This window comes from Hoplias malabaricus, chromosome 4, assembly GCF_029633855.1.
Source record: "Hoplias malabaricus isolate fHopMal1 chromosome 4, fHopMal1.hap1, whole genome shotgun sequence".
NCBI classification, from domain to species: Eukaryota; Metazoa; Chordata; class Actinopteri; order Characiformes; family Erythrinidae; genus Hoplias; species Hoplias malabaricus.
The window spans coordinates 60,465,660-60,754,017 of NC_089803.1; the positions used below are offsets into that span (position 1 = coordinate 60,465,660).

At 38.7% G+C, this 288,358-nt stretch overlaps 5 protein-coding genes across 8 annotated transcripts in view; 4 read left to right on the top strand and 1 right to left on the bottom strand.

Moving 5' to 3' along the window:
• LOC136693862 (sodium- and chloride-dependent GABA transporter 2-like) overlaps positions 1–7,432 on the top strand; it is a 21,922-nt gene extending 14,490 nt beyond the window's left edge. For both annotated transcript variants that reach the window (XM_066667078.1, XM_066667079.1), the window contains exons 13-16: positions 1–67; positions 868–968; positions 3,603–3,746; positions 4,803–7,432. The exon at positions 1–67 is cut by the window's left edge and continues 36 nt beyond it. In XM_066667078.1, coding sequence (XP_066523175.1) covers positions 1–67; positions 868–968; positions 3,603–3,746; positions 4,803–4,973 — 483 coding nt within the window. In that variant the 3' untranslated portion in view covers positions 4,974–7,432. The remainder of the gene's footprint in view (positions 68–867; positions 969–3,602; positions 3,747–4,802) is intronic.
• A 13,648-nt stretch (positions 7,433–21,080) lies between these two features.
• Positions 21,081–39,283, top strand: slc6a1l (solute carrier family 6 member 1, like). Its single transcript, XM_066667080.1, has 14 exons — positions 21,081–21,315; positions 24,261–24,392; positions 24,659–24,759; positions 27,954–28,063; positions 29,027–29,159; positions 29,651–29,785; positions 30,290–30,393; positions 30,595–30,719; positions 32,209–32,321; positions 32,950–33,081; positions 33,219–33,321; positions 33,582–33,682; positions 38,500–38,667; positions 39,185–39,283. The coding sequence occupies exons 1-14, from the start codon at positions 21,081–21,083 to the stop codon at positions 39,281–39,283; spliced, it is 1,791 nt and encodes a 596-aa protein (XP_066523177.1).
• Positions 39,284–44,532: 5,249 nt separating this feature from the next.
• Positions 44,533–194,419, bottom strand: iqsec3a (IQ motif and Sec7 domain ArfGEF 3a). 2 transcript variants are annotated; one of them, XM_066667077.1, is made up of 14 exons: positions 193,711–194,419; positions 158,908–158,985; positions 111,574–112,009; positions 98,980–100,190; positions 88,355–88,516; positions 82,524–82,646; positions 79,033–79,199; positions 72,522–72,661; positions 64,912–65,037; positions 60,715–60,814; positions 59,701–59,862; positions 54,214–54,306; positions 53,841–53,887; positions 44,533–47,547 (listed from the first exon to the last, which is right to left on the bottom strand). In XM_066667077.1, the coding sequence occupies exons 1-14, from the start codon at positions 194,253–194,255 to the stop codon at positions 47,035–47,037; spliced, it is 3,903 nt and encodes a 1,300-aa protein (XP_066523174.1). In that variant the 5' UTR covers positions 194,256–194,419; the 3' UTR covers positions 44,533–47,034. The 2 variants fall into 2 exon arrangements, with proteins under 2 accessions (XP_066523174.1, XP_066523172.1); XM_066667075.1 differs by having other exon boundaries at positions 47,334–47,530.
• Positions 194,420–211,431: 17,012 nt separating this feature from the next.
• Positions 211,432–234,540, top strand: LOC136694464 (beta-1,4-N-acetylgalactosaminyltransferase 3-like). The gene is made up of 20 exons (XM_066668056.1): positions 211,432–211,669; positions 221,587–221,660; positions 222,741–222,782; positions 222,894–222,989; positions 223,759–223,849; positions 223,942–224,042; positions 224,162–224,229; positions 224,377–224,452; positions 224,711–224,777; positions 225,131–225,274; positions 225,808–225,917; positions 226,027–226,127; positions 226,222–226,265; positions 227,558–227,729; positions 227,858–228,084; positions 228,565–228,718; positions 228,836–228,908; positions 231,830–231,983; positions 232,581–232,707; positions 233,555–234,540. The coding sequence occupies exons 1-20, from the start codon at positions 211,522–211,524 to the stop codon at positions 233,643–233,645; spliced, it is 2,160 nt and encodes a 719-aa protein (XP_066524153.1). The 5' UTR covers positions 211,432–211,521; the 3' UTR covers positions 233,646–234,540.
• A 3,541-nt stretch (positions 234,541–238,081) lies between these two features.
• Positions 238,082–263,281, top strand: LOC136694463 (beta-1,4-N-acetylgalactosaminyltransferase 3-like). 2 transcript variants are annotated; one of them, XM_066668054.1, is made up of 20 exons: positions 238,082–238,296; positions 248,830–248,873; positions 249,073–249,141; positions 249,249–249,344; positions 249,810–249,900; positions 250,248–250,348; positions 251,269–251,336; positions 251,688–251,763; positions 251,911–251,977; positions 252,350–252,493; positions 253,730–253,839; positions 254,002–254,102; positions 254,260–254,297; positions 257,211–257,397; positions 257,495–257,721; positions 258,108–258,261; positions 258,387–258,459; positions 258,632–258,785; positions 260,445–260,571; positions 262,153–263,281. In XM_066668054.1, exons 1-20 carry the CDS (start codon positions 238,146–238,148, stop codon positions 262,241–262,243), a joined length of 2,169 nt encoding a protein of 722 aa, XP_066524151.1. In that variant the 5' UTR covers positions 238,082–238,145; the 3' UTR covers positions 262,244–263,281. The 2 variants fall into 2 exon arrangements, with proteins under 2 accessions (XP_066524151.1, XP_066524150.1); XM_066668053.1 differs by having other exon boundaries at positions 257,208–257,397; positions 262,153–263,279.
• Positions 263,282–288,358: the final 25,077 nt, after the last annotated feature.

Sequence of the window (288,358 nt, forward strand, 5' to 3'; positions counted from 1 at the left end):
GGTCCTAGTGGAACCAACCTGCTTTACATTGCCTGCTTCGAGACCATCGTCATTGCTTGGGTGTACGGTGAGGTCTTTTACATCTTTACAGTAGAAGGAAAAACATGGAATGAACTTCGGTTTCAAATATTTTATTCCAAGTAATTTTTTGATGATTGTGATTGGCCCATTCTATGTGAAATTTACACAATATTAAGTGCAGCTGGTATCGACATATTACGTCATTATATAATAAATAGGAGTTACAACCTGTTGTCCCGACAGAAACATATTTTTATATATATTGTTGCTGCGTTGTTGTCCAACTGAAATCATAGTAGCTTTACAGGAGAAGGAAAATACTTCTGAACATTCAGTGGAAGTGAATTTTAACATCTTTTCCAGAGATAATTCAACAATACAAAATTTGTTCATAATTTATGTTGATAGGAACCAGATGTCTGAAGAGCAATTGAATGTATCTAATAGCTATCTAAAATCCAAAATTGTTATGGATTCACTGTCTGATGCTCCTTTTAATGTGGGGTTTTAGCCTACAATGTTTTCTTTTCTCTTTCTGATGGTGAAGATTTACATATCAGGCATTAGTGGGTAAATGGGATTAAAAAGTCTGATTTTTCTTTATTTTTCTATTCTATTCACCATCACAGTAAACACACTGGTGACTTTTTCTGCATATCAGACCACTTTGACTGTAGAGGAAGTCCATGGAGCTCAATCCACAGTGATTTAAGGTCATGTTTACTGAGGCTGGATATCGAAATGCTGTGTGTCAATACTTTTCTCATTAAAATGGGAAGGGATGCTTAATTCTGATTAATGGAAATGAGATAAGAAAGGAAATTAATAAGTAGGAATGCACTGCAGGTGCGGACCGTTTCTATGACAACATCGCGGACATGATCGGATACCCTCCAATGCCTGTGCTGAAGTACTGCTGGCTCTTCATCACCCCACTCATCTGCGGAGTGAGTCACTATTTCGCTCTCTTCTTCCTACTACTTTTATTGCCTGCTCTCACTGTACTTTCTATATCTCTGGAGATTAGATCTGCTCTCTCTCACCATTTTGGCCCATTACTAAGTTTACAAGAGTCTGCTGTAATCCTCACACAATAATTTGGAAACCAATCATTATTACTTACTCATGGAACTTTGTCAACTATTTGATTATAATTTATAATCAGTTTTCTATACATATGTCACGAGACTTGTCTCAAAAACATCTCAGTGATTCTCGAATTGACTCACATTCACATCCCAGTGACATGACTCACAGTGACTTTTCACATCCCTGTGACTCGTGACTTAAATCAGACTTTTTTATGGTTTCTAATACTGCCCTTCCTACAGTTTTCTCTATATTGCTGTAAAGATGGACATGGACATTTTTTGAATGAACATCTGTTTTTGGACCCAGCATGTTCAAGAGTTCAAGAGAGTCTTTACTGTCATTTCAACTATATACAGAGTACACAGTGAAATGAGACAACGTTCCTCCCAGACCATGGTGCAACACAAAATAGGAGTGCAGACAGACAGACAGTACAACTCAATAAAGGCAAAATGTGTTTTATGTAGAAGATCTGCACAGCAGTCATCCTAGTAGCAGCCACAGGACAGTTAGAGTATAGAAAATAATTATAGAATTTATACAATTATACAACTATACAATTAGAATTGTACAATTATACATGGTCCAGGCAATTTTTATAAAATGTAAAAGAGATAATGTTCAAATATTAGAATGTGTAACATGTACAAGTTATGTATGAAAAAATAGTCAGGAGGTCACAGTGTGAGGTAGTAAGTAAAGTGCAAGAATGCTTATCAGGTTATCTGGGATAATTGGTTAGTGTGTCAGTTCAGGCACTGGAGTTGAGGAGTCTTATGGCTTGTGGAAAGAACCTGTTGCAGAGTCTTCTTCCTGACAGCAGTAGAGATAGAACAGTTTTGTGTGAGGGGTGGGTGGGGTCCTCCACAATGTTGGTTGCTTTGCAGATGCAGCAGGCAGAGTAAATGTCCTTGAGGGAGGAGAGAGAGGCAACGATGATCCTCTCTCTCTGTCCTCACTATACACTGATGGGTCAAAGACTGTGCAGTTCCCAAACCAGGTCGTGATCCAGCTGCTCCGGATGCTCTCAATAGTGCCTCTGTAGGAGATGGTAAGGATGGGTGGAGGGATACAGCATTTTCTCAGCTTCCAGAGGAAGTAGAGACGTTGCTGGGCTTTCTTGGCTGTAGAGCTGGTGTTCAGGGTCCAGGTGAGGTTCTCCACTAAGTGGACACCAAAGAACTTGGTGCTCTTAATCTCCACAGAGTACCAATCGGCTATTTCGTGTTCTTCTTCAGCATCTGTCCCTCTATCAGAGACAAAGAAGTGTTTCTACTGGATGTGTTTTGGTAGTAAGGACTATTGGGAGTGAGTTGTACTTTTCAGATACAGACTAGTGAGAGGACTTCGGAATGTGTCAGTGACCACTCTACACTCTATCCGGTTACATGCATGAGCAGACTGAAAACACAGAAAGAAATGAGGATAGGTGTATATATGAGCCAACATTTCCAATTACTGAGGTAAAACCAGCCAACTCCCTTTATTAAATTTTTAGGCTTTAATCCAAAATCAGGGTGGCACGGTGGCGCAGCAGGTAGTGTCACAGTCACACAGCTCCAGGGGCCTGGAGGTTGTGGGTTCGATTCCCACTCCGGGTGACTGTCTGTGAGGAGTTGGTGTGTTCTCCCCATGTCTGCGTAGGTTTCCTCCGGGTGCTCCAGTTTCCTCCCACAGTCCAAAAACACACGTTGGTAGGTGGATTGGTGACTCAAAGACATGACAGAGACATGAAGTGTTCTAAAACCTATTAGACAGCTGTGCTGGCTTTGGACTTAAGTTTAAACATAGTGGACCATCACCAGTAGATGACATGGCACCCCAAACCACCACAGACTGTGGAAACTTCACACTGGTCTTCAGACAACTTGGATTCTGTGCCTCTCCACACTAGGTCCTTGATTTCCAAATGAAATGCAAAATTTACTTTCATCTGAAATAAGGACTTTGGCCAGCCAACTTTTTTAGTAATAACCTTCTATTGCTTACCCTATTGGTATAGGGTGTCAATGATTGTGTTATGGACAACTGTCAAGTCAGCAGTTATCCCCATGATAGTGGTGCATTTGCTGATTTAGATTCTGTAGAAACCACAGAGATAAACATTGTTTATTTTGTTTAAATAGTAATTAACTCAAACTTAATATTTTAATATTTGTGAAACTGGATTTCTGATTTTCATGAGGCATAAGCCATACTGATCAAAATTAAAACAATAAATCACTTTACTTCTAATTAACATCAAATATTTGATAGTTTATATTTTTAAATTAAATAATGAATAAAACTAAACATTTTCACAAATTATTTTTTAGAAATGCACAGTTTAGCTCTTAATAAAAAACATAACATTTTGTGCAAAGCTAAAGAAGTGATCATTAGACAACAAAAATGGACATAAATAACTATATATAAGGTAAAGTATATTTTGGATAAGTGATACCCACAGTACTTTTTGCTTAAAACTAACTCTCTTTCCCTCTCTCTAGGCCACTTTGCTGTATGACCTGATAAGCAGTGCTCCAGTGGGGTCCAACACCTTTGTGCCAAGCTGGGGGTCACCTGTTGCTGCCCTCCTCACTGTCACTCCAATGCTGTGTGTTCCTGTTTTTGTAATTATCTCCCTGCGAAAGGTATGAAAGCAATTTTGCAACATGTTAACCAACATGCCATTTATTTATGTATTAAGCCTGTTTTTAAGGCATATGCATAATTTTTTATTTATGTTACCATAATACCAGGCTTTCTACAACCTCCTCATAAAACGAATTTTCTTTCTCCTTTTCTATTGTACTTTTAATAACATCATTTTATATATATATATATCAGTGGCGATTGCTCTAAGACTGCAAGGGAAGCTCAACTTCCCCTAAAATGTAAAAAAAATAAGTGATCAAATATATACTGTTGTGTGTACGTGTCATTGAATAAATATGCACTACAACGCGGTCAACTTTTGTTCAGAATCAGCTTCTTATCACCGGTAAAGACGCGGAATTCCTCTCAATCAGCTTCACAGTGCTTTAAACAGTGAGGATGCTGAGCGTCCACAGAGTTCAATAGCGAAGCAGCGAAACGAGACGAGTCATTGGATAAATGCTGGCCTTTGTTTCGCCCATCAGACGCTCAGTGTCTCTGGGGGTCTATGGGGCAGTGGGCTGGCCTTGGCTGGCCCGGACGCTCAGCTTCTGCATGATGATTGGATGCTCTGTCTGAGGCTGAATCCCTTTTTGATTGACAGCGAAATGAACGAATCAGCGATACTTTGGTGTAAAGATCCGTCTGAGCACAGGCGGACACACTTCACATGGGCCAAGGCCGTTTAAGCAGCCTAGCTCTGCTGGCCATTGAGAAGACACTAGTCAAGTTCCTGGAAAAGAAGCCTTGTTGGTACGACAGGGTCAAAGATCATTTTCCTGAAAAGGAACGGAGGGTTGAATTTACGTATAAATAAACCGACACATTTTATGATGTAGGCTGAAATTGAGCTTCCCCTCCTTGAAAGACCAGCATCCGCCACTGATATATATATATATATATATATATATATATATATATATATATATATATATATATATATGTATATGTGTGTGTGTGTGTGTGTGGTGAACTGAACTGATATAGATTATAGATCATTTTTTGTTTTTGTTCTGTAAGATTATACCATTAATTTGTCTGCTCTTTTGCAGAGTCCTGGTCAGATCTGCCCATCTCCCGACCTGCAGCAGGCCAGTCCACACAAGCCTCGGCTCACACTGTGTGGTAGAGTTCTCATTAAGAGACAGAGACCCTACAACAAAGTAGCTGAGAAAGACAAAGTGGCTGAGAATGCCTTCACAGAGGACACCAACCAAGTTTAAGGGCAGAAAGACACAGACACAGAGCTTCTGACCTCGCTGTCTGGATATATACACACAATTGCCGATGTTGATGATACAACCTAGAGTCTGACCTCATACACGATCAGAAATAATGGTACTGTACAGGTACATTATTGTCACTAAAGGTACAAACAATGTAAATGTACCTTTAAAGGTACAACAGTGGTTTTAAAGTCCAATTTTGTTCTCTGTTATTTTCTCTGCTCATACTCTCTCTGAAGTGTATGAAATCATTCATTCATTCATTCATTATCTGTAACCCTTATCCAGTTCAGGGTCACGGTGGGTCCAGAGCCTTACCTGGAATCAATGGGCGCAAGGCGGGAATACACCCTGGAGGGGGCGCCAGTCCTTCACATGGCTACATAGACACACACACACTCATTCACTCCCACATTCATGGACTCTTTTGAGTCACCAATCCACTTACCAACGTGTGTTTTTGGACTGTGGGAGGAAACCGGAGCACACGGAGGAAACCCACGCGGACATGGGGAGAACACACCAACTCCTCACAGACAGTCACCTGGAGCGGGAATCGAACCCACAACCTCCAAGCCCCTGAAGCTGTGTGACTGCGACACTACCTGCTGCATCACCCTGCCGCCCCTGTATGAAATCAACACAGATTTAAAATCTACAGAATATGGTACAATTTAATAGTGTACCACCACTGTGACAGCAAAAGGTACCAACACAGTGACAGTTTTTCTGAGAATGTACAGTGACGATCTTCAAACTATTCAAAAACCTTTACAAATCAGTCACAGTATGGACATCTGCAATAAAAACAGACCGTGAACCTAGAGCAGTAGTCTACCTATTAGATTTACAGCAAAACTCAATTTCCTCTTTAAGAACAGTCCACAATACATAAGGTCTCTACACTCTACAGTGTTAGTAAAAGTTTTCAATATTTTAAATAAAATATAGAGTGTCCCTGTTGTGATCACAGGTGGTACACAAACCACTTGTATTATCTCTAGAGAAAACACTAAAGGAGCAGCTACTTATTAGGAGAAATTTTATCATGCCCCACACCAGCTTTTGGCTAGAGTGGAATTAACCCCAAAATGTAACCTTAGTAATGGTCCAAAACAATCGGCCTATATAGTGTAAGACAGGGCATTTTCATAAATAGCATACTGAATTGACATTTTTAGCCTTTGTTGCTAATATTCAAAATATCTAATTAAGATAAAGAAGGCAATGTAAAACATATCCCTGTTAATATTCCTTGTATTTAGTAGTATTTTCTATTTGTTAAGATTGCTATAATGAACTAAGCTAACTATTGTCTAGCTCTCATGGAGGTTTTCATGTGGGTTTTGCAATAGTTTCCTTTTAAAATAATACTACTTGTTAAGATCCTGCTCTCATAGTGTGAGGGTCTTTTTTGCAGTACAGAAACAGCGTTTGTTCATCCATCCATCCATTATCTGTAACCGCTTATCCAATTTTAGGGTTGCGGGGGGTCCAGAGCCTACCTGGAATCATCGGGCGCAAGGCGGGAACACACCCTGGAGGGGACGCCAGTCCTTCACAGGGCGCGTTTGTTCATTTTTTTGTTATTTTTCTGAGTGCCTCAGTTGTAGAAGCTGATGAAAGCTAATGTTCCAACACACAACTTTATTACTGGTTAATGTCACCCCAGGTTTCCATTCTTGTGGTTGTAATTATACAGATGCACCTGATACAATTAGTGTGTAACTTTGTTATATTCATTTCATCTCTTGAGGTTTTGGTAATTTAGTTTTTGGACATTTCTTCAATAACTGCACATTAGCATTGATATATAAAACAGTGAGTTATAACTGAATGTCATGAATGTGCATAAATTGTGAGGTGATGAAATGATGCAAAGCTTAACATCAAATTTAAGCTCTGTTTGTAATTTATATTAGTGCTTTTTTAAAGCACACTTACACTGTATGTCCAAAGGTTTTTACACACCCATTAAAATGTGTGAATTAAGCTACTTTATGTTGCACATGACCCTTAGGTCCCAATGCTCAATGCTAAGCATGTGCTAGAGGAGTATAAACCTCCCCAAAATTGAGAATACTTTTAGTATGAGTTAGAAGGCAATTTAACCTGTTGATCCAAATTAATGCTATTAAATGCTCACAGAAATATCTAGTGTGACCTGCCAAATGGGCTGCACACTCCCAGTTACCTGGTGATTTCAAATTAAATGCTGGATGAGGAAGAAATTGTAATCTAGAACTTGTAGCCATATTTAGTATGCTATAGAAATACTTTTGGTACATTCCTAAATGTAATATTTGTGTATTGGTATCTAACCTGATGTTTCAGTAACAGTAGCAAAGAATAATTTTTAAATATTGGAACCCAGTGTCTTGGTTATTACAATAATGTTTTTTTACAAATAAGAAAAATAATACAGAAAAATGTATATATTTCCTATATTTTTCTTTTCCTCCTTATTTCACTACTGAAAACAGGTGGGAACGCATTTCTTGTCATGAATGTTTTTTAATAAAAATTATCATATTTTCATTGTCTGGTTAATATTGTGTAAAATCTAATGCTTCCATTGTGTGGACAAAAGATGTGATGGGCTAATGAAATTACATTCCTCTCCCCATGTTATTCAGGGCAATACTAGCAAACACAGATGTCTGCAAGCTAAAGGTTGGGCTGATAGAGTGCTCCTCCAAGCAGAAAAGATGCAGTGGCTTGTGTTTTTAAGTCTCACAGATAATCTTCTCCCTCCTAGATTTGTAGTACTGGAGAACACATAAAAGTGGGTGGAATTGGCAATGACTAAAATAGGAGTGGAAACTGGGTAAAAAAATGTTTTGTTCACATTTCAAAAAAGATGTTCCTGAATTTTTGATGGACAGAATATCTACAAAACATTAAACAATTAGACTGCAGCACAGGACAATTTTAATGTGGGGATGACCAAAAATAAACAGTCCCTCTGCAGTTTCAGTGTATTTTATTTATGTTTGGCTGGTATACAAATTTAAAGGAGCAGTCAGTAATATAGTCCATTAATTTTGTCCCAAAACTCAATTCACATTTTCTGTGAAACATAAATTGGTTTGTTCAGTTGCAATTTACTGAATTATATGTAAAAATAATAAATGTTCACTTTTATAAATATTTGTTTTTTCTTTGCTATTTTCTAATAATAAAACATACATTTTTGTTCCTTTAATTACTTTAGAGCTAGTAACAGATAAAGAAAATGATCTTTATCATACTGTTTTGTTTTTCACACTTTCCATTGAACTTGCACTTTAATCATGTCTGTCCATCTGGGTCAGTCAACCGTGAAATCCAAACAGACACTCGATTAACTGATCATTTCACCTAACGGCCTTGGTGCTTCAGCGGCCAGTCACTAGAGGAGAAGGGAGAGGCTTAATTTGTGGACCAATAAGAGAGTAAAACTGAAAATAGGTTTGGCTGTTGTGGTCTTTGTGAAACCAATTTAAACATTGAATTATGTGTGGGATGTGGTGGCTTGGAGGGGTATAATCTGAACATAAATTGGGTCAGGTTACTAGAGGTTGTCCTGACTGTAGAATGAACCAGTTAATACATACCTGTCTGGTGAAAATAATATAAGCCCACACAAACAGATACAAACTGGTTGATCAAATAAATGTGTAGATTTTGAGCTGAAATGTCACTTTAAGTTGCACTGTGGTTAAACTCTTATGAATGGCATATTGTCCATGAGCTTAGTTCAGAACATGACACCACAGGCAAGGATTAAACATGTCTACTGTATGGTAATAAGAGACCGAATGATAATCAGCCTTGATATAAATGTCCCACTACAAAATTCTAGCATCAGTCTGTGATTTGCATCAATTCACTACTTTCTTCATGACTCTAAAGTCTGATTCAACAACTTTGATCCTTCTCTCTCTTTCTCTGTTTCATTATGATCTTCAAACATTGTAGAAAATGAGATGTGGGTTGGAGACTATGATTCAAAGGAAGATGATTTTAGCCTCTGTGCATTGGCTCAGCCTCCACCCACAGGCAGTTCAATTTGTACTTAAGCACAGTATGAGAATGGTTACCAGCGGATATAGACTACTCAGTAGCCCTCATCAAGCATGTGTTAGCAGTTTATACATCTTCATTATGACCCTGACTCAGAATGATTTTCCACACATGAAAGCACCACAGATGCAAAGAAATCGAACATGGGGCAGCTGTGGCCTGGTGGTTGTAACCGGAGGTTTGCCGGTTCAATCCCCAGAGTTGGCAAGTCATGACTGAGGGCACCTACTCCCAACTGTTTCCATGCGTGCCGTGGCTAGGGCTATGTACCGCTCTGGGCATGCGTGCTCACTGCCTCCTAGTAGTCACTAGTGTGTGGAAATGTGTGTTTTACTGCACGTATTGGGTTAAATGTGGAGAACATATTCCTCTGTGTGCAAGCACAGTGGCCAATAAAGTGATTCTAATTCTAATTCTAAAAAAATTTAATCCTCAGTCCCCCAGGACACAGGGAACACAAATGCAATAGAAGCTCAGATTTGTGATGTTGCCAAAGGAACATTCAAAGCATCTACAGTATTTAGAGCACCCCATCAGAATGCTGCATAAAAATTCTCTCTTAATCAATAAACACCACTTAGCTATGAATAAAACTCATTACGTCATTACAGTGGCACTTGTCAAAGGTTATGTATTAAGCAGTAAGTAAACAGCCAATTCTTTAGCTGAATAATTAGAAGCAGGAAGAAACAGTCAAACATAAGAATCTAAGCAACTTTGACAAGGTCCAAATTGTGTTGGTCATAAATGTTTGGTCAGAGCATCTCCAAAACAACACATATTGAGGTGAAATCCTAGCATTCAGAGCTTAGTACTAGCTAAAAGAAGTTCAAGAAAGTACAACCAATGAACTGGTGATGGTTATAATATTGGCTACAATTCAAATATTGGATCAATTACAAGAACCAAAAAAATTCACATATATAATATATATAAATATATGGGCTGCCAATATATCACTAGGATAAATACTAGCATTTTCAGGAAATACTAAATGAAACAAGCAAACATATATATCAAATATAAAAGTAAAAATATCTAGAAATATGCTCAGTAAACATATGGTAATTCTCAGTTTACAAATATTATCTAGACATTTTTAATTAATAAGACATAATTTTTTGCAGTGTACTTTGATAATGTAAGTTAACAGATATATTTTTGCATAGCTCCCAAAAATGTATTCTTGCATAGAAACAGCTGCAAAGATGGACAAACAATTAAACTTTCTCAATATCTATAGCACATTTTTGCTAAAATTTGTAAATTAATGACACAGCATGAATGAAAATATTTTTGCAAAAAATGTGTGCTATAATTTAAAAGAGATTTGAACTGGATTTGTGCCAACACAGTTCTGTGTGAAAATTCATGTTAAGACAGACCATATGTAGTTTTATTGTGTGAATAAGATTTTTAATGATACATTTCTAGTTGGAAAAAAAGAAGTGTATATCTCACCAGCTTTGTTTATTAGTTAAAAGAATACAATGTAAAAATGGGCTTTTTTGTCTCTTGAGCACCCCCTACCTGCTGCTGAGTATTATTCATGTTTACAGTACTGTAGTGAAATCAAGTCTCACATACATCTCTTTCTCCCTTGCTCACTCACTCACTCACTCACTTAAACACGACCAGCTCTCACGCACATTCTCTCTGTGTTTCTCTTAAAGACAAACACACACCTCTCTCACACTTTCTCTCGCTCATTAATTGATGTTTACAAAAGTAGCAAACGACTCTCGGGGCTCCAGCTGATGTTGAGCCGGGGGAATTTGTGTAATTGAATATAATAATATTGACTACTTGATAAAACCCGTATATCCCTCATAATACACACTGAACCATGTTATTACAACCATAAAATGTAACTTTGGTGGTACACTAGCCATTATAACCACAGCAACCAACAGTAAAGCCATTATTACCAGTGTCAATGTCCAATGCTAAAAACCGAACTAATCCGGCTAAAGTAAGCAGGCGCTACCACTTGCCCTCATTCGTCAGTAACTGTCAAAATTGGATTATAACACTGTCCTCAACAAATCATGGGTTCCACAGAAACAAAGTGTAATTTCAGTCATTTAATCTACATAGCAACCGTCGAAAAGCACTGATTACAAAAATTGATGACTAACAGGAAAAAGTGAGCTAATCCAGCTAATCCAGACACTCATTCTCTCTTGTTCTCTCTCTCTCTTTTTCTCCTCTTTGCTCTCTCTCTCATATAATGCTCGTACCAGGAATACCAATCTAGATTCTTCTTGTAGCTAGGCAACCATCCATCCACTTGTGAGCTATGTGCCATTAAGTTTTACCCATTTCTTGCGAGAGTCCTCTGCCCTGTGATTCAGAAGTTGCTTAGTGCAGCAAACAGCAGAGGACCTGGCGTAGCCACCACAGGGGCTCTATTCTCCCTATAACAGCTTCATGGAACATTACAATGATTTAGAAACTTTAATTTTAAGATAGAAATACTACATATTGTTTTCTTTAACATTTCTAGTTTACTAAGTAAAAAAAATGCCTTACACCATTATATACAGTGTTGAGGCCTGCTATGTCTGCAAGTCACATGACAAATGCAAAACCTCTTCATAAACTCCAACAATTATGCCTACTTACCACACAATTATTACCATTCCACTGGCGTTGACTACACAATTAACTAGTTGTCATTATTTTTTCAAATGCAAATCACTTCATGGACTTGGCTTATTAATCACCCTCTCATGTTTATCAGGCTGAAGAGTCTGCACAAGAAGATACTATTAACATTCCAAAGAGTGGTGCTTTGCATTAGTGACACTCTTGCTTTACATTTCATTTTGGAATTTAATGAGGTTGACTTCATATCCTCAATTTCTAATGTGTTAGAGTTTTTTTTATGTACCAGCAAGAGGCATGTTCTGTAACTAACACAGAGAAATTGAAATTCTCCTCAATGAGCCTCTCAGGAGAGACATTTGCTGAAGAGGCGGATTTGCTGAAGGGAAGTCATATATCAGGTGAGTCGTACATCACACCATCGAACATGACCACCCCCTACTCTGAATGTCCTTCTCTCTCTCTCTCTCTCTCTCTCTCTCTCTCTCTCTCTCTCTCTCTCTCTCTCTCTCTCTCATTGCAAATAGCTTCATTACTGTATCAGATTTACACTCTGTGTCTTTCCATGAATAAAATAAATAGTCAGCAGGAATACTAGTTTGTCCTCTACAGTGCATTCTATGCATTGCAGTATTCACTGTACTGATAAAATTAACCACTCACCATAACCTGCATACAAACCAAATAGGAGCCAGAAACTACAGGAATGGAAAGAAATCATGTTTCACAAAATCATTAATACTTAGATCAGGGGTGGGCAATCTTATCTGCAAAGGGCTGGTGTAGCTGCTGGTTTTTGTTCCAAACAACCAGGACGTCACATGATCACTTGTTTTACTGAGACTAACTAATTAATGGAGTAAAATCTGGTGTGTTCTGGCTTGAATGGACTAAAATCCAGCAGCCACCTCAGCTCTTTGTGGATAAGATTACCCATCCCTGACATTTTGAAGTAGAATATCAAAATGACATGTAACTGACAAAGGGCATTTCTTGGGGTAAACACTGCCCAGGTTGCTATGGTATACCATGTTGTTGCTAGGGTGCTGGCTGTTATTATATCCGGATATGTTTTAGGATGATGCTATATCATTACAAGTATTGTTGCTCCCTGTAGCAACAATACCAACTCAGTGGTACTCAGTGGATCCCTGTAGCTACCCTATGTTGTTTCTAGGGTATTGCAAAAGGACTATTATGTCCCATCTTAAACTTAGCTGCCAAGATTGCACAAGCATTAATGAATTTTAAAAAGACGCATTATATGGCAACCAATAAGAACAGATCTCTCTTAAAGGGAATGTCTACGGTTGTAGGGAACTGCAGTTCTCTGTTGTTTTTACGTTCAGAAATGTAGTGTCTTTTAAGGTGGAACATAATGTTTGGCTGAACTTGTTTGTACATTTTTATTCACTGTTTGAATTATCAGGGAAACTCATTTGTAACTCATCCCCTCAAATTTACAGTGGGCTCCTACCTAAATTATCTGAAACAGCAAAATTAAATCTGTTTTACCCACCTATGGAGCAGTCATAAATCATCTCTTTTCATGATTTTCAACATTTGGAGGGCTCTTTGCCATTTTTCTGTAGTGAGTTAGCCTAGCTTTTCTGACATGTCAGCCTTGCATGTTTGTTAATTTTGAAATAGGGATACAAAAATGTGTAGCCAATGAGGCCTTAAGCATAGGTCACTATGCTCAATGCAAAGTGTTAGAGCGACTGTCAATATTGGACAGTGAAGTATTTCAACTGTGCTCATGCCAGTAGCTTTAGCATGAGTTGGAGTGGGTTTTGTGATTCAAACCTTTGGTTCATAAAGGACTCTTTAAACAAATTTAGCTACGTTTCACATTAAATCAGGCTGAATGACTTTAACATCTTAACCATTTAATTATGCTGAAATTTTAAATACACAATTGCAAAATTGCTCAGGTCCAAAAAAAATATTGTACTGGTAATTTGTAATTCACCCTGTGAAGGACTGGCGCCCAATGATTCCAGGTAGGGTCTGGACCCACTGCGACCCTGAACTGGATAAGCGGTTAATGAATGAATGAATGAATGAATGAATGAATGAATGCATTAATTAATTAATTAATCAATACTTTGCTAATTCTTGTAATTTTATGTTACATGACAAGCCATAACTCAAATCTTGCTGCCTTCAGGATTAATCTGAGTAGTAGTCAGATCTTCTCATTAGAGAAATTAAATGACCAAGTCAAAGTGAATGAGAGAGAAGAATGGTGACCAATCACTTATTGGCAAAGCCATAAAATGTGATGTAATCTGTCACTGACATACATATAAGATTCAGTGACCCATTTTCAGGAGGATGACGTAATGGATAATCATTTTAGTTTGGGCTGCTTCCAGTTCCCTGCATAAAAATCCATTTAAATGATGAACTGCATTATTCTGTGCATGGAAGGGGAGACAATATTATGTAATATTTATGGAAAGCATTATGAAAGTCCTAAACATATGAATAACACTTTAGAAGTCAGTGTGTTGAAAGGGATTTGGTCTTGTGTCAGTTAAATTATAAACATAGGCCTTGGGAGGGAAAGGTTGTAGGCAGTGCTTGTAATCATAGTGGACACATTGTGTACAATAATACACTGTTAGATTTCACAATCTGTATAATAAAATATGAAATGAAATGAAATGCTGGGCTTAAGGCAGTGGGGGCTTAAGATCACTATGCTCAATGCAAAGTGTTAGAGAGACTGTCAATATTGGACAGTGAAGTAGTTCAACTGTGCTCATGCCAGTAGCTTTAGGATGAGTTGGAGTGGGTTTTGTGATCAAACTAAGTCCTTTTTTGATGGCTGGATGCAATCAAATCCTCACAGAAGTGCTTGAAAATCTAATGTAAAGCCTTTCCAGATGAGTGAAATCTATTACTGCAGCATGAAAGTTAAGGGACAACGTTCATTCATTCATTCATTATCTGTAAGCTCTTATCCAGTTCAGGGTTGCGGGGATCCAGTGCCTACCTGGAATCATTGGGCGCAAGGAGGGAATACACCCTGGAGGTATACCAGTCCTTCACAGGGCAACACAGACACACACACACTCACAGACACTTTTAAGTCACCAATCCACCTACCAACGTGTGTTTTTGGACTGTGGGAGGAAATTTGGCCATATGATGTAACTTAGTGAAGCTTAGCAATGTCTTCATGGCCAGGATTATTAGAGGAGACCGAGTGACTAATAACAAGTAGATATAAGCTCAAGACCAATGAGGAAGAGATAGAGTGACGGATACAGTACGCCATATGAATAAAAATGGAGAGAAGTTGAAGGAAGGCGAATGTGTGGAGGATGAATGGAGGAGCGTCTTTGTGCTGCAGAGCGCAGGAGCACTTCCCTTGTCACACACTTTCTGATGGCAGCTCCTTTAATTCCCAGCTTAGAAATTGTGCTCTAAGCTCGAAAGGAAATAAATCTTTCATGGGAACATTTCATCTGCTCTGTATGGATCCACTGCGTATGAAGAATATAAATGCTTGATTATAAGATCCATACTCTTTTACTGCTATAATACATTCATTGGTAATTTAATAAGAAACACTGACCTTTTGTTTCTGCTCTGTTGCTTCTACATAAAAACTCTCTCCTTGTATTTTAAATGAGTTATATTACAAATCAGTACAATTTCACATTAATTGGTGTATCTGAACCTCCTTCCAACCCACAAACTGTGAAACTAGAGCATCAGTTATTTATGGTTTACCTGAGTCAGAAATCATGGGATAAAACGAGTTGTTCCAGTGTTGTGCTGCTTCTTATAGAGACTTTGCTATTACACCACCTCCTTGTCTGAGTCTCTCCAATCACAGCCCTGGACCCACGTTTATGTAACAGTGCAAAGTCGAGGTAAAACAGAGCTAAATAAAAAGTATAATGATTAAATATGTTGAAAAGGAGCAGTGAAAAGAAATAAAGTGAAGTGAAACTGACCATAAACCAGAGAATCTGTTCCTCGCTCCTCACTCTTGCACACTTGCACTGAACTGAGCTGTGGCTCATACTTATTTAAAGGAACAGGGGCTGAAACTGGTCCTTCTGAAGAGTGTGGTTTAGACAGTAAGGGAATGTCACTTTGGTGTTTTGGTCCTTCTGGCGTTTTGACAAAAGCACCACCAATATTTCATTAAGACCCCAGCAAACTGTTTGGCCTTTTTAATGGAAACACCTACCTGGTCCACATTATTAGAATCACAAGGTCAGTTTATTAGAAATCTTGTACCTTCACTCACTGGTCACTTTATTAAAAGCACTTAATTAAACTGGCCACTTTATGAGAAACATATACCTTGTACAAATACATATATAAAAAATCTTTTGTTACATAAAATTTGTCAGCTTAACCTCTACCTCATTATTCAATGGTTCTTTTTAGGCCGTAGCACCCGACATGGTGGTGAACACAGGATGTCTTACACAAATTACTGATTAACAAGATGGAACTACCAAGCAGAGGTTTTAAATAAAGTAAGGTAAAGATATAAGTGTTTTGAAAAACTGAACAAACAGAAATTAAATGAAGACAGATATTTTGTTTAAACTGAAATTAAAAGAGAAACTGTTCAACAAACTACAGCCCAATTCATTATCTTTTAGTTTGTTAGCAAAGATTATTCATGTATTCAGCAGTGCTTTAAATTCTTTATATTTTCTCCTTCTTTGTGTGATGGGTGCAAGCAAATGAAGGCGTAATTAGCCTCTATTGATTAGAGGGCACCATACAGAGTGACGAAAAACAGTTCTGACAACTGCAATTCTGAACTCGTCGCATAACGATTGTGGTGAATGACAAACCTAATACGAATCACATCTGATTTGCTATTGATGGGGAAATGTGCTGTGGGCGTAGACAGACTTCTATCGTCTCTTTGTCTGTCTCTCTCTGTGTGTGTGTGTGTGTGTGTGTGTGTGCTTGTGCGCTTAGGTAGCACAAGTAATAGGAGCACCCTCAACATTCTTGATTTTTCAGTCAATAATCTTGATTATTTGGTTTCTCAGTAGTGGTGGGCCACAAGCCAAAGGTTACTGCCCCTGTACATCACGCTATGAAAATGCAAACAGCAGACCGGTCCGGCTGTGAAAACAGACCAGTGTCCTTGGTCAGTGTCCCTGGTCAGTGTCCCAGTATTACTCATAGCAAAGGCAGCTGATCGCTATTATGAGAGCTGTCCAATTCTATCATTAGGACACCCAATGTCCAAGGTTGCTGTAGAGCTAATCAAAGGAGGAGTAGCGCTGGCAGTGGAGCTGTCTCAGTCATGCTGCCAATGTTTCTCTCACCGCAGGACCCTAAAGAACCATGAGACCCGAGGAACACAGCCAAGGGCCAAGTGTCTTCCTCAATGACCAGGGATATTATGGCCCAAAATATATTTGCACAGTTATAATCAGGATAACATTAATTACTCTCTGGCTACTTTATTTGAAATAATGACCTTGTACTTCACTGGCCAATGTTTAGAAACACTGGCCTTGTACTTCTAGTCAAGGGATATCATATGAATTAAATATCCTACTATTTATATTAGAAACACAGACATTGTACATTGTGTTTTCAATTGTTTCAATTAAATTTCAAGTGGCTAACATTGTTGTTGCACAATGCCAGCTATAGTATAAAGCACATTTAAAGTATACGTTGCTATGCTATATAGGGGTTTCTCATATGCACACTGTATTATAATAATGAGGACCATTTTCTTTTTCGCTTTTTGATCTACATCATCCCTGAGATGTACTCACATCACCACACACTCCCCGAGCCTCCAGAGCTGGGTGACATGGCTCATTTAGCAGCCAGGCAGGCAAGTACAAGCAGAGGGAGGGAGCTTATAGCCCTGAGACTGTGCTCTCCCTACAGCCAGAGATGACTGACATATGCTACTGTTCTTCTTTCTGCAGCTTTCTCAGTGCTTCCATCACCGCCAGCACACAGTCTGTTCCATACACCCTTATCTCCAGCACTGCTGTCTATTTATCCACATACGGCCTCTTCATAATAACACAGCATGCATAGTACACTGTCAGCTTGGAGCCAGCCAGGCCAGCTATACTTCTTTGCATTCTACACTGGTATAAATTTATATCAAAACTCAAGAAAGAAACTGCATCACACTCAGCAATAGAGCACAAAGTTTCTAGAGAAGCTCCATGCTTTGGATAGAAGTGCAAGCACATGTCAAGCTTGGCTTGGATAAGAAATATTCTGTGAGAACATATAGAACACTTCAGATCATTTGATATAGACACTAATGGCTCTGTCCACACATTACTGTGCAATGGTCAGAAAACATGCTTCATTTATTTAAATTCTAGTCAACATTTTCTTTGTTATACTCTTTTCAATACAAGGGAAACAGAAAACATACATTGCATGCTGTCATTAAGAACAGGACAGAGCCTCACATCTCATATTTAATTACTTGAAACTAATTACATTTAAGGTGGTGTCTGTCATTCAGTAATGATAGAATCTGTAAATTTCCCTTTAAATTCCTGAATGATGATGCAATCTTAATATATACATACATGCATCATAGCTTCCTGAGACCCAGACGTTTGCTTTTTGTGTTTTTTTTTTTTTTTTTTCTCCTAGCTATTTAGGGTTAGTAGGACCTTACAAGAATAAAAACTAAACTTTGTCTTTGTACAGGAAGTCATTTTTTGCAAAAAACAACGTCCTCATATGAGAACAGTAGTTTATTTTAGAATTTAAAAATGATCCTTGTCATTTGGGATCAGAAGGACCCAGTTAGTCCAAAAACAAATTTTAGCTGTTTGTAGTATGTGTTCTCCCAAAAAAACAACGTCCTCATATGCATTGATCAATTGTTCTGCTTTAGACATTGAAACTCTCCCTGTAATGATAAAATGAAGCACAACCAATGACTTAATGTTGTCCCAATGTCCTCAAACAAGTACTTAATTTTTACTTTAATTTGATGAAATTTTTTACCTGGCCCATGTTTCTGTCTGTACTTGTCTTCAATCAATTGCATGTAATGTTGTAATGTGACCACTAGATGGTAGGGGCAGTGTCTCCATATAAGGTCAAAGGGTCAATGTTTTGAAAAATTAAGTATCATGGTGCAGAGAAGCAGAAATGTAATGTACGCATATGAGGGCGCAGGGTCTCAAGAGGATAAATAATGAAGTCATGTCTTTGACCGTCTACTTTGCGGGGTTGGGGGTGCTGACCTCGTTTTAAGCCTTGTGCCTACTTGGTTTTTCAAAATTCAACAAGCTCTTTCATTCCTCACATGGGGTCTTCTTCTGAGGGGATATTCCATGGCAACTCGACTAGAAGAAGCTGGCAAAGCACAAGCTCTTTCTCTCCCTCTCTCTCTCTCTCACACACACACACACACACATACACACACACATGTAAAAAAAACATTAAACACATAAGGATATACAGGCACACACTGGATAAGGAGCAGTAGATTGTGTCCTCTATTAGCCCTGGATCTTACTGTAAAGAAGCAATAATCATATTAAACTACGGGTCGAAACTTATTATCTCTGGTTCAATACCAGCCTTGGGCTTAACAGTGTATAGGGGCCCCAGCAAGTGAATGAGAGAGAGAGAGAGAGAGAGAGAGAGAGAAAGAGAGAGAGAGAGAGAGAGAGAGAGAGAGAGAGAGAGAGAGAGAGAGAGAGAGAGAGAGAGAGAGAGTCAGAAACTTGCCTCTGCTGGAATACGGAATGCTTTTGGTTCTGTAATGTACACTGTAGAGCAACAGGCTCTTTGGACTGAATATCTTTTGGGTGTTTTGTACTTCTCTCCTTCTGACTCTGTCTACTTCTACCAATAAAAAAACACCAGTACAACTCTCAGGTAAGTTACCACACCCATTGTTGCCCAGGATTTTAAGGAACTATGGGTATATAGGTATATGAGAACCTTTGGTATGTGTTTTCAGGAAAATTGGCATAGATATCTTGCATTATTTGGAAGTCATTTAAATTTAAGAAAAGTTCATTGTGTCCACACATCTCATTTAGAAAGATGTTTATTTGGTTCTTATATTTTACAGAAATGCACAAAATATTTTATAAATTATTGAAGTAATTATTTTGAAGCGGAATAAAGCACTAATTATTTGTGAAACGAAAGCTCTAAAATTCCCCACTGGAGAAACTTGACACAATAGCAAAATACTACTTTACTGACCTCATTTTCTCATGGTCAACGGCACTGTAGAACTTAATTGGTGCTCCATGTTTTGGCCTATAATACCTACATACAGTAATTCGCATCCTGTGCGAGAAGACACCTTAAATTGGCAAGATCAAACAATCAAAGCAAAAACTCCCAAAGCCCTGACCCTTTTTACACTGTAGCCACTAGCAATGGCTTTGAATTGAGTTTTGCATCTTTGAGAAAGTTCTTCATCTACAATGAATGATAAATGTTTGAAGCCTACTGAAAAGGACAGTGTAATTGCACATAGGTTGCCTGAGGATGATTCTAGAGTATTTCTATTCAGGCCAGAGAAACAGCTGTGCCTTAAATGGAGATTACTTTCACCACCATGTTTTGGTGAATGAAATTGATGTGTCTGTCAACAGTCTGTAGGAGTAAACAAAAACAAATATATAGCTGCAGTCATAATTTGACCATAATTATTGTGTTTGTCAGCAAAGTGAATCTCACTGGGCAGCTACGCATCTGTGTGATGGGAGGGAAGATTCATCAAGGGGAGCCATCAGCCAAATATATGAGATATTTCAATTTCTCTTTCTTTGAAAAGCAGAGTTTTACAGAATGAAACAGCTCGGGCCATTAGGGCAAATTGCTTAAGAAATCTTGAGAGTCGGATGCCTTTTTCAAAAGCCTAAATTGCATTACTAGAAATGAGGGTTGTTCAATGCATGACAATACCGACAAATTGGTGAAACATTTTTTTGATGTCCAAGAAGCTGCTTTGGTTCCTTGTGCTCGGCAAGGAGAGGTTAGGTACTGTAGAATAACCTTTGTATATGGAAATTAGAAACCTTCAGTTCTTTGGGATTATACACATAACATTTATTATTTCTAGGTATCAGCACTGGCCTTTGTTCTGAAAAGCCTCTGAGCTCAGAGGGAATTTGAACCCCAACCTATTTGTACTAGCTAGGATACACATTCTGTCTGAACGCTAAGCAGTAAATGTAAATGTAAATGTAAATATATGAATTTTACAGCATGCACATAGGGATTTCATACGTTCTGACAATTGACCTTGGACAAATTCTTCTCATTTTTCTTTTTTTAGCTGAATGATTGGAAAACCATCTACTAACAGATATTACAGCAGATAAGAGTGAAGAGTCAGTGTTGTTCTAGCACAGAACTGGTACACCCTATAGGACGGTAAACCCTAGAGGACAATAACTGGACCGTGGTCCTGTCATGGGGAAGACTGGGCAGAGCACGGTGGACCTTAACTCACCCTCAGAGGTCAAGCAGGCCGTTCCGTTTGAGGAAATAAACCACAGCTTGACCCCTACTGCAGAAGAAAAGTCAGATCTTCCTGACCGGGGAACCTGGAAGGGCAAGTTCGACTTCTTGCTGTCTTGCATTGGATATGCCATCGGCCTGGGGAATGTCTGGCGGTTTCCTTACCTGTGTGGCAAGAATGGAGGCGGTAAGAAGCGGCAGAAGATGGATATGTTGCCTCAAGCAATATGCAGGAGGGATTGGAGGCGCTTGTACATTGATCTAGCATAGGCTCTCCAAATCCCAGATGTATTACCCTTTTGCACTGCACAGTTTACTCTTTCCCTTGCTCTGCACACTGAATTCAACTAAGCCAGTTCAGAGTTTTACCAAGACCGTGACATGAATTAGATCAGTTGTTTCCAACTCTGTACTGGAAATTGTAACATGTTAATTTTGCTTACAAATTTTTTAAAATACTGCCTCACATTTACCAGGTAAATTGGCAAAGCAAATTCATGTTCAGTTATCAATTTAAAGTGTTTCAAATGAAGTCTGCTGCATATCTGCATATATTTTTAATGGATTCTTAGGCCATTACACTTTCTTGGCCACTATGCTCTGGATGCAGCAAATAAAGCTAAATTGTTCAACTTCATGTTACAGTTTCTTTCATAGTTGTAGTGAAGTACAGACTTAAACTCTTACAGTTTACAGCTTACTACCTCTAAATTACAGATAAAATAAATAAACAGGTAAAGATCTATATACAATAGAAATGTTAGCATGTTAGCTGATGTAACAGCCCATTAGCATCTTAAACACTTTAGATTTACTGCTTTTCTTGGTGTAAACCTGTCACTTTTTTGTCGATTTCTTTGATTTCTTCTGGGTTTCACTTAATGAAGTAAAATGAAAAATGCTGAGTGGCAAAGTGTTAGAGAAAATAAAGAGCAGTGCTTGAATGGTTACTTGGGAAAAGCATGGCCATTCCCTGACACAGGTTTCCTGATATTCACAAGTAGGATTATCACTTTGTTTTGTAAAGTGACTGTAATAATACAATACACTTCATTTTAAAGTTTATTCAACAGAGCCGTAACTGGTATTACATATATTACAAAATATTCATGTTTTTAGAACAGCTCAAAAAACAAATCATTTTTCATGATATTCAACTCTGGAAGTATATTTGATTTGAGTAATTCCAGATCATTTGCTGGTTAGCACATTAAGTCAAATTTTTTTTAGGTTGAATGGACAAACAGCATTTCACCATCTATCATCTGTTCACACTAGGTGACAAAATGACTCAATTCCCATAGGAAAAGGTGATTTGTTGCAGCAGTTTGGCTGCAGGTGGCAAGTGACACTGACAAGTGAAAAATTGAGCTGAGATTTTCTCAAATCTATACAAATGTCTTCGTTATGTAAACTATTACAGGTTCACTGTTAAAAAACAATTAATTAAACTGAATTGGGGTAGAACTTGGTCTGGAATAAATGGCATAAACCTAGGAGCAGCCTACTGAATTCTAATTTTAGGACCAACACAATTGGTCCCAGTTAATCCACCAAGAGTGATTTTTTACCCTTTACTTCAGAGTGAGTTCCACAGTTCAATGTAAGGTCAGTAAGGTTAGGGAATGAATAATTAATTCCTGATTTACTGTCAGGTGTCTCTCATTGTCCTACACATGTCCTTCTTCATCAGGCTCAGTGCCATGTCTCTATAGCTCAGGCAACCGATCTTTACACTGCACTGACTGATTGATTTCTGTTAAACTGCAAATCTTTGACACAGTAGTTCAATAACTATTCGCCTCCAGGAATGGGTAGGACAAGGTGCTGTACAATTTACTCTTTTCTTCTTGGAACATGAGAACATTGATGGGTGTGATTTCCTTTTTAACTTGTTTGTAATTATTTTACAACACTTTGTACAACACATAATGTACACATTATACACTTTCTCCATTATTATTTCTGAAGTCAAGAGTATTCAAAGGTAGATTCAGTGATAATTTCGTTGCAGTCAGCCACATAACCATGTGAGGGAAAGTATGAATTTTGGATGATTAGTTTATAACACCACTTCAGCTCATGCCAAATGTCCTGAACCATACTTCATTTTAGGGTTGTTTGCATTTGGCATAGGGCTTGTGGATCTTAGGCTCACTTTCCATAATGGATTTACCTTAAAGAAGTTGATTTAGTAATTTTAAGGTGTGTTTGCAAACTGTTCAGCGGTGTTATATACTGTGTAGATATTTCACATGCTTCAATAAAAGGTACAAGATTTATAAGTAATTATAGAGCTTTGTATTGTGTAAAATTATATTAAGTTATAAACATTCTCCAATCTATACAATTTATATTTGGAATTTTACGTTCTTAAACAGCCTGTTGTGTTGTCACAAAAACAAATGCAATTACATGTATACACCTATGAAGACTACAATACGTTAAATGCATTTTGTGGTGAATTTGTGTGTGTTTAGCTATATTATCTCTAGTAGTTGACTACTGTGCCTCTCACGTGTGGTTTGTGGCTGGGGAGATTGGGCGATCCACCACCAAAAGCACAAGCGATGGAATTTTTCTATCACATTTGACCACATTGTAAAAAGTTTGTCCTGCTGAGTATCAAGTTTTGTTGTGTACAGTACTGCATCATTTGTGCTATTTCAGTCTGGTTAAAAATTGGCCAGATTTTTATTTATTTATTTATTTTTAAACTAACTTTAAAGGCTACAGTGCAATATTTGTGTGTTCTCAGAGGGTTCACCCTAACATGCTTTCCTCATATGTAACCTGAGGTTTGTTTGAATTTGCCCCTACTCACTATTACCTACATTAGTCACTATGCAGTAAACTATTGTAGGGAACAAAATTCAGTATGGTAGTGAATGTCATTTAGTACACCAAATAAAATACTGTTTGTTATGTGACATGTTAGACTTCTGATCAATGTAGCATCTGTTTAGATGACTAGATATCACTTGGCCCAGTGAACAAGACATCTTATCTGTCAGTTAGGCTTCTAAGAGTAAATAAATAATGAGTGGAGACTTTTTTACACCCACATTTAACTGACTGGAAAGATAATTATTGTTATTATTATTATTATTATTATTATTATTATTATTCCAGGAGCATTTCTGATTCCCTATTTCACCACACTGATATTTGCTGGAATTCCTCTGTTCCTGCTGGAGACGGCACTTGGTCAGTACACTTCAGTGGGAGGACTGGGAGTGTGGAAACTTATACCCATGATGAAAGGTATCAAACACACACACACACACCCACACACATTTCTTTTGATCAGACAATATTGAATATGCCTAATGTAATAACCTGAACATGTCATAATTACCAATTGTACTGCACTCTCTGTAAACCATTTCAGGAGAATTCTCTTCTCCCGTCTGTCTACACACAGTGCTGACAAACATGCAAGATAATAGGCAATGCTATACAATCTCTCTCTCTCTCCCTCTCTCTCTCTCTCTCTCTCTCTCTCTCTCTCTCTCTGTCTCGTCTCTTAGGTGTTGGTCTGGCTGCTGCTGTTTTGTCCTTCTGGCTCAACATTTATTACATCATCATCATCGCCTGGGCACTCTATTACCTGTTCAATTCCTTCAGATCAGTAAGACCTGCACCGTTCATACATCAGCACCTGTTCATTCATCCTTAACGTTACCTGTGACATCATGCTCAAATGTATGTAACAAGAAACTGACATGTGTTAGTACAACTTATAATGTTATTTATTGTCATTATTATTAATATTAACATAAAAGACCTCCAGTAATGCACAAATGTAATTGATGATACATAAAGATCACCAGTTTAAAGCATAAATTTAGTGTGTCCTACACTGTCAGAAAATTTGTCACTGTGGTGGTAACTTTTGCTGTCTCTGTGGTGGTACCCACAAGGGTACATATTTGTACCTTTAATATGTAACCTATCATGGTAGATTTTTAAATTGTGTTGATTTCATACACTCCATTTAATCTTCAGGACTTTTATTATGTTGTCTTATTTGACACAGTTCTATAATGAAAACTTACATATATTCACCTCTCCTTCTGGAGAAGAGAATGCAATGTACTTTTAAGGAACACAACTGGACTTTTAAACACTGTTGTACCTTTAAAGGTACATTTAGGCTGTTTGTACCATTAGTGACCAATGATCTACCTTTACCGTACCTTTTTTTCAGGCTGATTTCAGCTTCATTTAATGAACAGCTTCCAATACGTCCTGCTTCAAATAGTTTTCCTCAACACTCATCCCTGCATTTTAAATGTGGCCACTCCTTCAGTCATTTATTGGTTCATTTACTCAAATGTGAATGAGCTGAAGGGATGATGTAGAAGGGATTAACAGTCCTGATATCCAGCAGTCACTGTTCTTTTCATGAAGCTCCCTCCATCTTTGTTTTTTTTTTTCTTTTTTTGCTGTTTCCCCCTCTGCCCACCCTCCTCGTGACCTGGCTCTTTGTGTCCATCTCAGCTATAGAGTGCACTTTAAAAGCCACTGGAGAAATAATCAGGGTCTGGGTGTTTTTGTGCAGAGTAGTGCTCTCTGTGTCATGGGAATAAAACTCTTTCCCTTTTTCACAGCAGAACACAGGCTCTGGACTTTTAAACATGCTTCAATAGCACTTATTTGGACTGTTTCTCCACTTTATTCTTTTTATTTATTTATTTTTTAACACAGTCTATGTACAGTAGCAGCTCTGTCTATTTTTGACAGCTTTCTCTCAGTGTTCATCTTTTCACTTCCTCTGTTGTTTTATCTCTTCTCCAGCTCAGTGGGCCTCAGGCTCAGTCCTGTAAAGGCCATTTTGTTTATGCCACTCTAATGGACTTAGACTACATCTGAAATGGACCTTGTTTCTTTATTCACACTATTATATTGTGAGACATCACTCATTTACAAATAATTGTAACATTTCAACTACCCAAAAATATGACTAACATGAGATCTTACCGTTGTTGTTAGAACAACAACAAGAGAAAGTTTCAAAATACAGGGTGGGCCATTTATACGGAAACACCTTAATAAAATGGGAATGGTTGGTGATATTAACTTCCTGTTTGTGGCACATTAGTATATGGGAGGGGGAAAACATTTCAAAATGGGTGGTGACCATGGCGGCCATTTTGAAGTCAGCCATTTTGGATCCAATTTTTGTTTTTTCAATGGGAAGAGGGTCATGTGACACATCAAACCTATTGGGAAATTCAGAATAAAAACAATGGTGTTTTTGGTGGTTTTAACGTAACTTTATTATTTCATGAGTTATTTACAAGTTTCTGACCACTTATAAAATGTGTTCAAAGTGCTGCCCATTGTGTTGGATTGTCAATGCAACCCTCTTCTCCCACTCTTTACACACTGATAGCAACACCGCAAGAGAAATGCTTGCACAGGCTTCCAGTATCTGTAGTTTCAGGTGCTGAAAAATGTACTACTTAATTAAGGAATATATTCATAACTGAAAATCTAAATTTTTCTGTGTTTATTACATAACGTTTCAGAGTTTTCATAATTATGCCCCAATGAAATTAATTAGTCTTGTAGAAAAATACAACGCGCTACGCATACACTGTAGTTGATTACGTCTGTAAGGGAACGGCGGGTGAGGGGTTAGCGTTCCTCCGGTTTCTTTTCCAGAGAGGGAACTCAACCCCCCAGATTTTTTTGAGAAACCCATGTAAAGTAAGCCCAGTTTCAGTTGCTTACTGGACGTAAGCAAAGGATAGAGACAGACGTGAGCAATTTGTATTATATTATAAAATGGGCAAAGCAAAAAACGGGAAAAACTGAGACCAAGCCTGAGAAATACTCCGAAGACCAGAAGGACTCAATCCAGAGACAAAAACAGAGAATAACTTACAGAATAGAAGAGAAGAAAACACTCAGCTTAAGAAAAACATGGCCGAAGGAAAACGGAGAGAGCAGCTATGATCTGCCCCAAGCCCCCGCCGCGCTGTTTTCACCTGTAACCTGTTAAAGCACATAACTGATATAAAACTGGCCTCTTGTTTTTTTTTTTTGTTCTTTTAAAACTCTTATGGCCCATACGTTAAATGTTCTCATAAATGTATAATTGTGTTTAAAACATTCAGTTTAAGACTAGCTATTTGTATTCTCTTTGTAAATTTTTGCAAATATTTTAGATAATTTTGTGTTAAGCATGCAAATTCCAAGTTAATAAAAAGCAACAGAAACCTTACCTAAACTCAAGCAAGATTTTGCCTTATGCCCCTGGAACAGAGGAAGAACCAGGGGCACACATAATTATGTGGTAAAAATCATAGGTGGTACTTGGAGGTTTTGGTTTGATAATCAGTAGTACTTGGTCTAAAGTTTGAGAACCACTGTCCTATGTGATCTTTTGGTCTGTTTGGGAATGATTTGGTTATTAGATAATGCATGATAAGTTATATAAATTAATAATAAACAAAAACAACAATAATAATAATAATAATAATAATAATAATAATAATAATAATAATAATAATTCATTCATTATCTGTAACCGCTTATCCAGTTCAGGGTCGCAGTGGCTCCAGAGCCTACCTAGAATCATTGGGCGCAAAGTGGGAATACACCCTGGAGGGGGCGCCAGTCCTACACAGGGCTACACACACATTCACTCACACCTACGGACCATGGGAGGAAACCCACGCAGACACAGGGAGAACACATCAAAATCCTCACAGGTCCCTGGAACTGTATGACTGTGACACTACCTGCTGTGCCACCATGCCGCCCTAACAATAAAAATAATATAAACAATTATCTTTTTCTATTTGTTTGTTGCAGGAGTTACCATGGCAGACCTGTGAAAACCCCTGGAACACAGAGAACTGTTTCTCTAACTACAGCCTTATGGACACCACCAACTTGAGCAGTGCTGTAACAGAGTTCTGGGAGTGAGTGAAATCTGATCATATCACTGTGAAGAAGTTACAACAGGTTCTAAAATGCCCTCTGAGTAAAACCAAATACATCAGACAAATCTGTAATGACAAAGGTTTTTATTTCCTGCTTGTGGCTGATAAAACAACATGTTGAGTGTTACAAGGTTTCATATTTATTGTTCAGCCAGTGGCCAGTCTCATATGTCTCTAATCCTTTAATGGGACTGATCATGTAACCACAAACCTAAAAAGGTTTAGTGTTTCCACAATGTAACAAACAATCATGTTAACAGATTTAACTAGGTAACAAAATAGAAAAAATGAATTGTAAAGCTAATGAAATGTACACTGTAATAAGAAGGCTTAGACAGACACATTAGCCAGAAATGACCATACATAAACACCTGGGACTGGAAACCATAGCAACAACAACAATGAAAGAAAACCAAAACAAAAACAAAACAGTGAGACCTGAAACTGCAAGTAAACAAGAAAGATAAACCAACAAAGAATGAAGAAAGACAGAGCACTGGATTTTGTCAAGTGTTTTCAATACTTTAGGCTTTAGCAGAGAACACTTTTTATTTATATTACAAAAAACCTGTAATATATTATTTTGCAGACATTTTTAAATTATACCTACATCTTGTATAGAATCTGGAAATACCACAGGCATGCAATGCTTCTTAATGATGTAAAAAATGAGTCCAGCTAATGTGTCAGCTTCATTGTTTAAACAGTAAATTGTACTCAGCAATGGCTTGGGGTCAAGGGCTAATATATTAGACACAGAATCAACAAAAACAAAAACACTAAACCAAAGCCGTGCAACGGTTATGTAGGTCTCTTCAGTGATGGGTCTCATGAGGTTAAACACAACTGTGTGTTGTGACACTGAGTGTTGTGTACCTGAGTTTAAAAGTATCTGTTTCTTGATCTCTGAGGTGTGTGTCCTGGTTGTGTGTGTCCCTCCAGGAGGAACATGCACCAGCTGACCGATGGTCTAGATGAGCCAGGGGAGCTGCGTTGGCCCCTGGCAGGGACTTTGGCTCTTGCCTGGGTTCTGGTTTACTTCTCAATCTGGAAAGGGGTGGAGTGGACTGGCAAGGTGTCACGGCATCAGATTCCTATGCAAACATATGGACTTGTTTCTACATTTACACTTCTCTCACTCTGTCTCTCTATATCACTCTTCCTTTACGTAATGTCAATACATCAGTAATTGTGTTGCCTATAGTTTGTATATATGAAGTAAACATTACTTGTCACTGCATCTGTGTAAACACTGAGGTTAATCTAAAGGCTCTGCAGCCCACCAAGCATTAATGTATAAGATGGTTCAGGCAGAAATTCACTCCCTCTATCTGTTGTCAGAGGATAATTGGATTTTAATGTGAAGTGTATATGTGGATTAAATTACCTCACCAATGGTGCATGGCCTTGATGAATATCACCAATTAAACATGATCATTAACCTGTGATGGACAAGTCATTTTCCTAGCATATCTAAGATCTGAATTATACTGTCTGTTAAACTGCTTTCTCTCTCTCTCTCTCTCTCTCTCTCTCTCTCTCTCTCTCTCTCTCTCTCTCACTCAGGTGGTGTATTTCTCTGCCACTTACCCTTACTTCATGCTCGTAATCCTGTTTTTCCGAGGGGTTACTCTCCCCGGAGCTAAAGACGGTGTCCTTTTCTATATCACCCCTGACTTCAAAAAACTGATGAAATCAGAGGTAGAGTTTTTCTTTTCTTTTTTTTTTTTCTTTAAGCACATATTATAACGTGTCTCAGTAGAGATCAGTGTGAAATGACTAACAATGGAGTAAACATTTCACCACACCATATGCTGCAAATATACAGCAGGACTCCCACTACAGGAAATAACGTCTAAGCAGAGCATTAATCTGCTGCCAAAACAAACAAACAGATAAATATAAGGTTTTTCTTTTTCATTTTCTGTAAAGAATAACAAAAAAAAGTGTAGCTATTTGCACCATTACAAAACAATGTACTTCACTCACAAATAGAGCACAATACACTGCACAGTGCTGAACACTGGGCCCAAAACAAAAAGATACGGGATACTTCTTCTTAAACAGCTTGTTATTTGAATTTGCTGTTCCACCTTAAATAATGCATCAGTTATATTCATATACCTAGCAGGAGCAGCAGAATATAACTGTGTGTATATACATAGGAGGTCTGAAATAACAGAAACACTATCGTATGTTTTTTAGGTGTGGTTGGATGCTGCCACTCAAATCTTCTTCTCTTATGGTCTGGGTTTGGGTTCTCTGATTGCTCTGGGCAGCTACAATCCTTTTAATAACAATGTCTACAGGTACGTCTCGTTCCATCCTACCTCCAGTCAATACAGAGATATTTCAGAGGAAACAGTAATGTCTACCTTGATGTCTACATATTTTAGTGTTATAATTCAACTGCAGTCATCTTAAAGCCACACACCTAAAGTGTCTTGGACATGAAGTTATGAGAATAGAACTATGCTGCATATTAACTCTGGGACTTCTTCACATTTCAGAGATGCTGTGATTGTGTGCTGTATAAACTCCTTCACCAGCATGTTCGCCGGGATCGTGATATTCTCAATTGTAGGATTCATGTCTCACATTACCAAAAAATCCATTCAGGAGCTAGCTGCCTCAGGTACAAGACTCTATAGTGTCCAACCATGCACACACGTACCCACCAGAATAATAACTTCATATTTTATGATTGTTTTCAGTGGATGTTGGCTGTTGACAACAAAACTATTTATTTTGTTTGAAAATACAGTTGCAATGTATTGAAAAAAAAAATTCACATTGTAACATGACCCAGAAATGGATTAAGCAGCAAAGAAGAAGAAGAAGATGATGATGATGATGATGAATATAGTTGTAATATTTTCATTCATTCATTCTGTCTTATCCAAATCAGGGTCGCGGTGGGTCCGGAACCTACCCGGAATCATTGGGTGCAAGGCAGGAACACACCCTGGAGGGGGCGCCAGTCCTTCACAGGGCGAAACACACACACACACATTCATTCACACCTATGGACACTTTTGTTTCACCAATCCACCTAATAACGTGTGCTTTTGGACCCTGGGAGGAAATTGGAGCACCTTGATGAAACCTTGCGGACACAGGGAGAACACAAACAAACTTCTCACAGATAGTCACCCAGAGCAGGACTTGAACCCAGGTCCCTGAAGTTGTGTGACTGTGACACTACCTGCTGCACCACCGTGCATCCTACATATGTTTTAAACACATAGTTTTGGTGACTGTCTGTGAAGAGTTTGAGGATTGGCTACACAAAAAAATTGGCGTCCATTGGTGTGAATGTGTGTGTGTCGTCCCCCCCACTCCAGGGTGTATTCCTGCCTTGTGCCCAGTATTTTTCCGGTGGGTTCCCGCCTCGACCCTGAACTGGATGAGTGGTTACAGACAATGAATGAATGATAAACTGATTATCAGTTACAGAAAGGCTGGTATAAGCTAATATGGTCCATTTTGTAAAAAAATATTGCGCTGAAATAATCATTGACTAAAATTATAACAGCGTTATTTGAACTCCAGAATAAAAAAGAAAATCATAGATAACCCTAACCCTATCCCAAGTCATTTCTTTTGATCTTTTAATTTGGACAATTTTTTTTATTAAGAAGAAAAAGAAAAAAATAAATTGTTTGTTTGTTCTAACATTTTCTACATGTAAAGCCTGTCTCCTTTTGAAACATATGGCCTGTAATACCATTCCCCTAAGGTAAGTTTTGCTGAAGGTGAACTGAAATATTGAGTTATGACAGGGACATGGTATTACATATTATAACCTTAAAAATCTCCCCGGTGAATTTATGTACTAAGGTGTAAAAAGAAGTAATTGTTATTACAGGAGCCATGAAGGTCTGGAAATGTGATCTATCCTCTAAGGCTTGGAACAAAAGGCTTTTTCCACACTGAATAAAATGGATTTGTTCAATTAATTCAGACATCAATGAGCTCAGTCAAGCTTGTTTACTACAAGCTGGACCTTTCACACTAAATCTGACTTTTCTTATATTACATTATTTTACTTGCTCATTTGTAAACACCAAGAGTGATGGTCACTTCTGTACTGAGAGTGAGTTTGCTGTTATTTTAAACCTTAGGCCCAGGTTTGGCATTTCTTGCCTATCCGCAGGCAGTCACTCAGCTGCCCATGTCCTCCCTGTGGGCTATTCTGTTTTTCTCCATGCTTTTGATGCTGGGACTGGACAGCCAAGTAAGATGAGTATAAAAACACTAAACACACACACACAAATGCGCGCGCACACACACACACACACACACACACACACACACACACGCAAAATACAAAAGTACTGAATCACACATCAGCCAATCCAACAATTATATTTTTAAGTCATGGATCTTCCTTTTGTTGTAGTAATGCAGTCTACACTTCTGCTAAAGATTAATGCTAGATGTTGGAAGTTAACATTGCTGTGAGAAATTGATGGTATTAAGCCACAAGAGCTGTTACTGACATTAATTATTAGTTTTGGCCAGTTCTGGATCAGAAACCCCATTCCAATTTTATGAATGTCATCCCAAATTTATTAGATGGTGGTCCATAGACAGATCCCAGTTCTCCACAGGCCAGGGCTATATCACTGCATGTTCATGTTCTTATTTAATTTCCTATTTCTATGGATCTTGTACAAGGAGTGCATCAATTTTGAAATTTTTATATAAAGCAGACAAATGGGTTATTTCAATTAATCTGTGGCATCGAAACTAACTTTTCTGCAATTACCCATGTCTTAACTATGGTGAAATCCTTTAAATATATTGCTGGATTAAATGTCATTGTATACAAACTCCAGTAAGTGAATGTTCTGTTCTCACAGTTCTGTACAGTGGAAGGTTTCATCACAGCTTTGATAGATGAGTACCCCACCATCCTGAGGAAGAGGAAAAAAGTCTTCATTCTCATAGTCTGTATTATATCCTTCATCATTGGCTTGTCCAACATCACACAGGTGAGTGATGGACCAACAGGATGCTCCATTATACATAACAGATTGAATTATAATTTTGACTTTCATTGAAAAACGAAGAGTTGTTTGTGTGTGTGTGCATGTGTGTGTGTTTTCATTCAGAATATTCTTTCTTTCAGGGAGGTCTCTATGTTTTTAAGCTCTTTGACTATTACTCAGCCAGTGGGATGTGCCTGCTCTTCCTGGTCTTCTTTGAGACAATTGCTATAGCCTGGCTTTATGGTACAAGTCTCACTGTTCATTCCCTTTTCACTGTGAAAATGTTAGAGATCACGCTTCGATTTCAAAATACCTGTCAAATACCTGTGAGAATTCATGTATAAAAAAGTCATTTTTCAGGACATGTTTCAGAGATAAACTACACCTAAAGCTTTCTAAATATTCAAGGCTTATTATACAAGTGTCAGTAGTTATTACAAAGGCTTTGCTAGTCAGTGGAAACACAGTCAGTTACTCACACTCTCTTTTTCTCTCAACTGTAGGGGCAGATAAATTCTACAATAACATTGAGGAGATGATTGGATACCGGCCGTGCGATTGGTGGAGACTCTGCTGGCTCTACTTCACTCCTCTCATCTGTCTGGTATGGGAAATATATATACTCTGGGTACACTCTGTTCATATATCCATCCTAGCACTCATCAATCCATTTATCTATCCATCCTCCCACCCACTCAACCATCTAAACATTAATTCCTATTGTTTTATTGGACAATATATCCCTCCATCACCCATTCCTCCATCACCCATCTCTCCATCTTCCAGTCCATCTATTAATTTATCAGACCATCCACCATCTATTCAGTCCTCCGTCCCTCTGTTTAATCATCAGAGAATTTAACAGTTCATCTATCTATTCCCAGACAATTTGGGATATTTTATAATATGCAATAAAACAAGAATTACATAGTTTAATCATTTGGGAATTAGAGTTACCAATGGTCATAGTTTTACAAATCAATTTTGTGCACTCCTGTTTGATACAACTTCAGCTGTTCAACAGTCCATAGTTGCATTTTCTCTGCATAGTTGCAAACTCTCCAGTATGTCTATGAGCCATGTTGTTATAGCATGTACTGAACAATGCTTGGCATTGGTTTGCTGAAATAACCAGGGACTTCCCAGGAAAACTTTGTCTCACTAACATCCCAACTTTCACCATGGAAACGTCTCACATATGCAGCTCATGCCATGGTTACATTGCACCCCCGTTGTATGAGAGATGTTGGCTTTGGCACTTTTCGCTGATAAAACTCTGGATGGTACTCTTCATTAACAGCACAGAAAATATGACATCCATTCTTTATGAAAACAGGCTGAAATATGGACTCCTCAGCACACATTTCTTTTGTCTGTTGGATCATCTGAGATGAACTTGGGCTCATAGAACTCATTAGTATTTTCATATAGAATTGAGGTGTGGCTTTCCCCGTTTGTAATAGAGGTATAGGCTGAATTTCTTAATGTATCTGTGGGCTGTGTTATGTGTCAATGGATTTCTAAAATGGTCCTAAATCCATTTGGCTATTTTTAATCACTGTAGCATTACAGTTTCTCATGCCATTCCATCTGAAGGCTCAAAGGCCTCAACTGTGTTGCCCTACACAGACAGAGATTTCATTGGTTTCCCTCCAGCTTTTTACAACGTTATGAACACTAGATTATGTAATATATATATATATATATATATATATATATATATATATATATATATATATATATATATATATATATACATATTATGGCAAGCCAAACAGGAAATATTTAATGAACTTTGATATATATAGAATGAAAGTTGATATATATATAATGAACGCTGATATATATAGAATGAACTTTGATATATATAGAATGAAAGTTGATATATATAGAATGAACTTTGATATATATAGAATGAACTTTCATATATATAGAATGAAAGTTGATATATATATAGAATGAAAGTTGATATATATAGAATGAACTTTGATATATATGGAATGAACTTTGATATATATAGAATGAACGCTGATATATATAGAATGAAAGTTGATATATATAGAATGAATTTTGATATATATAGAATGAAAGCTGATATATATAGAATGAACTTTGATATATATAGAATGAAAGTTGATATATATAGAATGAACTTTGATATATATAGAATGAACTTTGATATATATAGAATGAAAGTTGATATATATATAGAATGAAAGTTGATATATATAGAATGAACTTTGATATATATAGAATGAAAGTTGATATATATAGAATGAACTTTGATATATATAGAATGAACTTTGATATATATATAGAATGAAAGCTGATATATATAGAATGAAAGTTGATATATATAGAATGAACTTTGATATATATAGAATGAACTTTGATATATATATAGAATGAACGCTGATATATATATAGAATGAAAGTTGATATATATAGAATGAACGCTGATATATATAGAATGAAAGTTGATATATATAGAATGAACTTTGATATATATAGAATGAACTTTGATATATATATAGAATGAACGCTGATATATATATAGAATGAAAGTTGATATATATAGAATGAACTTTGATATATATAGAATGAAAGTTGATATATATAGAATGAACTTTGATATATATAGAATGAACTTTGATATATATAGAATGAACGCTGATATATATATAGAATGAACGCTGATATATATATAGAATGAAAGTTGATATATATAGAATGAACTTTGATATATATAGAATGAAAGTTGATATATATAGAATGAACTTTGATATATATAGAATGAACTTTGATATATATAGAATGAACGCTGATATATATATAGAATGAACGCTGATATATATAGAATGAACTTTGACTGTCTCGTTTCCGAAGGCTTTACTGCTATCTGTTTATTGTTGCCATGGAGGCAATCACCAGCCTCGCGGTGTGCGATTTCAAAATAAGAGCGGACAGCGCGATTGAAAAAAAAAATCATAATAAAAAAAAAAAAAAACTTTTCAAAACAGCTCTCGTGCCAGAAATAGATGACCAATGGGCCTAAAAAGGCCAGGAGGCCGCTATTTGAGTATGGGGGATATATAATGAACGCTGATATATATAGAATGATCATGGCCAAGGACTTCCGAACCATTCTGGAGGACCATGTGCATTCAATGGTTCAAACATTGTGTCCTGAAGGCGGTGCCGTGTATCAGGATGACAATGCACGAATACACACAGCAAGACTGGTGAAAGATTGGTTTGATGAACACGAAAGTGAAGTTGAACATCTCCCATAGCCTGCACAGTCACCAGATCTAAATATTATTGAGCCACTTTGGGGTGTTTTGGAGGAGCGAGTCAGGAAACGTTTTCCTCCACCAGCATCACGTAGTGACCTGGCCACTATCCTGCAAGAAGAATGGCTTAAAATCCATCTGACCATTGTACAGGACTTTCTCAAGACAAATTGCTGCTGTATTGGCCACAAAAGGAGGCCCTACACCACACTAATGCATTATTGTTGTCTAAAACCAGGTGTTTTAGTTTCATTGTCCAACCCCTGTATGTCAGCTTTCATTCTATATATAACAGTGTTCATTCTATATATATCAGCGTTCATTCTATATATACCAAAGTTCATTCTATATATATCAGCTTTCATTCTATATATATCAGCGTTCATTCCATATATATCAGCGTTCATTCTATATATATCAAAGTTCATTCTATATATATCAACTTTCATTCTATATATATCAAAGTTCATTCTATATATATATCAACTTTCATTCTATATATATATCAGCGTTCATTCTATATATATCAAAGTTCATTCTATATATATCAAAGTTCATTCTATATATATCAACTTTCATTCTATATATATCAGCGTTCATTCTATATATATCAAAGTTCATTCTATATATATCAAAGTTCATTCTATATATATCAACTTTCATTCTATATATATCAGCGTTCATTCTATATATATCAGCTTTTATTCTATATATATCAAAGTTCATTCTATATATATCAACTTTCATTCTATATATATATCAGCGTTCATTCTATATATATCAAAGTTCATTCTATATATATCAAAGTTCATTCTATATATATCAACTTTCATTCTATATATATCAACTTTCATTCTATATATATCAAAGTTCATTCTATATATATCAAAGTTCATTCTATATATATCAACTTTCATTCTATATATATCAGCGTTCATTCTATATATATCAGCTTTTATTCTATATATATCAAAGTTCATTCTATATATATCAACTTTCATTCTATATATATCAGCGTTCATTCTATATATATCAAAGTTCATTCTATATATATCAACTTTCATTCTATATATATCAAAGTTCATTCTATATATATCAACTTTCATTCTATATATATCAAAGTTCATTCTATATATATCAGCTTTCATTCTATATGTCAGGGTGGTGTGAAGAGTAGATTCACGGAGGGCGGACACACTCGCTATAACACGGACAGTTTAATAAAGATGACAAAACAAACGAATTGGAGTAGAAACACGAACTAACATTACTAATAAACATGGGAAAGAGCACGAAACAACAATATAGGAATGGGGCATGAAACAGGCAGGAGACAGAACGAGAAAACGAGAAACGAGCTAGAGAAATAAATACTACGACAACTATAGGGCAAGAGAAATGAGCGAGACAACAATACGTGAACAGCGCGAAACTACAAATGACAAAAAACAACGACGAAAACAAAGCAGAAAGTGTCAAGATGTGACACTATATATATCAGCGTTCATTCTATATATATCAACTTTCATTCTATATATATCAGCGTTCATTCTATATATATCAGCGTTCATTCTATATATATCAAAGTTCATTCTATATATATCAGTGTTCATTCTATATATATCAGCGTTCATTCTATATATATCAAAGTTCATTCTATATATATCAACTTTCATTCTATATATATCAAAATTCATTAAATATTTCCTGTTTGGCTTGCCATAATATATATATATATATATATATATATATATATATATATATATTGGATTTAACAGTTTTTGAACTATTTGAGAGTTTTCTCACAAACTAAATATGTCTTGAATATTCTGTGAAATGTTCAGTTATGTTGCCTCTACTCAAATTCATATGCTTCAAACTCTTAATGTGTTTATATTTACAAAATAAGGTTCAGTCACTGGAAATCATTGTTTTGTGCTTATTTACTTAAAAAACCTACAAGTAAATTAGCACACCACATCCATCTATCAAACTTCTATCTGTCATCTACCATCTAGCCAGCCAACCATCTATCATCCATCTTTTTGTCTATCCATCCATCCATCAGAGCACTGATTAATCTGATAAATCAGTAAGTCTGTGCGTGTGTGTTTTTTGTTGTGTGTAGGGTGTTTTCACCTTCAGTGCGATAGAGATGACCCCCCTGACTCTGGGGAAGTATGTGTATCCAGCATGGGGACAGGGAGTTGGTTGGCTTATGGCTCTCTCCTCCATGGTCCTTATCCCAGGATACATGCTGTACATGTTCCTCAGCACTAAGGGCAGCTTACGCCAGGCAAGACTTACTTTACACTCTGGACTGTCAATTTAAGGACACACTCATCCCGATTTTTCTCTGACCTCAATTCAGATCTGAGTCACTCTCATATGTTGTCCTAGATCTGGTTTATCATTTTGGGCATGCTTGATCCAATGATTTTTTGAGTAAAAGTAAGTAAAGACATCCTCAACAGAGAACACCCCCTTGCACCACTTACTGTACAATTACTCTTTATTTTAAAAAACAACAATGTGGTCGTTCCAGAAGCATTGTCTTTATTTTAGGTATGTTTAAATATGATATGGTGTGTTCCCTGTAGAAGATGTGTTAAATTATATTTATAATATATGTATTATTTATATAATATAAATTATATAAATAAAACAAACATAAATTATCTGATCAAATGTGTCCAAACATTTGCATATTGCAGTGTACTTCATCAACACACATTTTTAAAAATAATTATGCTGATAACATATTTTCACAACATTAATGCTAATTATGCAGATTTGTTCCCTGTCCACCATAGCGCTGGTTCATAATGACCACACCCACTGAGGAGATTAAGCCTCCAGGGGACAAGGACTTCACAGGACATCAAACAAACATCGGTGAAGCTTCCGTCTGACAACGCTTCCTTCCCTGAGTACAAAGGTCAATGGTACAGCACGTACACTGCTTCCTGGCACTGACAGCTTGAGAGAAAAAGACTGAAGTGCACCGACGCTCATGATTATTTCCCAATCTCTTTCAGTGCAGAGCTTTACTGGGACACACATGGGGGACTTCTAGTGATTTAAATATAAGAACCAATTTCTCTGTGACAGTAAAGTATGTTTGTGCTGGAGAGGCATCTGTCAAATACTCACCATGCACGTGTAATAGATGGAGTGTTCATGTTTTTGCACAGCAAGACTTGAAGTCATCAGTTATACACAGCTTAGCACATTTCTGCCTGACATCTGGAACATACACAGCCTCATGAAACAGCCACATTATCGTCAGAATAGGAAACGATTCAGTAGAAAAACCAACCAACCCACCAACCAACCTACAACCACATTATTTTCTACAAACTACTGCAAGGTTGGACAAGTTTTACAGTGCCCTCTGGTTAATTAAGCTACATTTAATACTTTTTGTATTTGCTCTTCAGTGCAAAGTCCACACAAAGCAATCCTGCAGCATTTACATTAAGGTAAATATCACAACTTAAAATAAGCACATCAATTTACTAAAATGTAATTAAAAAGAAGCAAAAGATAATAAACAGACCTTTAATAGCAATCACATTTTACACAACTAATGCCATTCCAGCAACCTCCCATGTGACAATAAAACAACTATTTATGATTTGTTATATTACATGTTAGTTGATGATCCTTTCCTGTGAAAGCAGGAACTTCTTGGCCACAGTAGACAATACACATTCTACCCCTTTTTCAAAAGTTAACATAGTTCCCTGTGTTCTTAATTAAAGGCCTGTGACATTCTTTGGTAAAACTTATACAGATAAAAAATGTCTAAACATCCCTGTTCGGAACAAGCAGTTTCAGTGCCTACACCTTTAAATGTGAATGAACCACCACTTTACCATTTAGCACAGGAGCGAAGGAGTGAGGCATGAGGAATAGAAGCCCGGATTTTGGTAATTTCCCCTTTGTTCCTTCTCTGAGATTGTTTTCACAATATTTAATCAGCACCCTTCTCAGTGCTCATTGTATTTCTTGGGCTTGGTTTAATCTTAAACACATCTAACGCTGTGACTGGAGATACTCAGATGAGGGGCAGAGTTAGTTCTTAAGAATCTGCACTCAGCAGATGCAACACAAAATCAGAACAACTGGTTTTATGCCATGTTTTCGGACTTAGGTATACCACAAAATCAGACTTGATCGATTTGTTTCACAGTATGTTGGTTGGTAGCAACTCCAGATACACTCAATAATGAACGTACTGACAGGAGCTCCAGATAAACACAATTCAAATGCAATGAAAAAGTGATTTTTTTCAGACAAAGCCTGAAGATTTTCTCGGAGGACTGCCAGCAATATAGTGACAAATTTACCACCGGTATTAGCAGTTGTACTAGTTTTGTTTAGCTTAGTTTATTGTTCAGTTGCTATGAAAATGCCTATGTGGGTGGAGGATGGAAAGAACAATTTTTTAAAAATATATTTCAGGTATCAGATGTAAGCACCACCTTTGCTTGTAGTTAAAGGGCTTCTTGATTTGAAGTTGGTGATAAATACTGATTAATGTATAAATCTAAAATTCAACCTTCTAAGTATGTTGTAAAGAATGTAAGTTAAGATGTCAATTTTGTACATAATTTGGTGTTAAAAGGACAGATTAAGCCTCAAGACAGTGCATAGTTATATTGTTTGAGTGTTTATAGCTGATCCTTTAAAACATGCAATGCACAATAAAGCACTACAAACAGTTTTTTTCTCAGATTCTAAAGGAGACATTATTCTTTTCTTAAAATATTGCTGTTCATTTTAAAAGTAAGTGATCTATTCTACATATATATAGTGTTTTTTGCAGCTATTATATTTTATATGTCAGTACTTAAAATATAGTTGTTGGAGTCAAAACAACAAGTGTCTTTGATAAAATATATGGGATAGATTATATTATAGATTATATATCAAGTGTAATGGTGTCAGCTGGACAATAAACACTAATTAATTAATCCTCAGTATCACCACTTAGTTATGATCAGGGCCACGATGACTCCAAACCTACCCAGAGTTATTGGGCACAGGGCAGAACACACTCTGGACAGGGCACTAGCCCATAGGCATCACATTCACTCAGTAACTTACATTTGTAAACACTTTCACTGAGCCAGTAAATCTACCAAGAGTTCGAAATTATGTGAGAATATGGGAGCACCTGGAGGAGATCCAAACAGACACAAGAAAAACATGGTGGATGATGACCCAATCAAGACAAGGATAGAACCTATGAACCTCTGTGCTACCCCATGCATGACAATTTGAAATTCATCCAGTAAATGCTAGGTGACAATAGATTTGTTCACATGAAATCTAGAAAAACAAAAGTCATTAACTAGTGTAGTGGAAGTAGTATGCACACATTGCTGTGGCATTTGCACTACATAGCGGAGTCAATGATAATTCATTATTATTTAATTAATAATTAATTATTTAATTCATTTTGCTAAGCTCCATGTTTGGGAGCCATTAACTAATATGTAGTGTCCTTACCTGTCTTAATTTTAACTTAGACAAATAGGTCATCTTCACATATTATACAGCAGAATTAGCTTGAATTAACTATTATTAATGAATTATGCTCATTGACCCGCCTCGGGTTCTTGACTCTGAAATGGAATCTGAACTAGAAGTTAAAATTCCATACAAGAAAGGTGCACACACAAACAAATAACCAAGGATTGGTTTTATCACACAACTGGTTTATTAATAATAATATCAAATAATGAATATTGATTAGACATTCATATAATAAAATGGATTACCGCGATATATGAGGGAACAGGGAGATTAATATGTGAGGGAATTTCTCTATGATAATTATTGTCCTAAGTTCTAAGAAAGGCTATTGTTTATCCCAGCAAACTTTCAGTACCTACCCATGAGCCATGAGAGACATGAAACCATGTGACCTTACGTATCCGGAGATGAACGGGGAGCATGACGCTGACGGTGCCTTCCGGCACGACTTCCTGGAGAATTGCAGACGCGGGCCTTGTAGGTTGCAACCGCGGGCGTTCATTTTCTCCCGAGGCTTTCAGACGCAGCCGTCGAAGCTGGTGGTGTTCTGAAGGTCTCTGTGGGGATTCTTCGTCGTCGCTGATCTGCTGCCTTGTGAGAGAGAGAGAGAGGCACGTCCATGCAGGTCTCTCCTGTGCAGGTTTCCACATCTCAGAAGGTCATTCTGAGGGTGCGTGCAGCAGTCCTCTTCGTGGCGTTGTCGTCGTTTGGAGGGTCAGAGGTCTAAGGTTGCCTTCATGCTCTGGGTGTGGCGTTGAAATTTTGCTAGCGTTAAACTATAGCTCTTCTTAATCTGTAGTTTCTATCTGGACCACGCTTTAAAGGTCCAAGACTGTTTAAGAAAGCCATGAGTCTGACGCCTGCAGAGTCATTTCCAAAACTCAGGTCATTTTACTCTTTTAGCCTTGAAAAAGCTAAAAGAGACAACGCCCCAAGTGTCTGGAGCCTTCAAGTGAAGAGTCGAACATCGGAGAAAAAGGGGCAGAAGCCCAAAAAGTTCGAAAAACCTTACAAAGCTCAAAAGCTGGAAAAAGCTTGTGTCATTTGGCGCCACAGGTTTTTAACTAGAGTTTAGAAAACCCGCCCCGAATACCGGATTCGTCCTCAATGAGGGAGAATTGGAGCTTTTCTTGCTCCTGATTGGCTGTTTCCTGTACCTTGGGAGTGGCATCACATAGAATTTATGACACTTGACAAGACAAAGACTTGACCATCCCTGAGTGAATACTTTGCAATATAAAAGATTATATGTTAACACAAAGTAATATAATTAAGAAAAAGATAACCATGTTTCTTTATAATTATTAACCAACTAAACACATAGTATGTGACTACCTTGGTTCTACATAAATTCATATAAACAAAAATGACTTTAAACACATGTAAATTGATTCCACCTATTTTGATTGTCAAAATATGATTAATTTCAAACAGTTGTGCCCATATACAACTTGTTTTCCATGTAAGAACTTTGGGATGTTTGAGTCTTTTAGAGTTAACAGTCTTTAAAAAGGTGTCCTTTAAAGAGGGCATTGTGGGTTTCAATCAAGATTGAGTCTCTGTGTCTCTCTGCATTCTTTCCTTGACCCTGGGGGTCCTTAAGTCATAAAAAGGGTCTTTGGAGGGGGTTTTACGGGCCTGCTCTGGAGGTTTATCTCACCTTACGATCTTGGTTAGAGATGTCTCTGAAAACTAGCAAAAGCTTGGGTATTTAAAATCACATCTTCAGAAAGTCAAAATTTCTTATTAGAAATTAATACACATTCATCATATCCACTACACTAGTGTCAGAACCATAATTGCACTCACTATTAGTGCAATAAAATGCCCAGGAAAATGTTTGTTTCTTACTTTTGTCTGTTGGTCCACTGGGGGGCAGCACTACAACTGAGGTCACAAAGGGCTCAGATGAAGTTAATATGTTTAAAAAAATTAGAAGATAAAATTCTTAAGTGATATTAGAGAAATTTCTTTAAAACCAAAACTCATCTTTCACCACTGAGCTGAAGCTCTTAAACATATGGCCTCCCACTCTTAATGTGCACAGTCAATGCAGAGTTACCTGGAGGCAGCCTAGTTTAATCAGTTCAGTGACAGAGCTGAATCATTGCGTTTATCAACTTGATGCATACTAATATACACAAAGTCTAATTAAACGGAATTTCTTATCAGTATAATTACGGTGTGGTCACTGGTCTAAATAAAGATTAATACAGCAAAGAAAACCTACTGTTAATAAGTGAAATAATGATAATTAAAATTACCCTCCCAAAGTGTCCTTGAGAAACTGATGTATCTCTAATCTTTTTTTTTGTATTATTTTTATCTAAAATAAAACACTAAATATCCAAATCTAGAGGTGTGACAAGCAGCACATCAACAAATCATTAAAATTAATAAAAAAAAGGAATGAGGGCTTAATAAAAAGGATAACTTGTGTAAACCAAAAGGTTATTGATTCAACATGAACATTGATCTGAATCTAGATTAAAAATGCAAAACATGTACACTGTAAAACTGGGACTGTAGTGTATAATATTCATGACACTACTTAGATAAAGCTCATTTTTTGTATATAACAAACCAGAAAAAAGTGAGCTGCTCAAGGTTAAGAGTATAGACAGAAATCATTTTAATAGCATGTAGTTAACGCATAGACAGAGAACAAAAAGGGTCAAATCAAACGGGAGAATGTGACCAGTTGGTTTAGAGCCATGACCGAGCCCCTCATTACACATGTCAACCTGGTTTAGAAGTCAGTGCAGTTTAAACTCAGTGCGCTAGCCCTTTCAGCAGCAGTGAAATCCAGAGTTAGCATTAGCATTGTAGCTTTGTTTGAGGAGCCTGGACTCTGTTAGCACAGATCAGATTTTGTTTGAAGTTTCAGGCACTGCACACGTTTGACAAGCGCTTTGTTTCACAGTTCATCAGGAGGTCTCAGAGAACCCCATGTTAACCCCCTGAGGGAGCGTGTGTAGGACTAGGAGAAGGAAAATGAAAAATGAACCTCATTCACTCAATATTTCATTCGTTTGGTGTTAAAGGAAACTTTGGAGCCCACATTGACGGCTGTGAGGGGATGTCTTTTAAAAGCATTTCAGATCTCTGAGGTCATGTCCTGAAATTCAATCTGGGAAGAGAATAAGGAAGGATGGTGTTGTCCTTGATGAAAGACAGAGGTCAGCTAGGTAGCCTATCTTGTTTATTTTGGGGAGGTAGGCCTATGTGTTCTAGGGGAGATTGGGAATAGATGGGATAGTCAATTTACTGCTGTCCAGTCAACAAGCCTGGGCAAGTCCTAAATCAACTCTGACTGCACACCAGCTTCAAAGAGATTGGCTTCTTTTGCCTCTCCTAACAATGGTTCCCAACAGCTTCAGTCTTTATCCAATATGGAAATGAAATAAAAGGGGAATGAAATAAATGATATGAGATCAGATAGTTGGGGGAGGGGATCTGAACAGCCAAAGTATAATTATGAATAAAGCATCGGGCGTGATAACACAAGAGAAGAGCTCAGAGGAACATTATTCATCACATACTGATGGCTCTCATGATTAACACATCTTGTCTTCCAGACCAGGCAGACGATGACCTACCTCAAATAAGGATGGCTTTAAGAAGTGCTAACATTTACCAGACTCGACCACCCACCCCATCAAAAAAAAAAAAAAAGGAAGATGTCAGACTCTGAATGTGATATTTACATACATGGAATGAAACAAAACACAAACAAAGCCATTGATTAATTATTTTTTCCATCCAGCTCAAAGGAGAGCAAAGCAGACAAACATTCAGGTTTAAAGTGTTTTGTGCCAGCAACTCACATCTTGTGGTGTTTCAAGTGTCACTTGGTTTTTCAAAAAGGCCAAACAAAAGGTCGTCAAGAGTTACACGAAAGAGAACAAACTAACGGTATGTATGTCCATGTGAGTACTGAATATGATACACGGACAAATAGAGAGAGTGAGTTAGAGTCTGCATATCAGATCTGTCTTTTAGGATCACAGACCATCCAACTGATATACAATGGGTCCAAAAGGAAGGGAAGCTGGATAAAAAGTCCTGTGTGAATGCCTCTTGCGTTCTGAAGATGCTACATAAAGTTCAGACTCGACGAAGACCCAATTTGATGTCGTCGTCTCATATACGTTCCAGGATTCCTGAGCAAGAGAATAACAGCCGCTCCAAAGTGCTCCAGAAAACCGGCTGTGATTGGCTCTTTGTTTGGCAGTGAGCCATGATTGTGTCATCCTCAAACTATACGCACCTGCTAAATACGAACGAGTGAAGAAATCAGGGTAAGGTTTTCAGATATCAAGCCATTAACGTTAGGTGTCGTTACTTCAAAAGAACACATGTTTCACTACGGAGGCAAGAAGGTTGTACATTTCCAGACGAAATATATTGCAGGTCAAAAGGATTTTTTTTCAACTGTCTGTTTGTTTGTTCTTTTTCATTGTAGTCCTTGAGGGAAGCCAAAAAACAACAAAAAAAAAATCAGTCAAACAAACAAACAAACAAAAATAGCATAAGCACAAATCTAGCCCTAAGCTCTTTCAGCTTTCAGAGAGTGCAACGGTTCATCGTGGAAAGGTGTTCTCATTTTGGCACGTACATCATCCGCCATATGCTCACACATACATACAACAAGGTTATTACAGTAAGGTAATAAGTAATAAAAGACTAAAAGGTTTCAGAGCTGACTCGTAGACAGGCTGCCACCGGAATTAGGTCTCATTGTTCTTACCTAGCTCTAAAATGCCAGAGAGATTCCAAATTCCTTCCGAGTAATTATTCACAGACTCTGTCCAGAGATCAATCTGGTAATGCAATTTGTTAAAACTACATATTCTGCTTCTTTTGTTGTTTATTTTTTCAAAATACACAGTAAATCTTTTCACTTCATTTATTATTTGACATGTTTGAAAAGTAGATACTTGTTCTTTTTTTTTTCAATTCGTTAGCTTAAATATATGCATATAGCTATGTCAGGTTTCCCTCTTTTTTTTCATTATATCTCTTTCTGTTTACATATGTACACCGGTGACGTCAAGCGAAAAGCAAAGTCAGTTACATATAATTATTATTTTTTGTAATAAGGATTTTTCTTCAAATTCTACACTATGCTGCGAGAGCCACTAGGGGTCCTCTGCAGGGCTAGGCGGGGATCTGGGGGTATGTACTGATGTGGGTGGTTGTAGGGTGGAGGAGGTGGAGGTAGTGGAGGCTGGGAGCCATCCTTGTCTCTTGGGGGTCCGTCCGGTGAGCGCACAGGCGTAGAGACGACAGACTGGATGATCTGCTGGTGGTGGGTGGGGCTCGGGCTGTGGCTAAGGAAGGCCTCCACTCGCCCGTGGCCGCCCTTGTCCAGGACGATGACCTTGACGATCTGCTGGCACTGGATGAGCGTTTCGGGCCTCAGCTCGCTGAGGGCGGCGGCGGGCTGGTGGGAGTGCGAGGGCGAGGGGCTGACGCAGCGCAGTGGCGGCCGGTTCTGGGGTTGTGTTAGCTGGGGCTGCTGGTAGAGCTCCCCCCGGTGGTTAAGGAGGCCCACGTTCTCGGGGGTCTGCGGCTGCATTAACGCCGCCGCGCTGAGCTGGTACGTCTGAAGCCTGTTGTGAATTGACACCTAGTTTAGAAAACAGCCAGAGACAGCATCACATGTTATAAGACTCCTTCCTCTTTCTACGGCCATTAGCCCTCTGGTGAAATCACATCACAACAGGCATGCGTTAGGTGGGGAGGTGGACTTGGCTTAAGGGGAGTGGGATCACGGGAGTTGGTGGGACACGTCACTAAGAGTGGGACAGATCTGAATTTGGGTAACTTAGAAGGTGCAGAGAGTTGTGTGAATCTCTGTATATTCAGTACCAGATACTGGTGGTTGTTAAGAGGACACTGAGGGCCCCTGTGTCACCCTTGGAAACCACTTTATCATCACAAGGGGGTGGGGCAAGGGGCATGTGAAACATCTTATTACACTGAGGGTGTGAGGGACAGAGCGGTGTTGGTGGGGGTGGGGTAGGGAAGGTTAGAATAGGAGTTTAAACACTGAGGCAGGTGAAAGGGGGGTGTACAGCTACAGACGTCACAGGAGACACACATCTGAATGCATGCCTTCATTTCACAGATCAGTTCAATAAGCCTGCCCTAGCAACAGTGGCGGGGCCCTGTTCTCTCATTAGGGGATGATACCCTCCAAATATCAGGTGGGTTTTCTTCTCTCACTTTACTAAATGGGGCCATATACTATGCATTCTCCATCTGGTAGCCTTCCATGTCCATTTCCCAAACTCAACTGAGAAGTTTTTGGGCAAGCTCTGCTTTAAATACTGAAATATGTAAATATCCGGCCTGACTGACTGCCCTGTTTTTCTGCTTCATTCATAAAACAGTACAGGCTGAAATGTGGAACAAAGTGTTCAGACAGAAATCCTCAAGGACATTAGAAAATAACTTAGCCACTTCAGCTATTTCTTGTATTTTGAAGACTTTGGTATTTTAAAGACTGCAGCGATCGAACTGCTTCCTGACAACCAGGAACAGCACAACATTTTATCACACTCCTGCATAACACGCCCCAACAGGCTGTTTACAGTATAACACTTTACTCCAGTACTCACATGTACTTATCTGCTACAGTTATTAAAGGAGGAAACTGGATCTAAATTTACATTTTTTTTTAATTATAATTACAGAGAAATATAACATTTCTTAGTGTTACAAACGCAGTTAAACATTACGCATTTCTACAATACATAAATACATGCTATTTATGCTATAACGCTAATAATTTTCAATCAAAGCAAATATCTGGCAATACCAATAGTCTTCTACAATCATTTTACGTAAAATTGATGAAGTGACATCTGCCATAAAAATGCAAAAATGCAGAACAAAATGTTTCTAGTTATGAAACAGCATTTACATATGACCTCAGAATTATGATTAATTCCAGTCAAGTGACGGGTGGGTCACCCATTAAGGTGTTGGTCTCCAATGCCTGGACTGAGATTTGTATGACGTAGTGGGCAACAGTGTTGCCTTCCAAATTGTAGACTGGGGCTCATTTTCCCACTCATATAAGTGCACCATTACATAGTAATAAGGGTAATTGGGCAAGACTTCTAACCTCCATTTGCCTACATCTGTAACATGATTAATGTCATAGGTCATTCTGGATAAGAGCATGTGACAAATAACTGTGATATATCTATATATGAACTTGTGAAATGGTTTACATTGCTCAAAAACTCAAAAAATGCAAAAAGTGAAGTCTCCCATGACAGGGCCCCTCGCACTTCTGAACACCCTGGCTTCATAAGAGCACAGGTGTAAATCCTCAAAGGTTAACTCCAGCCCTAAAGGCCTATCAAGCCCCCGTCCCAGGGATCCATCAGTTTGACCGGTGGAGACAGCTGGTGGTGCAGATGAGTGACAGGCTGGGGGTCTATCTGGCTGTGAGGAAGAGGGGATGAGGCAATTTCAGCTGAAAGGAGAGAAAGTACGGAGCGAAGCGGTGATTATCTGTGCTCTCGGCACTGTGCTGGCAGTGTGGAGCTCCTCAGGGACCTGGCCTGAATTCTCCATCTCCAGCTGACTGATGGACAGAGACTGCGGCAGTCTTTACACACTCTCTGTAAGGCAAACACTTGTACTCTTGCTTTTCTGAAAGAAGAGCCACTCCTCCATTTCAGCCACTTCCGTGCAATTATTTCTAGCTATGGTTAAATATTCATGCAGAGGACTTTTTTCCCGGCGAGTGTGACTTAGTTATCATAGGATTGCTTAGGGTCTATTTGCCCAGACTAGGGTCAATGATATGGCCCATAGTAAAGAGGGTGGAGGTAATTATCTGATGGGGCTTTAAGAAGCTTGAGCAATGTAACCCAAACATGCTAATTAGCAAGAAGGTGTGGGGATCTCTACATGTCCTGAATAAGTGTTACTTCATTACAGAGCAGGATAGCTCTGATCAAACTTTTCTGTCACTCCCACACACTCACGAATTATGCAAACTGCACTGTTTATGCCACTTGGGTAAGACTAGAGTTTTTAGCCTTTCTAAGCTTCCAGGCTTGTGCCGAGGTAGAATACATTATCATCATTAAGGCAATGGCAAAACACTTAACATGGTAACATTAGAATTAAAATAACATTAGGGAAGTAAAGCAAGAAATGATGATAAGATCCTGAGGGTGAATGTGATGATAAAAATGACAAAGATGAGGAAATGGCTTAAAAGCCACTTTGTAAGCCATGTTTAATTTGCTGTTTAGCGAGTGTTTAGGCTGCTAAAAATGTAAGGGGATTTTATGTGTCTTAAACTCCAAAAATTCAGAATAGCTTGATGAGTCTAGATAGAGCTCTGCTTTATTTGTTAAATTCTGTCTCTCTGGGAAGCATTTCAATGTATTTATCACCATGATGTTCATGTATCAATCAAAAATTTATATTACCTTCAAACTTTTGGCAGATTTCACCCTGAATTTCCAATCTTCCTCCAAAATTTACATAGTGCATTGTCTGCAGTGCTGAGCACTTGCTAGCAACAACAGAGGCTCTACTTTCCCTTTTACAGGTCACAATAATAATGAAGCTGTAATTTTAAAACTATCTTGTGTTCCTTTTAGTGACTCTCCACCTGAATGTTGCTGAAAGTTTGAAACTAGAACTAAACAAATGTTTGTGTCTTTGGCTCTTTTTCAAAAATCATTGGCCTTTTTTTGACTAAATTATTTAGCTTCAGACTTTGAATTCACAATGTCACACTGTTGTTCAAACAGGGACTGTGGCTGTAGTCAGCCTTTGGCCAATATGTCATGGATAAATAAACATCATACTCATTAATAAGTAACTGACAAGCACTCCTTATTATATGATAATACTGACTGCTGAATACAATGATAAACACTGAAAATTAACAGGAACCCATAAGATTCATTCATTCATTCATTATCTGTAAGCGCTTATCCAGTTCAGGGTCATGATGTGTCCAGAGCCTACCTGGAATCAATGGGCGCAAGGCGGGAATACACCCTGGAGGGGGCGCCAGTCCTTCACAGGGCAACACACACACACACACACACATTCACTCACACCTATGGACACTTTTTGAGTCGCCAATCCACTTACCAACGTGTCTTTTTGGACTGTGGGAGGAAACAGGAGCACCCGGAGGAAACCCACGCGGACACGGGGAGAACACACCAACTCCTCACAGACAGTCACCCGGAGCGGGAATCGAACCCACAACCTCCAGGTCCCTGGAGCTGTGTGACTGCGACACTACCTGCTGCATCGACGTGCCACCCTGGAACCCATAAGAGTGATTTTTAATTATTGTGGGGTCAGAAGAGTGGACCAAATATGAAGTGCCCAAATGCAATATGGAGAACTACTTGGGATTTTGGACCCCACAAAAACCAAACACACACATACAACCAATTTCTCCCGCTCTCTCACACACACACATACTCTCTTTCTCTCCCTCTCTCTCTCTCTCTCTCAGACGTCTGGCTATTTCTCTGACCCCGTCCAGGCTGCAATGTGTTCCGACAGCAGCGTGGCCCTCTGGGGAGGCCTGACATTTACGAGCAGCTTCACAGTTGGTGGAGGTTGGCGGAGGTGGGCAGAGGTGGGGGTCCTGCAGCACTCACTGGGTCCATGCTGTCACTCTGTTAAACTCAATACACACACTGCTAGAGCCAGCTTCTGACACACTGACCCCAGCCCTGTCCACTATTACTGACCCCATATCTCAGTATTTTACCATAATCCAAATTAAACATAAAAACTCTGAAAACACATCACCACCACAGAAAACCCGTCTCAGCATGTTAATGGTTAAATGAACCATTTCACATTAATCCACTTTAATTTTGTATACACCTTAAATAGTGAAATATGCTGAAATTTGAAAATATGTTTGACATTTCCTTTTAATGTGTTAAAATAAAAAGTATGGTAATTTGCTTTTACTCTGGGATACATGACAAGGCATTAATCACAGTTGTTGTAAACAACACTGATGGTTTAAACAAATACGTGGCGCACACACACACACACACACACACACACACACACACACACACACACACACACACACACACAAATACACAATCTCAGGTTCACAGAGGCAAAACTAAGGTTGTGTGGCCCCATCAGGATGCTAAGTGCACAGCCCCATGGGTAATGTAGTCTGAATTGGGTTTGGCGGCTGTGGAATGTTTAATATTCCCACTGAGATGCTGCAGAGGAGATAGTGACTGCTTGCATTAATGTTAGTGTTAATGCATGAGCTAATTTAGATGCTGAGCTGGGAGTATGCCCACACACACACACACACACACACACACACACACACACCCCACTACCACCCTCCCCCATCTCCTTCACTCACTAGCACGTTTCCCCTTTTCATTTCAAATGCTGCCTGAAAAATCCAGAATTCATAAACAATAACCCGTTTGCATGTTTTGTCTCCTTGAATAGCTCTGCCCCACATACAGGCAGGAAGCTCACATATAACACATCCACAAAAGCAGGCTGCACACTCTTCATTCTGTCTGTGGCCGGCAGCATTTTTCTGGGATATCCCTGTTCTGCATAATTGAATTTTTCCCCCTCTCATAAAATGTGTATTCATTACTGGGAACTCCCACCTTAGAAAAATTTTGCAACCTCAGTGATTACAGTCAAAAAAAAAAAAAAAGAGGACGCTCACATTAAGCTATAGCTGCTTTAGCTGAGTATAAAATGTTCTGAAAAAAAATTATATTCGTGGAATTAAAGAGCTATTTGGTTAGTGCCTCATTTATCTGGACTATGGGTGGTAAGAGTGCTGAAGATTCAGAGAACAACCACATTTTGAACTCAAAGCAGAAAGAGAATGAGTCACTTTAGATTCATATTTTATAGTAGTTACTGAATAATCCATGGGAGTTACTGATAAAATTGTGGAAATTACTCAATAATTTATAGTAGTTACTGAATAATACATGATTTACTGAAAATGTTACATTTATGTTGAATAATTAGTTACTGAATAGCCCATATTCACCCACTAATCAGTTATTAACAACTGTAACCAAGTTACTAAATTATCCATAATCAATAAATATTTAATGGTTAACAATGGTGAGAAATGTTCAGTATAAACGCACAGTGATAGAAAGAATGTGGCAAAAATGCTCAAGCCAATAAGTGCTGGAGGGAGACTGCAGACCTGTGTAATAGCCACAATTGGTTGAATCCATGGCTAAAGAACTCATAGATATTGAGGGCGACTGTATTTACTTACTAAGAAGTCATAAAATTATAAACTCAGTGTTACACCAAGGGCTAAAGCCATGAAAACATGATATTATGCCTTTTTTAGTTTCATATTGTTTCATAATGCCACCAGTAAGAGACTGATTTTAGGACCTGGAGGTACCATTTAAATGGATTTGATATGGAATTAGGAAATGAACACATGTCTCCAGTTGAAGTCAGAAGGGGCTTGGTAATGAGTTGATTAGTTTGATCAGGTGTCTTAAAGGCAGAGGGAACTTTACAGTAAACAAAGCCGTGAAAGCCTACAACAAGATTTAGAACACACTGATCTCCAGAATGCGCTTCCTCAGCTATGATAACTGCTAAAAGACTCAGGGTTTCTCACTGCACTAAGCAAGCCTCTTTAGTGTGGGAAGTTGTGGACCAGTAATGGACACTGTTTGTATATTCTCTAGGGCAAATCTGTGTGGAACAGCTGAGGGGGACATGTACATACTAATGGATGGGGCACTGCACCAAGCTTTTCAATGCCAACTCAATTCTATGGCTGTTGTGGCCCATTGTGATAAATTCTGCTAAATTCTGCTACTTTCTACTGTATAAAAGGCAGTGCTGAACTTACCTGAGAAGACAATGGTCACTTACCTCTACCGCATTGTGTCCACTCAGTGCAGGGTCTATGTCTTTCTTTCCTGAGCAGCAAAAAGAATTACAGTTGGGTCAATAGAAGAGGTTATGAGTGAGATTAAACCCTAATAATGGTTTAGAAAAGGTCTATGTTTAGCATTAGTGGTATACTACATGTGAGCTGTAGTACATCTATGAAATGCTGCTAAATATTTCATATTAGCTACTGAATAATTTGTAAAACTCTACAGTAAGCGATCATTCATAAGGCAACATGAGATCTGCTTGCTGCACTTGTATATATTTGTGCGAGTGTGTGTCCTTTTATGATAATATGCACGTGTTTGTGCAAGTGCGTGTGTGTGTGTGTGTGTGTGGGTATGTGATTTACCCGATGGAGAGCTCTGTCTCCCCCGGAGCTCCAGCTGAGTGCCGTTGTTTTTGGACGAGTGAGTCTTCGCACCCTGCTGCTTCTCCAACTCCCCTACATAGAGAGAGAGAGAGAGAAAGAGAGGAGAGAGAGAGCAAGAGAGAGAGAGAGAGAGAGAGAGAGCGAGAGAGAGAGAGAGAGAGAGAGAGAGAAGAGAGAGAGAGAGAGAGAGAGAGAGAGAGAGAGAGAGAGAGAGAGAGAGAGAGAGAGAGAGAGAGAGAGAGAGAGAGAGAGGCTTTCTTATGGTTAAGGTACACTGACATAAATGTCTTTCTTATTCTCTCTCTCATACACACACACATAGACACAAACAGAGACGCTTATGCAGTAAAGCATCAACACATCATGTTTCATGTCCTCTTAACTGTAAGCCTGCAGGCTCTCAGCATGATTCACCCACTCACACGCACAAACACACACTCATTTTTCCAGAATCACAATGAGGCAGACTTACACTCTCTGGACACCCTTCTCTCTTTAGGAACATCCAGTGAGACCCACACAGATTTTTCTCTAAACCTATTCTAAACTAAACTGAAAAAAGAATGATCCACTCTTGTCATACTTTGAAGACATGACTGTGTCTAATGCTGCACTTCCTGTTTTATCTCATCCTCAAACTGCTCCATTTTATTCTTTTACTAGTTCAGGTCGAGTATGGTTTGTGTCTCTTGACCGTGGCTACCAGTCGTAGCTGCAAAGATCCACAAGGCACGCTACGCTTACACATGACTCCTACCATTTACATGTTTTTTTTCCAAGAATATAAACCAGTCTTAAGTGTTTTTCTCTGTCACTGGGAGATTGCAGTCCCCAATGTCTTGAATCCCCACGCCTCAGCCATCAGCAATCTGAGTCCAAGAGAGCAAAATTGGCCACAATCTCTTTGGTTACGAAGGGAGTGAGCCTCTGTTAGCTGACATAACAGATCTTGGCAGTTAGTATTCTCCTCCAAGCACGTTAAGCTGTCCAGTGGCGTTGTGTTAGGAGAAGCTTGAAAAGGCCGCTGCTGTCTCAGAGGAAGCATGTGCTTGTCTCACTTGTGTCTTGTGTGATTTGAAGGGGGTATTGCCTAAACAGATGGAATTGACAATGAATATACTGGGGAAATAAAAACAACAGAGAGAGAGAGAGAGAGAGAGAGAGAGAGAGAGAGAGAGAGAGAGAAAAGAGAGAGAGAGAGAGATTGTCCTTTTCTCAGTCTTTACTCATTAAACAACTCGTTAAACACACACACACACACACCCTGAGATGTGTAGCTGTATCCTTCCTGTGTCTGAAATGGAAAACAAAAGCAGAAGGTGTCAGCTCTCCTGAGAGAAGAACAATGGAGAATTTGAGAAGACATCTGTGATCAAAGCATGTACGGAGAAACAGAGCAGAGATATACAGACGTCTTCTTAAAGAAAAATAAAGGTGTTTGTCTTTATGCTCCTTTAAGAAACTGCTGACACACAGAGTTAGAGAGATAGATAGATAGATAGAGAAAGAGAGAGAGAGAGACAGAGAGAGAGAGAGAGAGAGAGAGAGAGAGAGAGAGAGAGAGAGAGAGAGAGAGAGAGAGAGAGAGAGAGAGAGAGAGAGAGATTCTGTTGGATCTGCACATGCATTCTATTGGTATTATTTGCTTCGTACATAACTAATATTTGTGTACACCTGACTCTAACCTTACCCTAACTGTAATATATGCCTGTTAAGATTCCTCACTAGGAAGACTAGTCGCCACAGGGTTATTTTACACATACCTACACTCACTAGCCACCTTATTAGGGATGCTTATCTATTCTATTCATCGCCCATAAGCTGTCTCATTTGTTTTGCCTTTAAGGTCGATGTATGGAAATTAGCTCTACTCTGACTGAGACAGAAAGATGCTGTCCAAGGTGCTAAAGACGCCTATGATTCAGCACCAGTGTTAGGACCAGATGCTGTAGGAGGCAGGGTCACAGTCAGTGGATCATCAGAATTGGTCCGATCATTACCAAATGTTCATAAATCTAGCAGCTGCCAGCTGCCAGAAAATTGAAATACACAGCTCTCCAGAGAAGAGTGCTATCAACACTATCACCATGCCTAATGCCAAGGATAGACTACAGGGTTAAGCCCACCAGCACTAGGGCACAGAGCAATGGAACTCCATCCAACAAATCTGAGATTAGATTGAGAGATATTAGTGATCCACCATTATGGCCTGATCTTCCGACTGTTTGTGTGTAAATGCAGTTACTGTGATGTTCTAACATTGAATGGAAAGCATTTCTAGAAGTGCAGGCATGGTTACTGTAGCTAACAGGGATAAGCTAACTAGAAATACACTTGATTTCAGAATAAACTCAATGTGCTTTTATGTAGTATACGTCCCAAGCTCTGAATTCATCCAGAGTTTGAGAAAAAAATGAAATCCTGAAATAGTAATCCTGATTTCAGAAGAAGCACTGGTTGAGCAGATGTCTGGAAACTTTTGGACACAAGATGTAACTTTTAGGCCCCTGTGATCTGCTCAGTTATTTCCAGATCTAGAACTCCGGTCCCTTGCTCTCCATCTTCCGTTTAAATCTTTTGAAAGATGCTTAGAAGCTTGACAGCAGAGGAAAAAAATGGAACGTCAAAGCATCTCCACTCTCTCAAAGGAGACACACAGGGGCAACATGTAAAGAATGCACACACACACACACCACACACACACACACACATACACACACACACACACACACACACACACACACACACACACACACACACACACACTTACTTTAAGTTATACTACAAGTACTGCTAACCTAACGCTAACCCTAACTTTTCTTCACTTTAAAATTAAAAAATTTGTTCCCGTGTAATGGTCCCCACAATGTAAGTGAAACCTGATTCACATACACCCCCCCCCCCCACACACACACACACAAAAGGTATTGTGCTGTGAGAATAAATGGGGGGGAGCATAAAAAAGACAAAAAGATCAAAGAGCTAAGTCTCATCTAAGCACTATATTAAAATACCTTAATATCTCTCACACGTATGCTGGAGCTGCACCTGACTCCATTACAAATCAGGACCTGCTCCACTTCCCTCACTCTCAAAGGCACTAAAGGTTCAGAACATCAAACAAGAAGCCTGAGGAAGTGAGAATTATGAATTAAAATGAGGCTTTGTATTAATTATATAATGTATACACTCCAGGTACTCAGCATTAAGTTCACTATAACCAAGCTACTTAGCGAGAGTATATAACTATCACTGATGCATTAGAACTAGCGCTCCAAGGCCGTAAATTGAACAACCCTTTAAAAATAAGGACAAATAAAATCTTTACAAGGAGGATTATTTCTGGTAGCACAACTGCGGGATCTGTAATAGTATGTAAATGCTAAATTAACCCTGGTGGATAATTCTAGTGATAGGTCACAGCACATCTAAAGCTTGTTCCATATATTCTATTTATTTTATTTACACAATCATCTTATTTAAGACATAAAGAGTTAACAGAGCTTGGAAAAAAGAGGCTGTTTTTGGTTCCCACACAAACGCAATACTGGATCACTGGAGAAAGAATTTAATACAAGGAAAGTATAGTATATGGGCCTTTTAATTATTAAGAAACTGGACAAGATAGAACTCCGTCTCAAGCAAAAGTTTTCACTTAGCTGAGAAACTTCAGTAAAAGCAAACACTGTCCCTGACCTTCTTCTGCTACTAGAGGTTTTTTGGGTTATATAACGTCTGCTTTATGGGCTCTGCACTCACTTTCCTGCTGGATTAAAGAAAAACTGCACACACACACACACACACACACACACACACACACACACACACACACACACACACAAATACACACACACACACACACACACGCAAACACACACACACACACACACACACACACACACACACACTCCTCTCCGTTTCAGCAGTTATGAGTTCTGCAATGGATTAAGTACAATTTCACTACGCACTTAAGCAGAGCAAGCATGATTGGCTGGGTGCAGCATGTGTGACCAATCAAAAAGCCAGGAGGTGTGACTGACACCTGTAAATCCCAAACTATATCGTCTCTGCTGTAATGTGATTCTCTAAACCAGCTCGAAAGATTCTTCCACTTCCCCAAGTCCAAGGTTGTGGTGCTACATTTTCATACTAGGTCTGGACCAATAGCTCATCACTGTTGAAACAAAACTGCTATCTACATATTTGTATATAATTTGAAAAGGTCAAAATTGACAAAGAGAGCATTAAAATCACCCAAAGTTGATTGGAATAAAATATAGCTTTACATTAAATTCCATTATATTTTCAATATGTATTTGCCTTCTGAATTTTAACAGTGAATTTTTTCTCCCATTGCTATTGATGCAGGTTTAAAAGGAGTATTCTGCATCATCTCTATCTGCTGGATCTGTGTTATACCACTACTTGGCACAGACACTATTGAAAAACCTCAAAGTGCTTATAACAGAAGTCAAAGAAAACTCCTAGACCTTTCATATTCATGTCCCCAATGTGTCAAATAAAACCTTAGGAAACAAACAAAGATTAATTTAAGGAGCTAACAGAATCTATCGCTGATGGCATGTAAATTTACATGGTGAAAAATCCTAGATAGAGAGTAAGCCTAGTCCTGGCCTATACAATCATTCATTCATTGTCTGGAACCGCTTATTCAGTTCAGGGTCACGATGGGTCCGGAGCCTACCCGGAATCACTGGGCACAAGGTGGGAACACACCATGGAGAGGGCACCAGTCCTCCGCAGGGCGACACACACTCACACATTCACTCCACCTACCAACGTGTGTTTTTGGACCATGGGAGGAAACTGGAGCACCCGGAGGAAACCCATGTGACACGGGGATAACACGCCATACTCCTCACAGACACACTCCCTTCCATTGTGTATGAATATTTATTAACACACATTTGTGTAAAGCACAAAGAACACTACATTTAATCACTGAAAACATAGAACATTTATAAAACATTCTTTCATGAATATCCCATTAAATTAGCTTAGTGAATGTGGCAGTAGCATAGGAACATTATTATCATTCCCTTCTAACTGAACTACCCAAAGCATGCTTTGACCCCACACTGAATGAATACACGTGCTGAGAGAACACACCAAACACCTCACAGATAGTCACCTGGACTGGGACTTGAACCCACAACCTCCAGGTCCCTGGAGCTGTGTGACACTACCTGCTGCGCCACTGTGCTGCCCTCCTGGGCTACAGAGCATTATATATATTGATTTCCCAATAGTTCTACTTCAATAATTATGCCCAATGATCATTTCAAATGAGATTATGTTTAGGGTCATCAAAGTTAATGTGTTAAAAGCTTATTTAAAAAAAAAACTAGTTTGAACTGCTTGTGTATTTGAAAGTACACTGAGGACTAATTGCAGATTTATAATTGAAGATTATAACACATGTCTTAAATTTCATGGTTTACTCACATTCAATTCGTATCTGCTCCATCTCTGTCACCTCTGCGATGGACTCTTTCAGGTCCTCTACAAACTTGAGGAGCTCCTCTGAGCTCTGAGCACAGAAGTTCAGCACCTGCTTCTTATCAGAGCCAGAAACTGGAGACACGATGGTTATCGCATGAGGATAGTCTACCAGACAGGGAAAAAGAGGAATAAAGAGATGGGAGAAAGAGAGATAAGAGGATTCCCTTTAAGTTTTTAAGTGTTTTCTTATCTGTGTGTCATGAAAGTGAGTTCAGTGCCATGGCAAGGTCACCAGGGTTAAATCAGCACTTAGGTGGTTTGGTTTAATTCATTTGGAGTTGATTCAGAGTAGGAATTCCCTCTATTGTAGGAGCAGATTTACACCATTAACCCTGTAACATTAAGGGCAGAAATATAAATATATATATATATATATGTATATATTTCTGCCTTATTATCCCCTTACATGATCAGGGCAAGCCCACATTTCCAAACATGTATTAAACAATTTTATAAATAAAGATCAATTCAAAATCAATCAGACGAAGTAGGAAAAGGTGAATATATTCAAACAGTTGATGAAGAACTGGACATCTGAAATTCTCCCTCTAGATGCTTGAAGGTTCATTTGGATTTTACTGTCCTTACATCTGATTGGCCGAATCAATCACAGCACAGCAGTTTGGTAAGGAGAATTATGAGCATGGCTCCTCACCATCTTACAGTGACTAATTAAAACACGTCTGCTCAAAGAGAGAAAAATGAAAAGAAATAGAGAGTACGAGAGAGGTGAGAGAGAGAGAGAGAGAGAGAGAGAGAGAGTACGAGAGAGAAGGCAGCTCCTTCTAGGGTTAAGTTCACTGCTTGAGTAACTACGCTATACAATAAAAATTTTTACTTATGTAACACAATTAGAATTATGCTTTATATGGATAGAAGCATCTGCATAATGCCAGGAAAATAAGACAGTATCAAAGGCAAAAACTAAGAGTGTATCAGATAATCCAAGGCTCTTACATTCGTTCTCAAACAGGTGGAACTGCATTCCCAGCAGGCCTATGGCTTTGCAGAAGGTGTAGGCAGCGGAACTCTTTTTCTTTGGACACAGCTTCAGTATCTGGAGTGACAAAAACAGAACATTAATCAGACGAGGAAACAAACAGAACTTAAGCAACCCACGTTAAACTCCTAAATACAATAAAGACAGACATAAACTTAATTCACTGCACCTAATCACTAGTGTGTGTTTGTTCTTTTTCATTAATAGTTTTATGTGGAGTCCAAATTTTGTTACTGCTATGCAATAAACATTAAAGCATTTTCCATCAAAGGGAATATACATTTTCTAAAAAGCCCAAAATAGAGTAAATGGTACATCAGTCAGAATATTGGTCTTCCTTATTTTGCACTTTGGTTGAGTTGTTGAGGCAAACTCCATGAAAATATTACCACACACCACCACAGCCCACTCTCAAGGCCCACACCAACCTTGAAAATGTGACTCCTGCTAATAATGTTTGACTAAATCAGTGTAACAACTTGACTACTAAGTTTACAAAGTGTTGTCCATTCTAAACAATAGCCAGAATATTCATAATTAGCTACATTCGTTCATTAATTCATTATCTGTAACCCTTATCCAGTTCAGGGTCGCGGTGGGTCCAGAGCCTACGTGGAATCATTGGGTGCAAGACGGGAATACACCCTGGAGGGGGCTAATTAGCTACAGTTTGTAATATATTTATAGAACACAGTCATTTTGAACTTCATTTGATGTAAAGATATTGAAAGTTGTAAAATAAACACACACTTCTCACTGTTCTGTTTTTTGGCTTTCTGTATAATTCTATTCTCAAAATATGCTTATTGCATTTGTTTTGGTTCTGTCTCATTTCTAATAATTTAGAGTTATGTGAAATATTGCTGAATTTTTATGGCTTTAAATCAGAATTTGGGTGAAGGTTCTGTTATTTTATGTCCAACAAATATCATTATATAAGGTGGAGGAAGTCATTTTAAATGGCTCCTCAGAAAAAATAAACACTGTCCCGGCCATTGTTTGTAAAATAGAAAGGAAAACACAGGAGTGATTCTGTCAGTCAAACAGTGCTTCTTGTTTTCCAGAAATGTGCATCCATAGTAACTGACAGCAGGTTTATTTGTCTGACAAATGTGAAATTTCTGGCTTTACTTCTAGCAGTGTCTAGAAGGCTGCTAAAAGACGAATGGGAAAAAGCTAATAAAACAATTTAAGGAAATCCATATTTTAATGAACAATGTTAAATTTCAGATTGTTTGTGATAGATGGATGCAAGTATATTGATCTCAAGGGAAAATGCAGCTATAATAATATGTTTTTAATGCAGTATCTGGTTATTCTAATTAACAGAGGTCTCTATGGTTGTGCTTTCAATGACAATTTGGACCTGTTTTGAAGATGGAATGAATTGATAAATAGAATGGGGAGGCAAATAAGGCTATGCAGAAACACTGGGGGTTTACATTTTCCAGAGTACACCAATAAAAGTAGATAATTTAATGTTTTAAATAAAATATTCTGTGAATTATGAGATTTCATCAATTATATATTGAAGTAAACAAAGGTTTTGATTCATTTTCAGGGCCCCTGTCAGTCACTGGCCCTTAGAATCTTATTAAATCTTTCCCTGCCATAAGGAGGCCCTGCATCCTCCCCATCAATAGCATAAGTAGGTGGTCGTAATGTTATGTCTCACATGTGTTCATGAAACTGGACAGGAATCTTTGCATCAGGACTGCAGTTATTTGCAATGTAGGGCACGAAAACAGAAAAACCAGAGAAGCAAACTTCAAACATAAAACACAAATTGGCTCATTTACTATGTAATGTGGGCAAACCTAGGAAAACTGATTCCTCTTCGAACTTTTTCAAATGTGAGCAAGGAGAATGAAGCTAAATGCTAAATGTGAGTAAATGAAAGAGAAAGAGAACAAGAAAGAAAAGGACAGAAAGTGGGGGCCTAGAGAGGAAGTAATATGAGAGCCTACAGTCTACTTAGTGTACCTCCCACAGGCCTAGTCACCATGCTGGAATATTAAAACTATATATCACTCTGACACACACATGTCCAGAAGCCCAGCGTTTTGAAGAAGAGTAATGATCCACTCACTAACGTCAGTCTCACCACAATTAATACCTCAAACTCTCAGCTTAACTCACAGCAGCATCGTGAGCACAACAGTGTAATTACATAACTGGAGTATAATTAGGTATAATTGACTGATACTAGTGAGAGTTTTGTTTTTTTCCCCTCTTTCATATCACTCAAACTTAATAACCTTCACCATTGTTTGAACATGAGGTTCACCATTAAGTTCATTTCCCCTGTTGATGTCAAACCAACAATTCCTTCTCAAAACTGACTATGATCTATGGATGGTGGGTGCTGCTGCCTTGCTCCCTACTGCCCACAGGTAACTGTGTAAGCCAGCAGCAAAACAGATCATTGTCATTAGACAGATATAATCAGTTAGTATTCCCACCTTCATTTAATGTCATAATATTCAGCAATATATGCGTTAACATACTAAATAAATGTTTAAAAAAAAACAAGCTAAAACATTTGGTTGGTGGGTTTGCTAGTTGAAATGATTGATACAGCAGGGTAGAGCTATAGATTGTTAGCTAGCATTTTAACCAAATTCAAACTTTGAATAAAACTCCTTAACACACTCAAGTCATAAAATTGGAAAAGACACTTATAGTTAAGCACAACGTGAAATGTTAGCTTGTTGAAAGAGTTGCCGGAGCTAGCTAGCATGCTAATTTGAAACACAACTGATGAAAATGACCAAACACAAAATTTTTCCTATGTGGACAGTTTTGTAAGTACTGAAATACTTGTTTGAAATATAGCAGTGGGCAAAACACCCCTTCAAGGCAAAATCTTCTCCTTTGGAAAAATTGTACCCCCCCCCCCCCCACACACACACACACACACCCCAACCAACTCTCTGAGAGATTAAGATGGGAACTGGTAATTATGAGAATGGTTTAATACTTTTGTGTGATAACCTTGGAGGTGCCCTAATGGCTACACTAATTATTATAATAGATGTTTAATCTGTGATTAATTTCAGGAGCCATTATATGTGACTCTGACAAAATTAATGACTTAGCCAGAGCAGGGTGTTTGAGGGAGGGGACTTGATTATTGACCTCAAAGTTTTGTCCAGTGGCCGTCAGCTGAACTGGGCACTCTGTCACACACTGCCCTCACCACACACTTCTTCATTAAAAGATGAATACAAAAAACCCAGCAGCAGCAAACAGAGAGGGAATAAAAGCAATAATGCTCTCCACTTTGAAGAAGGTTCCTGATAATTACGAGCTCTGAGGCACATAGGGACATTTACCTCTTACAGCAAAGAAAAAAATAAAACTTAAAAACTAAGCAGCCGAAAGCATTTATCAGGCCAGATGGACCTCATTCCCCACAATGCTGCTTTGTTTGTGAGAGTGGTGGTTCACTCAGTATGTACTGGCTTCTCATACAAATACCACCTTGGAGTGAGACCCTGCATTACAATTTGAACCATGTGAGACAGCAGAGTGAAAAGGTGCTATTTGATTTCAGATTTATTTAGAATTTTACAACTGCCTTATTATTTTGCCAGATTCTATGGCAATCTTTTGGTTTCTTTATAGACTTTGCAACAGACAACCCTATAGAGAACCATTTTATAAATGACAGTACGAACAGTTTTAAAGGAGCAAACAGTTTTTCCACAAAATGTAGAAAATAACATTATGAACAAACATTTTTTATACTGTTTTTATTATATGTAACTCACATGAGGTGAAGAATCTTATTGCTTTGTAATCTCTGACAGAAGTAATTTATGCTCAATAACAGTTACTCCCACACAGGGTGGCAATATTTAAAATTGCTCAGTACAGAATCTCTGACACATACAAGCCACATGATGGTTTCATAAGAGAAAATGACTGATTGCTTCTTTAAAAATTCAACTACTTCCATTTTCTAAACCAAAATCTCTTTTTAAATACCGTCAAGGGAACCAAACATATTCCTGTGGCATAGCTATGCAGCTGCCATTATTTATGTCATATTTCCATTGAGACAATACAATGCCTCCTTCTCTAGAAGTGAACTGCTTCTCACAGTGGACAAATAACTGAAGACTTTCATGAATCTTCTTTCAGTTTCTTACCACAATGAGGTCGTTGAAGAGGAAGACCTCCCTCTGGTGAGCAGCTTGTTTCTGGGCCTTGTTGATGTCAGTCACTTCGAAGAGACGGCTGCAGCAGACCAATCTTCTGTGGGGCACTGAGAGGACCTGAGAGGAATGGCCAAACAGAGAAGAATGAAGATTCAATATTTAATAACAAAACTGAACCAGCAGCAATTTCTAATCATCTAGGAACTCAATAAAAGTATTCAGTTTTGGGAGAGGTTATTTATTTGATTCCAAAGATCAAATATCCTTATTTCCTTGGACACTTGCTATACCTCCTTCCTGAATATGGTGTTCCTGGTGGTTGCTAGGTTACTTCAGGAATTAGTTAGCAGGAAAAATATACAGCAGAAAATGACTATTACAACTACTACTCATAATACTACAAAAACAAAGAGAAGAGAAAAGACAATAAGAAGAAAAGAACAAAAATGCTATATTGTATAACACATATTTATGGCAGCAGAACAAGTTCACTTTGAGCCTGAGAAAACCTGTTTGAAAACCTGCACTCTGCACCAGTTCACCTGTCTGTGTTTACACTGACTTGATGTCAGTTATTTTACCCTGAATCCAGTATTTTGACCTCCATATGCTCAGCTTACAAAACAAAGGCAATTCCTTTCCTGGATATTTTAAAATATATTATATTTATACTCAAGTATAATAGTAGGTAATCTATTTTTACTCAGCTCTATTTAGCCATTTATATTTAGTCACTAATTCCTCTTTGGTGCTTAATTTTAATCAGTATTTTTTTAATAGACTGATCATTTCAGTGGCTTTGTAGCATTAAGATATTTTTTAGACAAGAAAGATCAAACATAAGAAAAAATAAAGTCATACAAAGTGCCTTTCGTGTGCTGAGTGTTGTAAGAATTTCCACTGCAGTTTGTGGCACAGATATTCAAATATTCATGTACAGTTATTATCACCGATCAAATTGGCCTAATCATTAGTAGCATATAACACATAATAACACCCTTTGTTTTTGAAGAAAGTTTAGATTAACAAGTGTCTTCAAGCTGTACCCTATGTAGTGTACTTTTGTTGTACTTTTACTATAGTTTCTGACAACTACAGTATTCCCCCACCCCCTGCTTAAGACTAATCATTTCCGCAAATAAATCCTAACCCCAGCTAATAACATACTTAACTGTTTTAGCTCTACACTCATGAGTTGCAGCAATAATGCAATTAAGATATGCTAATTGTAGCAATATGTAGCAAGAGAGGAGCAATATGTATATTATAAATGACAGAATGTGAGACACTGGAGGAGAGACCATTGAGAACTGGCTGTTAAAGAAAGCATGGGGTGGGTACATTGATCCTTCTCCACTCCATTGGCTCTCCTAAGAGACCTTTCCCATCTGTGCCTGTCTCGCTGTATGGCTCTCACCCACACGCTCTCTCTCTCTCTCTCTCTCTCTCTCTCTCTCTCTCTCTCTCTCTCTCTCTCTCTCTCTCTCCATTCATGTACAACACCATACTCTCTCCCCATGTAGCTTTCTCTCTTTGTCTCTTCATCTTCAGTATCTCTCTCTCCATGCCTCTCTCTCCATTCATGTACAAGCCCCTATTCTCTCCCTCTCCCCATTCATGTACAACCCCCTGCTCTCTCTCTCCCTGTCTCCCTCTCTCTCCCTCTTTCTCTCTCTCTTGGGGTAATAAGCCCACAGTCAGGCCTGGGTAGGGAATGAGAGCACAAGACAAACAGCAGTTAGAAAGAAGCTGATGTAGCGAGACACAGATGGGAAATCTATAATCTCTAGATGCGCAGACAAACACACATACATGCGCATACACACACACACACACACACACACACACAAAGCACAGATAGGAGATACAGCAGATAATCATAAGCCAAAATACAAATATCGGACTGCTCCTAGCACAATTAACTAGTCACAAAGGAATAATGTCTCTTTAATGGTAAACACAAAACACAAGCTAGGACCAAATTGGAAGCAACTTCCTCATTACATTTCCACTATATACATTATATGCCCAAAGGTTTGTGGCTAATTTTAGGTACAATCATTTGCAGACAGAGGTCTTCACTGGAGCACACACATCCTCTGTATTTATGAAAGAAAATGAGTAGCTCTGGAGATCACAGTGCTAAATACAAAGTGTCAATTAGAGAAGTACAATGCCCCAGATTTGGGTTGTGGTGCAATAAAACTGTATTATGAGAAGTGAAGAAGGACTATCCAGTACATTTGGGACAAGTTACAGAACACATTTTCTAAAGGCCTTTATTTTGGAAGTAAGGTATTAATATGAGTATACAAATAAACCTTATACTATATTTACATATTTCCACAAAAAAAAAAAAAAACACTTCATTTAAGACTGAAAATTTTTTTTGCCTTTTTCTGTATTTTGTCCTAGCAATCATCAGTATGAAGGAGAGGGTGCATCTCTGATAGGAGCATGATTAGGTTGGTTGGAGGCATGTGCTGAAATTCTAGTTAGACACTAGTGTTCAAATCACTTTGAATTTTTATAGGTCAAGATTTTTTTTGGTCAGTTTGCATGTTACTAAAACATAAATTGGAGTTGGAGAAGATGGAGGATCAAAGCAAGTCACTCTAAACCAATTTGACATCACACTCTGCACCAATTTGAGTTTCACATGGTTAGCAAAACACAGCAAGGCGGCAAATTAAAGCACACGGCTATGTTTGATCAAATCCCAGTGGGGAAACGTTGAATAACTGCTGAGTCTGATTTCACTTTCATATGAAGGACATTCACACTGCACCCATGTTCAGTACATTTCAAAAGCCATTGTTCAAGGGCTTTTCTCGGGTAGCGTAGTGGTCTAAGTGCTGGCAATCATCTGGAGATCATCAGCCCAGTGCTGCCTCAGCCATTGAAGACTGGGAGTTCAAGAAAGCAATACAGAGCATAATTTTCCTTACTCTCTGTGTGGGTAGAAGGCTTTCCCTCCTCATCATAATAATACAGGAAGCATGCCCTAGCCTGGACCCTCCCAGGTTAGTGACACCCAGAGTGACTGGAGTAATCTTAGTTAATGAGGGGGAAAATATGGAGAGAAAACTCGATAAAACTAATATTAAAAATTTGAATTTGAATGAAAAAACACTTATAAAGCCACACAGGCTGGCAGCAGTTTTTCAGCACAACTCTTTATTTCAGCACAACTATTTATTTACAATATGATTGTTGTAAAGATACGGTGCAATGTGGTGATCCAAGCATATTTTCATATTATATGAACTGTATGTTTTTACAGTGAGACATTGCTCATTAATATTCCCACTACACAATACTAGAACTAAAAATGACAAGGAATGCTCAAAGTGCTACAATATTCAGAGAGAGACTGCTTCATAAATTAAAAGTCACTTTCTTAGCCCTATCATCTGTATATTGCTGGCTCAGTCCCCAGATGATGCCTCAGTAGTCCTAGAAAGCACAACTGACCTCAATTTCCGATGGGTATGATGGTCCCAGATTAGATCTTCTTCCCTAAATATTGTTTACAGTCATTGGCTGTGGCATTACAATAGGAGCAGTTTAAAAAGAAATATTGATTGACCTGTATCACAGAGATAGAACATGCTAACCCTGTCATTGAATATGATTGGGGGCAGTCCAACTTGATTGGTGTAAATAGCTTTGACTAATAATAAGGGAAATCTTTCAAAAAAAAAAATGGGGATAAAAGTCAATTTGACACAAAGCTTGAGCAGTTTCAAGTTTTAGAGTTATTTGTAGGATTTATAGAATATACAGAGATGACTGTACATTTACTTTTAACCGCATAGTTCTCAGTGAGTTCAGTCCAGGTCTCAGCACAGCACATACTCTCCAGGTAAAAAAAATGGGAACAATGGTGAACAAGGGGATATTTATATGAAATACACCTTTTCCCTTTTTTTAATAAACATCCTGTAAATGGTTTCCATCCTTGGGACATTAGGTTCCCACAAAGAGCGAAATATCAATTACATATCAAAATATCTATATAAAGCACTGTCTTCAAATCAAAGCTTACACTTTGTGCATTTTATTCCACTCAGTCACTTACACATTTACCACATTTACGCTTCATTTTGCAGTACAGCGAACATAGCGTGTCTGATTAGAGATTGGTTTTAGACTCCGTGTGTGTTTCTGTGTGTGCACTTGTATGAGCATGCAGTGAGGCAGTGGTGTGTGTGGTGATTAAGCAGAGCTGAGGTGATGCCTTCATTAACTGGCAAGAAATCCAGTGTGTGGATATATTTAGTGCAGAATTCAGTGACGGCAGCCGCAGCACAGCCTGGAGTTACACTGAATCACCACGGAAACTGTGTGTGTGTGTGTGTGTGTGTGTGTGTGTGTGTGTGTGTGTGTGTGTGTGTGTGTGTGCGCATGTGTGCTTGTGTGCATGCATGCATGTGCAGATACTCAAGCATAAGAGCTGACAAATCATCAGAGTGACATGTTTGTGATACCCACACCAAGCAAATCTTTGATCTCTCCATATTTCTCTCTATCTCTCTCTCTCAGTTCTCAAGTTCTGTCTCTTCTTACAGAAGTGTATCATATGGACACATATGGGCGGAGCCACTTCTATTAATCAATGACCATTCAGTGGCAGACACTCATTTATCTTCAGAAGTGTGTTCACATTATCTGCTATGCTCCTCTATCTCTTTAAACGAGAAAACTATTCATCTTCCTTCAGTAATGTTTAGACATCTCGTAAATGGAGATGCCGCTTAAGAGTGAATTGCCAGGAAAAAAAAGTGTGTGCCATCACAAATATGTTGAAAGATCACCTTTGCAAAAAGCTTTTGACATCTTTTGATAAATGTGTATAATCTGATAACAGGACAGATATGTGTTCTTTATTAATATACTTAATATCATACTCAAACTATTCAAACACTGTGAAATGGCGCATTGACAAGCACATGGCTTTATAAATATCTAAACATTATAAATTCATTTGTGTCTCTGTATTTTGTGTCTTACAGGGTTTTTATGTTTTTCTATGCAGTGAGCTCTACATTCACTACTGAATCCAGAATTACACCAATTGTCCAGCAACTAACTACTAACCTCTGTTTCGAAATGTTCATATATGTAAAAGCAAACAAACAAGGCAAAAAAACACCCCATGAAAACACCACTGTAAGTTTGTTACCCACTTAATGGGGTCTCCCAATTTTTACGAGCAACCGTGTCTGAGCACTGCGAGTGTGGATGTGGTTATAAGGAAACTTCAAGTGCCCAGGTGATTTATTACCTACAATCAGCCAAAAAGAGAAACAAAAATGGAATCAAACAGAGAGAAAACGTAAAGTAAAAATAAAGAACAATGGGAGGCTTCGACCGCGTGGTTTGCTCTGGTCACAATGAATGATATTTTCTCGCTCCCTCTCTCTCTACATGCACACTGCTACGGGCGTCTAACAGCTACGTCCATTCCTACGTTATATCCCAGGAAAGAACAAACACATCTGAGGAGCCTCCCCCCGAACACATCTAACAAGCTCCTATCACTGAAGCCCCGCCCCGCAGCTAAACCAATACCGCCAAAGTGGGATGAAGTCCCATGATGTTATTCGCGTTAAAATACATATACATACACATTTACACATACACACACACATAATGCTATTAAATTAACATGACCTCTTTCTATGTATTACCTATAAGTATTCTCACATTTATTCCCAGGGAGGATCAGCTCCCTCCCTAAAGGTGGATCCGCCCAACAGGAGTAAGCTGCCTCAGTTCCTTTTATCTTCTTTTCATCCTATATAGACCTACACAACAGGACTCAAACTCTTTGTGAGTGTTGCACTCCATAGTCATACTGGTAATGTGCTACCTTGCCCCATCACAACCACTAAAAGAAGATTTATGATACATTACCAAGAGATAGGAAGGTTGACTAACAGGCATAATTGCAGTTGGACACTATTTCTATTTTTGGACAATAATGACCAATACAAAATAAATTTTACTAAAATTAATATTATGTATGAAAGGAAATTTTCCGTCTGAGCATTTTAATTAATTAATTATTTTTTATCATTTTTTTAACAAAATCTGATTCAGTCCAATCTAAAAGCTATGACTGGTTTAAGAGCAATACTCCAATGTTTTGGAGTATTTCACCCTCAGTTTCAGAGAATTCTCTGTGTGTAAATGACAGGGCCAAAAGCTACAACTGCATGTCCATGGCCTCTGCCCCCTAAATCATTTTATGTTTTAAATGCACCAATCATTTTTGGTGCAAAGATTTCTGTGTATTGAATTGGAAGTACACTAAGAATTCTACAAAAACCCATTAGACTGATCTGCATTACAGAATATTACATAACCCAACAAATGACATATTAAATGCCCTTTTAAGACTAACTCAAGTTCCTGTCCTATGTATTTTCCCTAGTCCTAAGCTTTAGGAAGTAACAAGGCTGGATTTGAAGAGGTCAGTCTTTAAAAACTGCTAGGAAAGCATTCCAGAGCTTTGAGTTCCTCACAGTGAGAGCCTGGATGACGATGTCTCTGGCCTGTGATTCTGCATCTCTGTTAGCAGACACTGTAAAGAGGATTTATTTAAGAGGATTTCTCATACCTGTGTGCTTTAATCATGGAATAATACTGCACTAGTAATAACGTCTAGGTTTAGTTAGAAGAGTGCACTTTAATAACAATGGAGGAGTGATGTGTTTGATGATCAGCATTAACAAAAGGATACAAAACATATAAAAATGAATTATACTCATTGCTATAATGCATTGCTCATTCTGAAAATTCTGTCAAAATTAAGGAATCTGGTTATGTAAATGAAAAGTGTTTATATATTTACATATACAAATGTTCCTTTAGAAACTGATTAAATTAATCAATCACATTTGAAGTGCAAATCTGTAGAATCATAGAAAAAATGGAACCAAAAAAAAAAATTTCTTTTTAAATGAACCTGAACCTTAGGGTCGAGCTGGTCTAGATTGTAATACCTCTGCCTGCATATGTAGTAGAAATAATAGTAATATTACAAATATCGTTTAATAATTTTAAATTACAATTTCATAATTTTTGACTAGAAAGCAAACACAAGGCTGTCAGGTTTTCCAGCTCAAACCTGTTAACACACAATGTAAATGAAACATAAATGTATTTGATTATGTAACTGTAATAATGGTGTGATTATTTAATAACTAAACACATCTCACAGTTAATCAGGTTTAAGTAAACCTGTGTGGCCTCGTTACTGCCCTGCTGTCTCTGTCATGATTAAATTACAGGAATTGTGATGTAATTATTGAGCCATATTATTAAATTTAGTGTTATATTATATTAAATTTGCTCTCAGAGTGTGATTAGAGAAGGACTTGCTCAAAGCTTTTAGCTGAATCAAACATTCAGTGTGAGAGGTAAAGGACATGCTGTCTCACAAAGTCACAGTCACAAAGTCAGTTGCCTTTAAAAAAAAATTTAAAGACTAGTTTCAAATGTTTAAAAGAATTCTCCCATTCCTATTTTGACCAAATTGGTCTCCTTCTACTGATAATATCTTTTGTGGACATTAACTACAGAACAAGCCTCACCGTCTTCATTCCCACAATGCTCTGCTCCACCTTGGTGACGTAAGTGACATGGTCTTCGTTGGAGCGCAGCTCTCTCTGCTGAATTCGCTCATAAATGCCCACCACCATGTCCCGAGGAATATCTGCTCCATCATCTACTCCTGTACACAATACACACACACACACACACACACACACACACACATACACATACATACATACACATAAACCAGATTAGAGCACTATGACCATATACTCCTGCATACATAAATACTATATATTCATCACTGTGTCAACCAACAGCTCTGAGTGTTATTCTGTCAAACAATATTTGACACACGCATGTGTCTGCATGGGTTTCCTCGGGGTGCTCCGGTTTCCTCCCACGGTCCAAAAACACACGTTGGTAGGTGGAATGGCGACTCAAAAGTGTCCGTAGGTGTGAGTGTGTGAGTGTGTGTTGCCCTGTGAAGGACCGGCGCCCCCTCCAGGGTGTATTTCCACCTTGCGCCCAATGATTCCAGGTAGACCCTGGACCCACCGCGACCCTGAACTGGAGTTACAGTTACAGATAATGAATGAATGAATGAATAAATGAATGAATGAATGAATGAATGAATGAATGAATGAATGAAAATGCAGTGTAAATGATCCACTGATCAAAACTTTTGAAATGAATAAATGACATCCATGATGCTTAAAGGCATGCCTTTTTGGTCTCCAAATTATATTTCTTTAGTTCTGAAGGTCATGCAACTAATTTAAATATTTAATTTGTATAAGTTTACCTTTAAAACCTGCGCAAGATGTAATTCAACAAGGTTGCCACACAAGCACATTCATATTGGAGTCAAAAAGCACTCTCACAATAGTTTTAGTCTCACAGCAAGAGATGAGAAATGAAGAAGGACTGGTATAGTCTAGAGAATACTGTGTGTGTGTTTGTGTTTCCAGGCAACCAAGCGTGGGTTCCTTCAGGCCTCCGCCCACACACACCTAAGGTACGCACACACAAGCGCTGGAATGTGCCAGCAGACGGATGCTGCGGCGACCGCAGGAAATCCCAAGATTAATGAATGTTTGGAGATGGCAGGTTAGCAGCCATCTGCAACCCAATCTAACTTAATACAGAGCTTAGCAGCGAGCGAGGGGAAGTAAGTTGGGGAGAAAAGCGGGCGTTAAGCTGAGTAATTATCCTCCAGAATATCTCTCACACTGAAGAAGCAGCCATACAAAACAAAACTTAAAATTTATTTCACTCTACTTTTGTCAGACGGGGAAGAAAATGATCACACTCTCAAAAGCTGATTCATTATGATTAACTCTGTTATAAATATTAATTCAGTGTTACAATGAGTCTAATGGGGACTATACATAAAAATTACATTCTCATTTGCTGTAATGATGACGGCAAGCTCTTCATAAATAAGTGCCATTAACAACTGTTGGCATCGTAAATCAGCCCTAGCCACAGCACCAAGGGAGCAGTTGGGGATTAGGTGCTTTGCTCAAGGGCACAACAGTTATGAGCTCTGGGGATCGAACCGGCAAACTTCCAGTTACACGGCCAATATTCTTGCTATCATTTCAAAATAACATATGATTTTATTCTTAATTTTATTATTATTATTAATAGTAGTAGTAATAGTAACATTGTTACATCAACAGCAAGTTACATTGTAAACTATATACGAAATGGAATGGGATGCTTTAAATGTTAAGGTTACGAAGTGTTGACTAGAGGAGAAGAAAGAGACACAACTTTGCCATGTAGAATAGCATAACTGATGTCTCTAGGGGATGTAGCCTCATATAATACATTTGGGACGAGAGAGAAGGTCTTAGTGATCAAAACGATTTATCAATTATCAGGACCCGTCCTCACTAATGTCCTCATGGCTGAATTCCATCAGATCCTCACATGTTTCAATGTTTCATTGTCTACTGTAAATCCTTCCCAGACCAGTAACAGCTGTAGAGATGACAAAGCCTCTGTTAATACCCCTAACTTTAGAAGAGATGCTGAGGACTCACTTGATTAGAAAGCTTGTAAATGATCAATATCAATAGTAAACTCTGAAGGCCAATAGCCCATTACTTATTTAATCTTACATTTAGCTCCTGTTAATAAGTGCCAGACCCATACTGACCAAAAGTAGAGGTCGATCTGGCGCTATTACAAGTGTGTGAATATGCATTCTGTTGAAATATGGCTGTGTGGAAGTAGCTGAGACACCCGTTACTGCAGGTTAAGTGACACTGGCAGCACCACAAAGCTCAATGTGTTTTGGGGGAAATGATGGCTGTGATAACGGCAGCAACAGGGGACATCACTCAGAAGAGATAGAGAGAGGGCGGGGGGCGCATGGTGGTGAAGATTTTGAAATTTGTTTCTCTCTTCTGTGTCTCCCAAATTCTCTCTCTCTTTGATTATTATTCCCTTCTAAAGTTCTGCCATTTGAAAGAACAGATAAATGGAGGGGTGGGTTAAAAAGAACTGACAGTTCAAAAACTGATGGCATTTTTAAACATTAAATGAAATATAGAGTGAATGTATTACTGTGAATTCAATCTCTCTCTCTGGCTCTTTCGTCTCTCTCTCTCTCTCTCTCTCTCTCTCTCTCTCTCTCTCTCTCTCACACACACACACACACACACACACACACACACACACACACTTAATGTTTAGGGTTATTGCAAGCGTTCCCTATAGCCTGTGGGATTGTTCCTCTTTAAAAAATAAAATGCACTGTTCCTTAATCCAGCCTTTCTCAGCCGGGGTTCCACGGCACCCTGGGGTGCCATTTGGTTTTGTCAGGAGTGCCGTTCAAAATATTTTGACACCACTGACATAAAAATAAAAACGATAGTTAGAAAACTATCATGAAAATGCAGCGACGAATTCAGAACAGTGACGTGGCCAGAAATAAAACTGCAGCTGGGCCTGAATAATTCCAGCTCCAGCGTTTACAACTAGAGGCGCAGGTAAAAGCAGGTGTCCAGTTTAGTTTGTTGATGGTGGGGGACTGTTAACTTTCAGTTTGTCTTTTGGTGATGACACACTTTACGCTCTTCACAAAAACAAAGCTGTGGGAGCATTTTGTGTAAAAAAATGTTTAAAAAATTATGGCCGATCACAGCTGGAGGCGTGTGTGTGTGTGTGTTTTGGCTGTCAGATGAATGCAGTTTCATTGGTGACTTCAAGTTTTACATACATTAAAGAGTGCTGTGATTGAGAAATGTTGAGAACCACTGCTTTCATCAATAAAGGATGCGATTTGGAATGGCATCTCTCACTCAGCCTCCATGTTTACAGCGTTTGGCCCCATACAGCCACAGCCTCTTACATGTCAGAGAGAAACGACAAAGCCAGTCCTGTTACTGGTGTGTTAGGGACACGGGAATTGTAGTGGAGAATGACATTTTTAACTGTTTGAGACCAAAAAATTCAGACTAGACTCTGACAGACCATTGTATGGTCATTTTTGTCCAATATTATTTCTAGAGACAAATAAGCTGCTGGATATTGTTCAGGACATATCCCTAACCCTAATCTTACACTATCAAGAGAATAACCATCTAATTAAGATTAAGATTTACCTTAAACTGCTAGAAGATGTGTCATGAGTGGAATAAGCTGTCAGTGTCATGGTTGGATAGTTCCACTTTGAAACCACAGAAAAGAGTCTTAATCCAGAGAGCTAGGATTTCTGATATTGTAAACGTAAGGAACCAATGCCACCAACAAGTCACAGATAAGTTGAAGAGGAGTAAAATGAGATAATGGTAGCGACTAAATGTGTATTCATACACTGTCAGAAAATTTGTCACTGTGGTGGTACCTTTTGCTGTCACTGTGGTGGTACCCTCAAGGGCACATATTTGTACATTTAGGGAACATAACTGTACCTTATTATTTTATAGTTATACAGTTTAAAATTGTGTTTATTTCATACGCCCCGTTTCACCTCCAGGACTTTTATTATGTTTTTTATATGGCAAAGTTCTATAATGAATGATTACAAACATGTAACTCTCCTTCTGGAGAATGAATGTAATGTACCTTGAACACAACTGGACTTTTAAACACTGTTGTACCTTTAAACTTTTTGTACCTTTAGTGACCAATAATGTATCGCTACCGTACCTTTTTTCTGAGAGTGTACACAGTAAATTCTCGAGTGTTAAATCAACAATATTAGTGTTAACTTAACACTGAAAGTATTAAATTATTACACTAATAATGTTGAATTAACACTGGTGAATTTACTGGGTATATCTGCACATATTGAAAGAATGAGATGGTACAATAGAGCTGTTACTTTGAAGGCATAAGAGGATTTTTTTTTCTCTGACATAGCTTATAAATATGTAGACCCCATCTCCACACACACAAAAACACACATATAAGAAGAAAAGGAAATTTAAAAAAAGTATATATTGCAGTGAAAGAGGTCAGAATGAGAGGTCTTTCTCTCTGTGTGTGTGTGTGTGTGTCTCTATCTCTCAGTCTCCTTCCTTCTCACTGTCATTTTATCTCTCCTTGTGTAGGCGTTCTTTCTGTCTCCCCCATTACTATTCTGTCCTATTCTATCTATTTCTTTCTCTTCCTATTATTCCCATTCATATTCAAAGAGAGACAGAGAAAGAAAAGAGATATTAGAAATGAGCAATATTTCTCTCTGATATTCTCACACTCTGTATTCATTATCTCACTTTCCCTTTCTCTGTCTTTCTCTTTATTATATTTATTCTCTTATCGCTCCTATTTTTTCTTCTTCCCTGTTCCTCTTTTTTTAGCAAGAGAGAGAATCGCAGACTACAGTATGACATCAGGAGTCTTTTCACTCAGATGGTTTGGATGTCTCAAGTCTGCTCTCATTAAGTTAGCGCACTTTGGATGGCCAATCATTAAGGTCCTTTTTGATACTTAATTGCATTTCGTCCACTCAATTAGTCGTGTGACGGATGATGCCTTCAGTTTCAGAGCGGGAGAGTGAGTGAGAGTGAGAGTAAGTGAGAGAGAGACAGTCAGAGATAGAGCGAATGAGAGACGGAGAGAGGAGTGAGTGATAAGAGGGAGAAACAGAAGAGAGGTTAAGGGCTTAGGGAAGTTGAAATCAGACTGAAGGAGGGCAGAATGAGAAAAGTGTGTGAAAGTCTAATCATGCAGCATTTTGTAATCAGTTTTTGATGCCAGCATTGATTTTCCAGTTTAAACTAATAGTTAGCAGCAGCTCAGCTGAATCCATTTAAGCTACTCCTTATTGATTCAGCCTCTTCATTGATTCCCTCAAAGTGAGAGCATGACGCTCTGGAATCTCCAGTGACAAGCCAAGCACGACATCATCTAGAGGCAGTGATCTGAAGGGTCAGACTTTCGCTCCTCCTCTCAAACAAGAAACCACACCCACTTTTGTTAACCAAACCTCCGCGGGTGGTGTATGCAACCTCTGCAGCAACCCAACTTTAGATGTCATCAAAGTGTATTTAAGGTTGAAGACAGATTAACAAATTTTCTGGCTACTTTATTATAGATAGTTTTTAGGCTCAGTTCATTCAGCATTTTTTTTGACACAATCTTTTTCACTTGGTTCAGTTTTGTTTCATTCTTTCATTTATTTTCTGTAACCACTATTCCAGTTCAAGATTGCGCTGGGTCCGTATCCTACCTGGACTCAAGTCAGGAACACACCCTGGAGGGGCCAGTCCATCACAGGACAACACACACACACACACACATACACACATTCACTCACACACTCACACTTATGGACACTTGAGTACCCAATCCACCTACCAACGTGTGTTTTTGGACCGTGGGAGGGAACCGGAGCACCCGGAGGAAACCCACACCCCAAACTCCTCACAGATAGTCACTGGGAGCAGGGCTCGAACCCACAATTCCAGGACCCTGGAGCTGTGTGACAGCGACACTACCTGCTGCGCCACTGTGCCAACCTAGTTTGGTTTCATAAACTCTTAAAAAACATAGGTATTACAAAAAAATGTTCTTTGAGCAATGTCATAGAAGAACCACTTTGGGTTCCATAAAGAAACAAGTTTGCTAATGTGTTTAAATGGGCAAAAAAACTTAAGATTGAGTGATGAAGTTTTAAAACTATATAAAAAAGCATTTTTGACAAGGTTCTCCACACTCACACATCTCTTAAACAAAAAATTTTGTTTATGGAGTCAAAAGTGGTTCTTCTAAAGCATCGCTCAAAGAACCCTTTGTAGCATCTTAATTTTTAAGAGTACACTGCAATGGCTAGAATTCATTAAACCACACACACACACACACACAGAAAATCACACACAGTGTTTCATCATCGGTCAGACATTTTTTAGGCTTAAAAATGGACTGAGACCCCTTATATTCCCATGGTGTATGATTCTGTTGTCTGTTGTGAGTGTGGATACAGTTGCCTTAACTCACTCATATTTAGCAGACTGATGTTGTATATAGGCAGGACTCTATCCTGGCTACTGAAAAGGTACTCGCGACCGCTCTACCTCATCCCACTCTCACCTCGCAGATTGCGAATGAAGTCCTCCAGCATCATCTTGCGGTCAGGCTTGATGTTGGGGCTGTACATGTCTGTGTTGAGGAGGATGATGGCAAAGGCCAGGATGAAGATGGTGTCCGGGTTGTGAAACTGCTGCACTATGTCTGGGTTGCACATGCAGTAGCGCTGACTGGAAAGGAGGGAAAAAGAAAATGAGTGGGACGACTCTCACTTTACAAGACAGAAATGTGGGTTACAATGTGTTATTCAGTTATGTGATAGTTTTAATAAGTTGAAACAACACAGATGCTGAATGTGTAGATACTGATTTCTTTTTATTTTCATTTTGCATTGTACAATGTAATTTTGTCTTAGCGCAATTAGAGCTAAGAAAAAAAAGCCTAACTTAATTCATGTTTTTTTATGACTGGGTCATAACTGCAATTCAACCAATGCAGGTCACTAAGGACTGGCCTAAAAAATCAGAAACACTTTCCACAAGCTTTGTAATAATTCAAATGCTTCTATGGCTTGCTTGCTCTTATTATCAGGGGATAGTGACCAAAGATAAGCATGCTGGTAACCATCATTTAATGTGGCTGGTCATTCAAAAATCATTTGGTCTCAGTCCTTATTCCATTATTTGTTTCACACCAAAGTATGTGTGCACTGCTCCCACCAGTAACTAAAGAAACATCTGATTTGTCCACACCAACACCCCGAAAGGCTTTCTCATATGAACTGTGCCCAGAACTTCCAAAAAGAACAGAAGAAGTTGGATCACAACAAAACCAAAGACAGATGAAAGTAGAAATGTGGCTGGGAGCAGGTCCAGGCTGGAATTGGGATGTCTCCTTTCCTAATAACAAGCTGAAACCTTCATTTGTTCATTTTCTTCCCTGACTCAGCAGCTCCTGCACTGGAACCCTCATCTCGGCCTCTTGTCTAGTTCTGCTTTTGCCTGTAATGACCCGTCCCTGGCCGGCAGGCAGTGTTTCAGGTGTCTAAAAACATTAGATCAGACACTCTCAGCGCAGCCTGCCAGGGCAGCAGTATTTCTCTTGTGAGAACAGAACGACAGAGGAAGTGAGCGATGGACATCGACGTGTGGCTCATCTTCACTGGGGAAGTGCGGAGCTAATGGCTTTCGTATTTCTGCTCCACGTCCACACTTGTAAATCCCTCCATAGTCCTGTCGGGAATGTTTAAAGTCTATTGTCCACCTCTGGGACTCACTCTACCTGCGGCTATTACAGGACAGCCGTGCTGGAACTTGCAGAGGCAACTGGGCACTTGTTCTTTAAAGCAGCAGTTCATCAATTTTTTTTTTACAAAACCTTTTCGTGGATAGTTAATGCCACTGTGCTTCTGCTGGAGTCCCACAGTATAAGAGCTACAATAAAAATGCAATTACATGCAATTACTATTTTAAAAAATCACATTTTGAACAGTATTTACTAAGTTTGCACTTGAAAGTGACCTTTAAAATCCACCCCTATTTCATTCAATTTAACCCCTTAATCCTCTGAGGCTTCATCTCCTTTAAATTATTAAAATAATGCTCATGATGTGTGTATGTTCATACTTTCATGGTGAAATGGATCATCATTGGGAATGGAGCGTTCCTTGTGCTACCTCACTGATGGCAGAACTTTAAATCACGAAGCCTACAGCTCCGTGAAGCCCCAGAGTGTACAGAAGCTGTTTTGCTGCTGTGTTATTTTTACTGTGGAGGTGCTGAGGGGCACGTGCTAAAGTGAAAACTCTAATTTCAGAAAAATAACTCAGTGTTTCCAGGTATGAGCTCACCCCCAAGGCCTGTGTCCACTGAGCTAGATGATTGGAACCTACATCACTGAGGGCCAGATCCACACACACATTCACACACACATATACATGCACACATACACACGCACACATAAACACTCAGTCTTCTGTCTATGATTTCAGGGAACATTACACAGACATTCATTAATTTCATAGATACCTATCCGCACCGTAACCATTACTCCATAACTACTACTAAACCAACCATACCCTTACACTAAGAGAGAGAGAGAGAGAGAGAGAGAGAGAGAGAGAGAGAGAGAGAGAGAGAGAGAGAGAGAGAGAGAAATAAATGTCAAATCCTGTGGAGATACATATGAACCAAATAAATACAGCTCAGTATCAGCTGCGGTAGCATAAAGGCACAATCTTGTATTCTGTTATTATTATGATATGGATCCATCCTGGTTTGTTGCATGGTTCATTCAGATGAGAAGAACAGAAACACCAGAGTAATAGCAGCATAAAGCCATTCATCCTCAGCTTAAATCTTCTTTCCTCTTATTGTAATGAGAAATATGAGGAATATGAGTTGCTGCCAGTCGTATGCCCACTCATTTATTCCCTCGTTCATTAAGAGCTTCGGGCTCCATTGTTTTTCTCCTCTTATCCATTAATTCATCCCTCTTCATTTCCCCCATTTTTTGTGTGTAATATCAAAGGTAGCAGTGGGGGAGGCAGAAGAGACTGACTGGGTTAGGTTACGCAATCACAGTTATTTATAAACCAGCAGCACGCACACACACACACACACATGCACACACACACACACACACACACACACAAAGAACATTTTAAAATTCGTAGCATTACAAAACTAAATAAACTCAGTGAATGATATATTTTACAAATGCACCCTGTTGAGGGGGAAGTGACTTCTCCAAGCTTCCTAGGATTATTGCTCTTTGTTCACTTCAATTTAGCCAGTCGACTGAAGCGAATTGATGCTCTCCAAACCTGCAGCACTCACAGTCATCACAGGACACTTGCTCACCCCAAATTTCTTTTAAAAAGCAGTGTTTACGTAGGACTTTGGTCTCCCTTTGGCTGCAGTAACAGCTTCATCTCTCCTAAGAAGGCTTTACACTGGACATTGGAACATTTCTGTGACACTGCAATAATGCAATTACTGCAAAAATGTTATTTATGTGTTTGTTCCTTGTTTTATTTGTAAAATATTCTTCTTTTTTTCATTACTACTATGGGAGAAAGGGAGTTATGCATATATATATATATATATATATTTATCAGCTTAATATTCAGCTTTTAATTAAAAACAAATCATACTGAGATGTTATTAATGTGTTAACGTGATAAAACTGTCACATTCTTATTCTTAACCATCCATTCAAATGTGACACTGCTGCATTAATTAAATGACTAAATGACTAAAATTCAAGGAATGTTGATAAACGTCTCATGTAATCAGTTAAATGAGACAAAGCCCCCAGAGATTAAAGGGTTAAACACAGTGAAATAAGATCATTTTCAGAATCACTGAATAAATATATCCAGTGTGTAGCAGCTGTGGCCTGAGTGAGTTTTACTAAAAGCTGCATTAGAGCTCTGAGCCCCAGAGTTTCACAGCTTTCTGTTCTTATCTCAGCCTCACATACGTAAGTGTGATAGAGCAGCAGAACCAGGTGTGTGTGTGTGTGTGTGTGTGTGTGTGTGTGTGTGGTCTTACCTGAACGCCTCAATGAGCCGCTCCACTTTCTGAGCCTCTCCCTGCACTCGGATATGAGCCTGGAACTTTCTCAAAGCTTCATCCAGCTCCATCCCCAAAAAATCCATCTCATCCACAACACAGCTACATAGAGAGAGAGAGAGAGAGAGAGAGAGAGAGAGAGAGAGAGAGAGAGAGAGAGAGAGATGGAGAGAGAGAAGGATAGAGATATTTATACAGCCATGCAGCAACAAGAAAATTTGGAAACACTGAAAGCCAATGACAGAAAAAAGAGGGTTTCAGAAATTAACCAAAAAAAAAGGAGAGACAGAGCAGGGGTTTGGGAGGTAAAAAGAGAGACATAAAAGAGGGATAGCAACAGAAAGAGAGATTTAGAAAGGCAGACTTATTAAATAAACACAGCACACAAAGCGTTTCACTGTTTATAAAAGTAAAAATTTGGTCCATGTGTGATTACAATTTGTTTAATGATGTATTGGCAAAAATAATACAATAGTGACCGTATGAGTTCAGGTTATAATATGAGAGGCTTCTATTTTTCCTCATGTTCCTCTGTATACAGCTGCATTATTGTATCGATACTACTCAAAAATATTTTTTACTTAATTGTTTTTCACTTGAAATAAAGAATTCTCATATTGAAAATGGTATGTTGCACTTAAATCTAAACATTAGATAGAGTTGTACTTATTCCACCAAGGGGGGGCGGGGGGGGGGGGGTGAACTGAAGCCCTAATGTATCAGACCTTACTGTGGGGGAAAACCAGAGCACGCCAAACTTCTTACAGACAGTGACCCATGACAACCTTGTGGTTTAAACAGACCATGACTAGCGTGTGTGTATGTGAAGTGAGTTCAAGCAGGTGTAAATGTGAGTGTATTTGTGTATGTGTGTGTGTGTGTGAGTGTGTTTGTCTTTGTGTGCACAGGCTGATTAGAACATGCTGGGAGCGTTACACAGGTCTACACACTCCTCCAGATGGAGAGCTGTTTGTTCTGACGTAAAAGTGACAAGCAGAACACCAGCTTTCTTCTGTAAACAAGACTGGTGTACACTCACACACACTCCCAGGAGAGGGGATTTAAACTATCCTATATGTTTTAAATATACTTAACTGTGCATTAAATACATATGCCTCTATGTGATATTTAATGTCCAGTCAAAACAAAACCAAGTTATTCATATTTTTAATTTCTAAAGAGATATGGTCCACTTCAATAACAAAGTAGTCATTTCTTGGGTCCAATCATCTTGAGTTATAGTCTGCGAGAGTTTGGTGTGTTCTCCCTGTGTCAGCATGGGTTTCCTCCCTCAGTCCAAAAGCATGTGTTGGTAGGTGGAGCAGCTGTGTGAAATTGCTGACTGATATGCGTGTGCATGTGTGAGTGACTGGGTGAATGTGTGTGATGCCCTGTGATGGAGTGTCCAGGGAATGTTCCTGTATTGTGCCCAGTGAGGTAGGCTCCTGATCCACTGCTGCAGAAAATGATCACTAAATCTGCTGTGTTTACTTGGATCAGGAAAAAATAAGTTCTAAGACTGAGTTTTGGACGTGTGAAAAATATTTCTGCAGATGTCTAAAAGTTTCTAAAAACCAATACATATCAAATACTGAAAAGGTTATTTATTATGCACTTTATGGACTTTATTCACTATATGGACTTATATTCTAAACTTATTTTCTAAGCAAAATGCTTTGGACAAATTGCTACATGGAGCTTTTTAAAAACCATGTTCAATATTCAGGTTTGTTTTGTTTTTAAAGGTGTCAATCGATATATAAAAATGTAATTGCACTAATCACAATTACATTCTGTGATTAATCATGAATCAAGTTAAAATGCAAGTGTTTCCATGTTTTTTTGTTTGTTTTTTGTTTTTTTTAGAAGGGAGATCAAACAAATAAATGATGAATGTGTAGAGTGTTATGCACAAAAAACTGTTTAGAGGAAACCATTCTTTTTAGGTTATTACAATGTTGTGAGGTATTTCAAGATGTTGTGGCCAAATATGGTAAAATGTTTAATTTGTGTTAAAAAAAGGATATGTTAAACTTTCCAAAATCATTTAATACGTTTAAACGTTAACAAGTTAATGTTGACAGCACTAGGGTTTTTGTTCTGTCCAGGGCTTCTTTTGTTCCCAAATATCTGGTGGTAAACTAATCTCATGGTCAGCCTGGAGAATACACTAGAGTTCACACTCTCCAGTAGCCACACACACCTCATAAATCCCTATCACACTCCTGCGCCCAAAAACAGATGCCCCTGCTTCCCCGGGTGGAGCTAAGAAGCAAATTTCTGTAGCCAGACTACACTCAGCACTTTACTCGATGTAGCGCAGCCAGAGCTGCCTCAGCCTTCCAGGAAATCTCCTGCTTCTGGGCTTTGCTGCTGACTTTTGGCTCAACTAGGGCTTAGCGTTTAAAAAAAAATAAAAAATAAAAAGGCAATGGAGCCAATCAGATGTTCAGACACAGAGGCTTTGAGTGTGGATGCCCTGATCAAGCTCAGAACTACTGAAGAATTTAGTTTTATCTGAACGAGATTAAAGATGAAATCTGTGATTTTAATCCAGTATGAATCTGTAGAGTGTGTAGTTTTTTACAGTCTGACAAAGACAAAGAGACTGTTTCCACAGCAGGATGGGAGCCAAGAAAAGGCAGTCCTCTACAACCACAGCAATCTTATACATACCAACCACTGTACACTCTTAAAAATCAAGATTATTAAAGGAAATGATTCTATATAGAACCCTGGACACTTAAATAAATTTTTGCATGATTAAAGGGTTCTTCAGACTGATGGTTCTATAGGGCACCTTTTAGAGAATGGTTCTATATGGCACCCAAAAAGGTTATTCTATTGTTCCATTGTGGAATCATCATTGTTACATGTCGATAGACCGATATCACTTATAGGAATCAGACAGACCTAAAGCCTCTTATAAAAGAGGTTTAAAAACCAAGAAAAAGGATGAGACTTGAGCTCAATACGAGGAAAACAAAGGAAAGTGCTTCCCTTAGATCTTTTATTTACAACTGCCAACAACTATGACACAGACTAGTACTTGCAGAAGTACTGTCCACATGGTCAGCAGGAGTCAAAACTGAGGAGTTTCAATAGCTCCAAAGAGCTTTCAGACTGGATAGGATCATCATTTCACTCAAAACTTTAATTAGTCAGTATGAGGCCTTCTTGGAAAGTTTAGTGCTTGAACTCAACGGGATAAATAAGGCATGCTGCTGAGCTCTTTTCAGAAATGCCTTTGTTTTCATTGTCGAGCAGTAAAAATTCACATCAAAGACTCCCAACTGTGTTGGGAAAAGAGGAAGAAAGAAGTTACGCTAATGGATTTTGTTTACAGGCATCTCAGGGATATTAAATTGACCTACATTAATTTCATGGAGACACATCTTAACCTTAACCATAGACTGTCAGAAAAACGGTCACTGTGGATGTATTTGTATTGTATTCTATTATAATTGTAGATTTTAAAATTGCATCAATTTCAGACATCCCAATTTCATCTCCAGGATTTATATTATTGTCTTTTATTCCACACAGTTCTATAATGAAAGAATACAAATATTTACCTCTCCGTCTTGTGAGGAGAATGTAAAGCACATTTAGGAGGGAACAAACTAGACTTTAACACCACTGCTGTACGTTTAAATGTAATTAAAACTACATCATGCCTAACACTCACGAGTAGAAATGCACCGATTGGAATGTTTTTGGCCGATTCCGATTTCCGTTTTTTTTTGTTTGTTTGTTTTTTTTTTTTAACAAATGACTGCTCAATTCCAATGAATTATTATTAATGACAACATACAGAAACCTTTCTGTTCAACTTTTCATTTAATAGAAACATTTAGCTCTCAGAATAAAACTGCACTAATATGACAAATGTTGTCTTTGAAAACCTACACTTTACTGATTTAATTTGCTGGGACCAGCTTGCATTCCAAGACAAATCCCAGAATGTGAGTGTGTAAATAAGAGCTGCGTCAAACAACATGACTAAAACTTGGGGCACACACACTCACACAAACTCACACAGTACATGTCCAAACTCAGTCCCATATTTCCCACTGTTTCCCCAAACTACTATTACTGTTCAGTGTTTTAAAAAAGTGTCAAATAACAAATGGATGGCTCTTTAAAAAACTTGCCCCATCCATGATTCTTTTGAAAGAGGGAAAAGAAGTCACTTTGAAGCGTTTCTCAATTACAATTTAATCTGCTTTTTATGGAGTGCGCCGTGACACACACACTCACACACACACACACACACACACACACAGTAAAATGGCAGTGCGTTTTTATGTTTTTATCCGCCACCTCAGAGTCGAAATGTGCAGAGCCGAGCCGTTATGTTCTCTAAAAGAGCAATCAAGAAGCTCTCTGTGGCTCTGATATTAAAGGGCTCTGTGGATTGAGGACAGTTCAGCTGCTTTCTCCCCACCACTGCTCTCCCCAACTCACAAAGATCATGCTATTGCTTTCTTCACGTTTTCTCTTTCTGTTCCCTCTCACTGTCTCTCTTCATTTCTCCAGAGAGAAGGATTTAATTGAAGCACACAGGCCAGCGTTTGTGCGTGTGTGTGTGTGTGTGTGAGAGGGAAAGAGAGGGGTGGGGGGAGCATGGGGCCGGGGGTGTTGGTGGTGGGTGGGGATCTGCTTGGACAATCACTGTCACAGTAAAGACAGTATTAACAGAATTAGATGAAAGTGTTCGACAGTGCGAAGGTCTTAGGCACTAATGATTATTATTATGTTTTGTGACTCATACTTTAATGAATTTTCAGTGTTTAACAAAGACACATTGAACTTGACTAACACACACAAACAAACAAACAAACCACCACATCAATGGGTTTAAACATATAACTACAAATTATTGCCAGTCATACTCCTCACAGAGACCCCAACAACAACCAAAAACAGAGAATAAATAAAAAAATAAATGTACTAAATGTATTATAAATACATACATAGAGCCTAAAAAGTGACACACCATTAACAATGCATATAATGATCTATCTATGTTAGTATTTCCCCCCTATTTCTGATAAAATTTATACATGCTTTCCCATATCCTAAAGTACATCTATGCTTTGGCCAGTTCACTGAGACACTCTTGTACCAATGAGTACCAATGATGCACAATCTGTTTAATATGGATTCAGTCAGCGATGGTCCAGTGTGCTGGACTTTAGAGCAGTAATGCAAAGCAGGTACCAAGCTACCTTCCCCACCTTACAGTTTTTCACAGTTCTGTAGTTGCATACACACATCCATTTTTACACACACAGCATTGGAGGCTTAACAGTGTGGTTGCAGTGCATCATTTCCTCACTGCAGTCTTTGTGTGTGTGTGTGTGTGTGTGTGTGTGTGTGTGTGTGTGTGTGTGTGTGTGTGTGTGTGTGTGTGATGAGCTCAGCTGTTGTTGGAGAAGATCTCATTAAAAGATGCAATAGCTTTGACAAAAACAAACCTAAATGAATATCTCCATTTTACACACAGAAGATTCCCTCTGCCCCTCTCTTTTTTCCTTCTCTATTCTAGTCTCACTAGATTTTCTCTATCTCTCTATCCTTCACACTCTCTGTAGCTCCATCTCTCAATTTCACTCTCGCTCTCAATCCCCCCCTCTCTATGCCTTTATCCCTAACTCTCTCTGTCACTCATTCCCTCTATCTCCTCACAACTCTCTTTATTTCCTTCTCTCTTTGTTTAACTTTTCTTTGCATATTTGTTCCTCTCTCACTCATGTCTCATTCTTTCATTCTTGTCTCAAGCTGATGTGTTAGTTTTAATCACTCACTCCAGTACGTCTCTGTTGAAGGGTTTCTTGCTGTTTCCAAGGAATTCTCCAATCATCTGCCTGCTCAGCCCCTTCCTCTGCAGCAGGAAATGAGCCACACCTATGGGTGTGTCCGGAATAAACCCACGAGAGATGAGGAACTGCAGACCTTTATCTGGATTACTGAGAGAGAGAGAGAGAGAGAGAGAGAGAGAGAGAGAGAGAGAGAGAGAGAGAGAGAGAGAGAGAGAGAGAGAGATGGGATATTAATATTCCTAATTCTTACAGTAGGATTCTGTAATCAGTGCACTGCCTCATTAGCTTCATAATGCATTAAGAGTGACTAACTGTGTAAAATGACTGTGGACATTATTGGTGCTAAGAAATACAAGGTGTTATAATATGAGGACTGTAGAATTACAGCAATGAGGAAAACCATAGCCTTATTTTCTGAAACATAGTGATGCAATCAATGTAAACCACTAAAACACGTACGTTGGTTCCACATTAATAAAACATATGACACAATATAAACACAGTTACTGCCAGTTTCATTGATTCCTGTGTTGTAAATGTGCTGACCGGTTTTCTTCCACCTGCCAGAAATGTGTTGTTAGGTGGGTGGGCTGTGTGAAATTGCTCGTAGCTTTGAGTGACTGAATGAGTGTGATGCCACGTGATAGACTAGCGGCCTGTCCAGGGTGTGTTCCTGCCTTCCAGAGCCGGACCACTCTATACACTCACTACGCACCCTGCGTAGGGCCCCACAAATTAACGAAGGTCCCCTCATCTCTCCTTCAGGTCAAGTTAAAGAAGACGAAGCAGAATCTTCATTCTGGATATGAAAAGAGGAGAAAAAAAAAGACTCCAAAAAAAAAGGAGGGAGCATTCTAGAGGAGAGTCAGGTGCAACTGTCACAAAATATTAAAATTTCTGCTCACAGAGTTCAGGTAGGAGGGCCCCATACAACATTTTGCTTAGGGCCCCAGGAAGTCTGGACCAACTCTGCTGCCTTCTGACTAATGATTCACCAGACACTGGAGCATATGCCTCAGTAAAATGTGGCGGTGCCCCTCTATAATAATATAAAAAACATTTCAACTCCTCATAAGTTCCTAATTTTAACAGTGATTTCTGGCCTGAAGAAACTGAATGTATTGTTTGTGTTATTATGATAATACAAATAGACAACAACTAAAGATAGAGGTTCAGCTCCCAGCTCAGACAGTTACACCACACTTTGCTAATAAGTGTCCGCCTAAAATGTCCATAGTGACTCCTAAAAGGACATCTGTAACATAATTCCTAGACAGAAGAAATGTAAAAAGCTGATGTAAATAATATAAATAAATAAATAATTAAATAAATAAGTAATATATAAAATAGGGCGGCACGCTGGTGCAGCAGGTAGTGTCGCAGTCACACAGCTCCAGGGGCCTGGAGGTTGTGGGTTCGATTCCTGCTCCGGGTGACTGTCTGTGAGGAGTTGGTGTGTTCTCCCCGTGTCTGCGTGGGTTTCCTCCGGGTGCTCTGGATTCCTCCCACAGTCCAAAAACACACGTTGGTAGGTGGATTGGTGACTCAAAAAGTGTCCGTAAGTGTGAATGTGTGTGTGTTGCCCTGTGAAGGACTGGCGCACCCTCCTGGGTGTATTCCTGCCTTGCGCCCAATGATTCCAGGTAGGCTCTGGACCCACCGCGACCCTGAACTGGATAAGCGGTTACAACAGATAATGAATGAATGACTGAATAAATAAAATAAAACTCATGCTACTAGCCCTTATGGTTCAGCTTTGATGCTGGTGTCTGTTAAAAAAAATCACTGTCTAGTAGATAATATATATATATATATATATATATATATATATATATATATATATATATATATATATATATATATATATACATATATAAATAAAGAAAGCTGTTATTGTTCTCCTCAAATGTTGAGCAGGGACTGTTTTCCCATTCTAGCTTCCATTCTCCCAGCTGCACTGAGCGTAAAAGAAGGGAAATAAATCATCATGTTGGCTTTTATGAAGAATATTTGTTACCATTGCAGAGCTCTTTTGAGTCAAGTAAATGTATAGTATCTCTGTTTAGCCTCAGCTCTAAACTCAGCTTCATTAATCATCATTATACTTTAAAGAGAAGTAAAACATCAGCAGAATTCAGAGCCCCCTGACTCAAGCGCACACAGAAGCCCCTCTTAGTGCAGGTCTGATTTTCCCTGCTTTATTTTTCTGTACAGTTACAGCAGTGAGATCATTGTGTTAGGCTTCAAGCCTTTATCTGTCATTCTGCATTTCTTTTGTTCTTTGCAAAGCGTGACTGCCAGCCATGATGAAGCACTTCTGCCTCATCTGGGTATTTATAGCATAGAGAGAGAGAGAGAGAGAGAGAGAGAGAGAGAGAGAGAGAGAGAGAGAGAGAGAGAAGAAAGTGGCCACTGCGGCTCTGCTCTCATCCTCTGTCTTACATTGCAACTGTTACATAAGCAAAACTGATAACAAACAGAGAGAACGGGGAAGAAACTCATGCAGAGGCAGTGCTGAATGGACAGCTCTTTCCATCCACAAACAGTTGGCATGTCATTCTTCCTGTATATGCTAATATTATAAGCCTTGCATTATGGCTACTACAGTTATTCATAGCGGTGATGAAAAATAGCTATTGTCATGGTTATTTACCATTTTGGCATAAGGATCATTGATATTCTTCCAGTCCTCTTTCTAAGAGTAGAAACTGAGCCTGATGGATACATCCATATATAGATTGTGTGTTACACATTGGTGGTTTTAGTGGTCTATGAGGTCTTGCATTGTAGTTACGGAAAACGAGCCCCATTTTCTGTGTAGCTTTGAATAATTCTAACTGGCAGTGTACTAAATGCTGTAAATAAACGTGCTATTCATGAATTACCAATAAAAACTATATGATTATAAATACCATATTTCAATAAATAATTCTACAGTTAGGGGCGGCACGGTGGTGCAGCAGGGAGTGTCGCAGTCACACAGCTCCAGGGACCTGGAGGTTGTGGGTTCGAATCCCGCTCCGGGTGACTGTCTGTGAGGAGTTGGTGTGTTCTCCCCGTGTCCGCATGGGTTTCCTCCCACAGTCCAAAAACACATGTTGGTAGGTGGATTGGCGACTCAAAAAGTGTCCGTAGGTGTGAGTGAATGTGTCTGTGTTGCCCTGTGAAGGACTAACACACCCTCCAGGGTGTATTCACACGTTGCCCCCAATGATTCCAGGTAGGCACTGAACCCACCGCGACCTTGAATTGGATAAGCGGTTACAGATAATGAATGAATAAATTCTATAGTTAGCATTAATTTGAGGAAGGGTCTGCATTCTACATTAATCAATATATTCCTTTCATTAGTATATATTTTAACTCACTCTTTGTCCACAATAAGAACAGCAGTGTTTTAAAGCTCTGTAGTGTCCCATATCCAGAAATTCACAGACTGGACAAAAACCAATGGATTTACACATCATCTCTGTTAGGTGCTTCTATCCAACAATCCCGTTTTCATTACTAGGATTTACCACTTACGAAAAGCGGTTTTTCACAAGCAACGGGCAGTGGGGGTCTGCTTCTCACAGCCCCTTGCTGACACTTTATGGAGAGAATGTTCAGTACAGAGCCAGAAAAATGGTAGTGCATTTTTTACTCTGATCAGATACATTTGCCCTGTAATCATTCAGTGAAATGTTGAGAGAATATATTCATGCTTTAAGGAGTGGGTTAGATATTTGCTGGCTTTGCAGAATGGAAAGTACCGTAATAAAATAGCACTGGTTCTAATATATTATAAGTAAATGGAACCAAGTTTTTTCCAGGAGACTTTGAAGCATTTCTATTGGTCCAATCTAAATGAGATTGACAATTTTTTATTTTTTAGTAAATACAAGCTTTTTTCTAACACCGCTAGCAAGATACTGTTTTTAAATATATATTCAGCTGTTCTAATCTGAACTGGAGTGTCTGATTACCAACCTAAATATTCTAGGATACTCTTTGTTAAAATATTGGGGACACCTGCTAGTTCTGTTAGAAGTGACCTTATTTTTAGGTCAACAGTGATAGTAACATGGCAGTAAACAGAATGTTCCAACACCACATGCTGATTTATTTTAGTATCATAAACATAAAAAAACACAGCATATTCTCAGAGGGCAAACGTGAATCAAGGAGACAAAGATATTACCTCTTACTAGAAATCAATATCTAATATCTATGGCAGTTGCTATGGTATTTTGGGTAGATTTTAAGGTGTCCCAGGTGGTTGTGAAGCTGTTGCCAAGTGGTTGTTGAGGAACTGCATTCTATCCTACAATTGGTTTGTTGGTTGTTACTAGGGTATTTGTTTCATTGTGTCACATAATTGATACACAATCTTTTGCAAATCATCAGTAAACAATTGCTTGCTATGTACAATATGTACAGCCAATCAATATGCTGTATAAAAGCACATATCTCATAATCAGATCGAACAATCTGGAGCTGAAATGATGACTATATCGGGAACACTAAATAAATAAATAAATATCAGATAGACAAATGGCAATCCAAAAATGAAGGATGCTATGAACAACATAGCATTATATAGTTAGATTTTTAGTATGACCAATATGAACATGTACTCAAACTAACTAGAGCGTTAACTGCACCTGGAACCTGAAACTTAGAGGGGAAAATGTGTCAGGTGAAAAACAACTTCTGTCTACACTTTTGTTCATTTGATCCTTCATCCCTCAGAGAGCTATCTAATAAACTTCACTGGCACTAATACAGTAATGGAATGGCACTTTAGATGACACTGGGGAGTCCTCTGGGGGTAAAGGACAAGTCAAAGTGAACGAAGGCTTATTAAAACCAGTACAGAAACAGGTGGAAAGACTCTGAATGTATTACCGTTGATGTGTTAGGTGTGCTGTGGTTCAAATAGTCTCCGATGTCCTCTATGTCTCCTCTGAACAAAACACACACACACACACACGTACCCTCTCTCCGCTCCCTGCCCTTTCTTAATTAGCTATTAAGGGAAAGAGCATGCAGCCCCTCTATTCAGCCCCTTAATCCCAGCCTATCTGTCCCAGCACTGTCTCAACCCAGAGCACACACACCTGCTCCATCACATGAATTAGACTGAAGAAATAAACTGCTGGAACTAATAAGAGTCTCTCTCTCTCTCGCTCTCTCTCTCTCTCACACACACACACACACACAAACACACAGACACGCCCCCCTCCCTCCCTTTCTCTCTCTCTCTCTCTCTCTCTCTCTCTCTATTTCTGTCTCTCTCTGTGTGTGCCAAACATCAGTTTACTCTGATTAAAATGTAGCTTATGCTTATCTCTCTGAGTGCATGAAGTGAAACATTCTGGAGAATGACAGAGATAAAGTTTACTTCCCGCGCCTTCAGTTATTTTCAAACTTTCACAAACATGGAAAGTGCTGTGTCAGAAGTGCATGTGATGCCCCAGACATTGGAGCGAAGGAAGCATTGCTTGAGGGCATTTCAGCCATATACACATCATCTGTTTTTTTTTCAGGGAACTCTTTTGTATTTTCTGCCTAGCTGGCAAAACCAGCAGAAAAATAAACAAGAAAGAAGCCACGCGGTCCCACACAGTTGGGCACAGCATGGCACAACTTAAAGCAATGAAGCTGATATTCTACAGTAAACTGAGACATAGACATGGGATATTCCCACTGATGGTCAATTTCCCTGGACATTATATTCTCATAGTAGAAAGCATAATATTCCATGTTCTTATAAGTGTACTATATTATATATGTGAAATTAGATCTGTATTAATATGGCATTAATATACACTGACAAATATGACATGTTGCTTTTTTATTACTTTATATCCATCCATTATCTGTAACCGCTTATCCAATTTAGGGTCGCGGGGGAATACACCCTGGAGTGGATGCCAGTCCTTCACAGGGCAACACAGAAACACACACATTCACTCACACACACACCTACGGACACTTTCGAGTCGCCAATCCACCTGCAACGTGTGTTTTTGGACTGTGGGAGGAAACCGGAGCACCCGGAGGAAACCCACGCGGACACAGGGAGAACACACCAACTCCTCACAGACAGTCACCCGGAGCGGGAATCGAACCCACAACCTCCAGGCCCCTGGAGCTGTGTGACTGCGCCACCGTGCCGCCACTATTACTTTATAACATATTTTAAAAAGCTTGGTTTAGTCAGACTTTAATTTGTAGGGCAAACTCAGGCTTTTGGCGTTCACCTCCATGCTCACTGAAGCAACTGTAAACACTTGAGTATGTGGCTGACTGTATGGAGGGATGCAGTATCAGATTTTCATAAGAGTTCCCACAAATCAGTGGTACAGTGCAAACTGGAAATGATCTAATGACTAAATCCAGAAAAAGAAAAAACAGGAATGAAAAAAATGTCTCAAAGCAAAAAATAAATACAGCCAGCATTACACATTCTTCTGAGATGGGAAATAAATAAGCAGAAGGAGAAGAAGAGCTTATTTGAATGACATAAGCATCAGAGCAATTGCGAACAGATGCTCTTAGCCTGTGCCTCATGACTCAGCGTGGCCTGTGAAGACCCCTCCTCTCGGCCTGTACTCAACATTCATTTAAAAAGGTAAGAGGGCTGTTGTAGTTGGGAAGCACGTGTTGGAAATAATGGAGCAGAAAAATTGACTTGAAGCAGGAAAGAGAGAGAGAGATCTGGACATAAGGCCGGCGGGAGAACAGGGAAACTGCTTTGTCATTTGCAAACTTTTTCAGCTGCATTCCCTCGATGGCCATTTCCACAGCGGTGGGAAAACTTTTTAATTACTATGGCAAGATTAAGGTCCTCACTTTGGCAGAATGACTAATGAGAAATCGGGCTTTGAACCACTCCATCTCGAGCTGACCTCTGGTCAGTGCACTGTTGATTGAGGGCTGGAGCTTAGGAAGACAACTGGGTTCTTTCCATAACCAACAGTAGCACACAAAAGAAAAGCACAGCAACTGAAACAACTGCATGGATTTTTGGTGGATTGTTAATTATAAATCTGTTTAATATAACTGTCTTTTTTGTTAATATCAAAATAGAGGTGTCCATTTCATTTCCCAGTCATCCTTTTCAGGGTCACAGTGGTTTAGTCTCCCAAGGGAGTCTGGTATCTATCGCCAAGATGGCCAAAAACAGCCTACTACTGCTGAAAAAGGAATCTGACTGACACGCAAAAGGACCAATCACAAAGTCTGTTTTGGCATGATATGTGGAGGCAGTCTTCCACATCGGAACAGTACCAGAGTCCGTACAAAACTATACACTCAAGTGCGTATACACGGAGGTACAGATCAGCCAGTCAGAATACAACTGGCAGAATACTGACAGCAACACCAGCGTAACATACTGAAAATATCAGACTCGCCATCTACTTGTGGGCAGAGCATTTGTAGCTGACACTACAGAGTCTCTGAGTGTACACAAAGTCACAGGGAGTAAGGCAAGAACACACCTTGGAAGGTGCACCAGTCCATCACAGGACAACACACACTCATGCATTCACTCAGAAACACTTGTGAATAACCAACATGCTTTTGAACTGTGGGATTAAACTTCAGCAGTGTGACAATGACTCCGCTTGCTGCACCACAGTACCACACACAGGCAAACAAAAACGTCTAGTAAAATGTTTATTGATCACAGTATGTATTTATAACAATTGAATAATTAGTTAAATTACATATACTTTTGTAAAATATATAGATTTAAGCTTATTTCACTTCCTAAGGTATCATTTTGGCACTGTACACCAGACATGCTAGAATCTGTTTTCCTAATCGGTTTAAGTTATGAATGGGATAAGGCATTATAAGAATGAATGAAGAAATTGTGACCACAGATTAAAAATATATGGACAGAGTTTACAAATGGTTACCTCAGAATAGATCTCTGTACAGAGTACATACCGAACGGACTGGAAGGATTCTGAAATGCTTTTGTGCACAGGTTTACAAGCACAGAATAAGTAGGGATTGTTTGTGTGCGAGAGTGTGTTGGAATCACTGAAGGCACAAGGACTGACCAGATGATTCAGTGGCCTCTTACTTAATTTGGCGCTTAACGATTCATAACACATCGATGCTGCCTCTTACTCTTCACTCCATTTATCCTCACAAAGGCAATTATGGTGCCTTTTCCTCCATGGGCCCTTTGATCAATGTCTATATCTATTTATACCCAATATCTGAGTCTACCCATGGGTTGTGTAATCTGTTAATAACATGCTTGTTTATGCCGTGAATGTTCAGGTGCAGACTCATATTCTAGTGTTTCTGAGAAGATTACCATAATTGCCTTCATGCATGAGCTTGTGTTCTTTGAGTGTAAACCCACGTAATCTTGTCATAATCTGGCAGACAAACAAAAATAGATTGTGAAGAATTTCAGGTTCATCTCTGATGAATGTAAAAAAAAAAGAATAAGGCTGGGAGGATAAGCTTGAAACATCATAACATCATGAAAACATCTTAGACCAGTATGCCATAAAACTTGATAAAAGCATTCTCCAATATCTCCAAACATGCTGAAAGTAATATTTAATCATTTGTCACTTCAGAATGAGTGTTGTACAATCTGAATGATCTTCAGGGGCAGTATTAAAGAGGTTGGAGACTGTGTTCTGTCTCTTTACAGGGAGATGGGTGGTGTATATATCTTTCATCATGTAGTAATGTGGTTGACTCTTTAGGTTATTTATTTATCTATTTATTATTTGAAGTGTCACTAAGCAATGAAAATGTGCACATATTGTATTTTTTAATCATTGCTTAAAGATTGCTGCAAACAGATTTTAAAATGTTTATGAACATGTTAAACTTGATGTTGTGTGTGCAAGTAAACACACTCAGATATTTTTTTTTCCATTGTCCAGATGCAATCAGTGCTAACTTGCTTCGTTTTATTATTTTTTTTTAAATCTTGTGAAATTTCAGACATTCCTGAATTTGAATTTAATTCGACAGATAGAAACCTGTCTGCAGACATTCAAGTGTTCTTGCTAATCTTCAGTAATACAGACGCAAACCAAGCATGTGATGAGAGGAGCCATATTCGGACAGAGACTAGGCTATTTTTGGAGGTTCAGGCAAACTCAAGGTGACAGGCATTAGGGAGGGGGTGTTAGCCACAGCTGGAGACATGTTGATGGGTGGTGAGTTTGTGTGTGTGTGTGTGTATGCTTAAAAAGTCAGCAAAGTCTTTGGGTTTAGGAATAGTCTCCCTAAATATGCTCAGGACAACTATAAAGATCTGGTTTAAGGACACATGGAGGGGACATAGACAAATGCTGTTAAAGGGGCACTCTGGTCAAAAGAAAACAATAAAACTGTGTGTGTGTGTGTGTGTGTGTGTGTGTGTGTGTGTATGTGTGTGTGTGTGGCTTGTGTGTGTGTGTGTGTGTGTGTGTGTGGTGTGTGTTTGTACCTTGTGTGGATGTATATTCCTTAATTCTGTTATTTGTATGGATATTGTTCAGGGAGCAGATCAACAAAAAATACTTGATTACAAAAGAAAGAGTAAAAATTAAAAAATTGCAGGCATGCCTGGAGCTGTGCTCCAATTTCACACTTAATACTAATTCTACATATTGCACTTCACAGATTATAAAGCTAAAACTACTACGCACAGACAGTGACCGTAAGGTTAGACAGAGGGACATGAATCTTATATGAAAAGTGACTTTCATTTTGTGCTGAATAAAGACAAAATTTTTGTTGGCTTTTTTTTATTTATTTTTTTTATGATGAATGAAATAAACATAACATGGTCAGTATTAACTAGTATTGTGATAGCTGTGTTGCTAGGGTGACTATGGCTAGAACTAGTGTTGCCAACCGTCCCGTAAAATACGGAATCATCCTGTATTTGGACACTAAAAGATGCATCCCCTTTTTGAATCGATACATGGTTATGGTGATGGTTTGAGACAGAAACACTAGACGCTCTCTCAGCCGCAGCACTGGGCAGATTCTCTACAGCTCCTAAACAAAGAACGCGCTTGTCATTGGTCGTCACCTTTATTTAGCCAATCAGCAGCCAATGGAGTCACAGTCCCTCCTACAGGGGCTTGTTGCTGCGGCGTTGAGAGCAGCAGGTCAGTGCTAAAAACTGGAAATGTAAAGCTCTAGAACTTAGAACTTATGTTAGCATCATGTCCCCATTTTCTATGTATATTTATATTTTCTATGAACATATCTGGTACCAGTCATCCTCTCCAAATATACTGTTGTGTTTGTATTCGCCTGTTTGACCTCTACGTCAACAAATAAAAGAGAAATTAAAATCATGTTCTTTATTCATGTTGTATCAAAAATATTAGCAGCATAAAATTATGAACTCTGACCAACTGATAAGGCTGATTACATATAACACATCAAACCCTAGTTTAACACCACAAAGCCCACAAAGTGAGACTGCAACAGTGAGAGTAAAAAGAACTTGAAACTCATATATAAGATCAGTAACAAACTGAAGTTACTTTATGGAATTCCACACTGAAAAAGCTGAGACATAACCAGTGCTACGTTAGAAGTGCTCTAGGTAAAAAGGTAAAGGGCAAAAGGCTGAAAGTACTCACATATTAAAGAGGTTGAGGCCGATGCGGTAGAGGCGCTTGCGCATGACGTCTGTGGAGAGGGTGGGGGACTTGCAGCTGGCAGGGTTCTCACAGTGGTAACGGGGTAGACTGAGCATCATGGTCTGCAAGGCTTCTTTGGACGAGGCCTCGGAGGCGGATCGGGCAGACGTAGATGTGCTGCTGCTGCTCATCTGCTCTGAGCTATTGTCTGCCGGGTCTGACTCGCTGCGCTTGGCCTCTAAAATCTCCACACTGGGGGCTACTGGAGTCCCCACCACCTCAGCTGGAGGCATAGTCTCTACACCTGTCTCTGCTGGGGGTGCCACCTCTGGCCCTGGAACCTCATTTTTGTCCAGAGAAAGAGGTGGCAGATCCTCTGCAAATACCTCCTCACTTGGTGGTGGTGCTGGGAAATCACCATCTGGAACTTCCCCAGAATCCGTCTCTGGTGGTGGGGGAACTAGCTCCTGAGGAGGCTGTGCAGGCTGCTCTTGTTGCCTTGCTTCTTCCACTGGAGACAGCTTGGCACTCTCATTCACTGCGGCCCCCTGCTGAACGCAGTTTCCAAGAGACACTGAGGTGGAGGACTCCATGACTGAGGAGGACATGCGGAAGTTCTGACTATCTATCTGGACTGTCACGTCCCGAAAAGCCATCATCAACTTGCTGGCACTCCGGGGCACATTCTCAGAGTTGTCCCCATGGACCAGACCACTCTGGAGAACAGCTTGATCTGTGGGACCAACTTCTCCAATAGTCCCAGCCACTGCCGGCTTGCCCCCTGCAGCACTGAAAGCCTCAGAGCTGAACTGGTAGGTACCAGCCTCTTGCAAGGAACACATGGTCTTCAGGCTCCAGTTGCTGAGAGCATCATCAATGGACTTGGCCAGAGATTGCACCTGTTCAGTGAAAGAGTCCTCCAGGTCAGTGAGGGTGCCTCCTACAGTCGCAGGGAGTGAAGGGGAGCGGACCAGGGGTATACCCGCCATGGAACAGCCTTCGGCCAGCGCCCGCTCAGCTGAAAATCCTTCTGTGTTTTGCACACGCACCTTGCGCAGAGATATACGACGTGGCAGACGACTCTCCAACAGAGAGTTGCGGATCTTCTCAAAGTTCTTGCTGAGCTGGTACTGGCGGAAGGCCGTCTGAATCTTGCAGGCGGCACGTCGGGAGATGAGGTGGCCTCCGTATTTGTGCTCTAACATTTCGATCTGTGTGAAAAGGAAGAGAGGAGGGGAAAAAAGAAAGATAGGTTATACTGGGCGATGTGAAGACACGCATGAGCTGATGCTGACATGATAAGGACAATGAGCAAGAAGCATGAAATTAAATCAACAAGAAGAACCGAGTAGAATCTGCTAAGTACTGTGACATGCTGATCATTAACCAAGTCTAAAATGAGAAATACATTCAGTTCCACAACAACAGTACATCAAAACACATGGACTGTAAATAACCACAGCAATTCTGAACAGCAGTTTTGAAAAGGAAATGAAGCAGGTTTGAAATAGTTGATGATGGATGAAATGATTCAGGATGTAGTGAATGTTAAAATGATTATCAATCTAAAACTGAAAGATTACTCCAACTAAGGCTAATGATGTCAGGGATTAACATCAGGTAAGCAGTCACATTAGACACCACATGCTGATCAGTTACTTAAAGACGTTTTTCACAGTTGGAATTTTATATTAAATTTAGAAGCTCTCAGGTCTCTTTTCATGCTCAAAAGCAGTCTACTCTGTTTATGAAGTCCCAGTGTCAGTAAATGGCTAAAAATTCAATGTGTCTCAATTGAGTATGTTGAAAAACATGAACTGAGATGAGGTTCTTGCTCTATTCCTGCTCCATAGGTGGGTAATATTGACTTGTTTCTGCCATTTTGCATTACTTATGGCAGAAATGTCTCCAAATGTCTCTGTAAACAGAGCAAAAGTACTGCAAAACTTAACAACTCGAGTTACAAATTGCTTTCTGTGGTAGTTAAAACAGTAAGTAAAACCTACAAAAGTTAAACTTCAACCATGTACAAACAGTATTTTTTTTCCCTTAAACATACTGTTGCAACTTAAAAGACGTGGAAATCCTGAATATAAACAAAGCAGAGAGAACTGCAGTATCCTCAAATCCTGGTCATTCCCTTTAAAATCAGTGACAATGCTTAGACTGCACGTTTTGATTAATGGAATATAAAATATAAAAATTATCATAAAAATTAAAAATCAGGAAATTCCTGCAGAGATTATTTTTCAAGTAACATAACAGCTGTTATACTGACACCTAGTGACCTGGATGTGTCAGAGACTCTGTAATAAACCTGTTTCCAAGTGAACAGCACTCTTCAAAGAGCTTAAACACTTTCATTTAATGATAATTGAATAATAAAAATGAAATAACTTCAAAGAAACCCTAATAAATAATAAATATTAATTTTCACATTTCAAACATTGTATAGTCAATAAATATTTTTTGCTCATGTCAATATTTCAAATACTCAGAAATGCTCTTACAATATCTATCTATCAGTCTGTCTTGAAGATCAAACTGAGGCAGAAGAACAAAGAAGAGCTAAAAAAAGGGGGCACACGGGTGTCCAGCGAGTACTGCAGTAAACGAAAAAAACACAGCAGGTGATCTATGAGTTGAGCAGGAAGACGCAGAGCCAACTGGGTTCTATTAGACAACACGAGCAATTTATCCAGACCTCGTGATCAGACCTCCGCTTCACACAACTAAAGCCTCCTTTCAACTTCACATCTACACTGCTGCGCATCCAGCAAGTCATCAATCTCGCCTGCGAAAGAAACGCTTTATTCCTCCATGAGAATACTCTCGTGGTGGATGTGATTTGGCTGTGGCTCAAAAAATAAAAAATAAAAATGAATCCGTCTTCCAACTCTTTCCCAGAAATGATTGGCTTTAGAACATCTCTGACACCTAGGGAGGCAGAGAAAGATAGATAGAGAGAGAGACTGTCAGAATATGTTTCATTTTGCTTGGCCTACTGCTTTGTTAAGCAAAATGACAAAGTGCAGCACACAATATGCCATTTATGCACTTAGATGCTTCTTGCCATTAAGGCAGTATTTGAGAGAGTCATCTTCCTTAATCAGTCCGCTGCCTCTATGAGTCATTACTGGGAGATGGGCATTAAAATAAGAGAGGTTCTTTCATTTATAAATAAGATGTCAGGGTGTTGAAAAAGCAGCCCTCTTTCACATATCCATCCCTAATTTGATGTTGTCATATTTTTTTCTATCAGGCTACAGAATTTCTAATACCTGTACCAGGCTTTGAGGACAATTTCTCTTTCATTTCTGTTCATTTGTCTGACAACCATATGGCTACGAAAGAAATTATGTTTTCTGGAGAGGAATGCTTGGAAACACAAGGAGAAAAATATCTAGGCCCTAGATAGTTCTTTAAAGATAAAGTCGGTTTGATGTTTCTAGGAAGCATCTAACCTTTATCCAAATTCTACAAGTTAATAATCAAATTGAAAATTACAATATTAGTTTGGTGAATTTTACCAGAGGTCTTTTAATCTGAACTTGAACCTTTTTACCAGTCCAGGATTTTATATTTAGATCAGTTTAGATGGAATAAACTAGTTTATTCATGAAGGTGCCTCAGACAAACATAGTTCTGCTGATATACAAATATCAATCTTTCGTTTATTATTTTTCCATCGTGGTGTGTCCAGAGCCTACCCGGAACCATCAGGCACAAGGCACACCAGTTCATCACATGGCATCATACACTCACCAAGTTGCTCACACACTTAGGCCAGTGGATAATTTCACACAACCACTCCACCTACCAACAAGGGTTTTTGGATTGTGAGAAGAAACTGAAGCACCTGGAGGAATCCAACTTTGACACTTACAAAGATTTTGCGATCTGTCATTTATTCATCCATCCATTCATCCTTCCATTCATCCATCCATCAATTCTCTGCAATTGCTTCATCCTGATCAGGGATTTGTTAGCTTGGAATCACAGTGCAACGGTCCAGGGCATCACTCACAACATTACCCAGTTGCTCACACACTCAAATTACACACAGCCAATCCACCTATGAAACATCAATGTTTACATAAATATATACAATTCATTGTACAACACTTCATAACAGTGTCATTTTCATACACCTAACTGACATGTGGATGAATGCCTGGCATTGATTGATTCTTGGTGTTTGGAAATGCATATTTTTTTCTGATTATTTCATAATTAGCTCTTCAAAACACCTGGTAATGAAATGTATACCTCACCCCACTGCTGTAATTTTTATGGTTCCATAAATCTCTCCCTTCTGCTGCAGGGTAAGACTGAAACCAGGCCAAAATATCATAAAGGGGGTGGCATCTCTAAATCACTGCCCAATAGAAACTGCCCATAGCTCTGTGATTACAAGTAGTCCAGAACTGGAAAATGAATCTGAAGACCTCTGATCTACATTGATGAATTAGTGACTTAGTGACATGCTTTATGATCATTGTACAACTGTACAATGAAATTTGACCTCTGCATTTTATGCATTCATGGCATTGAACACACACACTCAGAGCAGTCTACATTCTCCAGAATAACACACAGCACTGGAACCCAAGCTTTGACAATACGCACAGAGTCATGAGTCAAAGCCAGGCACTAATGTGTTCTGTCAGTCAGAGGCACTGACTTTCACCTGCTAATCTGCTCGTCTCCAGTTGATGGACATGTGTAGAGATTAATCTACATTAAGGGCCACCAAACTTACACTATGTGGCAACAAGTCAGCTATGGTCCTGAAACAAATTTGAAAAGACTCTGAAAGAAGGCATCTTATCTGTGCGATGTATATTTCAGCTCCACTCTGGCAAGAAAGGAGAGCTACGCCAGGGGAATGCTAAGGCCTCCATGAATGGGATGTGTGCTTTGAGCCATGGTGCATTTCTTTTCGGAGAGAGAGAGGGTCGAGTCGTGCATGTTATCCCTCCTGACTGGCAGAACACGCCTTGAATATTCATCATTTTTATCAGAAATGTTTGGTGGTGCAGACTCGACATGACAAGGCCTCAAAACTTCCAGAGGTAAACGCATCAAATCCGCTCCACGGAAAAAGGCAGCTTGTGGCAATAATGGGAGACTGTGAGCCACATACAAACCATAATACAAAATGAGGTATGAATGCACAGGGGTGGTCTGGAATGTCTTTGAAGGGGGGTTGATTAGTAAAGACAAATTTGATTATTTATTTTTTCTGCTCTATGGGAGCCAACAGGCAAAATGGTGAATAAAATAGAACGTCCCATAGAACAGACCTCTCTGACATTCAGTAGCTTGGCTACCTGGAACTCTAGGAAAGGTAAGAGAGATAGTGATAGAGATGTCAGCACCTATGACAAAAGATAGCCAGGCACAGGAATGTATAGGACAGAATAGTAATACGGAGACAGCTTTAGAAGCATCTTTGCATACTGAGAAACAAGGATGAACAGAGAGAGAGAGAGAGAGAGAGAGAGAGAGAGAGAGAGAGTCCTGCTGTGAATCCACCCATTAGCGGGCTGTCAGTTCTACTACTGATCACTTCACTAAGCGCTGACGTAGGGAAAGACCATTCTGGAAACAACATGGCCATGGTAGGAGAAGGAGTATAATTGGTGGGGTAGGGTGCAGTGATGACATTGCTCACTTCTAATCAACATGGCAAATGGAGCTTGACAGCAGCATCAAGTCGTCCGTCCAAGCCAAGCCTGCCACCATCCCAGCAGAGCATGACTTATCACTTGCAACCAAACGAGACATGCCCCAAGTCCAACACCCAGGAGGGTTATGGAGTGAGCAGCGATGTCAATCAAATGGCAGAAATAAAGGATCAAGGGTTAATCAACCAAGAGCCTCTATGAATTCCTGCCATGTCCCCTATTTTTTCTCCAGCAGGATAGTATCAACTCTAATATTAAAAATATAAAATAAAATATCAGTTACATTCCCTGAAAATCAAAGATACTTTTTCTATGGAAAATGTTGGCTATCGTGACTGTCCACATTCACAAACGTCTTTGACCTGTATCTATCTGTAATATTGATGAATGATGTCTCTGAAATTACATATATCAACATACTGATAAATTTAGCATGCTGTCCTGAATGAGTCCCCAAGCCCTGTGTAGTGCACAATGTGGATCCTTAAATAGTGCCTTCTATACCAAAATACTGCGCAACATGTCTAACACAAATCAGCTATCACCTGCATGGCACTTTTCTAACATTCAGTTGCATATTTTGTTGTGAAAGGGTGAATGATAACAAGCAAAAACATGCATGAAAATCCAATCTGACTCATCACATCATGTAACATTACTATGATTTTGAAACACATTCAATCTAGGACCATGTATGAAAGTAACTCAATTTAAAAATTGTCGCTGTCCAAGGAAAAACATGCATCTCCATTTTTCCATGTTGTTTTTTAGTTTGTTGGTTTGTGAACCCAGCAGCTATTCTTCACACTGTATGAACATTTCATTCATGATGAATCGACCAGTAAAATGTTCTAGAATTACAGGGAAATTTGTATTTCAGTAATATTATAATTGTATTTTATTTTTATTTATTTTAACATTGACTTCCATTTGAAGTTAAGGTTTTTTTTTCTTCTCCTGTAAAATTACTGCTTGGAGATACATGATTTGACATATCACACAGCCCTGAAAAAAAAAAAAAAAAAAACAGATCTGTGTCCTATTAAGACAAAAAAAAAATCTGATTTGAGTCACTTCCATTGAATCCAGAAGTGAATCCAGTTACATTCATTCATCCTGATCAGGGTTGCAGTAGACACAAGGCAGACCCTGTACAGGATACCAGTCCATTCCAGGGCATCCCACACACTTACACTGTGGACAATTTCACAGTCCACCTGCCAGATTATTTATTGACAAAACAAAAAGGAAGTAAAGTGTAGAACCAGAAGACAAAGCTGAACAAATTAAAATGTAAATATAATTATATAAACGGTGGCACAGTGGCTCTACAGGGTCCTAGGGCTGTGGGTTCAATGCCCACCTCAACACTAAAGAGGGTTAAGGAGTTCCTGAAAATGAAATATTTAAATGAAATAGCAAATGTAACAATGTATTTAATTATATGGCAATGTAATGATATGTAAAGAGTGTAGACAGATGATAACAATAGCAACATTTTTGAGACAAGAAATTTTAGGAGTTCTCAATGGTCTTTGTGTATGAACTGTATTCACTAAAGACTGTGAAGCCCTAGAGTTGAACTCCTGCAGTATTTGTCTCATGGCACTATCAGATGGGCCAATTCTTTAGCCTGTTTGAAAGGAAATAAGATTAGTACTATGTCAGTGGAAAATGGAAAAGTTTTCCAATAGGGAAGGTCAGCCTGAGCACATTCCTCTTCACAGATTTAATCTTTTCTCTCCCTCACTGTTTAGCTGATATTGTTTTCAGCTAAACGAAGTACAGATGCCATCACCCCATCTCTCTCTCTCTCTCTCTCTCTCTCTCTCTCTCTCTCTCTATCTATCTCTTGATCTCTTATTAATTAATTAATTTATTTTATTTTGTTTGCACCACTCTCCAAGGGTTTTCTGGTAGCATCTCCCAAGACCCTTTACATTTCTTTCCGCAAATGTCACTGCCTTGATGAATGTACTTGACTTGCTAAAGCCACGTCCACTGACCAGGCATAGTGCTTAGGCAAATGGTTGCTAAGGAAATACTTTCATGCTGGAGTCATCATATCCTAGTGTTGTTCTTCACACATGTCCGTATTTTGACGCTTGACATTAATCCCTCATTTGCATTGATGCATATCTCAGGGATGCATGTATATTTATGAGCCGATCAGCATGAGTCGTGGTAATCAAAGGTCTCTTTGGGAGGCTACATTGGCCTTGATTAACATAAATAGGCAATCACACGGAAGAAGTGTGGTTGTAGCTATCTGTGGAGCCATCAGAATGCAGTCTCCAAAAGTCCGGACCGTGTCTGGAGTTCCAAACATTAGGTTATCAGCATGTTTGCATATACGCAAGGGAACTTGCTTTGTTTGATTTTGAACCTTACTGGAACAACCAATGGTGTCAGTGCTTTGGAAACCTCAGGATTCTCTGCATCTTCATCTACGTCATAATAAAGTAAATCAAGGATATTCAGAGGTAGTTGGTCACTATTTGCTGCAGTAACTGATTCAAATTTTCTGGGAAGGCTTTACACTGAATTTTGGAATATTGCTGTGAGCATTTGATTTCCATCCATCCATTATCTGTAACCGCTTATCCAATTTAGGGTTGCGGGGGGTCCAGAGCCTACCTGGAATCATTGGGCGCAAGGCGGGAATACACCCTGGAGGGGACGCCAGTCCTTCACAGGGCTACACAGACACACACACATTCGAGTCGCCAATCCACCTGCAACGTGTGTTTTTGGACTGTGGGAGGAAACCGGAGCACCCGGAGGAAACCCACGCGGACACGGGGAGAACACACCAACTCCTCACAGACAGTCACCCAGAGCGGGAATCGAACCCACAACCTCCAGGCCCCTGGAGCTGTGTGACTGCGACACTATCTGCTGCGCCACTGTGCCGCCCGCATTTGATTTCACTTTATATTAACCAAAATGTGATAACCAAAGTGTTACTTTGCATAATGCCCTGGAAGAACCACTTTTTGTTCCCTAAAGAACCTTTCAGTAGCGTACTGTAGGGAAGCATTTTTCTAAATGAGATGTGATTGTGAAGGACATGTTTAAAGTATAAAAGAACCTGCATATCATGTCAAGGTTCTAGGAAGAACTTGTGAATTGATAAAGAACATTATGTCAGAGCATTTTAAACATTTGAAAAGGTTCTTTTTTCAAACCTGCAGTTTTAGTGGAACTAAAAGGGATTCTTTTATGATATAAATAATGAAGAACTAAAAAACTCTTTGTGCCAGCTCTTTGTGGTTGGCTGAAGGCATTATGCCATTACCCTTGATTACGGACTATCAAACACCCACAGATACCACAAGATTACTGGAAAATTAGCTATCAACAGCTTTTACATCCATTTAGTTCCAACCTAAATGATCATCATTCTCTATATTTGTGAAACATAGGTCATCCATCTGGAAATAATCCACACTGGTGACCACGCTAAAAAATTGGACAGAAAAATCCAGCAAGCCTGACAGGGTCTTATCGACCCACTGTGAGGGAGAAGGAAAAAATATAAAATATATAATCTCAGGACTGGCGAGCTCACCAGGAGAATAGCCCACAGAGGACAAGAGAACAAATGCAGGATAAGATCTATTTTCATCTCTCTCAGCACTTTGTTGTCAAATTTGCTAATCCTCTCCTTTTCTTAAACATCAGCAGACTGGAGACAGACGCTCAGATAAACATGACGAACCCTTCCCCCGGAGAAACCTGCCGCAGAGTTTCAGGGGGACGGGAATTAGTTTGTGTAGGACATTCTCAGATCTCATTAATACTGCTTTTCCCCCGGCTGTGTTCAAAGTGAGGTAAACTCTGCCAGAATCCACATCATTGATATGCTTCGCTCTGCAGAAGATCTAAGTAGCTGAGGAAAAAGAAAAGACGCAGTTGGCTACAGAACCTGAAGCAAATAACATGGACACAGTGGAAACCAGAAAACTCCGAATTGTGTCTTACTTTGGGAACTGATTTTTCCTGGGACAAATCTGAACAGAAATCTGGGTAAAATTAGATCCCTTTTTTGCTTCATGGACACCTGCTCATCTAAACTTTCTTCTGAAATCAAGAGTATTAACAGATTTGCTCCAGTAACAGTCTGAACTCTTCTGTACAGGCTTTAAACTAGATGTTGAAGCCTCACAGTAAAGATTTGATGGAATTCATCAATGTGACATTAGTCAAGTAAGGTACAGATGTTGAGGGATTAGTTCTGGATCACAGGCGCCACTCCATATCATCCCAAAGGAATTTTAATGAAGCTCAGTCACTCCAGAAAACACAGTTCTACTGCTCCGCAACCCAGTGCTGGAGCAATTTATACCATTCTAGTGGACTATAGGAAATGGGTATGTTAACATGAGGCTCACATACAGTTGTTCTAGCGTGTTTCCTACTTTTTTATGGAGATTATAAAAGCTGTGTATGCACAACTGTCTGTGACTGTAATGGACATCGGTGTAGTGGGGGCTGTAACAAAACCTCTGAAAGGAATCTTCCAGTGTTCCCATTCCCATGAGCTTGAACAAAAGGCAGGCAAATATGCATTGATTATTAATGCTTTACTATCAACAGAATTACCTCGTTAGATTTTCTTTCTACGATAAATACGATTCTTGCAACTTTCTCAATTTCTGGCTGTTCATCCAATGTCAGATTTTCATTAACTGAGGTTTTTGGCAGCTGGAGCTTAGTCAGGATTCCTGTCGAAGTTAACTGTGCTCTGAGAGACAGACACCAGCTCTGACACTAATCCACAACATTTAACAACACTTCCACTTCCTTTAGAAAAGACCATTGTTGAAGCTCAACATGTCTCTCTACAGACAGAAGATCAATTGGAACAAGCAGATAGACAGCCACACACATACACACACACACACACACACACACACACACACACACACACACACACACACACACACACACACAATCTTGCAAATTGTGAATTTCCATTACTTTTGTAGAGACTTAACACTGGCTTTTCCATAAGTACTAATCATAACCTTAACCTTAACCTTATCTCTTATCCAATCTTAAAACAAGTCTTAACATTAAAATGTAATCATTAACATTGTGGGGAACACACACACACACACACACACACACAGACAACAGATAGTCTTATAAAAGCAAACATAGAATAAAATTGGTCTGGCTATCAACACATTATTTACAGTTCCAATTAATTATTTAAATTTAATACTATAAATGTAGTCATCCAATATATTATTATTAATATTACTATTATTATGTGGACAATCTGGGTTGCTGAAATCTATTATACAACAATCAAACTGAAATTTCATCCAGGTGTCACTGAATCAGTAACAAACTTGATTAGTCTCCATCTCAGAGCTAAACAGCAAATAGCTTGGAGAAAATGAGCATCGTACTGTAGACCCTGATGTTTAGTGCCTAAACCTTTTCCAGTGAAAACAGAAATGGCCTGGAGAAGGCTTTTTAATAAATGCTGAAGTGGTTCAGCGGTCAAGCATGTTCTGCAGTGTAGATATTTTTTAGGTCATGTCTTGGTGAAATTGTTCTCAATCAGACACACACAGCGCACACTAACCTCTAATGATCTAAAGCTGCCATCAAGACAAGAGCTTAATCTCCTCAGAATCAAACAGAGTAATAAAGTACACAATATTAATGTGCAGCACGAAGGAAGAGCAGAAGCAGAAGCTATGGGAATTTTAGGCCTCTTCTGTTACCATGACAACAGCATCTCTCTTTCTCACTGTTTCTCTCTCTTTCACTCTCTCTCTCTTTCCTTTCATGTATCTCAGGCCTATCTTTCTCAATCTTTCTCACGATGACTTTACACTTTATCCAGATAACATCAGATAGCAAATAAAATCTCTGAATTGAGGATCTAAATCTTATATGAGAAGGTTATGTTCAGTCTGTAAATTCTGTCTATCTACTGACAAAAGGGAAGATGAAACTCTGTCCATAAGTGTCTAGAGAGAGAGAGAGAGAGAGAGAGAGAGAGAGAGAAAGAGAGAGAAAGAAAGAGAGAGAGAGCAGTTTACCTGTTCATGCTCTGCCAACAAACATGCTATTTCAAAGCAAGTTTGGAAAGTCAGTAGAACGCAAACAAAAACAAAGACCCCATTCAATCTAATGAGAAATTTGTACATGTCTATAAATACGTTTTTAGAAAAAGATAAATTGTAATTGTGCAATTGACCTAATGTTAGCTCAGCAGCAAATTCCAAGTACCTATCTATAATTACATGCATACTTATGTAAGAAACGAATTTGAATAAGATTAATAAGTATACAAAACATGTATTTAAGTGTGGTATATTTATTAATGATCTCATTTACATGTTAGCTAATACAGTTTAACTTCATTCTGTGACGCACCTGAGTTTATTGCTTTCTCACTATTACAGAGTAGGATTTTAAACTGGAAACTCAACAATAGTGACTGTAGAGAGATATTTTAGTGAATAATTTAGGTTTGGCAACAATTGCATAAAAGAAGTAGCTTATAGTTAGAGCATGTATAATTTGTAGTTTGCAGATGAATGGAAATGAGGAGAGATGATAATGAATGACCCAGCCTGAAGAAAACAGCCAGCTCCAGCAAAGTCGGACATGACCAGCCTTATGCTAACCTTCAGCTTTTTAACCAAGAAGTAGCTACTTTGATGTTAACCCTCAAGCAGGAGGCAGTGACTAGCCTGACACTAATTTCCACAAGTAGCATTCTGACTCACAATAGTTTAAAACTCAGAAAAACATCATTAAAACCCCAGACGCACTCCAGCAAGCTTCCAACTACGAGCAAACCTTCAGGAGCCACTCTCTCACACTCTCACACCACCCTCTCCCAGAACTCAATCCCCCACAGTGCCTTGCGGCCTACCTGCTTGTTTTTGAGGTCGAGCGAGAGTTCGTAGTCTGAGGCGGAGGAGTGGCTGCAGGCCCCATTCCTCTGTACCCTGATGGGGGAAGCCGTGTGGTGTAAGCTGGGTCTCCTGCCTCCTCCTGCACCTCCTCGCCCTCCTGCAGTCTCTTCATCCTCAGCTTCTTTCTTCACATTCTCCTCCTGCTCCCCCTTCTCCTCCACCTCCTCCGGCTGCTGCTGCTGGGCCTGGGCTACAGTCTCTTCTTCTTCTTGAGCTACTCGCACCTTCACTTCCACTTCAGTTGGCTCCAACCCCTCGGCTCCTCCTCCATCCCCCCCTCCTCCTCCTCCTCCATCAGCAGGCGTGGCAGGGCTCCCTCCATCTGGGGGCTGCTCGGGCCCCTCAGGGACCACCGGGGTAGCGACAGGAGAGGCGGGAGGAGTCTCTTCACTGCTTAAAAGAAGGAGAAAATGCAGAGTCAGCCTGCAGCCAGGCCACCTCGTCCTCCAGCTCAGTCGGCTCTCTCATTCTCCCTGTCATCCTCCTGTTTGCTCCTTCTCTTGGAGGAAGGGTGCAAAAAGAGAGAGATGAAGGGGGTCTGGCTGGCCCCTGGCATCCACTACCGTGCAGGGCAGGCCTGGCACAGTTAACAAGCAGACGGAGAAGGGGAAGGACACACAGTGACTGACTTGTGACACCCCACGTGACACACACAGACAACAAGGACACAGTCATGCAGTTTTCAGTGTGTGTTTGTCCTGGCAGGTGGGCACCAGAGGGGTCGATGAGTGTGTGTTCGTCGTGACCTGCCTTGGCTGCACCTTCGCTCTGCCCGCCTAAACTGGCACTGCTGAGGGAATAGCGTAAGCCTCTTTGTGCACTCTATGGGGATGTAGATGACAACAGGATAGACTCTTTATTTTCCGTTTCTACTTGCCTACTGATATGTGTGGGACCAGGGAACTCGCTGTCTGACATCATTACAAATCTTGCCTCCTCCCACTTTCACTTTCCCCAGCTTCTGAATTCCTCACACCTCCTACCGCGGTATTATGTTTCTTTTCAAAGACCCTTATAGTTTGAGTTCACATTTATTTTACGGAAATAAGCAATTCCTTCTGATAATGCAGTGATTACTACTAAACCTATCTCTCCAATCCAGGAATTTGTAGCTTTGGCTTTTGGCCAGAGTGTTCTAGCGTACGTTCCATTAGCAATAGCAGCTGAAGCCAAGGAGAATTTAGCTAATTTTTTACTCTTTGATGAAGAAAGTGTCACCAAGCATCATTAAATCTATAAGAGCACCAAAATAAAAACTAGATTCTTAAGCTGTCATATGCTATTTTTAAATTATTATTTGTAAATAGTTTGTAAGATTAAGGTTAATAAATTAATTCTAATGTAGTCTCACATTACCAGGCTCTCTAAGGAGACCACAAACCAGGCGGCCATCTTTGATCAAGTACCAGAGCCAGTACAAAAATCTACATGGATGTACATATAGGCGGATGTACAGAGAACCAATCAGAATGCAACTGGCAGGATTCTGACAGTGAGACCAGCTTAACACACTGAATATATCAGACTCTCTGTCTACTTGTGGGTGGAGTGTCTGTGGCTGAAACTAATGCTAATGCTACTTGTCTTTATGCTAGAATACATAGAATGTTTAGATGCAAAGCACCCAGTGGAACTGGTTTGTATCCCATTTACTCTCTCCCCTATCCACTTAACCACTCACATATGTTTATGCTTAACAGAAGAGGCACTAGTGCTTTGAATCAGTGACACAGGGTCTTTGTTGATCACATTTTCTGCACATAATTTTTGCAAGTATGAGAATGTGAGTGCAGAAAATTACATTACTTTTATATCCAAATTGTTCTCGCTCTCGTTGGGGAGGATGCTGGCCCTGTTTGCCGCATGATGTTAACCAAAAGAGGGTTCTGTTACTTAACAAAATAAAACAGTTAGCATTTACATCCAAGAGTGTTTAGTTCTAATGATGTTAGGTGTCCTAAACTTATTTCAGAAAAAGCAGGTAATGACTTTCACTCTCCCTGTTTAGTACAGACTGACTGAGACCTTGCTAGAGGTTGGAAATATCTATGACAAAAATTGGGGAGCATAAACCAGATTCACTACTCATCACTACTTTTAATCTCCTGCGTGCCCTTCACTGAGTATTCATCACTCCATTCCACTCCATCCATTCCCTCACCTTATGTATTCTGCCCCAAACCTCTTTGGTTCCTGTTCTGTCTCTTCCTAAGTGTGTGTGTGTGTGTGTGTGTGTGTGTGTGTGTGTGTGTGTGTGTGTGTGAGAGAGAGAGAGAGAGAGAGAGAGAGAGAGAGAGAGAGAGAGAGAGAGAGAGAGAGAGAGAGTGAGTGAGTGAGTGAGTGAGAGAGCAAGAGAACCACTCAGGGCAGCATGCTCCTGTCTTAGTGCAGACCAATATCAGAGAGTGCTGCTGGAGAGGCAGGTCACCGCCAGAGCCCGCATTCGTTCAGGCTTTTAACACAGCGTCTTCCAGCACCTGCATGAATCTATGTATGAAGCACAAACTCAATTATCCTCTCGTCCGGATCCTCTCGGCCGAGGGGACAGTGCACAAAGAGCCGTTGCCTCATACCACTATCTGATACGAACTTTTGATTTTCTGAGGTTTTTCATCCCCATAAAGCAGTGTGTGTGGTGTACGCTAAGAGTGAGGTGCTATAAATGGAAGGGTTTCTGACATGGTGAGCAGAAATGGGATGATTGTGGTTATATACGAAATGCTCTTCAAAAGGGAGCTTATGGAGTATAACATGCTGATGGAATAAAATGCCTAGTTAATATTGCTATATAATATATTTTTCTATATAAATAAATATTGGTTGTTATTAATATTGTTAATATTATCTCGGTATGTAATACTGATAACATGCACACATCCTAATGATCAATTTCTCAGTAATTTCTCAGTGGTTTCCCCACATTACATGATCTAAGAAAAAAACAAAACAATACTCACTTCTGCTAGATTAGAAAGCTAATGGACACACAACTAGGAAAAACAAAGGCAAATATTATATGCCATGTTTTAAATTAGACACTTTACTTTAGAATTGTATATTTATTTTTACAAAAATGTAAAGCTTTTCATTACAACTCAGCTCACTGAAGCTGATCTACTGTATCTGGTAGCTGTATATTCCAAGTACGTTACATACAACAAATCTGCTGCTCACTGCTCCTTCTTCATGTATACATTGTGTAACCTTTCTAAGTGTTTTTTATAAGCTAGAGTAGGGATGGGCAGTATCCTCATTTTTCATACCATCATACCATCTGAATACATCCATGGTATATGGTATTGGTATATGGAGGGGGCCGGTGTAGGGGGAGCACTGTCGGGCTGTTCTGAGCCATATATCTGTGAGCACAAAGTTTTCTGTTTTCAGCTTTCTTCCTCTGTCTTTTACCCCAAACTCAGCACTAAACTTACAACTGTGGTGCGCTATTGGGCTTTTTACCCCGCCAACCCCCCCGTCCTATTTTAAGAGTGTGACCAGTCAGTGAGCTCCCACAGAATCCTTTCCTGTGAATCTGTTAAATGCACATTAAATAAAACTTTTATATTATATTTATATTTAATATAGTCAGACACAAAACACATTTTTGTGCCACAGTGCACATGTCATTTTTAAATACCTCCCTCATTTTGAGAAACCACTCACATTTCTAAATACCAAGGTATAGGGTATTACCGTTATATATTATATAGGGTATTACCCTAGGCTACAGCATGTTAATAAACAGCATTGTTTTCCAAAGTTGATGGCTAGACTTCTTCTCCCTTAACATGTAGTGTAATAAAGCTGCCCTCTTTCCCTAGTATTGTGAAATCATTGTTATTGTACTGAGGATGAGAATGATGAAAATCATTGATATCAATATATGTTAGAGTTGTTTTTATAGTTATTATTTTATCACACCGGCCTCTGTTCACCATCATTGTTGCCATACTCTTTAACAAATAGCTGGGCTTTGAGTTGGCTGTACAGAAGCAAAAGCAAGCCATTTTCATAGTGATTCAGCCCTAAGGAGCCTTCTTTAGACACGACTGGAGTTTAAAAGATTTTATCAGAGCAATGCGGAAAGTATTGATCAAAAAACTATATATGGATGCTATTGGGTGAAATTGGAGTTGTGTTAAAGGTATGAGACGAAGCAGTATCTCATTTCAACAGGCGATTCCTAGCATCACTCGAGGGCTGGAGATAAAAGTCAAGAGATTGTAATCTGTACCTTCCCAAAATGGCTGAGCAGATAAGTCAGGACTCAGTGAGCACAAAGTGTGAAGATCACTGTGAGCATATGCAGCATAACACACACACACAGAGAGAGAGAGAGAGAGAGAGAGAGAGAGAGAGAGAGAGAGAGAGAGAGAGAGAGAGAGAACATCTCCCCCTGGGCTGAGAGTTGGCCTCCTGGCCATAAGATGAAATTAACAGCAGCAAAAACTATCCGATACTAAAGCTCTGTATATACGTATAGAAGTGTATGAAGCAAAGTGAATCATAAACCTAACAGATGCCCTGAAGATAAGGAACAGAAGGTCTTTATGTGAAACCCTCCATTTCATTTAATTAATTACAAAATAAAAGAGAATGGAGTAGGATTTCTTAACCCTGCAGTTATAACAATAGTATGCTGTACAGCTACATTCATTCCTCACTCACTGCTCACTCAAAGTAGAAGAAAGTAGAAGAGGAAATATTTCATTGCAGTTTGAATGCAATAAATGTATTGTGGTCTATGCGCTTTCGTCATTTTTTTTTTAGCTACTGAATCTTGATGGGTGTAATTGATTAAAAATATACAGTGTCCTTTAAAGGTAATCATATAAGTGCATTATCCTTTAAAATAACTGACAAATGTCTAAAACCTGAAAAAGGGCCCAAATAGAGAAATCTCCACTGGAGAGTGGAAAAACACCAGATGTTGGTCAAGAGATTATCAAATGCTATGAAGCTGTGAAACACAAAAATATAATTAATGAGAAGAAAACGGAGTATGGGAAAGAATAAAATAGCCTTGAGTATAAACTTTTTTTAAAAAAAAGCACACAAACTTTCTTTTAAATCCAATAGTCTCTAATAAACTGTCTGAAAGGCTCCCCAGACGTGGAAGCCCTTATATGTACATGGGGAATAAGGTATATTCTGTACTATATATTGTACTGTGCCGAAGTATTAAGCACCTAAGATAATTATATATATTTAAACTAATGCTTTCTCAGTAAGCGTGATGCTTGCATAACGTTATATATAATCACAGTAAATACAAAACATAATCATATAAAACAAATAAGAAATATAAGATAGCTTTTTGTCTATAAAGTAGTAGGTGTGAGTAAGTCTGATGAACAAGGGTTTGTTCAGATTCTCCTTGATTGCATGAATTTGTTAAATCAACAGCACACATTATTTAAAATCATTACTTATTAAATAATAAATACTAGCTATTGGATGATAACTTGATACCTCTTTATTTGATTCTCAGATGTTCTAATGTCTTTCAGACCCAAGCTGTAATAATTAATAAAATGTAGTAAATGTCCACAAATTAAGTACCAAGCAATGGATATTACATTCAGCTGTTAATGGCTGCTTGGACTGGAAATAAAACCGAAACCGGTGATCTGTCACTTTTGCACAGAACTCTGTTGGCATTTTCTGCCAGTTCCCAGATTTGTTCTTCTTCGTGCAAAAATGAAGAGGGTTCCATGTGTGATCAGAAAAAAAAACAAAAAGAAACTGCACACAAATATACCCAAGACAGCACTCTATAGCTGTGCATTCACAGGGCTATAAAGAGCAGGATTGAGAGTGTGTGTTATGGCTGAGAGCGGCAGGAAGACGGAGGCTCTGTAAATAATAAATGCTGAAATAAAGTCTCTCTCCTCAGCAGGTGGCTCAGGGGTTGGGGATTAAAAATAGGCAAAGACAAAAAAAAGAAAGATGAGAAAAAAAGAGCTCTCGTCTTAGGAGCGTCTTTCTTGTCTTTTTTTTTTTTTTTTTTTTTGTTGTTCATGTGAGCCCTTGTTGTTTCTGACTTGTAAAGGTTCAAACAGCCAGGTCAGACACTAAAGACTCAGAGATGTGGTGACAGCTTTTTCTGATGAAGACACAAAACGAGAGATGTGGGAAAGAAATGAAAAGATGAGAGCGCTGACAGTTTTCTGCTGTGGTTTTCAGAGGTAATGGCCACTGCAACAGCAGGATATCAAAAATACAAAGCCAACATTACTCTGGAAAAAATCAGAGAATCATTTGTTTCACTTCCTGTTAAACCAGCCATGAACTTATATATACATATATTTTAGAGTAAATTAAATATAAAGCCTTGGCTACACTACAGCTTTTAAAATCATGGTAAATTAGACTAGGTAACCTTTTTTATTATTATTTTTGGCTGATTCTTACAGAGACAGAAAAAAATGTCAGGCACACACTACATGACTGTGGACAATACACTACACAGCCCCTAATTCCCAAACCAAACAGAAGACACTGACAAATATGGACCTACAACAACTCACTGCAGTTAGTTTGAACTGCTATTTGTGTAGATCCAAAATGAAATAAAACCCAGATGTCTTTTGAGTCATGTATGGGAAAACATGGTCAGCATGGTCACTACAACCTGCAGATGATTAGTAGAATAGTACATATGTGAGGTAACATTGCACCTTAATTTTTTTAGAAACATTAGCAGTAACAGTAGCAAGCTCTACAGTCATTTAAGGTGGAACAGAAAATTAGAATAAGTTGGAATAAAGTCTGTAACAGACGTGGCCTGCAGTGTTATATCTCTTATTTGGGACATGTGCATCTAGCAGTATGTAATATCTTGTAGTTTTATATAGTTTTACCTTTTAATTAATCCTCCATTCTGGAGCTCCACTGCATGCCCATGTGTTTACTTTCTGTGCTCTGTTTTCTTTGGCCATTGACAGGACTCAGTCAGTGTTGGTGAAGAGTTTGTGATTAAAAAGTCAGGTAAAAAAAAAATCTAATATGTTTGATAGGCTGTGACTGGTCTGAAACGACCCTACGCGCTATCCAACTTTCCCCAATTTACAACTGTGACAGCACCAGAGTGTACAGACTAAAGCCAAGTAGCTCTGATTCGGCTGACTGTAAAATCTGAGATAAAATCGGGCTAGAAATTGTGTAGTGTAACCCTGGCTTAAGATAATTCACATAAAATGTACAAAGACAGGGAGACTCCTAACAACCATCCAATCCTGATGCTTCACCAAGACTCACTCTATCAGGACAACAGCACTTAAAATGTTCATATTCTTTTGGGAGATAATCATGCTATGCTCTCTTTCTGATCTAAAGAAGTCCTCGGGTGTTTGTGTCTATCCTTCCACTGTGAGAAGTCACTTCTTGATTGTCTATCAAAAAGCTCTTGTGGAGAAAAAGAAATAGATACAAAAGAACAAATAGATTTGCAGTGTTCAGACCATGAAAACATCCCTGCCAAATTCTCAGAAAAACTGAAAGTTGTTTTGCTGAAAATAATAGAAACTATGGATACCATGGATAGCTAAATAAATAATTGTGGCTAGAAATTAAATAAACACAGAGTGGTCTCTGACTTTTGCACCATGTGGTATATGTACTTTTTTGTGATGTTTGTGTGCTTATATTTAATTATGATCAACTACAGTCATGACAAGAATATTTTGCCTTTTCAGTTATGTAAAAAATATAGAGTACTGTGCAGTGACGTGTGTAAAGCGTACGTGAAGAGCATATTTGTCAGTTGGTGTCCCACTTTGTCTCAGATAATCATTTGCTCTTTTTTCCGGCAGGTTCTCAGCTTCTGGACTCTGACGGACTGTGTGTGTGTTCTGACCTGCCACATGTCACAATCTCCAGAGAATGACAGACAGACATATTTCCTCCTCTGTGTCTGTCCTTCAATTCCCCTCTCCCTCTCACCTGCTCTGTTCCCTCCCTCCCTCTGTCTCTCTCCCCTTCTCTTCTCTCACATCTCTTCCTTTTCCCTGCTCACTCTCACCTCCTCTATTCCCTCGCTCTCTCTGCCCTACACTGTCACCTATCCCAACATCAGAAGGTCATTTTGGGGTCAACTGACAAAAATAAGCTGAATATTATTTTTAAATTATTCTCTCTGCATTTTGAGGCTTTATTTTTTTTGGATACAAAGTCCAATAGACCTGTTCTCTGGAGTGATGGAACTCCATCCAATCCATTAGTTGTTTTGAGATCCAGGACTATTCATCATTACCTGATCTTGCTGATTTTTCTGTGGTCAAATATATATCTAGATATCTGATATCTAGTGTAAAGCCTTTCCTGATGAGTAGTGGCTGTTCCTGCAGGGGACAAGGCCATTATTAAGGTATCCATAATATTTGGTCATATAGTGACCTGTTTTTTGGCATGAAAGGTTACTTTCTGACACTAGCAACACTTCTGGGAACATTTGATAACATCATCCTGGTGATACATGTTTCACACAGGCACTAGCTGTCCTTCTTTTCCTTGATCATATTTTTTTGTTAAATTTAGGGATTTGCTTTGCCACTACAGGGAGCTGTATTCAGAGTTTACAACAACATCAGTAATAATGAAAAGATTATATTTGCTCAAGACAAAAAACATGATTTATTCTACACTTGCCAACAAAGAAATAAGCAAATATGCAAGGTTTTAATCAGTATCAATTTTGTAGTAAACACTGAATACTGGCTCCACAGACCTGAACACCACACAAGGTTTAAGTTAGTTGCATCTTCCCCTTTGGATTTTTAGATGTCCTGGTTGTGATTAATCCCTGGCCTATATCTCATAGTTTCTTTGGTGGATTGTGAGTGGAGATGGCTGCTGGATCTGACTGTAGGATGCGACTGCATTGCTGCAGGACTGGAAGAGCTGCAGTGTTCTGTTTCCTCTGCAGCAGATAATTGGCTTGAGCCTCTGGCTGCTTGGAGGAATGCTGATAGATATGCACTGCACACACAGTACCGCTGAGCACTTGCACTTTACCTCCGCAATGCAACACAGCGATGCAGCCTCCTGCGTGTCTGGAAATGCACGTCTATTTCTCTATACACTGTGCTGTTTTTCCAAAATGGGACTGTCTAGGTACAGCTGCACATGACCCAAAGGTCACCATGCTAAATGACAAGAGTCAGTCTGAGAGGTATAAACCCATTTAGCTCTGGACTATGGAGCTTATTTGGATGGATGGAACTTCCTCATATACCTTTGGGATGAGGTGTAGTGTGATTTGTAATCAGAAGGAATCATCTGACCTCACTAAAGTTTCTTTTTTTTGGGGGGTCGAAATCTGTCAAAAACCTCACACCAGTGCCCCATTATATAGTATAAAGGCTATATAATGTATATATAATATACTGTAGCTGCTGTTGCAATGTTGGACCAGTTTTAATGAATGTTGAAATATCAGTGGTAAATAGACGAACTGTATGGAAATGGCATGTCTTACATCTTAGAGTATATAATGGAATAAACCAACCATATATTGATTTATAAAGGCTGGCCAAAATGTTGGGATTTTCTGGAAATCTGAGGTACATCACTGACAAAATAATTTGTGGTCTAACTAGCTTCCTTACATCCAAATCAGAAAAAGATACTGCAGCAAGACACTGATTGTTATTCATAGTATTTGGTTGTTAACCTTCTGGCAGTGCTCTTGTGCTTCTTCCAGGATCCATTAGGCTTGCTGACAAATCAACCAAAAGCAGTAACTGCACCATTTCAGTCCAACACTTCATGGCTGCTGTTTTGCAAATGTTCCCTTTTTAATAATTATAAACTTGTATATAGACAACACATGGAAATATGCAACAGTGCTCTTTGAGTATTTATCCACGTTCCTTCAACAAACTATTATTTATTTTGTATTGTGCTCAAAACCTGAACAAATCTATGTCCACTTGTATCCATCCTATAGAAGCATTAGCATTACCCTAGCCTTCATGAGCCTACTAGGTCTTGTCACAGCAAGTTGGCTTTGCTCCTATCAAAAGCAAATGCTGCTGGGAAACACTGTATAGTGTAGCTCTAAACTTGTTCATGTACAGTGTATCTGTTTATATGGGTGTGTGTGTTTATACTCATAAGGGCCCCTGCTGCTTTTTCTACCCCCGCATTGTGACAGAAACAGCTTATCTGCTAGAGGAAAGAAAGAGCAATCTCTTTTAATGATCCCCAGTCCACCCACAGCATGTGTGAAATGCTAACTGTGATAGCGCCCTCGGCACCCAGTTTTTCCATACAAACTCTGATTATTAATGAATTTGATATCCCGTGTCTCTGTGTCTGCCCCGCAGACAAAAACGCTAACGCCTAACGCCCCAGTTCACCCACTCCCGCAGTCCCATGATACCCTGAATCTGCCAGGCATTCTGAGAAACTGCAACAGTTAAAAAGTCTCCTGTGTCATCACAACCACTCAAAAAATGACATTTTATTTATTTAAAACATTCATCCATCTGTCAAAAGAGTTTTTTTTTGTGTGTGTTGTTGCTGTTTCACATGTTTTTTGATAAGGCATCTATTCATCAGTTATCCTTGTGACATTTTAACATTAGTCTCTATCTCAGTCTGGTCTGACAGGAAAAAGAAATTTTTAGGACTCTGTTTTTAACAATTTTATCTTTAAAATTGATTTAAATGAAAATCTTTAAGTTTTCATTCTAAATATTTTTTTTCTGTTCTGCCACTACTATTGGACTTATTACAGGCAATATTGGTGAACATAGCATTTCTATTTACACTGTTAATATTTTAAGCCTACATAGTTGCTGACTTTAATGTTTACTTATATTAAAGTAAGTTCATTCATTCATTCATTCATTATCTGTAACCGGTTATCCAGTTCAGGGTCGGGGTGGGTTCAGAGCCTACCTGGAATCATTGGGTGCAAGGCGAGAATACAGCCTGGAGGGCGCTTAAAGTAAGTTAAGAATGTTAAATCAATGGAATCAATATCTTAAAAGTGCCCATGGTCACAAATGTGCAAATCAATGTCATAATGCATAACTGTTTAGTCCATTGAAAAGTTTTTGCAAAGTTTTTAAGTCAAGTTTAGGCCAGAACATCAGAATGCATACTGAGTGAAGACCAGCAAAACAACACAAGTGCTATTTAGGTCAAGGGAAGTTGACAAAACAGCATGAAGGTGAGACAGTCTTCTAATACATTTATTCATAGAGTTCAGAATTAAACTGCACTGCTGTGTGGAACACAAGGACAAATCCAAAATGAAGTTGTGGCAGCAAAATACCCATGTGCACTTTTTTTATTTTATTTTATTTATTTATTTATTTATTTATTTATTTATTTATTTATTTATTTATTTATTTATTTTTAGGAACAATACAGCAAGCTATATCAAAGGCAGTGTGAAGTATGGTTTTGAGCCAGGTTTAGGCCAGAAAAACAAGGTTAAATTGAGGTTTATGCCAACCAAAATAGCACTAGTCCGTGTAATGTCAGTGAACTCTGACAAAGTGACACTGGTGTGGTTTGTGAAAGCTAGCAAAAGCTAGGAAAGCAAAACTAGTCATGTTTGTCAGCAAAAGTTGGCAAGGCAATAGTGATGGGGTGTAGGTCAGCAAAAGTGTATAGAACCGTCCTTGAGGGGGTTTAGGTCAGTAAAACATGGTGAAACAGCACTAAGTATGGGTCCTCTAATGTGTTTAGTTTAGTCAGTTCAGCAATTACTGAAGTGCTGTGTGGAACATGAGGTTAAATCCAATAAGCATTTAGGGCACAAAAATGTGCCCATGCATTGACTTACAGATCACTGTACTGGCTTTGAAATGTTTCAAATTACAGCAAGGTCAATGGGCATTTTGATTTTCTGCAGAGACCTTGGTATAGGTTTGGGCTAAATATGCAGAGAATGAATTGCAGTTTAGGTCAATGCTATTTGGCAGAGTTGAACTCATGGAGTTTATTTCATTAAACCTCCTGGGTTAGTGAAGGCCACTGGCGAGATTGAAGATAGAAAGTAGCACTAATCATGTACGCAAAAAACTAAAGAATGACTAGATTACAAAAATTAGAATTAAAAAGCTGAATTATATTTACACTAGTCAGTTCAGTTCATCAAGCAAATTCATCCAGGTAGTGACTAGACTTTGGTGCCCTTGCTGCCCTGTCCTCTTTTATCATTTTCCACAATCTCCCCAAGAAGCCCTCCATTCTTGACCAAATTAAACCTTTCACTCTTGTCCCCACTATGAACACTATCACCACCAGGTGAAAAGCATTAAACTGCATTGCTGTGTAAAAGACAAGGTCAAGCCCAGTAACCAAATAAATCAGTGCAGTTCTGTCTTTATTGTCCTTGGAGGAAGTGGAAGTGTACAGTGGATCTTTTCCATTCTTGTAACATTCTGTTATCTCTAGATGTTTTTCATGTACAGCTGAAGTTTTTAGTTGAAGTGACAAAGTGCAGAAAAGTGACTGAGAAAAGGAGATCTGTATCAGTGAATATCGCAGTATTAACTGGTGGCTGAGGATGCTTGTATATGCTGAAAGACAAAAATCACAAGAACCAAGAGAGGGAAGCAGAGGGTGAATGATGAGCTAGAGGGTGAAACGAGAATGTGATACATTTGTGAGGTTATGACGCAAGACGAAAAGCGCTGACACCATACCATCTGTGAGGTTACCATGGAACATCAACCATTATCTCAGACATAGAGGAGCATTGCAAATGTATGACAATAAACACAGACAACTGGGTAACAAGCTACAGAAGCTTGGGGGGAAATGAATTAGTAAAGCATCTTCTGTGGATTCATGTCATATTTCCCTGCCCTGGGAAAAAAAATTGTTTCAGATTGCTCAACTTAACACAGTGACATCTAAAGACACTATGTCAATATTTCTAACGTTAGGCTCAGGTAGCATGGTAGTGTAGTGAGTAACACTACTGGCCTACTCACAGCCAGGCATAGAATTGAATCCCAGCTTGGGTAGAAAAACCATGCTATTCCTGTAGAAGTCCATGGGGAAGTCTTATTCATCAGCCTACAACAACTTATGATTTTGCATACATGGTTGTTTTTGCATCACATCATGCCATAGGTTTACATATGATTTTTATTGTTAAATTACTCAGTAATATCATCCTGCCTAGGTATGGTATCAGCGCCCAGTCTGTCAATAAAAGGGGTAGGTTTACTATATGATTAAATTAGGGTCTCATATTGTGAATATGTCTCCAAAGATGAAGATTAATTTCTGCTATGTCACTCACCTTATTATTTGTTTGTACAGTATTTTACAAAGGATTAAGGAAAATATATATCAGGTAATAGAAATCAATAAAACACAGATAGTGGATAACTTTATTGTGAATAAAACTCTGAGGAGTCCTTAAGCTCTTCTGTGTCTCAGGTAGACACGTACATGTACAAGTTCAGAGCTCACCAGGTGCCCTGATCAATAGCTGCTTGCTATTTTCATTCTCTCTCTCTCTCTCTCTCTCTCTCTCTCTCTCTCTCTCTCTCTCTCTCTCACACACACACACACACACACACACACAGACACACACACACTTTTTAAAAGTGTGAGAGAAATGAGCTGGACGTGATGGTCAACACAGAGCCTGACGTAGGTGTGACGTGAGCTAGAGAGACGGGGGTCAGTTCTATGGAAATGTATGAGCATGGCAAATTTCCAGAGCCAATGAAAAAAGAATATGAAGCAAAGAGGAAAAAAATAACAGGTTCACATCTTCACCATGGCACATTTATTTACAGGTCCTGTGACATTTCCCAGCACCACATGAGTATCTCACATTCACACATGCATGCAAAAATGCACAGAAATGGAAAACAAAACACCAAAGCAAGTAGAACACTGAATACAGTAATGCTGAGAGCTTACCTATGAAAATCACATTGACGTAAACACTAGAAAACATGAATGTTAGCACAAATTACCACACTCAGTGCATCATGCATCAACAAAACAACGCTAGCCGACTCTCCCCTCGTCCCCTTCAAGTCTCCACTAATGATTGGACATTAAACTATGCATTTCTGAGCTCCAAAACAGCAAACAAGCCATTTGATCTCATCGCAAATTATGTAATCCCTCAAAACCCGTGCCCAGAACCGTGTCTCTGATGAGAGCACATGGAACACAAATAAATAACCCTTTGACATCAAATGGAAACAAATATAGCCGGGTGGTGAGTTTTAAAACAGGCTACAGAAGAAAAAGGAGTCTCTACACTTTTAGCTCCCGTCCTCTTGGAGATTATCTTGTTTCATTCCATTTCCTCAGGAGTCGAAAGGCCAGAGAAACGTCCAACAGAAATAGACCATTTGTACCGAAAAACGCCTTCAGTGACTTATGCTTCCTGTGACCTTGGACAGCTAACTGATGTTTGGGGGGTTAGCAGAGTCTTGGGGCAGGATGCTGAACACTGCTCTCCTCAATCAAATTCAATCGCTCCTTCTATCAGGGGGGTGACACTCAGACATGATCCCTTTTTTTTTTACTGCTCCTCTGAATAAATTGTAAAAACAATCCAAAGAAAGAAAGACAGACTGAACAGATAAAGTAAAAGAGTGAAGAAAGCATGTGTGGACAGGCCATTTCATACATTTTCACTACAGTTAAACGGTGAGGTAGTCTCAGAGGTGATTAGAGCTAGGTTTTGGTCATTAAGTTCAAAACAGGTTAAGAATAATGATAACACTCCTGATGCCTCCTCTATAGGATTTCTGTAAGTGTAATTCAACGCACAACATCCTTCTTTGGTCAGTCTATATTCAACACAGATATCTGAAGTTTTTCAATTCTGTCAGTAATATCGAGAACATCTGAACACCACAGAAATTAGTTTTATTCCTGATGACATAGTCCATATATGAAAATCAAACCACAATTGCTGACTTACAGTAGGTAATCTAACATGTAAACTCAACAGAATACAGCATCTGTACCATGAGAATCCTTGGTGAAGAATCCAAATCCTACACTTACACCGACCTCTGTTATGTGGTTATATTGGAAGTCTCTGGACAATTTACTGAATGTGAATACAGCAGTAAAAATATTATCTTAAGGTTATTATTCCCAAAGCCACGTCCTCAAAAAAACACACTCAAACACAGGACTGCTTACTTTCATTTATTGTTGGAATCCAAATGAATGCAAAGGTCTAGGATGGGGTCCATAAACTTTACAATGGAGTTTGCTACAATTTAGGCTAGACCACCCTCTTTGCTCAGAGAGATCTTGCTCATGTCTTGCTGTGAATCCCAATGTGGGCTGAGACCTTCTCAGTCCCAGAACAAAGTGTGGGAAGCACTGGAGCATTTAAAGTGGATTTTTCTTAATGAAGATGGAAATCAGGCCAGTCAAAATGGAAGAAAATAGTGAGGTCCACTGTGTGCCTTCTGTGTCCTCCAATGTTGGCTCAGTCTAATTACAGTCTCAGGCACAAGTTTGAACAACCCATGTCAGATGACACGGTGAAGTCAACTCATTGCCTACAACGAAGCATATTTGGCATTATAATATATTTAAAGGCATTTGCTGGTATTTATGTGCCCAGTTTCTATTTGTTTTTGAGATTAATGTATTGGGAATGATATGAGATAATAAACAATACAAAGTGTACTTAACAAGAAATTCATCAAAAGGTGTCCAAACCTTTCTACAGGGCTCTAAGGAATTCTAAGGATGAATGCTAGTTAATGCTAGTTCTTGTTTCTTATCATTACTTGATGATTAATGAATAGTGACATTAGGTTAGGCTCATTACTGTCTTAAGTATTGTGAATTTTGTATCCTTGTATCCTTATCCCTGTTGTAAAGTGTTACCCTTTTTCTTCTGAGCTGATGCAGTGTCAGAGTCTCTGACAGCCCCTCACTTCACTTCACTGATCAGATCGAGGGTTATTGATTAATCAGACAGCTGATTGGACCTCAGAGAGCCGATCATGAGATCACAGGAGCTGAGGCAGCACAACTGAATTTTAAAGACTCAGCTGATTCACTACAGTGAAGGTGAAGGTAACCAAATAGGTTTCATCATGCTTCTTCACTCCAGAGTGTCAGATTCTCTTGTTTAGAGGATGTGAATTTATTGGCTTACACTCTTCTACCCCCAAGGCTTTATGCCTTGGAACCCCTCAACACAACCCCTGAGTTGTGTTTCTTGGTTTTGTAGTAACTTAAAAACCACCAGAGAAATAAAAATGGACAGGTGAATTGTGTTGAAATATAAACTGAATATAAATATATAATATAATCTTGTTTTACATTAATCGCTATGGAACATACCCATACACATCAGAAAATTAATCGGCTTCGTAGAACAAATTCTGTTTGGTCTAAAGTGACAAAATGAACACTAAGATGAGCACTGTCCATTTTTTATTGTGTTCATCATTATTATTGATATATAAATGTAACTTTGTTGACTTGGAACAGAATGAAATGTGAATGTTTGAAGAAACAGACAGGGTCTGAACAAAGACGAAAAGACTGAATGTCTGGATACAGTTCAAATTGGCTAGCGTTAGACTTTTAAATGTCTGCTTTTTTGGCACAACGTGTCCAGATTTGGCAACTCAAAGAGTCTAGTGGTGCCAGAGCAGGTGTGAGGCAGCTACAGTGCAACAGTGGAGATAGATTATTTCTTATTGGAATGGCTTTGTTAAAAAGCACCCAGAGTCACATGCACACGGATGAAGGGCCATGCAGATGAAGGGGATATATTATTTTATTATTTCTGCAATATGAGCAATAAAAATGAAAAACGATGCAATGTGAGTGGAACACGAAAGCTCTTGAATCACGCAATGTCAACTCACTTTCAGCCATTATTCATTCACCAGCCAGAAAGACATGGACATTTGTGGAATATGTATGTGGAGGAAAAATAGAGAGCGGAGGATGAGGAGGGGGGAGGAATGAAAATGGCCAGTGTTTAAAGATGTATGTGTGACATTCAGCAATAAAAGCCTCCTCAGAGGCATCGGCTAAATCACAGTAAATCAGAGCCAACGGCCTTGAAAAATACCACCCGGTGTACACAACTCTGACCTGAGAAGCATAACAAAAAATGAGAGGATAATTATCCAAAAACAGGCATATACCGGCCCTTTCACACAATAACACCTTTAGTGATCAAGAAATATTTTTGGGATTAATTATTTTCAGTTCATTCTGAATTTGATGTATAAACCCCATTTCCAAAGGATTGGGACAGGGGCATTTTCACTACTAAGTTCCATCACCTAAAGTCGAACTAAACTAGAAGACTGGAGTCACAGTGACCCTGTTTTCAAAGATGCCATTAAACCAGTCTTCAGCTGCACAACTCAACTGGGATTTCACTGCATTGTAGTCCTTCACCTTTACATGGAAAGAAGCACGATGGCACTGGAGGTAGTGTTCAGGGTCTAAGGGTGTGGGGTTTGTCTGGGTGGGATTCTTTGGTTGTCCTCCACAATATTAAAAACACACTTTGGTAGGTGCACTGGCTGTGTGAAATTGTCCAAATGGACGTTTGTGAGTGACTGGGAGAATGGTTAGCCCTGGGTGCCTGGGCAGCCAACGATCACTGGGAGGTTCTGTACCCACTGTTACTGTCATATCAAATTTAACTGGAAGTAAACCTTACATTATATTATTTGAGGTATGATGAAAATACAAAGAAGCTTAACTTCAGCCACACCCAAATTCATGACCCCATAGTAATGTTTTTTACCTACAATTGTCTAATAATTCTATACTATAGTAATACTAGCCAATATGTGTGACGTCCATCCTAGATCTCAATGTGTCACACCATACTTCTCATACTGAGTGTTTATGTACACTATTAATAGAGATCAAAGAAGATTTATAAATCTCTGCTTTCAGCTGATTTGAACTTACCAAGAACACAGTTTGTACACGTGAAAGCTCAACACCAACAACAGTTGTAGATCAATACTCAGAATTATGCAATAAAACTCATTACTCCAAACAATCTTGAGGCCTGAAATCAGCACGGAGCCGAGACTGCCACAGAAGACTGTTCTCTGATGTGGCCTATAATGAGCAATACTTGAATTTTTAACATAGTTTATCCATAGCTAGTGTTAGCATGGACTCTGGAAAGCTCTGTATCATTATCCTAGCGGGGACCCTCTTTGCAGCACTATATTCTGCCTGGATTTATTCACATCTAAATAAGCACCCCATCGCAGGACTATTTTTACTGGTTGACAAAGAGTGGAGGGGGATGGGGCAGGGTGGCATGACTGTGCCGAGGACAGGAAACACAATCTGACAGCCTGATTACGAGTGGAGAGAGGGAGAAAAGAAGAAAAAAAGAAGGGGAGGAACATACAAAGAGCAAAGACCTCTGGGCGTCTTACACTGTGGCGTAATATATCATTTCCTTATTGTTATCATGATACTGGCCTTTGGAATACTGCTGCATAAAGCTGCAATATGCAAATGAGCCCCCAAACACATGAAACAAATTATAGTGCTTTTAACACATTACCCCATTACAGACTCAGCACTGCATTTTTAATACATGGGATGTCCAAACACTTGTAGAGAGCCCTTATATTTACTCAATTCAGCCATTTTAAGATGCACACATTGTACACACAGCTTTCATAATCACCACTGAAACAAAATGACCCATTCCTGAGCAGCTGCACATGAGCCTAAGGCAGAGGTGGAAAGTAACAAATTATATTTACAGTAATTGGGTAGTTTTTTTGTACTTGTACCTTTTAAGTAGTTTTTATAAACTTGACTTTTACTTAAGTACATTTTGCTTGAAATGTTGTACTTTACTACATTTTAAATCACATCTGTTACTGAGTAAATCCATTCATTCATTATCTGTAACCACTTATCCAATTTAGGGTCGCGGGGGGTCCAGAGCCTACCTGGAATCATCGGGCGCAAGGCGGGAATACACCCTGGAGGGGACGCCAGTCCTTCACAGGTCAACACACACATTCACTCACACCTACGGACACTTTTGAGTCGCCAATCCACCTGCAACGTGTGTTTTTGGACTGTGGGAGGAAACCGGAGCACCCGGAGGAAACCCACGCAGACACAGGGAGAACACACCAACTCCTCACAGACAGTCACCCGGAGCGGGAATCGAACCCACAACCTCCAGGTCCCTGGAGCTGTGTGACTGCGACACTACCTGCTGCGCCACTGTGCCGGTGCAGACCCAAATGTGTGCAAAACCCATTCGAATTCTGAGCTGCTCTGGAAAGAAATTAACCCCTGTAGCAGCTTATAAAAACCCAACATCAAACCCGTGCATGTAGAGCATGAACAGGTGGTAAAATATTATATGTACTGTGGCATAGGTAGTTAAAAATAAGTTTTCCTATTTTAGTAAGAGGCTGAAAATTAGCAAAAACAATACATCAGTGTGTGAGGGTTGGTGTAACTGATCTGTTACCTCTATTGGCCTTTGTGTTAGGACTTGATCTGGACCAATTAATTAGATTTATCTCCCATATGTTTTTATTCTGTGTATTAACATATTTCACTGAACCTTTTTGCATATTTCTCTATTTGAGGTACAGTAATACGTTGACTTACGAGTTTCTGTGACCGAGATCATAACTCAATTTGCTCATATATCAAATTAAATTTCCTCATTAAAATGAATTGAAATGTTATTAATCGGTTTCAACGCCCCAAAAAACATTTTTTTTTACGTGTTTTTAAATAAGAAAAATGTCATATACAAAATAACAAATAATGTATCAAAAAATAATAATACATAATAAAAGAGAATGTAAAGAAATAAACTGGTCCTCTTAAGTGTGTTTATCTTGAAAATCAGACAAAAATGCTGGCGGAGGTGGAGGAGGTTGGTGGAGGAGGTTGGGAGAGCTGCAAATCTCGACTCACATCTTAAAGCAAAGAAAAAAAAATCAACCGAGCGACACCTTGTGTCTCGGGAAATTTTATAATTTGATTCACTCATAAGTCAAGGTTTCACTGTATTATAGCTCTGTATTTAAAAGCACCTGGCTGCTGTGACAACTTAATTCCCCTCAATGGATTCATAAAATTCATCAAATCCTGTTAGCAACCTAGAACCAAGAGTAAATTTCAAATGCACTTATTACTTTTACTTCAGTACATTTTTATACTGGTAATTTTTTTACTTGTACCTGAATAAAATGTTATCAAAGTAACAGTACTTTTATCTGAGTAGAATATTTTAGTTCTCTTACCACCTCTGGCCTAAAGTAAGCATGCACACAATTCCAGCTGTGGAGCAGCAGAATGGTCCGCTGAGGTGACAGAGGTGCATCCAAAACTTTGGGAGCAAATAACCCCCCATAAGCTCTATGTGGATGGTCTCTCTACAGCCATGTTCTAACTTCATGCCTAAAGCATGCAAAGAACAGTAGAAGCGATTATATCAGCAAGGTGTGGGTAAAATACCTGTTAATATATTTGATTTCAGAATAAATGCTCGATGAGCAGGTGTCCACGAACAAAGGCCATTTAGCATGTATTACAATGAAAATCACAGCTGCAAACCGGTATTAAAACCTCAGTCGTGATTTAGTTCTGGCCACCATGCAGCTCTTGTGCTGTTCTTTTCTTGTGTGTTAAAATGAAATTTATTTGTCTCTGCCCACTAGTGCATGATGATGAAATCAAACCACATGCATTCACACAAACACACACACACACACACACACACACACGCACACACACACACAAATCAAACAGACTCCATCTCCTTCTCATTCTCCTGCACATTTCCAAATCAATGTTTGATGTTAGAATAACGTATTTTACTTTTTATTATAATTCCTGCATATTCATACTCACATTTTGTACATTTGACAAGGTCTTCTGCTAGAACTGTATTTACCAAGCACTGCATTCTTTAGCTGCTATTTCAGTGACTTCTGTGTTTACATATCATTGATGTCCAATTAAAAAAAAGATATAATTTTTGGAGACACATTTTAATCGACAGTGACAATATAATATAGCATTTCTCTGGTGGACAATATTTCATATACTATATGCAATATTTAAAGGATCATGTATCATCAATTTCTTTTGCACAGGTTTCAAAGTTATTTTTAGAGTTTTATTTCACTTTGCACTTGAGTACAGCTTGCACTTGACTCAAAATATTTGTGCAACAAGCAACATGAACCAACAAGATAAAACCTGCAGAAACCTGAATGTAAGCCTTGCTTTTTGCACACAGACCTCACTGTAGCTGATAGTGTGGAGAAGGAGACAGAGCTGAAGTAGGAAGCTGTTTCCTGTTTAATGTGAAATGCGCAGTCAACAGATGTTTTTCAGTTTTATGTGACGTTTTATGGCCTTGATTCAGATGGCAGTAATGTTATAGAAAGGCGTTTCAATAATGTCAAGCGAGAGCTGAATGGAGGAATCAGGCAAGTGACACGTGCTCCCACAAAGACACATGCCAGTCTGGAAACACATAAAACACAATCCAATCAGCTCTGCTTCTGTCTCACCATCACACACACACACACACACACACACACACACACACACACACACACACACACACACACACACACACATATATAAAAAGAGAGAGAGAGGATACTGTGTTTTTATTTGTTTCCAACTGTGATTTAAGCAACTTTTAAATATAAAACATCTGTTAAACTTGTATGCAAACTTGTGTGTGTGTGTGTGTGTCATGATGCCTTCTCTCTGTCTAGACACATTCTCTCTCACCCTTACATACACACACACACACGCACACATTCACTCATTCAAATACTCACAGTATTAAAAAATTGTTATTAATGCTCTGTATCAATGACATTTTATCCTTGTCTAAGACACTGGAATCACTCGTGCTGTTAATGAGGCTCCATCTCTCATGCATTTCAAACTCCACAGTATTTACAGAACAACAGAACTACTGCAAGGTGACTCTTCCTGCTATGCATTCCTGCCCTAGAGAAACATGTATCATCACAATATTTCAGTCAAACGTTTATGTTATAGGTAAAGTGCTTGTTTCCTCCAAGAGCAGAGTGTCTTTACTGAGCCTCATCGCTCCAGCCATGATTTGTGTGTTAGTTACAGGACTGAAGGCAGCTGTGTTTGTATGTATGTATGTGTGTGTGTGTCATGATGCCTTCTCTCTTTTCTTTCTTCAGCTGCTTCTCTCACAACCTTTTCATTCTGTTCCCTCTTCCCCTTGGGGACTGGAACAAACACTCTTATGTGGCTGAGCCTGCCATGTTTACTTCAAGAACGCCATTCCTCTCTCCTCTCTCTCTCTGCTCAAGCTGGGGAGGACGAGTCCTGAATGAATGCTGTTTATCAGGTGGAAGATGGACAGAGCATGAAAAAAAAACACCCTTCTGACCGATCCGTTCCAACCCAGTGATGGTCAGTGCCCTTATCTCCTCACACCTTCTCTCCAACAGGGCCATATTTACTGTCAATTACCAGAATATTTCAGAAAATAATCAGTTTCCACTCAAATTATTTAAATAATTCATTGAGCATGATTAAAAAAATATATATTCACTTGGATGTTTTGCTAGTAAGTTAAAAATTAATGTTGTATGGAAAAAAAAGTAAACATTCTTATTTGAATACTTATATTTATGTGTTGATTTTAACATAATAATAAAATAATTCAAATATTAAAAAATTAAATAACAATAATTTTAAATAATTAAATTATTTTTATTGATTTGTCTCAGTGTGTTCAATTCAACAAAACATAATTAGATGTTAATACATCATTCTAGAGAACACTGTTCTACTGTTCCTCGGTCCAATGCTGATGGGCTTCATGCCACTGTAGTCGAGGCTTGACATTGGGTATGATGTCCATGGTGCACAAACACTGGATGTATACTTTAAAATGGGAGAATAGGATCTCTATTGGTCTAATGTCACATAAACACTCTGCCGTCTCTGGCTGTATTGCTTTGAGCGTGAAGGGTGAATGCTCAGCTTTAAGACTGGGGTCGACATGTGAATAGATTGATTTGGTGTGGACTGGTGGGGTGGTTCTCTCAGTGAAAGGGGCCACATATTGCATGGAAGGGCGGGTGGTGAGAGATATGATGTTCTGAAAGGAATAAATCCAATTATGTCACTATTGGAGAAGAGCTTCCACCTCCAAAGTGGCAACCTTTTGAAGCATCTCGGTTTGTGCTGGGTCATAGGTCTGGGGATTTATTATTTTTTTCCAGCATTCAGAGCTGCCCAAGACTGATACTGGGGTGGATATTAAAGGGGAATAAAGAAGGCTATGAGACACAAAAGAGCTGTGTATGCCATTTCATGTGACTCAAAAAGAGAAATTTATGTTTTGAAATGGTCTCAGTCTAAAACAAAAAAATGTTGCAGAATCCACAAAAGAAAAGGTATAATATGTTAATCTTCTTATGAATCACGAAGTAACAATAATACAACGGCCTTAGGTCTTGCACCAAAATGACAAATAGAGAGTCAGGCAATTATTTTTAGGTGTAGATGCACTTTTTACTTTGCGAAAAGGAACACCACAAGACAAACATGAACCAATCCATTAGCTTTTCTTTTAACTCTCCAAAAAAGCCTTTGAGATCTTTACATTAAAGACAACCTCAAATCAAAAGAGGTCTGGGAAAGATTCAGTTCTGCTCTGGCTGCTCTCTGGCTCCTCCCACTCATTTCCTAGAGCTGCAGTTTTGTCATGGGCTGTGTTTTGTACTTACATTTGTACACAAAATTCATCGCTCCGGTGCTTTGGTTCCACCATCTTGGTTGAATAAAAAACGCTATGTGTTGTGGGATATTAGTCCATAAGTAATGTATATCGGTTGTCCACTGGATGTACAGTGCATTGTGGGTGCATCTATATAACAAATCAGATCACTCATTGAGAATTCGGACAACATTACAAAATGGCCAAAACACTAAATAGAACACTAACCAGTGAATAGGGAGCAATTTCAGACACAGACATGAACTCATTTATTCAAATCTACACATTTCCCTTTCTTTATTTGACACAGAGTTGAGTTCCGAGCCTTGTATTCTTATCTTCTCTTGCCTTGTTGTACGTGACTTGTTGTTTCTCTAGAGGTTTACCCAAGCTTTGTATTTTTTATTATTTTTTTTATTTATTGTTTATGTGACCCTTGATTGCTTTGACCCTGAATTTTGCTTGTCCCTTAATTAAGCTACTCACACATGCATCCTGCTACACTGTCTCTTACTTAATTACACCCACAATATTTCATTGAAATTTCCCATGAATCAGAAGAAAAAAAAACATTCTGTTTAACTGAGCAGTGCATTTATTAAAGTTAGCACAGGTTTAAAAATTAAAGCAGCAATAAACTGTCTTCCTCAAAGGACAGAGAGTACTGTGTATTACACAGGGAGGTGTTACATTTGTGTGCTCTTAATAGACATTATTAATGGAAAATAATTACCAGCATGCACGTGTAATTCCCAGAGCACTGCACTCTTGCTGTGATACGACCGAGTAATTATGAACACGATGAACATGATGAGGGAGGAGTGTACATCAGCCTTGATGGTACTGCAGCAGTGGGGAATGGATGTGACAAAAAAAAAATAATAAATATAAAAAATACTGAAATATTTCAATGAATCTGATTATTCACACTGGGTTTTCTTTTTCCAAACCGATGCTTTCATAAACAATTCAATGCTCAAGCCTTGTGTTTTCATTATTATTATTAACATCATCATCACCTGCCTGTTACATTGACTGAATGTTAAATGACTATTGTACCAATGGTCTAATATTCTAAATTATTTGATGGCATTCAGCCACAAGAGCATCCCAATGGTATCAGGGTTAGGGAGGTATTTTACACCACTAACTGAAGATTAGAATGATGACTTTAAGCCCATATAGCATCAGTTTCAATACCTATGTGTGGGAGCAGGGGAATGTCTAGGCCCTGGCTACGGGGCTATAGCCCCCGGTATTTTCTAACACCAAATTGGTATCATGAAGCCAGATCTGGCCCAATTATCACTCTAATCCGGCCCGCCAAAATATTCTAAAAAAAAAAAAAAAGTAATTTTTTTCAGGGGCCTGAGTATTCCCAAATTAGACCATGGCACACCCGGTCAGCCAGAGCTAATTCCCCACGAGTGCCAAGTTCACGTTTGTGGACACACTCTCCTTGCGGACTGTTCCGCACAAACACACATTTTCGCGAATCAGATTCAGAGCTAGAGCATGACGGGACATGATTAGGTTTGCCAAGCACCCCGTATTTGGAAAATAAAAAGCGTGTTCTGTTTGGAACCAACACGGGAGGCATTTTATTCCATATTTCTGAGGTGAAACTGTTAAGACGAACCTCCACATCCAAGTATGCTGAGGCCTTAATACTCCACATTGGTCGTCAATTATTTAGCCAATCAGCAGCCAGAGTTAGCTGTGTCAGAGATATTCCGTTTATTAAATATTAAACCATATTTGTTATAATGAATCGCACATGTTCATCTATTTTTTATGTTGAAATTGTAAATTTAGCATGCACCCTGTGGACAAATTAAAACATTTAAGAGGAGTTGCTGATGTGCTACTGATTACAGCTTTTGTGGTCCAGCCCACCTGACATTGACTGAGTGGAATTTGGCCCACTACCCACTGAGTTTGACACCCCTGGTTTAGTGTATTTAGCACAAATGCACTGTACTGCAGTTTTTTCTGAATGTGGAATAAATGCCCTGTGGTTTTCTATGGCTTTTTTGGCATCATGCTATTTTCAGTGTATTAGTTAAGTACTCACAAATTAAAGTAATCTCAAAGTAAATTTACATGTGCAACCAACATATTAATTTCTGTACCTTTCAGTTTCCAGTGCCCCTTATAGTAAGATCTGAACTATTGCTGGGTTTGACTTTACAAACATTTGGTAAAGATTTCATAGAGAAATGTTTCTTCTTGGAGCTAAGCCGTGGGTCTTCTCACAGTCTAGGCACGCCCCTGGGTGGGAGGTCCATAAATCTATATGCAGAGCAACATTCAGTGAAAATATGTTACAGATGTACAGTTGGTCTGACCCAAGGACTCGTATTTGCTTGTCTTATTTATTGATGATCTGATGTAATGTTTACTACAAGGAAAATTATTTGCCACTGTTATAAGGAATGTGGGGTTTTATTCAGGCTCTAGTTTGCCTTTGTTAATGGAACACTAAATAAGTAACACTCACTCCCTCCCTCCAAAATACTCGACAAGGTGGCTTTGCATTTCTGGCACTCTGTTCTTGTTAAAGACAATAGAGTAATTGGTAAAAAATATTCCCATTGCAAAATTTCGGTAAAATATTTTAAAGTTATAAATAAACTGCTTATTTACTCCACAACTTTGAGGCTAAATCCAAGGTCAAACATCTGGAAAGTGGGCCTTGTGGGCAAAAAACTTGGAATCTACGTCTTAATCTAATGTGATTAAACAGACATTCTGTAATGGGCTTGAAGAGACACAGCTGTGATAAAGGTTTATCTGTCTCAGGACTTTGTGGACTGGTGTCTGCAGAATCACCTCCAGGTCAACGCAGGGAAGACAAAGGAACTGGTGGTGGATTTCCGCAGCCGTACACACTCCCATTCACCAGTGAACATCCAGGGAACAGACATTGAGAGGGTGACCTCGTATAAGTACCTGGGTGTTCACTTGAACAATAAACTGGACTGGACAGCTAACACTACGGCTCTTTACAGAAAAGGACAGAGCAGACTCTACCTGCTCAGGAGGTTGAGGTCATTCAGAGTGTAAAGACCACTCCAGAGGACCGTTTTTGATGCATTAGTGGCATCAGTTATCTTTTTTGGAGTGGTCTGCTGGGGCAGCGGTATCTCTGCCACAGACAAGAGGAGACTGGGCAAACTCATTCAGAAGGCCAGCACTGTCCTGGGAAGCCCCCTAGACTAAGTGCATGTGGTGGGAAAAAGGAGGATGTTAACCAAGTTAACACCCATGCTGGGGAACGACTCTCACCCCATACATGAGACTGACAGCACTGGGCAGTTCCTTCAGTGACTGGTTGCTTCACCCCAAGTGTATGAAGGAACGGTATCGCAGGTCCTTCCTTCCTATTGCTGTTAGACTTTACAACCAGCACTGCTCCCAGTAAACCACTCACATCTATCTACACCAGCACTTTACTTACACTGAAATACAGAACGTATTTATTTGGATGATACATACAGCATGCAATACTTAATACAATACTGTGATATTCTACAATATAATTTGCAATATTTCAATCTATCTACTAATGGATGCCTCAGTACCACTGTTCCTTTCTAAGCCCTGAGTTTGTGTATGTGCTTGAGTGTGTGTGTCAGTTTGTCTCACCTGGATGTGGCAGAAATGAGTTATTTTGTGGCGCAGCACACAAAAATCACACCTCTCTGTACTGAGAGAACATACTGTTCCCTGACCGCTGCGCACTCATCACCACTTTCTGGCAGAAGTGTCCAGTGTGTTTTGGCCAACACTGCTAACGTATCTAGAGTGCACAGTGTAGGGACAGAGGGGGTGGCAAACAGTGATGACTAACTGCACTACAGATGTCACTTTGAATTATGGCATGGGACAGCACACTGTAGGCAGAGCCTGAAATCTACACATCGCCCCCTGCTGGCAAAGGCACAACTAGGCTGTGTTTTCTACAGTCTTTCTTCTATTGACTCCGGGCATCATTTATTTATATATAAACTGTGATGTTTCTGCTAAAGTCAAGCTGTAAAAGGCATTATTCATATTTCTATCTACCATTCCAATGTTCTGAATCTACTGCAATCTCAGCTTGTCCCTATCAAATTCAATTTTAGCTCTAAAATGCTTTATGCACCTATTTCCTGCCAAGACGTATTGCAAGTTTTGAATTATCAATGACATTTTAATTTCACATCTGCCTGAAGAAAGAAAGATAGAGAGAGAGAGAGATCTTGTATATGTGACAGTGTGATTAAAAACAGATACTCGAATACCCTGGAATGGGTTTGAAGAGACCCAGCTGAGATAAAGGACTTCGAGTTGGGGGTGTGGGGGAGGCAGGCACTCACCGGTAGAGTTTGGTTCCCAACTTGGACAAGAACAAAACTCCTGTCTCTTCAATAAACACTAAAGCCAAGCCCTGTTATTATGAGATACTTAATATACACAAGTAAAATGAACACATAACAGTGATATTAACTGACTCATGTTGATATTAATGAGCCAGGACATTTCCAGTTTGTCTGCAGTCTTTCACTTTAAAATAGATTCATTTCAAGCTAAAATAAAAACCAATTAAATTTAATGCAAGATAATGGAACAGAGTAAGTGGTGGTGGAGTGTGTTTTTCTGAGGAAAAGCTCTGGTTCTCTCTGTATAGATGCAATTCAGCCCTAGGGAAAAAAATTAAAAAACAAGCTTTTCAACAGGCCCACCTCCTGTTCCCTGCATCTGCAGTCCTGAGTAACCTCCCAGCAGGCCATTAGGGACCAAGGAGAGGAGGAATGGAGGTGGGGAAAAGTGACAAAGTGGATGGTGTGAAAGGCCCCAAACTCAGCCCTCCTGCTTCGGATGCATTGCTAGCACAGCTCTAACACAGGGTGCTAATCAGAGCTGGCACCATCCTGGTAACGTTCTGCCTTTCATTATCCTCCATGTGCATCACAACCTCCACCAGGACCCAATTTAAAACAGGAAAAATCATTAGGATTTCCGGTCCTTTTCCTATCCTATTTACCATATCCTCCAAGTCTTGACTACTGGCTGTATGTGGCAGTTGTTATTGAGTAATAAGGTGATATAGTTAATTGACCAGAAAGAGCCAAGGCCCTAGGGGTCTTAGACAGACACATACACATTTAGTTTAGGAGGGCATTTCGCTCTGGCTGGGTAAAACACTGGACATTAGAGGGTATTTATTCACAATGGATTGGAATCATTATTTTGAGTTCTATATCCTCATTGGAATCAGAATAATGGAATCATTATTTTGAGTTATATATACTAATGTACAAAAGTGTTCTAGAATGCTTTTGGGAAACTTCACAGACTTGAATTTGTATAGATTTATCTTGAACTGTACAAGATTCTAACAGGTAAAAAGCTGTAGATGATTTTAGATATATATTAACGTATGTTCTAAATATAAGATATGCATCTTATAACTGGAGTTAGACAGCATTTTAAATGTGGCAGCAGTGTTAAAATATTTAATGCCGTTGTATATTGAAAAAACAAGTGCATTTTTTCCTTATAATAATAATGAATCCGTTACAAATTATCTCTGTATGATCCCATTAATCTGTCTCAGAAGAGCCCTCTAAGTTCTGAGTTTTACTCAATGCTATATATTTTATTTTGGAGAGCATCAAGCAATCCTGAGAAAGTGACTATAGCTGTCTAGGTTACAATTCAGAGAGAGGCGCAGTAACAGTCAAAACTCCATACGTAAGACACAAATGTACAAAATTAGGGCATATAATGCAAACAGAATGACCTACAAGCTCAAGAGAAAAAAAAATCAAACCAAGGAACACCAGAAAAAGGGCAAGGACTGTGTACTACTGACAGATGTAGGCTATAGATGCAACAGGCTTAAACACAGCAATAGTTAATTGCAGCCCTTCTTCCAAAGAATTTTTTACAATCTGACCACTATCAATAGCATACAGCAGGTTATTGTGATTTTTTTTTTCCATTCTAAATTCCATGCAATCTTTGCCAACATGTTGGGAATCACTTCTCTTTGTGTTTGTGCATTTCCTGGTGGGAATCAGTCTGAAGTCCGCCCCCGTGAGTGTCTCTCTCTTTTTCTCTCGCCCACACTCGTGTCTGTTGTTTGGCCGTGCTTGGTGTAGTGCCCGCAGCGTGGTGCCGGCTGCTTCACTCTCGGCCCCCTGCCCTCCCTCAGAGCCCCTTGCGATCCCATTCACTTTGCAGTTGACGTTCAGCTCCTCGGGCGCCATGAAAGAGCTCTACAAGAATTAAAGATTTATTCACCTTTCACAAGAGTAAGAGTCTCCTCAGATATCTCTGCTTCTCCAGCGATGCCCTCGGCTGCAGAGCTCTTCAGATCACCGCCACTGTGCTCTGGCATTGCCACGTCGCACAAAGACCTGGCAACATCATCAGAATCATGCAGACGACCCATTCAATCTGGACCTCCTGACAGAGCCAGAGGGAAAGAGCCATCTGACCATCTCCTCATTGCCTGGATGCTAGCCAACAGAGTGCTGGATGGGTTCAATGTCATACGTCAAAAAATATTATAGTGTCGTTTTAAAACTATACCTTTACCTTCATTCCAGGCTATTTTATACAGACCTTCAAAGTCCAAGAAGTTTACATATTCTGCTTCAAGAAGTCACCATTCCAAATATAAAGCATTGGCCAAGAAAGGTATAAACCCCCACAACTCTCCACATTCTCTAGAGAGATGAGCATTACCCAGTACATATGAGTGATGTCTTTAATTTAAAATAATCAACACTAACTTATACCCATGCTACCTAATACTCTCATGGCAGAACACTATCCAATCCTGACAGAATTCAACATATAATGTAAAAGAATTCCAGAATATTAGAAGCTGTTATTGCAACAAATAGAGGACAAACTCCATATCAATAGCCTATTCAAGATGACACCTTTGGACATACAGTCCACTAACACAGACACTGTACTATCCTGCACAAGGGCATCGCTGCATAAAACATAACAAAGATGAACAAATGTGCAGCAACTGATGTAGTGAAAATGTCACATTTTGTGCATAAACACCTCCATGAAAAGCTGTGTGTGTATGTGTGTGTGGTGGTGGGGTGGGGGGCTTTCAATGGTAGTGTAGATAGAGGGGAATTTTTAAAAGTGCACATCATGTGGGGTAAAATAAAAAACACTTGATGCTTACGACTGATTTGACAGCTCGATGATGCATGCACACACAAACACACACACACACACCAGTCACTCTCTCGCAGAAGGGGAAATAATGAAATGAGTAACTTGTTTGTCATTGTACAACATACAATGAAATGTGTCATTCACATTTAATTCATCAGTGCATGTAAACACACACACACACTCACAAGTGCACTAGGGGCAGTGATCACACACTTGTAGTGCTGGCAGGTAACCTCAGTACCCAGGAAGCATTTGGGTATTGTGTGCCTTGCTCGGGGACAATTTCTCCGTGGATTGACGGAGGACGACAGTGGGGTTCCTTCACCCCCCCACACCCACAGATTTCCTGCTGGTTGTGGGTATTGAACCGTTGACTTTCCAGTCCCAAACTCAGCTGCCTCAATAATGCTAATGAAATTTAATCATGAGACTCCACCATACCACAGGACACACTGAAAAAATAAGGCACCGCATTTAAGTGAATCAGATGTGTGTGTTATCTCTACATATACAGCTGCCATTCTTTTGGCAAATATTTTAATAAATTGGCACATTATCAAATTTTAAAAGTACTCACTCAATGTTCAGCTCTTGTCATCATTCTTCTTTGATATTACATTGTAGACCGTCTGTCGCAAACATACTGTGCAAATAACCAAATAAATAATTTCCAGGGAAATAATTTCCATGTTGCCATTTGTTGCAGAAAGCAAGCATATTCTGAATGAAAAACTTGTTCCTTATTGCCCCTTCCTCCCCTTGTACTGTGAGTGGCCACTTGTGTGACATAAATGCTACTCACTTCTGAGTGGTCAGTGGAAGTGGGCGAGGGCAAGTGAAAATCAATTGTAATGCAGGGAAGTTTGTGCTTTCTCCTAGAGAATGTGAACCACCATCTCTTTCTTAACTGTTGCTCAACACGTTTGGAGGACAATACTAACTGTCCAGATCGGTGCCCAGATTGGAACTGATGCAACAGGTTTGTCTGCACACACTCACGCTTGAAAAGGAAGCATCAGTTTTAGTGCAAAGGTTCCCCTCATTCCTGTGTTGTGTCTGGTGGTAATGTATGCTGTGTGGCTCATTTGGATGCTAAGCAGGTTGGTGGAATGATTAAAAGCTATGTGGTGGTGCGAGAAATGTGTTCAAAAAGCTGTTAAACTCAGCTGCCATCTCCTTCTGGTTTGAATCATTTTAGTTGAGCGGAGGCCAAGGCTAACTGGCTGCAGTCCTTGGATGCCATCAGCAACATCTTGCACGATTGGCTGAGAGAAGAGTCATTTGTGAAATAGCCAAAGCCGATTGGCTGACTTTCAGACTTGTTTATACCAGGGAAGACCAAGGAAAAAGGGCAAAAAGTGAACAGATGCTTTCACCAATCACAACACTACTCACATGATGCATCCCAGAATCCATCCTCATGCATTTCATTTTCCCTTTCTCCCACTTGTCACTTTCTCACCAACTCACTCACTCACTCTCTTCATGTCTCTCTCTCTCTCTCTCTCGCTCTCTCTCACTTTCTCTGCCATCACACAAATGTCTCTTTAAAAGCTGATGTACAGAAGTGAGAGAAATCTACTCCTCCCGATGCCAACTCCCCGTTCCCATGACAACAGCACAGCAGGCCCACAAGGTCACTTTGCTGGACAGAGGTAGCACACCATCATTTAGAGAGAGAGAGAGAGAGAGAGAGAGAGAGAGAGAGAGAGAGAAAGAGAGAGAGAGAGAGAGAGAGAGAGAGAGAGAGAGACAGAGAGAGAGAGAGAGAGAGAGAGAGAGAGAGAGAGATTAAAAAAATAGATTAACATTGAGAAAGAGAGAGGATCAGGGAATGATAAGGACCATGAGAAAAATAGATAAACAGAAACACATTGTGTGTGAAATGTAGAGAAAGAAAGAGGGAGTGAAAGTAACTGAAATGGAGAAAGAAAAAAGATGGGAAGGAGAGGTTGTGAGAAACTGGAATAAGTAAGGGATTCAGGGAAAGGGAGAGAGAGAAAAAGAAAGAAAGAAAGAAAGAAAGAAAGAAAGAAAGAAAAAGAGATTTGGACACATAGACCTTAAAATTAAGCTGAGTGCCCGTTGCATTGCTTTCAGTTTTATCAATGCAGTAGTGTGAGTGCGTGTGTGTGTTTGTGCTACTCTGAGCTGCCAGTAGGAGGCGATGTGATGCCAGAACATCAAGAAGCTGATTGTGGTATTAAACAGAAGAAGGAAACATATTTACACATAGGCAGAAACAAGCAAATATTAAAAAAATACCCTGAGACCAAGAGGAAATAAAGACAAAGGACAAGCAAAAAAAAAAAAGTAAGAGAAAACTATAAGAACCGAGCAAGATTATGCTCATAAATCTAATGACCTTCAAAAACCCCTGAAGATAGGAAAGCTCCAGGGCATTTCAATATAATCCCTATCTCATCCATCAGTAGCAGAACATTCATTACCATGGTACATTGTACTATAGGTCACTAGGCACAGGACACTATGAGATGTACATGAGCCTCCATAAAAACTGACATAAGCCTATAAATTCTTATTCTAATAAGCGTCAGTTGTCATAAACGGTAGGCTTCTCTGAGATGAACTTAGTGGTCAGTGAATGTAGCCAGATGCAGTTGGGTGAGAAGGTTAGAAAAGATCTGTCAAGTCAGACCTGCACCTGCACCTGCAACCCACATGATCTCTGGTAGATCTTGTAGCATTTCATGATATGAAATGATAATAAGAACAACAAAAACATGGAATATAATCACAATAAACATCATGTTATATCAAAAGGCTTCTAGATAATGAAGAAGCTCTCACAGTTTGGGGAGATAAACTCACATGACTGTCTCTGAAACCTGCAGAAGACTTTGCACTCGCAACATTAATGTCACACAAACAGGCAGCAATAAAGTTCGGTTAAGTTGAATTTTGACCATAAGTAATGAAACAGCAATTAAACAGACACAGAATGGCCTGAATATTTCATAGATCCTCTTCTAAACCTATTTTAAACCTGTCCACCCCCGTAACAGAGACCTGCTCTACAGAGCATAAAACAGTTCATTCAGGAACTACAAAACAATTTGATTCTCTGTCTTACAGGATTTGTCCAGACGTCACAGGAGAATTTTGTGTAGGTGAGAGCCTCTGGAAGATATACTGAAGTTAAAGATTTCATATGCACTGAGTGAAGATCTGCTGTCCCCTTAAGGTGGATCTCATTGTATTAGTACAAACAGTAAAATGAGAAAGTTCTGAGGAATATTCTATGAGACATAGTGCTCAGAGGAGTTCTGCATTGCTTCAGATGGATTGCTGGATCTCTGCGTCATGCTTCATTTGCATAAAGTTCCACCGTCTCACCTTTAAGCCTGTCACTGACACCGTAGCTTTAAGTCACTGCAGAGGAGTGAAGTGCACCTGGATGTGTGTGAGCAGACCAAAAAATTAACTTAATATTCCCTAAACTGCCGTCCAAAGCTTTTGTGTATGAGGCAACGTTGACCTGAAAACCAATAAGTTCTTTGTATTTTTCCATTAGGATTCTAACATGGATATAGAGTAGGCCGTTATTATTATGAGGGATTTATTCCAGGACCCACCTCAGACACCAAATCTGCAGATGCTTAAGTCTGTTATTGAAATAGTGTAGTATTTGCATATAACCTACACACAGCTTCCTATATACTTTAAATCATCTCAATATTACTCATAGTACCTAATGCAATATAAATGCTTAGCACGAGCTTAGCAATGCTCAAACAACGAATGCTGAAGAGGGATTGATGATCTGTGAAATGGCAGAAGGCTACCGCAGGGTGTCTATATATTACCTTTTTTGGATCTAGCGTAGCACTTGAAACCAAAAAATGTAAGTCAAATTTTTTTCCCCATTTTGATCTGAAGTTGGTGGTTAACTACGCGAATACAGAATCTGCAGGTATGCTGGGTCAGCTTTAAAACACTTAAGAGACTTAAGAATTCCATTAAAAATTGTAATTTTAATTCAGTTTTATCCATACATAATTTATCTATATTCCTGCATGTAGCCAATCACCCAAGACATTATTTTAGTTTACCCCATTTTTCCTTAACTCCACCTGTTAATTAAGACTTTACACACGCATTCACACACAATGCCACCAACCTGGCACAGTGAGGGCAAGCACATGCTTCCTCTAAGACCTGTGAGTCCAACTACTGCATCTTTTGATGAAGACAACTAAATGTGCTTGGAAGAGAATGTCCAGATCTATGCCAGCTAAGTGATATCTCTGCCAGCCAGCATTGTGCTTGTGATGCTGGGAGAAGGAGGGCCACCTTACCTACCCAGAAAGAGCTACACCAAGGGTACTCTCTTTGACCCATGATTCCCTTTGTCTCAGAAGTCTATGGTATCACCAGGGATTGAATTGGCAATCTCTCATGGATAAGGTCAACATTCACATCCTAGTAACATTCACATTACCAAGCTGAATGGACTCAAACCTGATTTTTATATTTCTACATTTCAAACCTAATTTTTTATAGGGCTGTGTGGACCTAACAGATTTGAATCAGATTTTGGAATAATAACAGCTGTAAAAACCCTATACAAATAACATTTCATTTGATTATATGTGGTCCAAGACTGGATATGTATTTGATTTTTCGGCAAGTGGCACGTATGTGAATGGTCAGATTGTTTTTATGTTTTGCCCGTACACATGCACTTTGTGTCTGTGACAAAAGTCAGTGGGAGGATGAAGTTGTTGGTGATTTGCTTGATATTTATGGGAATTAATCAGTTTAAGGGAACCTGGAAGAAACCTACTGAAGGCAAGTAGTCTGCAGTAACTGCAAAATTGTTGATTAAAGAGACTTGTAATGTGAACATAGCCTTATGCTAGGATCAGACTACACAATATGTTTAACTTTCACAACATTCATGTCAGATTAGCTTTATAAATTCATGCTGTGTCTTGGTGACTGGCAACACTACACATTTGTCAGTGTGGACTGTCTATGTCCATGGTAATTTCCTCAGGTTTGTTGTTCTACCTGACAGCTCCAGCAGCAGTCTCCCTATTGCTCTTTTCCATGCTTACATATATGCACCAGACAGCGCTCTGTCCTTCTATTGGTCATCATTATGGAACACTCCGTAGGATATTTCAGACTAGGCAAAAAGATACAAAAATTTGAACATGCTAGACTTTTCATCAGGGTGTCATGAGGCGTCCCAGATGTCATATTGCAGTCACACTACTGTTCCTTGTCCCCAAAGCCCATATGCGGTTCTGACACTAGATATGGATTGGATATGACAAAACTGTGTCAAAATCAGACCAAATTTGTGTAGTGTGAATCTGGCATTAGACTGCTTTGCCACTCAGGAAGCTATGAGGTTAAGAGAATAATGAATAACAATATGGAACTTCAGTGTCGTAGACTGCAGACATAGGTTTCTTGAAGATTACTCAATAATTAAACATATTTTAAGGTTGGCATATGATTGTTTACGTTATTATTTGATTCACAGTTTGAATGATGCAAGCTGGTGGTGATACATGTTAGTGACATTAGCCACGTAACACCAAACATAAGACACAAAACATTTACAAACATACACTGCAACTGCCTATGTATTTTTCATAGCATGCGTCAGGATCAGTAACGTAGACATAAAACATAAATTGTTAAATCAAGAATAAATCAGAATAAATAGGAATTAAGGACAGCAGAAAGGAAGTCTGTGGAAAAGACTGTGCGAGAAGCAGAAGACTGTGCCAGAACAGGAGACTTCCAGGCCAAGAATCAGAAACTAATTACTGCAAACACACAGCTGATGGGGCCACAGCTGAGTCACTGTGACATGGGAGAACAAAAAAAGAAAGGAAACTGTTAGCCATGTGATCCATCTCTTCTCTACAGATTCCTTAATAACCAGTCACTATGGAGTTTACATATGCTGCACCAGGTGCATACTACTCTCTCTCTCCATATTCTAAAAACTCTTGCAGCTAATAATTTGGATTTTTTACAGTAGCCAAACTCGTGACAATGTTCACAGTGAAGTCTAACTTTACATTCTCAACATGCATCAACATTAGGCTTGTGACTGGAAGGTCACCAGTTCAATCCCCAGGACTGGCAGAAAAACTGCTGGTAGTGGGAGTGAAGGAATAGCACTGTTCTCCTCCCTCAATCAATGTCCGAAATGCCCTTGGTCAAGGCACCTAACCCCAAACTGTTGCCCGGGCACTGGGGATGGCTGCCTTCCATTCAGAGTTGGTGCTGACTGAACCTAGTTCACCAGAGTGTGTGCGTGTTTGTTTGTTTGTGTGTATGTATTTGTGTATATGTGGATGAATTAAATGCACAAGTTCAGTTGTAATGTTGCACTATAAGAAATAACTGCACATAAAAAAATACACTATAATGTAACTGATGAGATTATTCATTAGATGTGAAGAACTTCACGAAACTCACTCACATTCTCATACATGGCTCACCTAAAATTCTCCCCAAGGTACAACCACTCACTTTATCAACAGTTCCATAAAGGAGCTATTTGGAGCTTAGCATCAAAGACATTCTGTGTCCTTGTTGAAAGAGAGACTCGAAGGAGAATTTAAATGCAAACTGCCGACGAATAACTAGCAGCACCGGCTGTTTCAATTGTAGTTTGAGTGACATATAGTTCAGAATTATAGAACCTGCAATAACTCAAGTCTCAAATATGAATAGAATAAAAGTGAAGCGGTAACAGAAGTGCTAAGGGGGGGGAGAGGTCGGTGTGGGATTAGTTCCAGTCTCAGCACTGTGTGCAGACAGCAGTGTAATTGTATGATATGTTTGGAGTTATCCAGCAATAACACCGTGAATCCACCTCAACACTCAGCTCTCCAGCAGTACGGCCATAAACTAATCATCATGACACTGCAGCCCTCAGAAGAGAACAAAAGCCCAATCTGATCCAGAGAGAGACAGACAGGGGGAAAAGGGAGAGAGAGATAGAGACAGAGAAAAAGGGCAGAGAGGAGACAATGAACAAGAACTGGAAGAGTGTGGGGGACATGGAAGTGAGGAGAAGGTGAGAAGAATAAGGAAGAAACTAGAGATAAGAAAGAAAGAGGGCATGAGAGGAGGTAGAGAAAAAGAAAAGGATAAATGAACAACGTAAGTTAAAAAGGAGAATGGGAGAAGGGAAAATGCAAAGATGGATGTATAAAAATGCATCAGAAGAAGGAAGCAAGGAATAATTAGATGTATAATTAGAGAGGGAAAGTGTGAAAAAAGGGAGACAGAGGAAAAACATGGAAATATTCTGCCATTTGGTGAACATAAATAACTCACAGTGGATTTCTGCAGTCGCCTGAGTGTGTGTGTGTGTGGAGTCAGTTTGTGAGTTTGTAAATGACTTCGTGCTTTTAGCTGAATCCACATCTATCAAGGTAAAAATCTGCAGTCATTAAAGCAGACCTGTTACGACGGTCCAATTATCTTTCTAGCTGCTTAGTCTGTTAAAGGATATTGTGTGAGTTTTATAGCACACAGCTCCTCACTACTGTGTGTAAAGGGTTAATTAAGAAGCAGTCACTCCTCTCACTGAGCCTGGCATTCGTTATATGCTTCAGCAGTGAACTCACATTGACCTCAAACCTGTCAAGTTTTACAGTCGCTGAGTTATACACCATCACACACACACACACACACACACACAGAAAAGAAGCTGTGCTGACTTTAATGTCAGGTATTGAATAAAGGCTTTGGATTTCTACTTCAGCCACATCAAACTTCATGGACCATCAGCATCCTCTTCCTCAGCCTTTGTTTGAGATTTTCGAGATGTCTAAAACCAACTACCACCAATTCCCCTCAAACAACCGCTATGGAAAAACATCACTAGACAGCTAAACATGCTTGGAAGAGAACACTAAGTAATGGCCCAGATCTGTTATGCCAGGTAACCTAGCACTGTGCTTATGATGAGGGTAGGAGGAGGCCAACCTAGCCACCCATAGAGATCTAGGCCTTTGTGCTCACTGAGACTCCCCAGCGACCTCCCACAGATAAATTGAGCATTTTCTATGAGCTTGTCAATCTATTTATTCCCATAATTTGCTGTGTGACTGAATTCATGGTATCAGTTTTGGGTTTTACTTAAAGTTCACATCACCTGATATGCTTCTGTGATAAACAAATACATATCATTACAGCATCTGCAAATAAGTTTGGTTTTATCAAGCAATACATCAGTGGAGACTTGACATTTAAAAGTTGTACTATGACCAGGACCACAAAATGACAAAGTATAATAGGTCCATGTAAGATTCCAGAGTGACTTTAAAATATGCCTCCAGAGCAGCTGTGTTGGTCACGGTATAATACATCATCATGTGGAATTACAATTCCTGTGTGTTGTTGTGTTTCCTGTCGCTGAATAAAAAAGCTCCATACTGCTTTCATTGTTGGATGCAGTGTTGATTCCAGTGGCAAGGCCTTTACACACCAAGCATGGTTTATTCATGGGATTAATATTTGATGGCAGTAAATTAATTCAATAATGTGTAAAACTGATGGCAACTAGCACACCAAATGTGTTATTTCAGATGGTGAATTGCAATGATATTTTATTCTCTCTGATGGCTCACTATGTATTCTGTGAACAGCAAACAAAGTATTTTGTCAATTTTGTGGAAAAAATAAATAAATAAATAAATTTTAAAAATGGCAACTAAATCAATCATACAAAGCCATGTCTGATTTTTCACATTTTCATATTTCATGTAGTGATGGGTATGTAATGGCTTTTAATGTGCACACACATACATTCAATCCACATCCCTATGGAACCCCTAACCCTTCTTACTGATCTGTTACATCAGAGCAAATATTAAGGGAGTCTAGAGGACTTGGCCATGTTTTGTGGTTCTAACTGGTAGTTTGAGACACTAACACTCATAGATTATCTGCATTTTAAGTTTGTTTTCTTTACCTATTAAAAATATGGAAACAGACATCACATACTGACAGAGAAGTGCAAAATAAAAGGCAGAAAGCTTTTTTTGCCTTAGCATTATATTACACAGAGAGTATGGTTCCACTGATCAACAGACTTCCAACTTTTGCCTTTATAAAATTAAATTATATAAAATATATATATATAATATATATATATAATTTACTCTTATTTTCATAAAGTAAAAAAGAAAGAATAGGCCTTGAGAGAACAAGAGATTTTAACTATTTAAAAGAGGTCATTTTGAATCTTAACTTCTGCTTATGGACTATAAGAAGTGAAGGTTCAAATTTAAGCCCTTTAAAATTATCATTCCTTTCCTCTCATGAGTTTCCTTTAAGTAATCAATCAGACATTATACTGACACCAATTGCCCTGGTTGTAGAATATAAATAAATAATTCAAAAATTGTTGTACACATTGCAGCCCAATAAGCACACCCCACTCTGTGAAGCTAAACTGCTTCACTCAGGAATAATAAAGCCATTCATGTCTTGTGACTTGAAATTTATTGAAAAATTTAAATAGTAAATAAATAATTGCATGCATATATATTTTGTGGCTTGGGTTTTTTGGTGTTAAAGATGATTTGTTGCTCTTTGAAGCATGACATTTAAAATAAAAAAATATAGGGAATTTCTGGTCTTAAAAAGGTCAGAAAATCAGCCAGTGAGAAAACTAGCTAAACAACAGATGTGTTCTTGTCCCTCTCCTGTGTTTATGGCCTTGGGGGCGAGAGGGCGGCCTCTTAAAGCTACGAAACCATATCAGATGTGACTTGTTTATCTGAGATCACTGATTCTCAAATAACAAGCCCTCCATGTTGTTTTTCTCTTGCATCTGAGTATGTATGTGTGTGTGTGTGTGTGTGTGTCTGAGAAAGAGAGAAAGAGAGAGAGAGAGAGATCCACAGGAGCTCATGTGCTTTTAAAAGGCAGTCACAGCTGCTACATGTCCTGACATGTTTTGGTTGGATTTTTTTTGCCTCTTTCTCTGACTCTCCCCAGTCCAGACTTGGTCCCATCGTACTGTTACTCTACCTCCTGCTACAGAGCTGCTCCAAAATCCCCTGCTCCTATGCCAAGGGATTGTCCAGAATTACCTCAACCCAAAAAAACACACACAATACATGTGCTACAAGCCTGGAAAGCACATAAAACAAACACTCAAAGAGCTGATTGAAGGATTTTCTGTGTACAACATCCACAGCTATAGTCTGCATTCAGAAACAAGCAGTCAAAAATGTTGGGAGAAAACAGAAGATCTGATGTTGACAGCTCAGAAATGGGAGTAATGAGAGAACTATGACTAGAATGATTAGTAATTTTAAAACATATACATTTAATTGAGATTAACTAATATAGCAAACCATTAACATAAATTGTATTAATGAGATATTATAATCACACATTTCTTCCGAAATCAATGGTATTGATACATTTTGGCATATTTTCTTGCTGCAACAGCCTCTTATTTTCTAGGAAAGCTTTACACTACATGTTGGAATGTTGCTGTGAGGATTTGATGGTGTACAGCCATGTGATTATTAGTTTGGCTCATCCCAAATCCATTGGATGATGCTGCAATATTCCATAGCCCAGTGCTGGGGGCTTTATACCCCTCTATATGACACTTGGCATTATGATCTTAAGATACGATTCGACACAGTGTGCCTGCATAATTATTGTGTGTGTGTGTGTGTGTGTATAGAGGAGAGGAGGAGGCCAGTAAGAATGACAGCAGAATTAGCCCCTGTCCTAAATCTCTGAAGTAACATTCTTATTGGAAAATATCGATGCTTCACAATCAATCAACTCCTCCCTAGTAATTGCAGGCTGATAGCTTGCAGCTCCATTGGCATTATCCCAAATTGCACTTCAAGCCCTGTGGCCTTCATCCAAGTCTGCACTTCGGTGATGTTGACAATGTGTGGATGTGTAGGACAAGAGACCTCAAGAGCTCTAGATTTAGAAGGAATGAACTTTTGATCTTTAATCTACTGTACCTGGTGTTCTATAAGCTGTTTCTATTATAGATTTATAACTAAGGTGAACATTTGGCATTGAGCATGGTGTCCTCCAAAGCATCTCATTCCATTTAATGCGATTCTGTGGAGATTATCGGAGCTGTGTGGCACAGTAGAATGTCTGCATACACAATGAGTGCACATTAGTTGAATTCACTCATTTTAAAGTGTTTACAATCTTTTTTTAACATAAAAAATAAATACATGCTAATCTCCATTCAATCCTCAATAAATAATTGAGCCAGACGTTGCCAAACTTCACACTTCATTAGTGAGCTTTCTTACGTCCTTGTTGTAAAAAGTGCAATATCACTATCACAGACATCTAAACACAAAGCCCTCCTCAAAGAGGCTATTACTAGATGTGCAAGCTCAACTCTTCGCTAATATCCCCCCTCCTCCATTAGAGGTGAAGCGATGGTTCTACGGCAGAAACAACCCATCAGCAGCATGTTGTTTGGATCGTTGGTCAGGTCTAATACAGGAGGGCCTTCATTATTCCCCCAAGCAAGACTGGAGGATGTGGAGAAGTGATAGAGGGACTCCTTTATAAGCTAATGAGGCCTTGTTTAGGCAGGTAGCAGGAACCATCTTTGCAATACAGTTACAGTACTGTGCAAAATTAGAGACCACTCCTCATTTTTTAAATTCTAGACAAAACAGCCCTTAAGCAATGTGTCAGAGAAATGCAGCAGCTATATTTTACAGACAAAGATTTTATTCTGCCCCTCAGATGAGAGATTTCACTGCTGTTTACCAGGTCTTGGATTGCTGTTGGAGTCCCATTTTCTATGTATTTTTAATCATTAATTTAATCAGTCTCTTTACTTATTCTTTCTATATTTTCCCTTCTTTATGTGTGTGTACAGATATACTAAATTGGATTTTTTAAAATATCGAATATCTTTTGAAATATCTGTTGAAAATTCCTTAACTTGAACATAGCAGATGCTCTGAGTGTAAATGAAATAAATGGAATGTGGTCTCTGAATTTTGCAGAGTACCCTGACTTGAACATCCCTTAACAAGGGAGGCCTTTGGCAAATAGTCACGGAGATGTGCTGCATTGTTATTGTCTGCCAGAATGTGCTCATTTTACCCCTTCGTTTTCTTTTCCACTTTCGTGGGATAAACGTGATTGACGCTTGCCGTGGGGTGTTGGCTGTTCACTGGAGTGTGTGGTGTTAAGTGCCTGGTTTCGGGACATACACAGAAAAACAGACAAGGAGCCACTACTCTCTACAGAGCCACCAGCATGCAGGACATAACAGGACCATTACCATTTATCCCCTAAAGCTAGTCATGAATTACAGAAACATTTTGCATGTAAAGCGGAGAGGGGAGAGCAGAGGGGGGTGGGGGAGGGGGTTAACGGTATGGGAATGAAAAAGCACACTGTGAAAACAAAACATTATTTCATTATGTGAAAACATCTGAAATATAGGTAAAATCTCAAATAGTTTTCTATAAAAATATCGACTTACGAGTAAGATTACTATTCCATTTTTCAACCTACCTTAGCCGCAGTAGTGTCTACGTGAAAATTTTAATTAGACTAGGTAAAACTATTTTTTTTTAATTTCTAAAAATTACAGCTTCAAAATCATTGTGATGTTTCATTGACCTGTAATAGAAACACGAGCGTCTGTCAGTGCTACTCCTGATTTGATACTGAAGAAACTGCACTATGTAACCTTTTAGGAAGGTAGGAAAGCACTTACTCCCTCCCCACCCCTGATTTCAGTACAATGCTCTGAAGGTGAATTACACTCTGCAACTCTAACAGGGGCCCTGGAGCAAAACAAACAAACTAACTAACTAACAACTTATATTTATTTGAATAAGTTAATAATATTCTTACAAGCTCACAATGAAAGGTGTTGTATGTATTGACTAGATTTAAGATGATTTCACTTGCTAAGAGATGGATAATGACAGAAAGAATGAGAGATGGTGATACGTAACAATAATAATAATAATAATAATAATAATAATAATAATAATAATAATAATAGACAGCATACGCAGCACTGAAGCCCAGCTGAAGGAGGCGAGGATGAGCAGGATGAAAACAGCAGGTTTGTGAAAGCATGAGGATGAGCAACAGTTCCCTGACAAACATCACAGCTCAACAAACACAACACAAAAGAAAAAAAAAAAAAAAGAACACATTTTTTTCTAACAAACCAAAAAGCAAACACATTGCAACCAGCAACCCACAGACTGCCTTGAGCGCTCTGTTTGAAGTGGTCTGTCATTCTGTTAATTTATTTTACATTTAATATGACTATTTCTGGCAATAATATAACACAAGTTTGATCAGCACTGACATTAATCTGGATATAGATGTTTATGCTATTCTTCTGTCAGGTTGAATCCTGTCCTTGGTGGATTTTTATAGTTGTCATTGCTGATTATATTAGTAATCAAGGTCCACTTTATTTTGATAAATAAATGTGTATTCAGATGGAGAACTTACTTATAATCTAAAATTAGTTTTGTCCCTCTAAAAAGGTTTCTCACAACACACAAGTACGAATTCAATTCAGTTTGTTCAGGCATCAATAAATGAATGTGTACATTTGTGTGTAACTGATAAGGCAGAACCGTGGAGCTGCAGGTACTTCCACTACTACACAGCTCCAGATTCCTGGGGTCCTGGGTTTGATCCTCACCTCGGGTTTTGTTTGTTGTCCCTGTGTTTGTGTGGATTCCTTCCAGATGCTCCAGTCTCTTCCCACAATGCAAAAATACATGTTGGTGGATGGATTGAGTGTAGGTGAGTTGTCCACAGGTATGAGCGACTGGGCCATTGCACCCAATAATTCCTTTCAAGCTCTGGACAAACTGTTACCCTGATCAGGATGAAGTGGTTACATGAATGTATAACCGATACCTATTTTACACACGACGTCATTTTTCAGAAGCATAATATGCAACAATATTGTATTTATCTTTCATTTATAATGTTTGTAGTCGTTCCTAATTATTAATGAAGTCAGCTATATAAAGGTGAACCCACTGCAGAGGCAGATGTTCAGTTGTGCATATACAGCTTGTCCAAGTTTTTATAGAAATAAAGGAAGATAATCTGGAACAACAACAAAAGCTTACAATCAGCATGCTCAGAGCCAAGTGTCAGCTAGAGTGTCTTAAATTGAAATGTATTGGATGGGGTTTGATCATTTGAGAAAACATAGAACATAAGAGAGCTCATAAAAGACCATTAGAAGAGTTCTACTTCTACAGATCCCAGTGCTGTTATACTCCCCATTCAATTTTATTAAAAAGTGGGCCTTTAGTTTATGAATGTACGAATTTTAACGGATATTAACAAACATCTGAAAACTTAGTAAATTATCATCTTCATTTCTGACTGATGTGTTAGCCAAGGCAGCTGAAAAGCAGGGGCTTTCATTTGAACTCTTTAAGCGAGCATGTCTTCCTCTTTTTTACTGTTCGCGCTCTGTCTCTTGGTCCGTTTTTTTTCTCCCTGCCTCTTTTCTGTTTGACAAACAGGCTTTTCTCTCACTGCTGTACAAAAGATGAAGACAGAGACAGTGGGAAATTGTGATTCCATCTCTCTTCTCCATCTTTGTCCTCCCTCTCTTGTCCATCTCTCTCTGGGACTAATTCAATAATAGCGCTTAGGCTGTGATTTAGGGGCTGTTTCTCTGGCCACCGCTGGGTTCTGACTGCTGCTTTATTGTGTCCAGCTCTTAGGGGGACTGCAGCGGTCATCAATACAGTGATTGCCTTTGTTTGCTTCACTCTTCTGGCTCTTTTTTCCCCCTTCCTTTCTTTTTGATTTCACTCTTCGACAAACCGCAGCTTCTGTAAACACCCAGCATGCAAAACAAACATCGCAAATGCTTTGCTTAATTACTATTGATGCTTTTTTCTCCCGTCACTGCAATTTGCTGAGCTCTGCAGGTGTGGGATATACAGATGCACAGAATGAATGGTTTATTTTATTTGTTTGTTTTTCTTAAAGCACAGGATTAAAAAAAACTATTCTTAGATTCGTATCTGTATTGACTCACTGTTCATTTGTAATGTAAACATGCATTTATTTTACAGTAAGGCACAATAAATGCAGTTCATTTTCTTGTTTTGTACCATTTTACTAAGCAAAATACATGTGCATGAGACGTACCTCCCTTGTTTAGTGCTGTGCTCTCTCTGAGATCATAATTTATGAAAATGAGATGAAATTATTGATAATTTTAAATACAAAAAAATACTATTTACTTTTTTTTAGTGAAAATTGTATATATTTTAGATCTAAAACAGCTTTCATTTTTGCCAGAATGCGGCGACAAACCTGTTGGGCCAACATACCTTCTTTCCACCGAAAATAAATAACATTTTTCAAATGTAAAAAAGATTTTTAGTTTAATGCTGATTTTCACATCAGAGTTCAGGGTTGCTCTTGTAGTGGAATGTTCATTTTATTTTCAAAGCCTCGAAAAGGAGTGCCTTAAAATTGTGAAACTCTTTACTGAACTCTTTTTGGCACAATAGCCTCTTACCCACTGTCTGTATCTTTAGTTACACAGTGAAACTATGTAAATAAAGAAACAAATAAGCCTGGAATTTCTGCAGTATGTCATTTTAACTTGATAGAGTCTGGTTGAGGTCTACTGTTTATCAGTAAAGAGTTTACAATAGCATAGCAGTCAGTTTTAAGGTTAGTTGACATTCCTGTCATTCATTTATTAACAAGTAATTAATAAACAATGAGCTGATGAAATGACAAAGTTTACTAGAATATATGTGTCCTTGGGTCTTTGAATCAGAAACCAAGAGAAAATGGCAGCTCTAAAATGTTAGTAGGAATCTATTAGAGAATCTGTAGGAACTTATAAGCCTAAATATTGCAACTTCATTTCTTATGTTAAGCATTAAAGATTACAGAGGAATTTCTTTTGTAATAAATCCCACATCTAAATTATTTTGCCTCTGTAAACATTAGGTTAGTTGGGAATGCTTACCAAGACAGGATCCTGTGCTGACTTTCAACATGGCACCTCTAGATCTGTTTGTAAATACTGCTACACACAAATTGCATGGGAAATGACTTAATATTAGGTCAGTGGCAAATCTATTTACATTTGAATCACCTTCATGCACATTTTGCCCTATTTTCCAGGGTTTGGGTGTGATTTACGTTAAGGTCACAAAGGACGGAGCAATGAACTGTGCGAGGAGTTAGCGTGAAAAGACTAACAACCACTTCAAGACAGATGGAACTGGGGCAGTTGTGTTGCCTTGCATCACCTTAAACCAGAAAATATCTGTGGGGGGGTTGGGAAGGAGGCAGCAGCTCTTACCTGGGTACGCAGGCCTGAGACTCAGCCTCAGGAGCATCCGGTGCAGGGCAGCAGAACTGGTGCAGCACTGTCTGGTTCCTATCAGAGGGAGATAACAGAACTGATAAGGATTAAGGCAAAAAAAAATCTCTTTTTGATCATTATTGCAATATTGTCCTGTACAATACTGATATAACAAAACACTACAGTATACAATAAGTAGTGAGTTAAGTATATCGATAGCTCCCAATCATTGTTCCTGTAGATGTTGTGAGGAATGAAGATATCTGATATACAAAGGTATTAATATTCAGTCAACATGCTATGCCAGTTTGCACATAGTGTGTTAGTATTTTTTCCAAATGTTAGAGCCCTAATTATGAGGACTTTATCATTAAATGGGGAAAATACATCAGAGATAGGTTTCAATACTAACTACCACAAAAATATTAGAACCAAATACAGCCAGGGTCTCAAAATGATACTGTGATTCAGTATGTTCAGCAAGTAGTGTACACTCCAGAATACAAACACAAACAGCTACATTATAGGGGTTTTGCTTCAAAACAATACAATTATCTGAGGTACATTGCCGGTTTGATTCAGGCAACCAGGCAGTGCTTTAATGATTTGACCTTGCAGGCCCATTGCTGCCCCATTGTTGAAGCCCCAAATCATTATTTTCAGTATTTAACTGCATATGAGCTTTCTCACTGTAATATTTGGCTGAGGCTTTACGAGGACAGACATAGCAGATGGTCATGGGCGAGCGAGGGGAGAGAGAGAGATTGAGATTCTGCTCAACCCTTGCTCCCTTGCCATTTGCATGATGTAGGGGGTAAAAATGACAAACTGAATGTAAATAACAACATTACCTCCCACACTCTAAAAAAAACATGCCATAACAAACAGAAAATGAATGGAGGACAATTATCAAACATTACACAGGATTTCAACTGAGAATACAACTTTGTTTTGCCTAGGGTTAGGGCAACTCAATTATTTTTGGGGAAGAGGGGTAGGTCCATAGGATAGGGATGTATAGCCCTTGAAACTGTAATTTCTAAGAGGTTCACTCCAAACTGAGTGTTATGAATATCTTGTGAATCACCAACGCTGCAGAAGTGACCAAAGAAATTTACAAATATCAATATTTATATACATAATGTATATATTGTTATGACCATTTACTTCATATCAGGCATAAAACATCACTAGTACTAGTCTGATGTGTTGGTAGTTTGTACATTTACAGTTCTTCCTTAAATGGTGAAGCAATTACAATCTAGCGCCTGAGGCTTCTGTAACATTTAAAGTGGAATTGGAAGTTTTGAACAAAAAGCCCCAGAATAAGCTTTGTATCACAGAAATTTAGGAGTGGGTGATAATATGAGATTTTGAAGACATATGATGCCCTAAATTTAACTGCATTAAGGTCAAGCAGTGTTGTTCTGATATCACTGCAGACTGGCAGTATAGCACTGCTGAAATGCTGCTCTTTGTGTTCTGTCGACATATCAAGCTCAAGATTTTAACAACTATAACTTATAACTCAGTTCCAATGGGAAAGATAACACAAAAACAAGAGGTAGGGGTAAAATCAAGAAATGGGTCTCTCCCAAAGACCACTCTTCATTCAATTTCCAGCCAAAATATGCATTATATTCATTCATCCATCTGCTGTAACTACTCCATCTTATTCAAGGTCAAGGTGAGCCTGACACACCCTGGAAAGGGCTCCAAACCATCTTAGGTCATCACACACTCACACAGTCACTCACACACTCACAGCTGTGGACAGTTTTCTATTGCAAAATTCACCTACCATCATGTATTTTGGACAGACACTGGAAGAACACACCAAATTCCTCACAGTCCCAAGGTAGAAACTGAACCCACAATCCCAGGACCCTGGAGCTACATGGCAGTGACACGTCTGCAGTGCCACCCTGCCACCCAGCAGGTGTTTTTGACAGAAATAAAAAGGAATGAAAGAGGGGTGTCTGACATTGGTGCAGTAATTTAAAAGTGCAAAAAGGACACTTAAGGTAAAAACAACGTTGGAATAGTCGATGTCCAAAAACTTCTGGCCTAATAGAATACGCCAACATTTAGTAGGTAATTTATTGTTTACAAAAATTCTGCAGTTCGATAAGAACAGGTTACAGTCAAAAACTGAACAATTAACTGCACAGTGGAGTGCAGATAACAGCAGTGACATATAGTGTCCCATTACATGTCTGAACTTGGCTCAGCCAACCAGATTTATAAACAGGTTTTTCCCAGCATGGCTTGCGAGTTTCTCTTCACTGCATACCTTAACATTTCTCTGAGCAAATATACCTGATTCACTTCAGCAGTTCATTAACATGCACTAAACTTTATAAAGACACATTGGGAATGTAATCACAGGGAGAATGCCTTCATTTACCCTGAAATTAATCTAAAGATATCTGCAAAATGGGGATTCTTGTGACTGCAGGATAAACCAGCCCATTCAATAGTAAGACGTTGTTTGTTTTATAGTTTTGCTTTAGTTAAATGCTGTTAAAGACACTGAAATAAAGAAGAACATGTTTAAGCACAACTTCTCAGTTACAACTGGAGGACAATGCATTTGAATGGCCTTTAGTTGAACCTGCTGGTACATGTTCATCCACATTTTTTCTGACATGCGGGTAACTATATAGCAATTTTTTCCCTTTGTTGCTGTAACATTCTCTACTCTCCTGTGAAGATGTGTTGGAACATCTGCGACCATCTGATAGCTTTTAGCCACCAGAAGGTCAGGCACTTATATTGGATCATGAAACCTAAATCACACACATCACCTACTGGATGGAGCTTTGTTGCGCCGGAGAACATAGATCCACTGCTACACATCCTAGCTTTGTGGCTTTATTCCCTAGCCAACATTTGAGATTGAGAATGACTTTAGGCTTTGTGCAGCTGCTACAGAGTGTTTCATCCTATGTTTTTCTACGGGGACTATACAAACTGTATGGCCATAGTAGCTGCACCTTACAGCAGCAGAATTCAGTAATTATTAAGGGTGTCTACAAATATTTGTGTATGTAGCGTATATTTATATCACACAAAGTGTTCTATTTTATTTGATTTTATTTATATCTAATTTATTACTCATGTATTTTATTATCCTGTGTTTTATTTTGATGAATGGTATTAAGGGCGTCCTTCCCATTTTAAATTCTTGTTGAATACTTGTTTGCATTTCCTCAATCCACATTAAATGGTGCCACATTTACATTTGTGAGCCTACATTATTTAAGGTGATGGGACATTTTGAATAAAAACTGAAAAGGGCTATCATTTGGTCCTTTTGGCTTTTCAGCTTGCTCTATTTAACTATCACTTTCCATTACATCCCACCTTCATATTCCTGTTTCTTAAAGGGTGCAGCCATTACATTCTGGCACCTGCACCATTTAAGGTAGAATGAGAAAATTCAAACAAACAGCTGAGCAGTAAGACAGACCTTTAGAGGTACTTCGGGATGTAATGTCACAGGGACTTACTAATGGGAACGTCTCCAAGAACCCAAAGCTAGAACCATGATTCAGAAAACCAGAAAGACTGAATTTTTTGCTCCCTGATGAAAAACACTGATTAAATTTTCTTAAATGTTGGTCACATTATCTGGACGAATCTTGTAAAAAGTGCAAAATGTGGAGATACAAGGTTTTGTTCTTTCACTGAGGGTAGTTTTCTCCATTTAATTTTGATTGTGTTTCTTTTGCTTTTGCCTAGGCAAAGGACTCTGTCTACACTTTGTGGAATGCTCTAAAGAAAATAAGACAGTGACATGACACAAACACAACCCTCTAAAGCATGTATGATCTAAGCACTGCTGAGAGTCTGTCAGAGAGCAAGAACAATTCACAGAGAGACAGGCAGATTAAGTGGAAGGAGGACTGGAGGATCCCCGCTCATGGGCCTGATTCTCTAGTGGCTGTACATAATAACAATGCAAAGAAGACAATGGCTAATTTATCATGATTGTTAATAGCTTTTCTAATTGTGATTTCCATAATGGCCATGACCTGAGACAGCTTTAATACGCCATGCGTGCAACTTCAGAAGAGAGCGTATTATTAGAGCAAGATGGGAATCCATGTTGACTTGGATAATGACAGGGGCATTTTTCCTGTTTAAGATGTTAAATAAACAAAGGGACAGGGTTCAGTCATTGATCAGTGAACTGATAAAACCTCCGCTCTCAGATTAGGTGTGGTACTGGTCAATGACCTTGAGAGCACATCTATTCCACATTAGCATTGCAATTAGTGTTCAGTCCAGCATTCAGGGCTTTGCATTTTGTCACTGTTGTAACAAAAGCCAAAATGGTACAGAACAGTGTGGCAACTGTAAGCATCAGACACACTAAAGCTAGATTACTCAATTACACTTCAAAATCTAATTTGTGCCAGAGGAGCAGCATCTAACCAGAGTTAATCCAATGCCTGTAGTCTATGATCTGGTCAGTCACAGCAGTATTTAATCACAGAATTATTTGGTTTATAAAGCGACTCTAAAATGTTGAGGATTTCTGGTGAGATTTTTAATTGCATGCAGCCCATGGAAGATTATTTTAAAAAAGGAAGATGTTGTCCTGTCCAACTTTCCGTTTAGACTCTCCGTTATGCTGTAGCTATTTGCAGTCATCAGCAAAGAACATTTTAGCTAGGAGAATATACAGCATTGTATTAAGTTCCATCAAAACATGTATATATTTATTCGCAAATTAACCAGCTAATTTGCTATACAGGTAATACAACATAACTCTGTGGTACATTACAATATGTTACAGATAAAATCCACAGTAAAGACAGCCTGGCTGCCTGTTTTAGTAGCAAGTGATAAAAAAAATATCTGTTCAGCAAGAAAAAAGCCAAACTCAGCCTCACTATTGTCCTGAATCCTTTCAGGTCACGGAGCTCTTACAGCTTTTTAAAAAACCAAGCCAGTGATAATCTGTCACACTCACTTATGGTTTGCAAGCTCTATTCAGTAATATAATAATTTTTATGGTCTGACAACAGGTGAATGAGCAGATAAAGACTGAGTTTGCCACATCTCCATATTTGCAGTAGCTTTCATATTTACCTAAATGAGTAACGCTGTGGTTGTTCAGCAGCAAAAGGTGGCACACCTTTGTTCAGAGACTGTGCATGTTACTTAAGTACGTAAAGATATGACATGGCCAGAAAAACCTATGTATTTAGAATTAGTATATTAGACTTTACAGGGATGGCCGCACCAACACAATGATGCCATTTATTATAATAGGTGAACTCCACACTCAGGGATACTACTGATTTCAATTTAAAAGAAAGAAAGTTATTTGATGCCACTATAAATAAGCCAGGCATTAGGTGTGGTGCTTTCACCCAGCATGAGTGCATTTATAAATTTTACAGCATTTCTAGCTTTACATTGTCAAACATTTTTTGAAAGGTTTCAATCATTCTTTCAAAAAGGAGCATACGTGCTAAATATATAATGGCAAATTCATATAAACATACAATGCTTTGGTAAGATATACATGATATCATTTCCAAGCCATTTGGCATTAGTGTGAGCTAGGGGTTGGCATTTAGAGAGAAACCTCGAGGGATGTTACTGCACACACCCTAAAAGAGCAGAAGTGTCAGGACAGGAATGAGTCATTAAATATTTAGCCTCTTCATTTTTGTGTTAATTGTTCCGTACAGCAGTAGGTATGCGTCTGACAGTACAGTGTACTTTTTTAAATATAGTGAAATATTTAGATCATTTATCTGTATATTTTATTTATGAGAATTGAAAAAAAAAAAAAAAAAAAGCCTAATGGTAGCTGGTCAGTTAGCAGCTATTGCTCTGTAGATGTTTAATAAGGACATTATTTAATAAGTCTTTATAATGCTGCAGACTTTACTATTGTTTCAGTCTTTAGGTGCCGTTGATCCCACTCAGAAAGGTCTAAGCATCTCAGTAATCAGGAAGAAAGAAATTAATTACAAAACAAGGCTGGACAATTCCGGACATTCAATACTAGAGTGAATTAGCTTTCTTTATTATAGCCTACTACTACTACTACTACACACACACAAATACAAACAAGCATGAGATTAAAATGAATGAAAAGCTTGACCAATCACCTGATGAAGTACATTAGCTAAGCTAACATAACAGCTCTGGAAAGAGACTAGGGGAGGCTTGAGGGAAACCCCAGCACTCAGAGGACATTCATTCATGTTTTCTTAAAAGGATATGCATCAATGAGCCAAAACATTATGTCCACATTATTAATATGCCTCTGTGTTGGTCTTGTGAATACTAATATACATTTTTAAAAATGCTGCAGTGGTGATCCTGAGTGGCTGGAGATCACAAGCTAAATCCCAGAGGATCCCTTATCTATCTGAGGCCAGGAGACCAGGAGAGCAAAAATCACATAGGCATCTGTTACTTAGCAATGGAGATCTAGAGAGTTAGCACAATCTATCATTTGTAAAGTTACTTTTGTTTTTCACATTTCAGAGGAAGCATGTGCTTTTCTCATTTTTTCTCTTTTATAGCTTTGTGTGACTAAGACGACACATAGCCGATAGGTGACTTAGTTGAGGTAAAATTCCAGGATAAACAAAATTTCCAGGCTAAAAACCTATGCTGTTGACCCTAACAATAAATATTCCAATATGACATATTTACTAGCTCTAGTATTTGATAAATGTAGCAGATTCATATAGCAGGAGTACATGGGACTACAAACTACTTCGAAATGCTCATATGATCATGCCAGTGCACTGTAGCCTAAAAATACTTTGATAATACAAGTGCATCAAGAAGATAATTGAAGAATCTGAAGCAGCAATTTTCCACCAGAAGTAATGGCAGCATGATACAATCAAGTCAGGTTTGACTCCCAGACTGTCAGACCACATGGGACGCAGTATTAGATTCTGTAGTTCAGTCATTTTCTGGCAGAGAAAGGCTGAATAAACAGGAGGAAGAGTTTGCTGCTGTGTGTATTTGCTCGTGTTGCCACGGTAACACCACTGTCTCTAAAATTCATTCAGTGCTCATCAGAGAGAGTAACTGTAGTGGATTCTTTATTTCCAAACCTGACTTTTGGTAATGATCATCAATGACTTTTGAAGTATTGAGGCTCTGACCCTGCGCTGCACACTGTGTGAACCTGTGTAGTTAAATTCACATAAAAGACCATGTCAGAGTTTTGACTGCACTTTGCCCATTCATGTGAAAACACTTTTTATCAGCAATGTTCAGATTGGAGAGTGTTCTGAAAGATTTTTATCATGATGATGAGCCAAAATGACCAAATGAGTGTGATCATTGTTATCTTAAAAAAAAATATCAAGTGCAGTTAAAGCAGTTTTTAAGGCCCTTGGGAACCCATTTTGAATTTAATTGTTTTATGTTTAATGTTTTGTTTTGTTTTGTTTTTTTGTATAATGCTAAACTTGGGTGTTATTTGAAAGGTTCATCCATCCATCCATCCATTATCTGTAACCGGGAATACACCCTGGAGGGGACGCCAGTCCTTCACAGGGCAACACAGACACACACACATTCACTCACACACTCACACCTACGGACACTTTCAAGTCGCCAATCCTTGAAAGGTTCAGCAAAGTTTAAATAAAAAAAACAAAGCACAAATATGATAAATTATTACCCTGACCAATCACAAGGCTAACTTGGCTACACCTTCTCTCTGAGTCAAAAAAAAGCCTCGTGAACTACAGCTTAGGAGCCATTTGTGAGTGAAATAGCAATCCAGCTATTCACCAAGCTATGGGGAGGGAGTGAAAGACTTAAACAGAAAAAACACAGAATACAAAACCATACAGAATGAGCATGAATAGATTAAGTCTGAGTACAGCAGCAACACTCAATCGGCATGTATAACAGAGTAGTTTTGGCGATAGCAGCCACACTGGGGTGGGGGGCTGGGGGGTGGGGGGGCGTTTACAGCAAAGTAGCAGCTGGGATAACAGCCACACTCGTTCAGCAGTACAGCAAAGTAGCTGCAGGGAAAGCATCTATTAGGAGACACTCTAGAGGTAATTCGTACAATTATGTTAACAAAATAATCATACAAAACCACATCAAAGACACAAAAAAGGCAAAACATCCGTAGGTACTTACATGACCACCTGTATAATGCCAATTCTACCTACCCGTGCAATTTTATTGTGTATGTTGTGTAAAATGACAACCACAGTTCAAAGTAAAACCCCAGAAAAAACCCTGTAACTGCTCTGTCTCAAAACTGTGTGTTGCCATGGTAACGTAAACAGCATTCTGTTCTCCAGTGATAGAGAGCTGACAGTCACACACGTCATTAATATTGGACCACGCCCACACAATTCTCAGAGAACTTTCTCAGGGAGCATATTTTTGAGGAGAGATTTATCATAGTTCTGTTTTGTGTTTTTTATTTAAACTGCTGAATGTTTCACATAACACACACATTTAGAGTTATAGGAAAAAAGGAAAAAGTTCCCAGGGGCTTTAAGGGGAATAAGATATTGGTGGAACTTTAGGTCATCCAGCTCCAGGATCCTGGGGTTGTGGGATCAAACCCCACCTTGGGTGACTGTAAGGAGTTTGGTGTGTTCTCCCCATGTCAGTGCAGATTCCTTCCCACGGTCTGAAAACACATGCTGACAATAGATGTGAATGTGTGAGTGTGTGGTGCCCGGTGGTGGACTGGCGCCCCATCGAGTTTGTGTTTCTGCCTTGTGGCCAATGATTTCAGCTTAGGCTCCAGACCCACCATGACCCTCAACAGGGTAAAGGGATTTGAGAAATTTAATGAAGTAATGAATGAGTGATGATATTGATGAAGTTTTGTAAAACATGTTACATATATCATCCATGCATTAGTCCACTGGCTTTTTGTTTACTTCACCCAAGAATACATCAGCTTAAACCACATTGGGACAAACTCAGGACCAATGACCTCTTAACCCTCACATCCCACACCCCAATCTCTAGCTCAGAGCATGAGCAACATCATGTTTAATATGGATGAAGCGCAGCATTGGCCTAAAGCTGTGTAATTGAAATCTTATCAGTTCAAAGCTAAATTGTGTTTTTAGAATTAGACGTGATCTGCCTCTGCCATGGATTTTCCCCTGGTGTTCCACCCTTACACACACACGCACACACAAAATCACTCTCTCTCACTTTCTCGACTCTCCTCATTGTTCACTTGCTAATGGCTTTTTGTCTTTTGCAGTGAATAAAGGCAGAACTCATTTGATTTTTAATTAACGACTTTGAAAAAGAAAGAAGACACAAAAGGTGCCCTCTGTCTAGGTCTAAAAAAGAAAAGCCCAGGATCCCCTGAGAATGAAATGAGGAGGGAGAAGTGGCCAGCTCCTTCGTGATTAGACAACGCTGCCAAACCCGACAGCCAGTTGACAAGTGGTCTCACTGTAAATATGAGATGAGACATATTCCATTGTCCATGGTGTTTAGAATCAATCCATGTAACATTTATATAACTGAAAAACAATTGTTACCTTCCTAAAGCTTCTGTCTTGTGTGTTGCTCTACACTAGTGCTGTTACTCTTCACATGTGGTTTCTGTTTGAACCTATTCAAAAACCACAGCACAATTTTACAAGCTGCCGTTGTGAGTGGGATGAACTAATGTGATCCCTGTTGTAGCTTGGCTAATCTTTGCTGAATATCTTCATATCACCATGCAGAAAAACCTTCCAGCCAATCAGTGCTCTGCAATCTTTACACATCACCTTTACTCGCTACTTGGCTCAGTAGGAACAAAGAGCGAGCAAGGACTGAAAATGTAACCGCTTACAGGTACCAGATTTGCCTAATGGAAAAGCAAAAGGGCCAAGCCGAGTCAAGTAGGGACCAATACAGTGAAAAGGCACCATTAGTCCCACCCTGCAACTGGGAATTATCAGTTGCTTAGAGACAGATCATTCAAAATCAGATTTGTATTCTGTCCTTGTGTCAGTCACTGTCAGTGTTACAGCGTAGTGTGATCATGTGTGTTTATCTCAAGTTGAACAGACATTATAAATAATCTCTCTCATTAATATTGTTTGCAAGGGAAAATAAACCCTTTCTGGTAGTATGACTTATTGCACATTTGAGTAGTCTATTAGCAAATTAACAGCAGACATGCATTTAAAACCACCAGCCAACTCTGTGAAGCCATTTACACACAGAGACACACAAGAGTGTTTTCACGTGTTGTGGGACACTGCACAGCCCTCCGTATATTTTGGGGAGGTTTATGTTTTCATTATCCAAAAGTAGCCTATAACCTAATCTCACTCTACAATCTAGTAACTCTTCACCTTGAAATGTTGTGACATACATCTTGCTCGTGGTCCTCACAATGTCAGTATATAAACAGGTTAAGATCATGTGATATATTTCTGGAACACACACACACACACACACACACACACACACACACACTCTACGTTCAGAGACAATGAGAAGCAGGAGGATCACAGTAAGTTACTCGGTGTAACCCTCGGTGGAAAAGGCTTAGAAGACTGCTCAATGTGTGTGTGTGCGTGTGTTGGACAAAGGAGGTTTAGAGTGAATTTGTACAAGGTTAAAGAAAAGTCAAGGAACTAGACTCAGGGTCTTTCCTGGATTCTTAGAGGCTCTTAAGCCCTGAAGTGAGGTTACATCTCTTTCTTTATACTAACCATCAGAACCTCACCATTCATTCATTCATTCATTGTCTGTAACCATTTATCCAAATCAGGGATGGTCCGGAGCCTACCCAGAATCACTGGGCGCAAGGCAGGAACACACCCTGGATGGAGCACCAGTCCTTCACAGGGCGACACACACTCACACATTCACTCACACCTATGGACACTTTTGAGTCGCCATTCCACCTGCCATTGTGTGTTTTTGGACCATGGGAGAAAACTAGAGCGCCCAGAGGAATCCCACACGGACACAGAAAGAACACACGAAACTCCTCACAGACAGAGTGGGACTTGAACCCACAACATCTATGTCCCTGGAGCTGTGTGACTGTGAAACTACCTGCTGCGCCACCATGCCGCCCTAGAACCTCACCTGCACTGGACAAATATGGTATTGGCACAGATTTCACTAACTTGACTATTACGTTCTTCATAATTTTGGTTGGAGCAGAACTTCTGAATAAGAATGTGTAGGAAGACTCATGGTTTCCAGTAGCTTCATGAACTACACAACAAAATACCAATAAAATTACCAATAAAATGCTTCACTACACTCTCAGAAAAACTGTCCCCTCAATGGAACATATTTAGAACTTGTATTTCATCAGTCATAAATGTACCATTATCTGTAATTCTGAGTAAATTTTAAATGCACTACTTTTTAGTTTTATTTGAGTATATTTTTATACCGGTATGTTTACTTGTACTTGAGTAAAATTTCATCAAAATAACAGTACTCTTACTTCAGTAGAATATTTCAGTACTATTTCCACCTCTGGTAATAAGTTGTTTTTTTACATATGCCAAATTTAATCTCCAGGACTCATAAATGTGATTTATTTTTAATAACGCTCAATATTGAAAGCTTACAAATGTTCATGTCTCCAGAATGTAATACACCCCACAGAAAAACTCCTGTTGTAGTTTTAATGGTACATTAACACTGTTTGTTGCGACAATAATGTACGTGCACAGTATCTTTTCTCTGACCACGTATAATTTGGTTATTACGTTTAAATATTCTAATTTCCCTTTACATTCGTTGTCTCCTTTGTTGCTGTTCTGGTACAATTACTTCCTCTGACTTCCATGGCTCGAGTCATGCACGAAAATGTCATTTCTGTTGCTTGTCATTCTCAAGGCCATCAGTGTCAGCGGCTGCTTTAGATTTAATTTATCAGAGCCTCATTTTGATGAGGTCACCACTTCCTCCGCGTCTGTTTGGAAGGGGTCATTCATTGAATATCAGGTCAACTGTCTCTTTCTGAGATGTGATCAGTGTCCAGGATGAGTCAGAGCTCACAGAAGTAGCATCACACTGTCTCCAGTCACAGAGATTCACTCTAATGTGTGTGTGTGTAATAAGTCAGAGAATTAAACAGCACCCTCTAAAACCCATCTGGAGGATTAACCTGCATCCTGAGCTCCAGAGTACTCCTCTGTGTTTATTTTATTCATTCTTTTTCATTCCTCTTACAGCGGTGTCTCTATTGCTTAACCATTAGTCCCAAGCTGTTCCTGGGTATTTTGCAACCTTCATGTAAGCTGACGGTGGACTTAATTCTGAATGCGATAAACAAGAACTGCATGTCTATGGAATCTGCAAAATCTAAATTGCATGTAGGATTATTTACAAATCTCTGGAAAGCAGCTTAATCTGATCTTAATAATATTATTTTTTATTATTCATGTATTATTGTATTTTGCTTGATTAAATACATTGCAAGTGAAGATATATTAAGAATATTTTATCCACAGTAATCAAGTCTTTTATTACATTTGTTCCTGCCAGAGCTGCTGCATGGAGAGCATTGGTGTGGTCTCATGTGTTGCAACAACTGTTAGTACCAAACCTGAATAAGATCCAAAGGAATATGACGTTCCATTGAATGAAAAAAAATGATGAATAGGTTGAAACACAAATGACACCTTACTTGAAATTTCTGCATCATTTTAAAAGATGTATCAAAATATTTGTATCCATTTATCTCCCCAATATAATCCTCAGAGATTCTACCTATTGGCTAAGACTCTCCCAGTAACACACAGTGCCACTTACCTGAGAGGATGAGGGCAAGGTCACGCTTGTTCTAAGATATGCAAAACCAACTACAGCTTCTTTTTAAACTGCTGCTAACCCAAAGGGCAGCTCAACGTGCTTGTAGGAGAACACGAACTATCCAAATCTGTTATGCCAACTGTGATTTGCTCTGGCTTACAGTGTGTTTATGATGAGGGGAGAAGGAGAGCCATCTGAGCCACCCAGAGAGAGTAAGACCAGTTATGTGAAAAGTGTAGAATGGACATCCACTCTGCTGGGGTGAAGAAGAATGCATTATGAACATCAGGATTTTGCAGCGAAAATAGCTGTGAACTGAGCCCTGCTGTTTTCTCCCTCTCTCACACTCACACTCACACACACACACACACACACACATACACACACACACAAGCAATCTTACTTTCATTCAGTTTCAGTACTAAGCCGCCCTGTAACTTCTACGTCAGCTAAGAGGCTGGAGCTCTGATCTACCTCACATAGACACCGAAGGGGAGGGGGGGGGGTGCAAACAGTGAGAAAATGAAGCGAGTGACTGATGGACGTACAGTGTTCAGATCAATCAGTTTGTGACTTTAAACCAGCCCACACTTTTTTTTTTTCTGAGTGTGAGAACCTTTTTTGTCTCACTGCTGGAGAGCACACACACACACACACACTGACAATGTGCAGGAACAGCTCTAGTGACAAAGTCACAAATGGGAATTATAGGGATCCAAGGACATTCTGGCAACTAAATCATAATTTGTAATTACTGTTATAGCACGGTCAGATAAAAATGTTGCCAGCATCATGTTAATGTTTAGAATAGAGCCAAACTGCCTGAGTGTCTGTCTGTCCAGTTGGCAAAGGTTAATTGTAATTACATTCTAATAAAAGAAAAAGGTGTTGTGGAGGATAAAAAGTAGTAATAACCATTAAAAGGACAGTAGATACATGCTGTTATATGCCATAAGAAAGAAAGAAAGAAAGAAAGAAAGAAAGAAAGAAAGAAAGAAAGAAAGAGAAAGAAAGAAAGAAAGAAAGGTCATCATTTCTGTGGCCTGAAGACACTTCACTGGGAAATAAGGTTTTCCATATCTTACATTAACAGCACAGCACTCCAACAATAAGTAGATAAGAGTGTGCTAGTCCCCTGTTGGTTTTGCTCCTGATGCTGCATTCTCCTGTTGGGTTTGCAACCTCAGGTTTAAATACTAAGACATTAAACTCCTTCGGGTGAATAAAAGCCTCTGGATTTATCTCCTGAAGGGGTCTTCAATCTCTTCAGAGATAAAGTCTCCTCACTCACTCTCTTCAGGCCTCAGTCCCATTAGCTCTGTCTGTCCAAGATAATCACACTGTCTGTTTTACCTAATCATGCTGTCTCTCACCAATTCCTATCAGCCACTATCAGCTTAAACAATCCTGACTGTTCTAGAAGCTGGTTTTAATCATAGTTTTTCTAGCCAAGTTAAATGGTCTGTTCTAGCTAACATTCCAAGTGCTAGCTAATTTCATTTATAGTTGTAGCTGTTTGCCCTAGCCGATCAGATAGACTGCTCTAGAAAGTCAGTTCTAAATAATTGATTTCTCTCTCTTTAGCTCATTTCAAGGTAATCATGCTCTCTGTTCTAGCTACTCACTTTTTTCAAGCTAACACACTGTCTGCTCTAGCTAATAGTATCAGTTCAACTTGGTCCTCTAGTAAATTTGTCTGCTCTATAGCTATTGTGAGTTCTAGCTAATCACACCCTCTCAGAAACTCCTAGTAATGTCTATCACTTACTAAGGGAGCTTTCACATGACAAGCGTCCTGCGCATCGCTCACCGTGAGGCTGAGCGCAGCGCATGTCACCGCTTTGCTTCAAGCTGTGTTCGCGTCATCAGTGTGGTTTTTAAGCAGATTAAGCAGAAAAACACCTTCACATTTGTGAAAAAATGTATTTCTTCTTCTTAACACTGGGGCAAGGCTTAGTAGAAATAATTCACCTGTGTCACGTTGCTGACATGACATGACCTTCTCTGTAAATACATTGTCTGAGCTGGGTATATGACGTTATGTATTGTTTACATTTGCCAATCAATATATTTGATTTCTATTACTATATTTGGTTTTTAAGCTAATTATTATTTTGTGATGCACTGCTATTTGTACAGCAAGGTATTAAAAAGTAGAGAAAACTTGATAGTTCCTGTTATTGTTGCTAACAGACTAACTGAATAAATACATATATGTGTAGAGGCCTCGTAAAGGTGACATTTTCATCAAGTGCAAACCTGGTAATTCTGTCTCATTGCTGACAAGTCGCCAGCTGTGTTTTTCCTCATTAAATTATAATTTTAAAATAGTGTTACAGAGCTCTGGGTACTGGGAAACGATGAGAATGAGTTTCTCATCTGTATCTACATCATCTGTCAACTTGTGGCGATGCTTTACATAAAATACTTCAGTCCGTTTCATTGTCTGTGCTTCAGAAACGTCAGCGGAAAGTAGGTCAAAATTCAATTTGGTTGAACTTTGAGCGCAGCAGCAAGGCAGGTGTCACCACCCGATTTGCGTTGTTGCCCAATTTGGACTGCACACGCTCAGAACATCATGCTTGTGTACACTTTACTGATAGCTCAGCACTGATAGCACTGATATTTTACTAATTTCTTCATTGAGTATAATTGTAAATAGACACTGCCCTCTTTGGTTGAACGCTATGTGTCCCACATCTTTATTCGTAATATTTATGTTTAAACTGAAGACTACCTCAATGTCAGTTGTAAATAAACACACTTAGCCGGTGCTCCAGTTTTTTAAAACTGTAAATGACAGCGAGGAAAGGCTAACTCGTGTTTAAACACACTTAAAGTTTGTGGTACTGTGGACAGCAGAGTGAAGTAGGGCCATTCTGTCCATAGAAAAACAATGGCATCGCCAGCGCAAATCAGTTTTGCCGCGTATCATGTGAAAGAACCCTAAAGCTTTAGCTAGTCACTCTGACTCTTCAGCCTCCCCATATCTTCTCACCCAGGCTTCAGCATAATTTGTTTGTTATAAGTAATCTTGTCACCCAGTCTAGCTAATATCACTGTCTGTTCTAGCTAATCACATTATCTGCTGTAGTTAAAAATCTGTCTCTCACCAACTCCGATCAACTGGTATCAATTTTAACATTCTTTCCATGAACCTGAGCCCATTTGCATTGGCAAAGAACAGTAAAGTGTATTCATAAGGTGCTTGGTGACATTTACAGCTTCTTCCTGTTAAAACTACTCCTCATAATGGACTTTTATTGAGGTTTATATTCATTTCAATGAGCAGGTACTCATGCCTTAATCTGAGACTTTTGAAATTAGGAGAACTCAGAGATGAGGTAATTACAAGTCATTATTACTCTGATTGCACACAGTGTGAGTTGTGATGTGAACTTTCAGAATGTTTAAATGTATGGGCTTTGATCTGATTCAACTTTAACAGCATTTATTGAGTTATCAAGCACTTTGCAATCTCTTCAGTCAATGGCTTTAACTAAATGGCTCTTAAATTCATTGCGTGTGAAGATTTTTCCAAGTAGTCCTTCTCATAACCTCTCTATAAGTTCACAATACACTCTGGGGTAGCTCCACATGATAATAAGGTTACCAGGCAACACCAGGCATTCACTAGAGGGGTGTAAAGCCTTGTGGTAAAGATGCCTGGCCTCAGTAATTCTCTGGTGGCTGAATTCCATCCAGTCCTTGCAGAAATGTTCTAACAGCATGTGATAACACTATTTGGATTGTCCACTTTTAGACACTCAAAGTCAATAACCTGTCAGCAACCTGTCAGTCTACAGTCATGAACCAGCTTATCAACATGGGAATAGATCTTTGTGAACTCTTAATTTGGTTAGTCCTATCTAAAGTTGTAGACATTTAGTAAATATGCTGTAGACTATCAAAATATCCATTTTATCTTTCACTTTATTTAAATATTGTCTGGTCTATAGTTGTAGACATAAAGGAGACATTGTATAGACTAGTGGTTCTCAACCTTGTTTTTTTGATCATGGCATCCTTTAAAAGAATGCATCATCTGAAGTCACCCCATTCTAATATATAAATTAGAAAATTCTCAAAATATTCACTTTATTCATGGACTTTTTGTGACTTGGGGTGTGGCCAATGTTAATTCACAGTGTGGAACTTTACGAGCATGGACACCTTGTCCTTGGCTGTTGGGTGGACCTTTCGGAGGGGGTCGGACTCAGAGCTGGAGTGCAAGGAAATCGAGGGGAAAATGAAGGACCTGAGATGCTACTACAGTTTTGTTTTTGTGAAGTGCATAAAGTGTGTCTGCCCTGATTGACAAAGTAAAAGGATACAGCTTCCACACTACAAGTATAAGAACAGTGGCAGTAGAACGGAAAGGGTATAAATCCTATGACCAGAGGCTGGGCCACTGCAGGGGGAGAAGGCAACTGGACATTTTCTGTCGGCTTTGATCACCTGTGCGCTCCCATGCACGACGAGGCGGATGGATTTTGCCATTAGTCTTGCTCAGAAATATAATATCAGCTGACATTTCCAAGGAAACTGGCAGTGAGCTGGGGAAGAATGCCCTGCTCTTTGTCATCTCTCAGCCATGGAGATCACTCGGGGTAAAACACACCATGGATCAGCGGCGATTTTACAGCATCGCCAAACAAATCAGCTGCAGCAGGAAGGGAAAGAAAGCAGTGGAATGCAAATGTATGGCATTCCTGTGTCTTTTTTTTCCTTAGGAAAATAATAGCATTGCAGAACTCATGTTATAGATCTATGATTAAAGACATTATTCAAATGCATGCATAATTTCTACATGAATAAAATACATTATACAAATATATTTTGTCTGTTTATTTGCTCTCTGAGAGATATTGCTTGTGAATGTATTTACATATCCATACTATACTGACAAATTCAGGACACATTATCTACATCTGAATTGGGGGTGGGCGAAGTGAAGAAACAGTACCGTCTCCTCCCAGAACATCCACAGCTGAGGTGTTCTATTGTGTGGGTGTGTATACACTGCCATGGATGGGTAAATGCAGAGGCACAATTTCATGTATATGGTGTGATGACAGGAAAAACACAAATATATTTATAGACACAAAATATTTACAAAATCAAAGCAATAAAATCAAAAGATTTGTTTAAAAAATTTCCATCAAGATTTAGTTATAATAATATGTTCTACTTAGACAAAATCCTGGCATGAATTGTGTAAGTGTAAGGTGTGCACTTTCACGTCGTTTTTTTCTGCTTTTATCAAATAAGCCATTGTTCAGAAATAATACAGAACAACTACACCTTTTACATGCTTAACGTTCCCCTTACACTCAACCAACACCTGCAAGAGCTCTAGAAAATGGAGGCAGAAAGCAAGACTTTAATATTTATTACAAATCAACACTTTCATGCATCCTTCACCAAATGAAATGTAGTTTTAAAGCAAGTGAGAACAGCATTTCTGACCTCAGTCTCTTCTGAATGCACTGTGTGGGATACCAATTATTTTATTCAATGCTTCTCAAGTGCCTCCCTCGCCTGTTTAGCACAATGTGAAAAAAACAAACCATGACAAAAGAGACCAGCCGAACAAACAGTTCACAAAATGAAAACAATCGAACCTAAATTACTGTCATTTTCTGTTAGCATTTAGGAAGTTAGATCTGAAAGACACTTACGGGGCAAAAAAGCAAGAACTAAAACAGTGATTGGATTTGACTCATGCACAGTGGCACGATTCTGACTGACGTCTAAACTCTGTAATCCTTGAGATGTGTTTTTCTCCTGTTCTAATGAACTGTGCTGACCTACATCATACTCTTACATTTCCTCTTCATACTTTTATTCATACTATTATGATGCACTCATTTTTTTATCATTATTTTTATCTGCCCTGCTACCAAAGTCCACTTTATTCACCTCTGCACACTGATCAATGCTCCTATTATTAATAATATATTTACTGACAGTTTCACTACCTTTTAACTCCATTGGTGCAATAATCACTTATGCTGTTCTTGTTAATGTCATGCACATAGTTTTTGGATATACAGACATTTCTCACTGGTGGTGTCATATGTTTTATCACTTAAATGTGCCAGGCTGTCCTTGCACATGTCAATTATAGAACTCATATGAATATAGACCCTTCTCACTTTTATTATTCTAAGGTTCATAGTACATTTTTACCACACTTTTGTGCCTCTGTATCCAATTCTATAACCCTGCCTTATTTATTGTGGTTAATATATGCCTTGTGCACTATACTATAGAGGAGTGTGATGATGCTGTTTCCTTTAGGATCAATAAAGTTTTATTACTAAATGCTTGCTGGCATTTTATTAACTAACAAAAAGAAAATAAAATTAAAGAAAGAGGTGATCAAATCACTGTGGGGGTTCTCTCTCTCTCTCTCTCTCTCTCTCTCTCTCTCTCTCTCTCTCTCTCTCTCTCTCTCTCTCTCTCTCTCAGCAGTGATAGCCACGATGGGCATCTGCTAGCTAACATATCAGAATCGGGCATCTACTGCTGTCCTCCATGCATACTGAGCCCCAATGAATGTCTGTTCATGTCTCATCCTTCAACTTCCCAGCACCATAAACTCTATGGCCAAAAGTGTTTGGACACCTGCAAATCCAACATCGTTTCTGCTCATAGTATTATTAATAGGGTAAACAGCTTCAACTCTTCTTAAAGAGCTTTATACTATATACTGAGGCATTTCTGTGAGGATTTGATGGCATTCAGTTACAAGAGCATTATTAAGATCAGGTGAATGTCTTGGATGATTCGTGTTGCTCCATTATTCCATAAAATGAAGTTCTACTGCCAAGCTGTTTCTTGGCACTTGGCATGGAAGTGTCACCCTCTGAATCACTGCTCAAGAACTTATATTACAGTTGCCTTTTCTGAAAATAGGCTCCTGTTCTTTTGTTCTTTCTGTTCTTATGTACAAGAAAACATACCAGGCTGGTGCGCTGTTCAAGGTGTGTGTGAATAATTCTGGGTAGCTTTAAACCCACCCTGGCCCTGTCCAGGATGACAGGGTTACAGAAGATGAATGAACGAATGATGGAAGGAAAGAAGGAGGACAGGAAGCAAACCTTCTTATTCATGGTATTCAAGCACATGCTGCAGTTGCAGCCAATAGAAACTAGATTGAAAAATGCTGAAGTGTTACATTAGGATTAATAATTGAACACTACACCTGAGGGTTAAGGGGTTAACAGCTGATTTGCTTATACAGTACATCAAAAGACTCAAAGACAGCTCCAAGGGAGAGGCCTGACACGTTTACTGCAGCAGTAATGAGAGAATAAGACATGTCTATATACTTTTTGATCATTAAACATTGTGTATGACAAAGGCTGCTGACAGTCGACAGGGCCCTTGCTGTGGGATGATTTTGTTTCCGTCATCGTGCTGACACTGCACTGATTAAATTCCCTGGTTTTGCATATCCTCTCTGTAGTGTCTTGATTAAATATATATGGCTCAATTTCAGCCTAGAGAACTGTAATTTTACATTTATTTTTAACCCTTACAACCTCAAGTGTACTTATTGCCATAAGTTCCAATCTTCAATTTTAAAAGTGAAATCAGTAATTTTCTACAGCGATTCTTCCTCACGTTATGTAACAGTGATTATTACTGACACACAGTCACCTTTCCATATATTTATATTAAATCACCTCCATGTGAGAAACCCATTCTTTTTGATTCTGTACCACCTAGCAAAGCCATAGCAACAGGCATGCTACACCTTTGCAACTACCGAGAGCCTCATAACTGCCGAGCAGCAACTTAGCAACAACGTAAGATAATATAGCAACAGGTTAGCATTACCTTAGGGAACATATGGGATAACTTAGCAACCACATTCCCACCCCACCACACACACATCGCATAAACTGCATAAAGCACACAACACAGATACCACAACATATACTACACACCACACAAACTCCACAACTAGGTACTAGAATACAACACCACACCAAACACACTAGTCACATGACACAAACTACACACACTTTGACAAGCCAACTTAAAAGTTCATTCTTAAACTTTCCCCTCAAATTTTCAGTAGAAGTTTGCTGAGTTTACAGAAATTGCATTCTAAGCAATTTTGGATAATTTCTCTTTGTATATATGAAATTTAACCAAAATGAATAAGGCTTTGTTCCAACTACTGTCTTATGAGAGCTGTATTTTATAGAAAAAAAGTCTATTCATTCATTCATTCATTATCTGTAAGCGCTTATCCATTCAGGATAATATTCAGGGTCGCGGGGGGTCCAGAGCCTACCTGGAATCATTGGGCGCAAGGCGGGAATACACCCTGGAGGGGGCGCCAGTCCTTCACAGGGCAACACAGACACACACACACTCACATTCACTCACACACTCACACCTACAGACACTTTTTGAGTCGCCAATCCACCTACCAACGTGTGTTTTTGGACTGTGGGAGGAAACCGGAGCCCCCGGAGGAAGAAAAAAGTCTATAATAAAGAAAATATATATATATAGTACTGTTGGTCAATTAAAATATTAACTAATCAAGAAATTTGCCGAAATTATCCCTTCTTAAGACTGAAGCTATTAATAATGGATATTTAAATGTAAAATGAATCAATCAATATCAATATCAAGATCAACACCAATTATATTAATTAGTGTCTTTTGATTAAAAATGACAAGGTGCTAGTATTCCTATGCTAGGAAATAAACTTTTAGTGTGGTGTGCATGACAAACTTGGAAGGACACTTATTTTGTACTTTATCATAATATTTCAATGTCGTTTTAATGAATTTAGAATTAGAATCGCTTAATTTACTGAGTAAAAATTTCAGAGAGTGGTTTAGCATCAGACAGAAACTTTAATAGAGAAAATTAAAGCCACTGTCAGCCACCTGGAGGAATTTAGAAATGTAGGAGAAGAAACAGGAGCTCTGACTGAGTTTTTGCATGGGTCTGTGTGTGAGAGAGAGTGAGAGAGAAGAGAGAGGAGAAAGTGTAAGAATTAGTTATGATATTTAATACATATTTCAGCATAAATTAAATTAAATGTAATCTACCATCTGAAATGTATTTCTATTTTTTAATTAAATTTGACAACACTAATATATAAGCACGTTCCTTAATATTACTTTTCAGTGGTCAAATACTGATTGCGCATTTAAGCTAAAGCTTCTTTCATTTCTGAGTGTGGATGAAAATACATTAGAGATTTCCATTTGTTTCTTCCACTGGAAGTGATCCTGTATTGGTTGAGCAGATCAGCGATGCCGACCCAGCAACATCGCTTCTATCCATGATTTAATTGTTGATGACAGCTCAGCAAGTCAAGGACAAAGTCACAGCCAGCATCCCCAAGTGAACACAGAGGACACACTCCTCCACAGAACACACTCCTCCACTGAACACACTGCTTCACTGAACACACTCCTCCAGGGAAATACAGTGAAACACACACCTAACTGCAGAATCTCTCAGTGTTAATAACCAGAGCCCCTAAGTAAACCCTCATTCAAGCTGAGTCACGCTAATGTCAGGCCACTCCATATCAGCAGCCCCTGTGTCCGTCTCTCTCTCTCTCGCTCCCTCTCTCTCTCTCTCTCTCCCTCTCTCTCTGTGCAGGGTGTACAGACATTAATTTGTACAGTCACACCGGCTCTTGTGATTCAGCTGCTGTCTCTTTTCTCTCTCATCTCTCATTTACTCCCCGTCTCTCTCTTTCCCCCTATCTTATGTCTTTATTCACCTAGTTTGAATCAAATATGAAAAAATCTGTGACTTTGTGGTTTTGTTAGATCACTTCCTTTACACATCAAACACATAAATAAACAACAGCACTTAATTTAACTGAAGTCCTTTACTTAGAACAATCATCTGAACACACTCTCCTCCCCACAGGGACAAATCCATCTAACTACATCAAATCACATCACATAGTAAGCATAAGTGCTGTTTCAGGATGGATTTGCTGCAGCACAGAATCACTTTTTTTTCACAGTTTTGTCCCCTCTGACATGTCACCCAGCATTTTCAGCTGATATCATCCCACTACCGATAACCATCTATACTTATATGTCAGTGCTATTTTATCTATGAAGAGATCAGATACATCATGTGGTGAAATATGTCTGAGTTAATGATGAGATGAATTCAGATACTTCTGTATCCACACAACCACAGGAAAAAAAAATGAAGCAATCTGAAACCACTCGGCACAAAACGTGATCTTCCTGATTTGAATTTCTGCAGCACACAAGCTGAGGCTAGTCACCCTGTCATAACCATGTAAACGTGCTCAGCATTGCGCATCTGCAGAGAAAGACAAGCCTCACGATCCACTGCTGAGCAGAGACAGAAAGACTGCATATTAACATACCAGCATTTTATGCTTCATTTTATGATTATCTTTGGGTTCATTTGACTGCTGCCTCTGTAAAATATTTTCCAAATGATGCACACATGCTAGCTCCCATGTGGCTTCAAAGGTAACATCTCTAATTGGTTCCTTCTTGATCAGCATCTTTACAACCACATCACGTCCAAATGCCACAAGACATAACAGTCCCTTTTCAGACATTCTTAAAGAGTTCATAAACCTCTGCTGAAAAAAAATGGACAAGTTCCACATTTACATTTATGGCAGTTGACAGACGCCCTTATCCCGGGTGACTTACAATATAAGTCCTGTTATAGATGTAGGCTAATGCAGTGTTTGGAGTCTTGCCCAAGAACCCTTTTTGGTGTAACATTATGTTCCTGTCTGAGTTGGGAACTACAGAATAATAAAATAATAAAAGTTTCATCAATGTCTCAGCATGAATTACTAAAAGACCATTCCAAAACATAGTTCGCCCTCTACTTAAATTTAAACCTTTAGACCTACTAAATCTTAAACATGGCCCTAAACCTAGTCTGATGCTCTGCCCAAACATAGACAGAGTCTGATACCTTCCGTGTGTTAAGCTGGCCTCGCTGTCAGGACTCCACCAGTTGCGTTCTGATGGGCTTTCAGCATGTATTCATTTCTTTTTATCATTTTGTACTGGTCTGACTGTTTTTTCAGATTGCCTCCGCCTACACATCATGCCTTGTGATTGGTCGTATTGCGTGTCAGTCAAATTTCCTTTTCCTGCTCTAGTAGGTTGTTCTTGGCCACAGTAAGTAGCGAAAGGTACCAGACTCTCTAGGGGACAACATTAAACCCAACAGTAACCATAACCCTAAATCTTACTATAACCCTAAACCTAGGCTAGAAGTGGCAGAATTTTCCCCTGTAAAATGTTCTCCCACAACAGTTTACATAGTTGTTTCTGTAATATTTCACAGCCAGATTCAGTTTTAGGCAATGTTTGAGCATTTCTGTCACTGTCATTTGCAAAACTGCATTCTATGATGACGTGCTGATTTTGGTGGTCAGCAGTTATTCTAGTCTTATATGTGTTTTTCAACACTGATATCAGCAAAATGCTTCCTACCAAGCTACTGCTGAATGTTCTGCATAGTCTCATTTTTCAGGAAGCTGCATTGCAGTACAAAGGAATGTTCCCAGAACATCTGTGAGACTCCACGAAACAGCATCTCAGCAAGAAAAAAAAAAAAAACTAAAAAGTGCCCAGAAGTAACCGGAGGAATTCTCTCTCAGCCATGATGTTTCTTACAAGACTATGCCAATACTTTATGAAGGTATTTCCTGCCAAATGTAATGTTCCATTTAGGTTCACACAACAGAGCTAGATACATGTTTGCATCTTCAAATGTAATAGATTTGAAGAATAGATATTTACACTATCCAGATAAGGTTGTTACATTCATGTTCTCGCCATGATCCCCGGAGTCTTGACAATTCCAGTGAAACATAGCAAGAAAGTAGGACATTTTCTGAAATGCAGCTACAGCTGAATTTTCCAGACTCTTTATGAACAGTGGCACTCACTACATTCCCAAAAGACCTGTATAGTTTCTGTCTTGCAAGCAGCATACAATTAAAATGGATCATTTTTATTTGTGCAAACAAGTGCCAGCTGAGGGGCAGTTCACCATGGGAAGTATTAAGCCACCTCTACACTTCAACACACACTGCTTTAGCCTCTGAAGACAAACCTGAATATTATAGCATATTTTTCACATAAAGGTCTGAAAACAACACAGTGCACCCTGTAAACAACACATCTGCACTTAGTCACCTTCAGTTCCCAGAGACTACCTTGGTGCACAGTAGTGTAGGATGTCACTGTGTGTCAGTGTCAGATATTTATTGCTGAGAAAGGAGGAGAATCACCCTTAGAAGTTCAGTCATTCTGTTCTCCTTTTTTAGTGTATACAGTTGTACACAGTACTATACAAAACGGTTTCCAGTTAAATATTTATTCACGTCCATCAAAAGCCTCATAACTGCTGTTGAATAGGTATTAACAGTTTTATGGGAATACGACACTAACAACCATGGGAGCCCTGGTGTCAAAGCAAAAGTGTCTGCATCAGATAAACAGTTCATTCTTCAACTCAACACTGTGGGTCTGAAAGGATATAAAGTTCTCACAATCTTTTAATCACAAAATCAAAATGTACTGGTCTACAGCGAAACTGGCAGGAACACTGCATACTATATTTTTTTAATGGCATATATTTATACATAACAGGAACTTGAATGGTTGCCTGTGACAGTGGCTGCACAAGCAAAGCACAAACAGTAAAGAGACAACAAATACACCACTAAACACTCTGGCCTTCCTCCAAGAAACCTGTGAAGAATCGCTGTCCAACCACTGCTCAGAAAACATTTAGTATCTCACTGACAGTGGCCTGTAGATGTTAATTAATCTAAGAGTATAATTTATCAGTCCAAACAGAAGGAGAGAATGTGTGTGTGTGTGTGTGTGTGTGTGTGTGTGTGTGTGTGAGAGAGAGAGAGTGAGAGAGAGAGAGAGAGAGAGAGAGAGAGAGAGAGAGAGAGACTCTGAATTTGACATTGGTTACTCTAACTGAACATACTGTCCAACTGAATCCCAACTCTCTCCCTACTCCCTACAGAGAGTTCCTCATAATTCATGGAACTATAGCTTCTAAATGTTAAACAATACATTTTAAACAGGGAGCTGAGACTGTTTATAAATGGTTTATTTCCGACATATAATGCAAAGCTGCATTGTAGAGGTATTTACTTCAAGACATATTCACACTACAAAGCAAGCAGGGGGCTATCTGAGATTCTGGTGCTAAACTACAGTTCAAAATTCTTAACAAATATTCATATAAAAACTCCTAAAAACCATGCAAGACTTTACAGACCACCAAACATCTAACCCCACTCATGTCCTACATGCCCCAGCCCTTGTGTACATTAACAGTCTGGTCCAGACAGGTCCAGTGGAAACTTGTTACTGTCCAGCTTGCGGTAAAAAAAAATCAACATCATTCATTCATTGATTGTCTTTAACCGCTAATCCAGTATAGGGTCTCGGTGGGTCCGGAGCCTACCCAGAATCACTGGGCGCAAGACAGGAACACACCCTGGAGGTGGTGCCAGTCCTTTACAGAGCAACATACAAATTCACATGTTCACTCACACCTACGGACACTTTTTAGTCACCAATCCACCTACCAGCATGTGTTTTTGGACCGTGGAAGGAAACTTGAGCACCCGGAGGAAACCCACGTGGACACAGGGAGAACACACCAACTCCTCACAGACAATCACCCGGAGCGGGATTGAACCCACAACCTCTAGGCCCCAGGAGTTGTGTGACTGAGACACTACCTGCTGCACCACCCTGTCGCACAAATCCATATCAGCTTTCCATATTTTTTAGATAGATGGCTAAGTGTCCGTTTAGAAAATAAACAATACATTTGCACGCTTCGTCTTATAATTCCTGTCATTACAGACAGTCATTTTTCAAATGGAATATCTTATATTTCTCTGATTTAACACACCACCAAAAGATGCTGAAATTCACTGAAAACTTCATGGAAGAATAGATCTGTTTCATGTGGATAATGCTTCTACCTGTGCATCCCCCTGTTGCTAAGCAACAATAGCTCTGTGACTATCAATCAGAGAAAAGCCCAAAAATCTGCATAGCACTGACTTTGGGAAACCCTGATTTAATGAAGAAAAATATAGAAAGAAAGCTTGGCATTTAACTCCTTGTCCTACAACATATGTATTAATTTCAAAAAATTGTATATGTGTGGTTTCCTCATTCTTGCAGCTATAAATGTACCACACTAATACACAGGCAAGGGACCACCAAGGAAATGGGAACAGGTGTGAAAGTGTGTGCAGGTCTGTGGTGTGCCTGTGAATATAAGAATGGTTTTATCCTGTGTGTTCATTCTGGATGAACACCTGTGCAGTGTGTGTGTGGGGGGGGGGGTGTTTTAAATGAGGTTAGACTCTTCAGAGCTTGAGAGGTTTTGAGCTGCAGCCATTCCTCCAGAGCCTGAGGGTCAGCCTACAGCAGGCAGACCACCTGCCACACACACACACACACACACACACACACTCACATAATCAAAACAACTTCTGATGAACTCCTGGCATCCATACTGAACAAGGTCAAAACTAGGAACTGCTCCCAGACCAGTCAAAGCACCAGAAGGCCAGAATTCCAAATAAGAATCTCAAACCACAGGGTAGTATTCTTGGCCAAAAATGACTTAAAAGAACGACATGAGGGAGAGCAAGAGTTTTGCACAGCTCCTAGCAAAGTAAAAATCCCACTTCCTTTAAAAAGGGTTTCGGTTTTTAACCCTTAAGTTGCATTTACATATTAGTGTCTCCTCAACTACATGCAGCCATGGACAGTGGCAAAATACTACTCTGAGTCTGCAGTAATTTATCCACTACAGATGGTTTGGCAGGTCGGTAGGAAATTGTATTAACACAAATGTACTGAAGCCCAGCTGCTCATCTACTGGGTTACTGTAACAGAATCTGTGAATGTAGCTCTTACTAAAAGTTGGCATTTTAATGTCTATTAAAGAAATACATTCTACACCTACAGTGAACTACACTGGACACTAGACAGTTTGCAAGAGAGCTATGAATAAATCAATGAGCAATGAACTAACAAAAGCAACAGTAAACCAGAAAGCTCCAATAATAATAATAATAATAATAATAATAATAATAAAGTTTTTTTGTTGTGCTGACATTTCTTCAACAAAAAAGGTTCAAAAAGGTTGCATCCAAAGATGCAATTTGAGTAACATGTACTCATTCTCAAATTTTACATCTGGATTTATATGATTTAATTTCATGCAATCCTATGATGTAACAAAATGATATAACAACATTATATAAAAATATAATATAACATACATACCTTACACAACATTATGATGAGTATAATACATTCTGACCCACATCATATTTGTGTCACAATAGCAAAGTATTTGTGAGTTATATATTCATTTATTCATTGTCTGTAACCACTTATCCACTTCAGGGTTGCAGTGGGTCCAGAACCTAACGGGAATCATTGGGTGCAAGGTAGGATCATGCCTCCGAGGGGGCACCAGTCCTTCACAGGGTGACACACACACATACACACACCTACAGACACATTTGATTCGCCAGTCCACCTATCAACGTGTGCTTGTGGACTGTGGGAGGAAACCGGAGCACCCAGAGGAAACACACACAGATGCTGTGAGAACACACCAGACTCCTCACAGACAGTCACCCGAAGCAGGACTCAAACCCACAACCTCCAGGTCCCTGGAGCTGTGTGACTGCGACACTACCTGCTGCACTACCGTGCCGCCCACAGAATTATTTGTTGCATTAAATAAAACTTAAGGGGCATTTCCCCTTGTCCTGTGAAGCTACCACATCAGAGGTAGAAGGCTTTGTTCCCACAGAGACGAAATGTTCCAATACCTGGAAATGTTATGAGTGCTACAACCCCATCAGCATCTGTCACATTCACTTTGACAGGCTGTTCTGGGACACAGCAGCAAAGCAGAGATAGAGAGCCAAGCTGCCCTCCCTTTCCCCACCCTGTAGCCATTCTGTCCACCTGTCCATCAGCCAGCTGAAGAGAAAACACGTCTATCTCTGTGCTCTGAACAGCAAACCAAATTAAAGCTCATCTCCCATGCTTCACACTCAAACAGCCTCACTCTGATGTTCCTGTCAAATAAATGGTACTTGAATTTGACAAAAAGTTCATGGAAAAACTCATAACATCAAATAAGTGCCGTATAATCTTTAACCATGCGGAAGATATTTAAAAAGCCCGTACATTAGAGAGCACAGTTCCACTGCTGTAGATTTATAAACTTCTAGAAGACGTTTAGTATTGGGCATAGTGACCTTGAGCATGTGAAGCTGCACCACGGCATTCCCTTTTTATTGGGTAATGCATTTCTATGGAGATTATACAAGTTGTGTGTGTCAGAATTCTCCTGTGGTGATTGTGATAAGACAGGATTAAACAGATGGGAACACAAATGGAATAATAAGTGCAGAGCAACATCACATGGACACATATCCCAGTGACACTGTGGCTGATGTCATTGCTCATTGGTATTTTTAGTTCACAGATGAACACACGACATACTCAGCACATTATCCTTAAACCCTTTCCTCGCTCTGGATATCTGAGCAAATATCAATGGCAAAGACAACAACAGATGGTGTGATGGGGTGTGTGTGTTTGTGTGTGTGTGTGTGTCTCTGTGGGATGGGTCACGTGACCCAGAGATAGAGACAAATCAACTGGCCGAGGTAATAAAAAAAGCAGGGAAAGGAGGTTCGATCTATAGTTCATTAATCAGTTCTCCCTTTAAACACTCACTTAAATCCTTTCTATGATTCATCAAAGCTATTGTTGAAATGCTGACTGGACCTGGGTGTTATCAGACAGTAGCTAACACTAGATTTCCTTGATTATGAAAATATCATCCCTCTGCCATACATACTGCAGCTTTGACATCATTTCCTATTAGGTGTATGAATAAGTTTTAAAGCGTTTTTGTGTAATGTATAATTGTATTTAAACATTGTGCTAAGGACTGTTATTTGGTGTATGAAGTTATGACTTTTGTCATTTAAAAAAATTAAAATTGTTAACACACTACAGTCATGAAATCACCATCTTTAAATACTCAGAAGCAAAACTCATGTGTTTTGGATACAAAATCATCCTTGAGAACAGAACTAAATTGATAAATATGCTTTTGTTGAGTGTTTTCCTTGACCAATAACCAATGCAGTGATGGATAAAATCTTCTAGCTTAACATTGTTAACATTGATTCAGCACCTACAACCACTTTATCCGGATCATGTTTAAGGTGAGTCCATAGCCTATGTGAGTTGTGGGATTGTGGGATGCAACCAGAGCTCGCAGACCCAATGAACATCTCTGAGCCACTGGGACACTTAATCTGAGCAGAACTTTCTACAGATGGAATGGGGAAAACCCCCAGCAAGTAGTTTGCAGTGGCATATGTTTAAAATGCAAATTCATGACGAAATATTTGCACGTTTTTTTTAGGGACTGGGTGTGATGCCCTGTGATGAACTGCTGCTCTGTCCAGTGTGTGTTCCTAACTTGTACCCAGTAATTCTTTATAGGCCCTGCACCCACTGATCCTGAGCCAGGTGAAGCCATTAACAAATAAATGAATAAATGAATAAATAAATGATTAGATTGTGCCCAGCTCTCTCCTCAAACCTGAACTTTTTTTTTTTCTTTTAATATTTGCTTACTTCATAAAACTTACAATTTCTTTCCCCTTGTGTAGGACTGTGCCATCTGGTACGAAATATTTGGTGCGTGACCACAACATCTGGTCATGTCTTAAGCCCATACACAACCTTCTGAATTTTCCACAGGATCTAAGTCATCATCAAATGTACTTAACCAAAAGTAAACTACAAAAAGCAAATGGTGTTCATATGGTGTTGGTATAAGATATATGTACCTAATTATAAAGGTACTGACTGATACCAGAAGGAGTACACTCTCCTCAGATCTTATATAGAATGAGAATTTAATGATATCAGGAAAGCAATCAGAGCAGTGACGGATCAAAAGTAATGATCTCATTAATATACACATACTCCTGGAGCATGCTCTATCAAACTGTCAGAAACTTGAGTCTTCAACCTCATGTCATCATCCTGAAACTTCAGAAGTTGAATAAATAAAAAAATAAGCCAGTATAAAGCATCAAAGGCAAAACATTGTATCACTCATATACATAATTAATGCTATCCAGGTTGCATTTCCAGATTACAGATTAGAATGAATTTATTTTTGACTATATAAAATATGAAAGCTTTAACTGTAACTAGAACATAAAAGGTGAACTCTGTTTAACAATGGTTTAATGTAGGAATTTGTTGTTGTTGTTCAATATTCCAAAGCGCTAATGCTATTAAGTAATTATTATTACTAATAATTGAAGTTATGTAATAACATAATTTTGGGAGTAGGACCATGCCCAAACTCCTCCTCTCAGCCCTATGTATACCCCGCAAATTCACGTCATTTCCGTGTCAGACAAACTCGCTTCATTTAGTTCCAGAGACGAATCTCTTTCGACTGCTTCACTACATCAGCTCGCTCCTTCGCACTGGGTCATTCCTGCTGATCCCCATATTCGGAGCCGTGTTTGGCCATTATCAAACCCACCAAGCCTCCTGTTTAAAAAAAAACTTGCTCCCACCACCACCCTGTCTCCACTCTTTTCTCATATTCATTTATCCAACGGGGGGCGGGGGGGGGGGGTTCCGGCTTCATACACATTCATAAGCCACTCTGAACACCTCCCCAAAGACTTCTGAGTTCACCTCCCCATTTCAGCCTCTACGGCCGTGGTCCGTACTAGCAAAATACTATTAAAAATAAATTAGTATATAATGAATTCAATAAAAAAGGCGTAAGTTACAGATATACGAGCATTGCTGAGTGCCTGCTCCTGATAATGTTTGAGCACTATACTTTTTGAAACTGATGTGATACATTTGAATATAAGTAGTGCATCAGTTAATCAGTAAAATACAAAACAATATATATGAAGTTAAAGATCAAAGGAAATCTCAAGCGTTTGGGAAGTATAAATGCATATTAGACCTGCTATGGATTAGCTTACCTATTAATTTCAATGGCAGCTGGTTTAGAGCACATCAGGCAACAAACTGGAGACTAATATCTTATCATGGAGAAGCAATGGTCATCTGAAACAGCCAGTCACCTTAGCCATCAGTGTCATGTGATTTAACACACTATGATGATGTAAACAGTCACTCCCATGACGCATGATGTCACAGAAACTGAACAAAAGGTTACTGCAAGGAGTTACATATGTGATATTCAGCTCATAGAGTTAGTGGTTATTGCAACCTGAATATTACATCTGTATGCTTCATCTCTACATAAGCAAGTTTCATTCTTCTCTCAAGGGGGAGTCCCACTGTGCATGCTGGGAATTATACTGTAAGAATATTAATAAATACAAAAACAAACTGTCAGACCAAAACATGTGATATATATATATATATACTTCATCCTAGACATAGTTTTGTTGCTTGCTGAAAAATAACCTGTCTTCAGCTGTGTCTGAGAGGTTATCTCCATTCAAGGTCATGTAGCAAATATAACAGAATCTCCTGGTTACCTATTAAACTATAATAACATTTCCTTCACCTGACCATATTTGAACATAGAAACAGTGCACTGGCCCCAGAAAACATTTGTTATATTAGTACAATATCCAGAAAAAATGAGAAACATTGACATCTTGTGCAAAGCCAGATCCAAAGAACCTTTCTAGGGAAACCTCCAGAACAAACCTTGTTCTGAGCGGGCTGTTTATTCATCTCAGTCTTTAATCTGTGGATGTGATTTATGGCAGTCATTAATCTCTGCCCTGGCATTAATTCTTCCACATGCGGTTGATCTGTGCTGTGTCCGGCCATCTCCCCTCCGAGCCTGCAGGCCGTGTCAAAACCTATTTGTCATCTGGCCCTCTAGAGTCCAGGTCTCTGAGGAGACCTTAAGGAAGCATAAACCTAATCATTTGAGAGAAAAGCTCAGAAATCCTGGGAAATGCAGTGTTTTTTTGTTTTGTTTTTTTACAACTGGAACGCTTGTTCTATACAATGTGTGTACCTCAAAATTATAGAGTATACTTAACCAATGTGATTCTTGCTCAGGTCAAAACAATCTGGTAAAAAAAGGCTCTATCAATGATTACAGTCAGTATTACATTACACTGAACACAGAGACTGTAGGGATGATTATGTGATGCTCACTCTGTGTATTCGTGCAGCAATATAAACGTATGTCCTTAAAATTATCACAGGATGCTCTGATGCAGCTACACATGAGACTAAGGTCAACATGTCAAAGGCAAAGCGTGGAGTAGAGGGGTATAAATACTGGGATGTGAAGCATTGGAACTGCATTCTCTGGAATGAGCTATTCAACACTTTTAAGATGAGTTAGAATGGTGTTTGTGATCCAGAAGTAATCATCCATTAGCCGTACCTGGCCTCACTAAATATTTCACACTTGTATGCCATAAAATGTCCACAGCAATCTTCTAATATATAGTGTTACGCATTCACAGAGGAGAAGAGGCTGATACTGCAGGAACAGACTTGCTGTTAATTTTGTTTAATGTCATTTTACAAGAAAATCCAAATATGTCCACAAACTTTTGGCTATAATATGTTTCAGTAGGAGCTCAGTAAAAACAGGATTTAAGACAGGCTATTATTCCTTTAGTGGGATTTAAACAAAGCTTTTGATACTAAGATGGTTTCAGAACACCAAGAGGGAACTGAGTAACAATAGTTTATAAAATACACCAAAGGTCTTTTTACAGCACTGAATTTACTGTAGTCAAACAGATTATAATAAAACGGAACTCCATTTTTAACATGATACAGCTGACTGTGAACAGCAGCTGTGTGGAATAAATAATACGGAACATAATGAAGCTGCGAGAAATTATAAAAAGCCATCAAATAGTCATTTGCAGTGGAATATACTGGGCTTGAACAAGTGGTAAAGATCTTTTTTTTTTTTTTTAATAATGCTGTTGGCTTCTGTTTATACAGAAACATCACAAGTGTTGAAACTACAATAATAAGAAACCTTCAGAAGCTACATGTAGCTAATCTTGCTAAAATAAAGCCATGGGTACTGTTTCTGCATGGAACCAACCCCAAGCTCAATAACACACTGAAGCTATGCACTTAAACTTTTAAAGAAACATAGATAATAAACAAAACAGCTAATAATTCAGCTAATTTTCCTGAAACAAAAATAGTATTGTACTATCGAATATGCTACATTTAAATGCAAGTGATATTGCAAAGACCACATATTGTCAACACAAATTTAAAACAGGCTTTAGGACGACAACAAGGGCTATAATTTTAGTTGTGAACTTTTTTAAAGCTAAATGTAGTTGATCTTGCTAAGCTACTTTTAAAAACCCCATAATATATGCATGGAAAAAAAATATCAAAGGTATAATAAATAATTCTAAGAATAAAGAAAAAAATCTGACGCTCCACATACTGTCATTTTTCAAGATATTGATTTTAGCCTCTCAATGTAACAAATGATCTTCTCAGAGGTTTGACCTGCTCATTCATTTTACATAATTACTCTGTTAAAATAGTGGCTTAGCATCTGGTTCTTACTGATACCGTATCTGAAAATATTGAGAAACATAAGCTTAATATTCATAATATTTATATTCCAGCGAATATTGTACCTTTTCTTTTGAGACAGGCAATTAAAATTAAAAAGATTATAAGCCAATATCTCAATAAATAAAACAAATGCAACACTCTCTGTCCATAAGTAATGTTAATATTATTGATTCATTATTAATAATTTTTTTTTTCTAGAAGAGTAAATTGTGGTTATTTTAATAAGTCATCATTTCTGCTTTAGTGTTTCTCCTCTATTTATGACTCCCACTTCCCTTCAGAGATAACTAACAGCGCTTCCATGCAAGCAGTGCGTTAGTGACTCACTCAGTTTTGCGGGAGAGTCCCACGGAGCGGCTGAGGCTGCTCGGAGTCTGCGGAAGGAGGGAGGTGCAACGTGGGCTCCTCCTATCCTCGGGCTCGGGCTCGGGGCTCTGCTGCGGGGCTGAAGCCTGGGCTGGGGCTGAGGTTGATGCAGGGACGAGCTGCAGATGCTGCGGGGGCTGAGGGGCCGGGGAAACGGCGGCGGCAGCAGCAGCGGCGGCGGGGTTTTTCGGTGGTTTACTCGCGGCCGCGCGCTGAGTGTGCTGCGGAGGATGGTGATGCTGGTGGTGGTGCTGATGCTGCGGATGTGGAGGAGGGTGCTGATGCTGAGGGTGCTGGGGATGCTGGTGCTGATGCTGGTGATGCTGATGATGCGGATGCGGGTCCCTCAGCCTTCGGTTCTCGCCGATCAGATCCTCCACCCGCCGCTCGAGCTCGTCGATGCGCTGCCTTTGCGTCTGGATGAGGCTCTGCTGGTTCTGGACTATCGTGGTCAGCTCCTTCAGATACAGTACGGCCTTCATTGGGTTGTCCAGCAGACTCTCCATGACGCGGGGGGGAAGCACAAGCTTGTGGCGGACTCTCGTAGCTCGAAGAGCAGCTGCGGCACGCAGGGACGAGTCGCTGAGTAGAGCTCAGTGTGGAGAGCGTCGAGGAGCGAGAGAGATTCCTCTTTCTCCCTTGCTTCTCTCTCTCTCTCTCTCTCTCTCTCTCTCTCGGTTACGCCACGGCGATGCGGATGACGGAGCTGATCCGCGCCGTTAAAACCCACCCGTTTTCAGATTTCATATCATGTGCGGGTTATTTCATTTCTATGTGTTTGTATAAAGCAATTCTTATTAAAATTACTTTATGCAAACTGGAACACTTATGCCCCCACATATAAATCCCACACAATAAATAATGAATATGAATTTACAGAAACATATGACTATAACACTGACCTTTTTATAAGAAGGAACCCGTTGTATTCGCGCCCACAGGCCACGCCCCTTTAAATAAACCAGCTTATAAAGTTAATTTAAATTCATATTAAACATATAACTTCACACAGTGGAATGGGGAAACCTAGGCTTTCAGAAAACAACACCAGTAATGATGCTGATGATGATGGTTTGCGACAGATAATGTGAGATAAATGTGTTGAACAGCTCTGGGACACCTCCTACTTTATGATGTTAGCAGTCACAGAGCAACCAGCCAATCCCATCGCAGTGTTTGGAATTTTCCGGAAAACGGGTGGAAAACAATCCCATCTCTTCCCAGCGGAGGATCAGCATGAGAACAGACCGAAGAACTGGAGGAGGAGCTGTAGTAGGAGGCTGACGTCAGCTCCGGGGCCAATAATACAAGAGCGTGTTTGAGCTTAACCCATCCGCTCCCTTATACTTCCAGCCACTCACCTGTAACATGAATCTTAGTGGTCCACTTGCCAAATTTCCACTGGGGTAAAAGAAAGGGAGACAAAGGGAACCAGAGAATAGAAGGATGAGGAGATGGGATTATGAATGCATATTTTTTTCTGCCCATTCATCAACAAGTGAGCCGTTTCTACTGCCCAGTTTTCTTTTACAAAGTATTGTTTGAGCACAAGTTGGCAAACTACCTGCCTGCTGAATGATGTAGTGACATCACTGTTGTCATGGAAATTGATTTATAAGGTCTGTAACAAGAGCACATAAAGACGTCAAGCAAAACCTAGGCAAATTGTGATGAGTTATTTCGGATACGGTATCATATCTGGTATGATGTTTTATTGTTGGTCCTTGACAAACTGTATTTACATCCAGACCTGGAGTGGAGTCTGTCTGTTGAGTACCACTGGCCTACAGCCTTGTCTTCATTTATTACATGCAGATTTAAGGACATGCAATTAGTTGCCTTTTATATCTTCACCACTTTGGTGCAGCTCCTGCTTACCTGAAAAGCTTATACTGTTAAAAGCCTGGCTGTCTGAATCTGTGTATTTGAGATTGTGTTTAAACATGTTAACAAGGTTAACTGTTACTAGCCACACCCACTATTTTGGGGCTTTAAAAAAGCCATTTATAAACAAATATTTGCAGTAGAACAGGTCATATTGAAGAACTCTAGGACATAATAGTCTCCTTTGATACCAATCTGTTCATGAAATGTATGGCCTGCTAGTCAGCTGTAGGCTCACTCTCAGAAAAACAGTCACTGCAGTAATAACTTTGCAATCACTGTGGTGGTACCATCAAGGATACATTCAGTGCTTTGAGTTAAGGAACATAATTGTAAAATATTCTACATTCATTGTAGATTTTTAATTGTGTTGGTTTCATATGCTCCATTTCATCCCCAGGACTTGTTTTATATTATATTTGACTATAATGAAAGCTTAGAAAAATTCACCTCTCTTTCTGCAGATGGTAATGGAATGTACTTTATGGAAGATATCTGGGCTTTAAAACCACTTTTAAAAGTACATTTACACTGTTTTTATCATTAGAGGATAAGAATGTACCTGTACAGTACCGTTATTCTGGCAGTGTTCTGTTATTGTGAAACGGATAAGAGGAGTATCAATGAATCGCATTCCCACAGACACAAGCCAGATATTTTCTGGAAAGCCTTCCCACAGAAATGGGGCATGTTATAGCTGAATTAACCTCTTAAAACAGCTTTGTAAGTGGAAAATTAACAAGTGAAAATGCCACTGAAATGTTCTGGGTGGTTGAGGTTAAAGTTTTTCTCTGCAAGAAGCATGAACTCTGAATGAACTGCACAAAAAAAAATCTTTGCAGTGATATGATTCATCCCTCATTTTGAGGAACTGTCGACTGACAATCACGCTGGATTGTATACTTCAAATCAGAATGCTAGCATATTAACAAAACTACATTACAAACATGGCTGTGCAAATCTAATTACTGGCCACCATTAATAAGTTCAGTGTAATTATAGCTTGTTAATTCAGTAACATCTAATGTTGCAGTCCAATAAGGAACCCACTGAAAAAGAAGGAATATTGATGATAATAAAGCCCACTACTATAAATCACATGGATAGAGCCACCATTTGGGGTTTCGGGGCTGAATTAAACATCCAAGTATTCATACATATGAATAGCATTGAAGTCTTCTGTTTTCCCTATTCACTCATTTATCATGGGTTTAACTAGAGCTAATCCTGGACACTGAAATGTTGATCTTCTGTTTGCTTTCGCAAGACTATAAGTGTTAACAATACATTGCTCTCTCTCTGTCTCTCTCTCTCCATCTCTCTCTCTTTCTCTCTGTGTATGTGTGTGTGTGTCTCAGCAGGTCTGGCAACCTGTCCTCCATTTCACTGAGAGTTCTGCCAAAGCCTAGATCCCTGTCACTAGCTTGATTAAGCTCAACAGCCAGCATATTTGAACAGTGAATTACTTAGAATGAGAAATTTAAGATCTCTGTGGCAATGGAGAAACCCTTTAGCAGGACATGAATGGCCCAAGGCATTGTTTGCACTTCAGGGAAAATGCTTTTTTCTAAAATGAATGAACCTTTATTGTTGAGATTACGTTTGTGGCACTAATACAGCTCTGCTCTCGACTGCAATGCAATCCCTGCTTTGCATTTTGCTTTGGCACGTCCACAGTGCCACACAGTGGAATACAATGCAGTTGAGCTGATTGCATTTTTAGGTGGTCTGTGTTCAATTCTGACACGAATTCAGCATTTTATTCCTTAAATGAAAATCGACACGTATTGTTTTTTTCTGGTAAGAGACAGATCAACATTAAATCAATGTAATGAATATTTGTTTTCATTATGGCACGTTTTCCGCACTTGTGTTTAAAATTAATTTCACATGCATTGCATTTCAATGAGACGTTTATTTTTGAAGTGCCTTACAATGTAAAGCAATACAGTTGTGTTCTGATTACATTTTGAGGTGATAGTATTCAATTCTGATACTCAGCATGTAATTTCTAAAATGCAAATACTTATGTATTTTCATTAAAGAGGTCAAGCAACATGAAAATAACGTAATAGCGGTTTTCTTTTAATTTTGGCATGTGTTCTTCATGTTAGTTTAGAAAAGCAATGACGTGTGTGGATAACATTAGACATTGTCTTATTGCAGTGATTGCTTTTCAATCTGGCACATTCCTCTCCATAGAAAATGGGAGATAATATATGAGAAGCTTCAAATTTGGGGTTTTCTCACTGCTGTATTGCAAGTAGTGTGAACAAAACCGCCGAGAGCTCCCCCAAATGTCTGTTTAGGCAAAAGCAAACGATTGCTGATCTAATTTTCCACTAGGATGAACTAATCCATTTTCCTAATTCCTTGTTTCAACAATCCTCAACAGTTCATTTTTTGAATAGGTCTTAATTTTCAACAGTTCCAACAGTCAACACACCTTTACTTTAAGAAGCCTTAAAGACTCCCCAGGCATAAGGTGGCTGGAAGTAGTACATCTGTGAATAGGGCAGCCAAGACACCAGTCCATGTGAGAAGGCATGGGGCAACTGATGTATCAGTGGTTGAATGTTGCAGGCTAGTTGCCCAACAGCATAACAGGCAGGTGTCCCAAGCTTGTCATAGGTAAAGACTCTAGGTGGACGACTTTTTCTCATGGGCATTTGACAAGCTGACTCTTTATAACTGTTGTCAACACTTGTAGGTGATGAAGGAGAATGAAAGGCCTGTTTGGAAACACATACGTCTGTTTCAGTCTGTTCTCCTTCACAAGTTTCTCCAGAGAGGGGTGTCCGAACCGGTGTTTGACTTTGCAGCTCCTCTAATTGTGCAGCTTCATCAGTATGAACTGTCGGCTCCAATTCCCTAACAGAATCAGGACTCTGCTCACTTTGTTCTTGAGGTGTTATATAGCAAAAACGATTTTCAATGTCACTATCCTCTGACTCCTCAAACACAGGGTTATCCATCCATTTTTCTTCTGACTAACTTCCAGTTTAGGTTCAATCTCCAGGGGTAAATGGTCACAGGACATAATGAGGTTGCGATTCAAGACCCTAGACCATCCTTTACCTTTCTATAGCTTGAGCTCATAGATTGGAAGATCAGGCCCCAGCTTGTCGCACAGCAGTGTTTATGCTATCCTCCCAATAACTGCAAAGTTTACCTAGACCTCCTCGTTGTGTGAGATTTTTGATAAGTACCCAATCACCTAGTTGCAACACGGAGCTTCTGGCTTTGCGATTGTAATATTTTTATTACCTTCTGAGCACTGTTTCTGTCAATCTCATATGCTTCCTCCATTCCACGTTTCCATTTGTCAACATACACTTCCCGACTGCTGGAATCTGTTTTGTAAGTCGACAAAGCATGTCAAGTCTTGGAGATCTTCCACATAACAACATTTGAATGGCCAGTGACTTTACATAGTGTGCAGTTGTATGCAAACACCAACTTGTCTCATTGTGTCTCAGTGAGTGTTTTAAGCAACTGTAAGAGTGTGCTATTGAAGTGCTTGACTTGCCCATTTTCTTTGTGGATGATAGGATGATCTTCTGGAGCCTGCAATACCACAGTACTTCTTTAATAGGGCAAAGAGCTGTTTCTCAAATTCCCCACATTGATCATGGTGAATGAGAGCTGGAAAGCCAAATTTCAATACAAAATCATTAAAGATGCTGTTTTACCAGATTTTGATGTGGTTGAATAAGCTTGGAAAAACTCATATCCCCTTTGCACCAATGTAAATGGAGAAAATCAATGGAAACCAGTTTGAAAGGCTGAGTCGTCACAATGTTTGTCAGTGGCGCTACTGTTTGATGGCATTCTGGCAGTCTGCATCTACGTTTTTCCTGCACGGTACTTGATTGTGAAGTGGAAATCTGCTAGTTCTGCTACCCACCTGCCCCCAGTAGCATTCAGCTTAGCAATCGATAAAATGTATGTGAGTGGATTGTTATCCCTATACACTGTAAAAGTGGGAGCATAATATCACGGAATATTTCTGTAATGGTCTATTTCAGAGCAAGGAAATCAAGTATTCCTGAATGCAAATGGTAGTTTTTTTCAGCATCAGTTCGGGATCCATAAGCAATCACATTAAATTTGTCATCCTGCTTCTGGTAGAGCACCGATCCTAAACCCTCTATAGGGTGATGTTAGTCACTCTGTTGTTTGCTGGCACAGGTCAGTCCAACAGATGATTGGTTGAGGAACGACTGTCCCTCCTCAAAATCTTCCTGCTCAATTTTGTTTTCAATTTCTTGCTGTTTGGTTGTTCAGGGATATGATCTTTCTGATTTCTTTTTAGTAGATCATACAGTGGGCTGGCTATTCGGGAAAAGTCTCTGATATAGTGTTTATAGTAACTAAGAAAGCCTAAATTTCTGGAAAAAAGTTCCCCTACAGTCTCAGGTTTTCTGTCTTTTAATGCCCTCATTGCCTCATTGTCCACCGGATCAACTCTACTTCCTGCAGATGACACTACCCTACTCAAGTAGCAAACTTCTTTTTTAAAAAGGTCACATTTACTTGGTTTGAGCTTGATGCCATATTCTCTGTGCCACTTCAGTACTTTTCTCATATCCTCAACATGATCTTTAAAGGTTTTACTATAAATTAAGGTGTCATCAATGTAGGAAATGCAAATCTCATCCCTAAGACCCTCCAAACAGTCTCCCATGCATCGCTGGAAGGCTGCGGACCCATTCATTAAAACAAATGGGACCCGGAACCACTGGCATAGGCCCCATGGAGTCCCAAAAGCAGTCGGGTGTTTGCTTTCTTCGAACATGAAACCCTGGTGATAGGCTTTGCCCTGATCTAAAAGTGAAAACCAGGAATTGCCACCAAGGCTTTTCATAATGTCTTCCACCCTGGGTATTGGCTGATGATCGGGATGGGTTTTTCTATTCAAATCTCTTTTCTGACACATACAACAGGGGAGGAATATGAGGAATTAGACTTCTCAATCCAGTCTTGTGCTATCAGGTCAACTAGGTAGTAATTCATCTCACGATTCAAAGGTTTTGGGACAGCCATGTAAGTTCTTGTGACTGGTTCAGTGTCGAATGACATTCCTCTCGAAGCATCTGTTTGACCAATGGCATTTCTGCTGAACTTATATGGTTTATGTTTGGGCACAGACTTGGTTTTTTCAGAAAAAGTTTCCACGATAATGACACGGAATACTGCTCGAATGGACTGAGCTGTACCACATCATGTTTTCCCTGCTAGAAAGATGTCATGATCTGTAGCATTGGATACTTCAATTATGATATGTGGAGAATCCCCTTTACCCACCTGGACAACCGTTTCACAAAGTTCAAGGCCTTCTGTCCACTGGGGATTTACTTCAGGCTCAAAAATGAGCGTTATGTCCTTTTTAAAGGGCTGTGTGTACACACGGCAATTGACCTGCACTGCGGAATGCTTTGGGACAAGAACCCCCTCCTTTGTAGTCTTTACTGCAAACTCACACATATGCTCTGCAGTTTTCAGATTTACAAAAGCTGCTATTGTGTTTTTCTTTAAACAGGGCAATGCAACTCTCAGTGCTTGTTTAATATGACTGCCATTCAAGGTGCTGGACCTTTACAATCTGTATAATGACATTAAAACCAATAATGGAATAGGAGAAGTGTTTACCTTTCATCACAAAAACTGGAATGTTGAGATTGTTAGTGTGGAATTGCTTTGCTATAGTTTTCTCTTCGGACTGCACTGAATGCACAGCTCCCAAGCTTCAACAGAAGCTTTTTTTTGTTTTTGTTTTTCTGCCTCATTCGCACATGCTGTGTTCAGCCTTTCTAGCAATAATTCATCTGTTTCCTTTAAATCTAAGAGAAGGGGCTGCATATCCATTTTGATACTATCATACTGGAGGCCAGTCAGTACAGTGTGTAGGAACATGCTCTGAACTAACGATGGGTCATACTTCAGGCCTGATTCTGCTGCTTGTGAGGCAAACAGAACTTATAGAGTTCTGTGGTGCTCTTTTCTTGAAAATGAGAATGCAAAATTTGTCAGAGAGTGGGCAATTTTAGATGAGAATTCCCCTCTAAGTAGCTTTGTAACTGCAGGCCTGGAGAGGTTGCTTTAATCACAGCATCAATAATTTCTACGTCCGGGTAGCCTTGACATTTTCAGCCTGGTGCGCTAAACTGGAGAAAGTGATTTTTTTGGCCTGGTTCACCAATTTGGCCAGATATTTCCTTTTCCCTATTCAGTCTTGATATTCATTCGTTCATTTATTATCTGTAACCCCTTATCCAGTTCAGGGTCATAGTGGGTCCAGAGCCTACCTGGAATGATTGGGCGCAAGTGGGAACACACCCTGGAGGGGGCGCCAGTCCTTCACAGGGCAACACAGACACACACACACACACATTCACTCACACACTCACACCTACGGACACTTTTGAGTCGCCAATCCACCAACCAACGTGTGTTTTTGAACTGTGGGAAGAAACCAGAGCACCCGGAGGAAGCCCATGCTGCTGCACCACCGTGCCGCCCAGTCTTGATATGTTTAGGAAAATTTTCAAAAAGTTCTCCAGAGACATTTGGTTTAACAGGCTTATCACTTCTATTTGCAAGTTCTCTAGCAACTCTGCCATTGTTGCCATGGAGGAAAGGACAATCCCACTGCAAATTTACAAGAGTGTGAACTGACTCGCCTTGTTGCAACTGAGTATTCTGGTCTCAGATGAGGTGCACTTTCTTCAGTTCCCTTGTCTTGTCCTCAGTAGAGCAAAGCTTCCTTCCTTCTGTCTGGTTTGTAGATTTGTTTTGGGTTTTCTAGGGATGAACTCAATCAAATGACGCCTGTCTGAGTGACATCCATCCTCTGAGAGGTTATCCCAGCGGTGCCTCCAAATTGTGTACCACTGGAAAGGGGAGATAATAAATGAGAAGACTCAAACGTGGTGGTTTCTCACTGTGAACAAAACCGCCGATAGCTCCCTCTACTGTCTGTTTAGGCAAAAAACAATAGATTGCAGACCTCATTTTCCACTAGGATGAACCATTTCAATTGTGAATTACAACTGTTTTTCTACTCATCAACAAAGAGTATTAATTAACTAATTTGACAGTAAAGTAAGAAAGGCATTCTATATTTCCAATGTGTTCTTATTATTTATTCTGAATAAACAGATTTTCTCTACTGAGAAATCTCACTCTTAAAAACCGAACTGATTTTAGCTGATTTTTATACTGGAAAATGAACTCATCAACAATCTCACACAATTAAATGAATTTTAAAGATATTTCATACTGAATTCACATTATTTCACTTTACGTTTTGTACACACCACACAAACAACATTTTTTGTTAAAAATGGTTAACCCTTTTAATAGCTGAATGAGATTCTACACACATTTGGACATATAGAGTATGTGTGGTCCAGAAACCCAGTGCTCTAATATCTTAACTACTCCAACACACCTGATCAGCATGTCTGTTAATTAGCAAACCCTTCCAGAGCTGAGTCAGGTGTGGTGAATGAGGGCATGCAGAGTAATGTACAGTGTGTAGACTCCCATGAACCACAACATAGAACCGTTGATACAGAGCCTTTTTATTTCCTTGAAACATGCTGCCAAATTTCTTGAATTTCTTTTAAATCACATCCAGAGGTTTCATATATTCCTTATAGTTAGATAAATCAGGTTTTAGTTCAGTAATCTCCACTGAAAAACAAGAAATGAAATGGGGCCCTAAGTAGAACTTGCATACGATGCAAAGCTCTATGTCAACTTGGGCTAGAGCAGGCGTGGGCAATCTTATCCGCAAAGGGCTGATGTGTAGCTGGATTTTAGTCCATTTAGGCCAAAGCACACCTGACCTCACTCCATTAATTAGTTGGTCTCAGTAAAACAACTGAACATGTGTCCTCCTGGTTGGTTGGAACAAAAAACCAGCAGCTACACCTACACCTTTGCAGATAGGATTCCCCCCCTGGGCTAGAGGGATATTAAGTTCTCTCGATGAACTGTAGTGAGGTTCATGTTTCAGAATTAATCTTTCAAAATCAGTGTCTGTCTTCACTAAAGGTTATGTGGCTGAGTGCCATCAAATCTTCAAAGCTGTGTTCCAGCATCTGGTGGCCAACGTTTCCTGAAGAGTAGAGACACACGCTGGAGCAAATAAAAATAACTATTAATCCCTTTCATTTTAGAAGAAATGTTGAATGAGCAGGTTTTTACAAATTTTGCCAATACAGCTACAGAATAATTGTATAAAGGGCACACTGAGGTAAATGGAGATCATAAATACAGAACAACCTTGAAACTCTAAAGAGACCATGAAGGATATCAACCAATGAAAAAACAGCAACTATCATTCATTGGCATCCATATGGTCACTGCTGCAGACTAATATCCAAAAGTGGCCTAATCACCCATGCAGCCAAATGCCATTTCTTCTGCAAGCAGAGCCAAAAAGGCTTTCTACCAAGGAGCTGGACATTACTATCTTATTCCAGCTTGATGTTATACTGTGCTGTCCATTCTTATCAAGTTCAGACATATCACATATTTGATGAGGCATTGCTCATCAAGTTTATCCCATTTTTAGGTATATTTTACTGTTGCAAATCAGTGCCTAAAAACTTGTCATCCATCTTCACCTGTTTACCATTTTCACTGCCTCTCTCTCTCTGCCAGTATGCATGAATTTCCATGATTTTCACTGAAAAGTGCAGCCCAGGGCTGTGTTGGCTATTATTTCTAAAGTGGAGAGATTTTACACAAGAAAACCAAGGCAATACATTTGTACAAGTTTGCATGTGTATTCAACCAATTTCAACCTGCGGCAAACCAGTGAACACAAGCCTTTATTTGCTGAATCTGCACTGTACTGATTTAATGACATTCATGCCAAGGACAATATTACAAATCTGCATAAATAGATAGGTTGTAGATTGGAGCTGGCCTATGGGCATTCTAAAGAAAAATGTTTTAAGAGTGTGCTTTCTGAAGCTCCAGAGTCTCAGAATTCTGACAAGTTGAATAATAATAGTATGTTGTTATTTACAACACAGTTGACCAATAGAATGTTATGTTACTGTTTGCCCCATAAGTGCTTTAAAACACTTATGGACAACCATTGGCTCATGAGCTGCAACCTTGATGTATGAGGGCCATTGTGTGAAACTCAAGGGCTAACACAAGTCTTGTCGGAAAAGAAGAATGTCCTTGCGTATGATGTTTATAATGTAACTATTTTTTCTTTTTCAGGCAGGGCAACATTCTTGGGGATGAGTTACATGTGCTGGTCCATATCACTTTCAATTCCTGGAGTGTTTTGCATTGTGTATTGTTTTTTTTTTTTCAGTTTAACAACTTCAAATAGACTCAGAGTGATGCTGCTGGTCAGCTGAGGTCAAGTTGTTTCCGTGTGTAAGTCGTTTTTTTTTCAGCTGTAGCTGACTCATGGTGTACTCAGAGAGTGTATTGCATCAGAGTGCTGTCCTGAGGCCTTTAGAGAGAGTCAGAAGAACATCCTTCTGAAATTGAAAAATGTGAGCAGTGTTTGTCTGCAGTTTGAAATGCAACATACAAAGTTTGTTTAGAACACTGCATTTTTTAAATATGGTCACCTGATTTCTACAATCTAAAAGGAGCAGTCATGTTTACCAATAATAATAATAATAATAATAATAATAATAAGGCACAGTGGCACAGCAGGTAGTGTCGCAGTCACACAGCTCCAGGGGCCTGGAGATTGTGGGTTTGATTCCCGCTCCAGGTGAATGTGTGTGAGGAGTTGGTGTGTTCTCTCTGTGTCCGCGTGGGCTTCCTCCAGGTGCTCTGGTTTCGTACCACAGAAAACACACGTTGGTAGGTGGATTGGCGACTCAAAAGTGTCCGTAGATGTGAGTGTGTGAGCGAATGTGTGTCTGTGTTGCCCTGTGAAGGACTGGCGCCCCCTCCTGGTTGTATTCCTGCCTTGCGCCCAATGATTCCAGGTAGGCTCTGGGCCCACCGTGACCCTGAACTGGATAAGCAGTTATAGATAATGAATGAATTAATAATAATAAATATTATTAAATAAATAAATATTATCATTATTGTGATTATTTAAAAACTACAATTTATTTTCCATGGAGTGGGTCCCTGGCATATGGTGGCAAAGTTAAAATTATGTTAAATGCGTCATTATGTTTTATGTCTCATGCATCCAGGCCATAATGGCTGTTCCACAATGTGAGGAAGAATCACTAGAGCCAATTTTCATTCTGTTGAATTCATGATCACCATCAATTAATGATAAACTGTGCTCTTGTGTAGCTCTGTCAGTTGCACTGGTGATTTACCCTATGCTAGGATCATCAGCAAAAATACAGCTGAAAAACATGCCGACATCCATGTGAAGTTCTGCAGTACCTCAATATTTCAGCTTAGATTCAGTTTTTCATAATTTTCTGGTCTCTAGAGTAATGATCTGCTTCACCAAGCTTTTAGCCAGCAACGTGAAATATAAAAAATTCTATACTCCTGGGGTTGGAGGGTAGAGTTTCTTTAGTGTAGTGAAGGTGCAGACTATGTCAAGTGTGTAACTTAAGCTTCTAATGAGGTCTCACATTACTCTGGAACCCACCTCTCCTGCTCTCTCTTAATGAGAACCCCCTAATATCTTCTCTCTGTCCTCTGCCACTTCAAAAAGCCCTGAAACACATCTCCCATTCATAACCTAATCATAGCCACATAGATTTAGAAGCTTCTGGAAGAGGCGTCCATTTGAGCAAGGGATCCTCCCCCTCTCATCCTCAGGAGTGTAACTCCTTCGTTTGTTGCCGTGTGTTTGATCTCCCGCATTTGTCCCAGCTCAATGATTTCTGCAGTCTAATATCAGGCCTCAGAAAGAGCAGCAGCTGGAAGTATCAGAGCCAAAGATTTCAAAAAAGAGCATCACCAGTTCTCTTCGCAATTTCTTTCCCACTTTTGAAGGCGCATGTCCTCAGGGGAAACCACTCCCTTCTGCTTGATCAAAGAAAAGATGCTGAATCAGAAGTGAACATCCACATGTAATACTTTGAGGCATCTACTTACCCCACTGTTTTATCTAATTTGATGTTAAAAAGCCTGGCAAAGCACGCAAGATGAATTCCATATAGAAAACTGATCTATATAGAATATTTGATCAATGCCCACAACAAAATATCCTGAATCAGAGGGTGAGTGTAATGAAATCTTCAGATTAGCCCAGTGAATTTAGCAAAAGTAGTATTAGGAGAAGAACAGTGCAAAGTTTCCCACAAAAGTAGGAAAACAAATATTAAAATAGAAGCTACGTATTAGCTTCTTCAATTATTTATACATTATAGTGCATATATAAGGCCTTTAGCATTAGTTAAACATAAATTTAGTCCCACAAATCTAATCCTAGAAAATTAGCAAAAGCACAGTACCAACCCACATAGGCCATTATTCCAGTGTCTATTAGACCTGCCCTTTAATGGTAGACTTTCATTCCTGTGTGTGGGAACGTTAGCTTGTTTGTAGCCTGTGTTTAGTATGAATAATATTTTAATTGACAAAATACAGAAAAAAGAGGCTCAAATGGAATTTGAGTAAATGTGTGTACCATACAGTTAACTACATTGTGCAAAAGTGTTTTTACTTTAAGAGTTTTTTACTATTAAATGTGTGACTTCAGAGAAATTTAACCAAAGTTTCTGATTAACTTTATCTAACCCTCCCATTCATCCATCTACCTACTCACCCTTAAATCCATCCATAAACTCACCCACCTTCCCTTCGATCTATGTATCTATGCATGTATTCAACCATCCACCAATTCATCCTTTCATCGTTCCAGCCATGATCAATATTTGTTTATGGATACTCTCAGTGCTCTATTGTTGTCTCCTGTCTGTATTCATGGATAATAAGAATGTGAATATAATCCTTTTTTAATGCCATCCTGGGTGTTTGCAGGGGTGAAACTGATACTCAAACACTGGGGTCAGCGGACCCCTCTTAATGCTGTCTGGGTCGTTTCCATAGTGACAGCTTGTCAAATGGCAGCTGCTGTGTTGTGATGAAAGGAAAGGAAACAATGAGGAAAGAAAAGGAACAGATTAGATAAGGAATGCAGGGAACTAATGAGCATGTTTCACAATACCTTTTATCCCAGTGAAATAAACAGAGCCTGGGTCTGGACCCCTCTACAATGTGTTCTATCTTTTTGAACAGGAGGAAATTACCTGCTCTGCTTATTCAGATTCTCATCAACTGCAGCATGTGTACTGAACTTTGGTCTTTGGCGTCTGACAGACACTCGATAAGGATTTAGTTAAATGACATACTTTCTTTGTTTCAATCTTCTAAGTGGACGTCTTTACCCTCCACAGAGAACATGCCTCTTCACTTGTAAAAGCATGTTACCTGTTTATTTATTTGCTGAACTTGGGAAATGAATGGGATATAAATATAAAATATATATGTGGGCCGTACAACTGCTATTGCACTTTTTTCACTTACAAACCTGCAAAATGTAATTAGATTTGTTCTGTCATGTGTTATAATCAACTGTGCTTTAGCCATTAAGTAATAGATGGTTGCATATTAATCTTTACGATAAATAAAACAATAATTTTAGTACTGTTCTCCAGCAGACAATGTTCATTCACCACCACTTCATCTTTGTTTAACTTGTAGTGGAACCAACCTTAGATGAAAGGGCGTAGTCTATGACGGAGCATCACACACTCACACAGTCACAGACACACCTTTAGTATAATGTTGCACAGTCAGTCCACCTACCAACATGTGCATTTGCATTGTTGGATGAATCTGGCGCATCCAGAGGGAACACACAGAGGCACAGGTGTAACACAACAAACCCAAGTGGAGGATTGAACCCAGGGCCTCAAGATGCTGGAGCAGTGCAGCAATGACACCACATGCAGTACTACATTAATTGAGTACATAATTACAGAAAAAATGCTAAATTAAAAGACATTAATAAAGCAGCAGACTAAACTGAATTTGAGTGTCCATATTTTTACCAATAACTCTCTCTCCATCATGTGGTCAGATGAGGAATTACATTTATTCAGCAGATCTTAATATATTCTACTACAAGTCCTCATTTTAAAATTAATATTACAAAATGCTTTTTCTTTCTATGAGAATTGTGATCATGTATTACATCTTTTAAAGTAGTGTGCAAAGGTTTTATTCTTTTTAAAGGTTTAAGAAAATGGGATTTAAGAAGCTGGAAGCTGGTTAAGGAACTAAATAGAAAAAACGTTTAAGCTCAAAATACAAACAAGAAAAAAAAACATATTAGAATAAAAACAAATAACATTATTACAGTAAGGAGTGATATTCTGTGTGTGAATGTGATGGTTTAACCCTTTCCTACTTGAGGTTATCATACTATGCATAATTTTACTCGTTAATAAACACCTCATTGTGTTAAAGTAATTGTGCTTTTGATTTAACCAGGCCATACAGTCAAATAGAACCTCTGTAAAAATAAATTAATTAATTGATTATTTAAAAAAAAAACCTCTTCTTTCCACTAGCTTACGATACATCTATTACTTTTGAGGCAAAATGTATGATTATATTCATTTATTGTCTGAAACTGCTTATCCAATTCAGGGTCATGGTGGGTGCGGAGCCTACACAAAATGGGCACAAACTGGGCGCAAGGCGGGAACACACCCAGGAGGGTTGCCTGTCCTACACAGGGTGACACACACTCATACATTGAAGGCTTACAGACAATGAATGGGTTTATTGTTTCAGCAATAGGTGCATCTTATAGGTGCATATAAATGTTTAACACATTTTATCATATATTTATCATATTATCATATAATCACTGTCTAATTAAAAATATGTATCTTTTTACATTGACTTCAACTGAAAATTAAGATATTTTTCCCCATCTCCTGTAAAGTTATGTTTATGGGAGATGGGGTCTTCTTTTATTTATTTAATTTTTTTTTAATACTATGTATTTATTTGTTGCCCTGTGAAGGACTGGCGCCCCCTCCAGGGTGTATTCCCACCTAGCGCCCAATGATTCCAGGTAGGCTCTGGACCCACCGCGACCCTGAATTGGATAAGCGGTTACAGATAATGAATGAATGAATGTATTTATTTGTTTATTGTTTGTTTGTGGAAATGGCTTTCATTGGTTTGTGTGACTTTGATTAATGTGAATGTAAAAACACCTAAAGATACCGTACAGTAAAATTAGGGTGCATATGATCTGGTGCTTTCCTGAAAGAGCTTGTTTGTCTCAGTCCTATAGGATTGTTTGTTTATAGTACAGGTGATCTTTTGTCTGGCCGGTGTTTGAATGGGTGTGGTCGTCTGCTTTAGGTTCAAAGTTTGTTCATGCTCAGTGGTCAGTCATATGGATGTCACACGATCGGAATTTTGCCTTTGAACTTCCTTACAAAAGTGAGTGTTGTTATCTTTGTATTGTAAGCACAATGGCACTCTGTAGTGCATTAAGGGTGTGCATGCAGGCATTCAGTGTGAATCAATATTTGAGGATTTAGGGACAAATGTTTTTGTTTTGTTTTTTGTTTGTTTGTTTGTTTGTTTTTTGGACACTGTCAATATTTATTCTTAAATGAAGTGTATTAATAGGTGTTACCAGGTGTTGGAACATTTGTGAGAACATGTGAGAACTGCTGGATGATTAGTTCTGGGTCTAAAGTCTCACCTCATGACTATAAACAAATGAATATGAAACAAAAATAACTACCAGAATATTTGAATGTTCAATACATTTTGCATGTCTTTACAGCTCATGCAACAAAATACAAACAGAAAAATGATATATATCCAAAAATGTAAATAATCTTCATAGAAGAAGACTGTCCTCTTATTTAAATATAAGTAAATATAAAGCTAAATTGGTATCTCAAATTACAAACTGCTGCTCAACACATAAGAAAGAAGCCAGTCTCTAAAATATTTTTTTTGTTAGAAACTTCACATGAAGCAAATGGATGCAAAAGGATATTTGTAGTATTTGTAAGCACTGAACATCTGGTATGTGGAGTAGGGTTTCATGGACTAAACAGTCCATGATTGGGTACCATTTTAAATAAAGACTTCCCTTCTAAATGTTTATCTTTTTTTTTTTAATCTGTTTTTAAATGGTTATTAATTAGGTAGCATACACTTACATTTTCATTAATAATCATATTGTCATTAATAGTCATTAACATGTAACACTTAGATAGAAGTGGTAACAATAACTTTATTTTACCTACTAATGAAAGTGACAGATAACTTACAGAAAAAAAGGAAAAATTTTAGTCATTTAAAATGTTATGGTATGCCAAATTTTCACTGATGCCTAAAAAAAGACATTCTGTTGGTGAGTACTTCATTAAAGTTTGTGGTTAAGTGGTTAAAAATATTAACAATATGTGAAGCTGACAGCTTGAGACAGAGAAGACATATTAAGATACCACTTTAAAATAAAACTACATGTATAAATGGCTTAAAAACTTTATTACATGGTTATTATTAGGTTTAAAACACACAAATATAAGACTGTACACAGGGGAGAAACACACACAAGGAAGTGTCTCGGTTGCCAAGAGACCGAGATCTAAGAGGAAGCTGAAGTAGGTGGAGTCTATACATGGATTAAAACCAACTGTGTCCTGCCCCTATAATGCTCATCTCTAGTAAGCACTATTTCCTGAATCTGATCATGCAAATCAGATGATGTTGCAATTAAACTTCACGGCACCTTGTCTGCACTGTCCATTCACCTGGCTCCCATTAACACAACCTTTAGGTACATGTATCCTTCGGCAGGTTTCTGTTTACACTAATGATTTGAAGCTGACAGAAACCTGCTTTTGTCTCTGAGGATACAGGAGAAGGAAGGAGATGAAGCTATTCTACAGTGGTTTGGCTGGACTGTTCAGCTTCCGAAAAATGAGAAAATGTATACTCTTCATATTCCTGAGCACAATAATCTTCATCATATGTTTAGCACTTTTTCATTTTCATATGCAACACAAGAACCTAGACCCTGGTGAGTGCTTACTATTTTGTGTTTTGTTGTTATTGTTGTATATACATATATATATATTTCAAATAAGAGAAACTGGAACATTTGTGAAGCTATGGGAAAACCTGTCATTTTCAAATTACACTACATGGGCAAACATTAGCGTACACCTGCTTAGCCAACATTTCGTAGCCAACAAGTAGGGTGTTCACCTTTGCTGCAGTAATACAGCCACAAGGTAATGTATTGATGTTGGATTAAATGTCCCACTAGTTGGAACTGATTATGTTGAATTCAGGCTCATGTGATGATGCACTACAAAATCAATTTCTATTGGTCAATACCTTTTGGAGGAAGTAATTCAAGCTGTGTTATTGGAACTGAACATTGAGCAGAACAGAACAGCAATAGATTCACTGCTAAGAAGCTGAATTCAATCATTATAAAGTGTGTCAACAAAACTTTAAATAAGGTTGCTGGTTTGGTTCTGACAACAATGTTATGTTTATAGTGATATTTGTATCTTTAGATTTCCTGTATTTTCACGGAGAGTTTTGTTTTTCCCATGGTGCCCTAGAGGGTTTTTGTTTTCCACTTTGTTTTTCACTGCATCACAAAGGTTCTCATTACATGCAAAAACATGAATGTAGTCAGGGTTCTCTGGAGGATGTGTGCTGCTCACATGATGTTTTACCGAACGCTGTTGTTAAAGAGGAATAAGACTGTCCAAAAGTTTGCACATAGCTCTTTAAAAATATCGTGTTCAGCTTTGTCAGTTTGCATCCATTGTGAATGTAGACATTCAAATGTGCACACACAGAGTGGCAAATAGCTTATTATTTCCCATAGTGGTTAAAGTTTTCAGTTTGGTTCCTCTGAAAGTAAACACTCGCAACAAGAGACAGCTCAAGCTCTAATTTAATACTTGATATGTGCTTGGTTTTGTGTGTAGAGTCAGAGACAATTCTGGGATGATATACTTTCCAATCAATAATCAGCACTAGCTTTGATAGCTCCACCAATATGCATGCTCAGAAATGGAATTCATTCAATTCAGACTGCATAGATCACAGCTGGAAAATTGGGGTGTCAGCAACAGAAGTAGAAACCCTAAATGAAATGAGAGTATGTAAGAATATAGATTACTGTAGAAAACAATGCATACATTGCCTAACATTTCTTCCAAAAAGTCAAGTCAATTAATAGAGATTATGTTCTGCTTTACAATCATCACAACCTCTACTCTTCTGGGAAACGTACAGTTGATGCTGAAATGTTGCTCTGGGGGTTTGACTGCATTCAGCCATGAAAGAATTAGTGAGATCAGGTACAGTGCTTGATAATTGTCTGATCAGTTATTATTGTTCAGTGCTGTCTATAGGGACATGTACTTTGTGTGTAGAAGGTGAGATAAATTGTGCAGAATAGCTGAAGTGCAAACAACCTACTGCACATTGCTACTTTGTAAATATTAAAGACAAACAAGGAACAACCCTTTCTTTGTCCTGGAAAGTAAATTTATAATGCAAAAAAGCCATGGGGGAAATGTCATGTATAGTACTGAAACACCTGTCTTATTTTGTTAGTGCAAAATTGAACTCTTCCTGGTGCTAAATGGAACAGATTTTAAGTTTTTTCAAGTAATTTACAGAATCATATACACCAAATGTGTACAATATATGTACTCTAGCAAATACACAAGTGTTAAATCAACCCTGCTGTTTAAAAATGTAACTGTCATCAGAAGATCAACTTATAATAGCACCATTTGCCATGTACTTGCACCCTGTCCAGGGTGTTTACCTGCCTCGCATTCAATGAATCCACTCTGGATTTACCACAACCATGATCAGTATAAAGCAGTTACAGAAGACGTATAAATAAACAACAGCATTATTTTATATTATTAATAAAGCATTTTAAGTTTGTATTTTGTGGTTGACAGTGAAAAGAGAATCAGAATGTGTGGATATGCATCAGTGCAGGAGTGAATTTTCTATGGACTTATAATACATCAGAAGAGTTTTCTAGTGTCTAAATGCATGAGAACCTTATCTGAGTCACTTCACATTTACATTTATGGCTTGTAGCAGATATTATTAGTATCTATTATAAGTTATTAGTAATTACACAGTGTACAAACAGTAGGTTGCATTATTTCCATAGATATAAAACTGTTTGGGGATGTATTAGAGAAACTAAATCAACAGATGTCAAGCAGTTTTGATTATGATGTTTAATGTTTGACCAAAAAAGCCTTAAAACATAAGGTCTGACCATGCCACTGAAAGAAGATGTTAAAATATAAACAGAACCTGAAAACTGCCCATATCGTCATGATACCAAACTGAGTAGATATAAACAGTCTAATCTGAACAATAATGATCCCACATTGTTGGCACCAATGACAAAACTCAGGCTCTCTGATAGAGGTTGAAGTTTGTGCAGCTGGTAAAGCTTGGTTGGAGTTTCATTCCTGACAACGGTCTCTGTGTACTTGTTTCTCAGGTATCCTTGTCTACGCAACATATGCATCAGTACCCCAGAGGCTGCTGTAACACTCCCCACAGCTTCTAAATCAGCTTCTAAGTAACGCTTATTATTTACATGCAAATATATTCATATCATCATAACTACTATCATGTTCATTTGACTTGTGGTTTAGCCTTAGGAATCACTGTATTATCTATTACATATTTTATTCCAATTAATATCAGTGTTGTGTAAAGAACAAAAACTTGAGAATACTCTTTATTTAATTGCAGGTGAAAATTAAAAATAGAAAAATGGGATTTAACCGAAAATGTCCACTTATGCTTTTATAATATGTTCCATTCTTATTTGCAAACTTTTTGAAGTTTTTCAAAGAAAACCATGGGGCTATCTTTCCAAATCTCCAAAGTGCAGTCTTAACAGTTGGTTGCATTTACTGTTTTTCTAATCAAGGAAATCTGGGAAATTACATTGGTATTCACTGCATTTAACAGGTGCTCTTAGAACAAGCAGGAAATATGCATTGCTGTTTCATCAGAATACCAACATTTTCCCGGACCTGGGCTATGGGTTATTTCATTCTTCTCTTTTGCCAATTACCTTTTCTTAGTTTTTAATTTTTAGTAAATTGTGGGTCTCTTTCATTTTACCTCAGGTAGGAAGTGTTTAAAAAAATACTATCCAACTCAGTCTTTGGTCAAGGACATTGGATAAATACAGCTGGAGGGGGCTGCACTATGGTAGGTTGCTGCAGTGTATAGGATTCTCTGACTAAAACATATATCCTAATTCTGACTGATTCGATGAGATCATCTGATGCATATATCATCCAGAATAGATCTACTCGACTCAAGACCAGTAGCATAGCAGGGGAGAAACTATCTCTCAAACCCAATGACCAGTACTTCCACATTTCTTCCAAAATCAAGTCTTCATTATGTCCTGCTTTGCAACAATCGCAACCTCTACTCTTCTGGGAAACATACAGTTGATGCTGGAGCATTGCTCTGGGGGTTTGACTGCATTCAGCCTTGAAAGAATTAGTGAGGCCAGGTATAATGCTTGATAATTGTCTGGATCAGTTATTATTGTTCAGTGCTGTCTATAGGGACATGTACAAGGGCGACACGGTGGCTTAGTGGTTAGAACGTTCGCCTCCCAGCGCTGGGATCTTGGGTTCAAGTTCCATCTGGGTGGAGTTTCCATGTTCTTCCCGTGTCTGCGTGGGTCTCCAATTTCCTCCCACAGTCCAAAAACATGGAGGGTAGGTGAATTGGCTTCTGTCTAATAACTGTCCTGCTGTGTGAGTGAATGAGTGTGTATGTGAATGAATGTCTGTGAATGTGAGTGTGCCCAGATATGGATTGTCACTCTTTCCTGGGTGAAATCCTAGTGCCCGATGCAGTCCTCCAGGTGGATGGTCATTCCTGTTTGAGAGTACACTGTGCGCGTTTAGCTGCTGCTTCTCGCCAGTGTGTGTGTGTGTGGATTGAGTGTTCTGAGCAGTGTGGATTGTAAAGCGTCCTTGGGTATCTAGAAAGGCGCTATATAATAAGTGTTACGATAGAATAGAATACAATAGAATGTACTTTGTGTGTAGAAGGTGACATAAATTGTGAAAAATAGCAGAAGCACAAACAACCTACTGAACATCGCTACTTTGTAAATATTAAAGACAAACAAGGAACAACCCTTTCTTTGTCCTGGAAAGTAAATTTATAACACGAAAAAGCCATGGGGGAAATGTCATGTATAGTACTGAAACACCTGTCTTGTTTTGTTAGTGCAAAATTGAACTCTTCCTGGTGCTAAACGGTACAGATTTTAAGTTTTTTCAAGTAATTTACAGAATCATATACACCAAATGTGTACAATATATGTACTCTAGCAAATACACAAGTGTTAAATCAACCCTGCTGTTTAAAAATGTAACTGTCATTAGAAGATCAACTTATAATAGCACCATTTGCCATGTACTTGCACCCTGTCCAGGGTGTTTACCTGCCTCGCATTCAATGATTCCACTCTGGATTTACCACAACCATGATCAGTATAAAGCAGTTACAGAAGACGTATAAATAAAAAACAGCATTATTTCATATGATTAATAAAGCATTTTAAGTTTGTATGTTGTGGTTGACAGTGAAAAGAGAATCAGAATGTGTGGATATGCATCAGTGCAGGAGTGAATTTTCTATGGACTTAATACATCAGAAGAGTTTTCTAGTGTCTAAATGCATGAGAAACTTATCTGAGTCACTTCAAATTTACATTTATGGCTTGTAGCAGATATTATTAGTATCTATTATAAGTTATTAGTAATTACACAGTGTACAAACAGTAGGTCGCATTATGTTCATAGATATAAAACTGTTTGGGGATGTATTAGAGAAACTAAATCAACAGATGTCAAGCAGTTTTGATTATGATGTTTAATGTTTGACCAAAGAAGCCTTAAAACATAAGGTCTGACCATGGCACTGTAAGACAGAAGATATTAAAATATAAAGAGAACTGAAAACTGCCCACATCTCCATGACACCAAACTAAGAAGATATAAACAGCCTAATCTAAACAATAATGATCCCAGATTGTTGGCACCAATGACAAAACTGAGGCTCTCTGATAGTGTAATAATGGGGGTGTGTAGGAGAGGTCATGGAGTAAGGGATGGAGGCATATGCAGGAGGCTTTATTACAATAACTTAAAGGAAACTAGACAGCGGGACACTAAACACAAGGGCTAAACAACCCACCAACAGGAAACACTGACAAGGACTATATAAAGACAACACCAACAGGAAACACCTGGGTACTAATTATATATATAATATATATATATATTTATTTATTTATTTATATTTGAAGTTATGTAATAACATAATTTTGGGAGTGGGACCAGGCCCAAACTTCATCTCTCAGCCCTATATATACCCCGCAAATTATGTCATTTTCGCGTCAGACAAACTCGCTTCATTTAGTTCAGGAGACGGATCTTGATTCGACTGCTTCACTACGTCAGCTCGCTCCTCTGCGCTGGGTCATTCCAACTGATCCCCATATTCGGAGCCGTGTTCGGCCATTATTAAACCCACTGAGCCTCCTGTTTAAAACAATTGCTATGGGACTTCCCGGTATCTGAAGTTACGTTCGGCTGTTGTCTCGCCTGCTACCGCTTCAACTGTTCTATGCTCTGCAGTCTTACCCACTCCGGATCGGTGCTCTGCTCTCCTGCTTCTGCTACCACTGCAACCGGCCTCCTGAGCAACCCCCCGGATCTGCTTCAGACGCTGGCACATGGCTTTGAGCCTACCCTTACCTTCATCTCCGGCTACGCTGCAACGGGACTGCCTCGTGTTTGGGGAACTCTAATATACTGCCGGTGTGGCTGCTGTCCGCAGCTACGAGCTCTACAGCACCTTGAGACTCCCATTTCCTCCTCTCCCGTAGAACAGCCTCGACGTTCCAGTAACGTGCTCGGAAACAATGGCGTTCCCTGTTCCATGTTTAAGCCTTCATTCCGAATCAGCTCCTCGTTCTCTCTGAAAACTGCTTTGACTGACAGCATTGCACCCATTTAGACACAGCCCACCTTGCTCGTTTCCTTCTCTCTTATCCTCTCTACACATCATCCCACCCGTCCCTTCATTATCCCATCCCTCCCTTTATCATCCCACCCCTCCCTTTCTCTTCCTCTACATCTCTCTCTACGCATCATTCCACCCCTCCCTTTATCATCCCACCACTCCCTTCATCATCCCACCTCTTAACCCGTTGCAGCCGCAGCTGCATACCTCAGACCTTCTAGCCCGCACCCCTCTATAGGTGCCGAGGCGGGCCTGTCTCCTGTCCCACGCTCTGGGCACTCGATGCAGTCGACTCTACGCATCATATCATCCCTCCCTTCATTATCCTACCTCTTCCCCCATTGCAGCCGCAGCTGCATGCCTCAGACCTTCTAGCTCGGACCCCTCTATAGGTGCTGCGACGGGCCTGTCTCCTGTCCAGCGCTCTGGACACTCGACACCGTCTACTCTACGTAGGTTTACTCTACGTATCATCCCACCCCTCCTTTTATTATCCCACTTTTTCCTTAGTTGCAGCAGCAACTGCATGCCTCAGACCTTCTAGCCCGCACCCCTCTATAGGTGCTGAAGCAGGCCTGTCTTCTGTCCAGCGATCTGGGCACTCAACGCGGTTTCTTCATCCCACCCTCTACCCCATAGCAGCTGCTGCTCTATGCATCATACTTTCCAGCTCGCACCCCCTCTACAGGATGCTGTTGTGGGCCTGCCTCCTGCCTGGTCATCTGGGCCCTCTATGCAGTCTCCTTGCTGCACAGCTTCCTACAATTCTCACTTTTCTATTCAGATGCTGCTGCGGACCCTCATCCGGACTCCTCTGCTGCTGTGCTCCTCCCACCATCCAGCTTGCAGTTTGTACTCTTTTCAGATGCTGCTGTGGGCTATCGTACCGTACCCTCCTCTGTGGTGCTCACACTCTACAGCTTCTAGCTTCTGTTCTGTTTTCAGGTGCTTCGGTGGACCTTCACACCCCACTTATTGCTGCTGCACTACTCCCAGTCTCTGACTTTCCAGCACATCGTGTTCTCGGGTGCTGTTACAGGCCATGTCCTAATCCTCTCTCCTTTTCGGCTGTCCCACACCCCGCCTCTTCCTTTACAGTGCACCCTCTATCCTAATGTGGACCTCCATCCTAATCCTCTTCCCCCTGCAGTTTCGCCTCACCCTGCCTCTTTCTTTACAGCCCTCCTCTCTCATGCCAAGGACCTTTGTCCTAACCCCATAGACCAGCCCCTCTACTCAGCCCTAAGGCACTTGACGCCACCTCAAATTAAATTCGCCTTCTTACATGCTGCCTCTTCTCTGGCACCTGTTTTTCATCACCATCTAGGCATTTTCGCTATCTTTGCGTCAACTTTCTTGCTTGAGCTCCTCAGCACCTTTGGATTTTGTCTCTTTCAGAGTTCTCTCCCGCGTGACAAACTGCCTTCTCTCTATCTTGCCATTCCTGCGGTGCTGACCCTTTTTGGGCTTCTTATTTGGCCTCATCTGTCATCCCTCTAGATCACCATTTCGTTCTCAATTTCCTCTAAGCCCTTGGAAATGCACCACCAGGGCACATGTAATAATACAGGGGGTGTAGGAGTAAGGGATGGAGGTAAGTGCAGGAGGCTTTATTACAATAACTTAAAGGAAACTAGACCGGGACTCTAAACACAAGGGCTAATCTATAAGCAGGGCTAAACACTAAACAAAGTTAAACACTAAGATTCACAAACATAGAGAACAAACTCAGAGAACACATACATACATACAATGACCCACAAACAGGAAACACTGACAAGGACTATATAAAGACAACACCAACAAGAAACACCTGGGTACTAATTAAGACACATGACACTAGAAACACAAGGGAAGGGTATCACATGACCAGGGAACAAGCAGGAAACAGACAAGACAGGGGGAAACAGTCACATGACAAGGGGAGCACAAACAAGGAACAAAAACAGAACACAAAACTAAGCACGAAGGACATCTCGCTTTATTAATGCTGCCCCTCTGTAGTACTTGACTTCAAGGCTGCTACCTATCCACTTTCCACCTATTGTTGACACTCAGTCATGCACCAGTTTATTAAAAGTAGTTCATTCATAGACTCACTAACCCCTTTCATTTACCTACACACAATCCAGGACACCAATCAAACCCTTGACCAGAGTACCTGAACCTGTTCAATCTGTAGCACTTAATGACCAGCATTCATGTAAATTTTTGGGTGTTCGGCTTCATACGCATTCATAAGCCACCCTCAACTCCTCCCTAAAGACTTCTGAGTTCACCTCCCTGTTTCAGCCTCTACGGGCGTGGTCCGTACTAGCAAATTGAAGTTATGTAACTCCTCCTCTCAGCCCTATATATACCCCACAAATTCACATCATTTCCGCGTCAGACAAACTCGCTTCATTTAGTTCAGGAGACGGATCTCGATTCGACTGCTTCACTACGTCAGCTTGCTCCTCCACGCTAGGTCATTTTTGCTGATCCCCATATTCGGAGCCGTGTTCGGCCATTATAAACCCCACCAAGCCTCCTGTTTTAAAATACTTGCTCCCACCTCCACCCTTTTTATTTATCCAACGGGGCGGGTTCCGCCTTCCTACGCATTCATAAGCCACCCTGAACTCCTTCCCAAAGACTTCTGAGTTCACCTCCCCATTTCAGCATCTACAGACATGGCCCGTACTAGCAAAACTTGAATTTGGACCATGAGCTGTGTTGTAGCATTAATTGCTTTTCCATTAAAGCTTGCACCCAGTGTGTTAGCTCACCCTGAAAATTTCTTAAATTTATATATAAGTTAAATATACAATTTAACTTAAATTGTATATTATAAAGTTTGTCATTCATATATTATTGGACATTAAATATTTTTTTTCATTCATTCATTATCTGTAACCACTTCAGGGTCGCGGTGGGTCCAGAGCCTACCTGGAATCATTGGGCGCAAGGAGGGAATACATCCTGGAGGGGGCACCAGTCCTCCACAGGGCAACACACACTCACACATTCACTCACACACTCACACCTATGGAGTATGTGTACCTTAAATACCTTCCCAATAATTGAAGGAAATACTACTATTTTAACATAATTATTGTGATTAAATTTGTAATTGATAGACACTCTTAATATAAATATAATCCCATTCCAATGTTGTTCTTACATAGATTTGTTTATTTTATATTTAAATATCAGGTAGTGTCGCAGTCACACAGCTCCAGGGGCCTGGAGGTTGTGGGTTCGATTCCCGCTCCGGGTGACTGTCTGTGAGGAGTTTGGTGTGTTCTCCCCGTGTCCGCGTGGGTTTCCTCCGGGTGCTCCGGTTTCCTCCCACAGTCCAAAAACACACGTTGGTAGGTGGATTGGCGACTCAAAAAGTGTCCGTAGGTGTGAATGTGTGTGTGTGTGTGTGTGTGTCTGTGTTGCCCTGTGAAGGACTGGTGCCCCCTCCAGGGTGTATTCCCGCCTTGCGCCCAATGATTCCAGGTAGGCTCTGGACCCACCGTGACCCTAAACTGGTGAAGCGGTTACAGATAATGAATGAATTAATTAATATTTAAATATCCATTATTAAGAGTTTCAGATTTTAAAACGTGCAATCAATTGGTTCATTTTTAATTGATCACCTGCACTTCATTATTTTAATGTTAGCTCCCAGAGCGCCAACAAATCAGTAGAAATAAACATGAACCTTACATTTATGGACAGCTGGAATTTTTTTTATACGAAATGAGAAAGGCTCTAGTTCAGTAAAAGTAGAGAAACCTGATGATTCACACAGAAAGTTTATAACACATTAAAGCATTGCTGCAAACTTTCCTGTACCTTCCCTAACTTAATGTTTTATTATCCACCTTACAGATAAAGTTCATTTTCTTCCATCCAAAGCATTGCTGTCTTTCCTCCACCAGTCAAACAGGCAAAAGACAGATGAGGTGAGACTCTGTGATATGATGATGATGACATATGATTACTTTGGTTTTACACTCACTGACCTGTATGTCCTTTATAGTTCTACAATTGTACTGTATGTAATTTTAGAACTACATAATTTTTCTGTATGGTCAGTGGAGCTGATAAAATGGACTGTGAATATAGAAACTAAGAGGTTATTGTAATGTCATGTCTGATTTTTGTATATTAAATTTAACCAATGATGTAAGGCCCAACAGTGTAAATATGTATCAAATCTTTAGGTGAATCCTAAAATCCAATAGTCCAACCAGTCTAGCTGGCTGTTAGATAATGCATCAGATTTTGCAGTTTTCTTTCCAAGTATTTCCAAGTTATTGGCATTTACTTGCTTTCCCTTCCCATGGTGCAGCAATTACATCCTAGCGACATTTCTCTTCAACTTCAAGTCCAACATTCCACCTTAAATAGAGTTAAAATTACTTTAGCCATGGAGAAGTTTTCTTTAAGACATTTTTCTCTCCTGCAGTACCTTTCATTCCACATTAAATGGAACAGATAATTACGTTGCCCTAGCAGAATTATCAGTTTTTCCTTAAATGCTGCACTGTCTAAAGTGGGCACAGTAATTTAGCTCCATTTGGTGAACAGGAAAAAGCTTAGCAGGTGCCAGAATGCACAGTTTCTGTTGGAAAAAAGTTGGTAAATGCCTGTAAATGGTGCAGATTTTAAGGTGGGATGGAGACTTCAAATAGCAAGAGCAGATTTGAGAAGGCTGTAAAAATCCACTCAGCTCCTGTTTCAAACATGACACGCTGAGGAGGGGGCATGTTTAGTCTACTGCACAGACTCAGGTTGCAAATTTGACAAAATCTCTGACTGTTTTGGCTTAATTTCTGTCGAATGAAAGCAAATGGAGGCATACCTTCCATGTTTCTGCAATCAGAATGCTACATAAATTATAGAACAAAACTGGATAAAAATCATAATTATTGCAATGGAATGTGGCACAATTAAGTTTCCTTTGTAAAGATACTAAAAAGGGCACACATAATGGGACTACAGAGAGTACTTGTTTAACTCTTCCCTGCTTTCTATTACAGATGACAGAGGTTCATTCTGAGCAATCGCAATGGGAACCCAAGGTGCCACAACTTGCCTAAGCAGCCTCACACAAATTTATTGGACAAGCAATATGAAAATGTACCTTCATATTTTACATTGTAACATATTTACATATTTTATCATGTGGCCAGTATCGAGGCAGAGTGAACATGCACGTGTTTGAAGACTGGTGCGGAAGCTCAGTAGAACAGCTAAGGAAGAATACACTGTTCCCACGGTATCCACATGTTAGTAATCACACTCAGACATAACCTACATACACATTGGTTTCATAAAAGCTGAGAAGATTAGTTCACCTTTTTTTCTAGTAAAATAATCCTCTACTTATTCATAATAAGTTGACATCATTTTACTGTGGATTAACCTTAGCAAGACACACAGCTAATAAACGCACCATTGTGACTGAAAGACTCCATGTCCATAAAATGGACAAAAGAGTGAATCAACAGTGTGTTAGCACTGCAATCAATCAGAGAACTGTTTAAATATCTGTTAAAAATTGACAGCAGTTGCTGTGGGTGGAGATTCGTAGTTTTATTTTTGCACTTATTTTAAACACCTTTCTTATCTTGTAGATGGAATTTAATTAAACATTTCATATTTTCCATTTCTTTCTAAAAGAGACTGGCTTAAGCAAATTTGAGAAAACTGCACAAGATGTGGATGAAGCTATTATATGTGTGGCTGATTACATACTGGTACTTAAGTTTGAGCAGCTCCTTTACACCGAATGAATAATGGATTTAAATGAATTTCAGCCTTAAAATAATTTTATTTGTAAGACTTTCGTTAATGACAAAGATGGAGTTTTCAGTCTCTGGTTAATTTCCACTTTCATACGAGCTACTCAAGTGTCTACCACTTTTCCTTCTCTTTTATGTTTTTCATCGAATTGTAAATGCAAATGCGAATTCACTCTGATTTTGATTACATAAGCTACAAACATTATACATTTTACACCAAATGCAGCATTTCATATGTAATCATAATTTTCAGATTCGGACCACAGTAACCAGGCTCGCAATATATCCCAAGTGGACTCACTATGGAGTGAGAATCTTTGGCTATCTTCATCCAGCAGACAGTGGTGAGTAATACTTTAGAAATACATTTTTGAAACTCCTTTGGAAAGTTCATAGCAGCATTGCTGTCTCCAATATTTTCTTTTACCTCTGCCAGGTGAGTACAGGTTTGCGATTTCCTCTGATAAGAACTCTGAGTTCTGGCTGAGTGAAAATGAATCGCTCCACAGCATCAGACTTCTGGCCTACGTTGGAAAAGTAAGTGTTAACGTATACCATAAATAAGACTTTGGTCTGCTTTATTTTATGTTTGAGGTAAACACAAAAACACTTCAAAAGTTTTTTAATTATTGTTTTATTAATAATGCTGTTTTCAGACAGGACAGGAATGGGCAGGTCCTGGAGAATACTGGAAATTTGTGTCCCAGATTTCTCAGCCAGTTCTGTGAGTTATTAAACATTGTTTTATATGTTTGTTCTCATCTACATTTTTCACATAAATATAAACTGATTACGTCTGAGTCAATGTCAGAGGCTAACTTTTGAATATTACTGTAAGTCCTCAACCAGCATGGATTCAAAACTCTTTCAGGTTAAAGAAAGGGAAGCGATACTTCTTTGAAGTCCTCTTCAAGCACAGTGAAGGAATAGATCATGTGGAAGTTGCAGTATGTTTTTCTTTCATTTCCATTGTGAACTACATTGAGTTTAAAAGAAGATTTTAATTACTTTTATTCTAAAAGAGAACCAGTGCACGGCTATTGTTTACTGCTAATGAAATAGCATACATCTCACTGGAGGTTAATCATAATTTACTCTTGATAAAGAAGAGGGAAGTTAATCAAAGTGTGAAATGTCATATTTTCCAGAAACCACATTCTCTAATGTTTTTTTTTTATTATTTATTTATTTTTTATTATCTCCAGTGGCGTCTGAACCAGAGGAACAGCTCTTTTACTGTAATTACCTCAGAGTACCTCTCTCTCTATGCCAGTAAGTTTAAAGAGTAGTAAAATCCGGGAATGTTTCCCAATTTTATTTATTTATTTATTTTTTGTCCTTATTCTTTGATCCATTATAAATCATAGCCAGTAAATTAAGTATGCCTTTAATTCAAAGGTAAACCTCCGTTAGGTAAAACTGAAAAAATATAGTGCTTTCAGTAACATAACATGTCCTTCTGAACTAAAATGAAAAGCCACTAAAATGAGTGAAATGCAAGTATGACCTGCAATATTTGCAAATTCAGCATGCCTGAGTAATCTGTTAAAAATATATACATCACCTGAAGAATCTATGGATCTTAGTTCCTGTTTGGAAATATTAAACTATATTTCTATGTACAGATGAATCCTCTTCACTAAAGGAAGACTCAGCTCACATTGCTCAAACCACTGCCAGTAATGATTGGCATGTTGACCACATCTCCAGGAATCCTGAGCCTTATGTAGACATGGTCAGAGAAGACCCGCGAGATACCATTTACAACTGTGAGTGGTTTTGCTATTTTCTTTTGAAGTCTATGAAGCATTTTTGGTAACACTTCAATTCAATTCTACAGCTGCTCATAACAAGATGAGTAGAAGGAAAACTTAACTCTCATGTGCACAGCTACGGAAGGCTTGTATTGCCAGCCAAGGACAAAAAACTGAATCTGAATGCAGTGATATAAATTATATATATATATATATATATATATATATATATATATATATATATATATATATATAGACACATTTTTTTAATGACACAATAATAAGACATTCATTCATTCATTCATTCATTATCTGCAACCACTTATCACTGCTTATCACTGGGCGCAAGGCAGGAGCAAACCTTGGAGGGGGCGGCAGTCCTTCACAGAATAATAAGTCATGCAAAGTTTTATACAAATGTTTTTATTCAGTAATTACCACAAAAAAGCAAAAAGTGCTGCTTTCCCCTTTTTTACTCTAACTACTGTATTATAAAGTGTTACCACATTTTCTTATATCTCAGTCTCATCCCACCTTGCTCTCAACAGTACCACTACTAAACGAGTCCCATCTGAGAAAACTCTTTCCTGAATGTGATTATAAGCCCATTAATGTCTTTGAAGGAGGTCATATGCAGAGATATCATGGTATATATCATGTAAGTATTGCTTCACATCCACTGCATGAATTACATTTTTATAGAGCAAGTGTAAAACCAACCACAGTATAAAAGATTTGTTCAGCAGTTTTGTGTTTTTGCGGTTAAGGTTCACTACTCTGCAGTATACCCCAACGACCACACAAGACAAACTCATACAGCTGCTGATGAGATGTGTTTTTACAACAAGGACAAAACATTCACTGAAGGGTAACTTTAAACTAAAAATTATTTGTGTTCATAATACAGAAAATATTTTACTAACAATTATATTGACAGTGCATGTCAATGTGCTATGTTCTAGAGGAGGGTTTCTTCAGTTCCTAAAAATTGAGAGCACAGGAACAGGTAATTTCTCATTTTTAAGTAAAAAATATGAATTAATAACACCCTGAATTCAAGGCTTTTATCTTACTCATACACTCACTCACATATTCACTCACCTATATTTTACAGCATGCTCCACATGGGATGCTATTCAGTGCTTTGCATTGCATCACTGTGTACTTGAATGTATCTCATTTTCTGGACACTATTTTCATTCAGAAAACTATTTACGCCATTACTGGAGTTTCCTTTGCCCTTGAAACAGCATTAACAGTCCTCTATTTCAGATCCTTCTGGCCGTACAATCTTGGAACTGTTTTCAGTGAGAAACAATTGTCATGCACTTCTTTCTAGCTTAACTCTGCCTTTGTCCCTTTTCTGCCCCTCCCAGTCTGTTCCATAGTCTTGTCTTCCTTAGTTTTTCTCAAAGACCCTGGCATGTAATGTTTTTCCCTGTCATCCTCCTCACTTTTTCCTCCTCTCTTATCCTGAAAACAGAACAGAAAACATTGACACATCTAACAAGATGTCACCTTAAATGTATTCCTTAACAAACTACAAAAAAAATCTTCAAATATATTACATTAAAACTGTTGGGCTTTAAGTCACAAAGTACACTATACAAGACAATGGATTCCATTCACCAAGTTGAGTGATTTTTTTTTTCCTGATCTGACAAATCTCCATGCAAATCAGCCCAGCCAGTCTACAGCATGTACAAGTCAAGGAAAGCAAACAGGAAAGGATGGGTTCCGTAAATATTTAGACACAGATGAGAATCCTTTCCAACCATTCAGGAGATCAAACTTTATGAGCAATTCACACACAGACTGGGTGTCCATTAACTCAGACAGAGGTGCTTTTAGAACACCACACAAGCCAACAAAGAAACTATGCTTTTGGTGTTTGCACAAGTTGCTGGGACACAGCTGATCCAGCAGCTTGATTGTTGCCATGCCAAAACCACAGACAACAGATACTTGTCAGAGTGTTTATCATCCAGGTAAAACAAATTTGGAATAACCCTATGACCTCTGAGAAATTACCTAAATACATTTCTTTGCATTTTAGCATAGATTTCAAATACATTGCAAATAATTCAGAAAAGCTGACTTAGTCTGACCTAGCCTTTTCTTAACCTTCCATGGCTTATTTTATTATGTTTCTTCCATACTTCTAGATGTACCTCAAGCTGGTGGATATCTGAATGAGTTTTACCCTGATCCTCTATGGTGGCCAAAAATGTAAAAGTGCAACAGCACCTGGCATTATGAAACCATACACTAACCATGAATTCACTATTTTTAATTCAGAAGCCGATAAAAAGCCAAATTGGGAGCGAGTGATCAATGTAAATCCTGTGGACTTCTATTCAAACCAGCCCATTGTAGTTACCAATACCTGCAAGAGAGCTGGGAATGTCATAATGAATGAAAAGGACGTCAAGCCAGTAATTGAAGCCTTCATGGCTACTGTAAACAAAAGGTAATAATTTTGGCTAGTTTTTGCTAGGTAGATGTTTTCGCCTCTCTCACTTTCAACCTCTTGTGTATGACCTTTTGTGTATGACTTGGACTACTCAAACAGCTGGACTTGTATCCCTTTGTGCGCAGTGATCTGGCCCTGAAGCGTGTACTGAATGTGGAGAAGAGAGTGGACGGCGATGCAGGTGCACGCTATTTCCTGGAGCTGGAGCTGGAGGATGGGAAGGGCCAGAACTTGGTGATGTCTAAATATTTTTATGTAACAACAAACAAAGGCAATCCAGACCTAACTGTTCTCTGCAGCCCACAAGGCTTCTCCTGGAACCCAGAAGCCAGAGTTCATGTCATTCTGACAGGTCAGAATCTTTTCATAAATCTCAGAATATGTATCCCAAGGAATGTTATGCTTTCTCCAGAATTTCCATTGCGTTAAAGAGTTAGATGTTCTCCAAAACAATACAAAAATTACTAACATTTTTAAGTTAATATAAAGTTCCTTTTTGGAGATGGATCTTGCTACAACAGCAGCAATTTGCAAACAAACATAATTTTTGTTGTGAGTGTTTCTTTCCACAATCCCAAAACATGTGGGTAGGCGATTCACACAGTGTGCTCCTGCCCAATGATCCTGGCTAGGCTCTGTCATACGGGTCCATAAGATTATCATAAGATTACAAGCTATTGTATTCTTTGCTGAGACATTCATTGTTTCTTTGCAGGGACATAGTTACACAACAAGAACAAACAAGACTCACTTCTTTGTTTTTATACAGATACTGTGAACACTGCAATTGACTGACTGTTGCAATTTGCCTGTTATATCTGTAACCCAACAGTGAAAAACCAGGGCAGATGGGTCATTCACTTTATTCAACAAATGGAGAAAATTTATCAAACCACAGGAGACAAAAACTTCAACATCATCATTGTAGATTATAGCAGTAATGACGCTGATATAGACAAGGCACTGAAAAATGCACAACTCCCAAGGTACACCATCATTATGTTTTTAAAAATTGCAATTAAATTCAAGCAACAATAATCCATTTTATGTGACATATCTGTACATTAAAGATGTTTATAGGTTAATTGTGTTATTATTTTCAGCTACCAGTATAAGAGGCTGGAAGGCACCTTCCTGAAAACAACTGCAATTCAAACTGCAATTGATCTTGTGGAAGTAGGGAAAAACTTCTGTGTTTCTTTAAGAACTCCAAACAGCACGCACTGAATTGCCAGTTTATTAGGAACAGCATAGTCACAGCATAGTCCATTCTGGGAAAAGTTTGAGGGTAACACTTTACAATACGGGTGCACAAATAAGCATATATTAATACGTCATGAATGATCTCCTCATAGTATATTAATACATACATTAATGCTTAATATATCAGGAACTAACAAAGGATATACATTAATGACCATATTACTCATACATAAATCGCCATTAGCAAGGATAAATATTAAGTATCAACATCTTGTTAATTCAATCTCTTAATTAACACTATGACTTGCCTTATTAATTAACACCCTTTACATATTGGATCTATTTGGATACTGTGTGTTACATATCTTTGTGCATTGATGTAGGCAAATTTATAGGCAGGGACATAAGCAGTGATTAAGTGATTATTATGCGTTTATTACGAGTTTTGTAATTACTTATATAAAGTCACTTGACTTTAGGGTTGTTATTGGCCACATTAATTAATTAAATAATTAGCTTAACCCACTTACACAGAGTAACATGGCAGAAAAATGACCATAAGGAAAATTAGTCACAGGTTTTTGTTTCTGTTTAACAAAAATATCTCAAACTTTTGCCCTCATGGTTCATATAGTATGTGTAATAAGTTGTGCCTTATTTATAATCTGGTAATCATTTTACACACCTACCTTGTTGGTACCATTCTGATGTATAGTTCATTCTGGTGTTGTGTTCCATGTCAATGACAAGAGTTCAGTTTCAGGTCTTTTTCATGTGGTTCTTGACTTTAGAAGTGCTACTGTTCATATAAAATAAAAAAATCAACTTTCCTGCCTATAAATTTGCCTACATCAATGCACAAAGATATGTAACACACAGTATCCAAATAGATCCAATATGTAAAGTGTGTTAATTAATAAGGCAAGTCATAGTGTTAATTAAGAGATTGAATTAACAAGATGTTGATACTTAATATTTACCCTTGCTAATGGCGATTTATGTATGAGTAATATGGTCATTAATGTATATCCTTTGTTAGTTCCTGATATATTAAGCATTAATGTATGTATTAATATACTATGAGGAGATCATTCATGACGTATTAATATATGCTTATTTGTGCACCCGTATTGTAAAGTGTTACCAGTTTGGGTTCTACAGTGAGAAACAGAATTGCATGAATTTGTCTGGGCACTTCATGGAAGATGACGATTGTTATGGTCAAGCTGTCCCTCCAAATGTGGATAAACCACAGCCAGGGACTGATCTTGGTATTTGTGCTGTACTTTTCAGAAACCCCAAAATTCCTCAGTGGGCTTAAGGGCTTTATTGTGTCAACAAGACTCACTGCCATAACTGGTTTGTAATGTTGACTCAAAATATTACAACTCAAATGTCTTCTTTTAACAAAACCATTTAAAAATGACACAGGGTAATGGTTTGTTTTTTCCAAACCACACTATTAAAAATAAAGGTACTACAAAAGGTTCTTTGGCCTATATAAGAACCACTTGTTTTCCTTAAAAAATATTTTTGGTAATATGTTTAAATGTTAAATCTCTTTTAACAGACATGATTCTTTATGGAACCAAAAGTGAATCTTCTAAGGCATTGCTCAAAGAAATCTTTTTAGCATCTTTATTTTTAGGAGTGTGAACTTGGAGGTGGAAGTAATTGTGGACATGTTCATTTTTATTATACAGACAGAAACTCAAGTTAACTGAAACAGTCAACTAGACAACTATGAAGGTCCTTGAGGCAAAGTAAGACAATAACTAATGAGCTGAACACAGACTCAAAAGTTAAACCAAAATATCTGGAGGCATCTGATGTTTTTAGAAAACAGAGAGAACTCCAAATATTCAAAAGCACAAACCAAAATAAGGCGAAACTTAAATTGCTCTATTCCTGATCCATATATGAGTCATACTGACTTATTTTTTGCTGTTTTAGATCACTTAAGGTGGGAAAACTCGGGAGACCCTAAATACAGTTTTACTCTGCAGCATGTTTCGGTGGGTGAGGTTTTGGATTAATTAATAAAGTTGGACAACAGTTGGACCGGATTAGTTGGACCCTTTCTTTTTTAGATTTGCAGCTCCCGTAGTTGCTGCTCTGACTGCCAACCTTTTTAATATGTTCTTTTATACAGCTGCATTTCCACAAGCATGGGAAGCAGCTCAAGTACGTACTCTTATTAAGGGAGGAGATCAGAGAGTTCCCAGTTGTTACAGTTCAATCTCTATATTGCCTTGCATGTCAAAAGTGTTTGAAAAACTTGTAAACAAGCAATTGATTAACTACCTAGGTGCTCATAACATTTTAGCTGATGTTCAGGCTGGCTTTAGACCAGGTTTTGGATGTGTCACTGCCACCCTTACAATTCTTAATGATATAATTTCTGCTTTGGATACCAAACAATATTGTGCAGCAATTTTTATTGATTTATTGGCCATAAATGCATTTCTTAGTTGTCTTGTTAAAAGGTAGCTGTTTATGTATGAAACATAAAAAACAGTTTCATGATTATGGATGCATTTGTCAATCTGTCATCTAATTAAACACACACTCCAGTTTCAAGCCAGTGCAGGTGTTCGTATGCCTCATGCTGCCATCCTGCCCCGACTTTCCTCTTAGTTGAAAACCAAAATGGTCAACCAGTTTAATTCAGCCATGTCCACACCAAATAAAACATGTCAAATAAAACAATACCAAGAAAATCAAAAGGTTACCCACAGTCTGGCAGTGTTTTAGGAATTTGTTGAAATGATGTGTTGTACCTACTGAACTGGCAAGAGTGTATATAAAGTATAAAAATGTTTAAACAGCTCTAAGAATTTTTTACCGTCATGAAATTTTTGTATCTACTTTCACCCTTTCTTTTCTTCTCTTAGGATGAAAACAGTATTTTGTTCACATGTGACCTGCATCTCAATTTCCCCTTATCAATAATTAATACTGTACGTAAACACTGCGTGCAGGGCAAAATGATTTTTGCTCCAGTTGTGATGAGATTAGACTGTGGAGCCTCAGCACAAGCTCCAACAGGTACAGCTCTCAATCCACTGGACACACATTCAGTCAGATAATGATGTATCAGTGAAATATTATATATGATACACAGGGTCTGAATGGGGGTTTTATAGTGTAGTGGATAAGACCAATGCAACTGGTTAAAAAAGCTGAATATGCTGAAAATATAAAAGAGAACGGGAGACACTTAAATTTATTTACTAATATTACTAGATACTAAGGGAGGCATGGTGGCGCAGCAGGTAGTGTCGCAGTCACACGGCTCCAGGGACCTGCAGGTTATAGGTTCAAGTCCTGCTCAGGGTGACTGTCTGTGAGGAATTTGGTGTGTTCTCCCCATGTCAGTTTCCTCCAGTTTATTCCCACGGTCCAAAAAACACACGTTGGTATGTGGATTGGCGACTCAAAAGTGTCTGTGTGTAAGTGAGTGTATGTGTCACCCTGTGAGGGAGTGGTGCCCCCTCAAGGGGGTGTTCCTGCCTTTGCACCCAGAGATTCCAGGTAGGCTCCGGACCCACCGCAACCCTGAACTGGATATGCGGTTACAGACAATAGTGTAATTATTTTAGAGCAATGCATCTGGTATAGCGTAACCTCTGTTATCACTTTCAGGTTTCTGGGAAATAAGTGGTTACGGTTTGATAGGAATATATAAATCAGACATGGACCGTATTGGAGGCATGAACACTAAAGACTTCAAAGATAAGTGGGGAGGAGAAGACTGGGAGCTGTTAGACAGGTAAAAACATGTGACACCAGCAAACTGTGAAACTGTTCCCACTGGTACTCAAGGTGGTCTTCTGTCTTTGGTAACATCTACAACTAACTACAGTCATCAACAAATTAGCAAAACACTTGTTTAATAAAGTATACATTTAGATAACCTGGATATTTTCATCAAATTAATATTTTAGCTCACTTAGTAAACATATGGCTAACAAACTCGTTAGGAAGTTGACTGTTATTAGCCTTTGTGCTAGCCTCCAGAAAATGAATGCCTGAATGTTTTCTCTCTTTATAGCGAGAAACATAAACGCCATAGCTTTATAACTATGCTTACTATCATAATTAAACAAACAATTAAAAATCTCTCAAAGAAGAGGCCAAGATGCCTGAACTAGAACACTTGGATTAGTTTTTGTTTGTGAATGTGAAGTCAAAATATTACCATATTGTGCTTATAATCATTCACATTCATCACAATTATTTAGTTAATAAACTAACTGAATATATTGAGGTAGTCTCATTATTTTGAGAGAGTATCTCGAAATACTGAGATCGCAACTTACATATTACTGAAAATTAATTAATTGATACCTTTTTTGTTTTGCTTTATGTGGCTGAAACAGGCTTCAAAAAGCAAACTGAAAGTTGTTGAATTCTATTATAAAAATGACAACAATTTTGTTTTCCTAATGTCTTTTATCACCCCAACCCACATTTAAAGGGTCTACAGGCTTTTAAAAATGCCACAGTGCACCAGTGACCATAACTGATAAAAATCATCTTTCACCTGTGCCTCACGTCAGCTTCTGAGAAAAAAAATGCTGTCTTACTCGATTTTTTGGTTCTGTTTGTCGTTTCAGGATCCTGGAAAACAAGCTGGAGGTGGAGCGAATAAACCTGAGAAACTTTTTACACTATCACCATTCGAAGCGAGGAATGTGGAACAGCTAATTACAAAACAAAGACTGAACAATGGAGTTTTCATTCCCTGCTCCCAAATGTGCCTTTATGTTTATAATCTATACATTTAAAAAATTGAGAATTTAACATTTATTTCTAAAACAGGTTTTCATTTATAAGTCCAGCTCGCAATTTATTAATTTGTCTTAATACCTATTTTTGTGGTTTAACCTTCAGAAGTTTCACACTACCACTTAACATTCCAAAGCCTTAATCAAAAGCCAACACCCCTGATCAAATTACATGCTTTTCTGATTTCCTCAGTTAAAATATGTGAACGTTTCCATACAGAAAACTAAAATCTAACAATTCAGTGCTCAGTTGCTATTCATTTGTCAGGTTTAACATGTTAAATGTAAAATAATTTGCAGCACACAAATACAGCCAATTCATTTTAACTGTGTAGTAATATATGCAAAAGTGTGTTTTGGTGGAAGATTTGTACTCACTAGAACTCATTAGAACATATAATCCAGGCATTAACAATCTGTTATCAGGCTGTCCTAACTTAAGTACATATTTTTCATTTAAGTGAAACCTGCTGAGTTTCATACCACTTGAAGGTTGAATGACTAAAGGCCATGGAACAAAGCATTTCACAAGTGTCTGTCAACCTGCAATGATGACTTAAATTCCTCTATACCTCCATAAAAGCCCTGTGATAGTGATCCTTCCCCAGTGCTCATACTAGACTGATCCAGGCTCATAATGTTTCCCATAAGAATAAAAATATATATCTCGATAAGTGGCAAGCTAGTACTTGCATTCAGGTTCAGTAGCAGTATCAAATAATAGCATTCAACCACAAGGTGGCGGTCAAGCATATATGAAGGCCATTTTTCTGGCTCTGTCCTGGTAGACATGAATGTTTTATATTTCGTAATAAAACCGAATTAAAGAAATTCCCCCTCTGTTGTGCTCATTTACATCTGATTTACTCTCATGAAGAAACAGTGAAACATTGGCCTCAAATACGTTTGTTTTCGCAGCATTTTCATATGGGTTAAAAACACTTCTGCTTTAAGTTACACTTTCATGGCAAGGAAAGGGTAGCGAAAGCACGAATAGAATGTGTCATCCAGTTTTTTCAGAGGCAAAGACTGATTATCAAGTAATTCCAGGAATCTCTAGAAGGCATAGATTGTGTCAGAGAGGGCAACTGCACATTTTTTGTATATTAGTCTTCAGTAAATGCATTTACAATATTTCTAGAGCACATCAACCTATGTATGTGGTTACATATATGCTTTAAAAAAAGAAACAGGATAAAATTGTCACTATTTCAGGATAAATCTGGCATTACTTGCCTCTTAGGCTGTGGTCATGATTACTGCTGTTTACATGGTGCAGGATGCTAATGCTAAGTCGTCTGACTAATGCTAACTGGATGACCAGGGAAGCCCAGAGGCTGCTGAAAGAGAGGAACACTGCCTTCTGGTCTGGTGACAAGGCCCTCTGCCCGGTCTGCCCGGTTTGAGGCAGATCCACCAGAGACAGCAAGGCCCCATCCAGAAATCAACAACTATCCCATGTTCACAGTGGAGGGGCATGAGGTGAGACGCACACTGCGGGCTGTCCACCTACGGAACGGAAGACAGCTCGACCTGACAGCATCTCAAGACGCGTGCTGAAAAATTGTGCAGACCAGCTGGCTGAGGTCTTCACGAGGATATTCAACAAGTCTCTGTCTCAGTTAACTATGCCATTCTACCTTAAATCCTCCATCATAGTGCCTCTGGCCAAGAAACAGACCATCACCATGACTATAGGCCAGTTGCACTGACCCCTGCTCTCTGGCCTCTGCTCTACACTCTCTATACCCACGATTGCATTCCTTCCCACTACAGTAACACCATTATCATGTTCTCTGATGATACCTCGGTAGTAGTGCTCATCTCTGGGGCGAGAGTTCTCAGGAAGAACAACATCCCTGAGAAACTGCTGATATACTGAATTAAAATCTTAGTTTTAAATTCAGTAATTGTGTTTTATATTGCACTGGACAATTGCACCTTAATTTTGTTGAACATTGTTACAATGACAATAAAGATTTTTATTCTTATTCTTTAAAGTTACAGGTATGTTCCTATTGTTGATAACTTTAATTTTTTTATTATTATTATTATAATGACTGTTTTTTAAACTGATACTGTAGTAAGTATGAAATATAGTCTGGTAAGTTAGAGGAAGGTGAAGAGATGTTCATAAATTAGTTAAGATGAGTTTTCTAACACATCATGTAATCCTATATCCTATGTAAAACCTATGATATCAGATTGGACAGAAGGAGGAGCCTTTATCTAAAAACATCTGTTAAAACGGTACATTAAAATGTCACATACAGCCAGGATATTAAATCACATATATTTGCATACATTAAATAAATCATTTAACCATCTCCTTATTATCAGAATGAATACATCTAAGGAAAAAAATTAATAATGGCTGGTTAATTTCAGTAGAGAACAAAGGCAAAACGCAGAGTGTTGAGACTCCGGATGCAGGATGGAGGTGTTCAGTCTCAGATAAACATTACATCCTATTCTACATAATCATAAAAACAATTCTGTTCCTTACTGTTGTGTAACTATAGCTTAGATTGTATAACAAAAATAAATCCTCATTTCACCTTCTCCACTCACAACTCTACAATCACTCGCCCAGTTACATTTAACAAATACTCCCCCAACCAAACATCACCCTAGAATAATTTCCAATGGAATAAATCATAAAATAACCTTATCAGAAGTTAATTTCCATGCTGTTCGTTGACTTTATTCAAAGTCTTATATAATGTTCCCCAAATATACAAATTTAGTGGAGAACACTCTTTATCTAACTAACAGTTAACACTTTTTAACTTGTTAATTGGATATAGACGTGTTGATAATATATTTACTAACCACCAACATCCATACATAAAGCCTACTTATTTATATTTATAATGTCTCTGGCTTTACACATGCGCACAAACACAGGCACATACACAAACTTGTATCTATGACTTTTTTTTGGGAGACCATTAATTTTCCATAAAAACTACTAACTTAATGGTAACCATAAACCTAATCCTAACCTTAACCCAACCTTAAATCTCTCTCTATCTCTCTCTCTCTCACACACACACACAGACACACACGTAGTGTTCACCAGTTCATTATATAGTATTTTCCTGTATAATCAGAAATTAACAATATTCATCACATTTATCAGTGTCAATTTTCATATTCTATATTAATTTAATATTCTGATTAAAAAATGCAAATACGATGTAAAAATAACAGCATATTAAGCATTAAAATACACACATTTTTACAGTGCAGAGTGTGGATCTAAACCCAACAACATAAGCAAAAGTGACTGAATAATCCTTGTATGTATTGCTTAAATAAACACTGGTGGTTGTGGGATTAAAAAAAAAGAGCCAGATAGAAAGAAGAGCACAGACATAAGAACCTATGAGATATCAATGCCCATCAGAGATGACAGCACAAACTTCTCAGTTTACTAGAATTATCTATGATCATGAAACCCTAGATTGAAACCTTCCTTGTACCATGAAACTTTATAACAATGTCATGAAAATACAAATATTTAAATAAAAGTCTATACTTTAAAAATGTTACTACATATGAGTCAAACACAGAAGTTACTGCAAAGCTTAGGGGCTTTGTATGAAGGGTCAGTCCCTAGCTCTAGTTTTAAAAACAACCAAGGCTTCCACACAACTTGTTATCTAAGTAGGCTAAATGGTTTAATATAAAAGTTTACTCTGTATGTCATGAGGGGCAAAGATGTTAAGCTTTATATAAAAGCATTTCATCAAAGTGTATTTGAGTGTGAACCAACATAGTGTATTATTACGTTTGTATGGTTGAACTTCCTTGTTCTTGTTAGCACTCCATTACTCCATAGCTGCATTCTGGATTAACTCAATTTGTTTAGCCTTTTACATGAACAAGCAGACAATCAGGACAAACACACTCATGAAAGCTTAATGTAATAATTTGCTATAACAAATTTTTCAACATCTTGTTAGATGTATTAACATTCCAAAAATTATAATATGCATTCAAAATGCTTTAAGTAAAATAAATAATCTAAGGCAAAAAACAACAATGATCAGAAAAGTTCAGTGAGAAAGCAGGGGTTAAAGTTCAAACAGGAATAAAAGGGAAGCTGTAAAACAATTCAGTATGTTAATAATTAAATCAAAAAATGTCCCAATGCACCCATTGCCTGAATTTTATATACTGAAATAAAGCAAAGAGTAACAGGGATTTCCTAGATTCTAGCTCTGAGAAGTAATCTTTTTTCATATAAAACTGCCCGCTAACATGTACCGGTTTCAGTTTTTGGCATGTTGTCCAACAGGTTTTCCTTTGTTGGTGCAGGAAGTTGAGAGTTGCTCAGAATGACACACAGTGTGACAGCGTCAAGCAGTTGACAACAGTATTCTTGTGTTCAAGACTCTCAAAGACTCTAAAAACCATGAAGGAGCTTTTTCTGGATATCTTTAGCTTTTTCAGCTTCAGGAAGTTGAAAAACTATGTCTTGATCCTGGTTTTAAGCGTGCTGATTCTTGTTGTGTACTTGGCGTTCTTCACCGTTCATATGGAACAAAAGCAGATATTAAACAATGGTGAGTACTAGGTTTCTGTTCACTTTTGAATGTGTGACACAGTTCTCACTGTAGTACACTCCAAATTTTAAATGTTTTGTTAAATGACTATAATATTATACCTGAATCCATTTTACTGTCCAATTTCTACTACACTGAATTTAATGGTGCAAACACAAATGCCACATAAGAACCACATCAACAAGGGAACTTGTACAGGTGTACATATATATATATAAACTGCCTTTTCTGTTCATACATGGAATCAATTGATCAGGTTCTTCACACTCCCAGATCTCTTTTTCAAATATGGTTCTTCATTAAATAACCATAAAATATAGGTAGCCAAAGAAAACACCTGTTGATATATAGTCATCTTGTACACACAAGAATGTCAAAACCTAAAAGATAAATCCCTGAGTCAGTCGATACTCCTTAATCAGTCAATTCAAACAAATGACACAACAGGGGGTACAATAATTGAAAATGATCAAATTGTTCATTGTTATGTTTGAATTATACATTTATTTAACTTTGTTTACTGCTGTTTTTGGCTATTCAATCAAGGGGTGTGTGACATTGCAAAAAAAAAAAAAAAAAAAAAAAGAATTGTCTGTAACCACTTATCCAGTTCTGGGTCGTGGTGTGTCCAAAGCCTACCCGGAATCATTGGACGCAAGGCAGGAACACACCTCTGGAAGGGGCACCAGTCCTTGACAGGGTTACACACATGGACACATTTAAGTCACCAATCCACCTACCAACATGTGTTTTTGGACCATGTGAGAAAACCATGTGAAGAAACCGGAGCACCCGGAGGAAACCCACGCCGACATGGGGAGAACACACCAAACTCCTCACAGACAGTCACCCGGAGTGGGACTTGAATCTACAACCTCCAGGTCCCTGGAGCTGTGTTGTGACTGCAACACTACCTGCTGCGCCACCATGCTGCCCAGGACTGAAACAAATTTGTATTTAAAATAAATAAAAATGGATATAAATAAATAAATAACCACTTACATTTAACAATAGTAAACAGCAAGCTTAATTTTTACATTTTTGTTAATATATATTTGTATTACTGTTAATGCAGGAGTTGTAAATAACTATTTGAAGTATAATACACCACGTTACTTGAAGTTTGTATTACTTAAACTTTTCAGGTATTGATGATTGTTTATTGGCAATATCCCTGAATAATGTGGGTCTCAAAACGTATTAAGTATCACAAAGCAGTACACCCTCGTGTGTCATTGAAATGATTCTAACAGATAAAACACAGTCTATAACCCCTTTCATATATGGACTCCTTAGAAACTACATAGAAACTCTGCAGTTTCAGGTTCGAGATGTCCCAGAGTGGTCCTTTCACACATGCAGTATACAGTGGGTGGTTCTCTGCGTCAGACGCGCTCTCGCAGCGTGAAATGTGCAGTGTGCGAGGAGCGGTGCCTGTGTGTATGGAACGCCGTTGGGTTCTAAACGTGTGAACACATGCGCGTTAACACGTTATTAAAAATTTGCGTGTGATAATGTGACCAAAAATGACACGTTTACACACTCCTTAAGGTTTTCGCCAATGGGGGGCCTCAAATCCGGACGTACTTACATATACATGATAGGATTTACATCACACACTGTAGCTGACACGAAACATAAATCCATTGTGAACATAGTCCCTACTTTTCATCTGACTTATTCATAACATAGTGAGCTAAGCGCTGACCTATGGCTACGTTGAGCCCTACATGAGCAGTGTGAAGACAGCAATACTAGTAAGCTGATCCCCATAGCAACTGGAAGTTTATTTTTCACAATAAAAGGTTCTGGTGTTTAAGATTTGTAAACATGCATATTATTATATAACTTCATAACATGCTCTAAAGCTTTTCATAATTTTATATCAAACAAGCATCACTATTCTCTCACACGATGTGTGTGACACATACTGAGGCGTAATTCACGTAGTTCATAAATTATGTGCATTCTTTTAATAGCATACTGCTAAACAATACGGTGTCAATACAAACCCATAGTGAATTGAACTTTCCAGATCCTCCTCTTTGTGTAAACATGTATAATATGTTTAAAGATACATTAATTTACTCACGTTTTATTTAATTATGTATATCTACTTCTATATATACATTAAAACGTTAAAAAGTTAAATCTTCTTCAAAATGGAATTGAACAAAAAAATCTGATTTAAAAAATGGCTTTTTGTTTGTATTATGTTTATATATGTATAATGTTTATACAAAATTTCATTAAAAAAAAAAATAAAAAAAACATTGCTCAGAACATTAAACACTGGAATGTAACAAACTTAACGTAAATACCTTAGCGTGTTAACACGAAATTATACGCTATGTGTTAACACGGAGAATCCAGCACGTTTAGAGACCAATGGCGTTCCATACCAAAACTGCGGCTGTCAACTGCGCTGACTCGGACCTAGGGGTTAGCGGGATACAGTCAGTTTAATGCTCGGGACGAATGTGGTCCCGTTCACACATATAGTTCCTCCGGATAAACTCCGGAACATTTTACCGTGCGTATTTAAAATGGGCTTATGACTTACTTAAGCTGGCTGGTTGGTTAGGGAGCTGTAGCTAGCTAGGATAGCTAGCTAATACGTTTATATACGTTACCGTCCTTCCGCACAGCAGCAAAACACCCGAGGTGATTATATCCGAAAAGCAAATCACCTGTGTGAGTCATAAAATTTAAAAAATGATATAACACTCACCTTACTCATATGTTTTCACAAGTTCTCACAAATTTAAATTAATTTAAAATCTTTACATTAAATTGTCAGATTTTTTTTCTTTATTGATTAATCAAACATTTTTGTTCGGCTTAGTCATGAAACTGTTGAATGAACAAATAACTTTTTATCACCGAACAATAACAAATGCAAACAAAACATCTGGCAAAATCGTGCAACTTGATTTTTTTTTATCTTACAACAGTACATACAATTAAGTATTGGGGAAAGGCCATCTGAATGACTTTTTAGAGAGAGATGAATTTGTTTTGCGTCGCGCAGGCAATGCTTCCGGTTTCAATGGGATAAAAAAACAAATACAAAAAAAACTCCTCTGCGAAATGCTGCCCGTCTCCTCTTTAAAATGTATTTTTCACTGTAGGTGTCTCAGTGTGTAGGTCTATGGGATGGGGCGTTTATACGGTTAAGATGTGTTTTCGTTCATAATGCGTGAAAATCTGAATAGCATTTATGGACTTTTTGGTAAAATCATAAGGTATGCGATCATGTAAAATATCTATTATTAAATGTGGAACATTTAGTGAAAAAGGTCATTCGAATTAACAGCACTAATTCAAACTATTGCTCCATCTACAATATTTAATTATTTTATAAGGTGGCACCTGTTTGTGTATGTACATGCTTATCAGTAGAGGAAAATGCAGTTTGCTCTTAAAGCCAAAAACAATGTGGCTATCAAGTTACCTAAAGCAAAGACTCAGGAATGTGGTCCAGGTGAAATATAAATAGACAGACGGAAGAAGAGGGGAAAGCAGGCCCAGTATGCAAATAGATCACACCTGGTGCAACTGGAAAACGCACTGCATTTTGGATAAAACTAGCACTTACAAGTTGTGTGTTCAAGTCTCACTCTGAGTGACTGTATTCTCCCTGTGTCCACATGAGTTTTCTTCGGGTGCTCCAGTTTCAAAACCTCGCGACTCAAAGTGTGAGTGAATGTGTGTTGCCCTGTGAAGGACTGTTACCCACCGTGACCCTGAATTGGATAACTGGTTACAGAAAATAAATAAATAAGTTTTACAACGATTTTATTTTTATGAGTGCTGATGTAGTGTATAACAGGCCGATGGCTTCACCACTAAGCACCCTGTTAGACATGAGAGGGCTGATTTGAAAATATTTCTAACATTTTATCTGAGATAAAATAGCTTTTTTCTCACTATGTTGTTTTTAAATTTGTTTCAGTTTAAAATATAGTTTACTTGAGTTTAATATTAATAAATATTTAGGTGGGACTGATGTACATGCATGTAACATTTTGCACAAATCAGAGCAGAGTTACAAATACATTTACATTGTGAATGTTTGATAGACTGCAAGAAGGAACTAGCATGAAAATAGCATATACAATCTACCATAAGCAAGTAATGTAAATGAATATGATTCACAAAGCACAGTAAGGAGAAGTGTTTGGTAAAGTATCCAACACAACATCCGGTTGGTACAAATTTCATAAGATTTAATTTTCATTAGATGACAAAAACACCTCCCAGTACAAAAAAAAAGCACATACAGAGCAAACATGCCAGTGTTAATTCAACAATGTTGGTGTTAACACTAACCGCTAATTAGTTCAGGACGTACCAGTTTATTATCAAGAAAATATTTTGGGTTAATAGATGACACTACAAGATTGATAAGTTGACAGGTTTTATGAGCTCAGCTGACTGGTTTGTCCAGTCAGCTAACAATCCTGAAGCTAACTGACTGGTTATTTTAGGGTTCATTCATTCATTATCTGTAACCGCTTATCCAATTCAGAGTCACGGTGGGTCCAGAGCCTACCTGGAATCATTAGGCGCAAGGCGGGAATACACCCTGGAGGGGGCGCCATTCCTTCACAGGGCAACACAGACACACACACATTCACACCTACGGACACTTTTGAGTCGCCAATCCACCTGTACTGTGTGTTTTTGGACTGTGAGAGGAAACCGGAGTTTAGTATGTTTATAAATTGTAAGTACATGGCATGGTTGTAACAAAAAAGATCCATTATCCAAAAAGCTCCATAATGTTTTTTATGGCATTTTGTATTTAACACAATGTAAATCACAACTAGTATTAAATTTCAACTAAAAACATCAAACACCAAAAATGGGAATGCATTTCATTCTGACAACAAAATTACTAAATGTTGTTTCAGTGAAAAAACCCTGGGCGACACGGTGGTGCAGCATGTATTGTCTCAGTCATACAGCTACAGGGACCTGGAGGTTGTGGATTCAAGTCCTGCTCCTGCTAAATTATTGTTGGTTATAGGCATTGCTGCTTTGTGTTGTTTTACATTTACATCATTATAGAAGATGCTCCTGTCCAGAGTGACTTACAATGGTGCTTTGTTTTCAGTCACAATACAGTTTGTAGTGGTCTAAAATCTGTGGTCATTGGAGCCACAAAAACAAAACTGAAACAAGGAGGTAATTTAAATGTTATGGCTGATCGATGTATATCAAAATATTGTACAAGGTTAATTTGAACAAACTCAGGTAGATGACAGTCAAAAATCACGGTTTGAAGTAATGTAAGATTTTTGGATTTGCAGAAGTGGGTAGTTTTGTGGATGTCACCAATTTACTGATTATGCAGTTGATTGTACAAAGACACCATAGTCCAGTTTAACTGAATGTAATCCAATAAGTCATGTCACGTGTGCACATGTTAACAATACTAATGTTTATCTTAGGGTTCTAGATACAAATGTCTGTGAAATGATGAACAGGTCAAGGTCTCAAGCTAAAAAACAGGTGACTGGTTCACACGGTGCCATGTGTTCTACTGCCAGAAATGTTTTGATTCACTTTCAGGTCTTTAAATGCTGGATGTGTGGGTTACAAGGGCAGATTTACAATCAATAGACCTGTACTAAATTAAAATTTGTCAGCCTTGGCCTAATTGTTAGAGCACCATGCTTGGTACCAGAAGCTTGCTGGTTCGATCCCCAGAACCAGCAGGAACATCCATCCAAGTGCCCTTGAGCAAGACACTGAACCCCCAAAAGCTCCCCGGGTGCCGGGGATGGCTGCCCACAGTTCTGGGTGTGTGTTCACAGCACCTAGTGCCCTAGTGTGTGTGTGTTCATAGATGGGTTAAATGCAGAAGACACATTTAGCAAATAATTCCACATTATTAATATACAGTGAGGACATTCACTCATTTCAAGTGGAGTAAACACAGAGCCTTTTTTTGATGACATATAGAACCATTTTTTTAAATGTTCCTCTATGGAAACGTTTTTTTATCCTATAGAAGAACAATTTAATAAGGAAAAGATCCTTAAAATGAAAAACGTTTTTTTAATTAATTTATTTATTTTTTCTTCTATTTTCTTTTCTAGCTATACTGATCGATCTGGTTTTATCCTTCAATATATACTGTTCTACACCCTTATATACAGTATATACTGTTTGTTCATTATTAGGGGGTAGGGTTTATATATATATATATATATATATATATATATATATATATATAATGTAAAATTTTCAATAAATATATCAAACACAAAGAAAAACTTATTAAACAAAATGAAAGTTAATACAAAACTTTCTTTTCAGCATGTAGGACTCTTGCTGAGAACCACTGATCTAGATGATTGTCTAGATATTGGTCTAAAATGTCAAGAAGTAATACCAGAATACAGAATACACAGAAGTGATGTGGGGAAATAAATGAAAAAGAAACATGGCCCTGTGCATTCCTCCTTAATAATAATAGTAGAAAGTATGAATAGAAATTCATAAAATGTTGCAGTTGCTACCGGGTAACATCTAAAACTAGTACAGAAAGTGAAAAACGAAATAGTTTTCATATGTAGCAGCTTTCTCTTTATTTATTTATTTATTTTATACAGGAATATTTGAAGAAACAACAAAAAATGCCACATATCACGTGGCCTGACTCAGCAGGTTTACAGCAGGTTACTGCAGCAGAAAAACAATAAACATTGAACATACTTACAACAAACACAACATACAACAGAAACAAAAACAGTTGAATGAAGAAGAGGCAATAGACACTCATTTAAAATGTGCGCTACATGTAAGTATTCTGATATGATATGGGATCTTATTCCAGACTTTAGTATATATATTAAAAAAAGGTTTAAAACCATAATTATTTTTATTGGCTGGAACATTGGAAACGGATCTTATATTATGTTCAGGTCTACTATTAAAACTCAATCAGTGAAAAAGTAGATCAATCAGTGAAAAAGAGGAATTGTTATTATAAATCTGAAATTAAAGTTACTTGAATGTTTACATAATCCTGAAAAGTCACCCCATTACTGCATGTAAAAACAACACGATGTGTCCAAAAAGACAGCTTAACATGAATCTTACATGCTCCATTGTAGAGTTTCACTACTGGCTCAGTAATTTTGTTGGTGCTGAGAGACCACACTGGGAGGCAATAAGAAATTTGTGCATGCAAATATGTGTAAGAGATATTATAAGGGAGACATGATCTAATCTTATGGTTAACATAGAGTTTCTACTGAGTTTCTTTATTAAATTCTCAATGTGATTTGAATCTATAAGATGTGAATCAAGATAGACTCCTAAATACTTTTAAGAATTTGTGTCAGTTAATATTTGATTTGCAAGGCAAATATGCTGTAATACAAAAAAAAAGATTTCCTATAAGAATAAAAACACATACATTCAGTTTTCTTAACATTTATAGTTAGGTGAATCATTTCTAACCATTCATATAAACCCTGAAGATCAGTACAAATTTACGATTTATAACATCTGGATTTGGCTCAAAAAGAAAAATCACTGCCATCAGCATACAAAAGACAGTTTGAATATTTACAAATGTACCTATAATGATACCTATCTGATAAATAAGCGGAGAGCATCTTTATCCAAAAAGAAAAATTAAATGTCCAAAGTTTATTCAGCTCCGGTTTCCTCCCACAGTCCAAAAACACACGTTGGTAGGTGGATTGGCGACTCAAAAGTGTCCGTAGGTGTGAGTGTGTGAGTGAATGTGTGTGTGTGTGTCTGTGTTGCCCTGTGAAGGACTGGCGCCCCCTCCAGGGTGTATTCCTGCCTTGCGCCCAATGATTCCAGGTAGGCTCTGGACCCACCGCGACCCTGAATTGGATAAGCGGTTACAGATAATGAATGAATGAATGAAGTTTATTCAGCAAAATTTGATGATTGTATCAAAGGCCTTACAGAAATCTATTAAAACAGCTGCAGTAATATGTCATTTATTTAGTGAGCTACGTGTTTGTTCAGTAAGACATAAAAATGCGGACAGAGTTGTTAGATTAGAATGGAATCCATATTGGCAATCAGTAAGGATTTTTTTTTTCAAGATATTAATTTAATTCATTATAAAGAATTTTCTTCTTGTTGTTCAGACATTACAGGAAGAATAGATGCACATATTTCTGGTTTATATAGAAAGCATCTCCACCACCAGTTTTATCCTTTACAATATTTATGATTTAATTTAGAATTTTCTATTAAAAGATAAGACTCAGGAATTGTAGGTGTTAGCATATTCATAATCATAATTTTGACTTCATCTAATTTAGGAACAAGATGTTGTACATTTAAATGGCAAAGTTTTTAACTTTTAATTTTACCAAGCAGGGACAGAGTACAAGGTTTTTACTACAGCGATTAATTTGTCCCTTGCATTGGTTTAATTCCAGAGCTAATTAGAGGTTGAATAAAAGGAACGGAATGTTCTAAAGTAAAAGAACAAATGGAATTTACTGGGGTTGCATAATATATAGGTTTCATAATTCTCTGCATTGCAGCTGAAAATGGACACTGCTTAATTGTATTATTATTCACTCCATAATGAGTATACAATCTTGATAGATATAAAAAGCAGGTTTAAAAATATTTGGTCCAGGATTAAGTTCCATATTATCAATAAAGTATAAATATAAAATATTTTGTAAGTATTTAGTCACAGCTGTTTCAGTGAAAAGTATACACCTGGAATCTATTTGTCTCTATGTGTTTTAATATTCCCTTGAAATCCATGATAAACAGCTAAATCTTAAACTTTGCATGCACCTTGGATAAAGACTTTCAAACTCCATGCATGTGTCTATTCTGGTAAGTTAATTAAGGCTTTGTTCACACCAGAGGACACTGAAACATACAGACTGTGTCAGATTTTCAGTGGATCAAAGGTTTACACCAATCTGACTCATTTAACAGCCTGAGTGATGTCAGAAATTGATGTAATGACTTTAAGAAACTGAAAACTGCAATATTGAAAGTGATTGTATGTAAGTGCCTACCTTTAGAACTGCTTTTTTCTCTATAAAAAAGGGGGGGGGGGGTACGGGTTCCAGGCATTATATTTTGAAGCTGATTTGCTGGGGAAAAAAATAGTGGTACACAACATAAAATTGATGGCATCATCAAAAAAGTACAGAAATAAGAAAGCAAAATTTCAAGGCAAAATTTTCAGCCTGAAAGCAGAATCTTGGTCACAGATGTGTTTTCCAGCGGAACAAGCATCCTAAGCATCCCTCTATAGTTGTGATAAAATTAGTGTGGCCATTGCAAATTCCTGATCTGAATCTCAGAAAATTTGAGGCCTAAATAAAACCTGTGTTCAAGCAAAAGGTCAAACATTCTTTACAAAATTATACCAGTCCTACCCAGAGGAATATTCTAAAATTCCAGAATCATATGGTGAGAAGCTTCTGGAAGGTATTTTGGAACTGCTACGTTAGTGTTGCTGCCACACATTCCTTGAGGTCCAGGGTTCAATCCATTCCCCAGGTGCTATATGTGCTTACCTCCAGGTTTCCTCCCACAGCTAATAAACGCATATTTCTAAGTTGATTGACTGAATGTTGAAATTGTCCACAGCTCTGACCAATAAGTGATTCAGTGTTGCCCTATAATGAATGTGGACCTTGTCCAGGTTGTGTCCCTACCTTGTGCTCAATAACTCTGAATCTACTCTGGACTCATCACGACCCTGATCAGCATGAATCAGTTACAGAACATGAGTGAATCGGGCAGCACTGTGGAGCAACAGGTAGTGTCGCTACCACACAGCTCCAGGATCGACGAGTTGCGGGTTCAACCAATGCCTTAGTCACTGTGAGGAGTTGTCTTCTCTCTCTGAGTTTCCTCTCAGTGCTCTAGTTTCTTCTCACTGTCCTAAAACATGTTGGTAGGTCGAATGCCTTTGTAAATTTTTCCACAGGTGTGAGTGTATGAATGCCTGGGTGAGTGTGTGAAGCACATATGTCTTGCACCCCATACAGATTGTGTTTCTGCTTAGAAACCAGTGAGTCCAGGTAGGTTCTGGACCCTGAACTGGCTGAAGTGGTTACAGTGAATGAGTGAATGAATGAATCAATTAGTCTTTCATCTATTATTCTGAAACTAACACATGAAAAGTATGTGACATGAAATGTGTGGGGTTGTGAAAATTATGTAGTCATTTTTATTTTGATCTAAATAGCATATATAGACAGATCACAAGCAAAAGTGATTAGCATTTCTCCATACTAATTAAAACTGTTGCTCTTGGAATTTGAATATTACATTCCTTAAAACTTCGATTAAAACATTAATTTTTAAACTTGAAATATGTGTAAAATCTAAACACCTGTTAAATTATTATATGTATTATTTTAAATACAGTCATTACTGATATGACACAAATATCCATGTGCCTTCCCAGTGGTTCCAAAATCCAGATCTAGAAACAGCATTCAAGGTTTCCATTTAAAAGTGTATGATATAAAATCTTCTCTTTTGTTTCAGTACTCAGACAGAGTAGCCAGAAACTTCATACGTTTGAAGAACAGGTGAGATCTGGGGCCTCAGGATTCCCAACCCTTTTCAATTATACTTCCAAGCTACAAACACACTTGGATCGGGTAACTGGTGTCCAGCAACTCCTGATTACCTGGGCCAAGAGTAGCAAATGAGCTTTCTCTTAGTAATTACATTTTGGTGTAGTTCTTGATACACAATATTCCATTCACTCCTCTCTCTGTCTCTCAGTACATTCAGCTGATTGAGCAAGCTTTTGATGAACAAGTTGAGGAAGAGCGATCAGCATGGAACCCACAGGTGCCAATCATACACATGTATTCACTCTTTTCACAAGACCTTGTCAGACTGAATGAATGGAAATAATCTTCACAAACTGTTGCAAATTTATTTTGTATTTTGACCAGTTTAAAGGCAGAGCAAACCTGCACGTGTTTGAAGACTGGTGTGGAACATCAATAGAACAGCTGAGGAAGAATGTACTTTATCCTCTATTTCCACATGTAAGACTTCACACATCGATTACACTAATTCTCGCACCATAGAGTTTTTCACATATATACAGATCATTTCAAACATTGAATGCAATTTCTGAACTTGAATACTTTAATAACTGGTGGCTATGACATTATGTGTTCAGTTGCAGTTCATTTACCTTGAGGTTAAAAATCCAAGAAACATGATTCAATATCTGTAAACGAACACCACTAAGGAGACATTAAAAAAATATATAATAACATGTCAACATGTCATCTACAGCCAGTTTGCTTGTATATCAAGTATCAAATGGGAGTTTGTTCCATTTAAAATTTCAGAAACTTTGAAGGGTTTCATGAATCAGATTCAGTTAGTTGATATTTTGCTTATTTATGTTCTTTCTTGTTTCTTTAAGCTAGTATTCACATGGAATGACCCGAGTGTTATATACTATACATATTCACTAAAGCAGACGTGTGTCATAATTTTAGGTTCGGACTACAATAAGCAAGCTTTCACTTTATCCCAAATGGACAAACTATGGAGTGAGGATGTTTGGATACCTTCACCCACCATCCAGTGGTAAGTACTGCAGGAAAAACCTTTTGCAGTAACTTGTTTCATCACCTAGACCTTGTCTAAGCTATGACATTAGATCTCTTTCGTACCCCTACTCTGTTTTAAAGATAATGTGTGAACATATTTGAAGCTTTAAATGTTATTTATTATATGACATATATTCTTATATATATTCTTATGCCATGTCAGCTTCATCAGATATTCATATTTCAATTGATATACAATAAGTCGTAATTGATGATTTATTCATAATTGCTTAATAATTATGGTGAAGGTGTCCTAAATCCTTTATAATTATTATTGTACATCGTTAACACCACCACTAATATCTTCTGCTTACTGTTTGATAGGCATGTATATTTTTGCAATATCCTCTGATAAGAACTCAGAGTTCTGGCTGGCTTTGAATGAAACATTACAAAGCCTCAGACTCCTGGCCTATCTTGGAAAGGTAAGTGTTGTTACCTAAAATCATTTAAGGCATGGAAGTATTTTATTTATATGAGCTTATAAAATATGACAACCGGTCAGGTAAAAGAAACTGAATGAAAGCTTACTGAATAACAAATGGCTTACATTTTTTATTAGTGCCCTTTAACTAGTCTGTAAACAGTTTCAAACAGTGAAAGGTTCATTTGAATTCTCCACAAGTAAACAATCTCAAAACATTCCGTTAAAAAATATATCATTATTTATTTCGTGGATATTATTTCACTTACTTTTCCTGTAAAATTTCTGTCAGAGATATGTGTTTCAAAAATCAGACACCCAAATTAATTTCGTCGCAGGTCAGATTTTTCTACCATTACAGCTTTCTCTGACCAGCAAGGATCCAGCTCAAATCTGGATCATAGTATTAATGAAGCCAGTTTATGATTTTTACGTTATTTTCTGTGGAATAACCTGCTGATGATTATGTGGACCTCGTGAATTATTCTTTGTGTTTGAATATTTCGTCTTTGCAGTTTTTTTTTAGTAAAATCAATGAGCTCAAGGGACCAAACAGACTTGTATGTGTGTATGTAACCATTGTCAAAGTGATTTTATAAAGAACTCCTTTTAACAGATTTTCATCATATAAAGTAATATTCCAACATGAAATGAACTAGTTAAAAATACAAATATTTCAGCAATTTCTTAAGTTTTCTTAAGTTTCTTTTATTCAGCCTCTTCTTTTATTTCAAAACCTACAAGATGTCATTAAAAACATGAAGCATTTGTTTGTGACTGTGATGCCATACATTATATCTTTAACACTAGCATTGTCTCCTGCCTATTTGTATTTTTTATTTATTTATTTATACTTTTAAAACTACTGTAATATTATTATTATTATTATTATTATTATTATTATTATTATTATTATACCAGACAGGGGTGCAGTGGGCTGGCCCAGGTGAATATGGAAAATTTCCATCTCAAATATCTCAACCAGTAAAGTAAGTGATATATTTATTTGTATGTTCTACCAGTTTGAGTTGTTTTATCCAGTCAATTGGTCAGGACACGGAATGAAAGAGCAATCATTTCTCCAATCATTTTCTCCAGTAATGAGTTATGTGGAATGTATAGTAAACCTTTTTTAAACCTTTACTGACATAATCAGGGACTACAAAGCAACCTGATTCATGTCAGTGGTACCGTTATTTATATATATAATGTAATATCATTTGCTAATTTTTGCTGGCAAAAGTATAACAGTCCCAAAGTATAGTTTAGAAAACTATGACTTCCTTTTATTCAAATTATTGTGTTCTCCTGTGTATACAAGTACATCTCTTTCTTTTTAGGCTGTTGAAAGGAAAGCAATATTTTTTTGAAGTGCTCATGCAGCACAATGAAGGGATAGATCATGTGGAAGTTGCGGTATGACAATCACATTATCTGTGTTTGATTATGAAATTTAACATTATTGTGCACATTACATAATATAAATTTGAATAGTGCAGTTTAAGTTTAAGCATAAGGCCTTCACCAAAAAGAAAATAATGATTTTTTTTTGTCTTTTTTCAGTGGCGCCTTGATCAGAAAAATAGCTCTTTTTCTGTCATTTCCTCTGAGTACCTATCGCTTTATGCAAGTAAGTTTCAGCACTATAAACATGTTTACTATGCAGTGGCGCCTGCTAAGTCTTCAGTAGAAATTTGACAGAAAGCCAATCAGATACCGCACCTTTATAACTAAAAGCCACACAAAGAAGCACACCTATACTCATGGGTGGGTCTCTTTATTAGATTTTCAACTTATTAAAAGTGCATATTTTAAATTCCATCGTTTAGCCAAGTTCCGGGCATGGCTTGCTGTGAATGCTGTGGGTTAATTTTTTGTCTTATGTAGCATTATTCTGGTCGTATGTATGGGTGAATGACTGAATGGGTTATGTGCAGACTTTGCTATATTTAACCTCTTTCTCTTTAACTGCTGAAGTTAGTGCTTTATTTTCCATGTGCAGATGAAACTTCTCTGCAGGCAGAGAGCACAGCTCACATCCCCCAAACTGTGGCCAGTCATGAAATACGCCCCAGCTTCATCTACAGTCAGGCAAACCCCGAAGTGGACATGGTCAGGATAGACCCACGGGATATCATCTTCCAAAGCAAGTGCTTCAAAAAGTTGTATTTTATTTTTTTTAAATTTAAATAATATTTACACTGTACACATGAATTCTTCCTTAAATAAAGATAACATATACATGCATATTCAAAATATTGGGACATCTCTGGGGATTTTGTTAATTTCTAATTGAAAATATGTTAAAATATTAGTATACCTGAATCAGAAATCAGAGTGATTTTGACATGATGTCAGAAGGTGTTTAGACCTAGAGAAAAAACATTTATAAATATAACCAAAAACGGAGTATAGTGTCTTTCATATGACATGACAAAATTATTATTTTTTTTTTGTTTTTGCTTTTGTTTTTGCTTTTTTAATTACCATTAATTAATCATGTAAAATAATCCCAATTGAGATAGACTTTAAATTCAGCCGGTAAATGAACCATATTAAACTGGGGCAGCATGGTGGCACGCCAGGTAGTGACGCTGTCATACAGCTCCAGTTTCCTGGGGTTGTGGCTTCAAACCCAGCCTCAGGGAACTATCTGTGAGGAGGTTGGTGGGTCCTGTGTCTGCGTGGGTTTCCTCCACACAGCCCAAAAACACACATTAGTAGGTGAATTGGCTGTTCAAAAGTGTCCACATGTGTGACTGTGTGATGGACTGGTATCCTGTCCAGGGCGTGATCCCACCTTAAATCCAGTGATTCCAGGTAGGCTCTGCACCCACCTCAAGCATTAACTGGATAATCAGTTATAGACAATGAATGAATGTATTAAAAGTTACAGAAGTACCAAAGAACATTTTTGTTGCTCATAGATTGCTTTGCAATTGCTCAGGACACCTAATGGAGATTGTTCAAAAATTCCTTAGTTGAAAGAAATGAGACAAATAGGAGATATGAGACATGAGAGAGATAGGGAAGAGACAGGCAAGAGTAGGATTTAATTAATCTGGCTAATCAGAGGTTGTGACTCTACTGAAATCTCCAGTGTAACAGATAAGGATACATTTGAGATTACTGAGGTCTCTGTCCTTAGTTTATCCACTTGAACTCATTGTGGTCTTGAAATACAGAGGCATTGCAGAGAACTCCTTTTTGATTTTTCTTGATTCTAGGGTGTGCTCTCTGCAAAGGACATGTATTTATTTTCATAATAAGCAGCAAAAAAATTAATTAGACCAGGCCAAATAATTGCAGTAAAACCCTCAGTTCTTTAATAATCAATGTAATCATTAACACATATCAACTCATTCTTACTTTCTCTCTACAGTACCCCTGATGAACATGTCCTTTCTGGACAACATCTTTCCTGAATGTGATTATAAGCCCATTAATGTTTTTGCTGGTGAAAAAATGCAAAGATATCATGGTATTTACTATGTGAGTATGCCTTCAATTTCTTTTACATGAATTAGTTTACCTAATATGAGTAATTCTGCAGGTCAAATAGAAAACACATTATAAAATCACAGCATGTAATGTCAAAAAAGCAGTAATGTATTTTCTCATTTTTATGTTATTTTTTGTTTTTGTTTTTTAAAGGTTCACTACTCTGCAGTGTTTCCCAATGACTACACTCGACAAACTCATACCATAACTGATGAGATGTGTTTTTACAACAAGGACAAAGTATTCACTGATGGGTAGGCCTTTGTTCTATATTGCTTATGTTTAGCATCCAGTAAATTACTTTATATAAACACTTTTTCTCAACCTGTAATTTAGTGTGTAGTAATGTTACATTGTTATGATGGTATATTAATTTAAATAACATTATAAATTTTGTGTTTATTTCTCTAGAGGTGGATTTCTGCAGTTTATAAAAACTGAGGAGAATGGTAACTAATCATTCTGATTGATTTGACTGTAGAGCACAACTATAAATATTTTATTATTCAAGTAAATCTCTGCAACTTTGAAGGACAGTTGTATTTAGACACATACCTTATTATCCGGTTAAGGGTCATGGTAGGGTGGGAACAGCCATGAGTGCTGCTGTAAGTCTGGTGGTTAGGGAACTGGGCTTGTAACTGGAAAGTTGCCGGTTCGATTCCCAGAGCCGGCAGATCGTGAATGAAGTGCCCTTGAGCAAGGCAACTAACCCCCAACTGCTCCCTGGGTGCCATGGCTAGGTCTGCCCCCCGCTCCGGGCATGTGTGCACACTGCCCCATAGTGTTCACTAATGTGTGTGTGTAAATGTGTGTTTCTCAGCATGGATTGGGTTTAATGTGGTGAACTAATTCCACTGAGTGCAAGCACAGTGGCCAATGAAGTGATTCTAGTTCTAATTATATATGGAATCACTGGGTGCAACACACCCAGTGAACACACCCTGGATGGGGCTGTAAACTCATTGCTTGAGTGTCATTTCAGTACAGTGTAGTCTTCAGTTTTGTAGTTTGTTATGAACAGACAATAACAGGCTTTCCATGATCATACACTATCCTGATCTGCCTTAGGTTTATGTATGCTTATGTTTATAAACAGGGTTTTTCCTCTAAATTCTGCATGTTTTTAAATAAAACACTGTATTGAATTGACATTTTAGTGAGTTGTTTACATGAGAAAACGTCCTGATCTTAACAGGAACTAACTACAAACCGGATTCCAAAAAAGTTGGGACACTAAACAAACTGTGAATAAAAACTGAATGCAATGATGTGGAGATGGCAAATGTCAATATTTTATTCGCAATAGAACATAGATGACAGATCAAAAGTTTAATCTGAGTAAATGTAACATTTTAAAGGAAAAATATGTTGATTCAAAATTTCACAGTGTCAACAAATCCCAAAAAAGTTGGGACAAGTAGCAATAAGTGGCTGGAAAAAGGAAATTGAGCATATAACGAACAGCTGGAAGACCAATTAACACTAATTAGGTCAATTGACAACATGATTGGGTATAAAAAGAGCTTCTCAGAGTGTCAGTGTCTCTCTGAAGCCAAGATGGTAAGAGGATCACCAATTCCACCATTGTTGCGCAGAAAGATAGTGCAGCAATACCAGAATGGTGTTACCCAACTTTTAAGTTATCATCATCAACCGTGCATAACATCATCAAAAGATTCAGAGAATCTGGAACAATTGCTGTGCGTAAGGGTCAAGGTCGTAAAAGTCTACTGGATGCTCGTGATCTCCGGGCCCTTAAACGTCACTGCACCTCAAACAGGAATGCCACTGTCAAGGAAATAACAGAATGGGCTCAGGAATACTTCCAGAAAGCATTGTCAGTGAACACAATCCACTGTGCCATCCGCCATTGCCAGCTGAAACTCTACAGTACAAAGAGGAAGCCATTTCTAAGCAAGCTCCACAAGCTCAGATGTTTGCACTGAGCCAGGGGTCTTATAAAATGGAGTGTGGCAAAATGGAAGACTGTTCTGTGGTCAGATGAGTCACGATTTGAAGTTCTTTATGGAATACTGGGACGCCATGTCATCTGGACCAGAGAGGACAAGAATAACCCAAGTTGTTATCAGTGCTCCGTTCAGAAGCTGCATCACTGATGGTATGGGGTTGCATGAGTGCTTGTGGCATGGGCAGCTCACATGTCTGGAAAGGCACCATTAATGCAGAGATCTATATTCAGGTTCTAGAACAACATATGCTCCCATCTAGACGTCATCTCTTTCAGGGAAGACCCTGAATTTTTCAACAAGATAATGCCAGACCACATTCTGCAGCAATCACAATATCATGGCTACGTAGGAGAAGGATCCAGGTACTGAAATGGCCAGCCTGCAGTCCAGATCTTTCACCTATAGAGAACATTTGGCGCATCATAAAGAGGAAGGTGCAACAAAGAAGGCCCAAGACGACGGAACAGTTAGAGGCCTGTATTAGACATGAATGGGAGAGCATTCCTATTTCTAAACTTGAGAAACTGGTCTCCTCTGTCCCCAGATGTCTGTTGAGTGTTGTAAGAAGAAGGGGGGATGCCACACAGTGGTAAAAAATGGCCTTGTCCCAACTTTTTTCATGAAATTTTGGAACAACATATTTTTCCCTTAAAATGATACATTCTCTCAGTTTAAACTTTTGATTTGTGATCTGTGTTCTATTCTGAATATAATATTAGATGTTGGTACCTCCACATCATTGCATTCAGTTTTTATTCACAATTTGTTTTGTGTCCCAACTTTTTTGGAATCCGGTTTGTACATTAAATGTTAACGGTGATGATTTTAATGTTACTGAAAACAATCACCTTTCCATTTTAATATTCTGAATAAAATATACACTTCATAAAGGAACATGACTTGGCTAACATTCCATAATTAATATAGAAATGCATTCTGTATATCTATCTGACTGATGAAACAGTGCTCTGTAATTGAGGTCCATGGAGATAGAATTTTCTAATTAAAGAAATCATTCATCATTTATAAGACAGTTGAGGCTTTCAGGATATTTTTCAGTGCAGAATATACAGAAGATACTTTCCCATTGGTCCCTCTTGAGGACATCACAGTGAAGACTAGGGAGGGAGTTTAAAAATAACGGTTACCAAATTAAAACCATAAAGTATCTCATGATAATGAGATTTAAATCTACTTTTGATAAATCAAGAAATCATTAACATTGGAACATGCTTGTTTTACCACTAACTGTGGATTAACTGTTAATTGTGGTTTCTCTGGATGTTCTTATTTATGGATGACTTGAGTTTGCCTGGATGCTCTTATATATGATTGTCAAGTCTGTTATGAATTCACTAAGATGCCTAACATCAACTCTTATGTTAGAAGGTGAGAACAAGGCTGATCCAAACTGGGAGCGTGTGTTCAATGTAAATCCTGTGGACTTGCATTCAAATCAGCCCACTCAAGTCACCAGTACCTGCAAGAGAGCAGGAAATGTCATCATGAATGAAAAAGATGCTATGGATATTGTTGACGCCTTCATGTATACACTTCTGACAACAGAAAGCACCAGGTAAATATTTCTGTTAGTTTCCAGGGTGTACTTCCAAGCTTTGTAGCAAATGATAGGGACTATTTAAGCATTTGGATCTGGTTCACTTTGTGTGCAGTGATCTGGTCCTGAATCGTGTACTGAATGTGGAGAAGAGAGCAGATGGTGATGCAGGTGCACGCTATTTCCTGGAGCTGGAGCTGAAGGATGGGAAGGGCCAGAACATGCTCATATCTCATTATTTTTACGTAACCAGAAATAAGGACAGTCCAGACCCACCTGCTCTCTGTTCCCCACGAGGCTTCTCCTGGGACCCAACAGCTAGAGTCAATGTCATTCTGCCAGGTCAGAATTGTTGGATTTTTTAATGAATACAAATATTTTTTGAAATATAGATTTTATAGTTTTTTTCAGGGCAAATCACCACTACCACCAACTCATATACTCATTCACAGTTAAAAACTGCAACACAAGGTTCAATTTCTCACATACTGAATAATGCTATTCAATGCTTCATTGGAAAGGCAAGGTACATTGCTTTGGAAAAGTAGAAATGTGCTTCTTTCCTTATCTCAGTAAGGGTTTACTGATTGATCCATGCCCTTTCTGAACCATAGTGTTGAGATTTTACATTTATATTAACACCATGTTTTTACACAGATACTGCAAGCATTATGCAAACTGTTTATTTCTTGTTTTTTCCACTTCCTGTTATTTCTGTACTCCAATAGTAAAAAACCAGGGCAGATGGACCATTCAGTTCATCAAACAAATGGAGAAAATTTACAGAGCCACAGGGGATGAGAACTTCAATGTGATTATAATTGATTACAGCAGTGATGATGTTAATATAGAGAAAGCATTGAGTAATGCAAAACTACCAAGGTATATTTTTTTTATTTTGCATATATCTTTAGCTTTGAACTAGATAAGTGTCTCATATTTGTCCAATGTGTGTTCATTTCCCCATTCTGACATATATATATATATATATATATATATATTTGCAGCTACCAGTATAAAAGGCTGGAAGGAACCTTCCTTAAAACAACTGCAATTCAAACGGCAATAGATCTTGTTGACGTATGGAACTCTGTTTATTTATTTATTCTAATCAACATGCATAAAAGTAATTTTGTGAAAAGTGATGAACTTTATCAATGGTTTGCTCCCTGACTGCCTTTAAGCTGACATTTATTTCACCTTCATAAGAGCCTTCTGTAACAATTTTCGCTTTTTTCTTTTCTACTCTTAGGATGAGAACAGTATTTTGTTCACATGTGACCTGCATCTCAATTTCCCCATATCAATAATTCACACTGTGCGTAAACACTGTGTGCAGGGCAAAATGATTTATGCTCCAGCTTTAATGAGACTAGACTGTGGATCCTCAGCACAAGCTCCCACAGGTATTAAACTTACATCCCATCTGATGTTCAGTCAGTTACAACAGAATCGCTAAAATTTGTTACACTGAAAACACACCTGTGTTAACAGCATGTGCTTTTGAAAATATTAAAATATATAAAAAATAAACTAGTATTACCAGATTCCCAGACATGATTAAGACCGAAAAATAAAACAACTATAACAAAATTAGGTCAGCTCATTATTTGAATATCCTGAAGGACAGGTTATTCTAGCAAATGTTTTTTTTTTACTTCCCTGATAGCAGAGGCTTATTCCAGGATGACAGGGTCAAAATGGATGTAACAATTATTATATACATTATTTTTATATAATAATTGTTATATAACATTTCATATCCTTTTTGATGTTTTAAAAGGTAATTTAACAGCTGAAGAATGAAGACATCAAATGTCCTGAATCTTAATACTCTCATTTTATTATCATTATTTAAAATATTCAAACATTTATCAGAATAATATATACATGCACAGTATGCAAATTACTCAAATCCACAAGAAAAAATTACACTACACATTGGTAAATGAACATTTTGATAATCCTGCCCGATAATGAAATACTGATTAACTGAAATACTGTAACATAACTCTTTTACCATAAAAAATAATGTGATTTTTGCTGTGTAATTTTCCTCACTAGTTGTAATTACGCATATGTTAAATTGGAAGGTCATCTTATGCCTGTTGTTAGTTTTGCTACGTTATTAGCTACATATACTGAATGCAGAGTCACTCCACTGCATGTTTAAAACACTATAATGATATTATTTAGCATGTAGCAGTGTAATGTGAGCTCTATGTAATGTCAGGCGTATTTAAAAAATTCTTACTGCTTTGCTAGTTTGTTGTCAAAAGCTCCAGAAAAATCAATCCACTGCTGACAAACACAACAGTTATCCACACTTAATTTACCACAAATCACCACCATTCTTGGTCTGGGCAGTGCATGTTCTGATTAAAAAGCTGACCATTCCATTTTATCAAGAGTTCCCTCACAGTCTTCACACTTACTCAATCCACTAGGATAGGGTGACCAGATGTGAGATGGTGAAAAAGAGGACACATCTCCGGGGGCGCGGGGGGATGAATACTGACGTGCAGACTGACCAATTAAATGTTTACAGAGAAGGTTATAAACCAATAACAGTAGCTCTACAGTCAGGCCGTCCAATCAGAAGATTTTAGGCTACTTCACCACTCCCCCTTCTCACTCAAGGGAACCAATCGGAGTAGGGGAGGGCGGGACTAGTTTGTGAACGAAACGCTTCTCGAAGTTCTATGTAAGCTTTAGAAAAACAAAATCCCGGACGTTTGTGAAATTCCACCCGGACATTTTTTTAAGTCTAAAAAAGAGGACATGTCCAGGAAAAAGAGGACATCTGGTCAACCTAACTAAGAGGTAGCAAAAGGCTACAGGTGATTGACTGTTAGCCTGTCAATCCTAGCACAGTCATAAAGAATGTGATAATGCATTTAAATGAAACTATCCAATGTTATATCAAAAAGTACTTTTTTGACATTTCTTTTTTACGTTCTCAATGACATGTCTGTCATAATATGTATTGCTATCAATTATCGTCCAGGCCTAGCTTTGTGATACTGTTTCTGTCCACTGTTCTTGACCTTTATTGTTTGTGTCAGGTTTCTGGGAAATTGATGGTTACGGTCTGATAGGAATCTATAAATCAGACATGGAACGAATAGGGGGCATGAACACTAAAGACTTCAAAGATAAGTGGGGAGGAGAAGACTGGGAGCTTTTAGACAGGTAAAAAGAGAACCAGCTATTACAGAATCTTTCATTATATGTATGCACATTGAAAACCTTGTCCTTGTTTCCAGAAGAATTTGAGACTTCTTGTTCAGTAAAATTTGGATTATTTGATCAAGAGTCAAAAAGAAACAGCTTTATATAACAAGAGTATTACTCCTACATTTATAACCAAACCATCCTGCATTTAGGCTCACAGACTGACACAAACAGCATATAATCTGCAAACAAACTACCTACAGCAGAGCCCTTGTAAACAAGCCACAAGTACACTGAACAATCACTGGATTAGGAACACCTACCTGATATCTACACTCATTGTCTCTTTTATCACCTCCACTGACCATACATGAGCACTTAGTTCTATAATTACAGGCTGTAGTCCATCTGTTTCACTACATACTTTCTTATCTCCATTCAATTATTTATTCCAGTAATTCCATTTGAAAAGTGAAACTTGTATATTATATGTATTCTTTACTTTGTTTATTTCTTTTAATTTGATGATTATAACTGATAACTAATGAAAACTCCAATTTCAGTATCTCAGAAATTTAGAATATTGTGAAAAGGTTCAATATTGAAGACACCTGGTGCCACACTCTAATCAGCTAATTAACTCAAAACACCTGCAAAGGCCTTTAAATGGTTTCTCAGTCTAGTTCTGTAGGCTACACAATCATGGGGAAGACTGCTGACTTTTATCCAAAAGACGACCAATGACACCTTACACAAGCAAGGCAAGACACAAAAGGTCATTGCTAAAGAGGCTGGCTGTTCACAGAACTCTGTGTCCAAGCACATTAATAGAGAGGCAAAGGGAAGGAAAAGATGTGGTGGAAAATGTGTACAAGCGATAGGAATAACCACACCCTGGAGAGGATTGTGAAACTAAACCCATTCAAAAATGTGTGTGGGATTCACAAAGACTGGACTGCAGCTGGAGTCAGTGCTTCAAGAACCACCACACACAGACGCAAACTCCCCTAACCTTAACCCCATAGAAAATCTGTGGGGTAATGTGAAGAGGAAGATGGGGTCTTTTAATACTTATTTGTATCATCTGGATTTGACTATTCTGAACTAAATGTTAGCACTCTAAAGACTGATGAGACAGGGTACAACTTCTTTTAAAGTTAATTCAGTTGCAGCATAAAAGTTGCAAAATCATAGCAGGACAAACTCAACAGACACACACCACAGATTTTCCAGTATCTGTACACTCACAAATAAACATAACCCAGGGTTAATTGGCTGCTGTTGCATAACACCTTCTTCAGGAGCAGGGATAGGCAGTCTTTTCCCTGAAGGGCCGGTGTGGCTGCTGGCTTTTGTTCCTGGCAACCAGGAGGTCACATGATCAGTTGTTTTACTCAGACGAACTAAATAAAGGAGTGAAATCAGGTCTGGCCAGAATGGACTAAAATCCAGCAGCCACACAGCCTCTTACAGGCGTGTAAAATTACCCACCCTGTTCTAGAGACCTCTATAGGAACAAAAGTGTGAAATTTTATTTAGCAGTGAATGTTAACAGCAGTGAATAATCTTTTTTAGTGTCAAATTCTCATTGCCTTTCAGGATTCTCGAAAACAAGCTGGAGGTTGAGCGGCTAAACCTGAGGAACTTTTTACACTATCACCATTCAAAGCGAGGAATGTGGAATAACTAATTACATCACAAAAGTTCAAAGGCAGTATAATGGACTTTTTTTTTTTTTTTTTTTCATGGAAGTGTTACAAATTATGGACAATGAAACTTTTGAAGTCGCCAAAACAAATTTTGTGTCCTTTTATCTTACTTTTTCAAATTTCCCAGGAAAACGTAATGTCCCTTGCTTTCTAAAGAGAGAGTTCACTTTTCCATTCTATTGGTTATGGCTTTTCAGCACTTCATTCCCTCCCAAATATCCATTCATATTTTGAGCTCAAAGATTGTATTGTGCACCTAAAAAAAGCCATCCTTGTAAACAGGATCATTTCAAGTCTCCTTGAATTTTCAAGGAAACATTATGACATCATGCCATGCCCCATACACGTGTCTCAGCCTAGGTCCCTGGCTGTCATTCCACCTACTAATAAAGCCTTAGGAATGAAACATGACGTCTAGGAAACACTGATACCAAGCTTTTGGTGTATTCGCTGCAAATTAGTGGCCATTTTATAAAACAAGATGACGTTTACCTAAATGTGAATAGCTTTCTGTGCTGAATTAATATATATTGTTTGTAATAAAGATGAAAAGTCCACCACTGGTGTAATGTTTGATTCAATGTACTCATCAGCAAAATCACTGAAGCATAACAGCCAAAAATGCTGATTCACTAAACAATTCACAAGATTTTGATTTAGTAGTCACTTCATATTTGAGAAAAATTACTGAACAGATTAGGTAAATTATTAAATCAAGACTAAAGCTGTAGAAATCATGTCTGGTTGGGCAAGCTGACATTTAGTAAAGGTTAAATTTTTGCAAGACACAAGATCATTAATGCAGTCTTCACTACCTTTACATTACACCTTGTGCTTGTCCATCACCACTCTAAAGGCAGATTAGGTGGAAATTACCCTTATTGGATATAACAAACAACCAGGTATCTTTATATAGTCACCTGGAGCAAGTACAACATAGAACAATTAATTATAGAAGATATAATGTAAAAATATGTTTGTTTAGTTTGATTTTGTTATTGTTTTCACAGTCTTGTGCAGTATTTCTATCAGACCCCATTTAAATAGGGTTTATTGAGGCAGCCGTTAACGTTAATCATAACAAAACAACCAAACACATGTTCCATTGGAACTTTATTAATTTTGTTTCTAAATGTGCTGTACTTTATTTAGATAATTGAATAAAATGTCTTGACGTGTCTTGGAAAAAGATTTTTTTTTAAGTATTGTTACCCTATTATGGCCACATTACCTTGAGCAGGTTTGTGGGCATTCCAGGCAAAATTCCACAGCAGTAACAGAGTGAGGTTTGTTTTTGGTCAGGCAAAGTATAAACAAGAGCAGTTGTTTTATAGTTCATCTGTTCTTTTAAACTTCTAATAGATTGTCAATGTTATTTAACATTTAACATCCAAAGAACGGGGCAGATATTTTGCAATAAAATTAAGATACTTGTGAATAAATTGAGGAACTTGAATTTATCTTGCTATTCAAAACGTCTTATCAAGGAACACAGATCATATAAGCTACAGCTGTAAGAGTTGCTCTTATATTAAAAATATATTATAATATTTTCACAATAAGCATGGTAGGTAGTGTCGCAGTCACACAGCTCCAGGGACCTGGAGGTTGTGGGTTCAATTCCCGCTCCGGGTGACTGTCTGTGAGGTGTGTGGTGTGTTCTCCCTGTGTCTGCGTGGGTTTCCTCCCACAGTCCAAAACACACGTTGGTAGGTGGATTGGCGATTCAAAAGTGTCCGTAGGTGTGAGTGTGTGAGTGAATGTGTGAGTGTGTGTGTGTGTGTCTGTGTTGCCCTGTGAAGGACTGGCGCCCCCTCCAGGGTGTATTCCCGCCTTGCGCCCAATGATTCCAGGTAGTCTCTGGACCCACCGCGACCCTGAACTGGATAAGCGGTTACAGATAATGAATGAATGAATGAACAATTAAACACTGACTGACTGATTATATCCATATAAGATAAGTATGGTTTATCACCATGAAAGATAAAAAGTCACACTGCCCAGCTTTAGAAATGATGCTCCCTGTCCTTCCTGTGCAATAACTGTATCATGGGCATTGCATTTCAGTTTATTCTTAATTGAGCCTACCATGACAAATATTTGCTGAGCATGCTGAGTGACAAAGTACACATTATGCAAATGCAAAAACCTAGTGACATACAGTACTGTTTTATATTTATATATAATATTTTTATTTATTAACCTACAGCAACTTTTGGATCAGTTTTCTTTGTGTTTCATATTAAAATGCTCAGAAATATCTCAGCTATTTCAGCTGCCTTATTTCACCGAGAGCAATGTCAAAAGAGATACAATCCACCTACCAACGTGTGTTTTAGACCCTGGGAAGAAACCCATGTAGACACAGGGAGAACACACCTCCGCAGAGACAGCCACCCTTGGACCTTGGAGCTGTGTACGAGTGGCACTACCTGTTGCGCAATTAGACATGGAGAATGGCAGGTGATATGTATTATGTGTATCTCTGCCCTTTTTCAGAACCTGTAAATCTGTATGTGATAAGATGGTGTCAAAAGGTACAGATTTTAATGTTTGAACCATATTTATGGCAGTTTTATCACACAGTCATTAATTAAATTGCAGATACCCCTCAAATCTTATTCAGTTCATATTCCCAAAGGAGTTCATAATTCATTAATCAAGTTAAACAAATGGTTGCGCAAGAAATCAGCAATACTTAGTTTTATTAATTTATTTTATGGATTACTAGATTAGTAAGACATTGCAAAATATATTTCATATTAATAAGCTGTCCCATTTTAGACCTCCAAAACAGGGACCAAATATAAATGTGTCATTATTTCATGCTGCTTTTTTTGCAAGTAGTCTATTATTTTACTTGAGGTAATATCCCAGTAAACAAGGAACGTCCCTGGATGTTCAAAATAGGTCTAAAAGTAGTCTGTCCGTCAAGGACATGTTTTAAACATCAATGGATGTCCAAAATCCATCTTAATAAGTTAGTTAAGTGGTGCCCAATCAATAACGTCAGTGGACGTCCAAAATGTGTTTTATACAAGTAATTTATTTTGGGACCAATTAATAACATCAATGGACGTCCAAAATACGTCTAATAGTTGTCTTTTCAATGTCTGTTTTTGGACATCTTTTCAACTTTCATTTTCAACCTTAAGAGAACTTTGATTAGACGGCAGTCATTATGTTATTTCAACGTTGAATCAACGGCTAAATGTTTACTGGGTATATTTCAAAAATTAACTTCTAAATATCATTTTTAAAATTTGTATAGACATTTTGTGTAGCATAATCTCTGCCTGGGAAATCACCCTCTAATGTTTTCCCCCCTATATGTTTTATTCAGCCAATAAACATGATTTAAAAAAACAACTGAATGCTATTGAAAATGATTAAAGTGATTAAACCTTAGAACATTCCTACAAGATATATGTGAAACACAAAATGAAAAAAGTGTTACAAGATTGCGGTCAAACATGTTCCTTTAAGGTCTCATTACCAAAACAGTTTGGGAATCCATGCTGTATGTGTAAAACTACACTGGTTAAATGTGATTAAAATTGCAGATGGGTGGGTGCCAACTTGCAGTTGAAGTCAGTTACTCAAGGAAATGTGGCCATAATAGGGTATTAATAGGGAATTAATGAAATTCAAATGAAACATGTGTTTGGTTCTTTTGTTATGATTACCGTTAACGGCTGCCTCGATAGTCACTATTTAAATGGGGTCTGATAGACATACTGCACAAGACTGTGAAAACAATAACAAACTCAAACTAAACAAACATATTTTTACATTATATCTTCTATAATTAATTGTTCTATGTTGTACTTGCTCCAGGTGACTATATAAAGATACACCTTGTTGTTTGTTATGTCCAATAAAGGTAATTTCCACCTAATCTGCCTTTAGAGTGGTGATGGACAAACACAAGGGGTAATGTAAAGGTAATGAAGACTGCATTAATAATCTTGTGTCTTGCAAAAACCTATCCTTTACTAAATGTCAGCTTGCCCAACCAGACATGATTTCTACAGCTTTAGTCTTGATTTAATAATTTACTTAATCTGTTCAGTATTTTTTCTCAAACATGAAGTGACTACTAAATCACAATCTTGTGAATTGTTTAGTGAATCAGCATTTTTGGCTGTTATGCTTCAGTGATTTTGCTGATGAGTACATTGAATCAAACATTACACCAGTGGTGGACTTTTCATCTTTATTACAAACAATATATATTAATTCAGCACAGACAGCTATTCACATTTAGGTAAACGTCATCTTGTTTTATAAAATGGCCACTAAGTTGGAGCGAATACACCAAAAGCTTGGTATCAGTGTCTCCTAGACGTCATGTTTCATTCCTAAGGCAATAATTCATGCTTTATTAGTAGGTGGAATAAAATGAAAAATTAGTAGCCAGGGACCTAGGCTGAGACACGTGTATGGGGCATGACATGATGTCATCATGTGTCCTTGAAAATCCAAGAAGACTTGAAATGATCCTGTTTACATATGATGAAGTAAAACAATGTAGGATAGTTTTTTAAGTGCACAATACAATCTTTGAGCTCAAAATATTAATGGATATTTGGGAGGGAATGAAGTGCTGAAAAAGTAACCAAAGGAATGGAAAAGTGAACTCTCTCTTTAGAAAGCAAGGGACATAAAATTTTCCTGGGAATGTATATATATAAACACACACTCACTTTCTCTCTCTCTCTCTCTCTCTCTCTCTCTGTGTGTGTGTGTGCCCATGTCCTTTTTTTTTTCTCTGTCCCTTTTTAATCCCTGTATGATTTCTTTGCCTGCTCTCTCCCATTTTCCCTCTTGCTCTTGTGCTTTCCTATTGTGATCTCCTATTTCTCTCACTCCCTTTTTGTCTTTCTGTTCTCTTATTGTCTCTCTTTCAGCTCTTCTCTGACTCTTAGACTCTAACTTTGTCTCTGTTTATCCCTTTTTCTGTTTGTCCCCCTGTTATATGTTTTTACCCTTTCTTACATAATTTATTACACACAATAAATTATACAGAAATCTCTCTCTCTCTCTCTCTCTCTCTCTCTCTCTCTCTCTCTCTCTCTCTCTCCCTCAACACAGCATGCATACAGACAATTGGTCATTTTGGACCTATGTTTGGTTACATGATGGGCTCTTTCTGTGCCAAACTCTATGTAGACATTGGATCTGTGGATCTAAGTAATACTTCTTTTTTTTTTTAACTAGAGGAAAAGAGTTTGCCCAGGGCTCAGTCTTCTTATTTCCTGCTGTTTGTGGCCAAATGGGTGTATAAAAAAAGTTCCAGAGAATCTCCAGAATTCAATGACAACAATGAATGTAGCCTCTAACAGAATATCCAGTCTGAGACAAAGACAAAGTCAGAGACAACATTCACATTTTATTCTCAGCCAAATATGTCTTTAAGTACAAGTTAAAAAAAAAAACTAAATCATAAAAAATAAGATTATTAGTTACAGAGAAAATGGAACTATTAACAAATGTGGAAGACCTGATATTAGAAGAAAATTAATTTACCATTCTCACTAAACACTTGGATATTGAGGAACAAGATGGAAATGATTAGACTTCTCTTGAGTAAATGTAAAGTGCTGATGAGTCTGCATTGTTTTTTTGGATTTGTTTTTTTACTTGGATTACAAAAAGCAGAACATGCAACTACCTTTTCAGACTGAGCTTCAAGAAAGTATCAGTTAGTTTTTGCACAGTACTGTAGGTCATCCAGTGGTATTATTTACAAACCCCATTTTCAGAAAAGTGGGGTGCAAAATGTAAATAATGACAGAATTCAATGATGTGCAAATCATTTAAATGCTACATTTAATTGAAAATATTACAAATATAATATTGCAATTCTTGAAACTATATATATATATATATATATATATATATATATATATATATATATATATATATATATATATATTACTATATATATTAATATATATCCATCCATTCATTATCTGTAACCCTTATCCAATTTAGGGTCGCGGGGGGTCCAGAGCCTACCTGGAATCATTGGGCGCAAGGCGGGAATACACCCTGGAGGGGACGCCAGTCCTTATATTAATATATATATTATATATTATTATACTACTCTAAGACTGCAAGGGAAGCTCAGCTTCCCCTAAAATGTCAAAAAATAAGTGATCAAATATATACTGTTGTGTGTACATGTCAGTGAATAAATATGCACTACAACGTGCTCAACTTTTGCTCAGAATCAGCTTCTTATCACTGGTAAAGACGCGGCTTTCCCGCAGATTCACGATGCTTTAAACAGTGTGGACGCAGAGTTCAATAGAGAAGCAGCGAAGTGCAGTGAAACGAGACGAGCCATTGGATAAATGCTGGGCTTTGTCCCACCCTCTGAGGGTCTATGGGGCAGTGGGCTGGCCTCGGCTGGCCCGGACGCTCAGCTTCTGCATGATGATTGGATGATCTGTCTGAGGCTGAATCCCTTTTTGATTGACAGCGAAATGAGCGAATCAGCGACCCTTTGGTGTAGAGATCCATCTGAGCATTACATTTTCATTCTGTTCTGAGTTGAACCAGAATTTCTTAAACCTCTTAGCGGCATTTTCTTTGTTAAAAACGACTGGTGACAAATCGAGTTTCTATTTCTGGTGGGGGTTTTTTTTGTAGCTGCTTGTGTTTGGAGACTGACTTCTATCACTCTTTCTGACTTCTATTGCAGTTTCTGTCCAGCGGGTGCTGCTGAGACCTTCCAACGTCACAAAGCACTCACAGGCGGACACACTTCACATGGGCCAAGGCCGTTTAAGCAGCCTAGCTCTGCTGGCCATTGACACTAGGACACTAGTCAAGTTCCTGGAAAAGACGCCTTGTTTGTGTGACAGGGTCACAGATCATTTTCTTGAAAAGGAACGGAGGGTAGAATTTATGTGTAAATAAACCGACACATTTTATGATGTAGGCCGAAATTGAGCTTCCCCTCCTTGAAAGACCAGCATCCGCCACTGATATATATATATTATTTTAAATATATACCCTTATCTTGAATTTGATATCAGCAACACATCTCAAGTAGGGCACAAAAAACTGGTAAAGTTGCATTGGTATAAAAAACCAGGGTAAATAGCCTGGTTAATGAGATAATGAGTTCTTCCCAGAGAATGTTTCAGAATTGAAGATGGGGAGGGGTTCACCACTTTCAAAGACTGCACACTCCAATCGGCCTGTTATAAGCTCACCGTTCAAAAGCCAGTATTCTTGATATTGGGGTGCATTTGAGAAGGCACAGTTAATGCTGAAAAATATATCCAGGGTTTAGATCAACAATCTGCCATCCAGACAACGTCTTTTTTCAGGGAAGTCTTTGCTTATTTCAGTTAGACAAGGCAATCCACATTCTGCATGGATTACAAAAGAATGGCTCACTATTTAAAGTGTCCAGGTGATAATGATATTTCACCCTTAGTGTGGTTAACAAAAAATAAAATTTGTTAATTAACATTCAGTTGTTGTTAACTACAAAAAAAGATTAGTTTAATTTCTAGGCTACTTCAGTTTGCAGGATGTGGCACTGATCATTATGCAAAGTTTAATACAGTTTTCAAAGTAATTTTTGACAGGAGACAGAGTTAAAGGAAGAGACTTCCATATTAGAGTGGTTGTATGTATTTCAGTTGTTGCTGATTCACAGCAGCACACACACTGTGTGACCTTTTGTGCCACCCTTATTATGGACTAATGTGCAGTGTGTTACAGGGAAAACCTCTATGATTATTACCTCTGTTATATTTACCTGGTCATGGTCTTTCCTGGCAAAGCAGTGATCTCCTATTTTGTCTTTCCGTTCTCTTATTGTCTCTCTTTCAGCTTTTCTCTGACTCTCAGACTCTAACTTTGTCTCTGTTTATCCCTTTTTCTGTTTGTCCCCCTGTTTTATCTGTTTTTTTTACCCTTTCTTACTTCTTACTTCTTTCTTTACTTCTTTCTTTATTGCACACAATTTATTGTACAGCAGTCTCTCTCTCTCTCTCTCTCTCTCTCTCTCTCTCTCTCTCTCTCTCTCTCTCTCTCTCTCTCTCTCTCTCTCCTTACTATGTCACAGAGTTTTCTTAAGAACAAGATGAACAGGTACGAACAGAACACTTACTGCAGATAGTAATGTGTGCAATGTGGTCTATATTTGCATAATGACTTAGCTGAGTCTAAACTCTTCAGCTTCCTCTTTTCCATTTCCTCTGATAAAACCTGATTTTTCCATCTGAACGAAAGGTTAAGGGTCCAGTCTCATCCATGCTATCACACGACAAAGTCACCAACAATGTTGTAAACCCACATCAAAATATGTCTCAGTTTAATTTTTAACCCTGTCAAATCAGGTTTCCTGTCAATGGTCTATTTTAAATATAGTGGATCTAAACTTGATAGCAAAATTAACTGACAAAACATAATAATTTAAACAATAATTATGTGGTTAAATAACATTTTTATTTTTTAAAACTACAATAAATTACATAGAACTAGATGCACGACCCCAAATAATGAGCATTACCTGTAGGAGAATATAGTGAGCCACAGAACACGCTGTTACAGCCTTTATTACAACATTATTCTAATTTTCAATCCCACCTTAAGTGACGCAGTACTGTGGATCACACTACGGCTACCGTTAATATTTCTGAACCATTTAAGGTGGACCTATATGCTATTCTACTAATCTCCATCTCCCGCTGTGGTGTGTAGAAAACCATCCACAACCCAAAGACATTTTTACGTGTTTTTCTTTTTGGATCTACACAGATAGTAGCACAAAATATAACAACAGTGGATTGTACATCTGTATATATCTGTGTCTCCTCTCTTATTGTGTGTTTGGTTGGGGAGTTTGAGGTTGTACAGTTCAGCTGAAAAATTTCCAGTCTCCATAAAAATCGACAAAAACAGTCATGTAGTGTGAAATAACCAGTCTGTTTATTTTCTTCCCCAATGTTAAATTCAAGCTGCTGATCATGTGCACGTCAGTATCTGCTTCATAGTAGGGGGCCATTTCCAACACAACTATGGTATAAGTGCTCTCTGTAGCCTATACGGATACTGTGTTTAAGTGTCAGTATCGCTGAAGATAACAACACGGTATCGGACCAACACAAATTTTTGGTATAATTATACCAAATTCTGAATACCCCTCCCTGGACCACCACATTAACATGGTGGAGGGGTTTGCGTGCCTGCGTGAGCCTAGGAGCTATGTTGTCGGGGGCAATAGCCCCTGGTAGGGTCTCCCAAGGCAAATTGGTCCTAGGTGATGGGCCAGACATAAAGTGATCCATAAAGACCAAGATGAATAGGTTAAGAACAGGGACACAGCCTCCCTTGCCTGGAGTAGGGTAACTGGGGCCTCACCCTGGAGCCAGGCCTGGGGGAGGGGCTCCTTGGCGAGCGCCTGGTGGCCAGACTTTCACTCATGGGGTCCGGCCGGGCTCAGCACGAAGGAGTAACATGGGTCCACTCTCCCATGGGCCCACTACCTGTGGGAGAGGTAGTAATCCGGGTCTGGTGCATTGTGGATCAGGTGGCAGCCAGTGTCGGGGGCCCTGGCCTTCTGATCCTCGGTTACTGAAACTGGCTTTTGGAACATGGAACGTAACCTCTCTGGTGGGAAAAGAGCCTGAGCTGGTCTGCGAGGTTAAGAGGTACCAGCTAGATATAGTTGGGCTCACCTCGATACACAGTATGGGCTCTGGAACCAATCTCCTTGAGAGGGGCTGGATGTTCTTTCACTCTGGAGTTGCCCAGGGTGAGAGGCGTAAGGCAGGAGTGGGCTTACTCATAGCCCCCCGATTTAACGACTGTACATTGGGGTTTACCCCAGTGGACGAGAGGGTAATTTCCCTGGGCCTTCGGGTTGGGGAAAGGGCTCTGACTGTTGTTTGTGCTTATGCACCGAACAGCAGTTCAGAGTACCATGCCTTCTTGGGGACCCTAGAGGGGGTGCTGGAGAACACTCATTCTGGGGATTCCATTGTTCTGCTGGGGGACTTCAACACTCACATGGGTAATGACAGTGAGACCTGGAGGGGCGTAATTGGGAGAAACAGCCCCGCTGATCTGAACGAGTGGTGTTCAGTTATTGGATTTCAGTGCCCGTCACAGTTTGTCCATTACGAACACCATGTTCGAGCATAAGGGTGTCCACAAGAACACCTGGCATCAGGATACCCTAGGCCGCATTTCGATGATCGACTTTATAGTTGTATCATCGGACCAGCAACCATATATTCTGGACACTCGGGAGAAGAGAGGTGCTGAGCTGTCAACTGATCACCACCTGGTGGTGAGTTGGATCAGATGGCGGGGGAGGATACCGGACAGACCTGGCAGACCCAAACGTGTGCTGAGGGTTTGCTGGGAACCTTTGGCAGAGGAACCCGTCAGAAAGATCTTCAACTCCCACATCCGGCAGAGCTTCGACTGCATACCGGGGGAGGCTGGTGACATTGAGTCTGAGTGGGCCATGTTCCGGACCTCCATTGTTGAGGCGGCTGAACAGAGCTGTGGCTGCAAGGTTGTCTATCACTGGGGCTGAGGTGACCGAGGTGGTAGGGGAACTCCTTGGCGGTAGGGCCCCGGGGATGGATGAAGTTCGCCCCGGATTCCTCAAGGCTCTGGAATGATTGGCAGACTGGGGTGGTGGTTCCCCTTTTTAAAAAGGGGGATCGGAGGGTGTGTTCCAACCATAGGGGGATCACATTCCTCAGTCTCCCCGGTAAAGTCTATGTGGGGGTACTGGAGAAGAGAGTCCGACTGATAGTTGAACCTTGGATCCAGGAGGAACCATGCGGATTCCGCCCCCACGGTCGTGGAACATAGGACCAACTCTTTACCCTTGCTAGGATCCTGGAGGGTGCATGGGAGTTTGCTCAACCAGTCTACATGTGTTTTGTGGATCTGGAAAAGGCATTCGACAGTGTCCCTCAGGGTATTGTGTGGTGAGTGCTCGGGGAGTATGGGGTACTTTTATGGACAGAATTTCTCGGCACAGCCAAGTGGCGGAAAGTGTCCGGTTTGGTGGTCTCAAGATTCCATGTCTGCTTTTTGCGGATGATGTGGTCTTGTTGGCTTCATCGAGCCGGGACCTCCAGCTCTTGCTGGACCAGTTTGGGTGTGAAGCGGTAGGGATGAGGATCAGCACCTCCAAGTCCGAGTCCATGGTACTCAGTCGGAAAAGGGTGGAGTGCTCTCTCCAAGTTGGAAGTGAGATCCTGCCTCAAGTGGAGGAATTTAAAAACCTCGGGTCTTGTTCACGAGTGAGGGAAAGATGGAGCGGGAGATTGACAGATGGATAGGTGCAGCGTCAGCAGTAATGCGGGATCTGTACCGGTCCGTTGTGGTGAAGAGAGAGCTGAGCAGAAAAGCAAAGCTCTCGATTTACCATTCAATCCACGTCCCAACTCCCACCTATGGTCACGAGCTTTGGGTAGTGACCGAAAAGACGAGATTGTGGGTACAAGCGGCTGAAATGAGTTTTCCCCACAGGGTGCCTGGACTCTCCCTTACAGACAGGGTTAAGAGCTCAGACAACCGGGAGAGACTCAGAGTGGAGCTGCTGCTCCTCCACGTCGGGAGGAGCCAGTTGAGGTGGTTCGGGCATCTGGTTTGGATACCTCCTGGACGCCTTCACGGTGAGGTGTTCCGGGCATGTTCAACGTGGAGGAGGCCCCAGGGCAGACCAAGAACACACTGGAGAGACTACATGTCTCAACTGGCCTGGGAACGCCTCGATATACCCCTGGAGGAGCTGGAGGCGGTGGCTGGGGAGAGGGAGGATTGGGTTTCTTTGCTCCGACTGCTTCCCCCGCGACCCGGACCCGGATAAGCAGTGGATAATGGATAGATGGATGGATGGATGTTCTGAATAAACAAAGGATAATTTCACCTATACAATGACAACATTCTCTCTCTGAAAGTTTCACACTGTATGTAGTAATGTACCTATTTTTGCAACACAATGGTACCATCAAGATGCTAAGTTTTTGTGATTGCTAAAATCCGGGACTAGGCTTACAAAACGGATTCCAAAAAAGTTGGGACACTAAACAAATTGTGAATAAAAACTGAATGCAATGATGTGGAGGTGCCAACATCTAATATCTTATTCAGAATAGAACACAAATCACACATCAAAAGTTTAAACTGAGAGAATGTATCATTTTAAGGGAAAAATATGTTGTTTCAAAATTTCATGGCGTCAACAAATCCCAAAAAAGTTGGGACAAGGCCATTTTTTACCACTGTGTGGCATCCCCCCCCCACCCCCCCCCCCCCTTCTTACAACACTCAACAGACGTCTGGGGACAGAGGAGACCAGTTTCTCAAGTTTAGAAATAGGAATGCTCTCCCATTCACGTCTAATACAGGCCTCTAATTGTTCAATCGTCTTGGGCCTTCTTTGTTGCACCTTCCTCTTTATGATGCGCCAAATGTTCTCTATAGGTGAAAGATCTGGACTGCAGGCTGGCCATTTCAGTACCTGGATCCTTCTCCTATGTAGCCATGATATTGTGATTGCTGCAGAATGTGGTCTGGCATTATCTTGTTGAAAAATTCAGGGTCTTCCCTGAAAGAGATGACGTCTAGATGGGAGCATATGTTGTTCTAGAACCTGAATATAGTTCTCTGCATTAATGGTGCCTTTCCAGATATGTGAGCTGCCCATGCCACAAGCACTCATGCAACCCCATACCATCAGTGATGCAGGCTTCTGAACGGAGCACTGATAACAACTTGGGTTATCCTTGTCCTCTCTGGTCCAGATGACATGGCGTCCCAGTGTTCCATAAAGAACTTCAAATCGTGACTCATCTGACCACAGAACAGTCTTCCATTTTGCCACACTCCATTTTATAAGACCCCTGGCCCAGTGCAAACATCTGAGCTTGTGGAGCTTGCTTAGAAATGGCTTCCTCTTTGTACTGTAGAGTTTCAGCTGGCAATGGCGGATGGCACAGTGGATTGTGTTCACTGACAATGCTTTCTGGAAGTATTCCTGAGCCCATTCTGTTATTTCCTTGACAGTGGCATTCCTGTTTGAGGTGCAGTGACGTTTAAGGGCCCGGAGATCACGAGCATCCAGTAGACTTTTACGACCTTGACCCTTACGCACAGCAATTGTTCCAGATTCTCTGAATCTTTTGATGATGTTATGCACGGTTGATGATGATAACTTAAAAGTCCTTGCTATTTTACGCTGGGTAACACCATTCTGGTATTGCTGCACTTCTTTCTGCGCAACAATGGTGGAATTGGTGATCCTCTTACCATCTTGGCTTCAGAGAGACACTGACACTCTGAGAAGCTCTTTTTATACCCAATCATGTTGTCAATTGACCTAATTAGTGTTAATTGGTCTTCCAGCTGTTCGTTATATGCTCAATTTCCTTTTTCCAGCCACTTATTGCTACTTGTCCCAACTTTTTTGGGATTTGTTGACACTGTGAAATTCTGAATCAACATATTTTTCCTTTAAAATGCTACATTTACTCAGATTAAACTTTTGATCTGTCATCTATGTTCTATTCTGAATAAAATATTGACATTTGCCATCTCCACATCATTGCATTCCGTTTTTATTCACAATTTGTTTAGTGTCCCAACTTTTTTGGAATCCGGTTTATATAAACAGATTTTGCAATTAGACATAGTGAATAGATTTAGAGCGTCTGACAGCCTTTCCCAAACTAATGCCTAACACTCACTTAAACACCTTCAGGCAGTATCAGTTTATTTAATGTTGTCAATTTTGGTGAACACTCCCTCACAAAGAGCCAATGTTAAAAATGGGTGTAAATTATGTGACAATCTTACCATTCAGTAGTTATACAAAAAAAAAATAATAATAAATAAATATTTATTTATTTGGAGGTTGTGGACAGTCCCGCTGACTGTCTGTGAGGAGTTGGTGTGTTCTCTCCGTGTCCATGTGGGTTTCCTCCGGGTGCTCCGGTTTCCTCCCACAGTCCAAAAACACACATTGGTAGGTGGATTGGTGACTCAAAAGTGTGAATGTGTGTGTGTGTGTCTGTGTTGCCCTGTGAAGGACTGGCGCCCCATCCAGGGTGAATTCCCACCTTGCGCCCAATGATTCCAGGTAGGCTCTGGACCCACCGCAACCCTGAATTGGATAAGCGGTTACAGATAATGAATGAATGAATGAATATATATATATATATATATATATATATATATATATATATATATATATATATATATATAATCCCTGTTTCTGAGATTTGTTTCCACCAAGCACCATGATTTTTAAGTTGTGAAATGTGAGTTTCTGATTAAAAAATATTTTATTTACATAAACAAAATACCTTTTGAATACAGAGTAATGTATAACTAACACTTGCAAGCTGTTTCTTCCATCTTGTTAAACATGTTTTTGGAACAGGCCAATGACCTTTGACAAAAAGAAAGCAGAAGATTTATTCCATTTATTCCATTAAATTAATTAGTAACTTCATCATGAGAAGGTTCGAGCAATGATTTAATTTGTAGTTTTAGATAAACAATGTTATTATGACAGTGACACTTTACTGACACATCCACTAAAACTCAAGAGAAGACACAGGTCAGAGGTATTTAAACATCAGGAGAATTTAGTCAAATTCCATTTGATTTTATGAAATAAAAAAAAGAAGCACTGTTTTTCCCCTATTGCCAGGTACAGCATTCAGTATGATAAGCATAGGCTGAGTGAATTAGAATAAAACATGTTTACAATTAAAAATGTATGAAAAAAACATCTGTATTTTAATTTCAGTAATAATAATGTATTTTCTTAATATTTTGTTGACCTTGGAAAACTCTTAACAGTATAATTTCTTTCCTCTGAAATGGCATGAGAGGTTAAAACATTTATTTAAAACAAGTTTAATTTATGATTATGCTGCTCTTTTTTTCCCCATTGACCCCTACCATACAGAAATCATTCTTTTTATTTTTGTTTGTTTGTATTTTCGCTGTCTTAACACGGTTTCTGTAGATCACTGTTAGAGCGTCATTTTCAAGCAGAGTGAAATGAGCATGTGTTTATCTTCACTGTGACTGGACACTGAGTATGTATTAATGTTGACAAATCTTTTGAGCACACAGTTTAAACGTACACTATGTTCCATTTATCATCATTATATTTACTCTTCTTATTGAACAATGCTTTCATTCATGATCTAAAGTAAAGAAACCAAGAAAAGTCATGGTTTCTTGTAAATGCACAGACCTCTAGGATATTAACTCTATGTTTTATCTTAAGTTTCAGGATACATCTAAGTTTATCTAAGTTTCAGGATACATCCGGTAGGATTTGTTGAGTTTTACTGAAACTGTATCCACAAATTTTAGTTTAAACTCTAAATCTAATAATTTCCCAAAACTCCTCACAGACAGTCACCTGGGGCAGGGTTTGAATCCACAAGCCCAAGTCCCTGAAGCTGTGTGACAGCGTAACTACACTTGTCTTTTGATATTCATATGGAATGAAAATTAAGGTAAAATCTTAAAAAAGCATATAATGTAGTACTTTAGTTAAATTCAAAGGTAAGCTCCAACAACAAAGATTTTAAATCAACTATATTATACTAATCTTTTTGTTGTTGTTGTTGTTGTTGTTAGATTAAAAAGAAAGTTCTAACCAGCTCTTAAAGTGAACCCAAAGAAGCCACAATATAAGTTTAATTACAAAACATCTGTAAATCCATTTCAAACATCGATATAGCATACATATATTGCAAAAACACATTTCTCCAATAAAGATGGATTTTTTGTATGTGACATCTGAAGCACCTTTTTTTACAAGTGCTCTTTAAAACATTCTGGTATAAAGCACCAGCAACATTTTTAGTAAGGCTAAAGAATATTTATATCAGTGGCAAGGTTTTTCAGCTTTAAGTCATTAATAATCTTCAGTCACTGTTTGGGTCCAGAAATAACCATCATTCATTCATTCATTCAATTCATTCATTCATTCATCTTCTGCAACTGCTTATTCAAATACCTATCATATACTTGGATATTTAAATAACATTAAGTGTGATTTTATTGTCATTGTACTACTATGAAAAAATAAATGTCTATGTATATAACCCCTACAATACTGCAACTAGGGGCAGTGAGCACACACACACACACAAAAGAGAGACGAGCAGGCAGCCATCCATGCACCAAGGGAGCAGTTTGGGGTTGTGTGCCTTGCTCAATTATACCTCAGTCATGGATATTGAAGGAAAAGACAGCACTAGCCCCACCCCCACCCCTTGACACAGACAGACACACACACACTCAATCCATTTCTTCTGCTAGTTGAGTGGAACAATCCAGTGACTTATCTCATAAATGTGTCATGTTATGTACCTTAATAATTTTAATATGCTGAAATTTTGATATTAATAATATCATTCATCTTATAATAATTTCAGCTGTTCTTAGCTGGCCTTTCTATTTTTCTCAAATGCATATGAAATCAAATTTTATTTCTAAGGCATATTTTAAAAACCAGAGAGGGCTGATAAGTGCTGTACAGTCATATCAATATCAAATAATCATATGACTTACATAATCTGATTTCATTTATATATTTTGTGTGTGAAATAGGTCTTTGTATTAAATTTGTGTTTTATTATGTATGATATTTGTCTGTTAAATGTGTCAGAATAATCATTAAGAATGAAAAAATAGTTAAAAACAGGACTTTACATTTGAAATATGTCTGATGTTGAAAAGTAAGATATGTCCTCCAGATCACCTATAGTCTATTACTCATGTCCTTAGGACATTGACATATTAGTCAGTTACAAACAGTGGCTTTGTGTTTACACAGTTGAACTGATCAAAGTGGTGTTGTACAGCACCTCCACTTGCTACTGGAAATGTGGCCAAATGACAGAATGTGGTGACTGTTTCTTCTGCGTCACAACACTGTTGTAAAAGTACACACTTAAAGTTTCCTGACCTATGACTCTATTTTGTTCAGATGTCACCTGAAGAAAAGGTTCAGGTAGATTACCTGAACTGGTACCACACCTTTTTAATCACTGAAATACAAAGAAACACACCCTTCCTTTGTTGGGCAATACAGTTACACTGAGATGATTCCACTGTACTGGGAGTGTAAAAGAGGACATATTCTCTAACGAAACTTAGCTATTCAACAAATTACTTGGCAGATGTATGCCATGAAGTGTGGCATAGCAGGTTGTGTCGCAGTCACACAGCTCCAGGGACCTTGACCGTGTGCTGCTCCGATTGACTGTCTGTGAGGAGTTTGGTGTGTTTTCCCCATGCCCATGTGGGTGCTTTATTTTCCTCCCACGTTCAAAAAACACACGTTGGTAGGTGGATTGGCAACTCAAAAGTGTCCGTAGATGCAAGTGTGTGTGTCACCCTGTTTAGGACTGGCACCTCCTCCAGGGTGTGTTCCCACCTTGCGCCCAATGATTCCAGGTAGGCTCTGGATCCACCGTGACCCTGAATTGGATAAGCGGTTACAGATAATGAATGAATGTATGCCATGGAAAACCCTTGTGAATATATTAAAAGGGTATATCCGAAGTTTTATCATATTCCCTTTCTTACATTTCTAGTTGAGAACTATTGACATTTAAATCATGCATTTATGGTTATTGAACACAGAAATTTGACCTCTCCATTTAAACCCGTGGCAGTGAACACACACATTGAGAAGAGGCCAGCCAATGTGCAACTGTAGTTGTTCCTGTCAGTTGTCACAGGGAAGAACCTAAACAAAGCCTGTTGCCATGGTGATGCCACAGCAATCTCCCTTGTTGAGAAAATGCAACACAATATACACTTTGTCATGGAGCAGGATAACATCAGCCAACTGCTGAAACATGAAATGTTTCTGGTAAGTGCAAAGGTAAACGTGAATATGAAGAAGAACACAGAACATTCTTACCACGGTGTTCTTTTTTTGTTTGTTTGTTTTTTTTTTATTAAGAAGAAGGCAGAAAGATTTGATGAACAAACTTCATATTCCCATTTTAAAGTGCTCAGGGCCCTGACATCATCATCACACACACACACACACTCAATCCATTTTTCCTGCTAGTTGAGTGGAACAAACCAGTGACCTGTCTCATAAATGTGTCATAACACACTGAGTGTGTAGACTGATTTTGGTGCCCCTTAACGCATGTATCTGAACCACACATATACATACAAAAACACACTCTGCAGGAGTATTAACATCAACCTCAGTGTGAAAAAAACTAGCCTTTATGAAAAGAACAAAGGCCTTGAAAAAAAGCAGAACAGCTTTTTTTTCAGTTAAGAACAGTCTTAACTGAAATATGAGTACTGGGTTACATGTTCCTCAGATAAAGGTGATACGAAAGTATTCATGCTTATCTAAGTTTAAAGATACTCAGTTACAAAAATTATAAACCTATAAATGAACTAAAAAATGAACTTTAACTATATTTCAGTTGAACATAACTCTCAGGTAGAGTCAGCAGGTAGTGTCACAGTCACACAGCTCCAGGGTCCTAGAGGTTGTGGGTTCAAGTCCGTGCCGGTTTTTTATTAAGAAGAAAGCAGAAAGATTTGATGAACAAACTTCATATTCCCATTTTAAAGCTTCAAATCTAAAGTGTCGTTTTAACTCACTACATGCCAGCATGCTAGTTCTTCATTTCACAAACACAAGTTAAACAAAAGCTAAACTAACAAAAATATTCCGAAAATTTCACGCTCATATCAACTGGCGTGGAATGTTTTTTGGGTCAAATAGCCATACAATGAAGGAGAATGTGAAAGGCTGCCTCAGCTATGCCATACAATCTTGTTTCAAATGGTATCAGACCTCCAGCTGTCATGACATACAATCGAACACAGAATATCAGATATTAACAGTGCGATTTAGACACAGTTACAATCTGATCTTGAGAAACGTCTGTATTTCAGCACTGCACTGGATGAATCTTGTGACATTCAAGAGAAGCCACAACTGGAAATATTTGTAAGGTCAGTAACAGAAAACAGTACAATAACATCTACTTGATATTGTACTGTTAAAAGTCAGGACCCCGTGGCACTGATATGAAAGAGACCCAGATGACTGTTGTTGAAAAGGTTGTGGGTTTAAGTCCGTGCCGGGTGACAGTCTGTGGGAACTATGTGCCTAACTTTACTGCTGCCCTTGTAATGTTTTTCAAAGCCAGTGATTCTGGTTAGAGACAGAAGAGAGCCCTGTCATTGGAAAAACGACAAGCTTTAAGCTTTAAGCTTGTCTCTACATGACTCGACACGCCCATGGGATGGAAAACCAAAATGTCTAAAAGACATTCCTATTACACATGTCCAGTCAAAATATCATATAATTAATTGCTTATATATTTAGGACTAATATTTGTCTTACACTCTAATAATACTTTGTTATTGTTAATCTTTACAATATTATCTAATATGATTTTAATTTTAAAAAAATATTTGATTCAAAAAAGCATCTGTGTGTTGAGGGAAATTGAAGTTTCATTACTTTGTTAAATTGAGACAGAGAAAACCATTGTTGAAAATGAAAGAATTGGGGAGGGGGTGCTAAAGAACATTTGGGGGGGGGTATTAATACAAATGATGATATTAATACAAATATATTGTTGCAGGTACATGTATGTTCCCATGGGGAAAATATGATGATGTGGACAATAAGTGTTCAAAAATAGATAACCTGACTGAATCATGGCACAGTCTGCCTTTTACATAAAGAATAGTCAACATTTTCCCTCAGCTTTTTTTCCCCTACTTGCTTTCTGGTCTCTAATAATTGATGAGTTGATAAAAAACACAGTTCAGCTACAGATCTTTTTACATCTTTTAATGTAGTCTCAAATCAGACATGTTCATATTAGCTTCTGGTAACTAATCTCTTCCTCTAGATTAATGTTGTTGTTTCAGGTACTCATGGTCATGTGGAATTATGGTAAATTGGGATGCTACAAGTAGGAGGACGGAAGTTCAGAGAAGAATTTGAGGATTTTTGCAAGCCATGTCGCCCGACTTAGAACGAGATAAGGCAAAAAAAGAAAGAAAGTGGGCAGACACTTTGGTTCAAGCAAGTTGATGATGGTAAAAGCAAGTTGATGATAGTAAAAGTGAGCTGACGACGGAAAATGGCAAGTGGACGATGGTACAAGCAAGTTGCGACCCCCCACACACACACACACACCCACACACACCCACACACACCCACACACACCAACGTTTCACGTGAAGGACACAGAGGAAGAGGATTTGCAGGTAATGGGCCAGCCAACGAGGCCGTTCCTGTGAAGGCCGCCAACTAGGCCGCTCCTGTTCCCGTGCAGGCGGCTTCCTCAGCCACTTCTGTCCCCGTTTCTGTTTAGTGTCTTGTCTTCTCTCCTGCCCTGTCTCAAGACCAGTCCCCTGTCCTTTCCCAGTTCTCCATTCCATCACCTGTCCAGTCCCAGCACCCAGCCTCAGACCAGTCACCTGTCCTGTCTCAAGTTCAGTCCCCTGTCCTGTCTCAAGCCTCAGTCCCCTGTTCTGTCTCAAGCCTCAGTCCCGTCACCTGTCCTGTCTCAAGCCTCAGTCCCGTCACCTGTCCTGTCTCAAGTTCAGTCACCTGTCCTGTCTCAAGCCTCAGTCCCATCACTTGTCCTGTCTCCATTCCAGTCCCCTGCTTATAATCCTGTCCAGTCTAAGTCCCTGTCCAGTATCCAGCCCAATGTCCTGTCCCCTGTCCAGTCACATGCCCCTGTCCAGTCTTCCATCTCAGGTCCTGTCCCCAGTCTTGTCTCCCTTGCCTATATCTGTTCTGTCTCAGTCCCTGTCCAGTGTTCAAGTTCATTCACCTGCTCCTGTCAAGTCTTGTGTTTCCACTGCTGTCCTTTCCAGTCCCAAGTATTATCTCCCGTTCCCTTTTATCAGTCACCTGTTGAGTCCCCTGTCTGCTCTCCAGTTTTGTCTCCAGTCCGTTCCCTTCTTCATTCCAGTGCTCACCCGTCTCTAGTTCTGTCTTGTCTCCATTTCTTTCCTGTCCCAAGGTTCTTCTCCTGTTCCCCCCCTTGGTCAGTCTCCTGTCCTGTCCAGAGTCTAGTCTCCTGTTTCAAGTCTTATGTCACCAGCTCCATTTCCTGTGTCTGTTCCTGTCTTGTCCTGAGTCCTGTCTCCTGATGGTTCATTGTCTTGTCTTGTTTTGTCTAGTTTTCCGTGCTCTCTCCTGCGCCAGCTCCTGGAGGGTCTAGGTGTACGTGTCCTGGAAGTTGCGCGTTCGGGGGGGGGGCATCTGTCACGCCGTGGTCCTGTCGTATCTGGTTTCCCTGCCATGTGCTCTCTTAGCACATGGCTCTGTTTGTTATTGCCCATGTCCCGTCTTTGTTCCTCCTCTTCGTTTCATTTGTAGTCCTGCACTCTCATTATTAGTCTCAGGTGTCCTTGTGTGTATATAAGTCTCTTTGCCTCTGTATGGTTGTCAGTCATTCGTTTCACTTCACAGTCATGTTGTTTCTAATTCCAATTCCCAGGTCATGTTTCTCTTCCATTGTTGCCTTGTCATGTTACTCATTCCAGTCTGTTTGTCTCTGTCGTTTCCTATGTCATGTTATTAAGTCTGTCTGTCGTGTTAGCGCTCCGTGTTTAGGATTAGCTTGTCTGTCTCTGCTATAACTCGTTTCATTCTCCATTGTCATGTTGCTCCCAAGTCTCCGATTCTCGTTTAGGTATGTTCTCTGTTTAGTTCTCTGTTTAGCTCTCTCTGTTTAGTTCTCTAGTGTGTCTGTCCCATTTGCTCTAGCTCTCCGTGTTCTAGTTTAGTTTGTTTAGCTCTCTTTGTCTAAGCCTCTGTTAGTGCCCTCTGTCTTTTTATCAAAGTCTATCTGTCTTTATCTGTTTTGTTATCTTTCCTTTGTATAAATAAAATGTTCGCTATGTTGTAGCAAGTGTGTCCGCCTCCGTCAGTCTGCCCCGCATTCCTGACAGGAGCTGTGTGACTGCGACACTACCTGCTGTGCCACTGTGTCACCCTGAAGGACAGTTGCTGTTGTCAAATGATATAATAAACGCAATATCAGCATTTTTTTTTTTAGCAGTGATGTGATTTAAATCCATTGTTATTCTGTTTATTTCACTATAATTTTGTTTGTAGAACCCATTATATATTCAATAAAATCCGGTTCCTGCGAAGGCGGCATCCACCGCTTCTGTTCCCATGAAGGCGGCCAACCAGGCCGCTCCTGTTCCTGTGAAGACGGCCAACTAGGCCGCTCCTGTTCCTGCAAAGGCGGCTTCCTGTCAACCTCAGCAAATGGCTGCTTGTTGCATATCATTCAGAGAGCACTTGTGTGATTAAGCCTGATTTCCCCACCTTCATCCCTTGATCCTATAAAAAAACGTCTTTTTTAAAAGTCTTATTTTTTTCAAACTTTTGTTTTCAGATTCCTCCTGTGGACACACACACACACACACAGAGAGAGAGAGAGAGAGAGAGAGAGAGAGAGAGAGAGAGAGAGAGAGTAATGCATCAGCTGTAGGGAAATAAACCCCCGTAATTGGGTGTGAAACAGCAGAACTATATTCTCTATAGTGATTAAGCTCCATACACTCCATACACTCCAACACTGATATTTCAAGAGTTTGCCTCCACTTCTCATTTGCACAAATATTAAAACAATAATGATTTATTCATAACAATAATCAGAAATGTATTTACCAATAGTTGATAATTATTATAAAATTAATGCAACTCTCCCAATGTACTACATGTGATGTGAATGACAAAATCTTCTTGATCCTTGACATAAAACAAAAATCTAAAATGTATGAATACTGCTTCCCTTCAGCTTTTATTTTATTCAGCGGTGGAAAGTTAAATCAACGCAGCAGTCCTCCACCTTTCTCCCAGTTGAGGGTTTAGCTGAGGATTTAGTGTAAGGGTTCTCCAAGGCTGCAAAAAAGCCAACACCTTCAAGCACTCCCCTAAAAGTAGCTGCTGTGGGGGAGGGTTGAAGGGTTTGAGCCTTGTTCTCTATTCTTCTCTTAGATTTCTAGAATATCAATTTTCTGAAGCTCATCACACAACTGTCCACATTTACATACCACCATTGTAAGACTAGCCTGGACTTAAAAGAGCTCCTGCCATGGAAAAACTCTAATTTATTGCTTTTTAAAAATAAAAGTGTGTGTCAATATGCATACTACAATGTTTATATAAAAATCTAAACAAGTCATTCCATTTGTCCAGAACATTTATATATAACAATAATACATTAAATAAAAAGCAGCACAAATATTCTCCTATATTCAGAAGAACACAAATATTTCATTCCCAATCCTGTCCATAAGTAGTCTAAATTTAATTTCAATCCTAGGTTTTTATTTCACTTGTTGCTGTCTCTTACAAGTTCAATAGATGTCCTCTGAAGATTTTTAACAGGGGGTGAAGACCAAGCTAAAAAGAAAAAGCAAGAAATCATAATGAACACCATGTATACTGATACAGACCTACACAGTAAACCCACCAGTGTTAAATCAACACTATTAGTGTTAAATGAACACTGTTACTGTAAAAATATAACACTCTCAGTGTTAAGTTAACACTAATAGTGTTGATTTAACACTGGTGAATGTACTGTATACAGCTAAACTTCTCATGTGATGCAAATTTTAGCCATTTATTTTTATAAAAATAAAATAAAGCAACATCAGTGAATTAGATTGTGGAAAAGTATTAAAACATTAAAATATATAAACCATTTTGATGGCAATCATGTCTCCTCGCGCTCCAGCTCTGAAACTGACTTGCAGGAACATATGTTTGTGTGGAACAGTCAGAAAGACGTATGTCCACGAACGTGCACTCAAATGCAATGGGACCGGCTACACCCCTGAGGCAAAGAGAATTATTCATTCATTATGTGTAACTGCTTAGCCAGGTCAGGGTTGCAGAGCCTACCTGAAAACATGGGGCGCAAGCCAGGACTACAGCCTGGAGGGGGCACCAGTCCTTCACAGGGCAACACACACACACTTTATTTTTAAATCACCAATACACCTGCCAATATGTGTTTTTGGACTGCACCTGGAGGAAACCCACACAGACACTGGGAGAACACACCAAACTCCTCACAGGCAGTCACTCTGAGCGGGACTTGAACCCACAACCTCCAGGTCCCTGGAGCTGTGTGACTCCGACACTACCACTTGTGCCACTGTGCTGCCCAAAGACAATTATGTTCTGAAATAGTTCATTTTTGATTCCATTTAAACGTTTATAATTTTTATAACTGAGCATCTTTAAATTTAGATAAGCATGAATTCTTTGGTATCACCTTCACCCGAGGAAGATGTTAACACAGTACTCATATTTCAGGTAAGACTGGTTGCTTCTTTCAAGGCTTTTGTTCTTTTCATAAAGGTTAATTTTAACATAACTCTCAGAAAAACCTGACAATGATACACTGAGGTATCATTTTCAACACTGTAGAAAACCTGATCTGTTTTTGTATTTAACTTCCTCCTTTATCCCAATCCTGTCCACCAGCACTTTTCTTCAAGATTTTATAACACCTGTAGCCTATAACCTTGAGACAAATTTCTTGTAAAGAAATACTATTGTAACAAAGTGGTAGCCTTGAAAGAAACAACTTGCAAGGCTACTAAGTACTTTCATTCATTATCTGTAACCACTTATCCAGTTCAAGGTCGTGGTGGGTCCAAAGCCTACCTGGAAGCATTGGGCGCAAGGCGGGAATACACCCTGGAGGGTGCACCAGTCCTTCACAAGGAAAACACACACACTCACACTTTTTGAGTCACCAATCCACATACCAACTTGTGTTTTTGGACTGTGGGCAGAAACCGGAGCAAACCCACAAAGACACGGGGAGAACACACCAAACTCCTCACAGATAGTCACCCGGAGCGTGACTCAATCCCAAACCTCCTGTATGAGCTGTATGACTCTGACACTACCTGCTGCACCATCGTGCCACCCCTACTAAGTACTTCTAATACTTAATTAATGACTATTAACGTCTAAAGTAATGTATTATACATAAGTAACACAAAATAATACTGCTTTACATTCTGTTAATGTAATAATTCCATTTATAAGTTGTAATTAAAAATGTAGGTAAATGTATGGTTACTTGCTTACTGTTTATTCTTTAAAATATATGAGTGTAACAACCATCAAAACTATTGCTGAACATTACATTTTAAACCAGTGTGAGGCTTTCAAACTGCAGGCAAGCCATGTAGGGGTGAGTAAGACATAAAGGCAGGATTAAGTGTGTACTGAATGAAAAAGGGTGTAGAGTTAGATTAAAGGATTAGCCTTTTGGGAATTTTTCTTCCTTGAAAAACCAAACATATATATATATGTGTGTGTGTTTCTGATGATAACAGATGGGTTTCTAGGCGTTTAGTTCATGACCAGGTGAGGGCTTTAAATTCTAAACCTGTTAAATTCAATACAATTTAATAGCAGAAACTTTTAGAGACTTTTTAAGGTGGATAGATTCAGTTAAATGTGAATGTCTTTAATTTTAGTGAAATTTTAAGGCAATTAAAATCAGTGATGGTTTAAGGCGGTTAATTCAGTGACTTTTTAAAGCAGTTAAATTCAGTAAATATTTTTACTTTTAAAAGTGTTGAAATTTTAGGGTGGTTGTTTTCAGGGACGTTTTGAGGTGACTAAAGTCAGTCATTTTTGAATTTGGTTTAATTCACTGTTGTGAAAATTGTTAAAGGCCAGTTGTTTCTTTTTTTTACAGGGTCTTGTAATTGCAGATACTTTGACATTGTTGCTCAACTGTTTTTTTTTTAGTTATATTTTTTTATTTTCTTTAATATCCAAATTCTTGTGGTGATGCAATCAGTGTAAATATTTCTGAGCACTTGCCTTTAGGTTAACACACATGATGACCTGATTAACATGAACAAGATTCCGGTAAGCCATGGAATGTGACGTCGTGGAATGTTCATAACATGTAACAATGCATTCATGAAACCTTTAAACCTAAATCTTTATGATGATGCACTTTAAATCCATAAATGTTATGCCTTAGGAATCATTACTTAAT

Bases quoted from the DNA above. Each gene is read 5' to 3' on its own strand.
- slc6a1l (XM_066667080.1), top strand. From the start codon at position 21,081: ATGGGGAAGACTGGGCAGAGCACGGTGGACCTTAACTCACCCTCAGAG. The intron at 24,760-27,953 runs GTAAGACCTGCA...TGTTTGTTGCAG, and splicing joins TGTTCAATTCCTTCAGATCA to GAGTTACCATGGCAGACCTG. The intron at 28,064-29,026 runs GTGAGTGAAATC...GTGTCCCTCCAG, and splicing joins GCTGTAACAGAGTTCTGGGA to GAGGAACATGCACCAGCTGA.
- iqsec3a (XM_066667077.1), bottom strand. From the start codon at position 194,255: ATGGAGAGTCTGCTGGACAACCCAATGAAGGCCGTACTGTATCTGAAG. The intron at 100,191-111,573 runs GTAGGCCGCAAG...CTTTTCACACAG, and splicing joins TCGACCTCAAAAACAAGCAG to ATCGAAATGTTAGAGCACAA. The intron at 53,888-54,213 runs GTAAATCACATA...TTTGCTGCTCAG, and splicing joins GAGACAGAGCTCTCCATCGG to GAAAGAAAGACATAGACCCT.
- LOC136694464 (XM_066668056.1), top strand. From the start codon at position 211,522: ATGAAGCTATTCTACAGTGGTTTGGCTGGACTGTTCAGCTTCCGAAAA. The intron at 222,990-223,758 runs GTTAGTAATCAC...CATAATTTTCAG, and splicing joins TGTTCCCACGGTATCCACAT to ATTCGGACCACAGTAACCAG. The intron at 228,085-228,564 runs GTCAGAATCTTT...GTAACCCAACAG, and splicing joins AGTTCATGTCATTCTGACAG to TGAAAAACCAGGGCAGATGG.
- LOC136694463 (XM_066668053.1), top strand. From the start codon at position 238,146: ATGAAGGAGCTTTTTCTGGATATCTTTAGCTTTTTCAGCTTCAGGAAG. The intron at 248,874-249,072 runs GTGAGATCTGGG...TCTGTCTCTCAG, and splicing joins TTCATACGTTTGAAGAACAG to TACATTCAGCTGATTGAGCA. The intron at 258,460-258,631 runs GTATGGAACTCT...TTCTACTCTTAG, and splicing joins CGGCAATAGATCTTGTTGAC to GATGAGAACAGTATTTTGTT.